This window comes from Xylocopa sonorina, chromosome 7, assembly GCF_050948175.1.
Source record: "Xylocopa sonorina isolate GNS202 chromosome 7, iyXylSono1_principal, whole genome shotgun sequence".
NCBI classification, from domain to species: domain Eukaryota; kingdom Metazoa; phylum Arthropoda; class Insecta; order Hymenoptera; family Apidae; genus Xylocopa; species Xylocopa sonorina.
The window spans coordinates 10648821-10880037 of record NC_135199.1 but is presented as its reverse complement, the minus strand read 5'-3'; the positions used below and the strand labels follow the sequence as shown (position 1 = coordinate 10880037).

General features: G+C 41.6%; 29 protein-coding genes and 3 long non-coding RNA genes across 50 annotated transcripts; 14 read left to right on the top strand and 18 right to left on the bottom strand.

Moving 5' to 3' along the window:
* The first annotated feature begins 12113 nt into the window (after positions 1-12113).
* On the top strand, positions 12114-47671 carry LOC143425095 (prolyl 4-hydroxylase subunit alpha-1-like). Its single transcript, XM_076897589.1, has 9 exons — positions 12114-12330; positions 40790-41112; positions 44562-44729; positions 45348-45520; positions 45867-46133; positions 46253-46477; positions 46554-46619; positions 46730-46895; positions 46981-47671. Exons 1-9 carry the CDS (start codon positions 12128-12130, stop codon positions 47070-47072), a joined length of 1683 nt encoding a protein of 560 aa, XP_076753704.1. The 5' UTR covers positions 12114-12127; the 3' UTR covers positions 47073-47671.
* LOC143425090 (putative helicase with zinc finger domain) lies at positions 24957-29369 on the bottom strand. Its single transcript, XM_076897583.1, has 5 exons — positions 28974-29369; positions 28021-28706; positions 27164-27835; positions 26566-27081; positions 24957-26220 (listed from the first exon to the last, which is right to left on the bottom strand). Exons 1-5 carry the CDS (start codon positions 29194-29196, stop codon positions 25582-25584), a joined length of 2736 nt encoding a protein of 911 aa, XP_076753698.1. The 5' UTR covers positions 29197-29369; the 3' UTR covers positions 24957-25581.
* Positions 47672-58342: 10671 nt separating the features above from the next.
* Jdp (DnaJ domain-containing protein) lies at positions 58343-64835 on the bottom strand. Of its 2 annotated transcripts, none has more exons than XM_076897607.1 (4): positions 64218-64835; positions 61582-61683; positions 61286-61402; positions 58343-60079 (listed from the first exon to the last, which is right to left on the bottom strand). In XM_076897607.1, the coding sequence occupies exons 1-4, from the start codon at positions 64299-64301 to the stop codon at positions 59900-59902; spliced, it is 483 nt and encodes a 160-aa protein (XP_076753722.1). In that variant the 5' UTR covers positions 64302-64835; the 3' UTR covers positions 58343-59899. The 2 variants fall into 2 exon arrangements, with proteins under 2 accessions (XP_076753722.1, XP_076753721.1); XM_076897606.1 differs by having other exon boundaries at positions 58345-60124.
* Positions 64836-72964: 8129 nt separating this feature from the next.
* Stumps (DBB domain-containing protein stumps) lies at positions 72965-106863 on the top strand. Of its 2 annotated transcripts, none has more exons than XM_076897717.1 (18): positions 72965-73047; positions 78820-78871; positions 81101-81566; positions 81696-81893; positions 82000-82277; positions 98559-98718; positions 98858-99245; positions 99386-99682; positions 99772-99907; positions 100160-100350; positions 100589-100661; positions 100749-101114; positions 101292-101717; positions 101798-101917; positions 102003-102097; positions 102780-102999; positions 103073-103648; positions 105911-106863. In XM_076897717.1, exons 2-18 carry the CDS (start codon positions 78862-78864, stop codon positions 105925-105927), a joined length of 4017 nt encoding a protein of 1338 aa, XP_076753832.1. In that variant the 5' UTR covers positions 72965-73047; positions 78820-78861; the 3' UTR covers positions 105928-106863. The 2 variants fall into 2 exon arrangements, with proteins under 2 accessions (XP_076753832.1, XP_076753830.1); XM_076897715.1 differs by lacking the exon at positions 72965-73047 and adding an exon at positions 77474-77668 and having other exon boundaries at positions 100806-101114.
* A 1827-nt stretch (positions 106864-108690) lies between these two features.
* LOC143425147 (antileukoproteinase) lies at positions 108691-110180 on the top strand. Its single transcript, XM_076897697.1, has 4 exons — positions 108691-108921; positions 109114-109207; positions 109292-109467; positions 109553-110180. The coding sequence occupies exons 2-4, from the start codon at positions 109143-109145 to the stop codon at positions 109822-109824; spliced, it is 513 nt and encodes a 170-aa protein (XP_076753812.1). The 5' UTR covers positions 108691-108921; positions 109114-109142; the 3' UTR covers positions 109825-110180.
* A 696-nt stretch (positions 110181-110876) lies between these two features.
* On the top strand, positions 110877-112916 carry LOC143425217 (waprin-Thr1). The gene is made up of 4 exons (XM_076897844.1): positions 110877-111090; positions 111284-111349; positions 112542-112715; positions 112794-112916. Exons 1-4 carry the CDS (start codon positions 111084-111086, stop codon positions 112883-112885), a joined length of 339 nt encoding a protein of 112 aa, XP_076753959.1. The 5' UTR covers positions 110877-111083; the 3' UTR covers positions 112886-112916.
* A 212-nt stretch (positions 112917-113128) lies between these two features.
* On the top strand, positions 113129-115062 carry LOC143425025 (uncharacterized). Its single transcript, XM_076897467.1, has 4 exons — positions 113129-113501; positions 113628-113777; positions 113848-113961; positions 114096-115062. Exons 1-4 carry the CDS (start codon positions 113328-113330, stop codon positions 114285-114287), a joined length of 630 nt encoding a protein of 209 aa, XP_076753582.1. The 5' UTR covers positions 113129-113327; the 3' UTR covers positions 114288-115062.
* Positions 115063-116788: 1726 nt separating this feature from the next.
* Positions 116789-129578, top strand: LOC143425013 (protein DOP1 homolog). Of its 4 annotated transcripts, none has more exons than XM_076897453.1 (25): positions 116789-116939; positions 117054-117331; positions 117419-117584; positions 117669-117858; positions 117936-118111; positions 118183-118455; positions 118537-120094; positions 120195-120457; positions 120548-121685; positions 121773-122198; positions 122288-122598; positions 122686-122887; positions 123016-123417; positions 123495-123613; positions 123706-123862; positions 123952-124323; positions 124412-124550; positions 124723-124894; positions 124986-125197; positions 125280-125432; positions 125503-125698; positions 126285-126296; positions 126693-126860; positions 126940-127051; positions 129091-129578. In XM_076897453.1, the coding sequence occupies exons 1-25, from the start codon at positions 116884-116886 to the stop codon at positions 129292-129294; spliced, it is 7455 nt and encodes a 2484-aa protein (XP_076753568.1). In that variant the 5' UTR covers positions 116789-116883; the 3' UTR covers positions 129295-129578. The 4 variants fall into 4 exon arrangements, with proteins under 4 accessions (XP_076753568.1, XP_076753569.1, XP_076753566.1 ...); XM_076897454.1 differs by having other exon boundaries at positions 123495-123631; positions 124412-124526; XM_076897451.1 differs by having other exon boundaries at positions 123495-123631.
* LOC143425019 (uncharacterized) lies at positions 127077-194582 on the bottom strand. Of its 3 annotated transcripts, none has more exons than XM_076897462.1 (3): positions 194569-194582; positions 128253-128434; positions 127077-127736 (listed from the first exon to the last, which is right to left on the bottom strand). In XM_076897462.1, the coding sequence occupies exons 2-3, from the start codon at positions 128338-128340 to the stop codon at positions 127207-127209; spliced, it is 618 nt and encodes a 205-aa protein (XP_076753577.1). In that variant the 5' UTR covers positions 128341-128434; positions 194569-194582; the 3' UTR covers positions 127077-127206. The 3 variants fall into 3 exon arrangements, with proteins under 3 accessions (XP_076753577.1, XP_076753576.1, XP_076753578.1); XM_076897461.1 differs by lacking the exon at positions 194569-194582 and adding an exon at positions 128554-128834 and having other exon boundaries at positions 128253-128449; XM_076897463.1 differs by lacking the exon at positions 194569-194582 and adding an exon at positions 128554-128828 and having other exon boundaries at positions 128274-128449.
* Positions 132758-135952, top strand: LOC143425014 (uncharacterized). Its single transcript, XM_076897455.1, has 9 exons — positions 132758-133166; positions 133252-133700; positions 133773-134051; positions 134147-134342; positions 134411-134668; positions 134760-134999; positions 135079-135429; positions 135518-135684; positions 135775-135952. Exons 1-9 carry the CDS (start codon positions 132840-132842, stop codon positions 135950-135952), a joined length of 2445 nt encoding a protein of 814 aa, XP_076753570.1. The 5' UTR covers positions 132758-132839.
* LOC143425023 (uncharacterized) lies at positions 136461-137748 on the bottom strand. The gene is made up of 2 exons (XR_013101999.1): positions 137620-137748; positions 136461-136562 (listed from the first exon to the last, which is right to left on the bottom strand). It is a non-coding gene; the product is annotated as an uncharacterized LOC143425023 (long non-coding RNA).
* On the top strand, positions 138038-147179 carry LOC143425021 (UPAR/Ly6 domain-containing protein crok). The gene is made up of 3 exons (XM_076897464.1): positions 138038-138175; positions 142939-143100; positions 143672-147179. The coding sequence occupies exons 1-3, from the start codon at positions 138106-138108 to the stop codon at positions 143944-143946; spliced, it is 507 nt and encodes a 168-aa protein (XP_076753579.1). The 5' UTR covers positions 138038-138105; the 3' UTR covers positions 143947-147179.
* LOC143425022 (uncharacterized) lies at positions 138174-139753 on the bottom strand. The gene is made up of 2 exons (XR_013101998.1): positions 139035-139753; positions 138174-138878 (listed from the first exon to the last, which is right to left on the bottom strand). It is a non-coding gene; the product is annotated as an uncharacterized LOC143425022 (long non-coding RNA).
* On the bottom strand, positions 147479-151440 carry Gcl (germ cell-less). The gene is made up of 8 exons (XM_076897457.1): positions 151121-151440; positions 150762-150885; positions 150578-150674; positions 150129-150498; positions 149793-150062; positions 149311-149529; positions 149143-149233; positions 147479-149067 (listed from the first exon to the last, which is right to left on the bottom strand). Exons 1-8 carry the CDS (start codon positions 151264-151266, stop codon positions 148936-148938), a joined length of 1449 nt encoding a protein of 482 aa, XP_076753572.1. The 5' UTR covers positions 151267-151440; the 3' UTR covers positions 147479-148935.
* LOC143425713 (uncharacterized) lies at positions 151366-158532 on the top strand. The gene is given in 10 exon segments (XM_076898715.1): positions 151366-151451; positions 151524-151645; positions 151772-151794; positions 151868-151954; positions 152022-152049; positions 152150-152233; positions 152281-158045; positions 158108-158307; positions 158309-158361; positions 158456-158532. Coding segments are annotated over 10 exon segments (6525 nt in total).
* LOC143425024 (high-affinity choline transporter 1) lies at positions 164137-172953 on the bottom strand. Its single transcript, XM_076897466.1, has 13 exons — positions 172817-172953; positions 171447-171671; positions 169672-169779; positions 168340-168568; positions 167914-168142; positions 167408-167645; positions 166804-166910; positions 166536-166639; positions 166300-166430; positions 165922-166199; positions 165196-165843; positions 164693-164889; positions 164137-164428 (listed from the first exon to the last, which is right to left on the bottom strand). The coding sequence occupies exons 2-13, from the start codon at positions 171616-171618 to the stop codon at positions 164152-164154; spliced, it is 2718 nt and encodes a 905-aa protein (XP_076753581.1). The 5' UTR covers positions 171619-171671; positions 172817-172953; the 3' UTR covers positions 164137-164151.
* Positions 172902-176886, bottom strand: LOC143425712 (uncharacterized). The gene is made up of 3 exons (XM_076898713.1): positions 176825-176886; positions 176216-176763; positions 172902-172967 (listed from the first exon to the last, which is right to left on the bottom strand). Exons 1-2 carry the CDS (start codon positions 176884-176886, stop codon positions 176232-176234), a joined length of 594 nt encoding a protein of 197 aa, XP_076754828.1. The 3' UTR covers positions 172902-172967; positions 176216-176231.
* LOC143425392 (uncharacterized) lies at positions 180753-182163 on the top strand. The gene is made up of 2 exons (XR_013102036.1): positions 180753-181032; positions 181864-182163. It is a non-coding gene; the product is annotated as an uncharacterized LOC143425392 (long non-coding RNA).
* Positions 182222-184397, bottom strand: LOC143425711 (caspase-1-like). The gene is made up of 7 exons (XM_076898712.1): positions 184323-184397; positions 183995-184249; positions 183761-183873; positions 183418-183647; positions 183172-183344; positions 182648-182774; positions 182222-182551 (listed from the first exon to the last, which is right to left on the bottom strand). The coding sequence occupies exons 1-7, from the start codon at positions 184395-184397 to the stop codon at positions 182319-182321; spliced, it is 1206 nt and encodes a 401-aa protein (XP_076754827.1). The 3' UTR covers positions 182222-182318.
* Positions 184777-186500, bottom strand: LOC143425710 (caspase-3). The gene is made up of 7 exons (XM_076898711.1): positions 186442-186500; positions 186324-186387; positions 186125-186264; positions 185730-185965; positions 185332-185504; positions 185146-185269; positions 184777-185058 (listed from the first exon to the last, which is right to left on the bottom strand). The coding sequence occupies exons 1-7, from the start codon at positions 186498-186500 to the stop codon at positions 184817-184819; spliced, it is 1038 nt and encodes a 345-aa protein (XP_076754826.1). The 3' UTR covers positions 184777-184816.
* On the bottom strand, positions 186501-188788 carry LOC143425708 (uncharacterized). Its single transcript, XM_076898710.1, has 3 exons — positions 188509-188788; positions 186787-186957; positions 186501-186611 (listed from the first exon to the last, which is right to left on the bottom strand). Exons 1-3 carry the CDS (start codon positions 188650-188652, stop codon positions 186501-186503), a joined length of 426 nt encoding a protein of 141 aa, XP_076754825.1. The 5' UTR covers positions 188653-188788.
* LOC143425212 (heparan-alpha-glucosaminide N-acetyltransferase) lies at positions 190847-193848 on the top strand. Of its 2 annotated transcripts, none has more exons than XM_076897839.1 (11): positions 190847-191022; positions 191105-191229; positions 191320-191426; positions 191620-191729; positions 191789-191886; positions 191957-192064; positions 192166-192418; positions 192505-192790; positions 192883-193007; positions 193081-193264; positions 193337-193848. In XM_076897839.1, exons 1-11 carry the CDS (start codon positions 190891-190893, stop codon positions 193513-193515), a joined length of 1707 nt encoding a protein of 568 aa, XP_076753954.1. In that variant the 5' UTR covers positions 190847-190890; the 3' UTR covers positions 193516-193848. The 2 variants fall into 2 exon arrangements, with proteins under 2 accessions (XP_076753954.1, XP_076753953.1); XM_076897838.1 differs by having other exon boundaries at positions 192490-192790.
* Positions 193886-196014, bottom strand: LOC143425017 (DNA polymerase beta). Its single transcript, XM_076897459.1, has 6 exons — positions 195881-196014; positions 195165-195364; positions 194927-195087; positions 194399-194693; positions 194124-194319; positions 193886-194044 (listed from the first exon to the last, which is right to left on the bottom strand). Exons 1-6 carry the CDS (start codon positions 195945-195947, stop codon positions 193950-193952), a joined length of 1014 nt encoding a protein of 337 aa, XP_076753574.1. The 5' UTR covers positions 195948-196014; the 3' UTR covers positions 193886-193949.
* Positions 196015-196601: 587 nt separating this feature from the next.
* Mppe (Metallophosphoesterase) lies at positions 196602-199530 on the bottom strand. 2 transcript variants are annotated; one of them, XM_076898090.1, is made up of 8 exons: positions 199102-199530; positions 198726-198935; positions 198451-198613; positions 198242-198373; positions 197989-198123; positions 197658-197889; positions 197461-197568; positions 196602-197074 (listed from the first exon to the last, which is right to left on the bottom strand). In XM_076898090.1, coding segments are annotated over exons 1-8 (999 nt in total). In that variant the 5' UTR covers positions 199119-199530; the 3' UTR covers positions 196602-197072. The 2 variants fall into 2 exon arrangements, with proteins under 2 accessions (XP_076754205.1, XP_076754204.1); XM_076898089.1 differs by having other exon boundaries at positions 196602-197568.
* Positions 199531-200383: 853 nt separating this feature from the next.
* Mof (males absent on the first) lies at positions 200384-203116 on the top strand. The gene is given in 8 exon segments (XM_076897456.1): positions 200384-200486; positions 200489-200695; positions 201127-201386; positions 201454-201544; positions 201627-201754; positions 201834-202064; positions 202171-202415; positions 202501-203116. Coding segments are annotated over 8 exon segments (1473 nt in total). The 5' UTR covers positions 200384-200395; the 3' UTR covers positions 202721-203116.
* Positions 203117-203213: 97 nt separating this feature from the next.
* Positions 203214-205074, bottom strand: Daao1 (D-amino acid oxidase 1). The gene is made up of 6 exons (XM_076897460.1): positions 204820-205074; positions 204449-204572; positions 204119-204264; positions 203907-204063; positions 203518-203802; positions 203214-203440 (listed from the first exon to the last, which is right to left on the bottom strand). The coding sequence occupies exons 1-6, from the start codon at positions 205002-205004 to the stop codon at positions 203327-203329; spliced, it is 1011 nt and encodes a 336-aa protein (XP_076753575.1). The 5' UTR covers positions 205005-205074; the 3' UTR covers positions 203214-203326.
* A 499-nt stretch (positions 205075-205573) lies between these two features.
* On the bottom strand, positions 205574-217559 carry LOC143425012 (uncharacterized). Of its 6 annotated transcripts, XM_076897446.1 has the most exons (18): positions 217426-217559; positions 216472-216608; positions 216171-216345; positions 215839-215919; positions 215628-215778; positions 215060-215542; positions 214666-214935; positions 214389-214600; positions 211628-214299; positions 210211-211489; positions 209712-210072; positions 209147-209545; positions 208714-209043; positions 208476-208626; positions 207960-208392; positions 207261-207888; positions 206790-207192; positions 205574-206640 (listed from the first exon to the last, which is right to left on the bottom strand). In XM_076897446.1, exons 2-18 carry the CDS (start codon positions 216577-216579, stop codon positions 206341-206343), a joined length of 8436 nt encoding a protein of 2811 aa, XP_076753561.1. In that variant the 5' UTR covers positions 216580-216608; positions 217426-217559; the 3' UTR covers positions 205574-206340. The 6 variants fall into 6 exon arrangements, with proteins under 6 accessions (XP_076753561.1, XP_076753560.1, XP_076753559.1 ...); XM_076897445.1 differs by having other exon boundaries at positions 216171-216608; XM_076897444.1 differs by lacking the exon at positions 217426-217559 and adding an exon at positions 216700-216733 and having other exon boundaries at positions 216171-216608.
* Positions 217560-217921: 362 nt separating this feature from the next.
* On the bottom strand, positions 217922-219704 carry LOC143425055 (alpha- and gamma-adaptin-binding protein p34). Of its 2 annotated transcripts, XM_076897516.1 has the most exons (6): positions 219340-219704; positions 219021-219190; positions 218834-218948; positions 218603-218758; positions 218408-218524; positions 217922-218343 (listed from the first exon to the last, which is right to left on the bottom strand). In XM_076897516.1, exons 1-6 carry the CDS (start codon positions 219431-219433, stop codon positions 218171-218173), a joined length of 825 nt encoding a protein of 274 aa, XP_076753631.1. In that variant the 5' UTR covers positions 219434-219704; the 3' UTR covers positions 217922-218170. The 2 variants fall into 2 exon arrangements, with proteins under 2 accessions (XP_076753631.1, XP_076753629.1); XM_076897514.1 differs by having other exon boundaries at positions 218408-218758.
* A 274-nt stretch (positions 219705-219978) lies between these two features.
* On the bottom strand, positions 219979-221963 carry Rpt3 (26S proteasome regulatory subunit Rpt3). Its single transcript, XM_076897857.1, has 6 exons — positions 221796-221963; positions 221554-221646; positions 221118-221451; positions 220834-221037; positions 220478-220742; positions 219979-220402 (listed from the first exon to the last, which is right to left on the bottom strand). Exons 1-6 carry the CDS (start codon positions 221826-221828, stop codon positions 220084-220086), a joined length of 1248 nt encoding a protein of 415 aa, XP_076753972.1. The 5' UTR covers positions 221829-221963; the 3' UTR covers positions 219979-220083.
* Positions 221964-222227: 264 nt separating this feature from the next.
* On the top strand, positions 222228-224767 carry Larp7 (La related protein 7). The gene is made up of 6 exons (XM_076897545.1): positions 222228-222352; positions 222439-222750; positions 222855-223201; positions 223270-224190; positions 224273-224417; positions 224496-224767. The coding sequence occupies exons 2-6, from the start codon at positions 222501-222503 to the stop codon at positions 224645-224647; spliced, it is 1815 nt and encodes a 604-aa protein (XP_076753660.1). The 5' UTR covers positions 222228-222352; positions 222439-222500; the 3' UTR covers positions 224648-224767.
* On the bottom strand, positions 224733-226231 carry Gar1 (Gar1 ribonucleoprotein). Of its 2 annotated transcripts, none has more exons than XM_076897547.1 (4): positions 226205-226231; positions 225572-225713; positions 225240-225480; positions 224733-225162 (listed from the first exon to the last, which is right to left on the bottom strand). In XM_076897547.1, exons 2-4 carry the CDS (start codon positions 225694-225696, stop codon positions 224884-224886), a joined length of 645 nt encoding a protein of 214 aa, XP_076753662.1. In that variant the 5' UTR covers positions 225697-225713; positions 226205-226231; the 3' UTR covers positions 224733-224883. The 2 variants fall into 2 exon arrangements, with proteins under 2 accessions (XP_076753662.1, XP_076753661.1); XM_076897546.1 differs by lacking the exon at positions 226205-226231 and adding an exon at positions 225785-226017.
* Positions 226232-226537: 306 nt separating this feature from the next.
* Tango14 (transport and golgi organization 14) lies at positions 226538-229428 on the top strand. 3 transcript variants are annotated; one of them, XM_076898095.1, is made up of 5 exons: positions 226539-226867; positions 226955-227153; positions 228339-228458; positions 228566-228815; positions 228922-229428. In XM_076898095.1, the coding sequence occupies exons 1-5, from the start codon at positions 226859-226861 to the stop codon at positions 229010-229012; spliced, it is 669 nt and encodes a 222-aa protein (XP_076754210.1). In that variant the 5' UTR covers positions 226539-226858; the 3' UTR covers positions 229013-229428. The 3 variants fall into 3 exon arrangements, with proteins under 3 accessions (XP_076754209.1, XP_076754210.1, XP_076754211.1); XM_076898096.1 differs by having other exon boundaries at positions 226541-226806; XM_076898094.1 differs by having other exon boundaries at positions 226538-227153.
* Positions 229429-231217: the final 1789 nt, after the last annotated feature.

Sequence of the window (231217 nt, the reverse complement as noted above, 5' to 3'; positions counted from 1 at the left end):
GGGCGCAGAGAAACAGACCAGCCAGTGGGGATTGTTCGTCCGTTGCGCGGGCTTCAAGCACGATTCGCATTGTCGTCCCAAGTTTTCGACGATTGTTCCAGCGGACGAAGCAGCCGATACGCGCGGATCGGGAAAACGTCGGCTCCGTTTCAAAGCTGCTCTTCGTCCTCCGCGCCCCTTTCGTTCATCGACGAGCGTGGAGAGACGAGCACCGCTTCTCTTTTTCTCTTCTTCGCGATACGGAAATATGAATCGAGGGTGGTGGAGGGAACGACGATGCCCTTGGGAGTGGCGAACGCGAGGAATCGCCTCGCAGCCCCGTTTCTCAGCGACTTTCTAGCGATACCCTAGCGTGGACGTCGGTTTTACAGGCAACTTCCTTCTTTTCGAGACTTCGCAAGATTCGACGCGAAGTCTCTTTGAATTTCTCCGTGTTGCTGATTTTTGGTCGCGTGCAACCCCTTCTTTGGTGGTAACGTAGGTACAGACGTTGACTTTGGGGGTAGTTTCGCTTTGCGAAGCTTGCAAGATTCGATGCGAGGTCTCTTTGAATTTCTCCGTGTTTCTGATTCTTGGTCGCGTGCAACTACCCCTTCTTCAGGGGTTCTCTTTGCAAGCGTTGAATTCTTTATCGAAAAGTATTCGTTGCAAAGTTTCCTTTCCCGTATTGATGCTCTTCTCGCGCGCAAACGAGCGTGGAAATCGTTAAGATCGCAAATACTGGGAGCTTCGTTAATTGCGAGGCAAGTTCCGCAAGGACGCGCGAGGACGAGTCGAAAGTTTGCTGCTCGTTCGAATTTCTCGACGCGCCGACGATCGACGCGGGGATGCGAGCCGAAATCAAAAGCCAGCCAACTTCGGACTTCCGGACGAAGTGCCCGGGGTTCCTGTCGCGACACACGTATATGGCAAGCGTGCGAACGCGTATGGGATGGGATATAGACTGGTATCACTTTGCAGGAAGTTTAAGTTTAATTACCGTGTGATACGCGGCTACGGTTTGGGGGCTGTTTACGGGAAACTCGCGAATGACCGCGGACACCGCAACTTTCGAAACCCCGTGGAATGTATTAAAAGCTCGACGAACTTGACGAAAGTTTCGCCAGTCGATAACGACGCCCGTTAAACGATCCACGCGGCGCAAGCGATGCTTGTTTCCGTTTTTTTTTTCTTTTTTTTTTTTTTTTAATCAGCTTCGTAGAAAGACAAGAAAATTGTGAAGTTAAAAGAAAAGAAGAGCTTGTGTATATAAAAATTTGTCAAACTTGGCTATTAATTATTAATCATCTTAACGATCCATGGATCTTCTTAATTTTCTTTCGAAAGTTTGCTGGACGTCCTTGGTTGTACGCGAAGCGTTACAAATTTAGCGCCGGTCAGCTTCCTTTTTCCAGCCCGTGTTCGTTCTACCGAGAAATTTAAAGTTTCACCTCCATTTCCGCGGAAAGCTGGTGTGAAATAATAATTAGAAGCGTGAAACGGCGGAAAAGTGCTTTTGCATTTCCGGTTCCCGCTGTGTTAACTAGAAAAAAGTGCGGGGGGATTAATCCTGCCACTGTACGAGTTAATTTTCCTCGATGAACGAAAGCGGATTAAAAAGAACCGGCGAAGGAACGCGTTACGCGGATAACAAATAGAAATGTCCGAACATCGCCGCCATTTCGAACACCCATTCCTATCCCGCGGCGCGTGATCATATTTATCAATAAAACGTGAATTGTCTCGGCTAAAACTACCCCCGCGTCTCCTCTTGTTCCACGCCACCCCCTTTATTTCTCCGTTTTAATTGCTCCACCTCTTTCGAGCACTTCACCACCCTTGGTACCTACCTTCTCCCCTCGCCTCCGCAATCTTCGATTCGACTTTGCCTCTCTCCAACCCTCTCCTCCTCTCCCTTTTACCCTCATTTCTGTCTTTTTCTCTTTTCCTTTTTCGGTTCGCCATTTCTCGTTCACCTGCCCGCTCTTCCGCCGCCATTTCCCAGCCGGTACGTTTCGAGCACGTGATTTACTCGCGCTGCGTGCACCGATCGGGGGGTTGGGGACCAGGAAATAATGATTTAAGCGGGGGACACGAGAATGTTCGCGGTTGTTTCTCGTCCCGAGTATCTACTCTCCGCAATTTTTTTTCGACAGCTCGTGAATTTAACAAAATTCTCGAACTCAGATACGAGTGTGATAATATTAAATTTGAATTTAGCGGGTTCAACGACGAGAGGGTTAAACGAGGCAAGCGCCACGCGTACCTGTGTATATAGACGCGAATAAAAAAGTAAGAACGTTCGAAATTCTGAGGGGACTGTAACCGGTGGAGGCGAACCAGCGAGTCCGTAAAACTTGCCCGTTTTATTGCGATGGGATATTCCAAGTTGCACGAGCGTTCGCTGGGCGAGTACGCGAACTCCACCCCCGTTGGCGAGGTAAAATGACGATAGTCAGACGCGGGGAACAGTCGTTCATCGGTCAAATTTACGATTCGCGCCGCTGTCCGGGTTATTTATTTTACAACCCTCCACTTTTTCGCCTTCTTGCCCCCGCGCTGTTCCACCGTAGCATCGTCGAAGTTGTTCCACGCGTGGGAACGTCCATCGATCCTCCGTCCTCGGTTCCACCCCACGTCAAGTCGCTGCGAACACTCTCGAGGAATCGTGCGAGACCAAAACTCGAATTTCGTCAAGAAAATTCGCTGACTCGTATCAATTTGCTGATTTTAATTAATTTCCAATTTTTCGTTCTCTCGATTTCACCCCCGATGCCACGTTACGAACCGTGGTTCTCGAAGAATGGTCGAATTAAAAGTTGAATTCGAGGAAGAATTAATTGAAACTCTTCTCCCTACTTGTATTAATTCATTTCTCGTAGTAAGGCGAGATGGTGGTTATTCAAAGGCGCGGAAAATGGAATTACCTCCGGAGAACGTCGAACAGAGAGAATCGAGCGATAAAACGAGGAGGATTCGATTCGTGGCATGTGAAAGCGAGCCTTTGATCCGAGCACCGGTACACGCGATGGTCTCCGGGGTGCTTAGACGCGATTACAATTGATGCCTGTCTGAGGCCTCCAGGTGCGACGTCTCACCGACGCTGCGTTAAACTACCTCAGTGCAAACGATATCGCGCGAGATTCCTCCAGGAAACCACTCCGTCGCTCGTCTGAGCAACGGCGCCCTCAACTTCGTCGAAAATTCAACTGAATATACGCGCGCAGAAATACACGTGTATCTACTAATTTTCATTTTCCATCCAATGAATGTAAATTATTTTCTCTTGCAACATTCGAGAATTCTCAATTAAGATTTAAGCCGGGAAATTCGAATAAGAAAATTTCCTTGCGAGTTGAACTGTGAAATAAAAAAAAAAGAGAAACGCGTGGAAGTTAAAACGCGAGGTAAATCTCGCTTAACAAGTGGACATTAACGAGGAGAGAAAACGGGAATTCAATTCCAAGCGGCTCCTCGTTCGGATCCTCGGAGCCTCCCAAAGGAGAGTGGCCTCTACTCGATACTTGAAGCACTCGTATTATTCCCGTTGGAACCTCTCGCGACTAATTAAATCGATTCTACACCTCGCCGCGGATTAAAGAGTCCTCCCGCGCGCATTCTCACGTTTCGCCGTGGATGAAGTCTTCTTAACGACCACTGGTTCCGCCAAGAAATCGTTTAAAAAAAAGTACGTCGAGATTAACCCTTCGATTTTTCGATTTTCATAAACATCGTATTAAAATGAATACTATCATCGAGATAAGTAAAAAATGTGGAGAAGAGTTTGGTCCTTTCTGGAAATAAAAATCATTTCAAAAGTGTGTCCAACGAAAGAATTATTAAAAATTGTGTCTCACCCCTGCACTAATCGGTTAATTCGACTTGGCGCGGAGGTGTCCGCAGGATAACAGGAAATGAAAAGCGCGGGTAGGAAATTAAATCGCGAGTCGAAGAAACATCGGATTCGAATTGACTGCGAGCTTAAGCGTCCGCGCGTTTAATCTCTTCGTCGCGTTAATAATTAAACGAGTGGCGGTGGTTCGAGGGAAGGAGCGTTGGCAGACGGAAATGGGGGGTGGCTGAGTGTCCTCCGCATTCGGAAGTTCCACGTGAAATTTTAACTGGCGGTAGTTCGTCAAAAGTCCTGCACCCTCCTCGTTCTTATTCTTCGTTCAGACGAGGCTCGGCTGTTCTTCGTTTAAAAATTCCCTTTCCTCCAAATCTCTCGTGTATGTACGTATACAGTGTGTCTACAAGATCAAGAAGAATTTTGAGAATAATTAAATAAAAATTTCGCGTCTGGAGTTTCGTTTAAAAATAGATGATCGTAATTACTCGGGACGAGTTTACGACAGGTGGCGGAGGAGCGCGATGGTCCGTGAGCGGAAGAAGAAAATGGGGAAGTTGCGGTGGGAAAAGGAGGCGAGGGTGGAAAAGTTTGGAAAGTCGGGGTTAACGAGTTCGAACAAGCGGGATTGGATGACAGTGGCACGCGACGGACGAAGAAAGACCACGGACGAAAGGAAGACGCGAGAGAGGGTGCGAGGGTGGTAGAAGGAACGGATCATCCGTCCTGAATTAAATTGGCCGCGGGGAGAATGCTCGCGAGACCGTGAAATTACCATTTTGAGGCTCGCGCCCTGCTTCAAAGCCATCTTTTCGCGCGATCTGACAGCGACTCGTACACGTATCAGCGGCGTTCGTGTCTTTTCTATTATCGCCGACCACCCCTTCGAACATCTGCGTTTCCTTGACGCGCTACGAATTTAAACGTCCCGCCTGTTCGCCAGCGAACGGCCGAGTAACGATTGAAAATGGTTTCGCGAGGGCTTTCGGAACGATCGACGAAGGTTCGATGGGCCTTCGAGAGACTTCGATGGAAGGAGTTGTAGCGTACCGCAAACGATCTCAATTAGTTGCCGATGCTAATCTTAGAGAAGCTTCTCGTCGCATTTTATGCGCGTCGAGAGTTCAAGCGTGGAAAAAATTAAGCTCGCACTCTCAAATTTGAATCTCGAAGCTTGATGTTTGAAAGTTGAAACTCTGACAGGCGAACATTTGAATTTCAAATTGCAGCGCATATTCAAATTGGAAGTTTGAAAATTCGAGGCATCTCGAGGTGGTCTTGCAGCGTTCGATGCTGGCACCCCTTCTCCACGTCCCACGATGTTGTAAATCGAAACACGCATCGCGCACCCTCGAACCATTAATCCGTCACGATCCCTCAGGTCGAGCGTGTTAAAATCGCGCAGTCTCGAGGAGATTCGCGAACTTCTTGGTACACAATACATGCCTCGAACTCGATCGCCGCTTTGCCTCTGCGAAAATTACAAGCAGAGGTGTAGCTGGTTCTCGAAACCGTGCAACCGACGTCTAAGCTCCCTCGTCCATTTTTTCCAACCCTGTAACGACACTAATTACGCGGCGACCGCGAATTAGCTTCCAGCCGTTTCGCAACCGAGGCGCTGCAACCCCCACGGGGGTAAATTGAACGTGACCACGTGCATACGCGGCTCTCGTCGCGTAGCTCGGTGAAAACCATCCTTGATCGACTACCACCCTTTCTGTCTCCTCGTCCTCCATTTATTTCGCCCTTTTTCTCCAAGCATACGTATATATACACACCCTTTGAGTCAGCTACGTGTCGCTGTTTTCACAGATTTTTCCTCCTTTTTTCCCTCTTCTCTTTTCTTCACTTTTTTCTGTTGTCTCTCTTTCTCTCTCTCTCTCTATGTCCGTGCGCGCGATGCACACGCTCGCGAGAGCAAATGGAAAACGTCGAAGGACAGAGTGTTATTTCGTGTTCCTTTTTTCGTCCCTTTTTTTGGTTGCTTCACGCTCTGCGGTGTATCTATTTTTTTCTTTTTTTGGTCTCATTGACGGGAATAGAAACGGCTGGAAACAATGCTCGTTCACAGTTCGACGAGTGGAACGTTTCAGAGGCGGCCGATTTGTCGCACGAAATTCTCTGTTCGATCGCCAGGGTACGAAGGTACCGCGGGTTACTGCGTTTTCGATTGGTTCGTTACAGGCCGGATTTGTTTCCCGCGCTTTGTCGTCGTTAACCGTTCGTCGTTTGTAATTTGACTTGGTTCAGATGTTTGCGCTACGTATTCCTTTTAACCCTCTTGCACTTGCCGAGCCTTTCATTCTCCGAGCGACCAACGACGTGTTCGAGTGCTCCGTTTTCTACAACTGAATTTGCCTCCTCCTATCGTCTGTCGCCATTTTCATTGTCAATTCTCTATATCAAACATATATTTGCAACCCTATTACCTGTCCTATTTAATCCAGCAACTTTTACGAAGACACACGTCACAATTTATCGCAACGAACGCCACCCACGACTGTAGAAGCTCGATTTAAGGGAACGCGTAAGAATCGAGGCGCATTCCGTGTCCGTGCGCGTCGAAGGGCGATGAGAGAAGTGGCCCGCAAAAAGCGTTCGCTGGCTGCTCTTTATCCAGCACCGCAGCCGACGTCGAGCGCCGCCAAGATAGGGGTGGGTTTTGTAACGGCGCCCGCGGTGGCCCTCTCGCTTTTTCTTCGAGTCTCTTTTACACCTTAATTCTCGACCAACCCGCGTTCCTAGTCCTCTCTCTCTCTCTCTCTCTCTCTCTCTCTCTCTCTCTCTCTCTCTCTCTCTCTCTATGTCTCACCCCCTGGAGGGTCTATTCTTCCGGGGTGGCGCTTAATTAACGCTGTCCTTTCAGAGAGATTTCCGGGGGGCCCGGCTTTCAACCGCCCTCCACTGTTCCCCTCCGTGGACCTTTGAACGGCTCGCCGTCGGTTTAGAAGAATTAATTTAATGTGTAGCTGCCACCGCGGGGGGTGGGCCACTTGGTAACGAGAATGGCCGCCTTGATGAAGATTAAATCACTCGGGGCATAATTTTCTGGACGTTCTTAACCGGGGTAAAGGCGATTATGATAACGTGTAGGTATTGTAACAGTGGAATGTGGGTTTTTACAGCCAGGGATGAAGTTAATGAACCCCATATCTTTTCCCTTCTATTAGTTCCCGCCGCGTGGAATATTTTATGCGGATTATTCAAATTCCAAATTCTCTTTCTAATTAAACTACGGACTGTTATTCGAATTTGATTAACATCGAGAACGAATTTGACTTGAAAGAGTGTTTACCCGAGGAGTGTTTCCCTGAAATGCTCGCGAGATTTCGCCGATAATCCACGCGTTACTCGCTGATGGAGCTAATATTTGGAAGCGGAGATCCACGGTGGGGAAATTTTTCGAAAATTCCGATCACGAAAAATGTTTACTCGTTTGGCAATGATCTCTCGTTCCGCGTAGCGGTGGTAGCAACGTTCCCTGGGAACGGATCGGGCGTGTTTCCGGTAGTTCACCTAATTCCCTCGCGTTCGACGTGGTCGCGGCCGCGAAGTCCATCGCGTCCGCTTTAACGCGGACTAATTTCCCTCGATCGGCGCTCAATTAACCGTGGGAAGTTGAATTTCTCGTTTCGCCCGGCAATTTGCACAAATTCGCCCGGGCGAAATTCATAGAAATTCGCGCCGGACAGCCGGAACTAATGGATCCGGTAATACACTCGTAGAAACTCGCCAGCATAAATTAAACCGTTTCCACGGCTTCGAAACCAGGGGGGAGGGAGGGTAAAGCGTAATTCCTGAAAACTCCGCGCCAATCGAAACAGAGTTTCTCAGGTTCCGTGAACGATCTATCACTTTATCTGCTGATGCAAAGGATCTTCGTTTCCAGTAGAAAACTGTGGGAATTGAAGTTAAAGGAAACGTTAATCGTGCGTCGATTAAAATCGATCCACTGCGCGATAAAAGAAACAGGAAGGGGCGCCAGAAAAATATTTAAACCGCGACACAGACGCTGATGGAAACGTTCGAGCTTCCGCTAAGTGATCAGCTTTCGACAGCAATTATCGTGAAACGCGATTAACGTCGGTTTCGATGCGAACCGCGGTGCCATTCAATAACTGCGAGGGTAAGTGAAACGACCGCTGGTGGCTGGCACGCAGCTAACCGCGCGAAATTATACAGAGACGATCGGATTTCCGGTGGCCGCCGCGGCGGCCACTCGCCAGGCACCGTTTCTCACCCCCTCGGACGGGGCCGCGTTTTTCGCGAACGAATCACCCTTTTGTCCCGCGGAATCGTATCTACCCTCGTTTTTCCTGGATGAAAAAGGTTCGAGGGTGTGGGTGGGGGGTTGGAGTGGACGGAGGGAGGGAGGGAGGGGGCGAGAGAAGAGCCATTGAAACCGAAGAAGAGCCGTTTCCAAAAGTTCGTAAAACGTTAAGGGGTCTCTCGTGCCGCCGCTTCTTCCGCGAACTGCTTCCCGCTTTTCACGTAGCACAATGGAGGGGAGAACCAAGATTTTTTCCACCCACCCCTCTCCCCACACTCTATTTCTCCGCTCTCTGTTTCTCTCCAGCCTGCTGGCCTCTTGCCTCGAGGCTCCTCTTGCGATCGAGCGAGCACGATTGCTTTACGAGCGAAAGTTATGATTTGCCGAAGGGGTGGGTATTTTGTTGTCCCTGTGCTCGTGAGCGTGGAGTTTTTGGCGAGCATTTGTCCCGTGTGGACCTAAAGATTTAGGTCCTTGGCTGGGCGGATTGCTGAATCCTTGCGTCTGTCTTTTCTGAACCTGATATACCACCTTCTAAAATTTGGTACCTTTTAATATTTGAAATCTTCAATTTTTTAGTCTTTAAAGCTTCTATTCCGAGAATTATCTGTTTAATAATTTGTACAATTTCGAATTCATAAATATCTGAATTCCGGAATATCAAGTGTGCATTAACATCCATTTGCAATGTGTAATATTGAACGTTCACTGTCTTTCGACCCCATCAATCTCGAACAGGTACCTCCTTCCGATAAAATTATTAATTACATTGTAAAACGTACGAAAATGATGGATTAACACGGAACGCTCTCCACGCGGGGAATTGATCACTGTATAATTTCCGAACAACTCGGCTCGTATCAATAACGCGATTCGAAATTAACATCGGTTATAATGTAACATTAACTGGAGTAAACGAGCCACGATCCCCTCGCACGCCATATCGAACATTGATATCTAAAATCAACACTAATTAATACCGCTGTTTGTCGTACTCCGCATCAAAAACGGGTTCTGTGTGTACAGCGACGGTATTTCTCAAACGGATCGTCGTAGCCGCGCAAAAGGACCAACTTTAAATCGCCTATAAACGAAACAGTAAAAACATGGCGCGAGCAAATCCACTTTTTCGCAATATCGCAAGGGGGAGAAACGGTCGACGGTGTGTTTTCTTTTTTTCCTCAACCCTCGACTCGTAGAAAGTTAACGTCCATAAAGTTAGAAAATAAAACTCTCCTCAAAGGCTCGTCGAGGCTCTTTAAAGCACGGAGGCAACCTCCCGCGACTACCACCACGACAACCCTTATCGCATCGTTGTTGGGGATTCAATTAATCCTTTGAGTATCGAAATCAATTTGGCTCGAATTATCGGTATAAATATTCCTCGAAATTCGCAGCAAATATTTCGACAAAACCCACCCCTCCAGTTCGCGTATCAACGCGGATGTCAATTTTCGAAACGATTAACGGCCGAGAGGTCGCGAAACACCCGCGCCTCGTCACAGATTCCGCGGCACGAAATTCGAAACCGAGAGGTGCTTAAAAAAAATAAATATTCCCTCGAGCGTGCTTCATCTCTAAACCAGCACCCCCTTGCTCTTCGCCGCAAGTTTCGCGGAGGCTCTCGATTCGCGTGTTCGAGCAACCGCTCTTGAACTTTCGAGTGGCCGTGAAACGAGAACAAAAGGGGTGGCTCGGGCGAAACGAGGACGAGGTGGAGGGGGTTTCGAGTGGCGGGGGGTTGAAAAAGGAGGAAGGAAGTTCCGAAGCGACAGCGTGACGGAATAAATCGTCGATCGTGCAGGTGTAAGTCGCGCGACTCCCCCAACTTTAATCCTCCACCCCTCTCTGTCTCTCGCGGAAACTTCGAGTGGGCTGCGCGAACACGCGACCGTGGAGGACGTACTGCCGGGCTTCAACTCGATTAGAGAATTTTTCTTTAATTCGCGTGAGGTCCCGCGACCCCGTGGACCGAGGAAGGAGCACCTCCCGATCGATAGTTTAAGAAGCGGCCCGGAACTTTCCACGATTTACGACGAGAGGGATTTTTAGTAGGTGCCCAGACGCCTCTTGGACTTTTCGCGAAGGGTGGCTGCAATTATGGTTAGCGAATGGAGGGAGGAACGACGAATATTTATCGCTAACAAATTAAATAGTCGGTATTTAAACGTGAGAGAACCTTCGAAAATATATGAAACCCCCAACTGGAAGCTAAACGAACGCCAATTGATCAAAAACGTATTTATTTTTCTGAAAGGTACGAAGGAACTCGTTTGGATTCGTAAAAAATGCTGAATCTTGGACTGTTCGTAAGCGAAGACGAGAGAGCAAGGTGTCCGACTAAAATTCCTACGAGTTAATAAAGCGTCGAATGTTTCGCGGCGGACAAGGTTGAGGTTGGAACGGAAGCGTCGTTTTTATCCGAGGGCATTTTTGCGAAGGAACGCGGGGAACGTGGCGCGGAATTGAGAATTGCCGTCGTAGGAATTTCGGGACGCGGTCTTCCCCCGTGAATTTTAAGGGTTACGGAATACCCGGCATATTACCCCGTTATTTACGGGCCGCGGCCATGTTGGTCCCCTTGTTTCCACCTAGGCTACGCGAGTTTTCTATAAAAATCGTTCGATTTCATCCTCAACGCCTGGACAGTATCAAATCAATTCCTCGAGAAACAAGTTTGTAGATAAATCCTGGAATAAAAAATGTTAACACACGTTCACGCTGCGAACTCTTCGAGCTTCCACTCCAGTCGCACATTCTAACACAATTTCGCTGCCGTCCGAATTATAGTCGCTCTCAGAACTCGCAAGTAGAATTAAAAAAAAAAAAAAAGGAAAAGCCGTTTCTCGATCGACTTCGATTCGCTTATCGCGATTCATCGCGACTAGCAGTTCGAAACTTTCGTTCTTTCTTGTTTCGTTTTACCACCCCTTCGGGTGGGGTATCCAGTTTCACGACGTCGGCGCGATCCGAGGGGAAAAAGTTGGCCGAAAGTTCCGCGATTGCATTAGCATCGCAAGTTCCCGTCGCGGCGCACAGCCATCCTGGCTAGAAGTCGTTCGTCCGTTCGTCTCTTTCCGAGGGACGCCAATTCCGCGGCGGTGACAGAGAGGATGGGAAGTTCGCAGGCTAGCCTTCCGCTTCCGGGCAGCCGCGTCTCGCTGGTCGGTTGTTTGTCGATTAAGCTGGATGTTGAATAATCGTTTAATCGAACTGAATATGCGAGCGATCTTCCATCGAGTTCTCCTTGCACGCGAGCGAAATTGATATGGCGTTTTTTTTAAAAAGACAGTAAAATTGTAGCATAATGCGTTGCATAGAAAAAAAAACTGAAAATTGCGAAGCAAACGATAGCGTTTTTTAAACAAGATATTTCCAGTTATTCGAGTTAGTCTTGTTAATTCGAAAAGTCCACCGATAAATCCATCGACGCTACTGGAAAGTCCATGCAACGTCCGCGGCACGTTTCGTGACAAAGCGGGCGGAGAACGACGGGAGAAGAAGAAACAAGAGCGACGGGATGATCGCTAAGCACACGGAACTACGAAGGTTCGAATCAATCCGGGAACATTTTTTTCTCCGGACGCGTGATTAATTGATAGCCATCTATCTTCATTTGATCCTCGTTAGTGTCGCTGTTGTTGTCCTTTTTTCTCGAGCGAAAAAGTGAACGGTTCCATCGGCGAAACGGGCGAGAGACGGACGCGAGGGACGAGAATTGGGGGCTGGGTGAAAATAGGATGAAAAAGAAGACGAGAGTCGATCGAGTATCGGCGACGATTAATCGACGAAACGAATCGCTGCTGTTGGTGATGCTTCCATCCCCTTCGCCGCTTCGTGAACGCTACCCCTAGCGATTGTAGCCGTGCTTTATCTTCGCTTTTAAGATAGAGACAGTAATTTGAAAATAATTCTACTCCCCATCTGCAGAATGCACCTCTAAAACAAAAAAAAATGCTATTCGTAACAATTATTACCCTTCACCCACCGTTTCACCCACCTTTTTCGTGATTTCAGAGCGTAGAACGAGAATGAGAGCCAGAGGGATGTCAGGGTTGATCAGTCTGGCGGTTCTGTTCGCGGTGACGAGCACGTGGCTGCGACGGGGGTGCGTCGCGGAGCTGTACACCGCGTTGGCGGACATGGAGGAGCTGCTGGAGACAGAGGCGGTGCTGATCGACACGCTGAACGGCTACATCAAAGCGCAGGAAGAACGCCTGGCCACTCTGAGAAAGTAAGTTTTACGATTACGATTAGTGCGCTGGCTTAACCCGGTTCGAGAGGTTCAACGAGCTCGTTCGAACGTCCCCCGTTGGGTCACGACCATCGTCTCTTCGCGAAGCGTATAGTTTAGAACCCCATTTCCGCGGAGGTGGTCGGTGGTTAACTTTCGTGATGGTCGATCGTTTCGAATTTTAAGCGCGTGGTCGTTTACCTCTGCTTTACGTCCTGGCTGACGCAGATTTTCATTGGGATTATAAATTTTTGGATTATAAATCTCCAAAACTGAGAAATCGTTAAGGAAACTAAGTAAGTCGATGGCTAATGAAAGTGCAGACGTTCTCAATTGAACTCTCGCGTCTCTGATCGTTCAGAAATCGATGCGCGAAGAACACAGCCTTGGAAAGTGGGGCGCGCGTCGCAACTGGGTCGTCGTAATCGACAGATTTAATAGCATGTTATCAAGCAACATCGAGAGGAACGTCGAACGCGGTAAATTCTCGCTGGATCCAGCGAGCCGGACAATCGTAACAGCGGAAAGTACGGGAAACGATTTTCGACCGACGGATTATCGGTTATACTCCGCGCTATTGGACGACGCCCTTAGAAATGGCCCGATGTAATTTTACGCTCCGTAAACGCCCGCCATCCCCCTTCCACGGGCCCTCCACGATTCGTACGAAGCCTCGTAATCTCCTCTTCGAGGGTCCCACCCCCCTTCTCCGTCGAATCTCCCTGTTTTTATCCTCCCTATCTTGGTCCAACTTTCTGGCCACGTCCTGGTATCTTCGATCACTTCTCCAGATATTTAAAGAAACACCAAATGCAACTGATAGCTTCTCATAATTAAAAACCATCTCGATACTGAACGCAGATGGACTCTTAGACCAAGTTTCAAAATGAACGACCCGAATCTCCGTCCCAGAAATATTTACCACGCGCGTTCCTACCGTGCGTTTCAATTCTGAACTGACGTGAAGGATAGTAATTCCCCGGCGGATAGGCAGCGGTCGTAAAACGGGGTGAAATAAGAGAAAGAAGTCGAGGAGTCGCCGCGGGACGCCATAATCGAATCCCCAGTGCCGCATTCGCGGCACGTCGGCGGTCGATTTTTTTCAGGGGGTGGCCTCGCCCCGCGGACAAAGGCCCGCGCAAGAATATAAAAAAGATTTCCCAGCCCCGTTTCGCGGCCGCCAATAATTCCGCAACCCCCTCGCGCCGCCGCGTCGCTCGTTTTTATCCTCCCAGGGGTGCGATTTGGCCGGCTGCCCGACTCGATACCGATCCACCAGGAAATAAGAGGAGAGCCGGGCGAAAAACGTTAAGAATGTGGCCGCCGGACCGCAGCTTCCATCCCCGTCTCTCTCGCCTTCTTATCTTCGGACGGTCCGTGGAGATTCTTCGTAGGAGACTCGCTGGCGATTCGTGCGGCCGCCATATTTCCGAGCCTGGCCCACGACGATCGTCTCGCTTTTATTTTTAATCCGACCATCGTGTAATTACTTCTCGGGGGAAACAAACGGCGCTATCTTCGTCCTCTGTCTCTTGTTGTTTTTCTTTTTTTTTTTTCCTCCCCTCGTTCGTGGTTCGCCACGGGACGATAGCGATCGCGGAGGAAGCCTGTGGTTTCTCGATTGAACCTCGCGATTGAAATTCGACGAGATTTCGGGCTGATTTCACTTCTGAATATTCGTCGCCTCGTTTCCCGTGTCCCTTGAATTATGCAGCCGGCGCGAAGTTAGTTTGGGAAGTTATTGTAGCGGTCAGCGGGGTGATTAAGGGATCCGATCGAACGATGGGGTTGAATAATCCCAGCGTCTTCGAATAATTACGGGAATTTGTAGCGTCTTGTCGAAAGTAGCGAGGAAAAATCGAGGGGTTCGTTAAAATCGTAGAATCGAGGGTAAAGAGCGTGGGAAATTCTCGCTGCGATTAATTCACACCCCTAATGGAGGAAGGATGATGTCGAGGCGGGCGCGTGCGCGCGTTCTTTTCGTTCTGGCGAGAAACACGACGGAGCGTTAAATCTGAAAAGGCATTAAAACTGTCGAGCAGGTCCGTTGTAAGAAATAAAGGAACCGCGCGAACGAGGGCGAGGGGGTTGAAGCGAGGCCAGAGCGAGGCTTCCACGGGCTCGCGGCCGCGTACGAACGCGTGCGTTCGACAGTCATTCAGACCCTCGAATCGCAATCGAGTCACGTGCCAACCGTTCGAGTAACGCTCGCCAAAATTTCCTTCGAATAACGATTGTTGCTGTCAGTTACATCCCCGCGAAGGCGAACTCGGGACGCCCGCATTAATAACTAGTTATCGCGATGGAACTTTCGAAATCTCGTGATAACGGCCTCCGACTATCACCCGCCCAGTCTCTGAGCAGCCGCGGCGACGGTGAATTACCGATTTCCGTGCGAGTATCGATAATTGCGGAGGGGGCCAAGTTGTCGAACAATTTCGAGGACCTCGATCGTGTAACGTTTAGATCTGAATAGACGATTTCGTCTGAAATTCTGAACGCTAAGAGTTCCAGAGAATCCCTTACATTGCAATGGTTCCTTCGCGTATATAAGAAACGGCGTACCTTTAATTTCTTTAAATTATAAAGTGCGCTAACGTTCTTAGAGACGTAAATGTACCCAACAGACGTTGTACAATAGGATAAAACAGTTGAACTCGAAGAAAAGACGTCGGATCCAGCCGCGACTCGTCCTCGTCCGGCTATTCAGAGATGATCGATTGCAATCGAGTCACGTGGCGAACGTTCTACGCGCGCGAAATCCGCCTGGAGCCACTCCAAACACGAGGCTGCACGCGCGTCCTCCGTACCTACCGCAGCGTCCACGTGAACAGACAGGAAACGCGCGTGTCGAGCGTACTGGCCTCACAGGAAGGGTAAACATTCGAGCGTGCGTGACGAAGGGAAGGAGTCGACGGGATAATTTTGAACATTTTCCATACTCGATACTTATTACGAGAAATTAGGATACCTAGTGACGACGGAGACGAGTGAAAATGATTATCAGCAGTTTGAAAATTCTTTGGGAAAATAGTGCGAGATTTCGCGAATCAGATCGAACACCCTGTACACGGTGAATTCCAACGGTTTGTCCCTTTTTCCTCGGGGAGCCAGGAACTTGCATCCCCGTGAAAATTTAATCAGTCTCGGATCTATTTGCTCTGGAACTCCATTTACACCAGGAATCAATGGTCACGCTTTATCCTCGAGCCCAGCGAACTTCCTGTTTCGATCCTTCCGCGTATCGTTCGATGCTACTCGAGTAGAAGACACGAAAACAACCCTCGAAACTATTTTTCCTAGAACCGCTGTGATAAGAGTATACCAAGGAAATACCTTTCTTTTCGCTTTTAATTAAGAACGACGAGTCACAGTGCACAATGTACAGCCATAAAAATAGCAACGTCAATAATTAACAACCCACAAATATGAATTCTCTAACTACCCTTAAAATATTCGAGTTACCCTCGCTGATACTTTTCAGAAAGCATTAAAAATAAAAAACGACCTATATCTCTTCTATGAAGCTGCTATATATTTCGCTTATCCTCCACTAGATTCATTGAACCCCATCAAAGCCCCTGTTCAACCCCTGAAAACCTCCCGAAGAATTCCTCAAGGAGGACCGCCATCTCGAAGGATCTTCGAAATTCTAGCTAAGATCTGGCAGGAATCCCTTTATCGGTGGATCCAGCTGCACTCGATCGCAAGGAAGATCGATAGAACTTTCGAGGGTTCGCGGACGTCCGGCTGAGGTTCGCAGCTGAGAGAATTTCGGCGGGCGATCGAAAGATAAGTTCCCGTGGCGGTATTAAGGGCGCGTTGCCGGTTCAGTTCCGATCGTTCCGCGAAGTCACGCGTGAAACTTCCCCGACACGGGATTCCGATCGAGGCACGGTCGGTTTGCTGGATATTAAACGGACACGCGTCGGTGCCCGCAACTTTCCAAGGAATCCGTTCCACGTGACCGGGCCCTGCAGCCACTTCCGTCTTGCGAGAAGCTGCGCGCGAGGGGTGCTCGCATTTGAGCGTCTTCTGATCATTGATTTCATCGTCGATCTCGATCACGTTCGAGATGAATCGCGATTTTGTTCGATATGGAATTTTAAGGGTTGGTCTTTCGTTTTGTCGAGAGTAGCGTTCTTGGTGGGAGGAATTATTTTTCAACGCTTTTCAATTGATTAAAAGTACGCTGTTATTTACATTTGGTAAAGGTATTTCGAGAAAATCGCTGGGAATACTTTCGACAAACGTCGCTAGAGTGCTCGCACCGATCGCGTGTCGCGTTTTTCAATCCATCGCCGTCTATAAAAAAAAATCGCTCGCGCGTGACACGATCGAGAGGCTCGGAGGACCTTTCAGAAACAATCTGCGCATTTCCACCCCCTGCATCGCGCGAGAAAACAACTATAAAAAAAAAATGAAAAAAGCACGATATACGAACTCTTCTCTATTTGATATATCGAGACAATCCTCGATGCAAGACGACACAGACGAACAATCATACAAATCATCCTCACGCTATATAACTAACCCCTCTCCGCACCTACTTGTACGAGACACACGTACATGTATACACGCTCCAATTGATATCGCTCGCGGAACGCGGCAGCTCTGAAACGGAGCAATTAATACTTGCTTCGAGCGACTTTCGTTCGCGCTTAATACCAAATGACTCGTTTCTACGCGCGCTTGCAGTGTGCGGGAGGCTCGAACGCGGATCTCGAGTCTCTGTTTCAACGATATCCTTGTCAAAGCCTACGATCGAGTTCCGGAACAACGACGATTCACCCGGTAAAAAGGTGCGATTAAACGCGACACGACTCCCATGGGTAGTGTCACGCGTTCCTTCATTGAAATTAAACTGGAACGCCTCTTTGTCGAGATACGATGACTCAATTCGCGTACGATTATCGATCGACGAGGGTGGCGGGTATTTGGGGATTGTTAAAGCGTTGTCTTGGGGGCGACAGTTTCAATGAATGGTCGAAAAGGGTAGGATAAACGGAATCGAAGATGCTGGATTTTACTGGAATTGGTTTTAATTTATTTTAATGTTTTTTGTGAAATTTATTCGTACTTTTCTCGTCTTCAAAAGCGCTCAATTATTTAAATTTTTATATCGAAAATATCTTAGGACGATTCACTGGATGTGGATAGAGAATGGCATCCGTACACGTAGTAGAACGAACCTGACTTTCATTCGAACTTGTTAGAAATAAGGCGAGCCCGCAAATCTCGGTTGTCTGGAGTTAGCAGGGAGTAATCCTCGCTACGATAATCCCTCCACTAATTACATTTTTCTTTAATCTTTTCGTCCCATCTCAAGCCTTCGCGATACGTATATACACAGAGTCAGCTTGTTCAAGCCAGATATCGATCAAACTATGACCACGTGTGTCCGCGTGAAAGGCCAAATTCCGATGGAAAATGCAGACACAGAGCTGTCGAGTCTTTCGAATTTATTCCGTTTGCGATTGCTCAGAGTGGAAAGCGTAAAGGTGTGAATCTGGGATTTCGAAGAATAACGGAACGGTGTTTAGTCGTTCCACTTGCGCCTGTAGTTGGAACGTTTGAGTAGTTGCGGGCGTAGGTCTGATCGAGATTCAGTTCAGGAGTGAACTCGTGAGAGCGTTTTGCACGTGGGAGTTCAAGCGAACGCACAGTTACGCGAGGGACTCAACCGTACTGCTTCTGTGGCAGTTTGAATTTACTTAGAAAGGATTAATATGCGCGTACATCGTACACGTATAGCTCTAAAACATTATTTATAATAGTTACATATTCCCTGATTAATTTACGACTTTCGAACCAAAATTTCCCGTCAAGTTGCAACGACAATTTCAAACCTCGATGCGACTAAATAGTAGAAGACGAACGGAGGAAAAAAATGTGAAAAAATTCTAAGCAAATCCACGTCAACCATTGAAACCGTGATTTCACCCCTTAAATCATTTGGATTCGTTCTCCAGTCGAGATGAGAACTTCGAACAGCGATTCGAAACGAAAGATGGCACCGATGGAAAAAGAATTCACGGCTCGAAATCGAGAGCATCGGCTAGAGTTATGCATCCCGCGAGTTTCCCCCGTTCGAGCCCGTTTAATTGGAAATTTCAGAGGGGTGGCGGTGGCGCGGGCGCCGGTAAAAACTCGACGATGACCCGCGTCGTTTCGCCACGGTGATCGATCGCGAATCATTCGCGACACCGGAACGCCAAGTCAATTTCCCGGAGCTTGCGCGCTTTACACGCGTTCGATTAAACGCGGCGCGAACAGCGTGCCTCGTTATTGCTCGAAAGAGGGTTGCTCGAACGAGATTGTTCCGCGTTACCACCGCGGAATCACGAATTTCTATTTGCCGCCGCTCTCTTTCTATCCCTCCATTTTTCTTCGCGAAAAGAGATCCACATTGAACACGCGTACGCGTTGAATTTCATTTTTCTTCGACCATGAACGTGAAATAACGTGAAACATGAATACTTTGTCGATTGTCCGTCTGAAAGGTACTTGATGAGTTACACGTTGCTGTATTCGCATCGATAATGCACGCGATTAAAATCTGTGCCTCCCTTTCGCAAAATTCACCTGCTTTTTTTGCGGCCTTCGTTGCTGGACGCTTTTTTTTTTGTAGGGGTGAGTCGGTTTTTCATTCGCACGATCCACTGCTTGTTTTCCAGGCGGGCCAAATGCCGCGCGAAATTAGCTCAACGCGTTCACACTCCATCGGCTGACGCGTTGTGTCCATCGGTTTTTTGTCGCTTCATTTTTGCAGCCCTTTGTTCGGGGGGGGTTGATTTCGATCGACGCGATATACAAATTTCGTGTTATTTCCGTCCTCGTCGCTTATTTTCGTTCCCATTGGGAGAACAACGCTTGTAAAAAAAAAAATATATATACATTCAACCCCTGCAAACTGGAAAAGGTAGAAAAAAATCTGTTTAAACGTAAATGAAGACACGATGCGATATGGGGACGTGTATAATTAAGCGGTTTCGCGATACTCGTGAACCGATCAACATTAACGAGTTAATGGCAATCGAACTGGTGAAAGGTGAATACGATGAATACGAAAGCAGCTTGCGGTTGTCTCTTTTCGTCGATTTTCAGTGTCTAATGAGCGTACGCGAGCAATGCGATTCGTGATCCTTCGATGTTCTACTCTAACGCGATTGATCCAACGAATCGATCGTCCACTTTGGCAATCGCTTAACGATCCTCTTGATAACGTTGAATTTAAAGCTGTAATGCCAGGCTTTTTGACGTCACCGCTATAACGTGTCGAATATTATTTTCGATATTCGTAGACAATTTGGCTAGGAGATGATATTCTTTAACAACTCTTCTGTATGTTAAAAAAATAATTTCTCGGCTATTAGTTCACAGGAACGAAATAGGCAATATTTGACCACGTATGTGTATTAATTACAGCAGAAAGCACAGATTGCAAATCCTTGATAATCCTCGCTAGATTCTCGTTGACCGCAATTCGGCGTTAATGCCGCGCGGCGATACCAATAACAATATTAAACAGTAATGCTATACGTTTAATCTAATTGTGAACGTCTGAAATAACGTATGTGTTATAGAAAATCGTTGTTTACCCCTTTTGCAATACGTAAACCACCAACACCAATACCAATCTACATTCGTTCCTTTCCTTTCTTTATCAACGTCGAGTGAACAGAGCGCAAAGGGTTAACGAATAGAAGCATAAAACATCCATCGCAACCACAAAAGTATCAAAGAAAGAGGCGAAAAGCCGACGGAAAAATATCTGCTCGCAGGGAGCACCCTCGTCAAGCTCCAACCCTAACCTGAATAGCGATGCGCGTACGAACCCAGCCCGCAGCCGTCACCTTAAGCCTCGACGTCAGTCTAAAGCGACCATGCCCCGTCAGACTGAATTACCGTCGCCCTGGGTATCGCGTCTCGGCCGTTAACACGTCTCGTCGACGGCATAATTTTATCGCGTCGTTGGGTGGCTCCGAGGCGGGTGACACGAGACAATATCACCCCGCGTGGATAACTCTCGTATCCGTAGACACCGCGATGGTGTCTCGCGACAGGAGACACCACGGTCAAACTACGCCAACGACGACGGCGATGATGCTGAGATCGACGACGTCGCGCGAACGTTCGCACCATAGCTATTGGCCATCGTATGCGTAGCACTCTCTGGTGCGTTGAAAGTATTGGAAACTCGTGGAATAAAATTTCTTTGGCCAGTAGAGTCGAGATAAAAATGATCGTAGCGATGTTAATCATTCGAGAACCGAGGACTTTGCGTGGAGCTTTGAAAGCTACGTTTGTCGATTGTAAACGAAAGTCTAAGTGCAAGTGCATCGAGAAGATGCAGTCTTAGGAAAAGTGTGGACGATAATCGAACTGAGAACGCGCGTGCACGCGCGCACACGTGTATCGAGGGTGGCGCGTTAACGATGCACAGAGGGAAGAGGAGCACGCGCGTGTACACGTGTAGGAACCGCGTGTTACACGTGGAAACGTGTCTGGCGTTCGCGACAATGCCTGGGATGTATATCAGGCTGTGACTGTCATCGGTATATCTGGCCAGGCCAATATCACAGGGGCATTAGCCTGACAATGGCTGCCTGGCTGATGGAATTATCCCTGCCCGGCCTCGTACCAGCTCTAATTAACTGCCGATTAATCTTCGGTACGCTGTCTTAGATGTTTTTAAGGGCAATTGTCGAGGTTAATGGATCGTATCGTGGAAAGTGTATGGAATGCATTCCTCTGATGTATTTATTTCACGTCTTTTAAGTTTGGTTTAGCTAAGGTGCTGAACAAATGTAGACACTGAGCGGATTGTATTTTTGTAAGGGAGATGATACGAACGTCTATGTAGGCCAGACTTGTTTAGACAGTGGACAAATGTCCACTGTCAGAGATTGAAATGCATTTTTTTCTGAGACTATTAAACATCTACGTAGGTAGGCTTGTTTAAACGTCGGATACGTGTAAATACCGACTGAAACGCATTTTTTTCGATGCAAGTATGGGGTATCTATAGAGATTGAGTTTCGTTTAGACGCAGACGTTCGGCTGCAAATATTTTGCCAACGATTAGAGGCTATCGAGGCTACAGTCACGTACGAGATTGAGACGCGCAAGAAAATCCATCTCAAGTTCTAACGCACAGTATCTACATCGACCTAAATCTACTCGAACGTTAGCGCGCAAGCTTTGCTAAACTTTTCATCCGCCTACTTGCCGCGTTCTTATTTCCTTCCCCTTCCGCCCGTTTCGTTGCATCGCGTCGAAAGTTCGCCGGAGTTAGCGTTATCCAATTTTTGCAGGCGGCGTTGGCAAAAATTTCAATTAGCGATTAAATTGCCGGGGTAGTCCACTGTATCGCGATAAGCGCGATGCAATTAGGAAAAAGTTGCCCGGAAGTCGATCTCGTTCGATGCCCCCGCGCGGCTATGGACGGCACACGGTTTCGAAAGAAACGCCGAGCTAATTGGCTCCAGCCGAGAAAATGTTAACTCGATTCGAGCGAATTAGGAAAAGAGTCCGCGAGCTTCGTATTTTCTCATCTCTTTTCTTCGAACTGAATTTTTTGCAGTCGAATCCAATTGAAGGAAATATCTGTATCATCGACGTCTATTTTTTCCCCGTAAATCGTTATTTCCATATGCATCGACGGTGCAGTAATCTATGCGTCCGCAGAGGTATGGAAATTGAATGCAAATTTTCATCACGCGTTCTTTGCGACTAGATACGCGGTGCTAATTGATATGCGGATTTAGCTGCGCCTTGTTTGGTTGATCAATAGCAACACCTTGTTGACAAATGAGACGAGGATTAATTCTTCTTTAATTGCAAACTCCCCTTCAGAAAGCTCGTCACGTAGAAGTGATGAAAAAAAGCAACTCGAGCGTCACTGATAAAAAAAGAAAAAAAGAAACGTATTGTCAAGTAAATAAAAAAATAATGACAAATACCGCTGTCTATATACCGTAATAACAAACCGGACGCTAATTACGCTCGCTTGATCCACGCGAAATTACCGCTGAACAATTTTACCCGTGGAACAATTCGAACAAAACCCATCAAACAGCAGTTTATCAGAATCCGGAAGCGATCGTTCGAAGGGAGCGGCGAAAAAGCTGGAAACAATGCTCGCGGCCGTTAATGGGCAAAGTTCACCGTCCCGTCGCACAGCCCTCGAAAATTTGTTGCCGGGATCACCGCGCTCCGCCGCCCCGTTAAATCGTTACGTTATAATCGACTTCCGTCGCGGGGGCGATTAATCGCGCGGGGGCTGTCGCGCAGACGGTGAACGAGCAACGAGCCGCGAGAATTATCGCGCCGATCTCCCGCGACTACGTCGAAAATGGAGCCGTATCGTAGCCGTGACAAGATGGCCGTTGTACAGAGCGATCCGTTAAACGGAGGAACCGCAAGGGTTCGTCGGTCGAATCGAGTCTCGCCGTTCACGCGATTGATCGTGAAAACGAAAGCTGCTACGAACGGGAACCGACACGCTCTCTGAGGGGGTGGTTAAGGTTCGCTTTTATGGCTGTTGCAGCTGGGGATGCGATAAATACCACGACCTGGTTTCTGGGATATAAATATGGATTGAAGCGGAGTAGGTGGTGTCTGGGTGGGGTGTGCACTGGGTGCCCTAGCGCGAGATGGTTCAGACGCTCGGTCCTTGGAACTGACGTTACTGACACGCGTTGGTATATTCGAAGATCAGATATTTTCCACTATTTCCGTCGATATGATACTTGGTGCTTTCGAAAGCGACCGCTCAACCATCGCTTAACAATACGGTCATCGTACACACCCAAAAAAGCTACCATAGAAACTAATTCCCACTGCGTAATCGTAAACATCCTCTATTCGGTTCGCATCGCGACAAGAACTACGCGATTACCTACAATCTTCCATTATCGTCGACGAGACAGAGGGAACCTCCGCGAGGATCGTTGCCACGTAGCTTCGAACGGAACCACGCGTGTAACGTGATCGTAAACATCCCCTATTCGGTTCGCAACGCGACAAGAACTACGTAATTACCAACAATCTTCCATTATCGTCGACGGAACAGAGGGAACCTCCGCGAGGACCATTGCCACGGAGCTTCGAAGGGAACCACTCGTCCGTCTTTTACTCGCAGCACCGCGCTCGGTGATCACCCACGCGAGAGGGTATTAGCCAACGAGGAAGCCGCGTCTCGTGGCGCACAATACGTCTTTACCGTATTGATCGCCGCGTAATTCCGGATATCGCTCAGACGCTGCGGCAACGCGTGATTATGCCCGGGTTAATGTCGGCGAATCTGCTGACGTAGGGCCACGCTGTTTGCTGAATACGCGATCCCGCATTAATTATAGTAAGTCGGTGTAGCGTTATTCGGAGGGGACCTCTGTTAAAGGGTCGCGAGTGGTTCTCGGTTAATAACATCGGTCCCTCGATTGAAAAACTGATTCATACGACAGGTATTAACGTTACTCGATAGAATACAATATAGGTAGCGAAATTTTGAACATTTGCGTGAGTATTCGACGGCATCACTGTTACTTCGAACAATGGTACTTCGTTGAAAAGGATTTCGCGTAGCGACGGATGCTTTGTGATTTTATCGTGAATTGTTAATTATTGTCGTTGGTACGGGTATTATAAGTACAGTGGACGTAGGATTATATTTAATGGAAAAATATACGTAATTATATGAGTATTTGTATACGAAAAGGAATTTTAATAGATATTATTTAGATCGTTTGTTAGATATTTTTTTTATTGAAAAAGATCTACTAGAAATAAAAGGATCGAGCAAGTAAAGGAAACGGGCATCGTTTATTCAACTCTCGATTGCGAATAATGCCGACTGGAGTTATTAGACCGCGATGGGTGTTTCTGTATATCCGTATATTTTTCTCTCGAAACGCGAGGCTTCGTTGAAAAGAACAGAACCAGACAGTTTTCATCTTTTATTTCGAAGACGAGCCGGAGTGGTCCTTAATTACGGGGATAAAAGCGGGCTTTGTTCCGCGGCTGTATTCACGCGACGCGCGAAACCGAGGTGGCGCGCGTATTCAAAAGTTCCCGCGCGAACCCATTCGAGGCTCGACGGTGACCATTCGACTCTTCCTGCCCGCGAATGCGAGACGCGCGGACCCTTTTGTCTCGCGAGGTGCTCACATCCGGCGTCAGTACATTCTCGTTCAAAAGTCGCGCGGGAAAGCTTCGCCGTTTTCTTCTTTCTTTAACGCAGCTAATTTTCAAAGTTCAACCTCTCGGACCGGTTCCTCTACTTTTCATTTAAAAATGGCGTTCGACGTTCCTCGAACGTGGCAAACGTGACTACGTGACGTACATTTAAAAATCTACTACTCGTGGACGCTGCGAGCAAGTGTTCTGCGAGTGATTTGGAAAATTTGCAAAAGCTAGTTACCGTCACTTCTAACGCGCGAATGATACTTTGTATTTTATAGGAGGAAATATTTCTAAACTAAGGATACATTTATCGATTTTGTAATTGTATAAAATTCGAAGTTCGATATGCTTGTTACATCGTGAAATTCATACGAGCGCTATATAATATGTACACAATCGGAAGATTGGAAGTTGAAGGGAATCGAAGGGCTCGTCGAATCCTGTATAACTACTACAACATTTATTTCTATTATAGTTAGGTATTATAGTTATAGTTAAACACTGCGTAACCTCCGAACAGATGCGCCCCTGGGAAATAATAAAGCGAGGGAAGTAAAAAAAAAAGAACGAGAAACAAGGAAATGATACAATTCCGAATGAACGCGAACGTTCTCGATGACACTTTATGCGGGATAGAGTAGAACCCACTCGTTACGGTTAATTAACTCCTTAAATCTATTCACAGAGAGACAAAGAGAGACAGAGACACTCAAAGAATGATTAACCCCACAAACCGACACAGATACACGTGGTATATACACATACGATCCATCATCCTCGATCGACTGTTACAAACCATCCAATTAACCCTTCCAACCCAGCAGCTAGAGGATACGCCGCGTCGATCAACAGGCCTCCGTAGTTCGCGGCGGATACCAAGCATCTCGTACCGCCTTCTCCCTGAATTGACAATTATTTATACAGCGGACAACCGACGCGCTTGCAAACTCAACTTCCCTCCGTGAGACGACGAGACGAAACAGCCCTCGATTCAGATTGGAAGGGTCCGGGACGGGTCCGCGTGGTGGCCGCATCGTTCGATTCGACCGCGGTCTTCTGCCGGCGCTACGACGAGTAATACGACGGATAATGGAACACCGGGTACATCATGGGCACCGGGACGTATTCGACCACGAAGACGTTCTTGCTTCTGGGCACGAACTCTTTCGCCAGCGGGTTCAACGGGCTGGCCAACGGTAGTTCCGGTAGCAGGCTCAAGTGGCGCGCGAGCGTCTCTCGATCAACGCCGTGGAGGTCGGCGACGTTCAGATACCTCTGCCAGAGTTTTCTGCACGAGCCAATGGTAAAGAGAGCGATCGGATCGCCGACTACCGCTACCAGACACTTGGCCCGCGTGATCGCCGCGTTCAATAGTCTGGGATTGGTCAGGAAGCCGTAGTCCTTCACGTTCCTCTCCGCTGAGTAACGGCAACAGTGTCTGGTCCGCACGGTGCTTATGAACACGGCGGTGAACTGCTTCCCTTGCACGTTCAACACCCGCTCGACCGACACGTCGGAGAGCCTATACTCCCTGAGCTCCGCGCGGATCCTCTGCACCTGCTCCGCGTAGTAGGCGAGCACCCCGATCGATTTCTCGTTGTAGGTGCCCCAGCGTTCGGTGGGCCAGCTGTTACGCAGCTCCTGCACGCGGTTCACCAGCTCGTACACCTCGCTCATGTTGGCGTAGCCAGTGGAGTGGGCGTCCTGGTGGGACAGAAAGCCAGAGTTACAGTTCAGGGGTGAAAACGTTCTGTTGGAATTTCTGAAGCGGCGGATAGGCGGTTACATCGTGGTAGGCGCAGAAGGTGTCGGAGGTATTAATCGGATGTCTGACGCGGTCGCGATGAAGCAACAGGTACTCGTGGCCCGGGATCGGGATGCACGTGCGTTATGGATTTTCTGGGACGAGGCTCTGGGGAAATTTTATAGGTACGCGGGGAAGATCGAGGAGCTCGTTGTTTTTAGAGACGAACGCAATCTCATGCATACGGGATATCGGCATTCGTTCCATCAATCACTCGTCTCGCAAACCATCCCTCTGAAACGTACCTGCACTTCCATACCCTGAACAGCGTAAAACGTCAGGGGCTTTAGTACGGAATGCTTTACCAACATTTTGCTGGCGGGCTTCACGATACCGTCGTAAAACATTTCCGAGGTGAACCTGATAATGTCCTCGTGGGCACGGTAATTCTGATGCAGGTGGATTCTACAGGGATGCGTTTCAGGATACATCCCGTAGATTCTCTCTAAGAGGCTGACGCCCAGGCCTAGCTCGGTTGCCAGGTCGCTGTAAATTTCTGGCGCCAGTTGCATCTGGTCTCCGGCTAGAACCAGGCGGGTTTGTTTCGTGGCCAAGGCCAGGGGTATCAGAACCTCGCATTCTAAAGCTTGGGCGGCCTCGTCGATCACTATGTGGGTGAACGACAAGTTTAGGCAGGTTAGACAACTGGAAGTGGCTAGGGTGGTCACGACCAAGCCACAATCTCTAAGATCTTCCTCGGTGGGATCGCGAAAGGTACCGTTCTCTTTCATCAGACTGTACTCCTGAACCACTGGGTGTACCTGAAATAGGGGAATGAGAACAGACAGATGGAACGCTTCGTTCGAGATTGGATGTGGGTTTCATTCTTCCGGGCAGACATACCGTGTTCTTGGCTCTACCTTTGTAGTAGATTCTGACTGGCTTTAATCGTGGTATCTTTTCAGATTTGTACCAAACGTCGAAGAATTCTTTCACATAGAGGTCCGCCGCGCTATTGCTGTGTGTGCACAGTAGGATTTTGTACTCGGAGTTCTTAGTGAGTAACAGCCGAAGAGCCTGGGCAATGGTGAACGTTTTCCCCGTTCCAAATGGGCCCAAAAGCAAGATCGGTGGCAACGAGATCTCCGTGGAGGCTGTTATCATCGCCAAAGCCCTTTTCTGTTCCATGTTTAATAAGGACAAGCTGATGTTCGGTATCTCCCTGCTCAGCAGATCCATGAACCCGATTTCCTTCATATCCATGTGTGCTTTGTTCAGAAAAACCAGCCCCACATCGGGTAGACTGTCCACGGCTTTGTGCCATTCGCAAGACGGTAAACGGTTCAGCATGAACTGCATTTCCACGTGCAGATCCGTGTTTGCCACTAGATTCAAGGTATGCACGCATTCTTTCGATAGTCTAACGTACACCGTCTGCGTGTACTTATCCTCTATGTGCGCCTCGAATATCGCGTTCGAGGATCGTGACAAACATTTGAAGAGCACTTTATTGCAACCTCTCAGGAACAGCCTGCCGCTCTTCGTATCCTCTGAGATACTGCGGCTTAGCGCCAGCTGTGGTAAAAATGCATCATACAATTTTTTTTTAACGAATAAAAACGCGAACCAACTATACTAATTATGAGTATATAAATGTACGTATATGTTTCTGAAATTAGCAGCAATTGTAGAAAATTGTTCGAAGCAGTAGAAGAGTGTAGGAAGAGAAAGAAAGGAATAATTGCTAAAAGGAGTCGCACCTGAGCAAAGAGCTCACCAGGTGGTGCATATTTGGCAATGGTGGACGCATCACCCGCAGAGGTCAAAACGTAGTGACTCAGTAATCGCATGCTTGAAGTTTCATTGTATCGGGCTATTTGTTCGTGTCTAGCCAACTCTTCGACGGTGATCAATTCGTGTAAACGACCTCTGTAATTCTCCGGTGTTAAACAACTGTCTGTCAGAGATTCTTGAGTCAGGAAAAAGTTGCTTCGATCAGGGTACGGATAAATCATTGACAGTTTCTTCTCTTTTGGGTCCTTCGCCGCTACAAAAGGTGACTTGAACCAATAAATCATTGTCGTATCTGTATTCCACATGTTTGGATTCTGTGAAAATTGGTAGTTTGTCGCTTCGTGGATCCTGGTGAAGTCTTCGGTTGGCAAACAATCCATGCAAATCCTTTGGAGGAACACAGGGTACTCCCCGAAATAAAAGATCACGTTCTGCCTGTACGTGCCATATTTATTGGCAACGAAGCAGATTTTGATAAAATAATGCACCTTCTCCCGCTTATTCCCATTAGCATTTAACATGTTCAACTTTGAATTGTACCATTCCTGACCATTAGTTACTCCAATCTCGCTGCTATTGTATATAACCTCTCTTAACGCAAAATTCTTGCGATTCTGATCCATTGTTAGCGCTACTCTTTGCAAGTGTTTACCTAAATCAATGCAACAATGCTGGTTGACGTTCTCTATACTATACAAGAACCCTAAACGCCATCCCACATACACAAATAAAGACTACGATTATACTGAAACGGTGTTCAACGAACATTTCATAAATACTCTAATATCATTGGCAGAGACCAACGGTTTGTTCTTAAATTGTCTAACTGTTACTCGTGGAATCAGTATTGTGACCAGCTATAAACATATCCTGTCAATACGCGAACGTAAACATTGTACCAGAAAACAATGCCACTTACCGCGCGTCAGAATCATAAAGTCCCAACTGAAAATCACATTGCTACTGGTTAGCCGGCAACAGAGGCTCTTATTGACGAAGATCGAGACGTCGTTCGTCTGCTTGCACGTAAGAACCTTCTCAGGATTCTCCGATTTCACCCAGTCGCGGTGTACCTTCTCGGCGAAACCGGAAGAAAGCGGAGTGTTAGCCTCGCCGTTCATTCGGAACGTGTGGTCGACCATTGCGTACGGGAATTCTGCGCGATCCTGACAAAATTCACGACACTTTTCGCTAGGTCATATCACAGGGGCCACGGTTATTCACGTTTCCGAAGCAACAGATACACGCATTTCATTACGCATCCCCGCGATAACTCCGATCTACGACGAACACAACGCTCTTCGCTACTGATAGATCACTGTGCGCACTGCGCACGCGCGGACCGAACGGTGTCGGGGACGCTGCGCGCGCCATCTCCCGGCTATCGACCAACCTACGAACTCTGCAAAGTGATTTTATCGACGATTAAGGGGTGAAGGGTTAAACGAACTTCCCGTTCAATTTTTTATATATATAAGTGTAACAATAATTCCTGGATACGTGCAAAGAATACACTATGGGAAACGAATATTACATTTTAGAAGGAACAACTAAAGAAATTTAAAAAATAGAAAGATTTCGATTCATTTTCTATACATCACAGGTAATAATGTAATATTCTCTTACATTATTTAATTAATAACATAATAATTCGCTTTACGATACAGTAAAATATTTGTTTCATTCTCTACTTCTTTAGATACGACCAGAAACACTCAAAAACCCCCAACTAAAATCCCTCAACTCTTCACCTCCGCAACAACCATTTCTCCACCCTATTCGCGCCATCCACGAAATCAGCTTAGGAAATAGCGAGTACTGTGTACTCTGCGATCGCCTAGGACGCAAATAAACAAGCGAAAGAAAAACCATCGTACCCGCGCAGCCCATCTCTCACACCACCCTCGCCCTCCGCCTCGGCTGGCGGAGTCCAATCTCGTGGAAATTCCAGGGGGAAGATTCCCATGTAAATCGCGCAACGTTATCGAACCACCGGAAGTGGCTAAATGACGATCGCCATTATCCTGCGGGCTGGCGAAGGGTTTCGAGAGATAGAGCCAGAGTGGCGGAGATAGAGACGGATATATATGGTCGGGGCGAGGCTGGGGGGTGAGAGAGGGGTTGGTTCGAGTGTCTCCAGCGAGAGGGGCGAAGCGCGGTACCGTTCGAGGAGTGGGATCGCGGTTAGCCCCGGCTGGCTTGAAAGCTTTCGAATCGTCGACCATTTCGTGCGTTGCTCCAGGTATCCCCCCTCGATACCAGGCTATTCCATTTACCCCCGAGGACCGCCTGGACCGCGCGGATGGGCTTGAAAAAAAGAAGTGAACGTCGTCGGAATCTGGCAGTCGCTGACCAGTTTCCAACGTCGGGTAGAAACTATTTCCCCGTTCCCGAACGTCCCCTCGAGGGAGGAAATCTAACGCGACGTTCGACTTCGTGCCTGTATCGATGCACACGAACGTGCGTCGATCTGTACGCGAGGGTTGTTTTTTCGCGCGGATGTTGGGGTACTGGCTGGATTTCGGTGAGGGTGCTCCGTCGCGGACGTTTGGTTTGGGTTTTAGGAGAGTTGGAGTGGACCGTTCGAATGGTGACTGCGCGGATGGGTTATTGTTGTTTGTCTCCTGGTTCTGTCTGGTTTCGCGAGAGTTCGAGTTTGGGATTTTTAGCTTGCGGACGAGAGTGTTTATTATCTGCTTTTTGTATATTCAACGTTGATTCAGTTTCATTCGATTATGTGGAATAGGTATCTTTACGGAAGAAATGCATTTCCTACGAGTTGGAAGATATGTTAAACGAACGATCCTCAACCCTTTTATCGTCAAATAATACTCCGCACACTCTTCATCGATCGAGGTTATTAGCTCCAGGCCATAAACGCCGAAGACTAAAACACGCGTTTCCGCCGGGCAAGTTTGTATTCGCGTTTCTTGCTCCATAAAATCCATTACGAAAAAGCAACAACCGCAGAAATAAATTCTCGATCTAAATTGTGCGACGATCAACTGTATTTGCGTTCGCGTTGACGAAAGCCCCGTTAACTAGGATAATTCTCGGGAGAACAGTTAAAAACGAAAGCAATTACTACGGGTAATACCCGCGAAGAGCTAAGCGGCGAACATTTACACGGATAACGATTCATCGAGAATACATTTCCGTTCGACGAGCTTTCGTTAACGAAGCTGAGGACTATTACAGGTTATTAATCCCAAATAGGGAGCCCTCAAACGTTACAGGACAAAAGCGCTTAAACTCCTGTCGCTCGCATCGACCAACCCCTCATCCCTCCACAATCTGGGAACAGAAAAAATAGTAAAACGGGAAGCCACCACCGAAGAATGCGTCTCTCCAAACTCTTTCGCTAAACTCAAAGTAAACAACGAGGGGGGAAAAAAGGATGAGAGAAGTAACTTCGATGGAACAACAGAAGTGGTGCAGTTCCGCCCAAGTTTTGGAACAACATAGGGGTGACAATGATTCAGAATTTTCTCGCGACTAAAAATCCCTCGTCTCTCTTTATCTGGATAATTTCCAGATTATTTTTCGCCGCGTTATGCTGTACGGTAGAATCAGCAGATGTCCCTGGAACGATCGATAGGGGTTCGCGGAACAGCGGTAGGAGTAAAAAAGGGAAAGGAAAAGGGGTGAGAAGGTGTCCAGCACGGCGATAAATCCATCCGCGACTCGCGATTAAAATGACGAAGCGACGAGATAATAGGCGCCACGACAAAAGTGAACTAGGAAGCTCGTCGTCGTGGACGTGGCATTTTTCACCGGCTCGCAACAACCTGAGCAAGAGTGAGGCTCGCAGGGGGACGGGGGCTGTAAAACGTAATAAAAGAGTACGGAGTAAATAAAACCGAAAGAAAACAGAAAAAAGGGGGATGGAAGCGACGGGAATATCTAACAGACGCAGTACGAGCTGTTAGACCAGCGAAACACGGAATACAACGCGTTATAGCACGCATGATGGCGCAGAGGATGAGGAGGGTTGTGCGGAAGGAACGCGGAGCTGCCATCGGAGTGAGCTTCGATCGTTCTCGCATGTATCGCTAATTAAAATCTGTCGTCTAGCGCGCGACTGTTCGAGGATGGAAAAAAAGCAAGAAAAATAGTAGAAGCTAAAAAATGGGGGGTGAGGCGGAAGATAAAATGGGCGAGAGGGGTGGGTCCGACGTCGTTGGGGACAGGAGAGACGAGGGGGAGGCGCGCGTTTGGGGATGAAGCGAAAACGTCGAAATCGCGCTAACGAGTGGATTCGTTATATCGGACGGAGGCGGAATATAAAGAACTGTCGTTATCGCGCCTCCGACGTGTCCCTCGAGGGGTGACGCGGACGCGCACGGATACGGGCGCCTCTGCGGGGCTCGGTCAGTTTTTTAATCGAGTCCCCGCGTCCCGCTTCCGGCTGCAGGCAGAGGGATGCGAACGGCCTGGGTATCAGTCGGCTATTAGGACGAACTTTTTGCTCTTCGGCCTGTGATGACGGCCGTCGGGAGAATTAATGGTTTGGCGATGTTCCGGTGTTGTTTTACAAGGGAACTCAATTTTGGGGATGGCGGAGAGGGATTTCAGAGGAGAGTTCGCGGTGGGCGTTGGGAATTTTGTTTCTGCCGTTCTCCTGCGAATTGTGTTGATGCAGGTAGATGGATGGTTCGAGATTCCTAAAATGGATGACGTCCAACTCTCTATAATTAATTACGCAAAGCGGGATGCAATTCATTCGCTCGAACGGGGCGCGAAATATTTTTTACTCCACTCGTATTCGATATTGATAAGCTCAGCTGCTCCACCTCCTTGGAAACGATCGAATCATCCCTCTTGAAGATTAGAAATTACGCAAGCGAAGTGACCAGCGTCCGCCGAATCGAATCGAGCGAGCTGAGGAAGGACGAGGAGGGAAATGCTGCAGGTAGCAATCGCGAAAGCTCATTAGGGTCCATCCGTGGGACGAAGCAACGACAGAGGAACGACGCTCAGGAGTTGTCCAGCCCCGATTGGTTTCTCTCCCTCTCTCTCTCGCGCGCTTTACCTCTATCTATCCCCATCTATCTATTCGGGAACGAGTGGACCAATCCTGCGTGCGGGATGTCGGGCTGTCACAGCTGCGGATGTCAGGTGAACGGTGTCGCGCGAGCGGCCAAAGTCAAGCGCACCTGGCTCGTTTATTCCGGTAATTTATACGACACCCCGTCACTTACGCTGGCCAACACCGGTCCACCGTGAAATCGATACATCCTTTCGACCCCCTGTTGCCTGGACCGCAGCGGCGAATGCGACACGCTGCGCACCTGTTCGCACCTGTTTAGGGGTTGAAGACGGTCCCGGAGAGGAACCCGTTGGGTGAAGAGTTCCGTAGGATTATTCGGCTACTTGAAAATTCGGTTTCGGTAACAAATTCCGTCTGCCTTTGACAGTCGCAAATTAGCTTTTGCATATTTCAGCGGTCCAGGTCGTTGGAAAATTGTCGCTCGCCTGTTTGGAGTTCGAGAATTAGGTTTCCACCCTCTGCCTTGCAGTAGATGTACAATACAGATTTAAAGGAGGTGTTTATCGAATATAAATGTTTTAGAACGAGTGATTTTGATGTTGAAAGTCTGAAGAAAATCTCCTCTTGTCGACTGTTTAAAAGATTGAAATACGAATTGGAAAAGATTCGCGAGTTCTCGAAGAAAAATAGCGATGGACGTATCGTTAACTCGCGAGAACGCTGAATTTCAAACGAGGGTTGAAATTGCACGGTGGTCCCCAAAATTAGGAACATGTTCAACAGCCCTATATTAACGCCCCCGCGCTCCCGTGCCGGCAATTCTGCAGAACCCGCAAAATTTAGGGGTGATTCCTCGTTGGTATTCTCACGCTTACAACTTGACTTCTTACTCGCAAACTATCTCCGTTCGTTCGCAGAAATCAATTGAATTATTCGAACCTCGAAGATGGTTCTTAAAAAATTCATTCATACTCCATGCAATATTCTCAATATTCCAGAGTTTTCAATTTTCTGTAATAATCCGAGTATAAATTGCCAGAACGTTCCGCTAGATCGAAGAAAGGCTAGTGCTCCGTCGGAAATGGCAGCGTTTCAAGCGCGAGAACAAACGAGGGTCGCCGTTGGTTCGACACAGAGATCGGACAAGTAGCAATTATCGCGGGAAATTGGAAATGTCACCGTTTTCCACGGCGAAGGGGTAGTTTTTGTCCCCCCGCGGACGGCGCCGGTGTCTACCGGCGTATCCAATTACAATTGGGCCGCGATTCGATCGCGATATCAACTTGGAGGCGGAAGATAGGGACACACCCGACGCTATTGTGCCGACGCGACACAATGCCCGACGACGCGGACGCCTTTCGCGCTCCGTTATCTCTCTGCTCGCCGGGATCACCGCTACTTTCTACCCTTTTCCAACCCCGATCTCACGCTTCCCCTGGACCCACCAAACTGCTCGCAGTCGCGAACCTCTCCTCGCTTGCTGACTTTCATTTCTGACTTCCTTCGACGACGAGAATTGATTTTTGGACCGATCGAATGTTGGAGTGGTTGGAATAGTTGAGGAACGTGCACTGTTTTAAGGTATTTTAAGTGAAAAACACTCAGAGGTTCGTCGTGAGATATTTTTAGTGGAAGCGAAGCTGAACGCGACAAACGCCCAGCACCTATTTGCACCCGAGATGCAGCACGAAAATCCAAGCATCGCGAGATTCGTCGAGCGAGTTCGAGAGGCTTCGTGACTAACAGCCATCGTCTTGGTCGCGTCTCGCAATCCTCGTGTAGCGTGAACCGTCTTTCGCGACCGCGGGATTATCAGTGAGGAGAGCGAGTTTGCAATTTAAATCGCCGCGATGGCTGCTCTCATCCGCGTAATAACGGATCTTGTTAACCATTCGTTGCCTAAACGCATTTTTGCCCTTCAACAAATTTCCTATTCTCTCGAGACGGACTTTCAACTTTCGGGTCACGCTCGCCGGTGCTACGTTCGTAATTTGCAATTTAGATGCTCCTCTGCTCGCGTGGTATCGAATCTTTTCTAACCATCCAGCGTTCGACAAATTGTTGGTCCTCTCGAAGTGGGTATAGCTAGAATTTTAGCGACTCCCGAGTCGCGGCACGCCGGAAAATCACGCGTTGCAGCTTCGATCTGAGCTCGGCGATTTTCCAAATTAGAAATTCCACGGAACGACTTGGAAATTGTTTTACGTAAGACAGCGATAGGGTTAACGGTCTCTTGTTTCGAGAAAGTATTCCCTCGGGCGAAATTGGAACCGATTCGCCGGCGGAATAACACCGCGACTTTCGTTTCAGATTCCGACGTCGACTGTTTTCGTTCGATCACGGACGTTTTTAAAGCTCCCTGACACGTGTTTCGATAACTGTTGCCGCGGTGCAAAAATACACGAGCGCTCGGCCTCGGAGCGAGGTGATTATCTTTGCAAACAGAGTGCAAATAGTTTTACAGGATTGGTAGAGAGAAATGAAAGCACGGAGGAGACGTAGGTACGGACAGAGAAAAGATTGTCTTAACCACAAGTAAATATGATACAATAATAGAACTTAAAAATAATTTAAGTCGTGCTTCCAAAAAAAATCTTGAAATTAATCCAGAAATAACGCTCGCAAATCGCAGCAAGTCATCTACCACAGAAGGCAGACGTAATTCGAACGCTGAGAAGTCCATTTCTGGTAGCGTCCATCAGCATCGACCGCGATAGCCGACAAAACCGCGTCATCGCCAGAAGTTAGTCTGAGCTGGCCGCGTAAAAATAGCTGACGGTGGTCCTTCCGCTACAGCTTGGATCAATTAACCCGCAAAAGAGTCGGATACGGGTTACGTGGCCAGTGTATGTATATAAACGCGCGGAAGATCGCGAATCAAGATTTAATCGAATAATTCTGCCGGGATTCTAATAGCAGGGAATAATTTATCCGGACTTGGCCGCGCGGGGGCTTTCCTGGATTATCGGATCGGTCTCTCGAACCATTCTGGTGCTGTCGCGATACCGAGAATGACGATCGAAGACCAAATTTACGAACACATAATCCTCATCTGCTGTTTATGGATCTGCTGTTAATCTTATCTAATGCATTATTAAAATACGAGTGTCCAGTGAGAGCGTGGACCTTAAAATTGAATAATCAAACACTTGGTATACCTACTTATATACTATCCATGATATACTATACAGATCCCACGTTATTAAAATCTTCATTAAAATAATCGAAAAGAAAAAAAGGAAATGGGTGGTACGTGGAATTGAAGAAGATTCTTGTGATGGAGGACTCACCCCAGTGAACGACCGCGAGACGAAATTACCAGAATCCGATTCGATTCCATCGACGGAGGAAGTGGCGTCAGGTCGAAAGGCTAGCCATTATTTTAATTGCTTCCATCAAGCCAAGAGAGCCGCGGGACAACTCCGTGGAGACGTTCCACACGGCGCTCCATAAGGACACGCGGTGTCATTGGCCAGGCTGCGGTCCTCGGGCGCCTTCCCACGCTCTCTCGCCACCCTCACCCCGAGATTCCTCGAGCAGACACCACCGGGAGTGGTGTCGTAATTAGTATCGTAGCCGGTGTTAAGCTTATTCTGGTCCTCTCAAGATGAAACTCTCTAGCCTGGCCATTTTTCCTGCCTCCGAACTGTCTTTTCGAATCTTTCTCCATTTCGTAAGTAGAATTAGCTGCTCTCGCGCGCCTCCATCCATTTTTGTTTGCAGTCATTCGTTTATATTTATGTGAGAGACGTGGGGTACGCTCCATAAACTTTGACTTTCGAATCTGTTTTAATTTGGCTCGCGCGAACAGAGCCAGCTCTCCCACGAGCCACTTAAATTTTCTTGCCAACTAATTTCAACTTTCCCCGCGAACGATTATCGGGAGGGTTGAACTCGAGCGCGCGGTGTTTCAACGTTCGACACGACCGATTTGCATCGCGCGCGCCCCAGCCCCTGGAATTATTCATTGCTTTTAACGCGTCTTGCGGCGATTGAAAATTTCGAATATTTTAAACCTCCACCACCGACTAATGGCCAACTTACAAATATAATCACTCGATAAAGCAGTAAATTTTATATCAGCAAGCTCGAGAAACGATGATTCGCGTGCGACAAGCGAACATTTAGAAAATATTTCCGTCGATAAACCAAACGAAACACAGTAACTTCTACTGGGGTATGGTATTACGTTACCTACGGTTGAAAGCGGAGTACTCGGCTAACAGCCAGTAAAAGCATGTACACGCAAACCGTGCCATTATTCATGCCACGCGCATCGTCACAATTATCTGTGCCTCCCCCTGTCGCGTCACTGGCATGCTTCCTTTCCGTGCAATTTCCGGTGTGACTCGTCGCGGCGAAAATCGCGCGCGCCCTTCTTTCCACCGGCAAAATGGAACCGTATTGTCCGCGGACCGTCGCGCTAGGCGTTGACACAAGCGTGCATATTTAATAGAGTGAGTGCTGTCAGCGAGAAGGGCGGCCGTTTCCAGGAAGAACGTGAATTGGGAGGGAAGTCCGTGGGAAAATAACGGTGGAATAATGTAAACTCGAAACTCGGCCCGGAACGTTGACAGAAAAATTGGGATCCCGGGGAACGGGTTGGTGAAATTGATAACGTCGTTTTAAAAATAGAGATTTATAATACTGGCGAGACGATTGAAAAACACTCTAAGTTGGAGAGGAACGCGTAACAAGAGTGTCGAGACGCGAGGAGATTCCGTGCATCAAAAACAAGCGAGAAAAAGAATCAAAGAAGAGGGGTGGTTTTCACGATAGAGGAGTTATTAAAAAAAAAACGAAAAAAGGAAATGAAGCTACTACGAATAGGAGGTTCGCAGATGAACGAAAGGATATGAACAATTTCATTTCAAGAACCGCGATATATATCCTCGGATCGGTGATCCCTGGCGGCGATTGGGGTGGTAGCGCGGTTCCGCGCGTTTTCTTTCAGCCCTGGTTTTACCCGGTCGTTCAACCGGCTGGCGAGATTGAGAACGCCGCGGAACGACGCGGAAGAGCCATTTGCGTGATCGGTTCTGCCGAGATAACGAGGGGAACGCTCATGCAAATGCGATCGGAGTGGAAACTCGGCCGAAACACCCGCCGGTTTATCGCGACTTTAATTCGGCGTGATTCGCACCGGCGCTCGCGATTATGGCACCGCCGATGGATACACCTGCGTGTGATACGCTGATTGATTGATTAGGACTAGATGTACTCTCGAACGCGTTCGAGTTATCGCGAGCATTCTTGATGGCGTTACGTACCGCATAGGGGTTGGGGAAGATCGATCGGCGGGCTCGAATCGTGGCCTTTGGGAGCATTTGTTATGCGTTGATGCGTATTGGATGAGATTTGCGACGAGCGAGTTGTTCCTCATGAAAGAATCAATGAAACAGTCTGATTTCTCTCCGTCTTCTGTACATGTACGAACCATTTGTTGAAGAGCACAGAAAGGAAATTTGTAAAGAATCTAAGATAAAATTACAACATGGGAAAAATGAAACTATAGACACCACACCTCTAAAGAAATCAAAAGAATCAGCATATACAAGAAGCAGAACCTAAAAAATCCTAAACACTACAGGAGAGGGTCGCGTGAGAATGAATGGAAACCCATGAACTGCATATTCGCATGCTAGCCACGCGCCTCTGCAGTCGAACGACGTATTATTACGTCTAAACGGAATAGCTGGTTCCCCAGTGGCTCTTCCGCGCGTTGGAACGATCTTCGCGAATTATCTGTCCCTTTTGAGGGGGTGGGAAGGTGCGCAGAGAGGGGTGGTCGGTCGTTATCTACGGCAGGCAGTTATTGCCTATTGCTCGGTGGCCGTGGCAAAATGGAGAACGGGACTGAATAATTCCCTCGTCATCTTGCCGGGTCCTTTGTGTTTCTCTTTAAATCCCCGGAAACGGAGGGCCAAGGGGACGAGGGCGGAGGTCGTGGATACAGGGACCGCGTCGAGCTTTGTCGGGGAGACGCATTCGCGAAACGGAGGGAAAATGGGACGCGGGCAGGAAGCCGCGAGGATTGCTAAATTGTTTCGAGGAAGGCGCATCGATGCGCTCGCTTCCGGAGAACGTGTACGATCGCTTGTTTAGCGGTAGATTGCGAAATGGCGTTCTGCTTCCCGTAATATTTTACTGAAGTTGGAGAACGAGGAATGCCTTCTTACTGAATAAGTACAAATGCCTCGAAAGTGTTGGAGGATTAATATTTCAGCGATTTTTGGGGGGGAATGGAAACGAAGAGGAAGGATACGATCGAAAATTCTCGATTTTATGTTTTTATAAATGTTCCGCGAGATAGTGAAACACAGATTGGATTGATACAACTTCTTTATAACCTTATTACCAAGTTTCTCGCTCCTTTATGGCGGACCAGGTATCCAACTTATTTTTACGACAAAACCAGTGCATCCTGATCACATTTCGTAGTCAATTACGGGTGAAAAGAGTTGAATATTCTGTAACAGCGAACTTCCCGCGGCCGGTGATCGAGGCGAAAAGTTATCACCCCCTTTTGTGGATTCCGCAACGCGGAAACTTTCCCCCGCGGTCCAAGTTCGGAAGTTAAATTACTGAAAAAGCCAGAACACTATCTCCTCTTAACAATGCCTCGCATAACGTCGAATACTGCTGTTCATCCAACTTCCGACATCAACCCCCGGCGCTATGGAAATTTTCACGCGCCTCTGTAATCCTCGACCACGATATTTTATTACTTCACATTTTTTAACGGCTCTTTATTCACTTTGCCAATTCTGCAAATTTATCTAGATTTCATACGCGTTCTCCATTTCTATCCGCTTTACATATTCGCTTTATTTACATTTTTCCATCCGCTCGGCCCAATTCACGTTCCTCCTCTCCGCCCTTCTCAACCCTCGCGCGTCTCTAATCAGAAATTCCTGCGCATTCGTACGAGAAGTTCGATGTTCCCGCAGAAACGACAACATTTCACATTCTCATACTTACAAATCGTGTACTCGTTTAAACAAACGACGAGATTTCCACCCTTTCTACCCTCAAACGAGCCGAAACCCACGAGGGAACGGGGAAGATGAAACGGTCGTTGTTTCAACCGCCTCGAAAAAGATGAAAACGACGGAAGGGTTCCTCGACTCCCGCGGAACATCTGCTGAATCACGGGAAACACCCCGCGCGTGGGGTGGAAGCGCGAGAAGGGAACAACACCCCTTTCCAGCCGCGGATTAAATTAAAAACCGTCCAGGACGCTGTTCGCTGGTTTCCCCGCCGCGCGGATGGAATTTTCTAAACTCATTAAACGGTAATCACACCGGGAGAGGCCAACAGGAATCAGTGTCCCGCCGTTTGTGCAATTGCCTTCGCGGTAATTAAGTATCGCGTTCAGACGTTGACTGAATCTGCCCTCGGTGGAAAATTTCGCGCGACAGAATATTCAGAATTTTGTTGCACCCCTTTACATCTTCTTTTGCTCAGCGAGAGGTATTATTGAAAACGATTTCGGCCACAAAATGTAAATAGAGGGCACAAACCAATCCCGATGCACGTAAAAAGCCAACTCCCGCGTCTCTAACAAATTCTATAAAACTAAAAGAAACCCGTCGCGGAGAAGCGAAGAGAGGAAGCATAGAAACTTCTTCGAATGGAATTTATTCACGCGCAGTCTATCCACGAGGGAGCAAAATCCGTCCGCGAGGGGGGAGGTGGAAACGGAGAACGGCACTGAAGGGAGGACAACTTTTTCGTTGTTTCAGAAACGTGGAGGATTACGCGAGGGAGCACGAGGAAGCCTCGAGGAACATTCAGCAGTACCTGTCGAATCCGATCAATGCTTATCTGCTGGTGAAAAGGTTGACCACCGACTGGAAACGCGTGGAGGAGCTGATCACCCAGGACGTGGGCAAGTCTTTCGTCGCGAATATCACCAACTCGAGGAGCGACCTTAAATTCCCAACCGACGAGGACCTTAATGGGGCGGCTGTCGCTTTGATGAGGCTCCAGGACACGTACAAGCTGGAGACCGCACAGGTCGCAAGGGGCGTGCTCAACGGCGTCCAGTACAGCACTGGACTAAGCGGTTCGTATAAATATATGTATACACGCGCGCTTTTGCATCCTCGACTTCCCCATTTCAGTCTTCATCCGATGGATTGTCATTTTGGATTTCAATTAAATCCACCCCTATTCAGAAGTGTCGGAACACCCTCGATTTTTAATGAAACTTTGCTAGTTCGTGGCTTACAAATTCTGTTTGGTTAATTGTACGAAATAAGAGTGACGAAGATGATAATTGTGTAGTCTGGATTGTTAAACAGTATATTAGTTACTTTTCGGAAAGAAATTTGAATTATGAAAAAATTCCTCGCTATTGTTATCGAGATAATTAAAAATAAGTTTGCTCGCAGACATTGCGCGTGAAAGTGGCTATCACTCGAAACGCCCAGCTAAAAGTCGGTGAATTCCAGAGAATGTTGCCTCGACTAACCCGGTCTACCCTTTCCTGAAAACCACGCGGCACGGCAAACATAATCACAGGGCCTAATTTACCCGGGTAGCTTTTGTTCGGGAGAGCTAACATCCCAGCGAAACGAGACTTTAATGAATAGCCAAGACCGGTGTGCGGCGTTCGCCTTTCCACCATTTTCCTTCTTTCCTTTTTTTTTTCTTTCCCGAATTTAGATTCTCGCTCTCTGAAACGACCGAGTTTCCACGACGCTACTTTTATTGCTTAGCCACGGAATTTCGCGTTGCAAACGAAGATTTCCCCGTGTAACCCTATCTCCTTACCCACCTTCCATCCCTCAGCCACTTTTTCTGTTCGCCACCCCCGTTTGTTTCGCGTCGCGTTTGTAAGCGAGCACTTTTCCCAAAAAGTTCTTCCATTTTCCGGACCGCGGAGGGAGGACTTCGACCGATCTTTTTTCCCCTTTTTTTCTCGTCGCGAAAGCGTAGACCGCCCCCTGAAACGGGAATGCGCTCAACTCTTTTTACAACCACCATCTGCGAACGAATTTTTTCGAACAACACCCAGCGCGATTTCACGACGGAGATTTCGCGAGATGAAGATAAGGGTTGAGAATTGGAATTTATTTAAAACCATATGGCGACAAAATTATGAATTGTTCGCATAGAAATGTGGACACGAAAGTAAGTATAGAAGAGACGCAAACTCTTTTTCGTTAAAAAAAAAACCAATCCATATCCAGCGACAAAATTGTCACCCAAGGAGAGAGGACATAACGAGTTAAATGATTCATTAAGAGCCACCCACGCTTCGTTATCGCATTATTCCGGTGCTCGGAGCGAACGAAAAGGTTGGCGGACGAAAAAGAAGGACGAAGAGGGAAGGTTGGTCCCTTCTTACGCGGTGAATTATTTATTCGGACCGAAGGGAACGGTCGAAGGATAGAACGAAACGTAGCGAATCGACAAGAATATTGGCTCCCGATGTTACCTGTACTTAACGATCCCTGACATGAATAATTTACACGATTTCCTTTATCAGCATCCTGTCCTCGTTTCCGGCCGACTGGTCCCTTGGATTTCGCCCCGGCGTTGCCCGTCTGTAATTTTCGCAGCTTCTGACGCGTCGCCGCCGTTTCTGCCGCTCCTTTTCCCCACCCTCTCATCTATTTCCTTTTTCCCTCTTTTTCCCTTCCGCAGCCCGCTCCCTACTTATTGCCTGCTCGTTCCAAGTTCCGCTTTTTACCGCGACAGGGAAGTGATTTTTCCGTCGACACGAGCCGGGGACCGTTCTCGTGCATCATTTAGAAACCGCTGTGGGGAGTTCGATGAATATTGAATGGCTAATGGGGAGTGATCTGCTCCCTTACCAGATTCATCTTGTTCGCTTTTTCTTCTTTCTCTTACCAGATTTTCCATTTTTTCTTTTTCTTAGCATTTCGAGAGCAGAATGATCTCGACTGAAGGAAATATAGTATTGTTTTAGAAAACAAAGGGATGCTCGTACAATTAGACTTTTCGAAGGGCTTGATGGTATCTTCAATAATATATTTTCATATCTGTTTCACTTGGAATATTAAGAAAATGTCGAACTTAATGTAATAGGAGTTCGAGCTAGCTTTTACATTAAATTAACCCACTTAGTCTGCCTGGGAATTATTATTTTAGCTACGAATTTAATCAAAACGAAGATCCAGCAGATTTCGTAATAAGGATCCCTTCGTAAAGGTAGAATTTCTACGTTCATGTTATTAGGAGGTTATTAAATTTAATCAATTACAGCGCGAAGAACCGCGCATCGTCTTCGCAGTCAATTTAAATCCGATTCAATTAGCCGCGCGGCAGGTATTAAGATTAATTTAATCCCAGTTGCACCGGCGGGGAGTCCCACGGACGTGAAACAAACGGCTGGATGCCTCGCCACGACCGCCGATCGTTCCCCTTTACAGTTTGATTAAATTATAGACGAACAATCCGTAGCTTTGTGCGAGCGCGTAAACGATTTCGGAAGGAGAGGAAACGCCGCGTTTACGATTCAATTTCGAACTTCGCTGCGGCCGTGTAAAACTCTCCTATCTCTGCTTTTGTTCTGCAAGCCTTTTCGAAACGAACGATTACACGTATACTCGAGGAATTAATTAATCGTGCAGGTTTCTCGTTAAAAGTACCGTGAGAAGGAGGAAAATTTTAAAGAAGCTTGGGTTCTCGGCTAGCGCCCTCCGCGAACTTTCAAAGACGCTTTCCTCACAAACGAAGGGTCGAACGAAATTTTGTCGCTCTTCACTTTTGTCTTGTTTTAGCTCTTCGAATCGCTTCTGTAATTTTCTATCGACAATTTCCACCAATCGCCCGATGCATATCAAGCGAGATCGCATACGGCGCAATTTTTGGCAGCGACTCGACAGCAATTTGCGCTGGAAACTGACACGCGGCTCCCGTGTTCGATTACAAAAATTGAAAGGAAACATATTCACGCGCAAAATCGCGAATGCCGCTCGCGTGCAGCTCGTCGAACGGCGTAACAACGTGGACGTTCGAATGGGAAGTTCGACGGATCGTTCTGCTCGACTCGGAATGCCACGGTGGAATGTTCGTTTTCACGACTTTAACTTTCAGATTCTGTAACGGCCATCGCGGCCTGTTATTACGAATATAATTATGATAATACGGTCATGAATTATACAGGGTGGTTTCCAAGACGAAGGATAACTACGATCGAAGGGAAGTAAGTCGAAATCGTGGGAATAAATTTACTTCCGCCTTCTGCATGGTGGCGAAGTTTTGTTTTTCTGGAATAATATCGTTTGGAAATCCTGTGCACTTCCAGTGGATTCGAAAAAAAGCTGACGAACGCGGAAGGGCCTCCTCTTGTGTCCCCGTTACACGAGACAATCCACTGATTGCTGATTTAGTTAGCTTTAGATTCTCTAAAAAGTTCGTTTCCACCTTTCTTCCACTTAAATCCAGTTTCCTACCATTTTATACAGTAATTCTTGAAATAAAAATTCATTGATCGCATGGAAAGAGCAGGAAGAGTGAAAGACTGAAACTTTGTGATTGCAGCCAGCGATTGCTTCGAACTTGGGAGGCAATCTTATCACAATCGCGATTACTATCACACCGTCCTCTGGATGCAAGAAGCCATGGACCGCCTACAGGAGGAACAAAACGCTACTACAACTTCGAAGCCGGACATATTGGAATACTTGGCGTTCTCGACGTACATGCAAGGTAAACCTTCCCAATCAACTGCGAATCAACCATTAACATCGACTTGAGGCTCGCAAAATTAAAATAATTCTTCCGGAAATAGCGAAAAACGTGATGGAAGAAACGAATAGGTCAGTCGGGTCGATAAGTCCCTGTCAATAATCGTGCTCGCGTTGTCCCGAGTTCCCAGACGGATTTAACGCCCGTGAAATCAATTTCAAACAACTGCTGCGGGAAAAGGCGACTAAAAGATGCCAGGGATGGAATTTAGTTACCGTCAACAAGCGTTTTCCGTCGCAAGCGGGCAGCTTCCTGTCGCGCTTGGTTTGTTTAAAGCTTCGTTAAAACTTCCTCGAATGTATTACGTCTTCGAGGCGTATCCTCGAGACGTCGAAGGAGTCGGAAATATCGATTCGTTAAAATACAAAATTCCACGAAGACTCGAAAACGTTGCGATTGGCATTAAATCGGAAACTGATCCGAATGGGAAGTAACAAGGAAGGAAATTAATTTCAGGATCGAATTAAAATGAGAATCGTTACTCGATAGGACAAAGAGAAAGTTATCGCCGGGTTTCGAGAACGATTTAACATTATCAGCGGCGAGCGTTGAGATTTATTTGGCCCTCATTGTGCGCAGGGAACGTGGCGCGCGCTTTAAGCATGACGAACGAGCTGCTGGAGCTGGTGCCGACCCACGAGCGTGCTTTGGGCAACCGAGCTTACTACCAGAAGGAGATCCAGAGCAAGGCGAGCCAGTCGAAGAAGAAACGAGGCGAGGATGGGCAGGACGACACCGCCGTCCCTGCGCAAGTAAGATAATAATAGCCTCTCTTCGTGTTGGACCACTTGGTGGCAAGTTGCGTCGTACAGAGCGTTCCATTTATGATGAACGCTTCGATCTTCTATGCCAGAGCTGTCCAAACTTGCCTCTTGAGCCGCGAACGTCATTTCTGAAATCGTTTCAGAATGTCATTATAAAGTACATGTATCATTCCCTTCACAGCTTATAAAATCTACTATATGTACATGATGGAAAATATTGCAACTTTTACCACTCTTAGATAGTTCTGATTTAAGCTAAAAATCAAAGTTAAAATAAGTCAGGTAAAATAATTCTTTTGGGAGGGAGTTAATTATTTATTTCATTTTTTGGTAGCATTTCACTGTTGCCGAGGAGAAAGTGAAAACTTGGGGTGAGATGTCGGAGAGGGAGCGGTACGAGATGCTGTGCCGTGGCGAGGTCTCGATTCCACCGTCGGTACAGAAGAACCTCAAATGTCGGTACGTCGACCGTGGAATTCCGTTCCTGAAGATTGCACCATTCAAGGAGGAGGAGGCCTACTTGGATCCAAGGATAGTTGTCTATCATGACGTAATATATGATAACGAGATCGAGACGATTAAGAGAATGGCCCAACCGAGGGTAATTAGTGCTTAAATAGTCTTAAAATAACAGGGACTTTTACATACCTTAAGGATAATTAGAGCATCTTTAAAAAAAAGGATCTCGTTCAACAGTAACACATTTTATACGTATTGCAGTTCAAGCGTGCGACGGTACAGAACTACAAAACTGGTGCCTTAGAGATAGCAAACTACAGGATTAGCAAGAGCGCGTGGCTCCAGGAACACGAGCATAAACACGTCGCCGCTGTAAGCAGACGCGTGGAGCACATGACGAGCTTGACCGTCGATACAGCGGAAGAGCTGCAGGTGGTCAACTATGGTATCGGTGGCCATTACGAGCCACACTTTGATTTTGCCAGAGTGAGTCAAAATTTCGAGTCAGTTTGCACCTTGAAAAATCCCTCGACAATTAATCGTAGTGATTTTCTACATTTAGAAAGAGGAAACGAACGCGTTCAAGAGTTTAGGAACTGGAAATCGCATTGCTACAGTTTTGTACTATGTAAGTACCCTATTTTGTTCCTACAATGTTTCGCTAATGATTATTATTAATAATAATTAATGTTTGATCTGTGAGAATAGCTTAAATTAATAAATGATTCGTGATTTTAGATGAGCGATGTGGAACAAGGTGGAGGCACCGTTTTTACGGCCATCAACATCTCTTTGTGGCCCAAGAAGGGCAGCGCCGCCTTCTGGTATAACTTGAAGCCTAACGGAGAGGGAGATTTCAAAACTAGACACGCGGCTTGCCCTGTTCTCACTGGTTCCAAATGGGGTATTCGAATTTTTGGACCAATTCAAGAGACAAATTATTATAATCCATAAAAGGAAATTTAAATAATTCAATATTATTTTTTTAGTGGCAAATAAATGGCTCCATGAGAGGGGACAAGAATTCCTCAGGCCCTGCACTCTGGAGAACCAAACGGCTGATGAAGAAGTGAGGCATTGAATCATCAGCCCAACCCCGGATCGTCATTCAGTGGAAATAAACAAAACAGAGACACATTTACTAAAATCCTATTCGATCGCTCAATTGTGACCGAGAAAGATAAAGCACATCTGCGTCGTTGTAAACAGAGTGCGTTGAACGGTAAAGGACATTATTCTATTAGAGTTGCGAGGTTGAACGGCGTAAATGTGGAACACGGACGACGATTATGTGATTTTTGTATTTAGAGATCAAGCGACTTTTTCAATGACGGTATACAAAACGCGAGTCCCTATAACTGGGATCCGGTTTAGTACACTGTCGATGTTTCATTACGTGCATTTAAAACGATTAAAATATACCTACGTTCTTTTTATTAATTTTACTAAGAGTACGATAAAATTTGTACAGGATAAAACAACGAGATTATCCAAAAATACTCGCTCGTTGCAACCTACAGTTAATATACTATCCCCTAAACACTAGGATTTTTACAAGGAGCACATAGCATTTAGGCATTAGCGTACATTTAGTATATCAAGCAATAACAAGTTGCACGTTTCGGCCAGTCATTAGTTCACCCTTTAAAACTAAGGGACTCTTGTGATTGTGTACAGAAAGGAAAAGGGGAAGACACAAGAAATCTAAACACTCCTGTCGCATTTACTAACGTAATTAACGTGTAAGAATGAAAAGTGTGGAATCACGCATTCCTGTGTTCACCAGATAGTATTCTAATGAAATTTTTAATCGCATCGTTCCTTCTCCTACGACACGTTTCACCTCTCCAGATCGAGTCTTTTTGTAAATAGTAGCGATATAATCGAGAAACGTCGATAATTCCTTAGATCTATTCGTCTTGTATACGAACCGCTTGTAAAAAAAAAAACGAAAAAAAAGAAGAAAAATAAAAGAGGAAATAACAAATAGGAGGAAATCGAATTTATCGACGGAGAATCATGTCGGTTAACACCGTGATATTGACTTTAGCATTTAAGATATCATTTCGCGAGCTTCAATGTCCGCCATTGGCGAATGACAAAAGATCTATAAATATTATAAAAGTAGAAGTCGAGTAATCGAATAGAATCTTACCTTAGGCACCGCTGTTGTTCTGCATACTTTCACCTGTCATCTGTAATCGCAATCCTCGAGTGTACAAATTCCAAGAAAACGTCTCTTCCATTTTGCGTCGACCTTCCGTTATTATTGAATGTCCGCTGGACGACGACACAATAATACAAGCGGCACAACATTCACGACTATTATTTCTGCTTTATAATTCTAAATGAAAGGAGCTGTCATTTTAAGATAGAACGCGATCACGAATGGCGTTACACGCAATCATTTAATACTCATTTTATACGAATGTCACGAACTTATAAGCAAAATATCCAGTTACACTTAATGCAGGACCACTGAAATAAGCAGTGTCTGTAATGTTAACACTCGCGAGTACGAATTTTCACTGATATTCCGAATTTTCGTGACGCGAAAATTCACATGTTGCGCGACGCGAGACAACTCGAACACTGGGGACGCTGTGTGTCGCGACATACAGCGCAATATGGCGGACGAACCTGTGCGTACGCTGATTGGCCGAGCTATTACCAGCAGCAGTCGCTGGCCAATCAGATTGATACGCCGACAGAGATGTGACGAGCAACTAATATTACATTTGGTAACACTGCTCAGTATTCGAAACACCTCGAAACGATTCAAACTACGATTCGCGCCGGTCCTTTTTTCGTCGAAATCTTGACATTAAGAGTGTAAAGTTAATATTGCGCGTAACAATATTGTGACGGTTACTTCATTAAACGATTAGTGCACTTAAATGACGCCACATCGCTGTACTTGGAAGTTATTTTGCTGCAAATTCGACAGTGGGGGACAGACAATGGAAGGCGACGCAATATGGCAGAATTTCGATCGCTTCAAATTCATCATTGGTAAGCAATGTTTTGTATGTTAGAATTATCAAGAAGGAAACGAATTTTTGCCGCGATTTATTAACGCTGCACGATGTAAATAATCCTTGTATAAGTTTGATCGATAATGTGATTCGTCTTTATATCGGTATCGACTGAAATATCGTCACTGATACATGTTTGAATCAAGTAAAATTGTTACGATTCATTGTTGCCACGTATAAGGGATAATGTTAGATCGAATAAGCTGAAGCAGCTCACTTCACAGCGACTATTTCGAATCGATTGATCACGAGGCTACGACATCAAGGAGTCATTGTATTTCCTGCGTAGCATGTAGCTTGTAAGCTCGTTTATAACGTTCGTTACTTCATTCTACCGATAAGCCATAAAATAATGTCACATGCAATAAACGTTTGCAAATCCTGAACTATTGATATCGAATGATTAGAGTCGACCTTAGATAGCCAAATAATCTTCTTAAGTTTCATGACTTATTGCACACGATTACGCGAATACAGGTCAACCTCTGTGCTTCTACAATTACATTCTGAATCTCAATGGAGAACGATACATTAGTTCTCCAAAGTTATATTTCGAAGTGCATTCGTTTAACTTATTTATAACATTTAGTATTACTTTTCTGTATACGCTCTACGGAACAACCTGTAATATTTAAAGCATAGTAGCAGACTGCTCGCACAGAAAAATCGCTCAGCTTACATTCCCCTGTTTGAAGACCTCCACCCTCCAGTCACACCCTTTCCAAACATCCTCAACAAAGGAGAACAAACGTATCTATTTACTTCGCCCACTTATCCAGCGCGCCGTGCGTCAACCGGAAGTGCTCGTTCCCAATTTCAGCGCGAGAGTGCTCTCCCGCCATACGAGCCATTCACCATCGAATTGACCGACGAATTTACATGGCGAACTCTCACATTTACCCAACGACACGATCGCACACGATCGTTCACAAAACTGACGTCTGTATTCCCGGAAAAGGAAACGATCAGGCGAACTGCGCCCTTAATCGATGACCTCCATCAAGGGCTATTGGCAGACTTCACTGGGTCATCTTCTATGGGGTGGCGACGTTAGTCTAATGCATGCACGGCTCGCAATTTCCCATCGGAACCGAATTAGTGGACCAATATCCATCCCCTTCGTTCCTTTTGAATGGAGTCCCCTCGGTGGGAGTGAGACGAAACACGACACCCACGGAATAGTCCTCCGGATCGATCCGTACGTGTGTGTGTCCTTCTCCCTCCTCCGTGGACTAACTTCGTCGTTCTCGAGCAATCTATATTTCCTTGCCCTCCTACACGGTCCTCTCTTTATCTCCACGCCGTTCCACCCTTTATTGGGCCAACCGCCGCCCTTCACGATCCTGCTGCTCCTTGTCCCTTCTTTTGCTACTGCACCCCGTCGCACACCTCTTATACCCATCTTTTCATCTTGCTGCGGGGATCTCAATCGGTCTTTTTCTGATGAATCTGCACGGGGATTAAGGAGAGTCCTGGTTACCGCCAGAGATCTAAAGAACATTCGTTTGGAGGGATTAGAAGAAGTCGTTATTGATGAAAGATGTCGGACTACGATTGGATTCTTCCTCGTTTCTAAGCCGGTGTTTAATAGTAGTTATTATGAACCGAGGATGCGGCGAAATGATTTTTAAATTACGCTTTCCATTCGCGACGCGCGATTTACCTATTTCCACGGGTTACGCGTCATTTATTTGTCACGATAAAAATAAAATGAGCGTAGTGATGCAACACTCGCGTAGTCTATTTGCATCAAACTGCAGTTCTCCTTGCACGTTCCTCCAGAAAGTTTTTCTCCTTGCTCCTCCATAACCTTTCTCCGTTTTCTCTTGTCCCAGTTACTCGTGAAATGAAATTTCTTTGCGACACACGCTCAGAGCGACCCGATCAGAGCTCCGTATAAAAGTTTCGATAGGGTAGTCGCTTCTTCTATGACAATCTTATGCCAGGAATTTATGCCATCCATTATAGACGCCTGCGGTCTCGTAAAAGTGGCTCGTAACAACGGGATGAATGTTGCTCGGTCGCGCAACCCGATATTAAACGTCATTGCGAACCGCGTTGCGTAATTTGTTGCACAATCGACGTTACGAAACGTTTGCAGCTTATTTGGAAAGCCACCCCCTTGCGCGTTACGAAATAAGCGAGTTGACTCGACTATTGCAATTCACTGAATTTTTAAATCCATCGTCAGTCCTTCGAAGGATGGCTTCTTCTTTGGTTCTATCAAGGTTCTTTATTAATCTTTCGAGGAACGAAGAAAATATATTCTGGAGAATGTTGTCCTCAAAGATTCTTGGAATAGGATAACTTCTTAATGTAAATATCTAAAGAAATTTTAGGGATTTTTTTAAGGCTACTTCTGAGGCTATTAAAAATAGCTGCCTTTGAAGTGGAACTTACTCTGTTAGCACTCGAAACCGTCTACGACAGACTTTATGGTGTCCCATTCTGATGGTATTAAATGGCGTTAGTTAGCGATGCATAGAATTCGACGAAGTATACACGGACGAGGAGAGGAATACATTTTAAACGAGGTTGGATACGACCCTAAAGTTACTCGTTCAATTTTTAATCATCCGCTTAGAATTCCAGCCTAACTTCTCCTGATGCGATTATTAGAAACCATGTTCTCAGATGTCCGTGATCCTCGATCCCATCGAACGCATGAGAAAGCCACTTAAACGTGACACCAATGATAAATTAATGAAACGACTTAATTGCTAACAAATTAGACCGCAAGTCTCGTGGAGGATATCATTAAAAATTCTGCGATAATTCGCGAAAATTAATGCGTATGCATGGAAATGCAGCGTTGCAATTTAGTGCTATTTTTGCATCGGTGAGCTCTTCGAGCGAAATTCCGGTATCCGTAAACACAGCTCGGTTTCACTGATGTAGGCGTCTGGTACTTACTGAATCCATTCACGTTCATCAGTGCGCGTATTCAACCCCCCTGAATACGTATGCACGTACGTCTTTTGTTGGATGTAATTCCTTTTCATTTAAAGAAAACAAATATTAATCAGATATGTATATACACGTAGGTGTAATAGAGTGATACGGGTATAATATCGTATAGTTACAAGTATGAGAAGTTGTAGAGATAAAGTGTAGAGAATTTTCCATCATAACTTGTATTGGACATGTACAAGTTAAGGGTAGTAAACTAAATAGTAACTTCTCGATTAAGTTCCATTACTACTGTGCCAAATATCAACGAATCGCTCATAAACCTTCAACCACACACTTTCCACGTGACCGTACCAACGTCTCACTAACAAGTTCAACAAATATCTGAGCCGCAATACGATCCATAAAAGTGATAATTAAATTTAAGCAACCAGTGCTGTTTACGTATCCTGTGAATCCAAAACACGCATACCTTCAACATCGAAAAATCGATAATTTCACGGCTATCAGCCACTGACAAACACGTTACAAAATTATATAAACTTACATCCGCTACAGGTCTGCCAAACGCGAAACATACGTACCGTTTACATCACAAAATCGATATCCCCGTGCACAGACGTCCGTGCAGTGCGCGACGAGGGAGGAAAAAACTCCGGAAGGTCACCTTTGCGATGCGTTCGCCAGATCCAAACACGTAACTTACAGAGTGTGGACCATTTTTAACCACCCTCGGCCAGCGAGGAACACACCGCTTGGCGGCCAGCCGGTGGAATCGATCCCCAAAGCGGGAGATGCCTGAACTTGATCCAGTTCCCATCCGTTAGGTCAAAGTTTACCAGCCAGGTTCGAAAGGCCACGGGCTCTCCTGTTATCTGGCGAACGCAGCCTGTCCGCGACAATGGCTCCCGGAGGAGCCTACGCCACCCCTGTATCACGGTGTCGCCGCGCAGCTGGTTAACGTTGCCCGATATTTCGGGTTAATGGGCGGACGGAAGCGATCCGTGCATTATCCCGTTGTATCGTCTGACGAGGGAGGATGGGTGCGTACCGTCCCGTGGAGAATGCATTAACGTGGTTTCACGCGCGATACCGTGATGCCGCGGAATGCGATTCCGAGAAGCGTTTCCACTTAGGCGGATCCTCGGGAGCGCATTCGGTTCCTCGGGGGTGCCTGGAACCGCGTTCGTTAATGGATCGTTTGTCTATAGCTCGAGATAATTGTAGGTGTTGCTCTGCATTTGCGAACTGAGGCTTTTATTTGGGAATCTTTGTACGTTTAATTAAGCTGATGGGCGATGAACGATGAACTTAATTAAAATTTCTTTGAAACTTTGGAATTGATTTCGACGATTTATGTTGTTGACACTATCTCTGTAGTTATCTCGTGGCAATTTCGCGTAGAAACGTGATTTCCCGATTGAATGAAACGTCACAAAGTTTCACGACCCAGTAATAATGTCAGAGAGTACAAACTTGCCAAGGGAAACAGATTACGTCTCAATCCCCCGCATCGCCAAAGACAAAACTCGTTACAAGCCTCGTCGTGCGCGGATAATAATCCCACAACAAGCGAAATCTTAGTAAACGGAAAATATTTGCATACGAGTCTCATCCCAGTAGCGTTCGAATCGAAAAGTTTCTTGGTATCGTCTCGCAAACTCGCGAACTATTCAATCTACCGGAAATTGATAAGAAACGGGCCATTAAGCCCACACAGAATCTAATCTCGTCGCGACGACTTCGTCGATGTACAAAAGTTAGGCACAAGTCGATCAGACGAAAATAACGGAAGCGACGATGTGGAACATCGATCGAAATGTCGTCGAGTCTGTGTCGGATAAAAATGGGTCAAAAAATAATAATAAAAAAAAAAAGAAAACGAGAGGCCCGCTACTAATTGTTATTTTATACCGCGAACCGTACCCCGTACCGATTCGACACGTTCTACCCTCGACGGGGATTACATCGAGGAGAATTTTGTTTCCTCGATAGAGAACGGTGTCCAGCCGGTGGATGATTGGGAACTGGAGCGAGACATTCGTTTCGCGCTTCAAGGATTCCCCGACAATTTCGGTCGCTTATCTGACGGCAGCCTGCTGTTTGCGATCCTTTTGTCCACGAAGACGGTTCACAGGCTATTAAAACGTGTGTACGTCCGGCGAAATATGGTCCCGCGAGTTTTTCAACCCCCTCGAAGAGCAACCTACACCCTTGTGCTATTTCCATATCCGGATTGAACTAGTAAAGCTGTGACAGTGTGGCATAATATCGAATAACAAAGTGATAGTATCGTATTTTAGATAAATATCTGCCAAATCGTATGGAATTCTTGACATTATGTTCTTAGAACTTTTTCGAAATTATACTACTTGGTACATCATTGCAATTCTTGAAGTTCTCGATGCTCTCAAACATGTTCTTCGAAATCCCTGGAATTCTCAGAATTTGTCATAGAATGTTTCAATTTCTATGATCACTATCTCCCCAGCTTCCCACGAGCATCGATCTCTAATTAACAACGTTTCTACAGGAGAACAGGAAGTAAAACCGCAATTTCACGGTGAGCCTTGCGTAACACCCTTTAAACGCGAGGCTAATTAAAGATACCCCGGAACCAATTAAACTTAGCAATGGCTCATTAAACCGGGAGCCTTCTTACACTCGATGATCAATGATCTCCTAATGCCTCGTTGCGTAATGAACTGCATTTAATCCCTTGGTCTTTATATCAACCCCTCCAACATCAATTACAATATCCCCTTACAGGACATTTAAGCCTTATCGACTTCCTACTAATCCCCTCTGTCCATCAATCGCTTCTCTTCCAACAAAAAACAACTTGATATAACTATATCACTCCACTACCAACGTCTTCAATCCCAACTTCACCGACAGAAACTACGCGACTATCGATACGCCTCCTTCGTCCCTGCAACCCCTCCTCCCATTCAATAACAGCTGATTAAAAAGGGGACGCAGGCGAGTTTTCCGACGGCGCTCGACAAAAGAGCTAATGTTAATTGTCCACAAAGGCGGAGCCGCGTCTACTTTACGCGGTCGCTCCCATTCGAGACCGTCGAGTGAAAAGAGTCGTCGCGACGCGCGGCGTCGCATGAAAGGTGGTTCCTGTATCCCCGTCGAGCGCGTCGCCCGCGTCGGATAACGCGGCATGAATGGCACCGTTCGACCAACGGGCCGACATTACGCTCCGTTGTGAATTAGGCCACGGTCCCGCGCGTGGCTGGTCCGTCGGGGTGCATCCAGAGATAGGGAAAGTTCGCCAACGTTCGACAAAGCAGCCCCCGCGGCCATTGTTCCTCCCGTTACTCTCGGTTGATTCAATGCTCGCCACCTTTTTTTTTTCCTCCGCGAAACACATCGGTTTTACGAATCCGTTCACTCGATCTCGTTGGTGAATTATTTACGCGAGAAATTCGATTGAACGACGCGTTGGCTGGAAACCGTCCTGGTTTGCGGGAGGTTGGTTTATCGTAATTGCAATTAACATTGGGATTTTCTTTGCGGTGAGACACGTTTGATGTTAACGATGACACACGCGTGTACGTTTAGTTTCTCTTTCATCGAAAGCATTTTAGATGGGAGTATGAAGGAACCATTAGAGAGCATAATTTTCTGTTTGTTTCGTCTCAGTTAATGTAATTATTGATAGAAAAATGATGAAGTTATATTGTAATTGAATTTCGTATCTTTCGAAACTAATTACAGTTATAAGAAGCACTCGCAAAGTGCTCGACGTTACGCAACCTATCCAATGGAATTAATTAGAAACTACACAAACGGTACGAAAACGAGATTTGCGTGAATTCAGGTCTAAATTAAAAGTGAAAATTGGAGCGAAACGTTCGGCGTGCAGGTTAACGAACGTACTAGGCGGATCTTCTTAATTAAACACATTTATTGAACCTTTAATCGCACAGATACATATCGTCGCGTCGTCCAGCGCGTGACGAGTACAATATAATATTTTTTTTTTATACATTACATATGTACGTGTATATATTTGTATATTAATACGTAACAGAGACTCTCGCGTTCACGAGTCGGAGAGGAACCATCGTTGTCCAACAAATAAAACGGGAAATCGTTATCCTTCCACGCGAAACAGTAAAAACCGTCGTATTTCTCGCACAAAAACGCTTTCAAACAAATTACTCGGCGTATCAGAACAAATTTATATGCACATATTTATTTTCTCCATAAGAAAGAAACAAAACTGTTGATAAAAAAAAATAAATTCTGAACTGGAAATATATTCTGGAGGAATGATAAACGAAAGCACTCGAACAAACGTTTTTTCATCGAACGCTCCGCGAAATTGCAGCGAGCGTGGCACGAAAATTTCGTGTCAGTCGTTCCTGGTGCTATCCTATTTTTTTTTTCTCATCCCTCTTTTCAACGAACAAAACGCGCTCCTCCCCGACCACGGCCGGATGCGCGATATCGACGATAGGTCGATCGCGCGGAAATAATAAATAGATAGAAGATGCACGGTGTTCCACGAGGCAGAATCACGGAGACGCGTCTAGAAAAATATAGATGTGGGAACGACACACGTACAGGATGATTCAAGAGTTACTCCCTCGTTCCTCCTCTCCATCATCAGTTATTATTATTATTTCTTTTTTTTTTCGTACGCAGAAGACAGATGCACGGGTAGTGTTGATGAGATCTCGAAGATCAACCATTCTATTCTCGATTCTCGACGACCGTTTCGTACTCCCTCTCTTTTAAATCGAGTACTCCTAATATAATATTTGGTTCCCTTTTGCAACACGGAATCACACTTATCGGTATCACTAACACGTAACTTGAATCGTGGAGAATCGAGAACGAAATCGATCCTGATCGTTTGTTTCGTCACGATTGATCGTTACACGCACTATCGATTTTTCTTTAAAATCCTCCAATTCACCGACAAATCTCAGCTATTATATTCATTTATTTAGTTACGGGAATTAGCTTATCATATATACGTGTAATTTATGATATGTGATACAAATGTAGAGAAAAGAGGAACGAAATTTTAATGAATTGACACTAACACGTTCGACATCGCATCGCACACGCGTAAACGCAACCACTTTGAGAAATAAACGTCACGCGTGCAGGGTGCACGTTAGAATTGATAGATCGCGTTTACCTGACACAATAATTTATCGTTCTACATTTAACCGCCGTAACCTAGCATAATAAAAAAGCCATCCGACTGGCAGCGAACGCACTGGCAACCAAATAATCGATAAAAGCCAAACGAAAATAAGATAAAAATAACACGTGATAAATCGCGCTTGCATAACACCCTTATCTCTTTTACCCGATGTTTAGAGAATATCAGTAATACACCGTGTATCGTGCTCCGTTTTTGTTGTTACAATTTTTTTATCCCATTCGCTGATGATAGTGCGTGGCGTTATTCGACACGAGCGTGCCTTCGAGTATGACAGATCGTTAGCTCAGCCTGGTTCTAGTCGATTTCCAAGGTGATCCGCGTCTCGAGTCCTCGAGGCGGCATCGTCGAGCGGTTCCGCGGAACCGCAACCCTCGACGGGGGCGTAACTGAACTCGAGGGGACTCGGATCGCTTCCAAAGCCGTGCCTCGAAGCCTTGCGCGACTAATATCAGAAAAAGGTCACATCGATACACACGAGTCGACCGCTGCTATTTTCGACCGCCGATCATTAGCTGCTACCGGCTACGTGTCTTTTAATTAACGCGGAACGCAGCGACGTTCGACGCGTACGGAGAAGTCCATCGTCGACTACAACTATCGAGATCCGCGGCGGCGGTGCGAACGAAGGGGACAGAGAAACTAATGACGCGCGAATCGAGGAGCAATGAAAATGGCCGTCGCTGGGAGATAGGACGAGTCGTAATGATGTAACTCGTTGTCGTGAAACGGGTTTCTTTTTATCGACGATTAATGAACGGACGTGGAAGTAATGTCGTCAACCCTTTCGCTGAATTCTCCAGAAGTATAATAAAGCTGGTCGTCACTGGGATATATGATCAGCGGTGCAGCGTGACTCGCTGTTGATCGGTTAATAAAAATGGAGAACGATTCCGTAGAAATAACTTGGAGATCGAGGGATATTAAAGACTGGTTTCCGTTGGTAGGAAACGGGCTTCTTTTAATGGACGAATGGCGGGAATGGTAAATGTCAACCCCTTCACTTTGGTGTAATAAAAGTTCTAACGATGCAACGTGATTCTGAAATAACTTTCGATTGGAAAACCAGCGATTCTCGTCGGATCTCAAGAGAAAGAGAAATTTGTGTCGCTCGAATCGAGCATCCCCCTCGAATGTTCGGATTGTTCGTCGCATGATCCCTCGTGCTGCGCCACGTTGTTCCCATGTTCAGTCTTGCTCGTGAATCAATCGAAAGCGATAAGAAGTGATGGAAAAAGCGAGTGGATATGAACGACGGATAGAAGAGCGGGAAAATCGAGCGGCTGGATGCATTGGCGAAAGGGTTGAACGAAGTACGAAGGCATGCGATGTAAAATCTATGGAGTCACGGGGGTGTCTGAACATTGAAGTGTGGTCGAGAGAAAACGATATATACTTTTTTTGCGTTTGACACAGGTACAAGTGCGCCGTCATCGATTTGCTCGACAGTGGAGCAGCATTGCTCGAACAGTTTCACCGACGATCACGGACGAACCGAAGCGCCAAACCGTTCGAGTGCTCCGCTGAAGAATGCTCAATGTAGAAACAACGAGTTACTCTTTTCTTCTAGCTACTCGACAATGGGAGAATTACTTAAGCGGTACGAGGTTGAAAATCGCGACTATCCGTGATATCGTAGTCTTTCGACTGCTTTGACAATTCCATTGGAAAAAGAAAATAAACTGGAACGAATCGACATTCATCGAAATAATTTCTTCGTTGGAAAATAAATCATCTTGCGAGTAATTTGAATTACGTAGAAGAACGAGTGAAACTGGACCACTTAAGTAAACTCTATCGCGAGTAACGTTACAAGTAGAAACAACTAGTTATTCTCTTACGTTCGACTCCCATCGTGGAATCGCGTGGTTAGCATCCTCTCTTGATACAACATTAAGAAGCACCGTCCAACCGATCCTCGCGTTTCTCTCTCATGAATCGCTACCCCTTTGAACTGGTCCCGGAACGTCGAGGGAAATCGCAAACGGGACCAGCGACCACTCGAGAAACCCAAAGAGCTGTCCTCGAACTTTTAAACTAGTTCTCCAGTTTCCATCTCTCGCTCTTTCGCTGAAGCGTTTTTCTCTCTCTTTAAATCGGGATGGGCAAATAAGTCGTGTCTTCTCTGGTCGGCAATTTTCCATCCGAGCATGCGAACGAGTTTCATCCCAGATCAAAATTCGTACTGCACTCGGTAATATCGCCCTTTAAGGACAAATAAAGAATGAAACGTTCAAGAGTAACACCGAAAATGGAAATTTTGACAAATCTCTTTTCATTCTTCAATTTCAATATAATCGTATTCCTCTGTTTCCGTGTCAACGATATACATCTTCCATAGAATCTCTCTGAATCTCCGATTTCCTTCTCGCGATTGCATAAAGCCCGCATATACTCCCTGAAAACCCAACAGAATTCATTCAACAATTATTCCTCTCTCCACCGTCTTCGAACCTTCTCGATCCACCGCAACAGCAACAAAGGATATCTCCATCCAGCTCAGCCAACGGTAGAACAATCCCCTAACCCACCCTCGATTGGACAATGGCGAACGATAAATTCACGCTCTATCGCAATTCGTGTTACCTAGAGGAACGATTTCGCCCCTCCGCGTGATTCAACGCGCGCGCTATGCTGTTTCATCCGTTCGTTTCAATTTGCCAAGAAAAAACCAAAAAAGGGGAACGAAAAAGGTGTAGAAGTTGAGGACGCAGCGAGCGATCGTCGATCCGAGGGACGATCCAACACGGTGGCGAACGCCGGCTGGGCCCTTTAGATCTCGTAGTTGCGGAACTTGTTCACGACCTCGCTGGGTGCCTCGGAGTCCCAGCCAAGGTCGCGACGGGCGCCGTAGTAGATGTTCGCGCCGCCCTCCGATGCTCTTCTGTGCGCGTTCGGCGGCTGCATCTTCCCGGTGTGGCTCGGAGAACCGGCTGACTCGCCGGATGCGTCCTGCAGCATGCGATCCTTCGTCTTTGGTGTGCTCCAGTGCATCGACTGCGGTGTGTTCGAGTCCTCAGTTTTTTTTATACGGTTCTTTCTTTTTTTTTTTGTTAGGTTCATTAGGGGTTAGAGGGTTAGAGAGTTGGGCGCGGGTGGATCATTTGTGATTGGGATGATTGCGTGGAAGTTTAGTGGTTATCGAAGACTGTTATTGGATAGTTATCTCTGGTTGGTTGTTTGAAAGTGTTTGGCGATGATCATTAATTATTAATTTGGGGTATTAGCAGCGGCCACCATTGATTGCCTATTTTGTAGGGGTGATCAGCAATTACTAGTGTCACTAATAGCAGGGGTCATTGATTTCTAATTTAATGAGCATCGTATCAGTGTTCAGATGATAAATGAAACTCGAAAGCGAAAATTCACGGTGGAACTTGGTAATTATGCTGATAACTGTGCATCGAAAAATTAAAGCGACAATCGCCTAACATTTACATGCGAAATTTTTGCATCTCGATCGTGGAACCACTTTACTGGCAATCATCGGTTTTCGATTTGGTTCCACCAACAGTGGTTATCGATTGTGAATTCGAGCTACTATTTAGAGGTGGCTACCAATCACCGATATGGGTTGCTAATGGCGTTCAATTCAATCGCCGATTTCGAGTATTAGCGGTGGCCGTCGACGCGATGCCATTAAAGCGGTCGAGGACTCTGCTGTAACCGCAACGTGCAATTTGTAATTACTCGTTCCGCGATAACAACAGTATCTTCGGATCTCGCTTAAAGACAACAATAGGTCCGCGCCATAAGAAAAAGTAAAAAAATTTCGATATTTTCCGCTCGAGATTTTCTATCATCGAAAGCTATGAACGCTCGACAAACTCTTCGAACGCATTTGAACTTCATCCCGTCAAACGCAAGAGCCGATCAAACTTCCCGAAGCGAAATTCCATCAAATTTCGATTCGCGTCGAGTCTCCAAACGAAACATCGCCAACTATTCCCAACACTATTCCCCGTACGTTCCCCCGATAAAAGTTTGAATCGAGATAAAACTTGGACGGTTAAAGTTGAATTCTTTGCAACCGAAAAAAAATGATCGCGGAAGAATTCCTCGATCCCATTCACCGCCTCCGATGGAAATCTTCACGGAACATCTCGCGCGAGGCAACGATTGCCATTTCCGGTATAATTCCCGATCGAGCTCTCTCACCTGGTGCACGTGTTCCTTCATACCGAGCCACTGCTTGTAGCTGATGGCGATCCCGCTACGCCTCCATTTGTCGTAGTTGCTCCTCTTCTCAGGGTCGCAGAGAACCTCCTTCGCGTGCTGCGACGAGAAATAATTCCGCGTTACGTTCAACCGGACACAGACGCGTTCGTAAGCGGTCGCGTTAATCGACCACGTCGTAACAACGAGTACGAAGTGAATCAAGGCAACGAGAGCAATCGTGCGACTTAACGATGAATCATGCGAGCATACGTCAGCCGCCGCGAGAGGAAACGAACCTTCAGCTGTTGGAACTTCCGCTCGGCCTCCTTGTCGCCCTCGTTCTTGTCCGGGTGGTACTGCAACGCCAGCACTTTGTACTCCGCTGTGATCTGTTCCACCTGTAATTCGCGTATGTTTTTTTTCTCTTTTTTTTCTTGAAGGAATTTCAGGTTTTTTTGGGTGAGAGGAAGTGTGGCGGCTGAAGGACGTTTGGAGAACGCGCGATGACTTTGGAAGTGCCGAGGGAGTCGTTCGCTTGGTACAATTTTAACTTTACCTTCTTCGTAACGAATCGTTCGCGGTTTTTATGGCCGCGCTGGGTTCGTACGTTTCCCAGGAAACCTTGAAGAGTTGCGCAAGGTTTCTGACTTTTTTGGAATTCAATGCTTGTTACTATCTATTTGAAGTTGAAGTTAAAAAATGCTGCTAAATCCGCGGAAGATTCTCTCGAAGAGACGACGGATAAGATAGTTGTTCTTTAACAATCACAGAAGCTACGGAAACTGTTATAAATTCCCATGATCGATATCTCCGAGCAATTTTCACTACTTAGCATCGCGATAATGAAGGGTAGAGCAAAAATGCTGCTGGTTCACACGAGAAACATCCTCGAAAATTATGTAGGATGCGAGAAATCACGTTTAGGAATCTCGCGACCAGCGATAAAAGCGCTGTTTTTAAGAAGAACAGCAAAATTTATGGACTTTACAAAGTTTCCTCTAAAACGATTCTCAGGAACGCACCATATGAAAAATAAACAGCTCCAAATTTCGACGGAAGTACACTCAACGTGCCCATACGGTTCTCCCTATTTTACACAGCGATAATGGAAGATAAATCGATGGTGATGTTCGATTCCGCGGCAAACGCGGACGACTGATATTTGCCAAGCAATTTATCGAATTCGCTTGACAAGCGTACAATTTCTTAATGGATCGCCGACGGCAAACAGCCGAACGCGATCGCTCATTAACTCCATCGGGTTTTATTTAAAGCGACAGCGCTTTATTTTTAGCGGATCTCCGGAGTAACCGAGAGAAAGTCGAACGGTGACATAATTCCTTGGAAAGGGTGAATTCTTCGCGGTGCACGCCGATTACGAAACCCGTTATCGACTCTTTGACGCGGCTTCGTTGCGTGAAAACAGTTTGCGTACTTCAGGCTGATTTCTAGGAAAATTCTAACCCGATAAACTGCAACTGGTGACGGTCTCTCAATTTTCTGACGGCACAAAAAGGTCAACGTCGATATGATTGATCGTGGTGATTCTGTTCTTTGAATTTTCTTTTCCTTTAGAATTTTACAAATACCGTAGAAGTTTGTATGGAGTAATATGAAATGTGGGACGAACATTCGAAAAGATTTGTGAAATTCCAAGCATTCCTTTATAATTAATTACTTCAGAATAAAACGTTCACTTCAAAGGATATTCCACTGCGACTATTAAAAATTTTCCAGTTTCGTTTATCGGTACTATTAAAAATTCTCAAAACAAAAGAGCACAAAACAGCGCAACAAATACGCTCATTGTTCACGAGCCACGATAATCCCGTAATAAACATTTCACCGCCCCTCTCGATAGCCGCGAGGCTATTCCTCGTACAGCGGATCGCGGAAAACACCGAACGATGCCCATTTCCATCGCGATTTTCCTCGTTTCGAATCCGACGTGGCGCGGATCGATCGCGCGCAGTAATCGCATTTTCGATTCCCGTGTTTTTCGTCGGACGAGGCGTGGATCGATCGACGACCAATGCTAATCGGGGGTGCACGGTGAAAGCGCTAATTAAAGTCGCGCGCGACGCTGATGCGATTATCCCCCGGCGGCGCCCGCTCGACGCTGATGTTAATTAACCCGACGTAACTCTGGAAGATGGATACGTGCATTAAACAGACGCGTGTTATCGTCGCACGCGTCCATTGCACGAGAACCTCCAAGCGTCCTCGAACTGTATTCGAAAGCACGGGGGTTGGAAATTCTTTAATCGTTCTGGGATGATACAGTTCCGTTGCTCGAAACAGCTGCGAGTGATAATTGCCTCGGCCGGGACTGTTAAAAGTTAATTAAGGGGGCAATTTGTTCTTTGAATAGCACGCTGGTTGTTTGGAGAACGAGGTTTCAAAGTAATTTGAAATTAAGTAAAGCAACTATGCTCGTTTGAATCCCTTTCGCGAGTTGGAACGTTTGGAAGTCTTTAAGGTCTGCCGTCGAAATGAATGATGAAGGTGGAATACTTTGAGTAACATTGGAATGAACGATATCAAACTTGATTTAAATCGACATGAATAGATTCTTAAACGACTTAATGCGATGATATGTAAATGACTGGAATAACGGAGTGCGAGGAAACACGGGAACCACGCGCGGAGATCTCCGCGAAGCAATCGCGGTTATATCACCATAGAGACACATCAACAAAATCCTACTGCGAATCAAAACACCACCAGAGTACCAGAAATGAATCGAACGATCATTTCACGAAGGAGAAAGCGTACCCAAAGAGAACCGTCACGCGTCAAAACAAACGATCTGTACAAACATAAAATAACCCAAACGATCCACTCTTCCAGGTTTCCCAAAGACCGCAACACGTCAATAACGAACAACCAACAGACTCGAACCAGAAAGACAGAAAAACTGTGCAAAACTTACCGTCGACGACTCGTCGCACGAGAGTAGAGCGTAGTAATCCTCTTCCTCGCTCGGTTTATACTTGATGGCGTCCTCGACGCTCATTTTCCCTCGCTGCTACTTCCGTTTCCTTCCTGGCGAACCGCTTCCAACCCCTCGTACCTCTCTCGAACGCGTAACCCCGCGAAATCTTACTGGCACTGATTCTTGGCGCGAGCAAGGTCGCGTGGATCGGCGTCGCGGCGCCTGGTCTCTGTGCTTCTGGTCGTTTCGAGGATCCTCCAGTCGGCTTCCGGTCGTCACCTGTTGCCGTGTCGCGCGTCGGACGCTCGAGTGAGCCGAGCGAGAGTGTACAGTGTCGAGAGACCCGGAAAGACCCGATTCCCGGGAAATTCCGTGCGTGTGCGCAATCCAGCGGACGCGAACCCCGCCGCCTCCTCTACCCTTTGGCGAGCGACGCGCGCACAGTGACGACGCCGCGACGGTTCCGTCGATCGTCGACCACCTCGCCCCTCTTCCGTTCAAGGCTCCTGCGCACTCTGGACCCGGTCTCACCCTGTTGGGGCTGCGGATCACGGCCGTTTCGACTCGCGATTTCTCGTTTACCAGCTGAAGCTACCACCTGGACAGATGGGTATACGGTTATTTTACTGAGTTCTTTTTTTAATTTAAATGTGAAGGGTTTATATCCTTTGAAGCCCCCACTGACAACTGAACAAGCACCATTCGGTCAGAAACGTAATTATTTTTCGACTTACACTTAGTTGAAGATTGATTTAAATACTGGCCATTTAATTGGTTACCTTTATTTTTATGGGTTGTAGTTTGAGGGTATGGATCTGATAAGACGTAATCGTCGTGTAACAGGGTGAATTAAAATTGTTTATGGTCGAATAAAATAGAGTACTTTGGGGAGATGGTTTGTAGATTATGTTTGGGTTGTTGTTAATATTTACATTGATTCATGCGGGATAGAGTAGTTCGAGAACACGATTTGGAAATTACGTTTGATTTATGAGTGTATACGTGATGAGGTATTCTATAGCGAATTAAGTCATTTCAGGGTCTTGTTCGTTGTGCGCATTTTAAAATAGCATTATGCATTCTCTGCACGAAATATATGTACTGTAAATCATGTTTTTAGGGGAAGTATTGAAACCTATATATCGTCCAATAATGAATCAAACATATAAACAATATTTCAACGGTAAAATATTTAAATATATCATTTCTTTTTCGTTCACAATAATTAGCCAAAAAGTAAAAAGCTTGTGACAATTGCACACGAGTATAAATCACGAGATATCGCGTGTTGCGTGTTCCTCGTGCCATGAGACAATTATCAGAGATTCGAACGTCACCGCTGCGCTTCCCCTGAAAATGTAAATTCCGAATCAGATCACCATTAAAACGATGTCTCGATTCGTTTAATTTCCAGTTACGCAATCAGATAAAGCGTGGATGTACACTTTACGTTCAACCGTGAAACTTTCGCGTAACATTTCCCGCGGCAATTTCGCAGCCTCCAGACGCACAAGCAAGGTACATAACATTCGCATTGAAACGAACGTGCCTGACGGGACAGGAAATCCTTGCCCCCGCTTCCTAATACTTGTTGATCCGTTATTAAAGCTGTTTAATTAACCCGTTCATACGCAATAATCTTCCCCAAAGCGACATAAATAGTCGCCCTGCTTAATTGGCATACTCTGAACGATATTCGACAATTCACGTCACGTTTTCACGCAGACATACGTATTTATACAACTGCGTCACATCTCGTTGCGTAAAATTGAAAACTCCATTACGCGCAATCAAGGTGTTTCCTTCCATTCTACTATAATTATACAACACTCACTTTTTACTTTGTTTCATTTCCGCGATTAAGTTTTGGTAACGTTTCGACATCTCAGACACTGCTTTCCGTTTTTATTACTCGAACACAAACACACCGGAGAACGGTCACTGTTCATCGATACGAGACAATGGAAAATTTTTGTTCTCTTGGGTTTTTTTCCTTTTTTTTTTTAAGAAGGGGGATTTTTATTGGGTTGTTTTGATTGCGTAGATTCGTGGAATTTGTTTACCACGTGAACCAGACACGACTAGAATCGACGTGGACGCATTACTGCGTCTCGATCGTCGGAGATTCCAGAGACTTGTGGCTTTCACTCGCGGCTACGTGACCTCGAACCTTGCCTCGCGACGTTACCGACCGAGTGATCCAGATCCCGATCGCTGTTTGCCACGTGCCACTCGCTTATCGATCAGAAAAGTTAAACGTAAAAATGTCGTGGTGCGTGCCGTTTAATCATGAAATATATATATTCTTCTCGTAATTAAATTTAATTTTGAAAATTACGAGAAATTAAAGAGCCACTCTACTTTGATTAAATTAATAATCGCCTAAAGTTTGAAATTTCATATATTCTCCTTTAAATAATTTTAGTAATTAATGTCGTTTAATTAAATGAAACGTAAAAAAATTACGGAGAAAATGGAGAGAAACGAGTTTTCGAAAATATAATGAGGTTGAATAGTGAATCTACTGACAGTTTTCATTTGTTCCTTTTTTTCTGTATGATTCAAAAGGAACAGAAGGAATAAGGGAGTTGGAATTCCTCGAATGGCAGAGTTACGTTGGAAGTCTATTTTCTGTCTTAATACCGACGTTCCACCGTTAAAACTCTTTGCCATCCATTTGCGCGCGGTAAAGCTTCGAGATGGGGAAGTTTGAAACGCGAAACTCCCCGCGACGTGGAAACGACAGCGGAAATACGACTGTAATAAAAGGCGGAACGTCGAACTGCGCCCACGGATTTGCATCTCGCGTAGATTTTTAAACCAGTTCTCGCGCGGATCGATTCCTCCCTTTTTGTTTTTTTCCTCCCTCGGTGAAATAACATTTATTACTTTGCATCGAGGAAAAAAAAGATATTTCCGCGGCCGAGACGAAAGTCTCCTCCTTCTGCCGGCAATATTTTCCATCCACGGCAATCTTCCATCTCGTAAAATGGAAAATTCATTCTTTCACCTTCGACGGCAACTTTAGAGCTCTCGTTACTTTTTCAATTTTGCAATATATTGAACTAGATTTATTAGCGATGAAATATTTTAATAACCCTCGTGATTGTGCATTGTTTCAATATTTCGACTGCTGAGAATTTCAAGAAAAATCTAAAGCACGACGGGTTTTAGTAAATTTCGAAGGTGTTTCAAATTGTTATAATTTTCACCAGAATTCTCGAGTACTTTATTAATCGTGGAGTTATTTTAATAATCCGGGAGTATAATCCACCGTACAGAAAATTCTTCAAATATATATCTCGAATGAAAATGAAACTAAAATAAACGAACAATAAAGAAAAAAAAATATAGATGAATCTTACTATAATTATGCACAAAAACACTAAAAATGTTTATCAGAATGTAAATCATAGAGATCGAGAGATTGACTCGTATCGCTGAGAACAGTTGGAGAACGATTGCAGCACGAGCATCGTGGCATACTTCCACGTAAAACGGGTTGCGTGACGTCTAGATGCTCTTTCGCGCGCCGACATACTTTTCATCCCCCGGTACCGCCCAACATCCGGTTCACGCGAGCTCCCCACGCGTTACGCCACCCCCAGGCTCCTCTCGATTGAAAATTAACCGAGGGATCGCACGGGAGAGCGATTCTTTTATTTCACCGTCTATTCATCGCCGTCGTATTCAGCCGTTTTAATTGCGCGTCGATGTCTCGCGAAATAAATCTATTTTTATATGACTGCCAGCACGAACGCCCCGCATCGCACGGTCCATTTGTTTCGTTACGGTTTTCCATGCGATTAGTTGCTACCGTGAGACATTGCATAGGTCTAAGTACTCTTTCATGAATTTTTTGCATTGCTTCTGGCATTGAAAATTAAAATATAAATAGTTGAAATTCTAGAAGAGACTTCGGAATTTACAAAATTGCTATCCATACTGCGTGAATCCTTCTTTCCATGGATTCGATGATCTCCATCCTTTAGATGGCTCAGTTATTGTTGAAGTTCTTTAAACTGCGACAATAAAATTCCATTTGCGAGTACGGAAATTTCTTCTCTCCGCAAAAATTAGCTATTGTAAAATATAGAACGATATAGAGTGGCTACAAGAAGACACAGCATCAGCGATTGCTGGTGGCCCGCTTGGCGATGCCTTAATTTAGGATCCCCGCGTCCTGGGTGCTACCGTGCGCGTTCGCAGAAGCGGCGAAGGCGACGTCTGCTCGCGGATAATCCTCTCCAGGCTCGTACGTCATTAGAAATTCAAATTGCCACCGGCTCGATGACGGTCGAGGAGCGGTGGCGGCAGTAGGAGGCAGCAAGAGAAGAGGACACCGAAACGTGACTGAATGCGCGGTGCTCGTTACGCATTCGGCTCGTCCCCGTCGAAGACGCCGCTGATTATCGGTACCCTCCGCTTACAGCTGTTAGGGCCATTGTCTTCGGTGGATGGCGGTTTCAACGGTTAAAGCTCGAAAGCTTCCTACGGCCTTCCCGCGACCTCGTGGGACGCTTTGTTTTCGCGCCTTCGCGGAATTTCCATCGGTTTCCGGTAGCTACGTCCAGCGTGCTCGGTCTCCGGGACAACCACCACCGTTCACGATCGAGAGCCGGAATATTAAGCGTGTACGCGGAAAATTACGTTCGTCGGTCGTTACAGCCGCGATATCGCGAGTCCTTTTCAGCTGATCCTCGCGTGGGACGATCTTTTGACGGTGGATCAAAGGGTGGAGTTGCGTGTGTAATTACTTTAAGAATTTTTGGGAAATGAGATCGGTCGAGGAGTTTCGTTGGTGTATGTACAGAGAAAATCCTCTTGGGTCGCGAGAGCACTAGGTTCACATTTTTCCGAGACATATGTTTCATGGATTTGAAACATATAAAATAACTGGGAAAAAAGTTCCTGTTTTTCACATTGGTATTAGCGACGAAAGCTCTCGCCTGTGTGCGCATGGAAATTGCAGATTCCTAGAGAGACAAGGGGTACCGGAAACGAGAGTCGTTGAAACGTGTGAACACGTGTCAGCCAAATGTCAACCTTCCCTCCTTTCTCCCAGTGCCGGCGGATCGGCTTGGCAAACGAAAAGCGACTACATTTTTCAACGTTCGAGTGTGTGGCACGTGACAGCACGAGCCACGTACTGGCTGGAATCGTTTCCTCGAATTCAGGAAAATCGACCGTTTCGCCGTTCGCGTGTTTCGCGTTACGCCGAAGAGAACAGAGGCAAGAAGGAACTCTACGAACACTCGAACCTTCGCCAGCAGTAAATCACTGCCACTTTTGGCTCTCGTCTTGCTTTATAATTCTGAGAAAACAAACTCCCTTTCTCTGTTCTCCAAGTCCTATTATAAGCATCAAAATTAAACATAATTATCGATTTCTTAAAATCTTTTTGGGAAGAAAAAGAAACAAAATGACTTCGTGTAATCGTTGCTCTTTTATAGTTAGCCATGAAATATAATTTTTTAAATATTTCTCATGAAACTTATTTGACGTTATTGCTGGAAATTTTCATACATTTTTCCCCGTAAATGATATCGCAGCAAGGGTGGAGTACGTACATTTCATGGCGCAACTTTCTAACAAGTGGTACGTAACGAGGTTACCCATGGCTCGACGTCTCGCGATATCGAAGTGCACGCCAAGTCCATAAATAATTCAAGCAACAGTTACTACGAAGCGATCCAACCCTCCTTAAAATTCAAACGTTAACCGTAATTCATTCATATCTCGTGCTAAAAAGCACATGCATGTATAAACTCCACTTAATTCGAATAAATCCCCCAAAGAGAGGAGAACAACGTCAACTTCGCAAGTACGATTCCACCACGCAGAGAGCCACAAACGATCTCAACGCGAGAATGAAAAATCTCACGACAAATCCGCGGATCTCCTCATTTCATGAACTCTCCCTCGTACGTTGAGCGAAACGCGAAACGCGAACCGCATTATATACTTGCCACTGCTCTGTGATTAATCGAGATAAACGACTCCCTGACCGTGCAATCTCGTCGTGTGTACGTCGTGCGGATCGTCGCGGTGATTATCGCCAGGTGGAGGTTTCAAGGGGAGAGGAGAGGGTGGTAGCCATGGCCGCGAAAGGGGTCACGATGGGCAACGTCGAAAGGAAACGCGGGCTACGAGCAGGGCCCACAACCAGCCAGGAGGAAATACACGCTCCGCTCTGTTTCCGTACGCACGTGCGTGACAGACACGCAAGCGTGCACGCGCGCAGCACTAACCTTACCCCAGCTGAAACGCTTTGCGTCGGCCTGTGCACGCGCGCGAGCGCCCGTGCACCCTCCACCGAGATCGAGAACATCTCCTCGACGTTCAAGTTTCTTCTACTCTCTTTCCCTTTTTTTTCCAGTTTTTGCTTTCTTTTTTTTTCCTTTTTTCGTTGAGCTTCGAGCGCATGCTGCCTCTGGCCGGAAGGCGAAGGCTTAATGAAACGGTGGAGCACGAGGGGGAAGATAATAATAATGAGCGCGCGTGCAAATTCGATCGCGTGCCGGGTATAATTTTGTTCTGCTTTGTTGTTGATCGGGCCGTCGCTAGATTTTGTTGATTCATTGTAGGGAACGGCGAATTGGAACTGATTACGATGACGTGCAACGCGGGTTCTTCTTTTTCTCTTTTTAGTAATTGTGGCGGAGTGCGGAGTGGCTAATTGCGAGTGGACGTGGAGAGAGGTTTTTTATAATTGGGAATATAGCAAACTATTTTGCGATGTTTAAGCGTTTGATTGGAATGGAAAATTTAAATTTATTCCAGGATTTTTAAAAGATACGAATTTCGAGCGATTATTTTTCGAGCTCTACCTCCAAACAGTACGCCCCTTATGTACATGTTTTACTGCTGGCAATTAACGATCATCTCTAACTAGAAAACAAGAACTTGCATCGAGCCACCTGAAACCCGTCGAAGATTCGAAAATTCCTGCGAATACCTAACTGAAAATCGGTTAGCTGGCAACGAAAGCACGCGGCGCGTACCGGCAGCTGAAAAGCGAACCGCGCGTCAAATTATATTTAGTCGAAACGCGTCTACCTCTCGCCTTTCAAGGAACATACCCTCAGTTTCCCTTTTACGCTCTTGAGACGCGCACGCACACACGCGGGTCCTCTACGGTTTCGCAGGCCTCCCGGTCGTGCCTCCTTGTTTATCTCGAAATAACGCCGCCGTTGTACACATGGGCGTTTCTTCTGGCCACTGCCAGATGCGTGGGTGGTGGCAGTGAAGAGGAGAGAAGGAGAGCACGAATGACGGTCACATGGCATCGTCGCGGGCTCCTCTTCTGCCCTGGCTTGTCAGTATCCCGTGAAGTGTTGTTGCCGTCGCTGCGTGCGGCCCTCCTTCGTCCGCAACCCCACGCAACAACCGCGGTTCAAAACGGCGAGCGGAGCCCTCCTTTCGGGGACCGTTTCCGGCCGCTTGAGCGCGCCGCACTTGTCGACCAGCTCCGACCGAAAGTGGCACGAGGTTGCCCGAGTTTCTGGAAACTAGCGCGAGGATACGATCGATGACAAACACTTCAATTTATCCGAGGATACTGGAGGAAAGGGTCTCCTGTTGAGCCTGAAAGGATTTCGAAAAGCTCTTCCTTTCGAGGTTGACTTTCGCTACCGTCAACGACCAGGGGACGAGGAGACATCGACCGCTGCGGACAACATTTTAGTCTCTGGCGATAATACGAGGGCGAAGATAAGGATTCGAAGATATATTTACTTGCGTTTCCTGGAAGAGGTGTAACGTTTGTCGAACGCCACGAATACGGAATTCCAGCGAAGCGTTCAAGGCATATTTTCTTGGGCGATTTGCAATTCCATGAATCGAATAGTAAATACCTTGCGAAACTGATCCAGACCGGGGATGGGAGTCCGCGATCGGATCGAATCGTCGATAGAAATCGATTCGACGACAGAACGGAGCGCGGTCTTATCGGTGTTTACACTCGCCGGGCATCCTGGCGCCAATTAGGTTGGTGTTCCTGGCTATTTAAAATTCAACGAGTGCGTGTGCGCGACAGTGTCGTCGTGGATCGCTATACCGGTGTGATTCGATTTGGAAATCGTTCGAATAGAAATTCGGAGGTCGATCCTTCTAAAGATAGGAGTTCGAAGGTCTGCGCGCGCAATTTGGGAGCCATTTTGGGAAGTTGCGCGAGGAGAGTCGGGGAGCCTGTTAAAAATTCAACAAAGGACAGTTATTTGAAGAATCTGACTGATTGCCGCATCGAAATAACGCGTATCAGCGCTGGCGAGGAAGCGAAAGAAGGAACCCCGGAAAAGTATTCGCGAGAAACACTCGAGCGAACATTCTAATTGGCCGTGGCCACTTTTCGAGAAGAGCGTTCGAGTGGCGGACGAAGAAAAAGCCGGGAGTAGCGTCGTTTAATGCTGTCTGAACGCGCGCCGCTGAAGAACACTTCGCGGCGGTGCCCGAATAAAAAGGAAGTTATCGAAACGTTCGAAGGGCCTCGTTAATCGAACGAATAATGCCACCTTTCATTTACCGCGGTCGTTCTTTCGCGCGTACGAAAAATTCTGCCGCGAGTGGCGCCTTTTCTTCGAAGACTCGATCAATTACGCCCGTGCCTCGAAGTGGAAAATAATTTCGCCTCGAATCGCGAAGAGACGATCGCTGAAAATCGCTCGAACATCGACGAGAAGATCTCAAAAAATAAAAAAATTAGAGAAGAGTACAACATTTGAGGAAGCAACGTTAACGTCGAAGAAGAGCGAAAGGAGACTCGATGAAGAATGGAGTTTTCAAGAAGAAACTTCGACAAGTCAGCTATAGAATAATTTAAGGAAAGGTAAGAAGATTGCATAGAGTTGAAAAATTGCTCTTATTATTGGAGTTTTCTCAGAGTTTTCTCAGATTTTTCGTACGATAGACTCTTAAGAGCGATCAGGTATTCAGTCGAATGGCTAATAGAGATTCCCTTGCAGTGAGATTATCCCAAGGCGGATTTACTTCCGCCGTTTTCCGTCGAAAACTCATTCAACCGATACCAATTCACAATCCCCTTTCACTGGGGCAGCGGATATTGTCCGAGGAACGCGGAGCACGTGGACGATCAGCTGATCGAACGACGTGTCGCTTTCCACGGAACGAGAACTTTCGTATCTTCTCGATCTCGTTGCATTGGACCATGCATTTTAATCGCGAGATCAAGTCTTCGTGCGATAACCATAAAAATAAATGGCACCTTTCACCCCAAGCTAAAGTCGCTGTTCTAAAAGGCAGTTTTGAGATCCTAATACTTGTTCAAGTACGGCAATTTTGAAAAATCCTACGTATAAGAAAGAAATTACTGATCTTAAAGCGATAGGCGATGAGATTCTTCCTTCGACGTCGATCGAAATAATTTCTTCGCGCGTTTCAACTCGTTCGTAGCGAAATAAGTAATGGCCGGCTGTACTCCAGCGACGAATACTTTTAAGGCGTCCACGCCAAGAAATCTGTACGAATATTCCATTAGGAATTAGGCAGGCGGCTCGCTGTGTATATTAATAGATCGAACCTGACAGCCGAACTTAACCAGACGCTCGAACGTTACACGCGAATTCGTTTCGTTCGTACTTCTAACCAAGCCTCGACGCGAGTTGTATTTCTGTGCTGTTATATAATTCTTTCTCGTTTTTTTTCGACTAATCTTGGACAGGAAAAAATTGGAAAAAATTGGAGGAAACAGATCTGGGTCGATCGAAAATTCGAGGAAGCGACGTTACGTAAACGATTTTATAATAAGAGAATCGATGGGCGATCATTACGATGTTTAGTAAATAACAGAAACGCGTAAGTAGATGACGTCCATCGTGCCTTTAGTCAGACACTTGTTCTTGGCCTGCAGAGTACGAGAGACGCGTTCTTTTCTCAGTCTTGTGTAAATATTTTGCAAGATATTCGAGAATCGAGCAGTGGGAGAAAAAGCTCAAACGATTACACGCGCTTCGAGCACAACGCGCTTTGTTTTCTAAGATAAATCGATGCCTCGAGAATTTTCCTCGTTTCGAATACCACGATGAAAATTTACATTTTGCTTCTTACTGCTTGCGTTTAGAAGAAACCTTTTTAATTTTTTCTATTACTTTTCATAGACAAATACCGGAATTGTTAATTACTAATACGATTAAATTTCTGGCCTCGTGCGTCCTCGTTCGTAACCTCGAATATCGGCTTCGAGAGAAAGTGGAGGAGGGCCGAAAAAGAATGGCACGCGCTGAAACGTGCTTGCACCAAATTCGACTCTACGGACCTTGATCCAGGGGCGAGAGAACGAACGAATCGGGGATGGATGATCGAGCGCGTACGCGTGCGTTCCGTTGGTCCCGAAGATATCGGTGCCATAAACGCAGCGCGTTGCGTAAGCGGCGAACAATGCTCGTGAAGATGCACGCCACGTGCGAATCATTCGATGCTTAATCAGCCGCGATAGTTAGAATAAAAATTTGTTTCGCGTGGATGGTATTCACCTCGAATGGAGTTTACAGCGGTCTTTTCAACGAAATAATGGTAATTTCTAAACTAGAACTTAAACTACGAATAGAACAGAGGAATCCCTAGACAACTAAATATTCTATAAAGTAATATCCAATAGCAAAAACGAGCTGCACGGGTTTCCTAAGTGTCCAACGTACAAACTCTTTATTTCTGAAACACGTGAGAAAGAGATCTGATGGTGGGATCGCGAGAGAAAAGTCGTACCCTTAATTAAAAAAGATTTCACGCGCGACGAAAGCCAGTAACATCTCGTGCCCCGAAAACGGAAGGGGGAGTCCGGCAAAGCGGAGATATCGCATGCAAAGCGGTCGAAACGGCGCGGCCGCTATTTTTGCCTCAAGGTGAAAAAGAAGTTCGTCGATCGCTGCCGGGTCAAGCTGAACTGCATTTAACTCGTGCGAGGCGCAGCACCTGCCAGCGATGAAAAAGGCAGCGCATCCGGCGGTGCACGTGCCCCCGTAAAGAGGGACGCTTGGAGAACGTTCCGCGCGCGTTAACGTTTTACGCGAGGTCGTTCCTTTAAATGTGACGGGCCGTTAATTAGCACGGAGTGCGTAAATTATAACGATCCGCCGATCAACGGACCGTGGCTGGTTCGGCTTTTTGCTGGCTCCGAGCGCTCGGCCAGTGCCGAGTGCCATTTTGTTTCGCTCTTGGCCAGGTAACGATCGTACGTATGCCGTGAAAGACTCGTACAGTGTTGTTCGATGGAACTGTATTACACCACCAATGGTGATCGTCTTTAAGAATTGTTTAAGAAGCGTTCGTGTCTGTGACTGTAGAAACGATCTAAGTGGACTTTAAAATTGAAAAGATTGAGGGTTGCAAAATGAGTTGGCGATGGATATCTGGGTTCGTGGAGCCTCTTGAGTCCTACGATGCCACTTTGAGGAATGATCCTAATAAGAAGCGACAGAGTTAGATTCGCGGAGTTGACCCACGAAACGCCAAACACGTTCGAAAATTCTTGGAGCGCCTCGGATCGTTTGGCAGTGATCCGCAATCGCGAACCCCGCGGGGATTAATAGTTGACGTTCGAAGCGAATCAGTCGCGAGAATCGGGGAGATTCCTCGGGACAAGTCCGCGGGGAATCGGGCTAGAAATCATTTGAAGAGCCTCTTTTCGAAAGTACGCCGCGTGAACTGTTTTTAGAACATCCTGTACGAGTATGGCAATATAAAAGATAAATACGTAGAGTGAATTAAATGGAATAGCCACTGTTACAGTCAGCGAGTACAATACAGATAATGGCTGCAACCGCGAGCATGTGTCGAGAAAAATGGCGGCGGTCCAACTAGTGCGATAACAAGACAGCGAATCAAACTAATAATCGCGCTAGATACTGTTAATTAGAAACCTACTAAATGCACGCGATCTTGTCACTGCGTATTTCAAATTGCAGAAACACCACCGAGAAATTAAATTACAAGAAAAGAACAGGTAATTATTTAAAAAAAAGAGCAACGATGAACAGATAGAAGAGGTGAACGAAAAGAATCCGAAGATATAAACGTAACAACGAACAGAAAACTGAACGATGGCACAGGAAAATGAACGTCTCCGCGAAACGCGTTCTCGAAACGGAGCCACCCCCAGCGTCGCGGTTCCCAGAAGGCCTGAAGAGACTCAGAAACGGAGGACAGCGAAACGGAACGGGTTGGCTCGCGACATTGCACCGAGTGCAAGGCAATTTATGCGGGCAGCAGCGGTGATTCGTCCCATCAGCTGATCCATTTGGACGGGGGAGTAAATCAGACCGCGGTCGAGCTTTCATGGGAACGATAACCCGAGCGCAGGCGTCTCTCTGCCTCTTTTGCTCGCCTCTGGCACGTACCACTGTCCCCTTCTCCGGCCTCTGTCCCTCTTTCACTCGTCGACGGAAGCTGCACGAAAATAGTAGCGACTCCGGTTGCCTGCAACAACGCGTAGAACGGCTCCGTGGAATTCTCGAGCGAGTTCTGGGGAAACGAATTCCCGTGGACTCGAGAGGAATTCTGCTGGCGATGCGAGGTCGAATGAGATGCGCGCGAGTTCTCGCCGATTCGGGTAGCGGAGTTTAATCGGGACAGAAAGGATGCGGATGGAATGCACGATTCGGTGGTCGAAAGGTTCCCTTGGTCGAGTAATTTTTGAAAATCATGGAGCTGAGTTTCGTTGAACTGGAGGCAATTTTCTAAACATGTAACCTTCCGTTTACACGTGCCACTTAGTCGAACGAAGTCGAAGCAAGTAGCGAACAGGGGATCGGTGGTCGACTTCGATAACCTGGGAGAGAAGTTTAGGCGGAAGTTCGTGCCTGTGCCGTCGAGTTAACTTGCGTTTAAATGAGAGAGATACTGCCTCTATAATTTCCCTGCAGCACCCGCGAGGATCGCGTGCGAGTATCGAGGTCGTGGTTATCGAGGCACCATTGTAATTAAAGTCTGTTGGCTACTTAACAACTCATTAATTTAGCAACGCTGGACGTGGTATTAAGGAGAGCCGAAAACACGCGTGGGGCGTTTGAATCCCGATGGTGATATCCGAGGGCGGATGATGAGAGTGGTAGAAAATGCGCGATGGCGAAGTTCCGCTTCTAGCTATCGAAATGGTATTTTGTATGAGCGAGTGCAGTTGCGCAAGAATTTAATAGCAGCACGCTCGAAGCTACCGTTGCATGCTGAGAATAATTATACCCGGTAACACCTTGGCCCAACGTTATGGTGCCCGAGACCAGGGGAGCCATCGTGGAAAAGAAAAAATCACGGAAATCATCGTCGACTCGCTTAAAGTGATGGAAAACAATTTACGATCGCTATAAAATCTATATCCACGCTTGCATCTACCATTTTTCATTTTTATTTACCGTTCGTTAGATCTACTGACTTTACGAACGCGTAATTTATTTATCCGACTTAACAGTAATCCCATAATGAAGTTCGAAGATCAGGTAATAGCAGATTTGGTTTACCTTCCCGAGATTATATTATGCTTGCACCCTTAATCGGCGAAGAGATTATCCTCGACCTTAATCTGAGGGTGGATAATGCGATTAATTATATTGTGGAAGGTGTTGCACCGAAATGTGCATCAGCAATTGACTTCTAATGACCGTAAACTTGTTTGTTCTTTACAAATTCACCGTTTTAATTTGAAAGAGGGTGCAACCAAATCTTGCGTCTAATTGCGCAAATTCTCGTAACTCATCCCACGTTCCGCTACGATAAAAATCGTATCCCTCCAAGAATATCGCAAGCTTACTCTCGTCTTACCTCGATTAATCGAAACGATCAATTAAGCCAACCTCGGGACGAGAATTAAGCGAGGTGAACGAAAGCGAGTTCCAAGAGAGCGCGCCAATACCTCGCGGATAAAACGTGAATGGGATGGCCCCAGGCCTGATCCCCGTTTTCCTCTGTCGCATCCCATTTCCCACCACCATAAACCTGTCGCGGTTATCGCGCGACACTCGCTTCCCCGCGTACTGCGCTAAATATAATATTCCCGCGTATTTTCAGCGATGAATGAAACGCGCGGGGACACGCGGCTCCTGAATCGAAACGCCTACGAAACGCGATCGAAGATCCCCTCGAACTTAGCCAGAGTCGCGGATCTCCCCGCTGATTTCTGCAAATTTCCGTCTGCCTCCGCTAATTTCATTTTCTAACTTCTTATGGGAAGGGTTGATCGATCGTTTTTCACCAAGCAAATTTTGCTGGGTGCAGCTAATCTATATTTGGTTGGCGAATGAAAATTACTAAATTTCAAAGTTCTTCCTTGCGGACGTTGATCGAGCAGAGAGAAGATTGATTAATAAAAGGTCGTCTCGAGAAAGTTTACCAATTTTTATGAGAGATGAACGCAGTAAATTGTGAAAGATATTCTAACCGAAAAATCAGGTAGAGTCTCGCGATATTAGCGATTACCACCTTGGCTATTAGAATATTAAATCCTGACGTACGTTTTATCGATGAAAGAAATTACCTCGGAGTTGACTTGACTTGAAAAAAATTCCACTGGAAAGAGTCCCTCTAGACTCCCAAACGTTCCTCCTCATCTTTAAAGCATTTCTAAACGCGTGTCCCGTTTTTCTTTTTGCAGAAGCCAGAGGAGCAGCAACCGTTTCTCGTGCAAGGGGTCACCATGGCAGTCGGTAAGCCCTACGACCGTTCTTGGACCAATCCGCGGTCACGTACATCTCGAGGACGTTTTCGCACCCCGGTCACGCATAGTAACGCATAATCACGCGCGGCCACGTATCGCGGCCCCTGGCTACCGCGTATTCCGCCCTCACGGCGCGCTTTTTCTCCTTTCCACCTTCCCTTCCGCCCTCTCGTTTGCCCAGCGGTGAGCGCAAGTCACTGCCATCGCCGATGAATCCTCGATCCGTACGTTCGAGATCGACTTACCTGACAACGCTGGCAATTTCGAATTTCGCCACTTATTCGTGGCCCGCTGGCTTCCTTTCTCAGGCATCATCGAGAATTTTCCCTCTAACGCTTTTTCGAAATGCTTGCAAGCGTTCGATTCGTATCTTTAATCATTTTTCTGAACTTTCTCGATGGCAACATTGGGGTGGTTTTCAATTAAGATAGGCGGGAAGGTGAGTTACGTCGAAGTGTTTGGAAAATCGTGATTTCTCTTCACTGGCTACCTCTCGTTTTGAGTTATTGCTTTCTTTGTTGAAAAAACCGGAAGAATAAAGCTTTCGAGTGACTTGGGAGAAGCGAGATTTTCAGGAATTCCTTTAACTTTTCGATCACGTTCGAAAAGTGCAGGGAGCGAAACGGGGCTCCGGCGGAAGATTTCGATCGGCGATCAGAGGAACGAGACTTGAATTCCACGGAAGATGAACGTACAGCGAAACAGTTCCCGTTCCAATTTTCATATTCACCGAACGTAATCCTCATTGATCATGCAAATTCTAGAAACCCTCAAAGGCTCCCTATCCTTTATCTTCACGGACGGACGCGTACACGAATTTCTTTTCAACTCTGTTATTTACTTAAAAAAAAAAAAAAAAAAAGAAAGGGGAGAAAAGTTCACGAAGCAAAGAGAGTGGCGCTGGATCGCAGAGAAGTCGCGTCGCAAAGGGAAAAGGTGAAAAACGCGAGACGCAAACAGAAGGTCACTAATTGCATTGAAACTTGAAACTTGTGCAAAGGGATTGTTAAGTCCCGCCGCCTCGAAACTTTTAACAGAGTTGATTACGGCTCGCTGAAACTCCCCAAAGAACCTGCAATACCATTATTCCATTATTCGAGAAACTCAACAAGGACGGAACCCCTCGAACTACGTCGTAGATCGCGGGACGACAGAATCTGCCATGAAATATAATTGAAACATTCTTAAGAACTAACGTACAGTAATTTCTCTTGTTAAATACAGATATAACAAGAGTATAGTGAAAATCAAAATAATTCTGGGCTTATAACCGTTAATAAAAAGGTGACCATGACGTTGCAATAATTTATCGAGTCGATCGATTCGAGGTCGAGAGGTCGTCGCGAGAATAATATTACAGTCTCGAGGCCGGCCTCGTTTTTGCAGGAAACCCTCCTCCTGGCTCCTCCACCCTTTCCCTCCACTCGTTCCACTGTTTCCCCCGTCATGGCGCGAGGTCAATTCATCTTCGGAGACTAATAACGCGCGGATCGTGAACGACGCCGCTGCTGACTTCCGGTGCCGCGTACGGCTGGCTCGTTCTCCGCTTCTGGTTTACAGGGTGGGGGACAATACCACGTCCGGTCCATCCCACCACTTTCAAGTACCATTCGAATCGTTCATGGCGTCCTATAGGCATGGTGTATCTCTCTGGGACCGAGCAGTCTCAGGTGGACCTCGTGTTCGTCTAGTCGCGAATACTTTTTTTTTCCACGCAACCCCACTTGTGACCATTGCTCTTTAATCGTTCTCCAGGAGAATCATCGAAGAGTTCCTTTCAACGTAGCTGTCTGTGATAACGTGAACATTGGACAACGTTGATTACTGAATTTCGTACTTCAGTGAGCATTTTGAGTGTGACCGTTCATGTACTTTATGATACGAGGCTAAAGACACTTGGTGCTTCATGAGTATAATATCCAGAAAATCTTGTAATAAATATCCAAGAATTAATTGATCACACTTGTGACCAGCCTCCTCGCGTCCACAATCAGCCAAAAAATGGCAACATAGCCCACGCTAGATTTCGCGAACCTTTCACCTTGCAGAACCTACTAGCTCTCTATAAACCCAACCAACGAGTGTAGAAACGATTCGAACGAGAAGTGAAATGGCTCCAACGACGAGTTAAATCCGGAATTAAAGCCCCGAGAACGTCCTCGAACGGGCATCTAGTTGATCAGGAAGACTCTATGTACCCGGGTCCGCATGTTTACAGACAACCCATCGTACTTCTCGTTGTCGAGCGGGCCAGCGACGTCGTCGACGTCGACGTCGCCCGTGTCGACGACGAGCGTCTCCTTCTCGCCACCCTCGAAGGGTCCGTCGGGGTTGACAGCGCTGTTCCGTCGACGCCCCTGCAAGATGGGCACCAACTCGACGGCGAGCGTCCTCACGACGGCCACCGTCACCGTTCTGACGCCGCAGGAGAGCAACAGAAGCAGCGCTTCAGGCGCCTCGACCCCGTCGACGCCCACGGAGGAAAGGGTACCCATGCTGCCCAGGAATGGACAGTCTCACTGCGGAAATGCGGGTCAAAGTGGCACTGCTAACCAGAGGAGAAGTTTCAGGAATCTGTTCAGGTCCGTCAGCGCGAACGCGGACAACGAGAGAACCCAACAATTCCTCAAGGGTGACCCAAGACCATCAGACGTCGCGCCACCCTCCCCTTATCTGCCTCACAGGTTGGTAGCTCCTAGATTTTCTCTTGGATGCAATGTTTAGGATGTAAATGAAACATTAAGCTTGACGGTTAATGGAACAAATTGCAATGTAATATTAGAAATTAACGCGAGATGCATGGTTCTCAACAGGTCACATTCGCACTCTGAGAATGACAGAAGGCGACCAGGACGTAGCAGGGCAGCGTTAAAATCCGCTAGCGAACTTCTGTCCAACGACATGGTGTACTGCGGATTAGCTAGAGACAACCATGACCAAGACGACGATGACGACGACGACGACGACGATCGAGATTCCAGCGAGGTCTTCGTAGGAGTCGATGACGCTAGGTCAGTGATAAAATAGATTGTTCACCATATGTTTCAATCTACAAATTTAATTATTACGAAATGACTTCGATGTTAATATGGAAGCTTAACAATTGTTCCGTTTCAGGTATTACAATCTCTCGTCCACCCTGCCAGCGCCAGGATCAGCCGCAGCAGGCCGAAGAAGACACTCAATTGGCACTTTCCTAGGAAAAGATCGAGCTTCGTCAACCAAAGACAACGTCACCAGACGACAACCCGACAATTCCACAGTCCTGGTACAACCAGACACAATGGCACCTCCAGTGCCAGTGGACACAGTGGACGGTGTCCACGCGGAGGACCGGAAGGGGAGGTCCTGCAGCAGGTCCAGGCACAGACGTCATCGCAGTTCCTCAAGCAGGGGTGAGTGACGAAACCAAAAGACAGCAATTACAGTACAAAGTAGAAACGAATTCCAAAACGAATCTCAATGCTTCAACCGACCCCTCTGTCTTTAATCTCGTTAGGATACTTGTACTAAAAGAAATCCTATTAAGGTACAATCGCACATGCGACTCTACGATGGCAAAACGAGCTGATATGTCCTTTATCTTTCAATAACACCCATCAAAGAATATGCTGGTTAGGAGTATAAGAGGAGAGACTCCGCAAACGCCATTCAAGCACCATACGTATACGCATATACTCGTAAGAGATTATTTAAAGGTCTCTTCTAGTCGTTACTATTCCGACTTGACCGATACCACAGTGGTATATTGATGAACGAGTCAACGAGACTTAATTGGCCGATCAAGGGAGCTTAGAATCGCAGAGACCAGCAGCGGTTCAATGAATGCCCCCGCGTGATTCTCACGGGCGAATATTCAGCGATTCCATTCATTCCTTCTTGCGGATGAATCGTGGCCTGGCGATTACCGCCGCCACTCGAACGGAGGAGGCCCCGGACCGTTCCCACGGGCCAGATTTCGCTTAGCGCGCGCCCGCATGCCCGTTCGAATCACGTACAGATGCCTCGTTACGAATTCGAGCCGGCGTCTCGGTTCTGATCGTCCGGTTGATTTGCGCGGATCGACTCGCATTTCTTCGACGCCCAGTTAGGTTCGTTGTCGAGAGAACCGACTCGTTTTATTCGATTTTCCACAACGTAATCACATTGTAATGCGTACAACAGTATATTGCGATGGCTTGAACAGTAAACTACTTGCATAAAATAATGTTTGCTACCGAGAAAGATAGACAACAAGTAGATGGTACAGTTAATTAACTCAGCTTACATTTATCTACATATATAGGATTATTGTAGGGATTTTGTTTAAGGAAACGAGGTCCCAGAGGTTCTGTTTGAGCAATTAAGTAACACAAATTAAGAGAGTTGTGCGATACTTTCCTCGAGGGATTTTCAAAGGGATTATTCATGAAACAAACAAGGTTCCTCTTCCTTTTAATCAAGAGCTGAGGAAGCCAAGTTAAACGAGCATCTCGTTCATCGGCAAGATCAACGCTGTATAATTCTGAATCATTTGTAAACCTTGACTGGCAATTCTTACGGAACTCTGAAAAGCTTTTCGCATGAGAAACTCAGGAAACATTCGAACTTAGAAAAAAAATGTCAGGAAAAATGTTTGCATCATCAATGTCACTCGGAATCTCTCACGATTCACACGCGATCAGGATTTTCGCGGAGGGCAGGTCAAAATCGCGCAATTCCCAGGCAAAGGGTCCTCTTGAAATTCCGTTTCGGAATCCGCGGTACTAAAGGATATCCGGTGATCTTTGATCAGCTCGAAGAGATAATTTTCGGCTGCGCGAGGACGTGCGTAGACGGCAACGGGCCCCCGGAAGCCCCTCGCGGTTAGTATTCGTCGTACGGGGCCCGTTTTCCGAGCCGTGGCGGCCGATCGGCCCGAAACGCGGCAGACGGATCGTTAAATTTACGGCCGTGCGTGACCCGTCGGATCGCGACGGATCCACGTGACACGGACACGGGCTACCGGGAACTTATGTCGTCCACGTGTCTCACGTGTCCCTTTGTTATCGGTTAATTAGCCACCGGGACCATCCGATGGGGACCGCAACACGAATTACAAGCGATGTGTCTGGATTTACCACTGGCAAGACTTCTCGTTCGAATTGAAACCTCCGTTGGATCGTTGAAAGCACTGTTTTAGTAGCATTCAGAAATTTATACTTGTTCGAGCAGTTGTTATATGTCTAGATTTGCGATTACAGTGTATTTTTCATTGCTTTTTAAATGAGAAGTTTGTAGGGTCGTGAGACTGCAATGCGTTTGAAAGAATAGTGTATTTTATCGGAGTATACAAGTAGATTGTTGTATTCGCGGTTTAGTAAAATGTAAACGGCAAGTTTCAAAAAATAATTCGAAAAAGTTTCGCTCGCGGTTCTCCCCCGTCTCTGCTTTCAATTAAAGCCGGAAATGAAGCGTGGATATCCGCGCAGCCGAGCCCCAAAGATCGTCGAACGAGCACAGAAAAAGAACTCACTTTCCAGACCGGAGAGCACAAAGAATAAACAAACTCGCGGTACTCCTTTTTTATCGATCGCTTTTTATTATATACTCCCTCCTAAAAATATGGGATTTTTAGTCCATTAACCAAACAGAGAGGAGTAGTTAAAAATGAAAAAGAGCTGGAATGTAAAAAGTACCAGAAATGCATATTCTTAATCATTATAAAGTGGAATAAAAAAGAGTATCAATGCCACTGTACAATAATATTTCTACAACAGGTAATTCTCCATGAAATTTCAATTTTTTTACTCGTTTAGAATAATTTTAATTAAAAAACAAGGCGCACATGTACCAGTGCGCGTCTGAAGAGATTAAAGAGCGGGGAATTAAAGAAGCAACGACAGTAACAGGATCGTCGTTCTCCGTACCAACCGGAAGTTTTCGTTCATTTGTTGACACTGTCACGTCGTCCCGTACGTACGAGCCGTCGAAAGGATACACTCCACTTTACCGTACTATTTTTCTCGTTGCGTACGCGTCGCCCAACGGGGCGAGCCACGCGCAGACACGACGAAAGAACCGGTGCATCCGGTACCGCGGAACCGCGCCATGTTGCATCCGGACGAGGCGTCCCTCGTGACACCCTGTTCACCCAGCGTCGTTAAAACAAACTGCGTCGACGAGCGACGCTGATTCGTATGCCAGCTTTACGACGCGACCTGTCGCGCTTCCGTTTAGACGTTTGTGCTCGAGCCATCCAGAAGTGATCGATTTTTAATGGCGATAGGGACGTCTAGGATCCACTTGTGTGTCGTAGCCGCTGCTCGAGGTGTCCTCGCGGTTTATCGATCATTTATCGAGCCGTTTGGAACGATATGCTGTGATTGATGCTCTCTGTGTAATTGAAAGTTTTTTGCAAGTGATTTCGAAAGTTCTAAAATTTGTAATTCTTTTTCTTTTGTCTTGAGCAATTTTACACTCGTGTCATGCAAAAAAAAAAGAATTAAAAAAGTCAGCACTGAAAACAACTGTAGATGCAGACATCACAAAATTTCGCTCGCTTAAAAATACATTTAAAAAGAGAAATATAAATGGTTGATACTAAAATAACAGGTATAAAACACGTATTACGCACGCAGAATATTTTCCACGATTCCTCTCAGTTACGCTCGATAATGCCAGCAGACACCAGGAAACACATAGTTGTTGCACCGACGCGGAGATGCGGAATAATAATTAACGATTCTGTTTCGCGTAACGAAGCTCGTCTCGTTGGCATGTTAAGCAGACAATAGAGCAGGTCCCAATAGATCTGGCTGCAAGATGCCGGTCAATAACCGTGAAATTAAGCATTCCACCGGCACATGCCTCTTTCCATCCGTGTGTATACACATATACACCGGTTATGCTTCCTGGTGTCGGTCAGGCACGATTTCCGGTCCCACCCTTGCTCGAACTTCGTTTCCGGAACACGACGCGCTCGATTTCCTTCCCTCTCGATCAGCCTGTTCGATTTTCATTCTACATTCCCCCGTCCACGTGTTACACGTTGTTATTGTACGGAATTAAAACGTGCCCCGACTATCGATATCCATTTTTAAACGGCAATTTGTATCCAGTTATGATCGACGAATGTGGGTCGGCGTTTCTCGACCGCAAATTCGTGGAGAACATCGCAGATGATTAGAAAGTCCCTTCCCCTATTAAATTAGAGGCATGCGAACGTATGAAAATCATTTTATCTCATTTTTTTCGTTTTTGAATAAAAAAAAACTGTAGATTTGAAGAAATTCTAGTGCCTATCGAAAGAGATACGAAGGCAACCCTTGATCCGTAACCGATATAATTAAAAGCATAGTGAGAAACCATTCACGCTATCGGACCAACCGCTCGACTTCCTAATTAATTTAAATTCATTACCATTTAATCGTTTATAGCGGTATTAACCGCTCCGATCGCTCGCGTCGCGTGCACAGTAGAACCTGGGAATCGAAGACTTATCCCGCCAGGATGGACGCGGTCTTCCGCCTTTCGCATCGTTCAATCCCTCTCCCCCTCGGAAAAGAGGGAGGGAAGAAAGAGATAGAACTCTTCCATTAACGTGTAATTACCCTTAATTATTCCTCGATCGGTCTTCAGCTTCGTCAATCGCGCTAATTGGCATCATCGGTGAGTCAAGTTATCCAGCGAGGCAAAATGGCGTGTTACGCTCGCAGCGGTGGCTCGACCTGATTTCAGGGATTATTTCGAACCGATTTGTTTTCCTACGCCGGTATTTATCGATATTACCTAACTGGGCGCTTGGCAAACATCCGGAAACGGGCGACGTGGCTCCTCTTATCGAGTGATTCTCACCAGGCCACCCGTGGAAATTCGTTTCGAGAAACTCTCGTTCGTACGCGTGTTTTCAGGCCGCCTAGAAATTGGGGTAGCATCGTTTACGCGTGCAGTAGGTGGAACATCGTCTGTTGGAACTGGTGGCACGCGCTGAAACTTCATCTCTCGTTTAAATTCTAAGAACAACATTTCATTACTTCTGTGTTAGCATTTCCACTGGAATGCCTCGCAGATTCCAACATAGAATCTGAAAGAGAACCTTTCGGAAATATTGAGATTCCATTACATTTCCCATTTTCTTCGACAAAGGCCAGCACACCAGTGAAAGAACGAATATTACAAAGAACCGTGCCACGTGGGAGTGAGAAACCTCCTCTTGACCCGACAGTCGCGACTTAATTGAACCCTTTCAGCCCTCAATTAAAATCCAGAACGGATAAGGCGAAATCTCTAACAAGAGTCGGGGTTCCCTGGAACCCATCCCGGCGTCTTCGACCCACGTGGCCGCAATTATTCCCGTCCGCGGACCGTATCGAATTATAAAAATCCCCATTGTGCTTTAATAAAGGGCACACGAGCCTCTGAAACGAGGGTTAATCGCGGTGAAAGACGAGAGAACGGCTCGGGAACGATTCCGAGGCCCGTTTTCGAGTCGCGGCCTGGAAAGGGCCACGTGATTGGAGCCGGAACGGACATCAACTACCTAAACGAACTCTGATTGGTCAATACGCGATGTCCGGCAACTGCGATTTATTCGGTGAACCGGAAGTACACTGTTGCTGCTCTGCCGATAACGTTCTCGTACGAATGTCACGTACGTGCACCCGCGCGTAAATCATTTGCATAGCGTTTCGAGCGACGCTCCGCTATCGAATGGGATCGTGTCGTCGATTAATTTGCAAAACTGCTCGATCAAGCCCCTATGAATAAAACATTCTATCGTACGCGTGAAACGCGCGACGATTGTTTTTTAGAGGGGGGGTCGTAACTTCGAAGATGAGGAGGATGACGAACGAGAAACCACCCCCCCCCCCCTTAATTAATCTCAAGAGGGAGCGACATACTTCGCGGAGTACGCGGAACAGCGGGCGATTCTAAAACTGTCCATCTGTTCGGTGAGCGTCTCTACAAATCGCAGCGAATAAATTACGCAACGGAAGCGGGCGACGGTTGTTTCCGTGGCGGCGCGGAGCGATTTAGCGACAATCGTCGGTAAATACCGCGTGAAATGTCGCCGCGTCGGCCGCCCCTCGTGCATAAGGCATAAAGTCCCTGGCTATTTCCGTTTCCACAGCCGCCCCCTTATTATTTTTATCCGCCCGCCGGCCGCTTATTTTCGTGTACCGTGTGCATTTTCCAACGGCGCGGCGACGCTCGCCCGCTCGTCCTCCTCTATTTTTACGTTGTCCGCGAAAAAGCGCCCCGGCGCTGGCGTCGTGGATATCACGCGAACTTTCGACGGCCCTCCGGCCGTTAACGCCTCGCTGTTCATCCCCTGGAAGTCGCTTTGAAGTTCCAAGAGAAATTACGCCCGCCAAATTCGACCATCTTGATTTCGAATTCAGTCTCGCTGACTCGGTTCTAGAAAAATTTGATTTACGATAAGCCACGAGATTTGAATAGCGATTCGGTAGGTTTCCAATGAATGTATTAAGCTCCAGTGTTACCTCCGCCTCCGAGAGGTCACCCTCCATGCATTGGGAGAAGATCTCACCTGTAGATATTGTAAATCCGTACCGTCTTATCTGCTCTTCTAGGCCTGGAGAAAGATACGGGCCTGCCACGATAGGTAAAGGCTATTTATTTTGAGGGACCTTCTTCTATCTCCTGACGTATCTCTTTTCGTCGTACACACGGATCCCTAACCCTCCTCTATCTCCAAAGAGAAGCCACAGGAAAATCGAGATTGGAGATTTCGATAAATCGCGATTGGAAAATATGTTAATAATTTTCCAAACATCGGACAAGTCAGGATTGCAATTAAAAATGGGAACTCGAATAAAATGATGTAATCGATCGATAATCCACGAGAGGAGTCTTTTATATTTGAGCGAGTGTATTAACAGCGTGGAAAAGAAATTGAGGTTCCATCGAATTCAATCGGATAGATAGGATTTGGGGTAGGAAATTTGCATGTTTAACGAGTCAGCCTAATCGAATGTTCCCAGCCGCCCTTTTGTTTCCGCGCGGGGTTGACCGCCTACGGAGATCATGACTCGGAAAGTTTCGAGCTCGTTAAGAGTCAGTCGTGAAACTTGGAAAGTAACCAGACACACCTCTGCCGCCCTCTATAAGCCTCGTAAATTTGTGCCAGCGCTTTCCAGCCCCGCGTTGAAGAGTTTGTTTGAGTCCTGGAATAGTAAACTGCCGACGATGATGAAGAAGTTTATTTGATTAAACAATTTAAGCTTCTGGTTCGATGGGCCTTACAGTTAAACTGCTTTATTGGTTGTTTCGGTAGCGATGGAAAAAGTTACTCTACGTCTAACACCGTCTCAATTAACATATTTCAATTTCTTTTTTCGTCTCGTTATCCCTCGGTTTGTTTTCAAACCGGACGAATTGAAACTGATGCATTTGGAGCAGAAATTTAAAATGAGAACGAGACATCTGAAACGGGACGATAATTATTGATGGATGACTGTCAATTACAACGATTAGAGAGTATTAATTATTTCTATCGCTCGAGGTTTATCAGTAGGGGACGGAAACATATTTTACATAATTGCACGGATTGCTTGGCTAATGAAATGCGATGCTTGTTAAAAGAAATCAGAAAAATTTGCACAATTTAATTCTGATTGGAATAAATTATTAAACAATTTTTTAGACTCTAGCATAATATATAGGAATGAACCTTTACGTGAAATTTGTACATGGTAATTACGCAAAAGAAAATTGTAAAAAAAATTGCGCAACTATGTTGCAAGGAACCCCGTAACAAGTACAGCGTGTCGTCAGCGCTGTCGCGCGGCTGCCTATTTTCAGGCGCAATCCTAACTTGTAACTCGATACGCTTGAGTTTCGTGTCGTCCGTTTCAAATTCTCCCCTTGCGCTTCGAACTTCTTCCGCGTGTTCAAACTATCTCGATTCTTCATTGTCAAATATAGAAGATAGAAAAGCAATTTCGAAGTTCTCCGTCACAGTCAAACGATTAATATAGCAGGGAAGAGGATCATTAAAAACATTCCTCTAACTTCAGTAGCAATTACGAAACTGCATTTGTATTTCATCCAATGTATTGATGAGTGTTTTGATTTCGTGGATGTGAATAAATCCCCATGATTCGTGTAACAGCGTGCAAGGGTCAAAATATCACGAAGAGAAGCCTCTGTGGAGGATCGGCCCCTATATTATCTCCTAGGAGATTTACGACTACCACAGATAAATTATCTGTGAGCTAAGATAGTTGTAACAAATAAGGGCCACGGTCGTTTCTGGTTCAATCCGTGTCGAACAGATAATCCTGATTTACATGCCCCCTGCTGACTCCTCCACTTCTTCGGAGCAACCATATTATTAGGATCTCGAAAATGAATGTTTGTCGCCCCAGAAAACTCAGATGATACGAGTAAAAAATAAATATCCAGAAATTTACCGCAAATTTTTATTGCGATCCAGTTTCCTCTCAACCGAGCAGTCAATCTTTACCCGATCGCCAATTAGCCGACAGTAATAACCCAAAACTCATATTTCGACCGGGTCGTAACTGTCGCGTGGACTGCTTACATTAAAAATACGAACAGTAATGCATCGGCTGCAGAACGCGGTTGATATCACGACAGTTACGAAATTAGCAACTTCTCTCTTTCCCTGTTTCCGACCCCTCCTCGCCGCCGATTATTAATCGCTTACCGCGAACGGCTCATTAATCGCTGCGCTCCTCGGAACGGGACGGTTCGCGACGTGGAAATTTATCTGCCATTATTTCTGCCACGAGCGAGATTTCCGAGAAATCGGGGGAAAACTCGCGACGGTTTATCTGCCCTCCGTCGGCGACTCCTCGTCGACCGCATCGGGGGTTGCCCCCGTACGAATCAGCGACGTTGCAATTGCGGTAATCACGTCGTTTCCATTCGATACGCCGTCACGAGAAAATCGTTGCGCGATGGAAACGAATAACTGGACGTCTCGTAAAACCCACGCTTACGTATTGGACCAAAATAGCGAAGGATAACGAGAGAAAGGGTTGGTTCGATTAAAGAATTTCAAGAACAATTTTTTCTTAAACGAGGAGAATTTTCCAGACAATGACCCAGCGTCGTTACCTGGTTGGAAATAAGAGAGAGTGTCGGTCGTAATTACGAGTACAAAGAGGTCAGCTGGTGGTGAGTGCCGCCTGCTGTCGGAAGCCCTGTAATTAGTCATATTTAGCAGCGTCGAGAGATATAAATCGCGAGTTCGCGGAACCAACTAGCGAGGGTTTCGCGAAAAGAGGGTTGGCTGCGCGAGCGAGCGGAATACCATTCAAACTATAGAAACATCGTACAGGATTCCATCCCTATTCAAAATTCATAAGAATATTAACACAAATGCCTATTGTTATAAACTACACTTTTAATCTAGTACCAATTAGCAGAGATGAACTCGGAACGTCGAAACCCTGCGGTGCCCCTAGTTTCAAATTCCACGAAATTGGAAGCTTTACACTTTTTTTCATTACTCGAAACTCTAGCTAGCCGGATGAAAAAAGGATATAAAATTAATTAACAGTGTCACTTTCGAGGAGCTCGTTTGTCGGTACTTTTAAGTGAGAATCCGTAACGTAAGAGCAGATATTCCGTAACGAGAGTCTCAATTTTCTAAGTCAGATTGAAACTCAGCCCTGGTACACGCTATTACTCCTCGAAGTGTCCGATTTTAAGAGCCATTATTCCAACGCGATCCTCCGTTTGTCATTCAATGCCCCTCTTCAAACTCCTCGGCAAACACATCACTATCCCCCCATAAACGTCCGATAGTTTCCACAAAACTCCACCACGACGAAGAACCGACTCGAGCCATTACTCGTCCTTAGCTCTGTGTCCAACACGGATTCAAGGCTCGCGCGACACCCGCGGCACTTGTTACGCTCGACACGCGCGACAAGACGTCGTCGTCGCGGAGCCGCGCGCCCACGGGACACCAAGACGATCGTACACCTCCTTGGCCACGGTCACTCGGTCGCGACCACGTCTTCCGACCGTCAGCCGCTCCGTAATCGGAGATGCCCAATTTCCCAGTTAAAGGGTTACGCGAGGGCCTTAAACGGATTACCGTCGAATAAAATGTTCGTCGAGGCAACGGTAGGCGAGCGCGAGATGAAAACGCTCGTCAATGGAGGGCCGAGGTTATCTAAGTTCAAGGTAACGAGAGGCTTGTGTCCTACATCTTCCTCGATGCAGAGGGGACCGAAAAAAATGTGTACGACCCGCGACATCTGGGAAACTTGACCTCTTCCCTTCTTGGAGGCTAATTTCTTACTGCATGGAGAGTACTTGACTCTATCGCGGGGAAATGCGAGTGGAGCGATAAAACGTGGAGCACTGCTGAGGGAATGATTTCGAATATATTCGTAATTTTGTATATTTCGAATGTAGGATCTATTTGATGTTCTCTTTTCAATCGAAATTTGTGAGGTTCGCGTGGGATATTTGGTCGTGCATGTATACGTGTACGTGCGAAGGGAATTGAATCTGGGTGTGAATATCGGATGAAGATGAATCGTATTTTATAGGAGTAGCCTGTTGTCCCTTCCGTTGCGAATAATACCTGGAAGCAATTATTTTCCCGTTCCTTGTTATTCCATTGGCACGCCCCGAGCGATCTCTTCGCTCGTTTTCTATGGAAGGAAACGCACTCCAGCGGAAGCGATATACTGTAATTGGTGTCCTTTAAAAACCTCCTGGGATCCTCCTGGAACGAAACCCTTCGGGTTTATGACGGTTTTATCGCGCCTTCCTTTGTACCCGTGCTTCTTTTAAAACAAATCTCCTTTTGTTTTTTAATCGCCCTTTCTTCCTGTCAAAGATTCTTTGCCCAACGTGTTCTCCACTCTGCATCATTCACGACAAAATAAAAAATAGAAATACGCATTTCAATTTCATTTTTCTTATCGCTGTGCTAAAAGTGCGCGCAGTTGAAGGCTTTAAGCGTTACCACTGGTTCTTCAATTCGAATTCGTTAGAGTGTCGTACGCGTAAGAAGGTTCGTTATTGCGTCAATGGCGGACAGAGCCAGCGCATACGAAACTCCGTTGCCCGATGAAAAAACCGTGTAGCTCCGTGTCGGATGCTTCTAGCTGGCGGCAACGGAAATAGGAGCGTGTAAAAGGGAGCCGCCTAAACGCGACTCGGTGGAATTTCGATATTCTCCGTGAATGGGCGCCCTGTTCAAGGTTCCTCGTCGAGAAAATCGCCGACGATCGTGGCTCACCGTGTCGCGTCGCTCCCCCTACATGTGAGAGACTTCGTGTCCATTCCTATAAAGCGCACCGCGCGGAGAACTTCATTTGTCGAGGGGTGGAAGGAAAAGGAAAACGGAAATTAGAAACGGGGAGGGGAGCCAAAAACGAGATTAACGAGTTACTCGTTTATCGATAATTTTGTAGACGTTCGGATAGCTGAGCGAAGCGTACAGATGACGTTGGGTGTGTCTCATGAAAAATACATCGTAGGAGCTAATGGGCGGATTAATTAATAGACGGTTCCGCGCGTAAATGGTAATGGGCGGACTTGTATTTCTAGACAGAGGGTGAATAACTATGCGAGATTAAAGCGGAGAAATTTCTTTCGTATCGAGGCGAATCGTCCCGGTTATCTTCACAATCTCATGTTTTAAACGTGTTAGAAACTGTAACGACGCCGCGGGAAGGATGTTTGCCACGCGATTTCCATACTCTCCTCGCCTGGAGCCATAACGTGTTTACTTAGGATGCGCGAGTTTGCGCGGTTCTCCTTATCTGAAACGATAGCTAGGCAAGACTGAAACGCATCTGCGTGCAACAATTGCAACAGTAGAAGACCGTCCGGCTTGTAAAGCGATACACGTCCCGGGATGCCTCGCGCCGCTCTTCCTTAATTAACTCAATTAATGTTTAATTAAACCGAGTCCGCGTCGACAAACCGCGATCGCTATCGACTTCCATTTTCGTACGACCGGCGTCGATCGCTATCGCCTCTGACGGCGATACGTTCCCCGGTGAAAACTAATTAGCCGATTACAATCTCCCTTAAAAACTGGAATATAGAAAAATGTTCTACTTCGTTACGAATACGTAAAATCTCGTAAGCTAACAAGACACGGCATAAAATCGACCGAAATACTGAACTCTCTTCTCCTTATTAACGCGAATTCCTGCTAGCTACGTTCGTTTAATTCTATCAATTAAAAAACAATTCGTTCTCGCTTGTAAAACAGGTGTGTCGTAGATTGTGTTTACGATAGTTGGAATCGCGTTTCCTAGCGTTTCCAACTTGTAATTCCTGTGAAAACGCGGAGGGATGAAAATTCCGCGCCGCGATTCTCACGCGGCGCGACCACGTGGATTCCCGAAATATTTGAACGGCGCGTCTGCGCAGATCCGGGCGCAGCCGTGGGCGCATGCGCGCGGCCCGCGGAGTTCTCCGAATGCATCTCCCGAAACAACCCTCGGGAGAGATGTTCAGTGACGAGGCGCGCCGCGCTCCAGCCGGACGTTCTTTTTTTCTTCCATTAACATTTTTCGTGCGTTCACACTGCTCGTTCCCTCCCTACCACGATCTCCTCCTCTCATTGAAATTATCATTTTTCTTTTCCATCGAGGGAATCATTGGTATTCCACGTCGAGTGGAGACGCGTCGAAACGAAACTCCCTTACGGGTGACATATCGAACTCGTGCATACTTTACGATCCTTTTTGTTCTCCGCCAACTGAGTGCGACGATGATCGGTACGACATGCTCGCGTTGAAAATCGCCAACCTCCCGTACCATTGATAGTTGTTACGTGAACGGAGATCAACGGGAAAATGAAGATCAAGGAGGAGAACCACTACGCGAAACGAAGCATCGAGTATTTCGGTAACGCTTACTTTATTATGCTTAATTATTAATTACTAATTGTCAGCAATTTCGTTCGAGGAAAATTCCTGGAGACCGTTAACGGAGTCGCTTCGCATTGTTTACAAATGTGCTCTAGTGTTCCATATACCGTTTTTCAGGCGCGTTTCGAATTGTTTATAATTAGCACCAGTAACAATAGTTAACCGGTAACAATAGTAATTAAAAATTCTAATTAACCGCTGTGACGTTGCTTCTTAATAATGATAAATGTATACAGGTGGATTCGTGGTTCCCGAAATAAATTGCACGTTTAACGTTGACATTTGTTCAAATTGGACGGACAATCGATCGATGGCTGTGTTCGATTGCATTTCTAGGGTGATAAACTTCGCGAAAGACAAAGGACGTTAACGGAGGGGGGCTGAAATCTGAGAATCGGTGATTATTTATAAAGCGTCCTTCGTGAATTCCCCACGGCGGCGACATTTTCGTGCATTCGAAAAGTGTTGCCGGAGCGTGTTGTCGTCCTGATGCACCCGATGCGCAGGATATGCAGTATGCTAATCGTATGCGGGGGCCCGATGCCTCGCGGCGAATACAAATGGTAGCCAGCTGCCACCATCTTTCAGCCGTTCTAGCCTTTTCTTCTCTCGACGATCGCTCGTCCCCCATCTATTATGCCACTTCACGAGCCTCGACGAGTCCTTGGACGAAACTATCGAGGGTAGATTCTATTACTTCGACGCTATTATACGATATTTTACGATCAACAGATTGCCCAGTGAATTAAATTCGATGGCTTCTGTAGTCGAGCTTTTGTAGATACGATTATTATTTATTTTAATCGCTTTAGTGGATAGATGCGTAACTTGACTTAAAATAAGATCATGGCAAGTTAAGTACATTGGATTCCAAACAGCGAAGCTAGTCTTCGAATGAACGATAAATCAAGAGGATTTTGGTCGAAGGATGGAAACTTCTACGAGGTTCTTCCTTCGCAAGATGAAAAATGTTCGTAGCCCAACCCTCGACGACCATTTGAGTCGAAAACAAACGAGGACGCGGAATCCGCGTTTAAAATTCCGTGCTCGTCCATCATAATTATGGGCATCGTCTAATTTCTGAGTCCGTACGTGAAAACAATGACGCGAACGTCGAGGAGTAGTGGGGTGGAGGGGGAGGTTTGATCGGTTCGAATTCGATGGTCGTTCCGCGCGTCGAATCGTTCCTCTCGAGCCGGTCAGTCGTCGACGATAAATCGAAGGTGTCGTACGAACCCTCGACCGAGCGCGATTCTACCCGAAGGGAACACGTCTCTCCAACCCCTCCTCTGAAACGCGCGATCATGGAAAATGCGAACCGGTGGTGAATCCGCGAGCAGAGTCCGTCCGTGAACACTCGAAAGGGCGAAACGGGACACGTGGACGCAAGGAAACACCGGGTTCGAAAGAGATGGCCGAGAGGTTCGTGGCGCAGAAAAATATGGCGAACACGTGCGAAACACCCCGCTCGCGGCGACGAAACCGACCGACGTTCCTGGATTTGTCCAACATCACCCGTGAGTGTCTCGTTTTCCTCTTAATTTACGTACCCGCGGTCTCTCCCGACCTGTTTTCACTCCCCTCCTTCAGAATTCTCTGTTTCAGTTGAAAATCGTACATCGATTGAAACATCTTCTTTCGTGTATAGAATTCGTATTGGAAAGAAACGTTCGTTTCCCTTTCTGTCCCAACCTGTGGATATATATTAAACCGCGGATGAAGGGCTTTACAAAGTGGAGGAAAAATGAAGTGCCGGTGGATCGGGCAATTCAGAGATCTCGAGGAACGAGAATAGTCTGTATATAAAAGTATATTAAGAGGTGCATTAAAGAGTCCAAGGGGGTCTCTTCGTGTTTTACACGCTTGGCTGTAACAGCCTTGCCTCGAACGATTGCCAGCTTAATATCTTCGATAATTAATACATTGTTTACGCGTCCTTAATCTTGGTAAATGTTCAACATTTGACGCAGAAGACTTCCATAATTCTTTGTCAAGCGTTCTTCGAATCGAAGAGAGGAACGCAAGACGCAATCGACTGGACGCCGTTGCAAGAGGTCGATGGCAACGGTGCAATTTTCCGAAAACGACCGTTATAGCGCTTCCTGTCGGGCAGGCTAGGATCGTGTTACGAAGAGTACGCATAACGGCCCCGCGACTTTAATCGTTCGCGACTATTAATTCGGTGGAAGGCCGGATACGCCGAAAACGGAAGCCACGCGCGTCACGTAGCGAGCGCAACAGCCGCCGGCATGGCGTCCACGGACGGCCCAAGTACGGGAAGGAAGATTTTCAAACGCTGATTGACGCCAATCCCCTCTGCGTGTTCGTCGTTATTAAAACAGAGAAATTCCCGTCACGAAAGAATAATTTCTACACTGAAATCAGACAAGGAGGAACATCGATCGAATGCACAGTAGAGCCGCGCACGTTGGACGTCCGTGGGTTGCTACGGAATTTTTCTCATCGTTCGACTTACAGAAAGGACACGATGACGATCGCCCCTGAGATTTCTAAGATTTTAGAATTTCGAAGCGCCAAGAATCGACGGTGTGGAAGGTTACGTTCTGGTTTCGGGATGGAAACCACGTGTTACGGACACGGAAACGAACCCTTTGCGCCGACTATGGTCTTCTTCTATTCTTAACAGCGCGTTTATTTGTCCGCGGTTTTCACTGAGAACGTAGCCGCGCGGGGGGAGAATATGAAAGTTTACCCCGTGCCCAGTTATTTTCAGAGCCTCCGTACCCCAGAAAGACCGCGTCAAGCATCCCAATTTCCCGTAATTCCACTATAGTTTCCACCTCAAAATTATTCCCCCCTTCACTTATTACCTTTCAATCAGAATTTGTAATTAGAAAAGCTCGAATCGTCGCGTGAAACGCCGTGGCGACTGAGAGTCGCCTCTCGAGCGCAAAGGGTTAAACATTTTACGAAACCTCTCAAACGACAACCGATAACAGATAGACTATTATAACTCGGAAAGGGACCAGAAAAAAAAAACAAAAAAGGGAGAATAAGAAAAAATGTGACTCTTTCCGGTTATTTTCGGCCGCAGGGATCGTGAACCCCGGTGCGTTTCCAGTCGGCTGCTGCCAGATATCGATATCAGCCGGCACAAAAGCCCCGTTGTACGAGAAACGATCGCGGTTATGGAAAACGAACGACCCCATTAATTATACCATTATACGCTCGATAAAATCGCGAGCTGCATTCGTTGCTGACTGCATTGAGACGTTTAGACAAACCCCTCGCCATGGTTTCGCGCGTTCGTTGCGCTACGTGTTTCAAGGTTGCCGATTTGCAACTTGAAAATTTAGCTGCTGCGGTTCGCTTCTTCTTTCGCTTGGTAAAATTAAGAAAACGTTACGCGTGCACTTATTTAGGAGATTATCATTTCTTTTTTTATCGTAATGGATCGCTGGTGCAAGTGGACTGACGCGTACGATCGTGTACCATCGTGGGTAATCTTCGTGGTTCGTCGTGTTCGCGTGTCGACGGTCGCTCGCATTATTGCGACAGCTTCGTGATGTCGTTTCCCCGACTAACGCGGAACAAACGCATTAGAACGACGTTATTTCATTACCCTTGCGTGTCCCGCGTTGCATTAAGGGAAATTGGACGCGACTACGAGGAGGAGGAAAGCTAAAGCAAGGTGTGTCGTCCCGTTTAACGCGTTAATAGCGCGTGGAAGTCAACTCCTGCCGTGTCGTTAATTAGCACAGCGAAAGGGATATCGATTTACTCGAGATTAACGTTTACTTTCCATACGCTCGTCCTTTCCTTTCACTTTTAAACGATTTTGCAAATTTATCCTAGGGTCTCGTTCAGCAACCGGACTGTCGAAGATCGACTCACACCCCGAAGATGACGTCCTGTTCGTCTCCAGCAAGGACAGCGAGATTTCAAGCCTGTGGGTCAATTATCTCACGGCGTGCTTCGAACAGATCAGCAGGCAGCAGGGCCGGCCGCCTTTCAAGTAATTATTCAATGATAAACACTTCTCCTGATCCAATTTCCATTTTTCAAATTTCTTAACGCCTCTGTCTATACTAATGACCACAATATTTGCCTCGATCGCTCATTCAATCCTTAATTACCCTCGCCTCAAATCGCAGAGTTCGTCACCTGACCGTCGAGGAGTCGATATCACCGGGCAGCGAGGAGAGAATCCGATCAGCCCGCTTGCAGATCGTCGTCGTCTGTCCGATACTGCTGGAACGTATTCAGAGCCGACCGGAACACGCGACGAACCTCTCCAGGCAATTGATCACCGACAAAGTCCTCGCGATGATGCTAGGCGTCCACGACAGCCACATCAGCGAGGCGCACAAATCGATCCTGGTCTCGTACAACCAGTGGAGGAAGTTCTTCGTGAAGGACCAGGACGAAACGTTCGTTGGCGAGCTGCTAGGTGCCGCGGTGGGAATCCTTGGCACCACGCCGCCACCAGCGCTGAGGAGCGACAAAACCACGTTCTCCGTTCATCCGAAGAAGGTTAAACTGGTATGTAAATGAATTTCAGTCTTTGCGGTCGAATGTTCCCTCTGAGGAGACATTGTAAGTCTGCAAAGGGTTGAATGGTTAATTTTCAAAGAGAGATGAATAAGGTAACGAGGTTTAAAATTAATTGGAAATATTTGCAGGGTCATAATAGAATAATCGCCCTGCTGAACGATCCCTTAAGACCCGAGGACAACGTGTCCGTGATCGTGGACCGTTGCGGAGAAGCGATCGACATTGCTCACGTGAAACGAAGGAATCCCTACGCCCTGCAATTCTCCATTCCTGAGAGGTGCCTCGAGGTGTCCATGCTGGTCGGTGTGCGGATATCGAAGAACGGATGTCCGCTTGGGGTGAGGCAAGTGAAGTGCGAGAGCAGGCTCAGAGAACTCGACCAGATCCTGAGGGCCCACGACAATCCCTTGGAATTCATGTGCCAGGTAAGAATTTGATATCTTTAGAAAGGCCATTCTTTGAGGATGATTCGAAAGAGTTGAAAACGAAATTGAAATTTCGATTTTGCCTGCAGACTTTTGGCTTCAATCCGGGTGATCGCGAACAACTGGACAACTGGATGGTCCACGCGTTTCAACGAAACGTGCCACCGCATTTCAATCTCCTGTCCACACCCAGTGGAGTGGTGTCCACGCAAAAAGTCCACTCGAGTGAGTATAACATTCAGACGATTCTAATTGATCCATTGAAATAATTATTCATGAACGAATGCCGTTTGTTGTGCTTGCCGAGCTCGTTAGGAAGGATAGTTGGTAAGGACGCGAACCGAATCTCGGCAGATACCCTGCGCCAAACGTAACAGAATTTGAACTTTCTAATCTGCAAACTTAAAATCATCTGAATTTGATTCTAAAGCCGAGGAACCAAATATACGTTTGAACTAATTGATCCGATGAATGCAGGTCCCGAAGAGAATCCGACGTTGCTCCATTTCGCCGCCCGTTTCGGGCTGGAGAGGCTGGCCTGGCAGCTTCTCGAGTGTCCAGGCGGCGACATAGCATGCGATCTGAGGAACGTGTCGGAGCTGACACCCGCGGATCTTGCGGAGCAGGCGGGACACGCGCGGCTTGCGCATCAGCTTCGTGGCTACATGGTACAAAAACATCGCCTTTAAAGCGACGTCAATGTTAGTCCAATGGAACCGGTACTTCCGCGGTATTTCTCTACTCCTAATCGCAACTGCACTCGCAATCGTTCTTGATTGACATCTCTTATTGGCAGTTAGTTCGGCTTACCAGATCCCCAATCGGTTCTCATCGAATTAACTGGTACCTTGCTTTTGATTTGCATGTTTCGGGCGTGCCCTTGAATCCTCGTCCACGACGTCGCAGCAAATGAACGAGTTCACCAACATGTACAGCTACCTGAAGGTGATCAGTGAGACCACCACGGACCAAGCGGCAAGTGAGTGTCGCTCCTTACTTAGAATATCTCTGTCTCACGTTTCGTTGATGTTGCTATTAAAGAGCCAGATTTGTGCTCGTATAGCAGTTTTGAAAGTGGTATCAAAATGCCGCAGTAACGAGAACGAAACGGAACGATTTCTAGGTGCGGATCCATCAACGACTAACACGACAAGCGACACCAATAACGACAAGGAGGATTATTGTCGTCCACGGCCTTTAAGCGAAGCTTATTCAGTGCCACCGGCCGCAAGACCAATAACGTCTTTAATCTTGCCAGGCCAATTACCGGTAACCTCTAGCCCGACCACCACTAACTCCATTGAAGCAAATTACTCGATCGTACCAGCACCGACTCCCGTCGTCATCAGCCCGTCGACACCAACGTCTACGACGATCACCTTGAACGGCCTTGATCTACCTCTTCAAGGCTATATGAAAATGCATCCAGCTGGTAAGTGTTTCGTCCCTTGATCTTGAGATCTCGAGGCCCACGTGCGACCAGAATCATTCAGTTTCAATTTTTGAGCTTGGGTATTTTGAAAATTAAATATTTTCATTTTCATAATTGATTAGCTTCTAATAGAAATTTTATGTTGCGTACTTATCTCTTGGAATTTGAATATTTAAGTGCTGAAAACACCGACGTCGAACGTAGCAAGCCAACAGCCGTCCCGAGCAGGAACACCCACGCAGAATCGTCCAGATTGCCACTCGATGCCTGCTCGGGAGGAGAACGGCATGTCTTCGTACGCGTACGGCAGGGCGGCCTCCAACTCCAGCAGCGTCAAGTCGAGGGAACCGTCCGGACCCCAGGACGAGTTACTGGAAATCATAAACGACTTTAAAAACAACGTGTTCACGATAGCGGAAGTGGAACGTCTCGTTGAGAACTGGAGGAATCGCAACGACGTCCAACAGAGCTTCAAAGACAAACAGAGACAACTGACCGCGATGAGGGAGGAGTACGAGAGGATACAAAAGAGGATGAAAGAGGAAATGAAGGCTCCTACTCCGTTCGACAGAATAAGGAAGTTCTTCTCGAAGGGGAAGAAAGGTTGGTAGCTTAAAAGTCAATATCCCATGGATAGTGTCTTGTCTTTAGAATGAACTTAAATTCGTTGCGTCTCTTTGTAGATTCCAAAGACCATGCTAATGGAAGCGACGATTCTTCGTCGACCAGCAAAGTGGAGATCGTTAATGGAGCGTTGGCTGACCGTAGACCAGTTAGCAGCTTAAGTCTTCGTAGTGTGTCGAGTAAGTATTATACGATAATAAATTCTATTCAAGTAAAAAAACTTCTGACTTATATTTTACGCGATGTACATTTTTGTTTCCATAGGCTCGTCTTCGTCTGGCAGAATGAGCACAGCCAGCGGCTGCAGCGGAACCAGTTTAGGCGACAGTGGAACGCATTCTGACACTGAGGACCGACGAGTTAGTTAAAAAATTCTACATTTCGTTGTATATTTGCCTCGCCAACACAACTTAGTCACAGTAAAAGCACTATGATGTTACCTGCGTCGCGTGACATCACTTCCATAGCCATTTACGTCCGTACTCATCGATGGTTGTATAGTACGCGGGAACACCACATTCTAGGGCTACCTTAGAGGTAAGAGAGAGAAAGATATATAAAAAAGCTATAAGAAAGAGTGAGACAGATTATGGCGACTCTACTCTAGAACCCCTGGCGCCATCTCTCCGAAAAGTGCTCAAACTGTTCGCTCAGCGTTATCGACAGCGAAGTAAACTACTGAAAACTACTAGCGCCATCTCTTGGAGGAGCACTGAAACTGGTCAGGCATTAGTTTCACTACTTTCCGCAGAGATAGCGCTAGTAGTTTTCAGTAGTTTACTTCGCTGTCGATAACGCTGAGCGAACAGTTTGAGCACTTTTCGGAGAGATGGCGCCAGGGGTTCTAGAGGAGGGTCGGTACCGTCTGTCTCACTCTTTCTTATAGCTTTCTTATGTATCTTTCTCTCTCTTACCTCTAAAGCGGAATTTAAAATAGATCTGATCGTGCTTTTTGAAGTGTAATGTGACTCGCTGTGTTGTCTAGGTGACTGACCAATTATCAAATGAAAATTGCTGAATAAAAACAATCAATTATTTCAGCTGCAAAATGCCAGAGAGGATAAGCCCGGCGTAATGTCATACGAGATACCGCCAGCCCCGAAACCGTTCACCGGAAGATACTCCCCTGCACTCAGGTATTCGCCCTCCCCTCGTTCCTCCACCGGAAACGACCTGGACTTGAGACCTTCGCAGCCTCCGTCCAGAGCCGAGGACACCGAGTATTACATCGCCTTCCCTCCGTCAGGATTACCCATTCACTGTAAGTATCCATTTTTTACCGAATCGATTCGATTCGAGATTTTTCATTCAATTACCTCGACAATCGCTCGCAGCTTTCAAGACGGAGGGCACGTTGAAAGAACCGAAAACGCCAAGCTCGCCTTGCGACCATCCCAAGTATCTGGACATGATCCAAAACTCGTCCACAGCGACCGCAGACGAGTCGGAGGCCACCAGACATCCGGCGAACAGTTACGCAAACGTGAACCCCTCCGCGTTGAACCCAGCGCCGGTGCCACCAGCTGGCATGTGCATTCCTACGAATTACGTAAACGTAACTCCCAGCAGCCAAGTCAGCTCGTACCAGGAACCTGGCCAAGGTGGCCAGACCGAGCAAAGGCATTCCCCTGACACGGGAGACGCCTGCGAGACCTCGAAGAACGCGTCCAAGGTCGGCACTCCCGATCGAATAGGAGAGGCCAAGGTCGACGATGCGCGAGGTCAAACCACGAGCGAAGCTCGAAGTAAATGTAACGAGGAATACGTGGAGACGGACCTGGTGAACAGTTCAGAGGGCGTCGACGTACCGGATACCGGTAAACTACCGGAATATATGAACGTTGACGTCTCTCAGGATCTCAAGACTGGCGCCACAAAGAAGGCGCCTGCTCCTCCTGTTCCACCACGAGGTAAACCTTCTTTTATTTATTTATAGAAAGTTTGATAGTATCATTTGTAGAAAACTTTGGTCATCCAATGAATTTTCGAAGGACTTTTATGAATACCTTCTGTTTCGTTAGCAGACTTCTCAAGTACTTCTAGTGGTTTAACGATCTCTCATAAGCCGAATGGGGATCGTATCACAGAACTAAAAATAACTATTTTTAGCTTGGACAAATACGGTTATAACCGTATTTACTTCCTGTTAATTCATCAATCTCCCTCCAAAAGAACGGTCCGTTCATTCATAACTTGAATGAACCGCATCGTATGCGTCAAACGCAATGAATCACTGAAGATTCGAATGCAGTGACTAACTGTATAAGGAATCACGAGAATGCTCCACATGAAATACCTAGGAAAACTATGGAACAAGCGGTCAGGGAGTTAAAATTAGATCGAGCGATTTAAAAGGCTCATTAACAACCTCTTCCGTTAATTATTCACCGCTTAATCTCTTTCACCAAACGAAATCTACAACGGTTGATTACTTAATCGGGCTTTGTTTAGCCCGATTAAGTACATACAGTGCTGGACAAAAGTATTGGCACAGCATGATTGTTATGATAAAAATGCTTATAACTATGAAACAAATTGTTAAAAAGGAAAAATTTGTTTACACGTTTATTTATTTATTATTCTAGATTATTATTTAACAGAAACAGTAATATAAATAAAGTGATATGCGAAATAATAACAAAAACATATTTATTGAGCGTTTTAAGCATGGACAAAAGTATTGGCACAAATGATTGAAAGTACTTAGAAATTAAAAATTAATATTTGGTTGGCCCTCCATTCCTCATGATAACTTCCTTCAATCGTTTTGGCATTGAAGTTACCAATTTTTTTGTAAAATCCGGCTCTATATTGTTCCATTCTTGTAAAATAATAGCTTTTAATTGGTTTTTGTTTGTTATATTATATTTTCTAATTTTTTTTTCTAATTCATTCCAAACATGTTCGATGGGATTCATGTCTGGACTCTGGGGTGGGGTATTTAATGTATGTGCGGTATTGTAAACGATCCATTGTCGTACAATATAGGCAGTATGTTTTGGATCATGGTCTTGTTGAAAATAAAAATCACGCGGGAGATTTAATTTATTAGCACTTTTAAATAAATTTTCCTTTAATATATTTAAATATACATATTTGTCCATAATCTCATCTATGAATACTAATTCGCCAACCCCAGACGCTGCAATGGAACCCCATACCATGACTCCACCTCCTCCATGTTTCACAGTGGCTTGTAAATGTTGTGGATCCATTTCCGTATTTGGCTTTCTCCAAACTAATACTCTGCCATCTGATTTAAATATATTAAATTTAGTTTCATCTGAAAATAATACGTTATTCCAGAATGTGGGATCCTTTTTTATAAATTCTTTTGCAAATTCTTTTCTCATCTTCCGATTCTTCTTGGATATGTATGGTTTCCTTCTTGCGACACACGCAGAATATCCCGCATCTTTTAACACTCTCCGTATAGTTTTCGAACTTACTTCTTTTTTATTTTCTTCATTTAACTTTGCTCTAAGTTGTGATGAGTTTAATTTACAATTTATTTTCACTTCCTTTACAATTTTCCGTTTTTCTCTAACTGTTAACTTTGAGGGACGTCCACTTCGATTCCTACTTTTGAAATCTGATTGATTCTCAAATCGTTTTACGACACTTCTAATAGTGAATCGACTTCTATTAACACTTTTTGCTATTTCACTATAAGATTTTCGCATTTTGTGCAAATTTAATATTATTTTTCTCTCTTCACTTGTAGTTTCTTTCCCTCTTCTTGACATTGTTGCTTGTTATATTTCCTATGTTGCTAATCGACTGAACTTAAGGATGACTGTTAGAAAAAATGACTATCAGGGAATCCCCTACCTATACCATCAAGTGACAATCGGATTTTTTTCGGAGAGATACAACTACACTAAATTTTGTATAATGTGCCAATACTTTTGTCCATGCTTAAAACGCTCAATAAATATGTTTTTGTTATTATTTCGCATATCACTTTATTTATATTACTGTTTCTGTTAAATAATAATCTAGAATAATAAATAAATAAACGTGTAAACAAATTTTTCCTTTTTAACAATTTGTTTCATAGTTATAAGCATTTTTATCATAACAATCATGCTGTGCCAATACTTTTGTCCAGCACTGTATATAGCTCGTTATCCTCAAATTCCCTGACATTTCTCTTGCGTCTTCTGTTGCAGTTGCTACGAAGAAATAAAAGAAACACGCGGTTGCTATTTAACGAAACCGTTGCTGCTGAAGTTTCCACGAACCACGCTGGATGGATCCTGTAAAGGCGACCGTCGTTTCTTATTGCACAAGTATTGTGACATAGAGCGTGGCTTCGAGCAACTCGGCGTCAGTGTTCGTCGTAATCGTTAGTATTATTTAGTAGGGTATTTAAATGTAAATTTTTTCACACTTCGCGACGGTCCCCGCAAGGGGGAAGCCTTGATGTAGAATGTCTTTGTACAATTATTTTCGTTCTTTTTTTTTTTTCTCTGTTTACTCTCTTCTTCACATTTGAATACTCAAGATGACATTACTTAATCAATAGAAGATTCTTCTACGCTAGTATGCTACACGTGTTTATCGCTCGTTGTTAGTTTAACGTCGCCTCGAATGCGAGAATTGAAATAATGTATTTTAACTGCATAGTTATTAATTCGTTATTATTATTGATAGTCCAGCTACATTTAATTGCGTTAACGCGAATTAATAGATTATTAATGGATGTCTCCTTATAAATTTAATTAGATTAAGTACAATTCTGGGGATCTCAAATATACGGACTTAAACTTTCGAGATTTCCCAGGATTTAGAGTATCTAAATATTTCAATTCTAAATTTCGATGTCCCCTGTCAGTTGCCAGGCATTCGAGGCTTTCTAATTACGCCCACTGTAGGTTACGTATTAATTAATTAGTTAATCAATGCTGGGACCTATGGTCCGACAACGAATACAATGCTAGCGAGCGCCAAATCAAAGTTTCATCGTTTAGCGGAAAGCGAAAACTGTAATTTGTACATACTATCTTCTCTCCTACGCTGTATTATTATCGTAGTGCCTATTAACTCTTTCCAAGCTACGACCATGCGGCCCGCAAGAACGATAGTTACAAGTAATACTGTAGTAAATAACACTTTTCTCTGAATAAACCTTGCGTCGCACGTATCGACAATACCGGTCGGGACTAGGAAAAGGAAAAAAGATGACGCTAATGAAGACAATTGTCCATTCGCTTAATTTGTTCACTTTACCATTAACTTAAACTCACTGGTACGCGTGTATCATTTGATATCACCGTATCAGATTCATGGTCACGGACGTATCCGTTAACAGCTGGCTAACGAAGAACAGCAGTATGCGGTTCACAGCTTGGAAAGGCTTAATCGGCCGTCATTTTATAGCTAAGTTAGGTCGATCTGTATGGAAACGATTTGAAACGAATGTCCACCGACGCCAAAAGACTGTGTAACGAAACCCAGGCGTCGCGTGATCGTTTTGTCATCGATTATACAATTCGCACCGTCGCACATTGTAACCGATCGTTATATAGGATACACGGTTCTCTGTACAGGCGTGGAATCACCGTTTTCTTTCTTTCTTTTGTAAGATCGAGTCCGCGCGGAATGTGTTTCAAGTACCAAGAATGCATTTATCGTTTCAATCGCAACACTAGCAGCTAAGAGTTCAAGTGCGAAACCGTTTCTTTTTCTACTGGACCTGTCGGGTCCTTTTTATATATTTATGTTTATATCGACCAAATAAAGCGACGATTCGAGAAAGATCGGAGGGCATGTATCCGTCGAGCCTCCGCGTTATAACCATTCCGCGTTTCGTACGCGGAAAAATTAAAATACGGATATTAATATGAAACTTTTCAGCGACGCGGTCATTGATGGTTCACAGATTTTCCATATTCGTCACGACTGAATCATTTGACGATCTTGCAAGCGTTGGAACGAGACGTGAAGCGATTTAGAAGATTTCAAAGATCAAGATGTAACTTCGATCGTGCACACTGGGAAATCACACGCGCTCAGATTGAATTATGCAATGCGCTACGCTCGTTCACGCAAATTTCATGAATAATGGAGAGAAAAGGCATGGAAGCAAACGTCGTCGATTAACAATGGACCCGCTATTTTTTAAAAATCGCACGAACCTTCGACGATCACATTATACACTTGCGGAGAAATTCAATAAATCGTTAAACGAATTGCCAACAGCCGTGGGAGTAACTTTGCAGGGAGTACAGGGGATCTTTTCAGACAATCGGACACGATTTTTCGAGTGGCAACAACGAACAACTGAAGTGCTTTCAGCGTGACAAACAACGCTTTGTTAAACACCGTGATGTCACGTTCGTTTGCACATAGACGGACGCGTACCTGAATAAAACATGCGGACGGATAATCATCGACAGTATCGAAAGATCTTCCGTCGTGTCCGCGACGATGGCCAAGGGAAACCGGACAGTCTGAGGTTCTCGAAAAGTGTGCGACTCGTGATTAGCCCGACGAAGGACGAACCGTTTTCGGTGTAGAAAGGTATCCCTTCCAAACGATCATAGAAATAAGATATAAACTAGCTACAATTGCACTTCGATATGTAGATACCTTTTCGCGTAACGACTGAAGATTCGTCTTGAAACCATCCCTTCGAGCCAACGACTCTGAAGGGACACCAGGATCTTCTCAGAGATTGAACTTGTTCCAGCGTAACTTTATGAGAGATTCATGCTTCCCTCGAGCTTTCTATCGAAATAGAAATGTTCAATCGCTGGTAAACGTAGTCTGCCAAGATCGTAGATTGATATTTCAGCAGCATCCGGAAAGTGAAAAGGGTTTAATATCTCTCATCCTCTAGTATTTTATGTTTACCTCTGCGGAGGCGTGAACCAAACATTCGTCGCGAATGCTCGCGATTCTTCTCGTCCACTCGTGTTATCTTTCTTCCGGCCCCGACATTCTCTTAATTGCCTTCGAACGGTTGCTTAATTGCCGTTGCGGTTCGACATCCGAGGTAGGACCAACGATCTCGTAGCCGCGCTACGTGATCGCCACATGCTTCTGGTTAACGCCAAGTGGGGGTCGATCGTATATAGGAGAGAAATTGCTCTCGCCTCGACAAGACGGAGGAATCCGTGACCACGTAATCAATCGTCTATCCAACCTGTGCTCCAACCCCCGAGACGACGGTTTCACAGTGAGTTTCTGCGTGATTAAACAATTCTAGCAGAAGAAACGCGGATAAGGGTGGTGTTTTGAAAGTTCTTGCGCGGATTCAGATTCTAGTGCGTTTTGACGATAATCTTTGGACGCTTCAGACCGCAGTTATCGCACGACATCGTAATTATTTGCACTTTAAACATTTGCTAACAATTCTCTACACTTTCAGCAATTACCTGCGAGTTGAATAATTGAGAGATGACGCTACTTTCGGTGGCCTTCGCGTTGGCCTTGGCATTGACCACCACAGTTGGCCAGTCCAGGTGTGTGTTTCTATCTTCTCCCGTTTAAATAACTTTATTTCGAGTGGATTACTTTTTACATGATCGAAATAACATCTTTCTCAGGTACGAACCGTTTGCTCAAAAAAAAGGTTCCTGTCCACCACCTATACCGGTGCAGATCTGCACCCAGTCCTGTTTCTCCGACTCACACTGCTCAGGAATTGGCAAGTGCTGTCCCACCAACTGTGGAGGGTTCATTTGCGCGAAACCTGTGACTATGAGGAAAGAAGCGGCGACAGGTACGGCGAGAATTGGCGAATAAATGGTATCAAGCGCTTCACGCTCGGCTTTGGAGTTTCTTTCTTATTTCGTGTGTTGGTTCAGTGAAACCAGGCTCGTGTCCAGCGATACCAAAGGGTAGATGGGTGTGTTCACCAACGTGCACCGTTGACAGCGATTGCAGGGGGTCGTTGAAGTGCTGCAAAAATCGCTGCGGGGCTTTGGCTTGCCAGAAACCGGAAGTGGAGGAGGTCGAGGACGCGGACTTCCCGGAACCCGTCGCAGTTCCGGAGGAACCGTCATATATGAACTCTAGGAATCCCTTCATCTACGGCAGGAACCGGAGCTACAATCCTTACAACTTTTATTACCTTTAATTCTAAGATTAAGTTATAGTTCGTGGTAAAACCAGTTGAAGCGATGGCACGGCGTTTGTTTGCGAGATTCCTTCGCCACTGCAGAAAACTTGTGCTGCATCTTTAACTGGTACAAAGTTAAAATTGCGCCTGAGGATTCTGTTCTTAACTTTTTAGTTTCGAATTTTTAATTTTCAAAATGCCCTACACTTAAACGGTTTACTTAATTTATTAGCACAGTTTCGAGCATTGGAATAAGAACACGGACCAAAAGTAGATAAGCGAATTTTAGTCGTAACTTATTTTAATCATAAGTTGTACGTAATTGTATTTAATACATTTTTCAAACGATATAAAGACACTTTATTTTTCAATAACATATTTTTCAGTAATTCGAAGATCTTCTGAAAGACGCATTCCTTCGTACAAACAGAGCAGCGTTGACATAAATTGACCCAGTAACTAAAATTTGCATAGAGCCTTGAAGATCGTATCTCCTCGAATCTAAATAAGGAAGGTCATCAACGTTAACAGCGAATTCACATGAAAGCCCAAAAGAATCTTCTCAAAACGAATTTCAAAACTCCACAATCCACACGACACTCCATTAATTAAAAAGAAAAGAAAAGGAGAACGAAGCATACCATTACCTAATTCGTACGAGGTACCCAATGTACTTTCATCTTCACTTGCTACAATCCCTAAGTTACTCACTTCGTGAGTCACGTTTTCATATCCGTCTAGCCGTCGCTTGATCCAAGACAATCTTTTCATAAAGACCAACCTATATCAACGCTCAGAGAACAGGTTCCCTATTATTCGAGATCCGTATGAATCATGCGAGCTCGCTTATCCGACTGAAATACCCAAACAGCGTTATTCATCGAACTCTTCAACTGCAACGTGACGATGTGACGAAAAAAAAAGAAAACAACCGCGAAGCAAGTTCCTAAACCGAAACAACGATTGCGAAACGCTGGGAAATTCTCGAGTCAACCGATCGCGACATTTTCCTCGTTTATATTATATTTTTCGTGATATAGCGCGGATAGAACGCTCGGCTCGCAACAGTGTACCTTTCGCTGAGTTGAAGGAAGAAGTGGAACCGACGGAGTTAACGATAGGTTGGCAGGCAGGTAGACAAGGAAGGAAGAAGAGATTTAAGAAGCTGGACTGCTATCATCGTGCACAGATTAGGCGCAGTGCTGCTTGGAAGTGAATGAATCTGGTGATACCGAAGCAAGAGAAATATTGCTAGAAGAGATTCTGAATAAAGAAAAATGCACAGTATGTATTTGTCGTGGAAAAGTATTGTCTGCTGCGATAGGGCAAAGTGTTTCTTAAATGGGAAATGGATTTTTACTGGTGTATACATTTGGTGTTGATATATTTTTCGTTTGCATTGAAATGTTTTGTACCTATACTTTTAAACAATATTACAGCTGTACAGTACTGAATAATGATTTATGTATTGCTCTAGGGAAAGGAACTACCCTAATACTGGCAGTGTGCTTGTTGATTGCCACGGCGATTGCCCAACTGTCTCGTAAGTTAATTAATTATTCGAACACGTAATTATTTCCATAAAAACCTAACCAAACATTGAATAAATTACAATACCAATAAACTTATCGTTTACTATTGCATAAATCTTTCGGTTAGTAAACAGATTCAATTATGCTAAAAGTTATTGCATACTTTTCATCTCTTCGATTTTACTAAATTATAATGTCTAATGTTTCGCTTGAATAATTTATAAAAACTAGTAAAATGTATAATAAATAATCACAATAAAACTATTGAAATATACAATAAATTACAATAAAACCAATATATTGTAATTTATTATACATATTATTAGTTTTATTGTAATTCATTGTATATTTCAATAGTTCTATTGTAAATTCTTGTATATTTCAGTAGTTTTATTGTAATTTATTATATATTTCAGTAATTTTATTATAATTTATTTTATATGTCCCACTTTAAAGGTAAGAGAGAGTAAGATATATAAGAAAGCTATAAGAAAGAGTGAGATAGATGCTACCGCCTTACTCTAGAGCCCCTGGCGCCATCTCTGTGAAAAGTGCTCAAACTGCTCGCACATCGTTATCGACAGCGAAGTAAACTACTGAAGACTACTAGCGCCATCTCTGCGGAAAGTAGTGAAACTAATGTCTGACCAGTTTCAGTGCTCCTCCAAGAGATGGCGCTAGTAGTCTTCAGTAGTTCACTTCGCTGTCGATAACGCTGTGCGAACAGTTTGAGCACTTTTCGGAGAGATGGCGCCAGTAGTTCTAGAGTAGAATCGCCATAATCTATCTCACTCTCTCTTATAGCTTTCTTATATATCTTTCTCTCTTATCTCTAAAGTGGTAGATATAAAATAGATTACAATGAAATTACTAAAATACACAATACAATTTCAATAAAAATATTGAAATATACATCCCAACAACACAACTTTGTCACAGTAAGTGCTCTTACTGTGATAAAGTAGTGTTGTCGGAATCTAAGTACAGTGTAAAAAGTAAAAAACGACCTTTTACGTACCGGTTATAATAGTATTATTACATGAATTATGCGGTGTTTTTTTATATCGTTTGCTTAATATATATTTATTGATCTATTTTATAATCGTGATATCTTATGTTGAATTAAATGCTGAAATCAGCTCATAGAACGTTACGCCTTTTCTTTTTTGATTATGGTACTAAAATCCTTTTTTTTCTTTTCAGATAAAGAAGGTCATTGTCCGCTGAGAAGCAGTGTTTCGAAATGTATGCCTAAATGCGTTTCCGATTTCCAGTGTTCTTTTAATGAGAAATGCTGCCCAAATAAATGTGGAAGTGAGTCATGCGTTGAAGCGAGTGCTGTCAATACTGGCAGTGGATACAAAGGATCATGGAATGGTAGAGAAGTTGATTGAACATCGTAAAATTCCAATGATTTAAAAGACGAACGAATTTCTAACAGAAATTATTTTTCAGAACCCGTTTACTGTGCCGGGGTAAAATGCGGCGTAAAAGAGAAATGCGCGTTCGATCGTAGAACGAAACGCGAGAAATGCGTTCGCACCTGAATGTGCCACCTAAATGTGAATTAATTGTTTTTAGAATCTTTCAATAAAGTGTTTAACAAAAATCTATATTCCCTCATCATTTAAGAACATTTCAAATTTAAATTGCGATGTATCGGACTATGCTAAGTCGAACGTAGCGATAGCAACCTGTTGTAAATAGATCGATAATCGAAACGACAACTCAATCGATACCTCTCGATAATCTCTTTATTATTGTATGTAACGAGAAATACATACATGCATGTAACTCCGATTGAAGAATTTGTACTTTATTATCGATATTTCTAAAAAGTATACGCGCGAAGTGACACAAGGACGGAATCACTTCGTCTTGGGAATTACCTGACAAAATGACAATCGCTCGATCTTGATTCGTTGTAATATAATCACTATTATTTTTTTCGATCGTCGAGAAAGAGGTTAGACTGATGCCGATCTTACGATGGCAGTGGAGTTTCTAGTAAATCGTTTAAAAGCCCTCGTCGTACTTCTATTGGGAGTATTTAGACGAGCGATGTGCTGTCTTCGACGCAGAAGAAGGTCATCCTGCGATTCTATCCCCCTCTCCGCAGTCGGTGTGGTGCCGAACAATTCGAACAACCCTACCGCACAACCAGTGAGTTTCAGCTATTATTACACGTTTGTATTTCTAGCTCGACACGTTGGAACGACTTAAAGATTTTGTCAATCCTGTTGTACCATTGACTCCGATAATAGTAATCACTGAAGATGCTTGCTCAAGGAATCAGAGCAGTGGGATCAGTGGGAGGAAAATCCTGTGGTGGTCGTGCCAGATAGGCCGGTCAATACGATACAAGCTAAGATCGAACAGTACAGGCAGCAAGCATCTAAATCGTCAGAACCGGAAGAGCAGCAACCAAACTTCTTCGAGGTGACCGTTGATACCGGTTTCTATTACCACTGCAAAAACATTTCATTCTCACATTTTATGCTGTTTATAGGATATGACGCCAAAGATAACTGCACAGACAAAGATTCTAGTTAAGGATAAGGCATCGGAGAACACATCCTGGAACTCGTCCAAGTTTGCTATGGCTAGTGACCCTATACCATCTGTAAGTTTAAAAAGTAAAAGGTGTAATGATTTTACCCCATGCGTTACGATTAGAGACTTTATATATATATATATATATATATATATTATACTCTGTATAATTTAATTTTTAATACAAGGCAGCTTATTTTCCAGAATGAACTAGGAGAATGGGAGGACAATGCTGTAGGTTGGGAAGAAGAAACAGCAAAGGAATTTGGAGATCCGACGAAAACGTTGAGGGAACAGAAGCGAAGAGAAAGAGAACAACGATTGTTCGAACAACAACAGAAAAGAATCGAGCGTAACTCAAGACCTCAACCATTGGGGGCGAAACTAAGCTCTTGATAAGATAAGAAATGTACCAATTAAAATTTTTATAAGAAATCATCAATTTTCAACTAACGACGTCCATGCGTAAACGCGATCTTTTTTTATAGCTAAAGGGAACGTCGATTAAAGTTGAAAGGAAATCAAAAGTCATTGTGTACACGAGTAATTATTATGCGTTCCTGTACGGATGTTCGAGTTGTTTTCTGTAAAATACATATATGTCAGGAATATCTACTATTGCTTGAGGAGTTTAAATTTATACTTTAGCGCGCTTGCTGATCAATCGATATACTGTATTTTAATGCATTTAATTTATTACTTTGAACTCGGTAAAAAATACTGAATGTTATTGGTTTCTTGGCAGAAACCAGGAGGAATTATTTGCATAACTTATGCAGTAACGGCAAGATAACATTCATTATAAAAAGTACGGCAACACTGTTATTTTTGTTGCTTCAATTATCCGTTCTATTGTTAGAATATTAGTATCGACTAGTGACATTCCATGTAAATAACCATTTAATACCATATAGAGTCTGACTTTTTACACTCGTATCGGTACACCGAAACTTCTAATTTCTATCGGCATAATATTAGTTAGAAAAGCTCTGACATTCGCCCGCCTTTGTTCGATACTTAACACCTGTGTAATATTTGTATCCGTTAATTGCCTAAACATGTGGAAACTAATCCTCGGATAGTGATTCGTTTAATTGTTTTTATTGTTGCAAGACCGAGAACGTATATTCCATTGAATTTGTAGCGATACGAAATAAAACATATTATTAAATATCGTGCGTAATTAACGAATGCGACGGAAACCTTGAACGAAAGCAAAGCTGTGTCGAACGATAAGTCGTAAGTATGATTCATAAGTGCGCTTGTTAACAGGAAATGGTCACTATGTGGTATAAGGAAAGATGAATATTATTTCGACGCGCGTAATTTTCGACATTCGAAGTGTCGATAAAGTAATCGAAGTAACATTTCTCTGTTTACAACCAGATAAGCCTAGTCTGAAGCCGATAAGGTCGGACAAAAATGGCAGGATAGGATAATATTCCTTTGCGCAGCCGTTCGTATTCGCTTCTACGTTTATCGATTGTTACAAAGTTTTTGCATATCGTAATCATGAGGATACCTTGAAACTATTAAAGCGTCAATTATCGGTCAAAGTAAACTGGATAAGTGAGCACGTGAGTAACATTAAGTATTTCTAAGAAGCGTGTAAGTTACGCGTTCACGAATGTAAAATACCCAAACGAATAAACTGGAATGCGAAGAATCGTACACGGCCAGTGTACGAACGGCTGACTGCGTTCTGTTCCTTTATTTAATTACCGCCAATAACGGATGCAAATTGAAAACTATTGCGCGTTATCGATCAAAAGAGCGATCGAATATGAATTCCCGCTTTTCAAATTACATCACGTGCGTCACGGTGTTATTTGTGTGTACGTGGCCGCGATAACGCGACGAGCCGCGTCTGTGTGTCGCGCGCGGTGACGTGCGCTCGAAATCTGCGCTGGCAATCGAGAATCGAACGCGGCCAACTTCGGACCGGTTCGTGTCTGTACGTGTACAGAAACGATGGAAGAGCTGGCTTGACGAGGGACTAAAGGATTTTCTTTTTTTCACGGTGAACTGCGGTGATCCGTTGTCCAGGATTATCGAGCGACCTTCGGGACGTCCTTCGTCTCCATTTTCCCTTCTCTACCCGGGATCATCGGAGCCCGTGCCTCGCGCTCGTGATCCGATGTTTCTCAGCTCTGCCTTCGACAGCGTATGCGAATTCGAAATGTCAACATCAGGAGGTGAGCCGTTGGTGGTGTCTTCGCGCGGCTACGAGCTTCGTTGCCCGTCGACGAGATCCGTCGCGTCGTTACGCGATGCGTTAACCTCGTTCGCGGAACGTTCGCCAGCGTTCAACTAAAAATATTTTCGGCCGCTCCGTATGTAGGACGGATCACCTGGTCGCGGATAACCGTGGGCTTCGTAAACACAGGGGGGAAAAGAAAAAAAAAGGGACGACATCGCGATTGTTCCGCGCGTTTAAATTTTTTCCCTTGCCTTGCCGTTTCGACGCTGTCCGTCGTAAACCAGTTTCTCTCGCGTACGTTGCGAGCAGGACGTGTACAAATGAGAAGGAATATTCCCACTCGTCGATCATATGGTGCCAAAGCGTTCGATGCGGTTGCTCTTGGCAATAGAGATAATACCAGATAAAGCAATCGGTCGTTCATACAACGAAATTACGTCGAACCGTGTCGGTGTTTCAAAGGCTGTGATTTATTTTGGTCCACGAAAAACACGACCGTGACGAGACTGTTGTGTATTGCCCCGTGGAACGCGCGGGATATATCTGCCACGATCAACATTATCTGCTCGCGCTCGTGGTTGTTAATCCAGTTTCTTTTCCAGACCCGGGTACACGCTCTTATCTAAATACGATGCGCCGTGTGATAAGAATATTCTTTTACGGAACTTGTTTCATGTGAATCATCTTGCGATGCCAATCAGTTCTGAAATAACGTAAGGAGGATTAAAGTGTATCGTGTGATTGGTAGTCGTCTATTTTTATTGGGAATTGCGACAGAAAACCAGCATAACAATGGGTTCTATAGCTTTAGAAGAGTTTGAACTCATGAAAGACTCTAAATATAGAGTGTAAGTAAAATTCTTTATTTGTCTATTCAGAATGGAAATTATTAAACTGCTATAAATATGTTTTGTAAAATTATTATTTTTGGCGAGAATTAAAAGATGTTTTACCTCGCACAGCTATGTGTCTGCCGTTGACAAAGCTCTAAAGAGCTTTGAGTACACTAGCGAATGGGCAGACCTAATCTCAGCGCTTGGAAAATTAAACAAGGTGTTATTGAGTCATATGAAGTTTCCAGTTATTCCCAGACGAATCAAGATATCCAAAAGATTAGCGCAATGTATGCATCCCGCTTTGCCATCTGGTGTTCATTTAAAAGCTCTAGAAACATATGATATTATTTTCAAATGTATGGGCACTAACAGACTGAGTCATGAGCTGTTTATATATAGCGCTGGTAATATTGCCTACCTATTATCAATGAAATAATTTCCTCTCAGAATAGTTTATACTTGTATATGTTCCATGATAAATATTATTGCAGGTCTGTTTCCATTGTTGGGTCATGCTGCTATGAACGTAAGGCCATCTTTGTTGACTGTGTATGAGACTCACTTTGTACCTCTGGGAGAGAGACTAAGACCAGGCTTGAGTGGATTTTTGAGTGGCGTTTTACTTGGTTTGGAAGATGGCTCTGACCATTTCGATAGGTATCATCAATATTTCAAAGATAACAATAGAAACAAGAATAATAAGAACGAAGCTTAAAACTTTTTTATTATTTTTTTTTTTAGAACTAATTCCTTACTTGAGAAAGTGTGCGAGGGGGTAGGACCTGAACACTTCTATGCATGTTTGTGGGACTGTTTAGCCTCCAACTCTGGAATCAGATTGCCTGCTATATCTTTCGTGTTAACGCATTTTAACAAGAAACTGCCAATGGAAGAGCAAAAATACATCATGGGCACAGACACTAATATTATGGTAAATATAATTAATGCATAAAATAGAAATGTTATTGTTAAAATATTATGATAATTTTATTGTTGTTCAACTAAAAGGTTACCGCACTTTCCGCTGGAGTACAAGACAGTTCTGTGTTAGTACAAAGGAGTGCTTTGGATTTGCTGTTAGTTGGATTTCCTGTACATAATAGTCAATTAACACATGAGCAAATGGTATCACTAGTCACGGCTGCTCTTGTTACTATATTAAGAAGAGACATGAGCCTGAACAGGTAAAATAGCACTAAAATAAAAGAATACTTATTAAAGAATAACTAATTGGCCAATTATATCTATCTAACAGGCGATTGTTTGCTTGGCTTTTGGGTACCGAAGTAAGCACATCTATTTTGAAAAGAAAAACTAACGCTAAAGTTTCAGACAACACAGAACATACATCTACCTATTTTGATATATATTCGAAAGATATGTTAATCGAAGCAATAAAGTCGCTGTTGAAAAATGTGTGCGAGGAAAGTCCACAAGATTTGAAACCGTATAGAATACTGGTTTCTTTATTGGAAAAGACAGATATCGGTCCAATAATTTTGGATGATATTTTATATGAAGTTTTTAGGTAATACATAATACTTTGTTAAATATGAACAGCGAAATAATAATTTTTAACTACTGGAAAATATTAATTTCATTATTGCAGGACTTTTTATAACGCTTGTGGACAATCGAACAGAGTACCAAAAACAAACGAAGTAGTGAAATCAGCGAACTTATTATTCTCGACATTGGAGCCATCTTACGTTTGGATACATTGTGGGCATTTGTTCGAAAATGCTTGCCAGGACAGAGCAAAGTCTAAGCAGGAAATAGAAAACGTCGCGGTAAGATCAGTCGGTATCGGGATGCCGAATTTCATGGAGATCTGCATATTGACGGAATTCCTGCTCGACACTGTATCGTTAGACGCATTTATAGACACCCCATCCGAGCATCTACCCGGTTTATTTTATGAAATCGTTAGCAAACTTTTACACTATATCGATATTTTGTCTCCTATGGAGATTTCGAAGAGCCTTCGATTGTGCGCGAAAATTCTATCGAAAGTACAACCCACGGTGGTTTCAACGCATACAGAGAGAAATGAATTAGAAACGAAATTGGACACAACCATAACTGGCACCACTATCGCAGCAGGAAACGATAATTCCTTAAATGCAATACCTTTAGAGAAAAGCCAATCCGACAGCAAATTAAATAAGCCAGACACATCTAGCGGTTCGTTTTCCGAGAAAAGTCCCAGCCCTCGTAGAAGAGCCAACTCTGGCGGTGCCGCTAAGCGATCCGACAAAAAGTCGAAAAAGAAATCTAGTAAAAGCACCTCGAAATTAAGCGAATCTCTACCAGAGCCAAGTACTAGTATTTCGGTAGTGGTCAGCCAAGAAGTCAAAGGTTTATCAAGAAATAAAAGCATGGACGACATAAAAACAGAGTGTATAGAGACAAGTGTAACTAGTTCTCCATCCAAAGATCATTTGGTTGCGCTGAAATTATCGAATAAAAACAGCCCTATGGGTTCCACCGGATCCTTGGTTAGAGAACCGTCTCCAGCGTTTCAAGCCCAACATTCAATGTTAGAGAAATGCTTGAGACAATACGAAACATTTTACGTCAAGTTAGTAAGCAACAGAGTGTTAAGCAAGGAACGAACGGTACAGGATATGTTTGATAATTTGATGATATCATGTCCGAGGGAGAGTTTTGACGAAAGAATGCGATGCTTAGAACTCTTGTTAAGCTCTAGATTAAACATGGAAGATTCTGGCTTCTTCAGCCAGGACACCTCTGTGACAGACGAAGGCAAGCACTTGGACATTCTTCAATTATTCGTTGATTCTGTTTCACAAGCGGAATGGGAGGATCCGGTGAAAATCGCGTCCAGTTTGTTCGTTGAGCTATCTACCTTTCCTAAATATTTTATTCCGGGCGATGGCTTACTCACCGAGGAAGAGCCAAAGGAGAACATCGTTCTTCCAGATTGGTTGAAAGTATTAGTCGTTTGTAGTTGCTGGCTTGGGAAACAGCCTGCTTTACAGTTGACCAGTATTGCTACATTGTTGGACTTGGTAGCCTTATTAAGGGCTCATAATGACATCGAAACGCATCCAAAAAGCGGAGAGGGGGTGACGGCCGTAATTATGGTGCCGTTACTGAAACAGTGGCACATAACTTACTTGATGCAATACACCAATGTGTTTCAGGTATTCTCAAACTCTTCTTCCTTAACATTTTCACGTTGAACGTTGCCTTTTACACGCAACTGAAACAGGGTTCACATTAGAATATGTTCTTTTTTTCAAGGTACTAGCACATTCCCTCTGGCACCATCTCGGTGAACTACCTGCTCACAAATACAGAATGCGATGTGTCGAACTGCTGCACGAATTGCACCATGCTCTACACAATTCTTGCGACGCTGTAGAAGATGTGATAGGAGCAGCGCTCACATCAGATAACATAGAAAGAAGAATAGAAGCGTTCAATAGGTTCGCCACGTTATGGCACCTCGGACGAGAAATCGAAACAAATCCTAGATTGCGAGGCTGTATGAAATCTTTTGATCAGTACGTCGCATAATTTTTTAATATATTTATATATATATTTTTACAGTTCTTCGTTTCACTTTTTGTTAACATAAATATAATGTTCTACAGGTCATTATTAAAAATACTAGATAATTTACATCTTGCGGATAACTCCCCCTTAAAGCTTCACGCACAATCGTGGCTGTTGCACTCTCTAATGCGAGGCGATATTTCACGAGTAGTGGACCCGTTATTGGTAATACTATTAGACCCGTCCACTTGTCGTATGAGCGTGCTTCACGTCAGTATACAACACAGCAACACTGTTCTGACGAAAAACGATCCTATAGAAGAAAAGTCTGAGATACAAGACGACACTGAGGGTGCGGCAAAAATTTACGCTATCAGCTCTGTAGACGGGAACGTGATATATCACGTGAGCGATAGCGTGGACGAGGATAAAAAATGGCGAAAGGGCAAGAAGAAGAAGAAAGCGATAAATCCTGTGAAAGTTAAACGAATATTTGCCGTGACAACGTTAGCTGCCGGCGATAACTGTAATCAGTACGTGACTGAGAAGAATCAGTTCATGAAAGAACTCGAAGTGCCCCCTAGCATATCAGGCAATCGAAAAATTTCTGTTTTCGTGAATCCTTTGTCGTTAAATTGTAGCGAGAATTCCAATGACTCGTTGACAGAGGACGAACTGTTGCCTAGCGTGAAGAAAGCGAGCTTGACAACGGAGTTGTTGAAAAATGCGACAAGATTCAAGAAAATAGATTTTGACAAAGGTTCGAACGGCAGTTTAGATGAAAGCTTGTACGAATCGGCGAGTTCCAGTTTAAAAGCGAAAGAAAAGAACGGTTTTAAGAAACTGAACGGAGAAGTCGACTCCTCGATGGACTCTATTACCAACAGCTTTGATTCTAGCAGCCCCGAGATCACAAACAAGCAAACGAAACAAAAGAAAGAAACTATTATAATGCCTGGTAGCTCTAGAGAGGTAGCCGGGACTATCATCAAGGGAAAATATCACAGCATAAACGAATTCGCGACGAATTATGATGTCCATGATGTAGGAAGCTTTGAAGCAAGTGTCGAGGTACCCAGCTGGACAATGGACGACGAAGAGGCTGATCTGGATGTTAGTACAACCGCGGAGGAGTACTTCAGTAACTCCAGCGGGAACAGCATAGTCGAAGAAATCTTAAATGAAGTACTCGATAGGGTAATTCAAATATGCGACGTTGTTGAACCACCTAAAAGTGTAAGCAGTTTATTACTAATTAGTGGCCTAATAATATACTATCGAGTGTTGCGTTAACTTTATATTAATTTGATAATTAATGTACAGACCGAAGAAACCGCTTATCAAAGCTCAAAAACCGGACGTAATTTCGGAATCGGTGTGCACAACCTTCATTCGCATATGCTGCTTTATTGTGGTGTCTACGACTCAACTAGAACGCTTTACGCATTGCGAACGCTTCGCAACGAACTGTTGACCAATACCAGAATGTTTCTGTGTTGCGCTGCGACGACCAGTGTAACTAACACGACCAAAAATACAACGCTGTTGAACTTGCTGGCGAGACATCGTAAAAGCGTATTTGGGCGAAATTTCCATGGGGAAATAGCAAACACCGAGTTCATCGCAGCTTATAGGAGCAGCATGTATCTAGAAGTTCTAATTAGCGTGTGCCTTTACTTCGCTAGGAGTTATTACCCTAATTTGGGACAGATGAGACTCACACACGAAGAAATTTCGGGAAATCGACAGGTATTGTATAGGAATACTTAATCTATACCATTAAAAGCATTTCTTAATGGATTGCTAATATTTTTTACAACTCCCATATCTTCGTCTAGGTACAACTAGCAAGTGCGGAATTGTTAACACTCGTATTCTCCGAGTTAATTCCTATCGTTCGTGATTCAGGAAAAGGTTTCAGCTGTTACATCGTCGATCTGCTCGCAAAATGTAAAGTACAAAAGGTCGCGTTGCACTGTCTCGTGTCCAGCGTGATGAATATGAAAAATGTCAATAAGGAGAATGAGGAGGTGTTCACGTTTACAGAAGAAATTATTCTGTTTAATGATCCGATCACGGAAAATGATGTGAACAAATGCAAGTTTAGGGCGAGCGATCATACAGAGGCTTTTCAGATACAACTATTAAGGTGAGTATCTTAAGTAGAAAAATAATGCATGTGGAGTCACACAAATTTTATTTTGTTATGCTAATAAATGTCTTTTTTTTATTTAAGACTATTACTAGCTTTAATCATGTTGGAACATCAGTGTAGCAATCAGAAAGGCGAAGAAATATGCCCACCAACTACAGCAACACCAGGTACTCCAACAAAGAACATCCCTAATATTATGGGAAATAGCTTAAAATATTTGCCCGGTGCACTGATTCCACAACAACCAATGTTCCTTGCTAGCATATTAAGTGCTCTACAATTGGTAAATATAAACTTCACATTCTATCTTGTTTAAATAACTGTTGTACACTAGATAACGTTAGCTGATATTATTACATGTTTCAATGCCCTGCTATTGGAAAAGTCTTCTAATAAACAATTCATTTTAAGGATCATATGAGACACTTACATCAACACTGGACAACTCTCGTTACATCGAGTCTTCCATTTATGGGATCCTCATTAACATCTATAGTTACATCGGTTATCCATCAGTTGTGTTGTAACATCGAACACTTAGCTTCGTACTACATTAACGAGGAAACATCAACGGCGTCGAAGTTACAAGACATAAGCACGGTCGAATGTTGTCTTCCCGCGGATTATACAGTCACGCACCTGGAAGCTTTAACGTATTTGCTCCATTATTGTTTATTGGATACATCGCAACAAATCGGGTTCTCGTTCAATCAACCTTTGAGCGGTACGATTCAGACTGGAATCCCTGGGGCAAATCCAAGCCAGATTTTCAATAATCTCATTCACGTATTTATGCCTAGCCCACTTTCTTCGGTAAATTTATAAATCCATATTTTAACTTTACTATAAAACCTTATTTTTTATAACACTGTTTTGTTCTTTTTCTGTAGGATTTCACCACAACAAAAGATAAAAATGCTGCTAGCGAATTACAACAACACGCTCGAAGAACGGCTTTAAGTCACCTTCCAAGAATAATCGCATCTCTCTCTACTCTTTGGCAAGCAGTGTTAGCTACCAAAGACAAGTTTGTCTTTTATTCTACTTTTTATCACCGACGAACTATCCACGTTATATTAACATAACTTTATCTTATTTCAGTGATCAAGCCAGTTGCGTTGTTGGCAGTCCAAGAATAGTAAAGCATCAACTTCTAGAACTCTTATCTCCTATATCTTTCCATCACGGTGTAAACTTTTTGGCCGCCATTGCTGTTGCTTGGCACGAAAGGCGACAATCTTCTAGTAGCTGTAAAAAGGTTACTTCTAATCCTGTTAAAATTTTAGATACTCCTATTTTTACCTCCCTGCATGTTTAAACATTTATATGCATGTATTTCATAACTAGGTGCTTCCAGAAGCTTGTCCAAATCAACAAGTTATGGTTCATTTAGTAAGCGCGATCCGAGTGATGCCTATCGACACTTTGGTCCAAACTGTCCATCAGGTCGTGAAGAATCCACCACCGATAAGTGGCGTAAAACAAGACTTCTCGCTAGAAGTTTCTGTATTAGAGTTGCTTTACGTTTACATGCAAAGTAACACATCTCAGTCTCTTATCGAATCTTGGGCATCTTTGCTCGGTCTGTTAAAAGACGGCCTATCTTTAACGGCGCCTGCACAGTTTCTTTTATTAGCAATCCTAAACGAGTACGTACAGAAGTGTCCTCCCATGCAAGAGAAGAAGGATATAAGAGATCTGCAAGATGTGTCGGCGAAGGTACTTATAGGAAATCTATTTTGTTGATTCTTGTGTACTTCACTCCAATTTGTCTCGCATATTTATGTGCGATTTAAAAATGTTCCAGTTGATCGAATCATGTTCGCAAATAGCTGGAGCATGTCTAGAACAAACAACCTGGCTAAGGAGAAACTTGGCGGTAAGAGAAGACGCTTTCGAAGTTGCCGAAGGATCCTCGGAAGGTAAAGAGGGCAAAACCGGTGCTGGTGCGTAATGTGCTTTGTCTTTTAGAAAGTTTTTGTTTACAATTTTGTTAGCAATCGTTAATTTATTTCCTTATATTTTCGTTTGTTCTATATTAGAGCGATACATGCCTAAGCATCCTAATTCTAACTCCTCTGTAGAAACTAACAACCATATATTTTTTTTTTTTTACAGTAACACCCGGTACTCCGCCTAATGCAGCGTATAGTATCCAAGCTCAAGCGGTTCTAGCAGAAATAGTAGCTCCTTTGTTGGACGTTAGCTATGGTTCTCAAGAAAAAGAACGCGTAGTGACACTGTTAACTAATCTCATGTACAATATTACACCGTACCTTAAGAATCACTCGTAAGATCTCATTCTGTTTAACTTTCGTTTCGTTCCTATTTAGAGGATCTGTAGGAGAAATGATCGTGTCTACTGACTGCTAAATTTCTAGGACAAAGAATATTGCCTCGTTCACGGCTTGTTCCCAATTATTGAGTTCCCTGTCAGGCTATCAATACACGAGAAAAGCATGGCGCAAAGACGTACTGGATCTGCTATTAGATCCCGCCTTTTTCCAAATGACACCGGCGTGTTTACCGTACTGGAGAACTATTATAGATAATTTAATGACACACGACAATACAACCTTCCGGGATTTAATGAGTAGCTATCCTTTTAACACGAGTAGTAACGAATACGTGTAAATTGTGAATAGATCCTTCTAATATTGATGTATACATTACAGATCGCGTTTCCATGGCTCAGAGTAGTAGTATCAGTATATTCTCTTCGAAGGAGCAGGAGTACGAGCAAAAAGCTCAACTTCTGAAGAGATTAGCGTATGTAATACTTTGCAGCGAGATGGATCAGTATCACAAGTACATGCCTGAAATTCAAGGTGAGTTATACCATGTGAAACGTTACGTAACTTGAATGTGACTTTGAATTTTTCATTTTATTTTTACTAGAACGTCTGGCGGACAGTTTACGGTTACCACAAGTGATTCCATCTATACAAGCACAAGTTTTTCTTTGTTTCCGTGTGTTACTCCTAAGAATGTCTCCCCAACACGCTACTTCTTTATGGCCGGTAATAGTCAGTGAACTTGTTCAAGTCTTCCTATACATTGAACAGGAAATGAATACAGATAGCGAGGAATTCAGGTACAATCGCATTTTCTCTTATTCGTTAATGGAATTATCATGCTTTGGGATTTTGGTGGCTTTGAACGCATGACATTATTTCGGTGAACTTGATTCGAGAATTATCTACCCCTAAAGGATCACCTTTTTATAGCGCTAAAATGAAGAAACAATCTGAACTAGATCAACATTATATTAGTTATGAAATCTTATTCTTCAATGAACGTAACTTTGTGCCTTGAAGGGTTAAAACGGGGAGAATTTACAATTATTTTGTCATATATGCATTTTATTTAAACTACCGAAAAACTGATCGATCAAATCATATATCTATTCGATCATTTTATTAAAATAGTATTGAATTTTTCAGACTCTAAACTACAACTCGATTTTAATTTATTACAACAGTCTCTTTCATCCTATATCTCTAACCCTACGTTAAACGCATTTAACGCTACGCTCTAATTGAATTGTTTTTTTTTTGTATTTACTCCTCACTAACATTAATAATACCTCTAATGTCATATTGTTTTTGACTCTGTTTCGGTATCCGTGATTTGGTGGGATTTATGATGCCTCCGTAAATTGATTGGTGTTGGGACATCAGTCGTCATGGCAGGTAATTTTTGAATGCTTCTTGCGTTAATCAACGTGTAAAAAATGAAATGTACATTTTTCGAACGTATCTAAGAATTACCGTCAATCGTATATGTGTGAATTGTATATTACTGATAACCATGCAATAAGAATTCTTAGATACCCTGTTCCCAGTGGAAGAAAAGTAATATTATCACATTTAGCGAAAGAACTGTTAGAAAACAATATTACATTTCCTCTCGGGGAATATTTTGTAGCATTGGGAGACAGTAGTTATGATATGAACATATATTTCATGGGATTTGTGTTTGTTTTGTTTTTTGCTTCTATTTGCAATATGTTTGAATAAAATGAAGTAGCACTTGTGGAATTGAATGAATTATTCTTAAAAATATCATATTTCTCTATTATTATACAGTTCGCATATAAAATTACTCTCTGCTTTGGACTCGTCTTGGGCTGTGAATGCTAACAATGGACTGCAGGCACACGGTCATCCTCACTGGTTGCAATTGCAACTCGCAGCTGCTAAATTGTTAGATCTGGCACTGCTCTTACCTGCGCACAGGCTTCCACAATTTCAAATGTAAGTAAAGGATCATTCTCAATAGAGAATAAGAGGATTCTCAATAGAGAATTCCATAAAACTGAGAATTTTTTTACAGGTATAGATGGGCATTTGTAGGAGATTCAGCGGCAGGATCCGTGGATAACAATAATCTTTCATCTGACTTTGTACCACACATTACGAGAATAGCAAAATTGATGGACAGCAAGGTATGTTGCAAGAACACACTTTACAAGCTTCTCATCACTTTATTTGAATCGATATAAATTTAGTATTTCGTTGTGCTATACAGAGATAGCATCATCGATATTAAAAGTACAGTGAAAGCAGCGCATCTGTTATATATGTATATAACTTGTGCAAGTTATGTGATATAAAAGTTATCCTCCTTTGGAGAACATTGTTCCGGCAACGAGCACTGTTGCGTTTTCTCGTCGAACACATACTCCTCCTTGCATTCGCAACCGCTTTTGCATGGTGTGTAGCAGTCAACCACATCCGGTTCTGAGCAAGTGAATTGACAAAGGCAATGAGTCCAGACAGATCTCTCATCGCATCGTTGGAAATTTCTGGTGATCACGTAATCAAGCTCCTCGTAATCGTAACCGGGAATTCGATGTTTCGTGTATCGATAGACCTTCTCAGGTTTGTACCAGTCCAATCGCGCGACTGGTGACCTTTTCTTCACAGAATCGTCGTTGCCCTCGAAAGAGGGTAAAAGATCATTTTTGTGAGAGTAAATATCGTTTTGCTTATTCGCATCTTCAAAATTACTCAAAACGTAAAAGTCATCCCGAGCCACGTCCAAATGGTCTTTGTCGAAGTTACCGATGTAACTGACTGGCATATCGTCGTAAAATTCTAAATCCTTGTAATCGGAATCATCTGTATATTCTGCAAAATGCAGTGAGAAATAGTGCACGATGGATAAAGATTATAAAAAGTCTAATTTATTTTAAAAAGGCAAGCATTAAGAAAGACGCAAGTTTAATGTATGATTTAGATCGTTTAATTTCTATTAATTACCGCCAATTAGCTTAAGTTAAGTCTATTAAATGAAGAACTGTTATAATGAACTGTTAACTGCATCTTTACTTTTTCCGTATTTACTTGGCTGATTGAAAATAAAAAATTTTTGTTAACGTTACATAAAAAATTAAGGTCTTAGTTTATGATGTAACGGTAAAGTTAAAAACTGATCTTATATAAAAATAATACCAGCAAGTACAAAATCTCGCAAATGTAGGTAAAAGATAGATTACACTTTTCTTCAACATTTTAAACACTTATCATTTTTAATTATAAGAGAAAATTTTTTATCGTATACAATTAAACAAAGTTGTTTCTGCACTTCCCTTATTAAAAAGATTTATATTCATATATTTTGGAAACACTTAAGGAAACACTTACGTGATTGCGAATAACACTTACGAGCATTTATTACTACTACAAGATAAAGAATGAGACAGGCAATTGTTTTTACTCTAGTCACTGCCATGGCCACTTTCAAACTGATTGACAGTTAACTCTCTACAGTCTTTTACTACAAATGTGCTCAATTAAACACTCCGTGTAACTTCACTCACATATTTCTCTCCCTTTCTCTCCTTGTAATTGCAAAAGATATTAAACTCAATTTCACTTTCATGAAAGAAAATTTCAATTTCACAACAATTTATGTCAAATTTTGAATAAGCTCATATTTATTTACCTCTATTTAGATAAAAAGGAAAGTTTATGCATAGATATTTATTTACTCTTGATATTTTTTATTCTTTCTTTTTTTCCTAGTGCCTCAATTTCAGACACCTGAGTTCGAGGAGTAGAATACATCCACTGCTTCAGATTGCTTTCGTCGATTCTGATGAAATACTTATTTTAGTTGCACAAAATTTATATATGTATAGTTTATTTTTGTAACCATGCCAATAACCCTCTATCTTGATAGTTCAATATTCAAATTGTGTTTAATATTTAAATGTAGATCAAAGAACAGTTTTGCATGCGTTGGACAAGTAGTTGCATTTTTTTTAAGTTCTAATACGGCACGTACAAAGTAAAAAAATATATATGTACGACAATAAAAGCAACAAAATCTTCGCTATAATGAATTCATACATTCTTGCATTCTATACTGGTTGCTTTGCATTTATAAATAACACAATAGATTACTGAATAATTGTTCCCCACAATGTTTAAAGATAAATCGAGTTCTTGCATTACGTTAACATCTGGTTGTTGTTTTCAGTACAAACAAGAGGCAAGTTCAGCGATGGCTAAACCCGGTGAACTTCTTCTAACGTCGAACAACATACGTTCGTTGCAAGATCTGCATTATTTTTTTACGACGCTTAGCCGCAGATCAAGCGACACGCAGGCACCGTTGAATATTACACAACTGGAGACAGTGATCGAGCAAGATTTCCTTGAAAAGATGCCAGCCGCGAGGTAGTAGGAAGAATGTACTCGTTGAACAATGTAGCAAGACAATTTATCAAAGGGGTAAAGATCTGAAGAACCACCAGAGCATCTTTATTCTTTGATACCTTTTTAAATGCACCAGCGTGGGCATTAAAATATCCATGAAACGATACGACAAACAGAGAAGAACACAATTCTATCTAAGAGAAGTAAATGAATCTCTCGAACTTGTTTAAGACTAACTATGCGCATTAACGCGATTTATTATTTGTAATTTTTTTCAGTCAGTTTAATTCAATGTTGTGAATTGATTGAAAAAAAGACAAATCAAATGCGATAACGCAACGTTGGTTCTTATAATGGGTCGAATTCAATACTATATAGTTTTATCATTAAAATGTTGTACATCGCAGAGTAAGTAAACGTAGAACATGTAATATATAGGCGATATATTCGAGTGAATATTTAATTTTTATTAGCTAAGCTTTTAACTTGTCTCCTCATTCGGTTGTGAATAGTTACGAAGAAGGTACGATACGCCAGGCTGGCGCCTAGCTGGATATCTGTAGAGGAATATGTACAGTGTAACATAACATTTTATTGGAACGTTATTTTTCCAACTGTTTCGATGGAAGAAAGAAAAAGTTAGCTCTTTGTTTTCCATGTAAATTTTCCTCCCGAATATTATGGAAATTCAGAGAGGGAATCAAGCGCGGCGATATGCATATATACATAAAATAAGCGAGAGTCTCGCATTTCTTTTCAATTTACACGTCAATTCAATAATAATAGCACGGCCGACGATATTTTATTGCATCCATTGTACATGTATTTGTAAGCCGATTTTCGTAAAAAATCCTCTGCGTTAAGAATGCCAATTTCAAAGAACGAAATTTATTTTACAAATCGATCTAGATTAGATTTGTAAAAAAATTGTATTTTCATTGTTACTTCAGGACTGATGTCTGCACACTTTTGAAGTTTTTCAAGAAACAATTGTCTTTTTTTTTTAAAGATTGTTTCACGATAACATTGATCAAAAACATCAGTGTATTAAATCAGTGGACTTGTTACGAAAATCACAAAATAACAAAGATCTCGTGTTGTTAACACGTTTTGATAACGCTTCCGTTTTGCAATACCTTCTATCGTTCAAACGTCGAAAAATAATGTCTATACGTAAACGACGGTGACTTACAAAGTGCAAAAATCGGAAAAGTAATTAACCGCTATATTTGAAAACGTTAATTATTATATCGCGAAATTAAAATGTACATGGAACAAATGGATACAGGGAAAGTATTTGTATATGCATTATGTGTGTGAATGTTATTATTTAAAAATCATGGTATTAATACATTAGTCATTGAAGAGGAGTGACATTTATTTTAGTAATGAAATAAAAGGTCTTGTTTTCTTGTTACCTAGATTTATAATAGAAATCTGGATTTGTTGTTCGGTAGGAACTTGTTTTATTTAGCAAATTGAATTGTAATCTTCACACACGTGATTCGTAATCCGATGTGTAATTAAAAGGAACTAAATCACGAGAGAGCTTGCTATGAAAATTATTTTTCTATATGTAAACACATAAAGATTTTGGGAGCATGCAAGCTATTAAAAACAATTTATGAGACATACTTATTTATGACAATTGTCTGTTAAAGTTGCCATTCTAATTTCATCGTGTGTATGTGTATATATATATATATGTATGTATGTATATTTGCTATATAATTGCTGCAGCATTATCACCGCCTTCTTACACTGTTTTACTTCTATTTACCTAGATGAGAGGGAAATTAACTGAATAAGCATACGCGAGATATACTATACTACCCGACCGATCGAAAAATTAAAGATAATTAAGTAACAAACGTATGTTTAGCGCAAAACGAGTGTTATAAAGTTTTATAATCGATTGTTACTTCCTTTTTAAGAGGCACTTGTCTGTTGTTCGTTTATTTAATACGCATACATCAGCGATCATCTGATAATAAGGGCGATGCGCATTTGTTATTTATATAAAGTGTAAGAACGAGAAACGATCTTCAAAACCGACCATTTTCATTCGAGTCGCGTTAAGCGAGACCGTTTGTACTTTAATTTTCGCAATATTTACAATTATATTAGTATTACTACTTTAATGATACGAAGTTGACGGATTGAACGGCGAATCGGTGGTGTGCCTGGCAGAGATTCAACGCATTCCTTTGCGAGCAGAATGTTTCATTTAAACGAAGATCATTGCACGAGGACACTTTTTATGGAGAATTATTTTCAAACGCTTGGCCGAAGCATGCTCGTTGCAACTTTTAACTTACACGCTGTATATATTTTGAGATGAAACTTTAGTCGACCGATTTCATAACTTATTCCGTAGGGGCAACATTTTTCGTAACGAAGAACGTACTTGTTATATTCCTCCTACGTTTAATTTCTTTCTGTTCCCAGTTCGAAAACTATAAGATTTTACCGCTCCAAGAGTCAAATGTAAAATTGTAAAACATACTGGCAAGAGCAAGTAAGCGATATATATATATATATATATATATATATATTTATGTTGAAATATGTAAATTTATACAATAAATTAATGTTCAACAGAACATCAGGTGCCCTGTCTGCCGATTGCTATTATATTTCGCTCTACATTTACGAGGAACGGTTCTATTAGTATCACCAAAAACCGATACAGAAGCTAGTAACAGATTCAAACGAACCGCCTTTCGCCTCACCTGTCTGCGATTCTCATTCAGCGATCAATGATCCCGCCCGCGAGCACTAATATCGAGCACGCGTTCGTAAAATCGTCGATTCACTATTTATTATTTAGAACTCCGTTAGAACCGACGTTCATCGCCGACGCGTCCATCCCGTGGGCTAACAGCGATGGTTCGAATGAAAACGAACGGCTACCGGAGAACCACTGGTCTGGTACGTGCCGCGATAACGCAGACGGGATCCTGAGGGATGGCCTCTCGAGCAGCAGTTATCAAAACAGCGACCGCATAAGGTGTTCGTCGAGCTGAACGACGGGGGGAGAAATGAAAATGCGACGGGACAGGGGTTATACGTAGAAGGTGCATATGATAGACGACGGTGTTAAGCAATATCCCATGCACATAAGCGGTTACGCGCGTGGAACCGGTTCCCCCGAGTGGTTACAGTTGAAAGGCTAGTTCCGAACGGACGAAACGGGCGCGAGGTGAAAGTAGAATGATAAAAGAAAAATCGGTAGCTCGCGGGACGAGAATCATCCGCTCGGCTCTGTCCAGGGTGTGAGCACGTGTAACGTGGCCCGGGTAAGAAGATGCGTGCGTCGTCCGATCGTAATCTCGCGAGTGGTATTCGTCGTTCGGTACGCAGGGCTGTTGGCTAACCTAATTCAAGTGGGACTGCCGTTCTGCATCGCACGGCCGCGCGTCCGCCGTGAATGTAACCACGGAGAATAAACACGTATCGCACGCCGTGCGTAATCGTCGCCGCGCGCTATCGCGTCTGGTGTAGACGCGGACAATAAATAAAGGGTGGACGAGCGGTGGTCAGCGGAGTTCGCTAGACGAGTTGTTTACAATGGCTGTGCTTAACAAGTGGGAGAACGCCTGCAGACTGTGCTCGGAGGAGAGAAACGAGATGCTGTCGATCTTCGGTAACGAGGGTATACAGCGGAAAGTGGCGCAGAAGCTGCGCGCCTGTCTGCCTGTTTTAGTGTACAAAACCGATCCACTGCCAAAGCAAATATGTCAGTTCTGTGCCGCGAGGTTGGACGACGTTTACGAGTTTAGGGAGTACTGTCTGAGCGTTTACAAGAGTATGCACTTGAAGCTGTTGGCCTACAAGAACGTTGAGTCGGTCCAGATTTACCTGGAGGCGATGAGAAATTCTCCGGACCCTTGTCAGGTATTCAGTTTGCAGATAGTCGAGATCAGGAAGTTTGATTCGTCTTGTATTTTGTGTTCGATTGTGCGGTATGGAAAATTTTCAGGCTCAACTGTGGAGAGAAAAGGCTAGAGCTCCGCCGCCTTTGGTACCTTTGCCAGTAACACTGCCAGTCGAAAGTCCGTCGACACAGATGGACGTTAGTCAAGATCATCAGAATAGCTGTATCGAATCGTTACCTGAATTACCATGCGAAGTAGAGATCAAAGAAATGACCGTGGAGCCAATGTTAGGGGCAGGCGTCAATGTATACGATTCATCTAGTAGAAATAGTATAAGAAACGAGATTTTCCGAAAGTCAGATCTAGTGGTAGAATTGCAAGAAGAGAGCGATGATTCGAGGCAAGAAACACAGGTAAAGAAGGAAGAAAAGAGGACAAGTATTTTAGAACAAGTACTAATGGGTAGTTTGACAATGAATGACAGGAACGATTTAAGTTCAGATACAAAGCTATCTTCTGAATGGTGGTGTACTCCTTGCAATAGTTACTATAAGTAAGTTTCTGCTAGCCACACAGTATATGTTATTTCCAACAACCTTCTAAATTGGTAGATATTCATTTGCAGAACAAAGGAAAGTTTAATGAAACATATGCAGTTGGACTGTCCAAGAAAGTATAACTGTAGGAAATGTTCAGCATGCTTTGAACTGGTAGAAGAGTTGGCCAAACACGAAGCTACTAACCATTTGAAAGTAACGCTAGACTTTGATAGAAGCGTACTAGATTGTGACCAATGTGATAGGCAATTTGTCAGCTGGGAAATGTTAAAGAAACATAGACTACGTGATCATTTGACTGAGACGAATGAAACTGGGACCAATACGTGGTGCTCTTTATGCAATAGGTTGTAATGCACTTTCCGTTCGTAGCTATTTATTTTTGTTGCTACAATTCTGATTCTTTTGGAATTTTCTTTATCGTACCCATACTTCTTTGTAGATTTTTGCCAAATATAGAAGCCTATAAAAATCACACTCAGTTACACGAAATTAGTAATTATACGCCGACGAAAGCGTTACAAATACCAGAGCAACAGTCGATCACGATTATTAAAAGTGAGGAACCGCCGAAAGAAGTGAAGAAGGAACATTTTGTGGAAGCTACTAAATCACTTACATGTCCCACTTGCGGAAAAGTAAATAATTTGATGTGTAATTTCTAAATTTCTAATGTGTTTTAATAATTATATTTATTTTTCTACAGACATGCACACAACAAAGTGCGTTATCGAATCATATGCGTACTCATGAACCAAAAAGACACAAATGTGATATATGCGGACGATCTTTTGGACTTTTTATACGTTTAGCAGCGCATAGAATGAGTGAACATAGTCAACAACCGACAATGTCGCCTGTTATGGCTAGCGTGGAACAAGAAGAAGCCTTGAACGCTGAAAGGGAAGCTAGAGAGGCAAGGGAAGCTAGAACTCGGGTAGCAAGAAACAGAACATATTCAGAGGTTCAACTAGAAGTTCCTTCATCTGCGTATTACTTGAAGAAAACGATAGATTGAAATTATAAAAATAAAATCATAATATTGTAACTTGCAGATGATAGAAAGGGAAGATATTCCTAATCACGAAGAACCACCTTTGAAAAGAAGTGTTCCGTTGAATACCAATGCATTTAAAAATGTGGCAAGATGTGGTATTTGTTTAACGTGGTTCAGCGATCACACAACAATGTTAACGCATTTACAGACACATTCGGATAATTACACTTGTAAAAATTTCACTTGTCATATCTGTAAAAAATCATTTAAGGAAAAATGGCAATTGTTTAGGCACGAAGTACGGGTTCATTATTTTTTATACGTATATTTCTATTCCGAAAACTTTTGATATTAACGCTCTTTTATCGTAACGTTAGGTGTCTCACAAACGAAATGAATCAGCATCAATTTTCGTGTGCACAGTATGCAACAAGTCGTTTGCAGACAAAAACGCGTACAAAATGCATCAGAAAACGCACATCGTTGACAAAACATATCACTGCTCGAAATGTAACAAGATATTCTTCAAAGAAGTATCGTTGTTAACACATCAATGTACAGCGGAAGCTGTACTTGGCAAAAAAGGGGTCTCCTCAAAAACTTCGCAAAAGTCTGGATCGTTGAGTAATAGTAAAAGGTATAAATGTTCCAAATGCAACGCGTCTTTCAATAGTTTTCAATCGAAGAACTCTCATATGAGAGTACATACGGAAACTTCGCACACAACAGTAAGTAAATTATAACATGGGCGAATTATTTTGATTAGTTTCCAAATTATTGACATATTAAGAGCTTTCTTTCTTTGTTATAATGTAGGTACGAAAACAAGATCGGTTGGAGGAATCGGAAGAAGAAGCTATGCCAAAATTAATTCCAGAAACGACGTTGGAATATCCAATGCCTCCTATCGAACCGAAAGTAGAAATAAATGAAGAAAGTGCACCACCTCCTGTTAAACGAACCCTAATAAAAACAACTGGCGGGTGAGATTTATAATGCATATATAATACTCCCTTAACATTAAGATTTACAGGCTTGAAACTTAAGATACCAATATTCATTCTTGTTTTTAGGTATCGATGCGGCGTATGTCAATCACCATTTGTTTTACGGGAATTAGCTGTTGCACATTTAAGATCCGCACACCCTCTAATGCCGTATCAATGTCCTTACTGTAAAAAACGTTTCACCACGCAATATACGTTCACTCATCATATTAAAACCGATCATCCTGACGAACACGAGAATTGAAATTTGTACAAGTTAACCAATTAGCTCCGATATGCCAAACATTGGTTCTCATACCATAAACTTATGCCTTTAAGAATGGGGTAACTTTTGTTTATGTATTATTATGATAAGATATATAATTATATGTATATATATACATATATATATATATATTAACAGTTATCGGTTTTACGCTGAAGCTGTATTATTTGATAATCTAGCACACACTAGTTCCTGAACAAAATAATTGGCCTTAAATAATAAAAGTTTTGTAGTTCTGCTTCGTGAAAAACGGACAAAAAATATATATATATGATATTATTCATAAATAAATATAGATTGTGTTGAATGAAATATAGTTTTTAATATTGGATAAATATCATTTATTATAATAGGAGACTGGAATACAACTAGTACTTACACTGAACGTGCCTGTTTAAGTACTGTATCATAGTGCTATTACGAATTATTAGTCAAACTGATTTACAAATGCCGAAGAGACGTAATATCGTGTTAGATATTTGTATGTGTCGTTAGCGATAGTTTTTGCGGAGTTGTATAGAAGTGTTATCTGTTTGTATTATTCGTTAGCGTTGACAAACATTCCTCCCTTTTTTTTTATAAGGGAATTCTGGAAATTTTATAGAAGGGTCTTTTGTACCTTTTTTTTGTACCAATTAATTTTACTTCTTGGGCTAATATATACATGTATACAATCTGAGAATTAAGCACGAACGAGTGAATCTACCGTTACTGCAAATTATCATCATTATTTTATTTTATATATAGAGTATTTACAATAAAATTATTACCAAGAGAAAGCTTTGTACGCTTATTGAATAAATTTTTGTTATAGAACAGTCCTTTGTTACCAATTTAAATGCAATATTACCTTCTTTTACCGAGCAAAATCATCAGCTTTGTTTCAGCACATGTTATTGTTTATAAATTTTGTAAATTTGTAAACTAATAGAGGTAAAAGGTAGTACACAATCGTACTGCTAGATAGCACTGCTAGTTCTTTGCATTCATCGTACGTCATATACATACGTGAAATAATTTAACTGAACATTTTTAATGAATCATATTTTTCTTTGATAAATGATAAATTTATCGACAGTAAACATTACCACGAAATACTATAATTATCCTTTTTTGAATAGCCCAACGTAAGTGCTTTGTTTTATAAGCGTCTTCAATGTCTGACTATATCGACCATTCACTACTGCAAGTCGTATGCTTATAAGTGGCTTTTACTACTTGCCCGACTATAATTGTCAGTCCGGATATGCATCCACATTGTCTATTTAAGATTCTACACTGTATCTTGCAAAGTAGTTTTACAAGAATTGCATAGGAAACTATATTTCATCATTGGTATTAAAATTCATTGAAACTGTTATATAATTTTGAACCGCTCGATTAACAAAGGTAACCGAAACAGTATAAGATGTATAATAATTGTTCAAAATTGGATGCAACTTTTTTCATCGACGAAGTCAAAGATAATAAATTGAAACTCCTAGATGAAATAGATCTGATGACAAAATTTCAACCATTGAACCCTTAAATGTAATCCATTGATCATCGATTTCCGAGGCAATTAAGTTTTTAAACGTGAAATGATATAAGGTGTAAGTAATGTTTCTAATACTATGTGAAAGTAATGATAAAAACGATTGGAATACCTTGATACCGAAAATTGGCTTTGGTATTGGTGGGGTACGGTGGTGAACGACGGTTGGACGTAAAGCGCATGGAAAAACCAGAGGGGGCAGATCTGCCGCATAGCCGACGGAAACTCGTCTGATCCTCATCAGACGCGACGCGTCCGCGATCACGTACGGTGCACTGCGCGAGAAACCAGAAGGTTCGTACACGTTCGTTCAGTCATTTCGGACGTGAGACAGGGAGAGAAAGAGACAGACGGGCAGACAGAAAGATCTGTCGTCGATCGAGCACTGCCATCATATAAATTCCCTTCGCTGGTCCTCGAGTTAAACTTCTGTTACTGGTCTATTCTCGAGGTGGATCCACCTTACAGAAACTGAAAGCGATTACGTAGTCAGATCTGCCGCATGTGAACTTTCCATGCAGCGAGGGTGGAGGCAACACGTCCGAAGTGACTGACTGCAACGTGATTCGCTGAAACACATGGTCCGGTGATCGTGATCATGATTGCAAACCGTCTCGCGCCCATCGTCACCCTCGTCCTCGTGGTTCTGCTGTCGACTATCCATCACGGTGAGTGTAATCTTTCGCGCCTTTCTATTTTCCGCTTCTTCTATCGATTTTAGCTACGCTGAAACGATCGTCTCCAATTAATCGATGTACGACGCGTAGAGATTCATATGGGTGAATCTGCGATTGCGTGATTATCATAGAAAAGTAAAGTACAAAGGGAACATATCGTTCTACCTAGGCACTATAACAAACGATTGAATTACCGATCGATTTGTAGGACTTCTTCGTCTTCTCTCGTGATTTTTCTATCAAACGAGCACACGCGAGCGTGCATACCTGAAAAGTATAAGATTGTCATTACTGTCAGTCGTCAATTATCCTTCAGCTATTTCCGTGAGATGTAATGTTTCAGCGGAAAGAAATTAGATAAGAAACTTTCAGTACAAAATCGATCTTCCTTCTCAAAATGTTTCATCATCTCTGTACCGTATATTCTTTTACAACTTTTTATAAAGTATACTAAAAGAACTAGAACTTTTAGCGTTTGATAGAGATTCAAAGAGGAACCAAACGAAAACGAATTTGTAAAAAGAGCTGCGTACACAGATCGCAGCGCAATGCGGTACCGACACTGATAAGTCAATTCGTATCCGTAGCAAGCGGAAATGATTTTATGCGCCATTACTTCCTACGCGGTAATGACGAATCGTAGAGTCTTCCAAAACATTCAGCATTTGTCCCAAGAAGGGAAATTCGCGCGTACCTACGAGAAAGATATCGAATTAGAGACGATATTGATTTCGGCGTTACATAAAAGGTGCGATCGAGCTTTCGTAGACCGCAGTCCTTGCAACTTTTCAGTCACGGTTCTCCTCTATCAGCTGGATATTATCTTTCCTACCATCGTATCGATACGAACTGTTCGAACTTGGTAACTTCGTCCTTCGCACTGTAGATCGATAACTCAATACGTTATATCATGGAACACGGGTACACAGCATTAATGCAAGCAAAGGTAATTAGCAGAAGGCAAGATAGTACGTTGGTTCCCGTCTCGGAGAGGATTACCGTGTTCCAGATGTTCGTCAGGGAACTCGTACAATAGTAGCACTTGTGGCACTTCCTTAATGTTTGCCTGGAACCAAGTATGTACTCAATTTTTGAATTGAATGTCATTATGAACGTAAATCGCGCATAAACGAAACGGGTCACCGGAAGTTGGGGGTACGATTTCGCGCGGGAAGAAATCAATTCGGATCAAAATTGTAGAGGAGCAAGTTTCTCACAAAAGAAGAGATATGTTAATATTGAATGGAAACCTTGTGAATGCGTGTTCGATGACCGGAACTAATCTTTTTTGACGAAAAAACATAATCTTCCGCTCTTTAAATTGATTTAATAGTAAGCGTAGAAATAGTCGAAGCAAAAATGACTGAATTTAGTTTGTAAACTAGGTGCATTTCTAGGAATGAGAGAAATAGCTCTTACAGAGGTCGTTCCATTAAAGAGAACAACTTTCGCAAAAGTTTAAAGCGTTGCGGCAGTACGATACAAACGTATCGACTTTTCGTAAGAAGTAGCTATTTCTATGACCCCTTAATGGATAGCCTCCAACGTTTAATGGATAATTGCTACTGCTTGTAATCATAAAAACGACGAAAAAATATCGTACATAACGATAAAACAATTTTAAGTGCGAAAACACTTTGATACAGAAACTTTAACGTAGATGGAACAATTCACCGATAAATCGTACCGATAGGCGGAGGAAAAACATTTGAAGAATCTTCTCAAAAAATAAGCTAAACAAATGCAATGTTTGAAAATGTGAATTTCGGAAATATCATAAGAGATGCGTTGCTGCGTGCAGTTCGCTTGAAACGTTAGGCGGTGACCTTAAAGAAACGAGACCACGTCTGATTGAACTTAAAGCTATGAGCTGAATAGAAGAATTACAATTGTTTCAAACTGTAAAATAGAAAAATGACCGGCAGCCTTTCTTTTAGCAATTGTTGCTTTCTTTTTCTCCTTTTTTTTAAATAACTGATATTTCTGTCTGCGAGCTAGTGGAATTTGTTAAAATTTAGAATTTTTGGTTCATAGAACCTGGCCCCCGCGAGGGTTATCGAGCGACCCACTTTCTCCCCTCCCTCCCGTCGCATTCTCTCACACTCTCCTTCTCCGAATTCTATTCTTCCTGCACCGCGTGGTACCGTGACCAAGGGGATGTTTCTCGCGCTAACCTTGTCTTGTTGACGAATTTTTTATAAAATTTGCATTGTCCTGTCGTATTCGTGTAAACTGTGCACCATCGCGCGTTGTTTGCTCTCTTAACAAGCTGGACAATTCACGTCTAAATGAGCTGGACAAGAACAACTACCTCCAAATGCTTGCAGATAGTTTAACAGAGCATCCATTGACAATCTTAGTCTGCTATTTCTTTTTACCTGAAACTATTTGAGATAGTATCATCTAACTCAAAGCGATCGATCTGATTATTAGTTTTAAACAATGCTACCGCGTTTTTTCGTAATGAAATTTTTACGCACACACCTTTGTTATGAGTATCCCTTCAATCGTGCTAAATAACATAACAAAAAAGGATCATTTTAGCGACACAAAGATCCCTCGGATAGGAAGTCCATTAGGAGCGTAAATCGCTAAAGCTTGCAATCGTGGGTTAGCCATTGCCTCCGTCGTCGTTCCTTCTCATTTCTTCTTATCGGAAATATTTTTATGTCAACGAGGAGGAGACACATCCCGAGACCGTTCCCTTCGCTTCAGTTGCTGTCGATTACATAAGGATCCGCAATGTCACAGCGCTTGTTGGTACCTCTCGCGATTCACCCCTACCGGTCTGCCCCGGCCGCCCTGTCCTATTTACCGCTGATCGAACGTCTCGTGTGGTTTCAAATGTCATTGAAGAGGCTCCGCTGCATACACACTTCTGATCAATGTTTTCACACCACGCGCGGGCTAGCCGAAGCGGTACAAAAACTTCTAAACTTGTCAGCACCACGTCACTTCGACTAGCCCCCCTTTAATCGGGAATACCCACCTAAGGACTGTTTTCTCGTGACCAGGGTGCAATCGACTGTGCGCATCAAGCTAATTTCATGCTTGGATGAGTTCCAGTGGATGTATAAAATTTCACGAAAAACGATCGAGCTTGTTTGTTACAAAGTCGTGATATAGTGTTCGATAAAAATCGGGAGATGTATTCCGATGATTGTAAATTGGATTGCGTCTTTGGAAAGTGGTCTCGATTACTGCAAATAAATTAGGAGCATTGTAATGTTAGATAATAATGAGAAAATGGATATTCAAGTGGACGCACGCATAGAGCATGCAGAAAATAAAAATTCTTTATTGCCGTAATCTCCTTAAATTATTTATCGTTGAAAGGATTACCGGCTAGGTAGGATGAAAAAGGAGTTTTGTATTTTTAATACCATTTGAAGAGCTTGTAAAATGCTGCAGGATAGCCAGCGAAATGCCCTGCAGAATTTGCTCAAGGTCAGGGTGCCGAGCCGTCTCATCTATATTTTCAAGCGCGCTCCGAGTGAACTGAAGCGGACAAGCCAACGAGAGAACAGGAAATTTGGTCTATGTAAAATTTCCTCGGATCTATATAAATAACCGAACATTATTTTACTGAATAGGATTCGTCATTATTTCTCTATCACCGAATTCTGCTACAAAATTTTTAAATAATTTTAAAGAACGTAATACAAACTTGACTTAAACACTACAAATGTTTGTTGTAAATTAATAATATTTATGCAGTAATATCTAATATTATTCCTTGCATAAACATCCGCAGAGTATTCATTAGAGTTCAAGGCTTCGATTTTTCGGAAACGCTATTTAGTTCTTCGTCGGTAAAGGTCGCAATGAAAACGTGGATAAATTTTGTATACCGTGCAGTAGAGTGAGCGAAACGTGCGTCTCCATCGACGGACCTATTTTCCTATGAGTGTATCAGTAGGTCATCGCGCGCATTGGTCGGGGTCTTCCTGCTCGATATCAGCTGGTGCTGTAGCCGGACTCGTTGGGAGGGTGAATGGGGTTGCGTTGTGACGTCATAACGCGGCAGGGCCGTAGCCAATCGCCGACACTTCGGTACAAACCGAGCGTGAAACGAACTCTCGAATTTCAAATAGAATGAACCCCTCTGAAAGAAATTAACCTTTCTCGAGCTATCCACGGATATATCTCCTAATGGAAAAAAGCTTAACAAGCTATTAACTGCAATGTATCCGCAATTATCATTTCTCATCAGTAAAACGGGTTAAATGTTCGTTCTGATTCTAATAAAATTACAGCACAATCTACAATTACAACGATCGAACATTAATTAAAACATCCGTATATTATTTCATATCGTAATTGTTTATCGCGTTACATATTGTACTCGATAATCTATGTAGATTAAAAACAATTCATGCAACTATTGTGCATGTTTATCTGCATGTTGAAACTTTTAGCAAACGCTGGCAGATTAATTGCACACGTGAAACGAGTACCTGCACATTAGTGGCCCAGTTTTGAGTAAACTGCAACATGCGATAAGGGTAGGTGCACAAGAAGCCACAACTTATAATATGGACTCAGCGCTTCTTCTAAGTCCTGACCTACCCTATTCTAATCGATAGAATAGCCTGACATTTTAGCGTTTCTTGATATCAGCGAAACAGTTTCTCGTAAACTAGACAACGGTTAGCCCTAAAACCATATTTCGCCTTTCAATTATTACGAAAACTAGACGTATTGCTACATGATATTTTAACAAGATATTTTCAAAATATAATTGGTGTTTTCAGGAGAAGCAATAATATGCTACCAATGCAACAGCGAATACGATCCAAGGTGCGGCGATCCATTCGATCCGTTCAGTCTTGGAACCGTGAATTGCAGCTTCCAACCACGTTTGGAACATCTGAGCACCCTGGAGCCCATGATCTGTCGAAAGATCAGTCAAAGAGGTAACATCTGATAACATTAGCGTTCGCAAAAATAACACTTTAAATTTTTTGCGTAAGACTTACGCATTAAGAGCTACGTTACGTAATTGGACATTAAAATTGATTATTATGCATTGGCATTCATTACCAACGATGGGTAAACGATACGCTGCATTGATGTAAACCTGAGATCCAAAAACTTGATAGTATAATAGAAAAATAGTCGAATTAGAAGCTACGGGTGTAATATCATCTTCAAAATTGCGGTACCATTAAACAAAATGTATGTACATTAAGCCAGACATAATTTTCTCAAATGGTGCTTACATAATCTTTCCGCAAGTTCTACCACCTTTTCTCCGGGAGTGTGCGCACATGATTTAGGTTGAACGGTGCCATCTGTGTCCTGAGCGCAGGACTCCAGCTAAGTTCCGGGTAAAAGTTCGAAATTTCAAACTTAACATACGAATTCCTGACAGCATTTCAATAATTATCCGGCTTCGCAAAACCGCTCAGCTTTGAACTTATTCCATGATCAAGAGGTGAAAGGTCCTTGGTACCTAACGTTATTGTGACTTTAATCAATTTCCAGTGTACGGGAAATCCAGGGTTGTCAGAGGTTGTGGATACATTACGGACGAGAAAGACAATGCCGACTGCCTGAAGAGATCAGGCACACACGACGTTCAGGCGTTATACTGCTCATGCACCGGTAATCTATGCAACTCGGCTGAAAGCCACACGCCGTCCTTCTTACTGCCGTTAACGTCTCTGTTGACGGTCGTCCTGGCTGTGCCGAGTTTACTCCTTTCGTACCCATACGCAATACAACCCGTCTTTACGTCGCCGCACTTCTCCATAGCCTAAAAGAGCCCCTTCAGCCACCAGCGGACAAAAGAAAAACTTAACGCCTAAAAACCGAATGATCGAATCAACGATTCAATAGTAAACACCGTTCGAACTCGTTGCAACTCGTTTTCGTCCGATTTCCGGCTCGTTCGCGATCGAAGCGCCACGTGTACAAGTTAGGATTAGCGGTCGATGTAAACCTCGTCGGTTCTCAATTGACCGATCGATCAATCGAACATCGAAGAGAAATTTAAATTTTTGAACCGAGACTTTGCCGCTGCACAGATTCCTTTCGAATTGTGAATTTGACATTTTTTTAACGCGCGAATAATTCCTGACGAGACGGGATACGGGAATTGAGATTGTCAACGAGTTGGATGTACATGTTACGGCTACTGTCATTGTTATTTCTAAAGAGACGCTTGATCGGGAGCGCGACACACGTATAGAAATATTTCACCGTTCCGGGATCGGACGATTCGCAAGGGTAGTCAAATTACAAGATAGGTAGTTCTAACGGTGATACAAACTGCCAGATACGCGTGAGCGTACTTCAGTAGTACACTTCAAAAAGATTAAAACGAAAATAAAAAAAAATTAAAAGGAAAAAGAAGGGAATGACACACACACACGGCCTCCGCGCGTGAAACCACCGGGCGTCTCTCGCATAAGCGTAAAAAGTAAAGAAAGAGAAGAGGGAGAGAACTAATTGCAATACGAGAAGAGAAGTAAACCTCACAGAATACATATATAATATATATAAATATATATAAAGTAGCGATACCGCGATACGTTCGCGCTTCGTACGCTACTGCTGAACAGATGAAACAAATAAAGAAAGAGTATATATATACAAATATATATTATATTTTACTGGAAGGAAGCAGAAATGGAATTGCACGCGAGGAGGATATTACAGCTTATTTTTAGAAAAGTAACATCGGGTTGCTCTCGTGAATGTTCGGTGTCGTATACCAAAAATTTCCAGCCCCATAATGCACGCGGGAATTTAAAAGCTGAATGGAGAAAAGGATAATAAGAAGTTATAGTGTGGGAACATATCGTCGGCTAATAACTTATCCCGCGACTTCGTTTGAACGAAGGCGAAAACAATGATATAATATCCGACATTCCGATTGCGATCCGTGTTTCGCTGATTTTTGCAATAAAACGCTGTGTACACGATAGACGGTAACGGAGGCTCGCAGAAAGGCAGAACAAAAGATACGTTGACGTGTGCGTGTGCGCGTGTATGGCGAGACCGCGTGTCATGCGTGTGTGGCGCGCGGCTGCGTGTATGTGTGCGTGCATACGTGATACGCGATGAAAGAAACGCTAAAACATTATTACGAGACATACGTATATATAGTTCGATTTAAGAAATGAAACGTTGCTACTTCTTCAACCGTAGCCGACAAATGAAAAAAAAAAATTAAAAAAGAAAAACAGTAAATTAAAGATGAAGAGAACATGAGCAGAGAAAACGAAAAAAAAGCCGAAAGTCGTATAACGGAAACTGTAACGAAGATGTAGAAACACTATCGTCGATGGAGAAAGTAGAGGGTAAAGTAGAACGCTTATTGAAACAAACAAATGAAAAAAATAAATAAAGAACAAACACACATGTCTCACCGCAGTACCTAATTAATCGCCGCTGCCGCTGTTGTCACCATGTCATGTCGTCGCCATTGTTACACTATTAAATTACGGTCGCTAATACTACTACCACTGTCAGTACCACGGTTACTAACTGCTACTACTAACTAATGTTACTAAAATAATCGACATCACCATCATGGGTCATCGTTAGTATCGTTACGTATTATTGTTATTATGATTCATCTTTTTCTCGGTATTACCGATTAATGACAAAGCCAGAAAACGGACGATCTCAATAGAAGGGGCAACGAAACGTTGGCAGACAGTTTTTACATCTTAAGAGACAAGAGAGTGACCATTGAAGGGCAACGATGGGCGCTGAATAATTTCAATTCAGTTCGGTCTGCGGATGAGGTCAAGCGGAGAGTTAACTCGCATTCTTTTGATACGCATTCAGTTGAAAGTTGCACACTTGTCTCGCAGCTTTTTTGAAGAGAGCGACTTCCGCTGGAAAGCATAAATTCCGTGCCCCCATGTTGGGCTTTACTTCTTTTTCTCACACACCGAACGTAGCATTTAACGAGAATGTACGTATCCGTTCAAATGCGAAGACCTGGAGCATCTAAAGGAAAGCAAAAAGGAAAAAACGTGGATAATCGAACAAAGGCAATATTGATAATTAAAGATAGTTTTAGTACATTTCGTTATGTTCCGCTCAATTGCATAGTTTAGTCGATCGGCTGGCTACATTAGAAAGGAGAAAAGTTAATTGTATCCCAATTAAGATACCTAGCGAAGTTTTATGAGCATGACTTCCCTATTTTTGCTTATGATTCGAACATAAATGTGATATAAAAAAGAACAAACGTAACGAAATACTTGTTTATCTGTACGTAACATTCCAGAGTCCGATTCGAGAAATTAGAACTTTGTCTCGAATTACTCTAACTTAGTGCATACTCGTGCGTGACTTAAATAAAATTAGTTTACCAGGTGGAAAACGGCGATAGTTGCAATAAACGAAGAAATACTACATCTGCATGCGTCTATAGAGACGAATCTCGATGAAATCCTTGTCGCCATCCCTCCTTAAATGTATCGCGATCAACGATGATCATAGAAACTGTGACGTCTCTGAAAAAATAAAGATAAACATCAGTGATACGTTTCCCTCAATGTTCTTCTTCCTTCTAGCGCGTCTAACGTCGAGCGGAATGTAACGAAACTGTTCCATGGAGCAACTATTTTCTCCAAAAAGCGATTAATCAACTTCATACATATCATCCGCCCATAATCACCCGCCATACTTAATTACTTCGAAATAAAACTACTGGCAACACTGCCCTCTATTCAAGCATATCGAAAAAGTGAGGAAAAGAGGAAGAGAAAAAAAGTGAAAGAGAAAAGAGAGCGGGAAAATATTGCATTTAAATGATGCCATCGATCTGCATACATATTTTGCATTACAGCGTATTTAAATACATGTTTAATTAATTGCGCCCGGTATCAAGAGAATGTTTGTGTCATATTTGTTCGTTTTATTGTAATGTCTATCGTTGTGTCCTATTAATGTTGCATTGTACACATCGATCACTATGTACAGATAATATTCTGCCAATAAAGTGTTGGATGGTTATCAAAAAGAAAAAAAAGCAAAGAGACCGAATCAAAATTATAGTTCATATATACGTATATCGAAAACCTTACAAGTTAGTTTATTATTTGATGATTTTGAAGTTAATGGACAGAAAATAATAAACAGTATTCCTTTCCGCGATGTATCATTGACTCATATGACCTTCATTTACTTGCATACAATTAATCTGGTAAGGCAAGAAATGTTTTATCACGTAATACATCCGATCGTAAATGATTGTGTATTCATCAAACATGTACCTTAATGAATCTGTTGACAAAAAGAAGGTAAGGAATAAATCATACTGCTAGAAAATGCAACGCAGAACACATTATATTTCTCCACATAGAGAAGTTTAATCTAAAGTTAATATGCGCGTTAAGTATAGAAAAATCTTAAATGCTATCCTAAGTAATTTCTTATGTAATATTCTCTACATACTAATATATAAAAAGTAAAGGTTTCGCATACCGGAAAATAGCACCATATACATACATAGAACAGATCGATTACAGAATTAGAAGGAACGTTAGTTACGTATCATTTAAATAAAAAATATTATTGACGTTGTGTGCATTAAACTTTCTTTTTTTTCAATTAAAAAAGTTCTGTATAAAAGTTTCTGCAATTTAACAATAAAAAAAATACCTACGCTTGTTTACATTTATACGTAATATGCGTCTTTCTTATTTTTCGTTTTCAATTAGTATTCAGAAGGCACCAAGGTCTTTTCGATAGCTGGCCGGAAGACATGAAAGCACTCGAACAGCATGTCAATCAATTCATCTGTATAATTACAACGTGTCCGTCTTCAGTACGAATGTATAAAATTATCAATCAAAAGACTAATCTATTTCCTACTTTCTTGCTGGTATCATTGCTGCATATAAATGCGTGAACGACAGTGTGAAAGCATTGGCTTTAATACTGTGGTGTTTCGTATTACACTTAGTGTAGTAAACTTAATCAATTACCTAAAATAAAATTATCATGTTTGATGTCATCTGATAATTAGCCAATATTTTTTAGTAACGATCATATACAAAGTGGACAACGTAATTTGGCCATCTTAATTATCTCACTCGTTTTCAATGATACAAATAATTGCTCCAAATAAAAATTGAACTGCTGAAATAATCCTAAACATAGAATAATGTGCAAGTACCCCACAATATTGACTTTAAAATATCCTCTAATAAATAAGAGTTTTTTGGAAAATGTAGCTTAATAATTTTTTGTAGAAAATGACGAGCTGCATAGACGAATGCATTATAAAAAAATATATAATTCTTTTCAATTATGAACAGCTGCTTTCATCAAATTACATAACCAACGAAAGTATTCAACATTTATCTGAAACAATTTCTGATCACATTATGATGTTCATCTTATATAAGTGATAAATGTGATTCACGTTAAAAAAGAATAAGTATCTGAATTACCGTATTCGAAAAAGTACTAAGAGAAGAAATAAAATTTTCTTCGTACTAATGCTATGATTCCATTATAGTCGACTAGAAGTTCTTGAATTTATGAAAGTTTTAATCAGAAATTAGCATCTCCACAATATGTACGTCACGTCAGCAAGTAACAAAATTTACATTAAAAATTCTATTATCTGAATATGGTTTATCAATCGAAGGGCATTAATTAATAGCACTTAGAGTCGTACTCAAATATCATAAGTTAGAACAGCCGGGTTATTATCTGAGGTAAGCGTACGTCGTCGAGTTTGTTTCGAATGTTTAGGGCGTGTTGAATGTTCGAGAATGCTAAGTATCCGAAAATATGACTATATCAGCTGATTTTTCCTCTTCCGCTGATACAAATGGAGTGACTACTTGCATGTTCACTGATATATACAAAGGATAAGTAAGTTGTTTATCTAAGGACATCACCTGCTTCTAAAATGTAAAATCAATTTTATTAGTGATTTTTATAATTCATTTTCGTAAAAAAAATTTATCAATATTACTTACTTCTTCATTTTTATGAAGCGATAACCTAAGCATACCGGAACTTTGAATATGCTTCACTTGGCGCTGTTCATCCAGTGATATTAGACTTACTCTGAAAAGAATATGATCATTTAAATACAATGTAAGTGTTACCAATTTAAGGATTTGAATTTTAATATTGATTGTTACTTTAAAATTATATTGTGCTTGTTATGATAAGCTTTTATGTGGTCTGTATCTAGTCTGTGGTTTCTCTTAATTCTCAAAGTAGTACTATCCAAGCACACCACCAAATCTAGTCCGAAATGAAACGCTGTCCATCTCCAGATATGTTCGCCTACTTTTTCGATACATCTTCCGCAACGGAAACATTCACGTGCAAATTCTTCTTCGCTCATTTGTTTTGGTCTAAAATGGTTTTAAAATATCGTTTTATACATATTTCATTATTTTGCAACATCAAAGTTGTAGAAATGAATTGACTATCACAAATACCTAGGGTAGGACAAATATTGGAGTAGGCTTTTTAAACTGCAAATTCTGCTCGCAAAGCTGGATGTAAAAAGAAGGGAACAAAAAAGAAGGCACATACTCGAAACTCTTTACTGTGTTCATCAATCTAAGCATAGATCAAGGATGCATTTACAAATAATGAAGCTTCCATAACTTACCCTCGATCTTTATTGGCGTCTATTCTTAGTAAATGTAACCATTGTTCCTTGTATGCATTGTGCAACCATTCATGTGGTATTAAATTGTCACTATATAAAATTTTTACATCCTGATCATGTAATAAAAGATATTTCATTCTCAGCGCTTTAAAAGGCGCCGCAAATTCTTTTCCTTCGTCTGTTGTAAGGTATGGTTTCGTCCATTTATGATTTCTAAAATATTCATCAATTTGAAGTGTTTCCTCTTTATTGTGCACATGAACGAATATCCTGAAACACAATGTACAGTCATGTGGAAAACCCTATTCGAAAACTACAATTTTATTAAATGCTTACCATACACGCAACATCATGTATATGCAAAATTCCGTTTGCATGGCAATTAAATCAGGACTGGCAATTAACTCTGCCATCAAATCAGGTGTAATTTCTTTTAAAAAGGTTGGATGCAACCATCCATATCCCAAAAGATTAACTTCCAACCAACGTTTTGCTGCAGTTTTTACTACTGGTACACCGTACGATACTGCAGCATTATAGTATGGAACAACTGTTTTTATGTTTATTGTCTCTACCATAATATCTGTGCACTGATCGATCAGCCCTTGTAATTGGAATAATGTGGAGGTAGCTAAAATCGAAATGACATCTTTTGGCTCTAAACTAACTTCATCCTGATAAAAGGAACCAAAGACTGTCAAAAGAGCTGAAAATATATAAAATTAAAAACAAAATTAATTTTTAATTGACCAAAGTTACAAAATCTTTTAAATGAAATTACTTACAATCCAACGTGATGTTCGGATCAGCAATTTCTATACTGATAACTGTCTCATTCGCCTCTCTCCAAGATCCCGAAAACATACTCGCAAAATATGGACTCTACAAAGACAAAATAATTCGCACATAAATCTGACATAAAATAAGCTTATACATTAGTGTATAATATTCTAAAACAATGATTTTTACCTGACTGATATATACTTTATGTAATCTCCATGCTTTTCCTAACATGAGCACAGTTATATCGCTTCCTTTCTCTTCTTGGAATAATGTTTTGTAAATGTATTGTGCTGTTGTCAGTAATTTCCTTCTGAAAAATAAAAAGGATTATTCATTGGCTGGGATACGTCGCGTCTAGTAATTCTAACGAAAGATAGTTTAAAAGCAATCGACAATACGATGTATTGTTAGATGCTAATCACAAAATTAAAAAGCTATTTTTTCCGATGATGCAAACATCCTTCGACGCCATTCACTCCCGTTAATCGGTATATTGATTAATTACAATCATGAAATAAACGTATATCGAGCAGAAATTCTCGTACTTTTTCGGCGTTTGAAGCGTGCGATCGATATATTCCGATTCAGAATCAAAATCATCCTCTTCGATACACTTTCGTTTACGACCACGGTACACGGAGTGCACTGCACTGTTTGACATCGACGCGATTTTGCTCACGTAATTTCCCATCTTTCAAGCCTCTCTCCCTCTCGTTGTTTTAATGAGCAAGCGAAATTTCCAATTCGATTACAAACAAATCCTCGAGAATAATCCTCGACATTGTTTTCAATGCGGAGAACCGTAGGTTTGCTGCGCGTGTTCAGTTTACAGAGGAAAGTCTGTATGGGTGGCCCCTCTAGAAACCTGCGATGCGCGTATGAGTGTACATAGAACGTGTATATGTTTCGCATGTATATACAATATATAAACATGTGACGTAACAAAAGTTATAAGAAAGCGAGGCTTAAGCAGAGGCAAATTACATTCCATTTGCGGAGAGAATATTGCCCAAGTCTTTTCTTATTGGACGATTCTTTTCGCGCGGGTGAAACGTTGTTGTTGGAAGTTCGTACGTGCAATGCTATTGGAAAATTAAACTTAAAATTTGAAGTATGAAAGTTCGAAAGCGTCTATATAAGTGTTTTCGTTTGTGTCGTACCTATATGAAATATTACTGCTTGTTATGTATGAGCAGTTTGTTGGAGTCTGATACCACGTGTAACCAATGGCTAATGCAAACATAACCAACCAATAGGAAATTACATCGCTAGATAGAGCCACTTTCTATTAGATGCTAGCTATGTCACACAAGGCGCCAGAATCCAAGACCCTCTGCCAAACTAAGTACGTATATACGTGCAATTGTCTTCTGTTTGATGTAAGTGACTCATACAAAAAATCGAGTACCCAAAAGTAACAGTTATGCGCGAAATATATTTTCGAAGAGACATTGCTGTGCATCTATTGAGAGAAGTTACCGTTTTTATGTAAATAGCAATAGATTAGTGAAGTATAACCTCGGGCCAAAGAGGATACCTTCCAACTGATGTAATAAGTATGTTTTATCGATAAGTTATATGGGAAAGCACCGAAACGAGTAAGTCTTTTCTTTACTGGTTAAAGATATATTATATTGATACTTTTGATTTCGCCAAACGTTGGTTTTTTTTTATTGAACACTCTACTTACAAACTCTATGTTTAGATGATTACATTTTATCATTAACTGACGAAGAATTTAACGACGACAAAATATTCGATCCATATTTTGTATTAAATTGTCATTTGGAGGCACTGGTTAATATGTCACCACCACCGGGAAAACCAAAATCTCAAACTTCCAAGAGAAGGTATAGAAGTTACGAAAAAGTGGACAGAACGCTAAGAAAACGACCTAAGCAGGACAGTTTAATAAAACCATTGGTTGACAAAAATGCAGTGGATGTTTTATCTAAATTATTGTGTAAACCAGTTTCTGTGAGAGTTAAAAAATTATCGACATTAGAGTTAAAGACACAGGCAGAATCAAATTTACAGAAGCCTCAAACGGAAAATGCATTGATACAGAAGGAATGTTCCAAACATAGAAAGAGAAGAACGAACAAATTTAATCCATATAGAAAATTACATAAAAATAAAGACAATGATGAAGTTGTACCTCAAAGTGTTCCATTGCATAAGGAAAAAATAAAATGTGAAAATAATAATCAGTCTGTAGAAAATTTGTTAAAAGATCTTAAGCAGCCATATATAAAATTACATAGAATAGATGAAGTAATCAATAAGATAGCACAGTCACTTGTAAAAGTGACCCAAAATAAAGACTATGAGACAATTATACAAACAGAATGTGTAGAAGAAGCTGAGATAAATGATCTTGTAGTAGAACCGACACAATCACTTCCATTAAACTCTGACAAAGATGACCATTCACAAAATCCTAATACTGAGATGACAGTATCTAATTCTCATGTAAATAAGATTACACAGTCAACTGAGGGTATTGAAAATAACAAAAGTGATTGTTGTGACAATGATATCACTTACAAATATATCAAGAAGCGATTTCGAAAAAAACGAAAAATTATGTTATCTTTTTCTGATGGTGATAACAACAGTAATGTTAGTACAAATAATGATGTCCAGAACAAGGTTTTGAAAACAACAAAGGAAATAAAATTAAATTCATCAGAAAACTCAATAGAAAATAACAAAATAATAATTGAAGAAAACAAAGTCATAGAAACATCGTGTACAGATGAAAATCCAATGTTGCAAATGGAAACGTGTAGAGAGTTAAATATCTCTGACAAATTATGTGATTCACAAAATGAAACAGATTCAAATATAAATGAAAATGTAGATGTGTTACAGCAAAGATTAAGCATAATAGAGAATACATCTGATAAATGTGATCATAATGACGATAAAAACGTTAATGTAACTAATGCTATTGAGGAAAATAGTGTGCCTTCAGAATTAAATGTTGCATCTATCACAGATGATAATGCTTTGAGAAAAGTAAAAGATAATTCAGTAGAAATAGAAAAACCAATTGTAAAAAGTCAAGATATCCAAGAACCAATAAAAGAATCATTTACTTTAGACAAAGATTTTGTTCAGAAATATAAACTTTTTAAGGAGTTAAGGGTTCTTTTAGTAAAATTCGATTCTATGAAGAAGGTACATAATAAATATTTAGCCACAGAAGTTGAGAGATTATCAAATTCACATACAAACTCTAATCCTCCAGAGCAACAATCTACAATAAATTCAGATTGTGAGACTTCAAGTAAAACCATACCATCACCCAGCTCTGATAAGTTTTTTCAACAACCAGACAAAAATATTAGGCAAGACAGAAATTTAGATAGTCGGAAAGCTTGTCTCGATTTAACAAGCCGCTTCGAGAATTGTTCGCGCGAATGTTCTAAACACAGTGCTAGTGATAACCCGGAGCACACATTGATCATTTTACGATTTAATTCTGAATCTACATCTGTGTCTTCTTCAGCAAAGCCAACCAACGAAACTCCTGAATTATCATTGAAGTTACCAGAACAACTGGATACTACGTTTCAGGTTGCAAATTCTATGATAAAATCTACCAGCCACGCATCTTCCTTACAGAACAAGGTATCAGAAACTTCGGCACCAGAAGAAAGTTCTACCGAATTGATTACTGAGGATAGGATATCAAAGAAGACAAAAGATGTATCCAAAAGTATTAATCTCAGAATGTTTCTTCCTAATGAAAATGAGAAATTCCTTGCTTTAGAAACAATGGCCCTTATATCTAAAACACCTAAGAAGACAGTAACTATTATGCATCCTAAATCGACTACAAAGAAAAGTAGTCCGACCTATTATTCTTCCATTGTTACACCAGTTAAGTCAAAGAAGCTTGTAGATAAGAAAGACACAAGGATTAGTATTTACAAGTGTATCGTTTGCGATCTTTGCTTTGATGGTTATTCCGATTTGCAGCAACATTTAATTGTACATACCAATAAGCCAAGTAATACCGTGTCGAATCAGTTGGTAGAAGAAAACGCATTACTTGTGGAATCTCAGCAAACGGTGGCCGATTCGTCGAAATCAGATACGTCAGAAATTTCTGATGGGAAAAACGCTGAACAAGTATCGCCAAATAATCAACAAAAAAATAAAGATACTAGACTAAAACGTTCGCCTAAGAAAAGGAGGAAGAAAATCTGCAATTTCAATAAGTCAAATGATTGCACCGTGTGTTTGAAAGTTTTTCAGACACAGGCTGATTTAGCAGCTCATATTTTTTTGCATACGGAGAGTGAATTGCAACAAGCGGCAAGACTCGCTAAAAAAAAACATGATAGCTCGAACGAACAAGTAGAGGAAGAGAGAACCGAGGAAAGTGGTTCTAATGATATGGAGACAGTTGTCGGAAATGAAAAGAGTATTGTGGATGACACGATTAATCTACAAGAACCCGAAAGTACAGTTATAGAACGCACTGCTTCAAGCGATGTAGAAACAGTCTCTTCATCTAAATCAGAGAAAGAGAAGTTAACTAGAATAGAGAATAGCAAGAGATCTTTTACAATATGCGAATGTCACAGCACACCAGGAACCAAAGACAATTGCCTGCAAATTGAGATAGTTCTCCTTTGTCATACCTGCAGGACATTATTCAGAAGTATGGCGTGTTTCGAGACGCATTATCGTCTTCCCAAGTACGTAGTTTGTAAGGAAAATCGTTTGACGAGCGGCAGATCGCCAAATTTATTTTGTACCGCCTGTGGCATGATATTTAGCTTGATTGAGGATGTGCGTCAACATTTGGAAACGCATGCACGTTTTAAAGAAACGTGCACGACAGACTTCCGATGTAATATTTGCAAAATTATATTCCTTGGGATCGGGACGCTTTTCTACATGCACTGGTCGAAGCATGTAAAGCATCCGTTCTGGATGGCCAGCGAACACTCGTTCCCGGCGTATTCCGTGATAAAATCCAAACAAAACGTAATGATTTCGAATGTACCCGCAGAGGATTATATTTCGATTGCAGAATACGTTTGTGTGTTTTGCAAGACGGCTTTCATTATCGAGGACGACTTGAGAAAGCACATCCAAGTATGCGAGGTGTTCAACGAAGCTGAGAATAATGACGCGGCGCAGAGGCAGCAAGGAATCAGAATAACGTGTAGCTTATGCAAGGATACTTTTACCGAGAAGACAGAATTTTACAAACACGTGAGACATAAGCATAAGTTTGGTATCGATCCTCAGTTCACAACTAAAAATCTGACGGCTACAAAAATCGTATACAGTTGCAATGTTTGTATGGGGATAACAAGAAACTTGGATGATTTTGAGGATCATTGGTTAAAGCATTGCATGATCCACATGTTTTTCACGTGCATCCAGTGCAAAATAGGATACCCGGACAGTTTGAACTCGTTTTTGGTACACGCTATGAAGCACAAGAATGTAGCGAAAGATGCGCTGTCCTGCGTAGTAAATTATACAAAAACGAAATACGTCTGTAACGGATGTTGTATTGGTTACGATACTTTACAAGGTTTGACTGAACATATTGTTAGTATCCATAAACAAAATAACGAAGAAGAAAATTCTAAGGATAATCAGGTTACAAATCAAGTAAGCCCTGCATTAGTACCGAACATAAACAATACTTTTGTGTATGTAGAGTTGAAAAATATGGTTGGTGAAAAACAGCCAGAAGCATCTTCTGGGATGGATGTCCAAACAATCGAAGCACCCAAGGAAACTTGTAGAAAAACATCCGATGCAACTAGCGATAAGGAAGAGTTAATCAGGATCCTGGAAGGAAACGAAGACGATTCTGAAAATGAACTAATCATTGATTTAACGAACGAATTGGAAGAACGGAATAGTCCATCAATAGTGGAAGGAAGTAAAGAACAGCAGAATGCAACTAATATTGCATCAAATACGTCTTCCATCGACCAAGCTCGTGTAACGTCGAATAGACTTTCGCGAGATGCCTCGCCTTCCCTTAGTGTAGAATCCCCGATAGTGTCTAAAATTTCCACTTTAACTCTCGAAACGCCTACGAATGATTCACAGAGCTCGCACACACCTTTAAGTAACATTAATAATTACAATGATTCGCTTACCACAGAGGAAGTGGAAGCGAACGAAATTTCAGAACAAACTATTACAAATAATTTAGAGGAAGTACTGAACAATGATACAGTTTCAACTCTGAATCAAGAAGAAGCGACAAATGTAGATGATAATGTATTACCACCAAAGAAGCAGAGTCCATCGAAACCGAAGTGGGGATTAAGGGTAAAAACTCTCGCAGAACTCACAGGATCTGTACAATTATGCAAATGTTGCGGTTCTTCCGTCGTAAGTGCTGATTTAGCGGAGCATATTACGAAGCATAATCCGCCGATCACAGGCGGTAAAGAGTGTAGAATCGTGGAGAAACAGATGTCCACTCAACAGCATACAGAATTTACCTTAGACACGAAGAATATCGATAAACCACCGTTGAGACTTAAATTAATAAAATCTTCGCAAAATTTAAATATACCGTTATTGTCGTCGGGTGGCACGGTGTATCAACGGCCTCTGCACTCTAAACAGCAAGTCGCGCAATCTAGTAACAAAGTAATAAGCAATCAACAGCCAGAGCGAATAAAAACAAATATAGTAAACGTATATCAAATCGCACAGCCGGCCACTTCGCAAAATGTAAAGTCGGCGTACCATAAGAATTTGCCAGCTTGCAACATTATTCGAAGAACCATACGTATACCACGTCCTGTCGGTACTTCCTGCAAAAGGTCACCGAACGCTGCTAATTCACAAGCTGCACAGAAATCGGTACCAACCACCAAAGGGAGCGAGCAATTGTCTTCTTCGACCCGTACGTTGATTTCAAATAACGGTCAATTCAGATACATATGCAAGTATTGCGGTTTCCGTTCAAGAAGCTTAGTAGAATCTTCGAAGCACCAGATACCGGGCACTGAATTCACATGTAAGAAGCTATACGCCAGGCTCACGACTCAGGGGAATCAGAACCCGAAGACCACCAACGTACCAACAGTAGACAATACGAAACAAACAAATTCAAATTACAAACAATACCAGCAAACCGTTGTGTACCAATCGGGAGTCAAACCTATTTATTATCAATATCCTTACCTGAACACCAGCAGCACGAGTAATAACACTCAAATGCTTAAGCAGAACCAACCGTTAATAACTAATCAACCGGTAACTGGAGACTCTTCGTCTTCTTTTTGTTATAACAGTTCAGGTATCTCCAGCGGTGGAATGTCAATTGTAATTAATCAAACTGCGCCTACTGTACAAAATGTACCTACTATAGGAATTGTACAACAACCGCCGCAACAACAAATTTATCCAGCGCAAGTTTACAACGATTCAATTAATGTTATGGATGCCTCGTACATACAGCAACCTCAGGTATACTTATTGGTCCAGCCAGATACGTGTACTTGATTCATCTTTTAACCATTTGTTTGCAGAACTTAGTCGATTTTTCTGGGTCGAATACTGTATATCCAATGACAAGCCAACACTGTGATGTGCTAAATGGAAAGACAACAGTTACAACCTACGAGTTTAGACATCCGACATTTGTATGTGCTTATTGCCCCAAAACGTTTACATCCGAGGATCTATTACAGATGCATATGAACTCTGACCATACTTTTATATGTAATATTTAATCTGCGCTTGTACGATTTCAGCGTTCGCAAAGGCATAAACGATTTCAGAAGTGTGTACGAATTTTAAAATGATTTCTGAATGATATTGAATAAAACGTAGATTATCTCGATAAAATATATATTTAACCTAGATATTTATATTAGAAACATTGTATAAGTATATTAAAATTTTGTACGCTACCGCTCATAAATATCTGGATAACTTGAGCAATCCTAGATGAGAGTAACAAGTAATTGACGACTAGTAACCATATTTATTACTCTCTTCTGAAATCAATAGATTGAAAATGTATTGCCGTAGTGTTTCTGTTACTCTCAGTTTATACATTCCACGCTTTCATTAATTTTGTAAATTTATTTTGTCATGTAATATGCAGTTTACCTGATTCTGTTGCTTGCAATTTTCTAGTGAAATTGCATCTCCATAACCCTTTGCATTCGGCGCCTTCCCGTTAGCAACAGAAAATTTCCATTTCAATAGAAAACTTCAGGGAAACATGCATTTCTTAAAAAGCTGCAATTTGAATAAGTTTATCCTCCGTAATCAGTAATCAATACTGATGTCCCCTCAGAGGGGACTTAGTATAAAGGGTTACAAATAAATAAATGTTTGGATATTTTTGAGCGATAGTAAAACTTGTAGCTTTAATACAAACATGACTTTTTTTCTACTAAATAGATTGTAGTAGTCATTACTGAAAAAAGATTATCCTATTAGTATTTTTATTATATTTTCACCGCTAATAATTCATTAATTTTCAATTACTTCCGAACTCATTATACTCAGATATTACTCAAATATGTATGTACCGCATATTCAAATGATATAACGTAAACATCAGAGCTGTTTTATATTATAACATTTTGTAGCAAGAACTTATTAATCAAATATGATTATACGTTGAATTTACTTGTTTTCTGACTCTCTCTCAAATGCTCACTGATCATTTCGAGGCATTTTACTTCCACACCATATATTTAACGCGAACACAGTTGTCTATAGATTTGTCTTCAGGTCATGGACAGATCTGCAACAGAACTGCAGTTATTTTGTTCATTGAATATATTGCAACATATATATCGTCTATTAGTTATAACAGTGACACAGTTAAGAAATAATAATTTCGCATAAAACGAATTTAACACTTAAATTCCGCTACACCCTTTTCTCAATAATTATGATCATTATACTATTGTAAATATCAATAGTTAAAGAAGAGATCCACAAATTTGTAGTCGCATCACTGTTACCGCAAACGAACGATATGTTAGTGTATTATTGTCGTGCTACCTATTAGAAACCACAAGATATTTTTGTAATCCTAAACAGTATCTATTGCAATTATAATTGTTAAAAAATTATAACCACTGATAATTGACACTAATGAATATAACCAGTAAACAGAACGAAATAAATAAAATTTTGTACTATTAATAAGCAATTGGTATGTACATATATGCTTGTCTGCTTTATTTGGCACTTTGAGCTTTTCTTTTATTTACTTTACAACAATCGTCGCCTCGATCTCTGCAAACAATAGAAATACATTTCACTAATAGAGCAATCGTTATAAGCAACGTTACATCGTTCGCTGCTTGTAACAATTGCACAACGGGGACGAACTGTCTCTGGCGCGTATTACTAACTGTAAGAATTAATTCGAATCTGACGTTACGTGTTCTCAGGCTTTGTTACCAGCGAATCGGAGAATCTCAATTTCGTTGAATATCGCGCGATATAAAATTGAGCTGCGGATAAAAGGGTGGGCGAACTTTTCCTCTTTTATACGTTCAATTAGGTGTTCTTAAGTACCCGGTCTCGAGAATCGGAAGCGCACAAATCCTCCGGTCCGTTCGTGACAAACCGCGTCAACGCTTCGAGCGTTTTACCTGTAATTTTTTTAAATAATTAGTAACTAAAATTACCACTAGATCAGTATGGCACTCACTCCTTTATTTATTACTTATTAAGTACTTATTAAGTTATTATTACTTATTAAGTCCTGTCAGTAAGTAAAGGGTTGAGTGCCGATTTTTAGATACTGAAACGATCAAACTCGAAGCGTTGAATTCTATGCAACCCCGTTTGAGCGATGAAACAAAGAATCGACTTTGCAATGATTAGAAAATTGCCGTAAAACTGCATGGAAAAAAAGATTAAAATTTATTAGTTTTAATTGTAACAGAAATCTGTCATACAAGGGAAAACATTGTTTAAGTACGCCCAGCAAGGATTGCATTGAAGTATTCTTATCGTAATGAACGGTTCTTAGTTTAAGGCAAGCCTATATAATTTGCTCGTGTATTACGAGCGTATGTGTAACGGTACACTTTCGTTTAATCCTAGAATTTGGCACGTGATTCACGTTTCAACACAAACGTCCGTTGTGTTATCGACTTGGAAGAACGGAACGTTCCTCGTCCTCGTTCTATACTGCGGTATGTGGCAATACATGGTGTAAAGCTAAACGTTTACGGGAACTATAACTCGAACGTAAAACGAGGAAGAAACTCTACTCGCTGTTTTACGTATATGCACTCAGAGATCTAATAACCAATGCAAACAGAGATCGTTGTACCAAATAATTATTGAACTGTAAATTAATCTGCGCTCGTTTCGAAATCAAACCTCGACGACCGCGTGAGGGAATGAAAGTCCTCTTCGTATTAAAGTTGGGATCGTTATTAAGAATTGGGAAATATTATTCGAGTTATCCTAGCATTAGTGGCTCCTAAATGTTATTACTTTGTTCGAAATGAAAGTTTGAATCCTCGAGAGATTTCGAAATGATCGCTAATACATAGCGTGCTATAAATAATCCTACCTTAACGATTAAATATCACTACGAAGGACCGCAGTGGCCCTTCACGAGGCTGCCCTCCAGGAATCGATCGTTAAGTCTCGAGTCCTCTTTCGTACGTTTTAATAATACTGATATAGGTCTTCGACGTTTACCTCGCGTTTTTTACGATCGTCTGATCATCGTCTTCCACGATAGTATCGAAAACTTGATGCTCGAACTGAAACGAACACGAGAAAAATAAGAATAGATGAAAAGATGAACTGGTGAACTTATTAAAGATTAACTAGTGAACACATGTTAAAATAACAGAACCGAAATCTTGTTGCAGAGTAGAGTACAAAATATAAAAAACTTGAAATCTCACACGTTAATTGGCAATATAAAATTAAAGAGAAACCAGTTCAATTATCAGAGCTTATACTATTATCAACGTACGGCTCGCTTTTCGCTTATCTATACTACTTGGTCTGACCAATGACTAACTTAAACTACTTCACCCGCTTGCACTCTTCTCTGCATTGGACTTAAGATTGCTTGGCCACTTTCCGTTAATAAACAACGAATAACAAACGTAAAGCTACGCTAAAGTCTTTGATTAAAGAATTTCATTATATCCCACTTAATCATTGTTTCACTTTACTATCGTTACTATTCGTATTAATGATCCGACGATTGAACGCGTTTCATTGTCCTAGAATTTCTTATGAAAAATAGCATACGATGTTATTACGGTACCCTGGGTGGGACCGGAAGCGCGTTGAGTGATCGTTCACGCGAGATTTGTTATCTCGTCGCATATCTATCGATATTGAGCCAACGGAGGTTTTTCACGGCTATTCGTAATTTTCGCTATCGTTACATCGATGAACATAGAGAGACCTCCGCGTGTGTACGTGCGAGTGTGTGTATGTATATGTATCGTACAGCTACCGTTTACAGTTTATTAATCCTACGAGACTAGACGTATAATCGGTGGAAAAATATCGTTATTCTTCGTCGTCGGAATATCATAAATTTGCACGTAATACATTGGACGTTCTATATCCAGCAGCTTAACCTTCCCTCGCGGGTACGAAAAAGTAGGTTGAGCGACGGAAACCCTCGACTTTCCCTCATCCCATTTTCATCCCATTCCCCTACCCCATCCCTAACATGTTTCCGACTCGGAGAAAAATAACGTTCGCAGCTTATTTTCACATCGAACCGAACTATTAATTTGAATTGTGAAATTATAAAAAATCTAGCAATAGATTAAAAAATTTGGTGACCTATAAGATTGGCGACTGAAAAGTTTAAAATATCTTTTACAGATTTTTTGATACAGGTATTCACGAAATTACAGATCTACAGACGAAGAGAAAGATGTAATAGGAAGACGAACACGAAACATTTCTCCAAGTTGGAAATGAGACTAAAATGGCTTCGAGTTGCGAAGCTCACGCTGCTGCTCCTGTTCCTCACAGATACACTTCATATCGTTCACTTCCCTTCTTCGCTCCCTCAAAACTGGACATTAGAAATGGTGGGAGTCACGTGTACCAATTTCTCACCAATTTATCAGCTAAACCATCTAAACTACCTCTTAGATTATTTAAATACGTAATCGTGTTCTTCGAAAAGATTTCCTTTTACGCTTTCTTTCTCTCTCTCTCTCTCTCTCTCTCTCTCTCTCTCTCTTTCTCTCTCCCTCCCTCTCTCTCTCTCTCTCTCTCTCTCTCTCTCTCTCTCTCTCTCTCTCTCTCTCTCTCTCGTTCTCATCCATACACGATGAACTGGCCGAAGGTCCTCAGATACTATCTACACAGAGTCACGCACAAAAATGATGACGTCTGCTCGTGTTCTTGTATAAAAATTAACCATCATGTGAACTGGGCGAGTACTTGGGTCTTCTGGTTGAGTCAGTCTGAAAAAGGGGTACTTTAACGACTAGAAAACACACTAGAACTGTATTCGTCTGAAAAAAGGAATTGTAAACTCTTGAACCTTTCTTTTTCCACGATACTTGGTAGTACCTACATAATCGATGCGTATCAAATATTTTAGTTTCTCTCCGTAAAAATTACAAACCGTGTACTAAAAATACTCTAAGCTGTCGAAGATGCGTTTGTGTGAAATTCGTAATGATACTTGACTTCAAGTAGGGAGAGTATTGTGAATTACGAAAGGTTTCCTCCTTCTTTTCTTCGCATTTAAAAGTACGTGTCGTATAATGATCTGATGGAGAGAAAGATACAGTTTTAGTCTTTCACTGGTTTGTGGAAACAGACGATGGATGTTGGGGATGCATAGACGTGGCAAAGTTTAAGTTAAGACTATTATTGTGCTATTTTCCTTGGCTAAAAAATGCCCTGTTCACCAATTTCTGCTTTCTTCGGATTTTACCCATATTTATTACCCATATTGATGCGCAGTGTGTTCAGAATGTTGGTCAGAACGAGACTATGCGTTCGAAGATTTTTATGTATATTAAAATTCGATCGAAAATGGAAGCCGATTGGTTACCAAACAAACGTGAGAGAACCTTGAAACGGCGATTGTGAATGATTTAGTTTAAAAAATCTGGTCTTTTTGAGTGGTTCACAGTGTAAATATAAGATCGAAAAAGTCAGTTGCTCTCACGTTCGTTTGGCGTCTGAGATCTGGAAACTTCATTCAGATACTCTAAACGCACATCAAGTATCTTTAAGATACCTTAAAGACGTACGAGATTAGCACCTCTTAACGACATACTATCTCCAACGTCCCTAAAACCCAACGTTCAGACCAAAAATGAACGTAAAAATGACATCCATAAGACGTCCTCTGCCATTCAGGAATAAACGGGTCCAGGTATCGATCTTCTTCCAAGCTACGCGTCCCCCTCTGTCCGTAAAAATGCCGTAATTTTCTAAGAAAGTCATAAAAGTTGGGCAGTGGTAGTGTTGTACGACGGTCCGAGAGAAAAAAAAGTGTTGAACAAAGAGGCGCGATCGGGCGGGATTCGATTGTCCTCTTGTTTCTTGTTGTTTTAGCTTGTGGTCCTTGGTAGCGACGCCATTAAAATCTGCTGACCGCCTCATCGTCCGTCATAAAGTAATTGGAATTCTTTACTGCCGAGCTGTACATGTTATAGGTGGGGCTGCATACGACGAGACCAGCGGTACAGCCACTCAGCTCCTTCTCGTTTGTTACGGACCCGTGACGAGCAATCGTCGACGTTCTCCTGTCCTTCTTGGCTAAGGTCATCCGACAGTCCTCAGGTCGCAGAGGCATCGATGGATAGGTCGGCTGCCTCGCTAGAGTGGTCAATGCCCGGTCTCCCGTGTCGTTGAAGCTGCGCAAACGTTTGAATGAAAAATCGGAGAGGGTGTTCAAGAATCGTCGAAGCATTCGTAGATTTTCATTGATTTTTAATGGTAAAATACTATATCAGACCGTTCCACTGCTGTAACTAGTCCTACACTATTTCACTGCATGCGCAAGTAATATTCTGTTATTATCTAAACAAATCAGACATGTATAATAAAGTGAAGCTGACTACTTTCAATAAATGCTGATGAAATACTAATGAACGTAAGAATTTGTAAATTATAGATACCTGTGATGCCTGACAATGCCCCTCTTGATCCTGCAATGTTCATTCCCACCCTGTCCCTCTAGCGCAGTACCATGTGTCTTACACGCCTCTACCCCCATAGGAACGGGAGATAAAGATCCAGGTCCATACGAGCCACTACTCTGCCTCCTGTCCAAGATATGGACAAGCTCCACCGACGGTGTCGGCGAGAACGTGCCCTATAGACACTTTGTATCAAACCTAACTCTCCCCGCAATCATCCACTACAACATCTTTAACCATACCAAACGAAACACCAACGAAATAAGAACTGAACAAAAATCCGGAGCAGCTCTCTGTCCTCAGCCTCCACCAAAAGGGGAACAGGAATAGTTGCCAGAAACCACTTTCCATAAACGTTTAATTCAACAACATAAATCAACATACAGATCAATACATAACTCAAAGTGAATACGAAACCAAAGATAAAAACAAAACAGAATGACGATTTAAATTCACAAGAATGTGACGTCGAGCTCGCTCACCTGCAATGACGGTCTCCTCAGCGTTCCACCCTCCATTCCGACCAGCTTTACGCCTTTCACGTTCTTCTTAACGTTTATGGTGGTCAACATGTTATCCGGTACTGTTTGGAGCTCCGTGTTTCCCCTGTCCATGATACTGATTCTTTCGTTTTCCCTCGTCTTGTCGTTTATTAGAGATCCATCGTTGGGCTTGGTATAGTGGGTACCTGGTGTTAAAGGTGTGGTAGCGATGGAATTCGTCGGGACGTTCATCATGCCAGCATTGTTATTCGCAGGAATAATTGGGCGATCGGTTGGTAGCAACATCTGACCCATGGAGCTTCGTAAATTGCGCACACCCAGTATTTGCCCCCTGGATATTTCGTTGCTTTGGATAGGAGTGTATTGATTCGGAGTTGGTGTGTGTCTGCCGCTGATAGAGCTTGTGTGGATAGAGTTTCTTAGGGTTTGGAGATGCTGGAGACTTTGATTCGCTTTTTGGGCTGCAATGTTATTGATCTTTGGAGTTTCCTTTTCATAGGGATCACCCGCTGTGGTTCCGTTTTCTGCTCGATCTGTCATGTCTTCTATGGAGTTGGTAGTGGTCCGATCGTCGTCGTAACTTCCGGTTCCAATGCCGTCGCAGGAGTCTATTCCTGAGGTGGATTTCTGGGAAAATAGATGTTTTGTTGAGATTCGTATTAGAATCTTTTTCACGTTTAATAAGAACAATTGAAAAATACTTACGTTAACGGAAGAGGTATCCATCAAAGCGGCGCCAGAGCTGCTCTGCACTACTCCCGTTTGGTCCTTTGACTTCCCAGGAGAGTAAACGCTGAGGACATCGCAGCATCGTGGAAAGTAACCTTTCCCGAGCAAATTCCTGGTGAAGAAACTTGTAATAAGCTGAGTGAACAGAGCTACTATCATAGCACCGGTACGAAAAGGAAATTTTTGTGATTGCGTCTCTGTATCGTAGAATGGATATTCGATCAGTGCTGGTACACCCAATCCCTTTTCTCCTCCTATAAAAAACAAAATTTGGAAATTATTTTTAAAAGAAAAATTGTGAGAGATATTAGATATACATTCAGATATTCTTTATGATATTTTTATCATCCTTACCACAAAGACGTAAAAAAACAGCCACAAAGTATCCCGCCAGGCATCCATAAGTATCAACCAGGGAAGGCCAATGGACAACGGTTAACAATTGCGGGAAGAGCACCACGTAAACAAGATCAGAGCACAGGTATCTTTAAAACAGAGGAATTCGTTTGATTAATTAACACATTCCGTCCATTGTCGACGGTCAAAGAGCGAACAAAGGGACCGATTCGAGCATTTCTATTACTACTCACGCCAGATAATAGACGCTGTCCACTGTGAGCGCTATTAGAGTCGACAGAACTGTGACCACAAGCACGGATATCCGGAGTATCCAGTTCAGTTCTCTTTCAGATGCCTTTCATGGGAAAAGAAAGGGAAAAAACAGTGAAGTTCATTAAAAATTTGCTCAAATTAAAAGGAAATATGCAAAAGTTAATTGGATAGAGGTAAAGGAATGGCAAAGACTGTTAAAAAATAATGGAATTTGATAATTAAAAATTCTGTTTGGCATTCACGCACCTTTGGCCTAAGTGTAAGTCTGTAGACGTTCCTCGAGAACATAGAGCTGCTGGATAATATAGCCGAATCTGCCGATGACATTACTGCTGCTGAAATGGCGCCTAGACCTAGCAATCAATCATAAAGGGTATGTTATCAATAGGGAATATTTAATTTAACAAATGGTATGATATGTAATTTTCCACGGATCTATTATATTTTGCCTTCTTTTCAAACAAGGTGACATAGATAAGGCTTGGTGTTACGTAATGAGTTGATAAGAATATGCAGAGTTATCGTACACGTTCTTCAATTTTGTTCTTTACAGGTACTCGACCCGTTTTGCGGTGTCTTAAGTGACTAATGCACAAGTTGTACGCCTCCTGAAATGGGGAGTGTGCTTGTCATAAGAATGAGAGAGTGATTGTAAGCACAGAAAAGCTTTCTTAATGAAACTTAATTGCTGTTTAATATTCGCTATTTAATTACCTACACTACATTGTTACGCAAATACTAAAACAGCGTGACAGGAAATAATAATTTACAGCTGTATTGCTCGAACGAGGTGCTCGATAAAGAGGTAGATTGATATTCTTATTTTACCAGATTCAGTGGTGCGACTCACCGATAAAGGAGACCCATTGCGGCGTCAAGTATCGAAGAACATTCGGTAACGCTGCATTTCCGTCGTATGCTACAACACTTTTGTTAAATCCTTCCACAGACGACCAATCCGTGGCACGGGCCACCACGCCAATTACAGCCGATGGAAAGGCAAGCATCATGCAGCCGAACATCGATGCTATCGACACAGCCGTCGCCATTGATGTACTTCGCATACTTAAGATCCTTTGGAAGTAACTCTGAACGGACATTCATCAAGATTTGTTTCAATATACTAAGAATGAATCAGTGAACAGTTTTCGAATCATAACATAATATTTGGTAGATATTGAATTTTCTCCCTCTGAAAATTTCTGCTCAATCGTTTACCGATCGTACAAAATTTATACAGGTTGTCTACGAAAGAGCCTTTCCGCTCCAAAAAAAAAGTTTCATTAAAGCCGAAGATGCTTTGCATATCGAGCACTACGGTACACAATGCTAGAACGATCGATGAATATTCGATACCTGGCAAGGTATACCGCCAAATACCAACGACAGCATCCCGTCCACCCACTCTCCCAGGTCCTCGTTCTTGATTTCGCCCAGCCATTCGTGCGGTGTTAGATTCTTCTCGAAGTTAACAGCCGGGTGGAGGGCAGAAAATGGCGCGGCCACCCCTAAGCCGATTACGATGAAGACTAACTGCAATGCATCTGTGCACGCGACCGAGTACAGCCCTCCGAACACCGTGTACCTGCGATTCGAACGGCCTCGACGTGTTTATCTTTGATTTTTGCGTAAACCGTCTTTACAGATTATACTAAGCTGGTGAAATATCAAGGCGATCTTTCATTTCAGAAAAGAATAAAAGAAGAATAGAAAAATTTTTGAACTTTTCACCACATTTGTTTCCCCAAAAAGACTTCAACTTAAACGGTTCGCTTTACTTACACGCCTGCCAAGAGTGCAGACACGATCATGCTGATGTTCGGATCGACGCCAACCACCACTGCCAACGAGCTTCCCAGAGCTCTCAGCACCGCGGCACACCAGAACAAATCACCACAGAGCGCGGTAAGGAACAGCAGCCCTCCGACCCCTGAGCCGTATCTTTCTTGAAACGGGTCCAACATGGTCACGTACTCGGCTTTCCTCATTGGACGAACGAATAACACCGCACCTGCAACACATCTCCGTTGTTTCAACAGCGTTTTGACTTGAGATCAACCCTTTAACTGCCTTGACTAGAATTCGACGAACTTTACATTCTATTTGAGATGGCGAAAACTTAACAGACTTTGATTAAAGCAAATTAGAATTGTTTGAAGTCAGATTTGTTCAGAGGAACAGAGACGAATTGTCATGGGGTGAGTTTAATGGGCTCGCACTTTTAATTAGGTACGAGCTTCTGTTTAAGTGAAACGCAAACTTCGTCGCGGATGTATAGCCTCGATTAATTGGAGTCCAATCGAATTCGGTATCTGCGGTTCAGGGTGAGAATCGAGGAAACTGGGAAAACATCGTTAGCGAAAAGGGATATCCATTACTCTCGAGTGCGCGCAAAAAATTGGTGATAAAGTGGTCCGTGCACTCGTCGACGTGCAAATAAATTGGGCTTGGCTGCGCTGGTCTGGCTGGATCAGCGATTGGTCGTTGGTATAATCGAAAAAATGAGAGAACCTTTCCGCAGGCAATTCCCGTGAATGGAAAATTTCTTTATCGTTATTTATGATATTACCATCTTCTTGTCTGGGTATTATTTATAAACGTAAAATTATAAATTGCTTCTTCTTTTTTCTCTTATCTTTCTTACAGCCGGTTTTTGACTATTACTTACTTATTTTCAATTATTTTTGGAAACCTGAGAAAACAGAGCGTTTTTATAACACATTTACATAGAAATAGTATCTGTGTATTTCACAGATTAATTACCTCTATAAACGTAATTCACCGCAGATTAAAAAGGCCATCCTTAAACCTTACACGCGCCGAAGAACCCAGGAACAATGACTCTTCACGGAAACATGATCCTCACGCAAGAATCGTTCGAAGAAAACAAAAGGATGAACTTTGATTAAGCAAAGGTAGACAAGGAAGGATAAATATACCAAGCTGCACGTCTTCTCAGCCTTGATAACTTCATCGCCTCTCTATCGATCTATGTACACCCGTTCCCTTCCACTACTTCCAATGCGTGGCAGTTAAAGGGTTAAGGTTACGCCTGGACAGCATGCATGCGTATGTAAACATGTAGTCGATGAAAATGTCCAAGGATCAGCGTACCGAACAGCAGACTGAGGCTGTAGCCGAAGGGCACTTGACACCAGGCCAATCCTCTGGTAAACATCAACTCGGCTGTTCCGTTCACGTAGGCGCCGCCCACCCACGTGGCTGTGGAAAAAAGAGCAAAGAACGACGGGCGTTTGTCTCGATTAGTCGGCTCCGGTTGAGCGAGAAATCGCTCTTTCGAGGGAAAATGTTAGGGGCCGAGGCAGGTGATCTGTGAAACTTCCGTGAATAGAGCATTGGGCGCGGTTGCGTTCGGGGGAAGTGACATTTCTCCCATTTTCAACGAATTTTCGAGGCTTGCGGCGTCTGGATTTGAATGTTAGGTTAGTTGCGAAAGGACTCTGTACATTCAGGCCACCAAACTATCACATAATCATAAGCATTATTTTAAATAGATATATTAATTATCTACGGTAATAAAATTATATAAAATCATCAATTACCATCATAATTATGCGACAAACTGAAGCAGATTTAAATCTATCATTAATTTTCCGCCCACTTAATAGGTACCAGGTGCAAACTAGGCCGACCTTTATCAGTCGTACCATAAAGCACCCTTAAGCACGTCACCTAAAGCGTTATTCCCGGCGTAAAACCAATTTCCCCGACCCAAATCCTCCTGTGGCTGACCGAACGTCGCTGGAACAATCGGAACGACCGCAGAAACGCGTGCAAATCCCCCCTATCGACCATTGCTCTTGCCATTCACTCATCGTCGAGTCGCGAGATGGTGATGGTGTATCCCGGGAGGTGTGGGGATAGGAAGCATAATACGGACAGTTATAGTCGAGCGGCGCGTTTTCCGTGGCATATTTTTGCCGCGAAGCGTGTTCATTAAGGTAATGGAGGAATGCACAAATGATTTCCAGCGCGGATATAGAGCACAGTTGAATATGTGGGCATACGTATTAAATGAAACGCGGTGGTTCTACCCATGCTAGAACGGCTTCAACGTAGTCTACGAGTGGGAGTACTTCCTACTGGCGATGGTGGTGGGAGATGAACGCAGGGAACGAAATGAAAACGCGCGAACAGGAGGAAATAAACCGGTGAAATAAAATAGGGAACTAGGAATAAACGACGAAGAAGAGATGCGATTGACATGGCCTTAAAGCCGCGTATTTCCTGGTGTCCCATTGTGCTTGTCCTTGATAAAACGTTGCGTGTTCCAGGAGACAGGAAAGGGAACTGGGGAAAAGGAAGACCTTCGTGGAGTTGTTTTCCGCCAACGGAAACGGTCGTCGAAGAGTCGATTGTTTAGGTTTGATGATTACAAGTAGCCATCTTGAGTCGAGAACCTCTACGAATTTGATTTTGATACGACGCGGTCTAAGTATGCATAAGATAACTATATCTTGATAATTATATATCCGTTAGAACTTGGAAATGTGTTTCTAATTGGGAATATTCTGAGTGGAGAAGTTAGAACTAAGTAAGTTATCCAATTATAGTTAGAGTTTCTGCCGATCGCGATGTTACTAATCTTGATCAGGTAGATTTGTGATTAACGTGCTCGTAGTTTCAATGGGTGCACGAGCAGTCTGGAATTACGTCCCGATAATCTCTACTGTATAGTCACGTTAAATCGAATTTCTGAAGAACAGGCTACCTGGTAGATTCGTGATATCAGAAATAAACCGATAGATTAAAGCGAGCTCCCGACGGAATTAGCTAAATTAAACCATTCATTTTTTGTTTAACTCCACAGCACCAGTTATTTCCGCTTCTGTTGTAAATTCTTGAACTACGAATCTCGAAAAACTCACCGATTAAAGTGAAGGCACCAAGGATTGGGCCTAGACCACGGTTGGCCAGCATCATGGAATCTTGGCCATGATGAGACTTCTTCTTCTTCACAGTGGCCGCCCAAATGCCAACACCTAACACTGCCACGTAAAAAACGATCACGCCGGCCAACCCTATCACGTACACCCCCATCGTTGCACTTTCACTTTTATCCTCTTCTGGGATAATTACGGGATCCCCTATGACTGAATAATGTAAAAATTAATTTAAATTATTCAATTAATTTTTAGAGAACGGTAAAATTCGTAAATTTATACGATTACTATTTTCAATTACAGATATCAAGAATTTAACCGCTACATGCAAGGTATAGAGTAGTAATTGATTAGGAGGGTCGCAAAGGCGTATCTATACTAATTGCATGCGAATCAAACTAGGGACGAGCTTATCTTCATTCACAACAAGGACGGATCCGAGACTGAAATCTGCTCGGCAGTAATTTTCCGGTCCCCGTGATCAGTATTGACAGAACAATCGTAATACTCTAATTGTTCTTCCATTCAGATCCCTTGTAGGGCGTGGGAACGGTTAGACCTCCCTTGGTGCCTCGCAAATGAACAAATCGACACTGTCGAGACCTTGATACCCATCGGCACCTATTTCCAAGCGAACTGAATGAAGATTAATGACAAAAACTCGCTTAGTGTTCGACTTGCCAGCTGGGAAATTAAGGAATAATGCCGAAGGTATTTCTCAATGTTTTTCGCCGTGATAGAATAATTACTTCCGTTCGAATAAATAAGAAAATTAATTCTGGTGTAGAATTAATATGTACAGCCATATTCGACTTCACGCAATTCAAGACTGTTTTTGCTGTCAATCATTTTGCACCCTCTTTAATTAACTTAACACACTCGAAAACCAAAAACAAATACCAAGCTACCCCATCATATTGGAACATTAATGCACATCAGGTGCTCTTTAAATTCCTTTTTCTTCTTCCTTCTCCCTGTTCAACACCAAGTTAGCTATTTCAATTCCAAAAATGAAAACCAACACCCGAGACCCAAATTCCCTTGCTATTTTCATTCCATCCAATCTTCGGTGTTCCCAACAAGCTACGTTCCTCGTATTGATCGCGAGCCGTGCTATCCAATAAAATTCGGACACCGTTGCTATCGTTTTCAGCGTTAAGCAGCCAGCCAGGGGCAGGCAGACGGGCGGGCCAGGCTCGAAGCAAAAGTTAAAGCTCGGTAAACTCGTCGGGCAAACGGTGGAAGAGCTAATCGACCGCGGCGGCAATTGCAGCGTGGATTAAAATTCAAGTGTGGCCCAGATATCGGACACGGATGGGTCGTCGGGTCATGACCTGGCTCGCCGCTTTACTCACGTAAAGTTCAGCCGATCCTCCGCGCTCCACTCGCGCGGCATTATTAATTTCGTTCGCGAGCCGCCCCTCGGTTTCTCTCTTCTTCTCTTTCTCTCTTTCTCTCTCTCTTGTTTCCCCTCGCCTCGTCTCTTCTCTCCCTCTCATCGGCCACCTGAAAAAATAAAAGTACGCCTCGGTTGAACAGCAAAGTATTGCTGGGATGCAAAAGTACACGTTTCAGTTCGAGTTTCTGGTCCTGTTTCCGGAGCACTCTTTGAGCGATATTGTTCGATCGTTCAAATACGAAGGGGAACTCTTTCGGAAAGCGTGTCAATTGGTCTTCAATTGAATTTTTTAATCTTCGCTGTTTTGTTAGACTTTATAATGTTTTCTAATACATTTTGTTGCGAGGTTTTTAAAACTTGGGCAGAAAAATGTGAAGTATGTAAGTAGTTGTTCGTTTGTTCGTACACTAAATTATCTAATTTTTGGTATACGAGCGATTCGATGCTTTGTGAGAAGAAAGTATTTTTTTAATATAAACAAATTTTGTTCACTGTATTTTAATCTCCTGCTTATTTTTTACACTTATTTTGTTCCCTATAGCCTCATCGTGTCAACCTTATTAAGAGGAGGAGTATTCGCTGCGTTGTTGGGTCAAGTGCCTGTTAGTAGCTTCGAAGGGGAAGAAAATGTGACGAAAAGATTGCAAGAGTGTTACTTTTATAAGTTTGAACATGATGTTAGGGAATTATCATTCCATTAGGGTAATAGGGTTTTATTACTTTTTTTATGAGTTTCATTAGTTGACCTTCTGGATAGATTTTTTTTAATTATTGATCTTCTATTTCGTATCATATATTCGTATCATATATGGTATTTGTTGTAGGATCACAAGAAATATTAGCTCAACTTTACAATCATGTTTCACAAGATCCATCGTTCGAATAGAAACATATATTCGAGGTTTTTCTGCGACTTTTCTCGTGGAAATCATAAAAAGATACTTAAAAGCGTTCAGAACCCATCTTCGCGGTTTCACGATGGCTTCGCAGCGAATTCATTAATTCCTGACATCGTGGTTTTTCCCATGAAAGAAAATGCACGCCCTTTTCACCCGAAGGACGGGAAAAAGCTCCTCATTTTCGTTCCAGCCCTGAAGAAATTTTCGTAATTACGAACATTTTATAATTACAAAATATTTGAAGACTCCAAGGACTGCAAGTGAAATTAACGAAACGTGTCAGGAAAATTATTTGCATTTTTTTTCTCTTTGAAAGCTGTACTTTAGTAAAACTAAAGTTAACCAACTTCATTTAATTAATCAAATTAACCACATGTTTTTCTGTTATTTATCTTCGTCATCTATTTTACAGTTCCACCCTTCCCGTTTTATTCATCAGTGGAACCAATTAAAACGAGCACATCCGATGTTTGCAAGCTGTGGCCAATCAGGATCATCGCATTAAGCTGGGCAAATACCTAAAACCAGGAATCGATAAATTTACGCATCGACCAATTGGGGAGCGTGCACAATTTTTCTCAGTCCGTCGCTGTTAAACAAACTAGTTAAAAAGAATTGCCAAACAGAATCAGATTTAACTAACAGAGGCGACGTTTGCATTCCAGGTCGCAGCAAAAGCTTGCACGGAACAGCAGCTCAAAGCAGAATGCAGTGAACGAACAAAGTGTCGAAAAAATCGAGGAGGAAAGAAAAGTAGAGGAAGACGCGAAGTAGAAACGACAGACGAGGACGCGAGATGAAACGCGTAATATCGCGCGAACGCTGGTAATTGTTTCGTCGCCACAAAGACTGATTCGTTACTGAAATTGCTTACTAATTAAGTGTAACGAAAAGAGTGCTGGTTGGTACGGGACGAAGCGAGCGAGCGAAGAAAAAAAGAGGAGAGAGAAATTAACGAGCAGAAACGGTTGCTGGGCCGAAACAAGAATAAATAGCGCGCGCTGCTCGTTATAAATTTGTAGAAAAGTGCACCGGGTGAATTGGAACGGATGAAAGGACGTTTCAGGGACCCTGTAGACCGCGAATCGTTCCTAAAGAGATTGAAAAACAAGGAAAAAGAAGACGGTGGAAAGAGGAGGAAGAAAATAAATGTATATAAAAAAGGGGGAAAGCTTGGAAAAAGAAGAGGAAGGAAGAAAACGCGGGAGTCGAGGGTTAAATGGCTCGAAGAGACCTCAGCGGGGAAACGAGTTTAAGAAGTTGTTTGGTTTGTTCCTCTGTTCGGCGAAGAAATTTTCTCGATAGGCTGGCCCCGATCGTTTTAACATTTTCACCACAGGATATCCTCAATTATGGCCGTCGTTCAAACGAGGGAATAAAGAGGAACAGGAAGGGAGGAATTGTTTATCGTATCGTGGCACAAAATGCGTCTTGAGTCATTGATTTACTTAATTGCCTGGTTATTTAGTGAAGCAGATTTTATGGCCGAGGAGTTCCGATAGGAGACTATTTTAACTCGTTCTTTTGTTTAATTAATTCAACTTAATTCTTATGAGAGAAATATTAAGGAGACATACTTTTCTAATTTCGTTTCATACGTATTTTTTCTTCACTAATTCAATGAGCGTAATTACGCCTTAAATTCCATCCCATTCTATTGGACGAATTCTAATATGTTTCCATCACAATGGCTGGTTCCGAACATGAAAGGGTAGGACAATAACAAAGGACGATTATGGCACTCTTCATCAAAGCGACGTAACAAAAGGCGAAGCTGTTGATTTGCTCCGTTGTTTGTTTCGCCAAAGAGAACTATTCAACTCTTTAACTTGCTCCAATGAAAGTGTCAAACGAGAAATATACGAACATCCTGATAAATCGTTCCTCTAAGTCGATCTGAAGCTTCTTAAACTACTTTTTATGTCTACAGTACTGTTAAAGGAAATCTACCTAAGGCTCCATAAACACATACAGCTTTTATTAAAGGAGGTAAATATATCCTAACAATTATTCAATTTTTTGAGCATCTCCTCTGAATACATTTTACATTATATCCATAAATCTCTACTTTCATTTACGTTAATCCTGATAGATTTCCTTCGAAGATCTCGACACGAGCCCAACACAATACGAGGATTACTTAACCCCACGAGGACATTGCTGAATCACCCTGTACATACATCCACGGCTCAGGCATCCCCGATACTTTCGAAACTCGTTCCCTGTCGCACTCGCGCAAGAACAGCCGAAATGCGTTTCTTCAGCGAACCCCACGCATCTTAACCCCCTGCGTCATCCACCGGACCTTTCCTTTCCCCAAAAATCAATGATCCCAACCGCGCCTAATTTCCCTTGAAACGGAGGAGGGAAAAAGTAGCGCAATGGATCTCAAGAAACCAAAGTAGAAAAGAACGGTTACCACCAGACGGAAGCAGCGAAAAGGAATGGCGACTTACCCCTGGAACACGCCTCTCACGTGAGAATTCCCATGCCTGCCTGGCTTCGATTTCCGGCTGGGAAATCGAAACAAGCCCCGATCTGACGATGATCGTCGTCTGTTTTTGCGTTCTCGAACGACGACGAGACGTTCAGCGACCGGATACAGCGAGAAGTCTCGAGGTGACGGTGGACCGGACAAGAGGAGACGCGAAGGCCCGTGATGGATTGGTTGCGGGGAATTGGCTGACAACGGCGACACGCGGACACTTTTGTCCGGAGGAACGTATGTACGCGCGGAGTGGACGCGTACGCGACGTAGAGCGGCGGCTGCGGCGACAGAAGGGAGCCAGGCGTACGACTGAATCTACTACTCCACGGACTCAGCATCCCGTACGGCTGATGGGTCGTGCGCGCTGGACCGCCACCTTGCCAGGGGGTCGTGCCGCAGACGGAGAGGGAGTAGGATGGAAGCTGTTGTCGTTGGGGCGCAGAGGGTGTCGACGACGGCGAACACGAGGGGGAGGAACGAGAGAGATGAAGGTAGAACGAAGAAAGAGAGGGAGAACTGTAAGGGAGAAATAGGGAAAGCAAAGCTATTCGAGGGAAAGAGAGGAAAAGATAAATACAACTGGGTGGAGAAAGAGGATTGAAATGAGAGATAGAAAATGCAGAGAGGAGAAGGATACATGGATACTTGCGAGGGGAGTGAAGGGGATAAAAGAAGGATAGAGTGAGATGCTTGCGCCTATTAAGGGGTGAAGCAGGTGGAAGGGAAGAAAAGAGAGAAATGAAGGAGTATGAGGGGACAGACAGGAGAGAAGAGAAAGTTGAAGGGAGAGAAAAGTGGAAGAGAGAAGAAGACGGATGCTGCGGGTGGAAAGGAGAGGCTGAAAGGATGAAAAGAAAGAAAATATGGATGTGGATGGTATTGAAGAGAAAAAGGGAGAAACGTTAAAAATTATTAGTAGGACTTGGGGGAAATATCGAAAAGAGAGTTGTAATAGGTGCAGGAACGATGGAAACTGTAGAGGAATGAAGCAATAAATTATAAAAAGGAAAAAAAGACCAGTGAGGGGACGGATGGATAGACAAAATTCTAGAAGACAGCAAACCGTGGAAAGAAAAAGAACAAAAACAACGTGGAAGATAAAGATGAACCAGTTCTGGATACGGGAAGGTGAAACGGAAGAAGCAAACATGGAAGTTATTGAGGGGTAATGAATGCAAGCGAGTGAAGCACGGAAATGGAACTAGAAGAGATAGTAGTGCAGGACAGAAGTTGGGAAATCTAGGGGATAGATGGGAGGAATAGGGAAAGTGAAGCGGGGGTAGATAAGCCTATGATCCGGTAGGGCGAGGCGTGCCATAGCGAGGATGGGCTTTCGGGGTAAGAAGAAATTCGAATGCAAAGTAAGATGTTGATACAATGTGTAAGAGCTTGCGGGATAGAATTCCCTGCTAAAAGGATGATAAAAAGTTTCTGGCTACGAGGCGAGGTTGTTTGTAAACATCCATCAGGTAAAAAGGGTTAGGAACGAAGAGCATATTTCAACTAAAAACAGGAACCCAACAAACTTCAAAAAATAACGTGAAAAACCATTTAAAAAACAGAATGAAGAATACATGATGGGAGCAGAGAATTTATTGAATCCTTTCAATGTGAAAATTGGAGGTAACTATCGAGAAGACAAAGAGGAACATTCGTCCCCTGAGAGGAAAACACGTATGTGGAGGAAAAAGTATAAAAAGGTATCGTCTGCGAGATAGGAGATACGAGATTGAAAAGTGGAGGTGATAAAGTATTGTTTACAGCGGCAGAACAAGGAAGGGGTGCGTAAAGTGATCGTGGGGGACACAAAAGGATTGCGAATTAAGAGGAAACGTGACGAAGTTGCCGTTGTGACAGAAATAGAGAGATGTCGTAGGCAAAAGGCGAAAGAACACGGCTTGGCGAGATAGAAAAGTGACAGGAAACCTATGACGCGGTGTAGACAGCCGGGAGAAATGCGGGAAGAATGGCAGCTAGGCAAAGGAAGGATAAACGGTAATATAGACAGTGATGCTGATGGTAACGGACTGTGCGCACAAGCAGAAAAAGGTTACTGCTTGAAATGGAAATGGCATTGGAAGTATATCCCATACATAGGAAAGTAGGCAGGTAAACGCACCCTCAAACAATCTGAGCTAATCCAAAATTGATATCGATTCGTCAATTGAAACAATTTCTAATATTATAAAATATTCCAACAACTTGCTTTTCTACGTAAATTAATTCATTTCTAACATTTCGTTGCTTAGAAACTGACCTGCATTCAGTAGAATTATTAAACAAACTACTTATTTTAGAGGAATAAACAGCTCAAAGGACTTAAAAGCACTCGAAAATTTCTCCAAATCCCCGAATCACCGGCAACACACCCCCCGCGCATTCTGGAAGCATGACAAAAGGTGTGCGAAGAAGCAAGAAACAGCAAAGAGCGGTCAAAAAAGCCGGGGACTCCGACGGAAAGGGATGAAACATTAGGCATAGTGCAGCCGCAAAAAACGAGCGTACACGCGTGCGTATCAAGAGATCGGAGAAGGGTGGAGATGGAAGAACAAACGCGGAGAAACGCGACACAAAGGGAGAGATCAAGGAAAACAGCGGGCAGAGCTGAAAACTGTGCTCAAACAACGTGAAGCGACGAAGGTGAAAACCGGACGATGAATCTGAGGGAAAAAAACAACTAAACGACATTGTGTGTCGAAAGAACGGTCGAAACTGTGCGCGTACGACGAAGGCGACGTCACGATCCGGGAACGAGGACGGAAACTGGCGTATATGCGAATATACATGTGCCTCTCTCTCTCTCTCTCTCTCTCTCTCTCTCTCTCTCTCTCTCTCTCTCTCTCTCTCTCTCCCTCTCTCTCTCTCTCTCTCTCTCTCTCTCTCTTTCTCTGTGCAGAAACAGGAAGAGCCGAGAGACGTCGACTAGGAGCGGATAGTCGTAGAGCTTCAGGCGTAGATGGTAGCTAGCCAACGTGATGAACAAAGAGAGACAAAGATGTGAAAAGGGCGGTTGGGTAGCCAAGCGGGATAAAGAGGGACGGGACGAGGGATAAAAGTAGGAAAATGGGAGGGGCGGCGGAGAGGGTGTACACGCGGAAACAGAGACACTAGGCTAGGGACCCATAGAGAGGGTAGTGGAAAAGAGGGATGGAGCGTGAAGGAAGATAAAAGGAAGGTCGGGGGAGGTTACGATACAAATAGAGAAGGGTCGTACGCGTCGCGGTGGGATGCGTGTGTATACGCGCGACGATGAACGCGCGGGAAGATGAAAGCGGCTGTTGGTATAGTCCTGACTAGGAGTAGAACTTTCCGTTGGGGGAACGGAAACAGATTTCGGGATGAATTCTGAAGAACAGGATAAATATCAATCACCGTGAAAAGTACGTTTCCAAATTATTGATGCGTATATTTGCTATTAAGCGGATCCTGGTGGGATTTTAGTTTCTAATTTTGATTCACAGTAAGAGAAAAGCTGCTCACACCTGCTCTAACCGAAAAGTGGATGGTGACGGAAAGATTTGTTGGCTGGTTGAAAATCAAGGTTTACGCGAGGTGTAAACTGACGTAGAAGCGAGGAGAGGATGAATTAACCGACCCGTTAGCAAAAGGAAAAGGGCAAAGGGAAGAGCATGAACGGCAAACGGAAGTTGTGGACAGGGATTAAAGAGCTGGAAGAAGATGCTCGTACCACTGGACTACACGAACGGCGGAACAGAAAAAGGTAAAATGGGAAACTAGAGGTATACTGCTAGAGGGACCAAAGTAATAGACGGGAAAAAGGAAAAAGACGTAAAAGAGTGCGAGCTAGAATTTTAGAGAAATCTTACGAAACAAAAGTTCGAATGGAACGAGATTAAAAAGCCAGGAAAAGAAGCTTGCAACCAGTAAGAATAGAATGAAAAAGAAGAATAGAAAGATAAAAACGCTAGAAAAATAAAGCAGATACGAAAAAGTAAGAGTTTTATAGAATGAAACGGAACTTTTTCAACCCTTGAAATATGATGAAAGTGAGGAATTACAGAGACGCTGCTAAAGAGATTGAAAATAATATGAAAGAAAAGGAAAAAGAGAGCAGAGACAAATGAAAACATGGTAGATCAGCGAGATTTTGACGCGAAACGGAGAGAAAGTAGTGAGAGGAGAGGAGCATATCCACGTGCGGGGGCAGTATTGATCTGTTCGCGCAAACTCCTGACTCTTACGTTCGCTCCACGGCCAGAACCGTGTCTCCCCTTCCTCTTCCGCTCCGTGTGGCCCCTGTACCCGGTCTACGTATGCCTGTCGATGCCGAAAGTGCTTCACTGGCATCGGCTATGACCCTGGTCATCGTCCTCCGCGTGTATCCTGACAAAAAGACGTTGTAGACGCGCGTGTTCCAAACTATTTCCGTTTAACTAGAGAATTATCCCGTAGAACGTATCGATTGCCATCGTGCCAAAAAACATCGGTTTATTTTACTGTTGATAAATTAAATAAATATTTCAATTCCACCACCTTTAGCCTTCTAAATCAATCAGAGCAAGAACGATATTTTCGAACGACGTATAAATGAATTCGATTTGTCAATCAATCCGTGTTGTTGACCAACAGAATAACGAGAACTTTTCCAACGGTTGACAACGTCGAGATGATTAATAACATTGGAGATCGGACACGTTGATGGTATCACAACACGGTTTATTAGTCGGTCAGGAAGTAACGTACAGCTGGGGATAAAGTCTACCGGGATGTGTTTGTCAAGCGGATCTGCGGACACTCTGCTGAATGCTTGATTTAATGGGACGTGTGAATGTCGCGCGAAATACTCCATTTCCTTACGTCCGTCTTCGTAACCCCGATAACACTATCCTTTTATCTTCAAAGAACATACATTTGCTGTACCCTGCTTCAGTAATCATTTTTTCGATGTGTCGATCTATTTTACATTTAATTGTATATGAAAATAATTATAGATAGAAATTTGTTAGAAGTTCAATTTTGATTGAATCAATGCTATCATATTTAAATTTACTCAAGCTGGTTGAATAAATTTAGACTACGGAAGATAACGATCAGATGTCTTCTTGACATCCAGATACACGCGTCGAGCACGACACGAATGCCACGCTAATCGTAACGATTACGTTGCGTCCGCTTTCAACTAACCAATTCTCGTCGCCCACGATAGGAACGATTTAAATCGAGTCTATTAGAATCGTTGCCCATTATAAGAATAACCTTGTTGGGAATACGATTTCTCGACACATTGACCAAAGACCTTCGAACACATCACTCGTCAGACTTCCTTGTATTCGTCGTAATCACGAAATTTGCATCCCACGATTAGTGATATTTGTAGCTCCTTTAAAAATCGCTTGCAGATCCATCGTTGGCTCCCTGGAATTAAGGTCTTTCACGAATCTTTTAAAAGCCTGTTGCAACTTCTCTACAAGTCTATCCGCAAACCAAATCTCATGGTACAATCAAGGAACATATCCAGGAGTCGTCTTCGATATCGTTCATAGAGTTTCAAATAGAAATCTGGTTGTTCTCTCTAAAGTGGATTTCTTTCAGCTGCCAGTAATTGATGGTATCGCTTATTTAAAGTTAACGAGCTTTTTTCATTTCGAACAGTAGACAGCCAGTTCGAAGCGGAGAGCCAATTAAATACTGATGGAAGACGGAGCATGGAACAAGTCCCCGAGAGATACACGGAAAATGTTGCACCGAGAAGCGACGATCGAAAAAAAAAAGGGGAAAGGTGGAAGAAAGAGAGGGAAAAGGGGCATGGAATTGTGCATCAAGATGAAGTGGCACAACCGTGAAGCTGAAGAGGAACGATGAACGACCTTTTGTTAGAGCGTTGAAGAGAAAAAGATGTACAAATATTTTCTCCGGATGAATAGTGCCGCTATTGAAAATGTTCCAGAAACTGTACCTCAAGAAAAAAAAAACAATGTATTTTATAGATATGGAAAAAAGTGCATCAGGAAGTAATTTAATAACTCTTACAAACACGAAATTACCATTCGTAAATCAATTTTTCATATGTTCCTGCAATACGTTGGCTGCAAACTTGTGTTCTTCGTAATTTATTTTGGCGTGAAGTATAGATCTCTAAGCAGCGTGGAACACACACAAGGTATCTGTTTCGAATTATTTTTACCTTCTTCGTTATGTTTCGAAGTGTAATTCAAGGCGACCTTACGACCTACTATTACCAATATCTTTAGGAGATCGGTTTCTTTCCAAAGCTCATCGATCGTCTCGCACAGAGTCTGAATATACCACGAGCCTTTATTTGGGTCATTAAACGAGTAGTAACCTTTGAATGAACAAGAACAAACAAAAACCTTCCTTAATCTGAGATATACATATCTACGTAAGTATTTACTAATTTATTAGTAGAAAATGTGCTAACCTTCCATACAGCTGTAGCTGAATAGAAAATCTGCGAAGGCGGGTATTGTGTAACAAATATCATCGCCAGCATCAACGCCAATATATCTTCCCATTATACCACTATCTTTGGCTGAACCTCTGCAGGCCTGTAAAAAAATGATGAGTTAGAACTTTCTTTCACTTTTCATGAAATTATTTATACTTAGTTATATCGACGAATCTCACTGTGTATATGACTTTATCTTAAGTACATAAGCATTGTTAAAATCGCATCTTATTATCAGGTCATTGACTAATCTCTAAAATACCATCTCCATTCACATACTATACCAATTGTGTTAGTCAGAGGAAGAACAATATAAGATAATTGTGAAAATTTTAAGGAATGCGTACCAACGTGTTCCCGTTCTTTTTGTACGCCGATCATTTAAGAATGATATATGAGATTATCTTAAGAGAGAGCAAAAAGTATCGCTATTAACGAATCTCTGTACGTTGTCGCGTGAACATCGTCTGATATGTCCAAGTGCGCGCTTTAGTCACCTGAATGAAAAATAACTTTGGTTTCCCTGCTAACGAAATGCAATTCGTAAGCGAACTGAAAAACGTTATTAATGGATAAGGTATATCCTTCGCGTATATTCTTCCGTTATCTTGGCCATGAGATAGTACGAATATAGATATGCAATCGCAGTCGCTGTAATCATCTTCGGATACTGAAAAATGAAATTTATATTCGCTCAGACGAGTCGAAAAGAGCACAGAAAAGCATTGTACTAACGTATGTACATTCTCTCATCGCTTTAGCGATCTCAGAGAACGTAAGATCACGTTTAATCACTACTTCGAAGCCCAATTGTGAAAAGGTCGTCTTTATAGTATCCTCGTCCACCTCAGATGCTAATCGATCGTCATGCTCCGCGAAATGCATTTGATTTAATATCAGGCATATCCCGCGTCGTTTTTGTTTCATCTCGTACTTAGGCCAATCTCTGGGAGTAACGAATTCTGCGATTTTACTAGAAAATTACCATAAATTTGAGCAGAGCAAGAAATGGGTTGACATATACAAAATTAATCCTTTCTCGTTGATTATTAATTTCTGCAGTAAATTCGTTAAAAGCATGCTCACTTTTGACTGATTAATGTGTTTCTTGCAGCTGTAAAATGTGTCGCTACAGCATCAGTCGTATTCGAGTTTGTTGAACTATTGGTCTTCGAACCTTCAGAACTCTCCATGAATACCTGATTGAATAAATTTTTAATCATAAGAATCAAAGAGAAATCTTCAATAAATGCTGTTACCGATGTGCGCAAAAAAAAAGAAAGAAGAAAGATACGCAAAGTTGAGCCATGCGTCACATACCTTGACGTCGACTTCATCACTCATCGTCGGCTTGTTTGCCTGAGAATAATGTTGACAGCTTTCCATAATGCCTAGCAGATTGCTTGCAACACAAATAACGGTAACAAAGCTAATGAAACGGAACAGCAAGACAAGTACGATTTTCTTTCCACCGTGTTCACCCTTTCGCGTTCTACGTGCATCTGATAGTGATAATTTCATTCGTGACATACACATTGATAGTTTATCGTTATCATTATCTCTGTGTGCAACGAACTTGAACCAGCAATTTTTTTTGTATATGCTTATCAATCAGCGTCTCTCAACTTTTTTGTCGCGCAACTCGCACTTTTGTTTCCAAGTGATAACGCGGCCCAAATAAGGTGCAAGGTTTTTTAATAACCGACAGACTGTTACTATACATTATATAAATAGTTGAATTGTGCATTTAAATAATAAGTTCTTTGAGTTAAAAATTGAACTCGTTAAGAATTTAACGCGATCTAAATATTAAACCGTAATCCACAGGTTGAGAAACATAGGCTGATTTAAACAACAATGTGAGAAAGAAGGATGAGTTATTATAGTTAAGAAATTTCAAGATTAGAATGACGTTATCAGCAAGGTGTTTCCTTTCTTAATTTCCATCACGATATGATTAAACTCTGATGAATAAGAAAAAGGCATCGATTTGCCATTATCACACGCAGGTAATAAAAATACATAAAACTTATCCCATACATCTCTCCTTACTCTCAGTATCAACAAAAATAATTTATTATTGTAATAGTGTTAAGCTCTTATTCTTAAAAATCTATTTACTGATAGAAAATTTGTTCTATACTAGGATACATTTTTGGGGATGAAATATAAATCTCTGGTCAGCGTTGTGGTAACGGTTGGCATCTGTTTCTTCTTGTCCATAATCGCGTCCTTGTGCTCGGAAGTATACTCGAAGCCCACCCTTCGTGACGTTATCGTTAACATTCTCAGGAGGTCCGTGTTAGTCCAAAATTCGTCTATCACTTTGCACAGAGTCTGAATGTACCATGTGCCTTCCTTTTTGTCACGAAAGGAGTAGAAACCTTTAAACGAAAAAAAATCCTTCAGAATTCACATTCGTGTAACCGAAACAGAAAGTTGATTCGTTAATTTATAAAATTCATTTTTACCATCCACAGTGCTGTAGCCGAATAGGAAATCTGCCTGTGTGGGTATTGTGTAACCAGTGTTGTCTTCACCATCCGTGTCGGACCTCCCTTGAAAACCTTCATCCACGAAAGCGCCTCTACATGCCTGGAAGGAACGACGACATAGAGCTTTGAGGCCTCATCTGCCTAAACGCGCGCTTTATTCACCTGAATGAAGAACAGCTTTGGTTTTCCAGCCAACGTACGACAGTCCGTGAACGGCTTCCAAATACTCAGGAACGGATAAGACGAATCCCTCGAGTATATTCGATTGTTAGAGCTACCGTGCGACAGTATGATGATGCATATGCAATCGCAGTCACTGTGATCCTCGTTGCACACTGAAAAACGATGGAAATCAACAATCGATCCGGTGAACTGGTAAAATGTTTCGAAACCAATTCTGGAAAAATTCAATTTTCATGCCCAACATGTTTGCTTGAGAAGTGTTCTACGTTATGGGAAGAAACACAATTAAGCTTTTTGCGGAACGTGAAGCTATAAGCGTCGTTGCACTGCAACGTGTGAGCAAATATTTATAAAAAGAGAGCTGAATGAAATCGTACAGTTATTGATCAGTTCGATGATGTCGTAGTAATCTCTGTCATCCTCAACCACCACCTCGAAGCCCAAATTACCGAAGGCCCTCTCTATAGCCTTCACATCCACCTCGGAGCCTTCTCTGTAAGTGCCGTTGCCTTCATCAAAGTTTTGCTGATGGAGTACCACACATTTCCCTCGTCGCTTCTTGTCCATACAGTACGTAAACGAATGTTTAGGGGTAGGAAACTTCAAGATCTCACTATAAAACGAATAGATGCAACAGAAAATGTCGTGTTTCCTACAAACATTTTATCCTGAACATCCATCAAGATACAAATGCATTGAAGTTCCGAAGAACAGATGGAAGGTTTAAAAACATCCAAGCACAAACGTGGTGTGAAAAATTCAACTTGCTTACTTCGCAGATTCTCCGTAAGATATAATTTTGGAAGGTACAGCATCTGTTGGAACAGTGTCAGTCACATCCGATTGTTCTGAACGCTTACGCATGTTTGGAACCACCAAACCGGAAGTATTCAAGTAGCCCTCACACATACTCTGAAAATCATAAATTTCGAGAGTCAAAAACTATGGGCGATTGTCAAATTAAGACTCACTAGGTCTATATCTGTCCCAATCGACTTAATTGATCGTGGCTGCAGAAGTGCAATTTCACGATTGCTTTGTCAAGTAATATATGTATGTAAAATAGTAAGAAGTTGCTTAAACGCGAACAGAGATTCTGGTCTTATTGATTTCATCAAGGGAAAAGTGTGACAACAACCAGCGACCATTTAGTGAGAAACGGTGGCAGTAGATAGGACCAATAATATGTCAGACGACCCGGCAATAGATAAAACCACTGGTAACTTTAACAGCTTCGCTACGTGTATAAGTTTAATAAGCTGGGCTCGATCGCAATATGATTAAATAACGAGACACTTTTTATGATAATTAAAAGCTATATCCTGTAAAGAATCTATGTGTTCATTATTATGTACAGTACTAAACAGCCGTTGATGGAGAAATTGAGAAACAATTTTAAAAAGCAAAGTGTATTGAAAATCAAGGATTACAAACATCCACCTTTTTTCGTATTGAGTCCTTCCTTCTGACTTTTGGAGATGACGGGCCGTCACCCAAAATCGCATTGAGCTTCTCGAATTTGGCCATTTGTGGCCGCGCCACGTGTTTTGGATCAACCGTCGATGCATGGTTGGAATGAACCTCCGGCACGTTATCCTGTTCTGCCTAAAACGAATTCACGATAACGATATTATCGCAAAACGTGCATCAAGTTTTTTATCGGATAGACACATGGCAGATAAGCAGATTTCTGCAGCCCAGGGAAAACGGAACCATGTCCCGAAATCCCACACGTTCTAATGTCTGGTTCTCAACGTGAATGCTTGAAGGAAACAAGTCTAAGTGTTGCTGAAATCTACAGCAATCGGTTAACATTAACTGTGCAAATGATGCAACAATTTTAGCCATCAAAAAAATGATGATTAATGGCTAAATTTGATTGACTGAGGTGAGAATTAACGTGACGAGACAAAAGCACAGACATGAAAAAAATGTACAATAATACTGTTTCATTAACAAGGCTTTCCCGCTTTGTGGATGATAAACAAACGTGCTTGATATAAATTGTGTACTGTTCAAAATATCTTACTGTATTGACGCTTGATGTCTATTGTACTTATGATTAATCCACTTTTGCATTGTTTGCTATACAAATATTATCTCAATCGAAGAAAAAGATATCTGCAGTGGCACGCGCTTTCCGCATCTCCGATTTTTCTTATATTCGTATCATACTTATTACCTGAGACAACAATGCGATACGCAACCTTTCATGCTTTTAAAAGTAATTAATTATTAACCGTTGCCTCATTATAAGAATCTCTAATATTATCTCTAATATTATCTTCTTTATTTTATCTGTAATATTGTCTCAAATATTTATAATTAATGCTGTTGAAAATGTTACAATTATATAAAGGATTTTACATTTTACTATTCTCCTTAAATGTTTTAATTTCATTCAAATCTTCAATTCTTTTACTGTCTTTCAGTAATTCCCTAATTTAACCATAGATAATTTAACCAATATTCCATTTGTGTCTGCAGATAATTGACGATAGATAATTGACCCTTGTTTTCGTATCTGACTAGATCCAATGCTTATCTCGTATGACGTTTAGTATCGTAATCCAATTTTTCCCCGCATTTCCCTTTTCTTTATTCTATCTTCCGAAGAACGATAAAGAAATACTTTTATCGTCCTATATTACAAAAATCTAAAAAATTCCACGACCATTTCAAATTACGATAAAACAGAGCAAGCAAAAGATACGAGCCTGCATTCTGCTGAAGAAATAATGAAAGAAAAACAGCAAATGCGCTAATTTCTCTGACAAATTCTTTGAAAAATATTCAAGACAAACGTACTGTAAACATTCTAGAGATAAAGAATATAATTCTAAGACGAAATAGTAATGGCTAAAAAATGAAATCACCACTTGTCTCACATTTCCGTGCTTCGATCAGTATCTCTGTGCCCAATTATCAAAACTTCTGTCCCATTATCAGCATCAGACGTTTGTCATTTAGGGGGGGCCACGTTGTCGATGAACGGGAAAAACACGCACAATCGCACAGTAAACGACCACAGAACAGCAGTACTGTTCGGCGTCATCCACCCACTATACGTGAATCACATAAAGCACAACTTTCCATCGAAAAAGCGAACAAATCTATACCCTTCTCCGAAGTGGAACAACCGACGCGTCGGTTTACCTTCTCGTCGACTTTATCGTCCGATTTCGACTCGATTGCCTGCGACTGTCCTTTACGTGTTTTCACCTTGTTGATCAGATTATTCGAAATATAAACGATCGTGACGCGACTGATGCTTATCAAATACAGCAAAAAGAGCAACATGATTTTCCTCCGCACGCGTTGGTCTCTCCGACTTACCTAAATATGTGACAGCTATTATACACACAGGTGACTTATCATCGTCATTATAAACTGATCGCCAACCGATCCGCCAATCCCGTCGCTTGACCGAATCACTGACCGATCCCCTTCCCTGTTCTTCCTGCATTTATTACTGAAGAGACAATTCCGTCCTGTTTGGCAATTAGCCGCACCGAGCAGCATTATGAAAATCTGTGAAAAATTATCACTGTAATCTGATGAAGTCCACAACTCCCGTATCGGAGCTGATAAAGGTCCCCATTTATGTTACCACGGCCCTGGTTAAGCATAAAATCAGCAATGTTTTGCTATTATTTCATATCAATGAACAAGAGCATCGAACGGACTCGTTTTTTGTATATACAAGTAACTTGATCTGAGTTTTTATCAGATTTTCTCCTCTTTCGGTGTGACAATGTTGAAAACTATTTCAATCTTTATCCAATGTGTATTTATAATAGTTAAACAGTTTTAACAAATTGTTCAAAATTCGTTCGACGTTCTATTTATAATTTCATTCAGATAAATCTACAAACAGTCACGTGCTAATTTCATTCGTATACCTTGAAAGAAGTTAACCGGTAACGTTTATCTTCCTTCAATCATGAGACGTATCCCAATAGTTGCAACACTTTTCGCATGACTCACGAAATGTAGTAAATCATAAGAATCAATTATACGGATATATGTCATTCGGCAGCGAAAAACTTTTTTATTTTCCGTTGATTGTTCCCACAGTACTTTGCCATCTATATCACCTCTTGCAACCATGCAAGCGAGTCCGCGACCTTGCACTTTCACAGATAACAGGAGTTGATGATTCATCACCCTGATTTATACAAGATGAAATTTTCATAGTTCTTACCTTATTGCCATACAAAGATCGCTAATAAATTCGTAGATCCTTAACATCGCTGTCGCATTTAATTACAGAACGCTACTACGTCCCCTCTTTTATAATTTCGAATCTCCGACTGACTGCAAGACTGTCTCCTTTAGTAACGGTGTTATTTCGTCTGGCTGCAACTTCTCATGAAAGGAATTTTTAGATTACTCATTCTTATCTGTCGTGTGTCATTGACATTAAAATACAGAAATGAAAAATCAAAATTTCTCTGGAAACGTACTACATCAAAGTGACAGAGTATTTCTTGCTATATATATATATATATATATATATATATATATATATATATGTTAATATATATATGTATATACTTTCTTTTATATGTCATATTTGTTATAACGAAAATTATTTGTTTCATTGCACATTTAAATTAATTACAATAATTTTTGTATAGTATATACAAAATAATATTATTCTACATTTTCGATATCTTTTTCCTGAAGAAAAATCATTATTTACTATATAGCTACGTTGTACAGTTTGCAAGCGAGCAGATTCGCTGCATCCGCTTTGTTCGCGAAAGGTGTCCTTCCTTATCAAAAAAAAGTGAACTGTGAATATTCCACGAGACACAAAAGTATATAAACGTCGTTTAAATTCATTTCGAATCCTCGATAATCAGTTAACGTTTACGTTACGCATAACTTGAATGATTGTTCAACGAGAAAAAAAAAGAGAACGAATTTCAGGTTAATGTTAGGTTAGATATTTATACTCGTCACGAATATAAATATCCAAATGCATTGTAACGAGACGTCAAGTGAATGTGTAAAATCATTGTAATTATATATATATACATATACGTATATATGTATATATATACAGTTTTAGTTGTGCCTATACGTGCTTTCTCACTAATACTATCAAACGTTCGGGAATACCGCTATTTTTTCCTGTCTACTAATATCGCTCCAACGGAATAGAAAGTTCTGATAGGTTCAAAAATGAGTTTTTTCTGTTTGCTACATAGCAAAACTACGCAGTTACAAGTAGCTTGAAATTGTAAATTAACTATTCACTTTTTAATCGATCTTTCAGGTGATACGTTTCGTCCGTGCTGCTCTTAAAACGTCGTTTACCGCATAAGGTGCCTGCGTGTAGTGTGGCTATTGTAAATTGCGATACAATTGTGATAACTGTTAATATTTTAACTACGTCTTACCTATGTAAATACAGTTTCTAATTTGCATCATATTTCATTACAGACATGATTATTAATTATACTTAAAAGCGTTGTTGCTTGTGCAAATGTAATTTTGAAAAAGATACAACTTCATTATAAGCCATTCAAAATGGTAAAAGCAATTCTGAATCCTTGTATGATTCCAAATGCTACCCTTGGAATAGATCAAGCGTGTCTCAGTATTTTGAATTTCTGCCCATACTCTATCATCTTTTATGCAATAGCATGGGAAGCTTATTCGGTACAGATTTATATTTTTAAAGTCAATTCATACATGTTTTGAATATTAAGTAATATTTATATTCTATATAAATTATTTGCAGGGTATTGGTATCCCTATGGCTACTTTACAGTCAGGGTTAAATACAAGTTTCTTAATAAGCACAAAACACCCATTGCACATATATTACCAAACTATTGAACCTAATCAAAACTATGACAATTGTCAGTAAGTATTTTTGTTTCTTATAACCATGTATATTACAATATCTATGTGCTTCTGGCTTAAATCTATATTTATATTTAACCATTTCTTTAGTACCACCTACACGTTCAAAGAACATGGTAGTTATAGATGGAATCTATCATATGGTGGTAGCTGTAATAAAATTGAAATATTACGTAATCCAACAGAGAGTTATCTTCGTAAGTTAGAAGGGATATTGATCCTTCTTGACTAATCTATTATTAGGCAGAGTGTTTGTAGATTAAATAGAACAGAATGATATTTTTTATTTATGTGAATTATGAAAACCTGTGACACATTGTATTTTACAATTTATCGTAACTACTTGATGCATAAGTTATGTGCTGTGCTAACAATTGCTTACTTTTACAGCAATCTTTGCTGCATTTATGGTATATATTCTACTAGCAATTTTATGGGTAACATCCAAAGTTATTATACGAGTAATAAGAGGAAAATTGTCACCGGATAATGTACAAGATGTAAGTGCAAGTAATTTAATTAATTGTTGTAGATTTTACCTGATTTCATTTAATTTCAGGATTTAGACAGACTTCAAGATACAGAAAGTGTGACGCATCCAGTAATCAGAACTACGAAATCCAGTACGAGAATACGATCGGTGGATACATTCAGAGGGTACTTTCATATTTTTGCATCTTCTTAAATATTTGTCACTTTATGTACTACATTAATTATTTTGCTACAGGATCTCTATATTGTTGATGATATTTGTCAACAATGGAGGCGGAAAATATGTCTTTTTTAATCATAGTGCATGGTTTGGACTTACTGTAGCAGATTTGATACTTCCTTGGTGAATAACTTTTATTTTATGCTTAATTCAAACAAACGGATTTGAAAAACTCGCAAAATTTTGTGATTAATATTTAGAATAAGACAACGAAAGACTTGCAGGTTCGCGTGGATTATGGGCTTGACAATAACAATCTCAAAACGGGCAGAACTTCGCGTAACAACTTCACGTATAAAGATAACTTTGCGAAGCCTTCGACGATCAGCAATACTGATACTTCTTGGATTGATGTTGAATTCGATGTACAGTAAAAGTTTAAATGATCTTCGTTTCCCTGGTGTCCTTCAATTGTTGGCTGTGTCGTATTTTGTATGCGCAACATTGGAAACAATTTTCATGAAACCTCACTCTCAGGTTTGTATACGGCCAGTTTTATCATGTTAAAATGTTCATAATTGTCTAACAAGTACTTAATAACACATTAGGATACCTTACTCCAGTTCGGTCGTTTTGCTATGTTCCGGGATATTTTGGATAGCTGGCCACAGTGGTTGATCATGGCATGCATCGTCGCTATGCACACTTTTATTACCTTCCTTCTACCTGTACCAAATTGCCCGAAAACTGGTTACTTTGGACCCGGCGGGAAATACGAACACTATGGAAAGTATGAAAACTGTACCGCTGGTGCAGCTGGTTACATAGACAGGGTGATCTTTGGAAATCATACATACTCTAGAACGACAGATACTATTTATGGTCCCCTCATTCGTTATGATCCCGAAGGTACAGAAAAAATATTATATTGCAGGAATTATTTTACTGCTTGTTCTTACTATCACTTCAATTATAATGAATTATTATATCGTGTATGATAGGTCTAATGAACACTATAGCGGCAATATTTATTGTTTTCTTGGGCGTTCACGCTGGTAAGATTCTTCTGCTGTACTATCAGTATAATTCTAGAGTGATCAGATGGTTTTTATGGGCAATACTAACGGTAAGTGTGATCGAAGAAATTTCTCCAAAAACGAAATGATCTTTTACCAATTAAGATACATGTTTTACTTTAGGGTATCATTGCTGGAATTTTATGCAAATTCGGTGACGAGGAACAACTGATTCCAATTAGCAAAAGGATGATGACATTATCATACGTGTTAACTTGTTCCAGTTTTGCTTTCTTGTTGTTTACGCTTCTGTACGTTCTTATCGATTATAAGCAAGTTTGGAGTGGAGCTCCATTTATTTATGCTGGTATGTATTACTGTAAGAACTATTTCATGAACATACATCTTTTTCTTATGTAATTCCTATTATTTTTCGTAGGAACAAACCCAATTTTCCTTTACGTGGGTCATATTCTGACAAGAAACCTGTTTCCGTGGGCATGGAAAATCGCACAACCTACGCACGCGTCTGCTCTTGCTATTAATTTATGGACGACAACTTTATGGGCAATAATCGCGTACCTTCTCTACCGAAAAGATATTATCATAACTATTTAAAAGTATATCCATTACTGTATTACGTATTTACAATTGTCTTAATATGATTTAAATACTTCCATCATTCATTTTTTTAATATTTACATAAGAAGAACATAAAATAGATATTATGAACAATGAAAAACGGAGTAATGCAAAAAGAGAATGCACAGTACTTCTACGTTTCAAAACATTGTTAATATCGATTAACAGAAGATTAAGTAGGAAGGTATAATTCAGCTTTAAGTGATCATTTTAAACGTTATATTTTATTTTTGTGAATAAAGAGGTACTCTAATTTTGCTTTATATTTATATACAATTATTCTAATAAATAAATAAATATATATATATATTTTGTTGAATGAGCAATGAAAATAGTGAACAAAAAGAAACCACAACAACGGTGAGCAAATGACTAACACAGACTTTTTATCATATAATAAACATCGCCACTTATAAATTTCGGTCCTTAGGCTCTTTGTATGGTAACTTTAGAATTCGGAAAATGTCTTTTTCAGAGGTAATTTTTTCTGCTTCCCCCGGAGTTCCTATAGATAATATAAAGACTTGTTCGATTTCAAATGAAAAACTATTATATGTATGTAAAATAATCTTGTATCCAAATACCTTCAGATGTGAGACGTTTCAACGTATATTCATTTAAAGTATACTTCATTTCTAAAGCATGCGCTCGCATATTCTTATTAAAAAGGTCACTTCCAGTGAAGTAAAGTACAGCGCAATAATACTGATCAAACGGTGCAAGTCTAATATCAAGTCTTCTAAATGGTTTTTCTTTATTGCTTGGAACACGACAGACACCCTAAAATCAAATCGAAGACCGTTTTAAAGTATGCTGATTCTATTTAAAGCTTATAAGGGTTGTTAACTCGCGCAGTTACCATAAATTTTGTTGATCCGAGAGATATTGTATCTACGATCAATTTTTTCTTTTCAAGACATTCCACAGCATCCTTCAAGGCTGAAATCTTTTTCTTTGATTCCTTTTCTTTGGACGTATATGTGGGATGTGTTAATAGAACGTCAATGTCTCCGCTATCCTCCTTTCCACGTCTGTAGCTCCCACAAATGGTTACAATATATTCCTTACTCAGTTCCGCGATAGCGTCTTTCATAATTTTTTCAATTTGCTCAATCTCTTTTCTAGGAATCCTCTTCTCAAAATCATCAAAATATCTAAGGAAAACAATTATTGCTAACAAGTTCCACCTCTATTGCTACTCTAATGTATCCAGACACTCTGTCTTTGACAACATTTCTTTAAACTAATTTAAATATAAATCTTATAAATTTAAATCGTTACTATTATTATAACTTATGTATATATATATCATCATCAATTGAAACACTTCGTGTCCAGATATTTATGAGTATACAATGTAGCAATTTATTTTTTTATTTTATCATACTTCAAACCAATTTTCTGATGGTGATTAAGTTTGTCCCGATGCTTCTTTAAATCATTTAAGGTTTTAATTCCAGCATCCACTAATTCCTTCGCTTTTGCAGGCCCGATACCAGACACTCGAGTCAATAAATTAATTGCATTATTGGTATCGTCTTTGTTAATCTGTATGCATATAAAATTTAGAAATCAATAATATAGAAAAGAAGTAAAAACATATTTGACTACAAAGCAAATATTACATCCTCCAATTTCTGTAGCTTTCCAGTATTAAGAAATTCGTCGATCTTTTTAGCAATTTTTTCTCCAATCCCTGGTAACTTTTTCGCTTCCTGACCACTCTTCACCCTATCTGGTAAGCCACTCAAAGTACCCGCGGCTTTGCGATAAGCATTGTACTTGTAAATATTTTTACTGACGTTTCGCTCGTAATTGGCCAACTCTGTAAATTAGTGAGCTGTTTATTAACCGATCAGCGAAGCTTTGAATAATAATATAACCTTTTGCATTTTGCTATCCCCTTTAAGGAACATTGTAAGTCTAGCATATCGCTCAAATCAGAATTAACTTATCCCAGCACAACTTTTGAGAAATGCATGTTTCTCTGAAATGGCCAAAGACATCAAACAACTTACTATTGCCAAACACGCACAAATCAGTCTGTAGTGCAATTGGGGACTACTTTAAAACATTATCATACCTTTACAAAATTACAAAAAATAAACAAAGTGGCGATGAGTAGTTAGTAGCTAACGTCCACAATGGAATTATCTTAAGGATATTCTGAATAAGTTCAAAGTTGATGTATGTGGTGCAAGTGTACAGAAAATAACAATATAAGGTTATTAGAAATGCCTGTCAAAAGTATGTCTCACCGAAGGACAAAAATTATTTCCATAACCGTGTCATCGAGAAAATAAAATATACATGTATGTAATATATAACAAGAACGATTTACCTAGCAGAAAGTCGCACAAATCTTGATTCGGATTCCCGATGTTGTCGTTGGCTTTACGTTTCCCCATCGTGTCGGATAAAATAATACAAAGTTAACTTTCACTGATAATTTTCACATAAAAATTACACAAGACAGTTTCGTACGTTTGATTACAGTGGCACGTGTTCACACAGCTTCGCTGCTGTATGTGTACATCATAGATAGGTGTGATCCACTCCAGCAACGAGAAATTACTTATGTTCATTATTTCGTATTCAATTACAACATATTTAATGTTCTCAACATTTATCGCGTATTTCTTCTTTCTAATTTATACTTTCTCTGAATAAATGTTAAAATTTATATATAATATAAAATTTCATTTTATTACCCATGGCGCCATCTCTGTGAAAAGTGCTCAAACTGGTCGCACATCATTACCGATGGCGAAGTAAACTACTGAAGACTACTAGCGCCATCTCTGCTGAAAATAGTGAAACTAATTCCCGACTAGTTTCAGCGCTCCACCAAGAGATGGCGCTAGTAGTTCTTCAGTAGTTTACTTCGCCATCGGTAATGATGTGCGACCAGTTTGAGCACTTTTCACAGAGATGGCGTCACTATGAATCAATACGCACGGGCGGGAATTTAATTAAAACATATTATATTATACTAGATGCTTCGTTACATAATAAATATTACTTAATTTAATATTCACTGTACTTATTTCTGTTCAAGGCAGAATCGTGCGTGCTTTCGACAAATCTGAGAGCTAAAACTTACCATTCTTCTACTTCTATAAACTTTCTATGCACGTTTACTTCGAATAATAGCACGACAGGCTTTAACACTTAACATTTATTCTGAACAAACGTATATACAATTTCACACACAAATATAAATCATCTCTTCTAAAAAGATTAACAATGCTCCGCTATGATAATATAGCGATTAAAGTCTCTTCCAATTTATTCGAACAGGAGAAATATAAACGACTTTCAATTACCTTCATTTTATATACATTGATATTAAACACTACATTATAATAAAATGTAACACATAAAAAAAAGAAAGATCGTACACTCTATATATATATGTATGTATGTATGTATAGAAGCTACGCTACTTCAGCCTTATAATTTGCAACTAAAAGCTTACACAGACGAATGGCAAGTAACTTTGGCATCATATTAAAACATTTCTAAAGATAAGATTCTACAAATAAATTAAATAAAACAGAGTTGGTTTAAGTCATGGTCGAGTAAAAACGAGTATCGAATTTTTCATATTTAAGCGTCAATCGTGTTAAAACGTTTAGGAACATTCTCTAAGAAATATATCATTGACGCGTGATAATTACTAAACTTTTTTTACTCCTTTTACGTATTAGATGACTATCATATCATTCCATTCGAAATTTGACACAGATGGTAGCAGAATCACATGTATTGGACGGATCTTTGTACCCCATCCCTAATGTCAAATTATCAGCTTCGAATTTCATGTCGCGCGTTTTGATTATATAATTTATACGCATTATATCGAAGACATGCGACTATAAGCTGCATGGCCCTTTACGCAATAACTGGAAATATACGTACAAACACTGAAGGCTAAAATGAATATCCCAACGAAAACGTAAATCCACAATTGAGGAAACCTTCCTGGTAGCCATAAAATCGTAAATTCTACCACCTTCTCTTGCGTATCTAAAAATAGGAACAAAGGAAAAAGAAACGTAATGAAAATGAAAAGCTACGAACTTTCTAAACGGATACAATTATTATAGTTTCTCTACCGATATAAGCAAGTCCATAACCCTGATGAGGGGTACCCATTCTGTACGAACAAGTGGGTATTTGCACTTCGTGAATATCACCTACGTCCATTCTTAATTGATACAACGGTGCTTCATGAGTATTCAAAACCCAAATTTCGCTTAATTGGTCTATCGTTGTATCTAAACTGATATGCATCGCCTTATGCTCGTGTGCGGTAAAAATAATTTGAGGAGACAATTCTTTCAGCACCTAATAGTGTCAATAATAGAGTTGCGATATCTTAATAATAAAAATAAAAAATATTTTAGTAGTTAAAAATAGGATTGCTTCTTCATAAATTTCACGTACATTCTGGACAAAGGTACCAGGCATGAATAACAATGGCATATGACTAAGTAGTACATTTGTTGTGTTTCTTTCAGCATAATCATTTAGGAAAGCATATTTCGGAGCTTCTGGCATTGTATGAGTCAATCTGTTTACCTAGAAAGAAAAAAATATATACTTTCGATCTATCAACAACCAATTATAAAATCATATTTAAATATACTCAGTTATTTCTCAATTCGTATAACGTACTGGTCATATGCATATCTATTACCTTAAAAAATGTTACTGTTTTATAAACTAAAGTATCTGGTTGACTAAATGCAAAATTAAATCTGCTGTGAATGTTAGATGAAACAACATCTTCTTCACCGCCAATATCATTATCACCCGGTAGATAAATTTTCTACAGAATGAAAGATAGTTTTAAGTATATTGAACATAAAATACAATACACATTGAATTGATCATATATAACTATACCATTATATGATCAGGCATTTCAAAGATAACATCAAATCTCCTTTTATACAAATTAAATTTTTCTACACTAGCAATATGACCCTCATCCATAAGATCCCCCAAGAACACAACGACGTGAGGATTCGAGTGGTCTAAGGCTCTTGAGAACGTTTTCTTCAAATACCTGAAAATAACACACCATAGAAAAAAATCGGTATCAATCTATAAACCCGATATGTACATGGATGATACGATAAAAGCAATAATTGAGTAAACGGTTTAATCATCGTTCTTACATGTCACTGTCCCATTGCGCTATCCACGAGCCGAAATAATTTTCATGCTGGTCACCTAATATCTGTGGATCTGCGACAAGCAGCACTTTGACGCACTCTGAACATTCTCGTCTGGACCATTTCAACTTCTGTATATCGTAGACTGAAAATTCATTGTAAATTACAGCAGCCAGTACCAGAAGTCCGATCGCAATCACTCTATTCTTGCATCTGTACAATGCAGTACATCGTGTACAAATTCTGTTAAAACTTTCCAGAAACACCGTAGTGTATAATAAGAACTTATTAAACGAAACATTCCCAAACGAGACATTCGACTTCGCAAAATCGTTCGAAATAAATATATCTAGGGACGCTTTCATAACAAGAGCCTTACCTGTTTCGCCGTAACATTTCTAAGATTTCTAATGTTGTTTGATAACATTGGTAATATCACGGGCAAAGTAGATCAGTACATGTTCTACCGTGTCGTCTGGCAAACAAAGAACGCTCGACATGATCTCATTATTCTTACCGCATCCGATAATCTAATTAAGTAGAAGTTACACAATTACGAGAAAGCAGATTTGTCGATCTCATGTCTCCAATTTTATCACGTTAAACGATACGGGTAACCGCACGGCGAACGAACATTCGCGTATGCTTCGTCGTTAGCGAAATTGAGAAGACGCACAGGAGTCTCATCTTTGAATCATCCCGTGGTTTGAAAAAAATCGATATTTACAAACCGCTGCACGTCTCACTATAGATGGAACCAGTATTATGATGTAACAGCCATTGTTCTTTCCGCGTGTGCCATTTTATTCCTCCAATTAGCCCCCGGGTCTATTTCACTTGTTTCTGTCGATGATATTTGAATAGCTTGATTCGAACGACAAATGAAATTATTTTCAGCTTAAATTTAACGCTTGCCTCATAATCTATAACGAATATTTATATTTGTTAATATTAATGTTAAAAAATAAGATATTAAGTAATGGTTAGAGTTAAGATATTTGAAAATGGAACATATAGTTGTTAATTACTATTTATTTCCACGATTACCTCTACGTAGAAATTACTTTTGCTCGTCATTGTTGATATTATTTAGTGGTTTTATGCGCGCGGTTGAGTTTCACATTGAAAATGCGCGGAATCATTTTTTGAATTCCATGAACGCGCTCGCTCTCACGTGTAATCTACCCGTGCACGACTCAACGCGTATTAAATTTCCAGCTTCGATCGGCAGCGAATCACTTACAAGTAAAACTGGTCAACTGGACAATCATTCTTTACCTTCTCCACGATCGTGCGCCACGATTATACGCTCCGACAATTGCAATTTATAAATTTTACAGAAAGCAATGTTCATTCGTTTTCGAGTAGGTCCAGCCAACAATCAGCCGTTTGAATATCGCTTTGATTTATCGTTCGAACGAAAAAACGTTCGTCATTTCCGGTAAGAGAACACTCTGAACGATCTAGGTACAGGGATGCTCAACCTACACGTGGCGCGTTTAAAAATTACAAAGAAAAACATTGATTCGTTTATTTCAACAGTTTGCCGCGGACGCAGGTAAACAGCTACGAGGGCGCATGTGCGCCAGCGAACACAAGCTTGAGAACCGCTGATCTAGTTACTTTTGCGTATACATGCATAGATAGATGTGATATACGGTTTGAAGAATTCCATGGCCGTATTGGTCGCGTTGCATCAGCGAGTGCAATGTTCATCTATTTCGGGTTATTTCGCAGCGGCGAATATCGTTTCGACGAGCAGTGAGTTTTAGCCTGGATAATGGCCGAGTCGGAGCAGAAGAGCAAAGAGAATTGTATCGCAGGCCCGAAGGAAACCATGGTTAAACAAGAGAAGCGTGAGAACACGTTGACGAATGGCGGGAAGGGATCGGGCGATGACGCGGACAGCCTCGAGGAAATGCCCCTCGATATAGGCGAGCACTACCTCGTACGGAGATCCGACGACTCCTGGCGTAAATATGTTATCACGTGATTACAATCGCTTGTCAGCTGGTCGCGTACAAGGGATCGTCTAAAGTTTCCCGGCAATTGATCGCGCGCCTTTTCCGTGGCTTTGTACTCGAGTTCGTATTACCGGCTTCGCCCTGATAAACTGTACTTGTTTTCAAAACATGACGAATAGCGTCGTATGTGGGTACGCTGTTCAACATGTCGCCTTGTATATAAAACGAATTCGATTGACGTGGATACGTTAACTTTGTCTTTTTATTCATTGCTCTTCTAAAGGTATTTTCTTTTTTTCATATAAATACTTGAAGGTGTATTGACAAAAATACAGTAAAATGTGGGGTATTTGGTGTTCTTTTGATTTACAAGGTGTAGTTCTTGAAGTTTCTCTTTGGTATGATATAAAAAAAATTAATTTTCTCATTTTTTTTTGCAGACCCTGCAGAGATCATTCAAACCCGGTACAATGAAAGTGAAAGTCATTACGAGTATTATGTGCATTACGAAGGACATAATAGAAGATTGGATGAATGGGTGCCAAGAGACAGAATTATGTCCAGCAGATTCGATATGAGCGATAGGAGTTGGAAGAGCGGAGACAGAAATTCTGGCACCGACTTGTTGGCTGATTCTTCGGATCGTAAAATTACAAGAAATCAGAAGAGGAGGCATGATGAAATTAATCACATTCAAAAGGTATATATATCAAAGAAAATTCCTATCAAATTAACCCTATGATTAACCAAAGTATTTTCAATCGTAGACATACGCTGAAATGGATCCCACGACTGCTGCTTTAGAGAAAGAGCATGAAGCAATAACAAAAGTCAAATATATCGATAAAATTCAAATCGGTAAGTACATTAATACCTAACTTGTACATATTAAAACTTATATGTGAAAAAGGTCTCATGATTTTCAAAAGTTTACTTCCAGGAAAGTATGAAATCGATACTTGGTACTTTAGTCCATACCCAGAGGAATATGGTAAACAGCCAAAACTGTGGATCTGTGAATATTGTCTCAAATATATGCGGCTTGAAAAAACATATAGGTATCACATGGTAAAAACTGTTCATATTCTTCAGTACTGTTTAACTTTTAATGACGAATGATAATGGAAATGGGATGTTCTATTTTCAGAGTGAATGCACACACAGACAACCAGTTGGCAAAGAAATATATCGCAAAGGAACGTTAAGTATTTGGGAAGTGGATGGTAGGGAGCATAAAATTTATTGTCAGAATTTGTGCCTACTCGCGAAACTATTCTTGGATCACAAAACACTTTACTTCGATGTAGAACCATTCCTTTTTTATATACTCTGCGAGGTAGATAAACATGGGGCTCATTTAGTTGGTTACTTTTCAAAGGTACCTTTATTTTTGTACGCCAAGAGCAAGTGCCTGAATAAGCTTTGCTAGGATTACCTTTATAATTTGCAAACTGTTTTTTTACTCACGTTTTATTCACTTTTAGGAAAAAGAATCACCCGATGGCAACAATGTTGCCTGCATTCTAACTTTGCCACCGTTTCAAAGGCAAGGATATGGAAAACTTTTAATCGCCTTCAGCTATGAGCTAAGCAGAATAGAACAAACCGTTGGCAGTCCCGAGAAACCATTGAGTGACTTGGGAAAATTATCGTACAGAAGTTATTGGAGTTGGATCCTCTTAGAAATTCTGAGAGATTTCCGTGGTACTCTTAGTATAAAAGATCTGAGGTAATAATCAGCAGAAAATTACACATGAAATTGTATTAAGTTAAACTTAATGAAATCAAATAATTTTTATCAATATAATTTGCAGTCAAATGACAAGCATCTCGCAGACAGATATCATATCGACTCTGCAAAGTATGAACATGGTTAAATACTGGAAAGGACAACACGTGATCTGCGTAACACCGAAATTAGTCGAGGAACATATCAAAAGTAGTCAGTACAAGAGACCACGGCTGACGGTAGACAGTAGCGCACTCAGATGGGGAGCTCCACCTCGAAAGAACGTGAAACCTGGGAAAAAGTAGCGGAAAACGAATGGGAATTCGATGGTTTTCGTCACCGTGAGATTCACGATGTAATGCCTTTGGCAAGCAGTTGACAAAAGTAACTGTACATCAGGCATAGTTCGCGATGATCTTCTCGAGCTTGTTGAACGATTATTTCCACGATGCATTACAGTAATATTGCAGTAATATGCATTGCAAACGTGCAGGGAAGATAACACAATTGAACATGATGATTTATAGAGCTTCGTTAATTCTTCGGAGCGTAGAAATGGCGAAAGATGTTTCAAGATAGTGCCCTTTACGTAGTTTTACTCTTTTTTTTGGCAATTGCCAGGGAAAAAACGAGGATGATACTCTGAGATTGATCCAAAATACCATGTATTTATTAATAATGAGAGAATAACTTTACCTTCGTTTAAATGATGCAAGTATTTCGTGCTGTTCGTAAAAAGAAAGTTATCATCATGATACCACGCAGTATTAGCCCCTATTAACGATTTTCTTCTGTAAATTCGTTAATAATAAACTGCATATATATATTTGTAAGTAATTCTTACGGAATTCCCTTGGATGAGATTAGGTTTAAGAATTTCTTAACATTACGTTCACAATGATGCTCACTATTCACAATTTTGCAATGGAGGATTTATGCATTTCTTTGGCCAACTTAATAGCATAATTAGCAGTACCAGGCGCAGTGGATACTCCGTAACCTCCGTGCCCGTAATTATGCACCAACTGTAACATAGTAACATTATCATCAACGATAGCAGAATACATCCACTTAAATAAATGATATTCCTTCAAAAACTGACAATAGCTGTGGATAATCCATTCACGATCCGTTCAACCTCCACTCTGACGTTGTTTTCTCTATGCGGTCTCAAACCAACCTCTTCCCTTACAACTTTAGCTTTCTTAAGGCCCGGAAGTAAGTTCTCACATCTTTCACGAATCGCTGCCGACTCGTACGGGCAGAGTTTTGTATTTTCAGAATTAAAATTCCTCGAACCACCCAGAGTGACTATACTATTGAAGCCGGGTATAACGTAAGTATCCAATTCACCATAAAAGAACATTTTCATCCACGGCGCCTTTACCTATTTTTGAATACATGTACATATTGAACTTTATATGCAGAATGAGTCATTTGGATAACATAATTTAAATAAATTACACTATATATCAAACAAAGGAAACATACCTTGAGTACTTGACCCCGCATAGAAACGAGATGTCTGTCACCGCATAAAGTTCGTGCCCCGAGACCTGTGCAATTCACAATTAAGTCCCAATCGGGTACAAGTTCTTTCAATGAGTTAATATTTTTTGTCTCCAGTTTGACACCACATTCTTGTAACCTAGAAGAAAACATTCTTGTCAGTCACAATTTTAGAAAATAGTGCTCGATTTTACTTTTTCCGTGCCCATGGAAGCTGTAGTCTACATTCAGTGAGAAGAGTTGTGAAAAATGATCCGTATTTCCAATTATCCTGGACTAATCGAAATTCTTCATCTGTGGCTCTTCTATATATTGGCACTAAATCTTGCATCCAATGATTCTATTAAAAGAAAAAGAAAAAAATGTAATTCTTTCCATCCTGCAAAGATTTATTTAATATGGCAGAATGCGAAAAATATATCTTTCCCACAACTTCCCCACTTTTAACTGAAAGCCTATTTTTTAGTTAGCGCTGTGATCGCTTATCTCGGAATACGATAAAAGGTATTTTAAAAATGATAAACCTTAACAGTTTCCGGAGATGAATTGGCGAACAAATAACCGGAAATTGTGGTTACACCAGCAAGCGAGCCCTCGTCTGTTCTTTGGATATCATTGTAATATTCATACGAATCTCGTATCCATTCTCTATAAAACAGAATTGAATAAAAAAATTCAATTTATGATTTTAGAGATCAAAAGATAATGCAAATCGAGAATCGACATTGTACATCCATCAAGTCTATTTATATTAATAATTAAGAGCCTTTTACTTTAAATAAAATTTTGTTATTATTAATTTTCATCTCAGTTTGGTTTCTAAAAATCATCCCTTGATTTTTCTGCCCAACAACAGCGACACAACACTGTGCAAAATTCATCGTTACTTACGGACCTCGTTATTTCTTCAGTTGGTCCAGAATATGACGAACCAATTCTAAATAGCCCGGCAGCTACATGGCTGACGGTATCATCAAAATTTGAAGCGAGCACTGTAACATCGGTGTTACGCAATTCACGCTTTAATCGCAAGGCTGTAGTTAAACCAACAATTCCACCTCCAATTACGACCGCTTTCATTTTTTTGTTTATTCTTGTCAACAAAAACTTTTGTCTCGTTAAAAAATTTATAAATACCACCTCACTCGTTAACCGTTAAGAGACGTATGGTTTACACAATTTTAAGAACTGTTAATGCACTCTGATATGATAATTAAAATTCTTATCTGTTGTTGCACAGACTCTCGTTATTATACGTACCATAAAACTACCATGACCACAGTCGATAATGCATCGTGTATTTTGGAATAAGCGCACAATACTTATTAAAAGAATTACGTTTATTTGATACAAATCGATATTTTTCAAAAAGTTGTGGGAATTCAGATATTACGGGCAGTTAAAGTTTTTTTTCTTATCAAAGACAAAGAAAAGGAAAACGTTCGACACTGAAAGAAAGGAAAGGTGCATTATACAACGCAAGAAGAAATTTGTCCCCGCGCCCTAAACAATGATCAATTGAGATATGTACAACGAATATTAAAAATTCAGAAAGAATTATTATTTATATATATTGATCAAGATGGCTCTTAGCTTCATTTTTTTTTTTTTTTTTGCTTATTTGTCTTGTCCGTCCTTTAATATGAAACTTGGTCTAATCGTATTTATTCCCCCACGTATGTACAAACTGCGTTCTCAAAAATAAAAAGAGCTCGAATAATTAACGAAAGAAAAGAGAGAAAGAAATTGCATCAAGACCCATTTTTCTTTAAATCTACACCTTAATCGAAGATACTCGGTAAACTACAAAATTAAAATATACAATGATAAATTCATCCCTCTTTCGAGTTCCATTACATTTCCAACAATGTAATTGCTTATTAACAATCGATTCTTCGGGCTCCTCGTGTATATATAAATTACATTCCTGACGCGCGTTTACAATTTTCCATTGGATCTCTATTCTCTCCTTTCCACTTTTTTTCTTCTTTGTATTGAAAAATATATGAATGCAACGCGAATTTGTAGGGAGATGTGGATGCAATGGATTACACGTTGTACGCGCGCTCTCTTCATTCCGAGGGTCGACTAATCGATCGTATCACGAAGAATGAAGCTATTTACAAAAAAACAAACAATTATTGAATTTGTTACTAACATTACGTACATTACGTTTTTTTCTCGTCTATTTTGTTGCATAATGTTCGAATGGTCTCATAGAACCTCTATACATTAAGAAGATTCACACTCACGACTCCTTTTCCCTTTCTCACTCACTTTCTCTTCTCAGAGAGAAGTACCTGTTCGTATATACCAATGTATATCTTTCTCTCCTTCATTTTACACGGTTAATACCTCTAATTTTGTCGGTACACGTTAGCGTAGAATGATATTATCAAAAAAAATACAAAAAATCTTACGCCTTACTGCAAGGTTGTATCGTATAATTAAGAGGGGGAGGAGGAACTAAAAGAGGCAGCGGAGTAGGAGGTGGTGGAGGTTGAACGGAAGAGTTTGAGATTGTGGCCGTCGGTTGAACTTCAATTGCACGACTATTTCCGTTGTATGCTGAAAGATAACTTGGCCAAAGATGCGGCGGTGGTGGAGATCCTGGAGGTGGTGGTGGTGGTGAACGATCTTCCAATTCGTCTGAATCATCCATCATCATCGCTGTTAACGGTGTGACACGAGGTTTCTTCAGTTTTATGATCTTTACCTAATAAATATAACCGATTAAATCTCTAATTACTATTTATTAGTAGTCAGCTAATTGGTAATGTACTCATTCTACCTTATAAAATCATGGAAATACGAATGCAGAAGGATGTAAGTGAAGAGATTCGAAGTATTTAAAAAACTACTAACCTTTACTTTTTTCTTTGCTTTCGGAGGTCGTGTTCTCTTTTCTTGTTTCCTGCTCTTCCTAGAGCTAGACCTTCGGACGTCACGAATTCCGCTTCGTGTAGTCACGGATGTAGGTGGTGGAGGGGAAGGCATATCTCCTTCACCACCACTGGGACTGGTACCTTCTCCAGGTTTAATTCCATCCGCGAATTGCACCGACTTTTTATTTCTCTGCTTCCACTTAATTGACTTCGATTTTGATTTTTTCACTTGAGTCTTTGATCTGCTTGATTTGTTTTCACCAGCTTCATCCCTGCTAAATTCATTCTTATCCACTTCTGTGCCTTCTCTATCTGTATTGTCTCCACTTTCGTTTTCAGGGGTAGATAAATCATCCACATTACCATTGGGAACCGAGGTTCTTCTAAAATATATGTATAAATATATATAAAACATTTAACAAGTTACGATCTAACATAAACAATTGGATACCTGAAACCTGATGTCATTAAAATTCCCTTCAATGGTACTGGTGGCAACTCCGGCCATTCTTTAGACTCTGCTTCAATCTGAATTTTACTCGTTTCATCTAGCGTGATTGTTGTTGTTGTCGCAGTAGCTTCATTGATTTCATTTTTCGATTTGTTCACCTTTGATTTCTCTTCATCTTCCTCTTCTTCTTCATCATCCTCTTCCACTTCTTCCTCATCCTCTTCGTCATCCTCCACCTCAGCCTCTTCCTCCTCTTCTTCCTCCTCATCCTCTTCAGCAGGAACCTCTTCTTCCTCCGCGGAAGTAGAGGTTGCTACCACTGACGTTTCTTCCTTCTTTTCCAGAACAATGGCCGCTTGCTGTTTCTCCGCGTTGGCTTGTTCCTCGCTTTCTCGAAGAGCTTTCAAAACAGACGGGTCCAGAGCTGTACTTTTCTGCTGGTTCGTGTTCTCCGATTGGCGCATATTATTTTTCTCTAACAGTCGAAGGGCACGACGATTGATTCGCTCAATTCGCCTGCGTTCCTTTTCTTTCCTCCTAATTTCACGTAATCTTTTACGTTCTTCTTGTTCCTTTCTACGAGTTTCTAAAATGGCCTCATAATTGTATACTGGCAAAACTGGCACTTCTACAAATTAAACATTTAAATAACACTTCATATGTATAAGTGACTAGACATATTATTCCAAATTTACTTACTCTGTGGTACCACTTCTGTTCTGGAAAATGTCTGCGTCACCGGAAGCGAAACTGGACCAGGAACAGGCACAGGGACGGAAAGAGGTATTGGAACAGGCGACAGAGTAGAAACAGGTGTCGACGAAGTCATGGCGGGTGGAACAGCAGGTACAGGCATCGGGACGGGTACTGGAACAGGTACAGATATAGGGATCGAAGGGACTGGGGATGGTTGAGGGACTGTCGCGGTGTACATCATTCCGCCGGATTGTTCGACCGTCGAGGTCTGTCCACCGCTCCAGTCTAATGATGTCGGTACAACTTGAAGAACATTACCTACGCGCACTACTTGGCTAGAACCCCGTACGATAGGGGCTGTCGAAGAGCTGGCAGACTCCCTGCGTACTGGAACTCCGTTAAAGTCTGCAGGTACTACTTGCAACACATTGCCGACCTGTTTGATATTGTGCAAAATATTTTTAGTGACTTATCGTACAATTTTTCATTAAATAAGAGAAAAATGCAATATTTATGTACTTGTAAAACAGTAGGTTGCTGACGGTACAGCATTTGTTGCTGTTGCTGATTTGGCGATGGATAGCATATGTTCGTATTAAAATTGTCTCCATACTCGTTCGGTACACTTGTACCATCTTGCTGTTTCTTAATTCCCAGTTCAAGTTCTAGCCTACAGAACGGAAGACAGGTTTGAATGACACTGTTGTAGATAGATCTTTGCAAGTAGAATTCGAAACATAATTTTTCACAGAATTACCTATCGTCTAGAGACAAACGTTTCGGAGAACTTGTAGTCGTGTCATCAATGCATGGTGGATAGGTCAAATTATTCTCCGTATAATAATATTCATTTCCAACTTCGTTCTCAGCTGAATACTGAAAACTTGTCGCCACTGTCTCCATATTGTCACCTATATGCATATTAGCGTCTAACACGGACGAATCCCTTGCTAATCCGGACACGGATTGTACGATTGTTTCTATCCGTCTACCTCTTTCAGCACAGTCATCTAAAGTCATATTATCGCGCTCATCATTCCTTTCCCTCGAACTCTCGTTGTTTCTACCTCGACCCATTGAAGGTGACCTGAATTGACAACAAGATTATCTTAGCGACTAACCAACAGGAGAAACAACTTGTTTGTTTTACTGGTACTTAGAAAATAAGGTGTTCGAGAAAGAAATTACACCTGGAGGATCGTAATCGTTCCGCCATTTGTAAATGATCCGGATTCCTCATTCTCGAGGCAGAATTAGACCTAGTCCTTGAACGAGATCCTGATCTGGATCTAGATCTCGATCTTGAACGCATCATCGATCGGGGCCTGGACGTTGATCGAGATCGTGATCTAGATCTTGACCTGGATCGTGACCTTGATCTTGACCATGACTTCGAATGCGATCTGGATCCACGTCGAAATCGGTCATGGGACGATCTAGGTGACGATCTCCTTGGACGTGGTGGAGAACGACCTCTAGATGACGGCGGTATTTTCTCTGCTCTTCGAGCGTGCCCATGTCTGTCTAAATCTACCGATTCTTTTTCTTTCTCCCATTGTCTGTCCCTCCTCGCACCAGGTCTACTTTTCCTTTTAAATATAAAATTTTCAACATTTCTTTTTTAATGTGTCTGCTAACAATACAGTCTTAATTTGAAATAAAGATACGTCTGGAAATAAGCTATGTGCTTTAAGGAAGTCCACGAATCTCTGACTTGAGATACGCGTCTTTAGTAAATATTACTGATAATGATACCTGTGTTTGAACTTTGATGAAGGACGGAATGGACCTTCCATAATATCCCGTTCGATACTATCATCCCTATAATAAGCTTTTTCCTCGTAATCAACATCTAGATCTTGACCGTTTGGATAAGAGTCCAGAGACTCGTTTCCATCGCGGAGAATATTCTCCGACTCGTATGACCACATGGATCGATCTGCTTCGTCTCCACGAAATCTACTATCTCTATGTCTGTCAGATTCTACGTTTCTCTCCCTTAGCACTTCTACTGCATCGTACGATCTACTTTCCTTTTCCCTTTCCGCACAGCTATATTTTCTTCTGTTCCATTCATCGCGATCTCCTTTTGTAGATACATGTTTCTTAAAATGTTCTGTAGACAGTAAAGATTAATAATATCAGACGAAGGAGTAAAAGTTAAAATAGTTCAATTTTTTAGATATGTTTGTAAAAATATGTATCTACATAAATATTCACAATTTACTGGCAAATATCAAATAGGAAAATAAACCTTTATTGTATGTGGCAGTGTTAGGTCGAGGACTTCTTGTTGATCTTTCCCTTCTATCATCAATTCTGGATCTATCGGGTCTGTCGTCGTCGATTCTGTTCGATCGCTTTTCCCTACTAGAAGAAGCTACAATAGATTCTTCTTTCCTTTTTGGACTTTTGCTTCTGCTTCTACTCCAGCTACGACTGTGACTTTCGCTACGACTTCCCTCTTGATCCCAGGAAGTGCTTCTTCTTTTCCTACGACTTCCGCAAGGGCTAGATCTTCTCCTACTTTCGCTATACTCCTGTTTCAAACTCCTTCTGTCTCCTCTTTCTCTATCATCAAATTTCTTGTCTCTCTTTTCCCTACTACGATCGCTAATCCGCTTATCCTCCCTGTTCTCTTTTCTACCAGGACTCCTCTTCTGTTCTCTACTTGGAGATCTTATCTGGCTCTCCGTATCGCTAATATCTTTACTGCTGACTGCTCTAGACTTCTTGAATTCTTCTACTTTGCCTGTTTTATCGATAGATTTATACTCCTCGAAATCAAGTTTCACTGCTCCTGGTGAATCCGACTTCGTGGTAATAGACGTCTTCACCGTTATTGACAAATCTTTAGAGTCCACCTTGACATCCGTTATAGTGATCTGCTCAGTAGGAACGATTTCAGTTATTGGCGCTTCAATATTGGTTTTCTTTTCACAGTCAATTTTAAATTCAGCTGAAGGTTCCTCACATGGTACATCCTTTACGTCGTTCCTCACGGCGTGCGATTCTCGAAGCTTTTTCTGGATAGTTAATAGAGCTGCAGCGTGCTGTATGGGATCATCTGCGATCAATTTTGTCTTCGTACGTTCATTGTTTCGTCGAACTAATAGTTGTTTAGGAATTAACTTGAGCGCGGCTTTCCCCTCGTTCGTTTCTTCTTCTCCTTTGACACTGGCAGATGAAGATACTGCCTCGGAACTTTTGTTACTTGCCTTCCCACGCGATTCATCGGATTCGTATTCTGCGAATATATCCATTCGTAGAGATTTGTAATTAGCATTGGAACATAGTTCATCTATCGGAAGCATTTGATCCTCCATTTTCTGTACTCCTAGCATTTCTTCAAATTCATCCTTTGCTGCTACAAGCTTTGCATACTTGCTATCTCGATACTTTATTTGAAGAGGTATGTTAGGAACGGGTTCTTCGTCAGACTTGATTAGCGCTTCCTTCTTTGGCTTCTCCTGAAGCTGATCTTTTTCCAGACTTAAGGAACTTACGTGACTGTTGTTAAAATCTTCAATCTCCTGAAAAAAGAACAGATTTTTATAGATCTATATCCAACGTAAAAAACCAGAATGCTCAAATAAGAGTTCTCAGATACTCGAGATTCAGAAATTCGCAGACAAATAAGAGAGCTAATTTTAACTTGTTTAGAAATATACCTCGGACTTCTGGGATGCAGCTGGAGAACTAGGACTATACAATTCTACATTTTTGTTCTTCAACTTCACGTCCAGCTCGTATATACCCTTCAAGTGTTCCGCAGTGCGTTGCTCTTTCGTAGATGACAGTTCCTTCACTTTATCGGAAAACACATCTCTCTGGGTACCGCTCTCCAAACTTCTCATCCGCGACTTGCTTCTATTATGTTCCTCCGGAACCCAAGAAGGCTCTAACAAATTCACATCTTGAGACTTTCTAGGAAATAATTCGATAATATCAGAACTGGAGTTTTTTGACGTAGACTTTCTCGTCTGCTCTTCAACCATACAAACGTCCTCGTCTTTAATTTTGACCTTGGGTAACATCGTGTCACAGCGGTCCAAAGATACTCTGCGCTCAAATTTGTTCACTTTCGTCCATTCTGCACATTCCTCCTCCCACATAACAGGAGCCTTCAACTCTATCTTCTCTTCAGATTGCGACGCCATATCCCAGCGGCTCTTTTTGTTTTTCTTGGCAATAATAACATCATTTTTCATCGACGCATCTGTTTCTTTGCTGATTGAGCTTACTTCTTTGTGACTATTGTCGATTTTAGAAGCACTACTGTCTACAATCTCTTTTCTCTCACTTTTCTCACGCAAGTACGACTCCTCCTCGATATCCCACTCATCCTTCTTCCTTTTGTTTTTCTGTTCAATGATCATCATAGCTTCCCTCTCACCTTCCTCCTGTTCTTCCTCCCAGATCCTGATTGCGGACAGTCTGTCTTGCCTTCTTTTACATTCTCTTAAAGTTTCCTTTTCTATAGAAATATATGTGTCCGTCTTTTTGTCGTATCGAATCTCTTTCTCCAGTTTCTTCGAAGTACGTGAAGATTTTTTCTTATTTATCGTCAAATCAGGTACAGCTTCCAGGCTGTCGACTTCCCATTCGTCCGCAAGTAATTGCCTCTTGTTCACTTCCCTTTCGAGCTGCGTCAACGACGGGACATTCAACGTATCGAACTCAGTCTCGCCCCATTTCTCTTTCTTCTGTTTCTCTAACTTCTTCGAAAGCTTCACTTCATCCTGCATTATCTGCTGTGTCATACGTTCGCTTTCTTTCTCCCACTCGGTCAGAAATTCGCTGCTATTCTTCCTCTCTTTCTCCCGTTTCCTTTTCTTCTTTCCCTCGCCGTCCTCTTCCATCTTCAAACCTCCTTGCACGGCTTCCTTGCCAATATTCAAGCATTTTTCTTTAAAATGTTCATCCTTCTTGCTTCTATCTTCCTTCTTACTTCTTTCATCTTTCTTTTCTATTTTTCGAATGTTCTCTATCTCAACGTTTTCTACTTTCTCAACGCTGCTTTTCGATATTTTCTCCCCTTTTTGTGTCACTATTACAGATTCCATTTCCCACTCTTCCAAGTAACGTTCGTCGGTCTTGCTCTTCTTCTCATCATCTTTATGCGTTTTGCTAGGCACACTGCTCTCAGGAATCACTTTCCTAACTAATTCCGATTCTTTGCTCCATATATCGTGCTTTTCAATCGATCTCTTTCTGCGTCCGCTCTTCGCCTCATCTTTAACCTTCTTTATCGGTACCTGCGATCGTATCAGTTTTACATTTTCCGGCGATGATTCTAAAGAAGACTTTTGTATCGTTTTCACTAGGTCTTCGTTATTCTCTCGTTTATCGGTATATTCTTTTTTCTGTTTCAACTTTTTACTGGACACCTTCCGTTTTTTCTTCCTTCTGCCATCAGACGAATCACTGCTACTAGAATCCGTACTTACTTTCCTCCTTCTTTTTTTCTTCGCTTTTGCCATTCGCTTCGCTTTCTTCTTTCTTTTTTCAGCTTTCCGTTTTTTCTTTCTTCTTTTCTTACGTTTATCATCCGAACTGGACGAGTCGCTACTACTGCTACTACTGTCGCTGCTATCCGAATCTGAGAACGAGTCCGAATCGTTAGACACCTTTCGTTTTCTCTTTTTTCGTTTCACTTCTTCCTCAGAGTCGGAAGAACTCGAGGAACTCGACGAATCACTGCTGCTAGAAATCATCTTTTTCCGCTTCTTCTTCTTCTTTTTAGGTTCCCTAGAGTCGGAATTCTCATCGCTTACACGTTCCACTTTGATTCGAACGTTCTCCCAGTCGCTTGGTATCGATTTAGAATCTTCTGATTCACTTTTATCGTGCGTCTCTTTGCTACTTGCTCTTACACGTTTTTCAACTTCGATATGGGAACTGCTTGAGGACATATGGTCATTTTCGATCTTTGAAATTTCCTCCAAACTCTGTCGACTTTCTTCTTGCATCACCTTATATTTTTCCTCAACTTTAGTCGTGTCGCTTTTATCTGATTTCTCAGATACACTACGCTCTTCGAATAGGTAATTATTGTCTTCGGGTAAATTGGTTTCTATATTGAACTCATGATAACTTAAAGAGTCTGGAGGTTTTGTCAAGTTTGGTGAAAATTCCTTGGCTACAGGAATATCGCTACAAACCATTTTCATAAACTGTTCGTATTCCGATGCTAATTTTTCATTCCCTTCAGAGTGCAATAAAGGAGATGTTGATTGTCTATCTACTTTTTCAACTTCTGAAATCTCGTCTTCGTTGATTTTCTTATCGTTATTGGTATCTTCCTCCAGCACACTTAATTGCGAAGAAAATTCCTCCGATTCTGAAAGAAATTTCACGCGATAAATCCCAAGTCAATGGAAGTACATTGAAATTTTTCAGAATATATATCAAAATATATTAAATATTTACCTTGTTCCGGAGTAATGTTACTTGATTTTACTTCACTTTGTTCTTTATCGGCGCCATTGGGTGATCCGTCTTCATCTTCGCTATCCCACTTCGACCTGGGCAGCTGTACATTGATGGGCCTATGCCAATTGGTATTTTCACTAGACTTGCATATGCCTGTTTTTGGATACCAGTTACGTACATGTTGAGATTGTTCTCCTTCTGCATCATCTCTAGAATAGTTAAAATCTGAATGGGTAAAGGAAAATTGACAAGATAAGAGATAATTTTGATATACCGTGTAAAGTCTGCCTCGCATATCTCTCGCATTTTTTCACGGTGCTCGGTTGTAACTGATTGCCAGATCTGCTGACGGTTAATAAAAAGGGAGATACGGGGATTTTCAGAATAAAACAATAGAGGTCTTCCTCGTTTAGTTACTTTTATAGATTCAGGAGGATATTCTTTAGGACCGTCGATCCCTTCAGCGATAAAGGCATAACGTTTCACACGACAATAATTTAACATTAGTAACTGCTCGAAGTGACGCAGATAATCCTCAGCTGTTCTGTAATAAATATATGTTTCAAATATTTAATCTGTAATAAATATATCTTTCAAATATTCAGTATTGTGCAATACCAGAGGGTAGAGAATTTGATGTACTAAAAACAATTAGACAGCAGACAAACCTATTCTTTGTTGTCCGTTCTGAATAATCGCGCTTTCTAATATCAATAATATCATTGATAGTTATACCACACTTCTTTAACTCTGCCCATGAACAAGAATTCATAATATCTTTCTCTTTTCCTTTATCTTTGTCCTTTTCCTTTTCCTTTCTATCTTTAACTTCAACAGTTTTTTCATGTAAATCATTTCCTTTCTCTTTCAAACTATTCTTCTTTTCCTTCATTCCTTTTTTCTCGCGAACATCTTCCCACTTATCTTTTTCATTATCCTTTTTGTCTCTCTCATCATCCCTTTTATCTCTATTCTCATCATACTTATTATTATCATCTCGTTTATCCCTATCATCTCTTTTATCTTTATCCTTTCTACGTTGTTCTTTATCATGGGAAACTTTATAGTACCGTTCTTTGCTACCATTGCAATCCTTCGGCTCTTTACTAACGCTATCTCTTCGATCATCTTTCGTTCCTCCATATCGCTTTCTTAAAAATTGAAAATGGCAAATAAAAATAATAGGAATACAACAACTCATTGTTTATTATATATAAACGATAAATGTTCCAATACCTTTCAGAATATTTATTTTCGACCGACGATTTTGAAGTGCTCTTACGGGAAACGCTAATTTCATCTTGTCTACTTCTATCTCTCATTATCTTTACATTTTCTAATAAATTCTGTACATTTCTATTCATATAGCTTTCTTCATCTAAACTAGCTGTAAAATAATCTAGTTATTACCAACAATTAACTCTTAATTTAAAAACATACTAAATACCTGCAGCCATAGCTTCCGCCAACAACATTTTACTTTTGGATTCTTCTCTTCTAATTTCCTCGATAGCCAGAATCTTTTCTTCTATATAATAATATTGTTGCATCACAAATAAGTACATATTCTTAACCCTTTCCAATGGCTATTCCAAACATTAAATATGATACAATAATATGAATAACATTGATCAGTGATATAAAAAGAATGAAACTAAATTGGCTACAATTAACTTGCTAGCAGAGAATAACAATTTAGAATACGTGTATACATTGAATAATTTGGAAAGGGTTAACATAATTAAATACATAAGTTATATATCTATCAATGGACAGTACCTGTTTTCTTTTTTAATTTACTACCACTTGAATGACGATTATGATACTGTATAGAATCTGAGTCTATATTTAACCCTATGTTCGAATCATTTTGTGAAGGTTTCCTATTGTCACCCGACATAGTTTTAGATTTAGAAACTTTGGTAGGATGTGTTTGTAATAGATTGGATTTATTCTGAACTTTTGGTAACACATTAAACTTATTAGCGAACGCCATTAATCTCTTTTTGGCTTGCACTTTTCCTAGCACAGGCTTAAGTAATTTGGGACTCTCCAACCTGGGTGTGTCTCCATCACTCACTTGACCCCTTGTACTATCTGGCGTTTCTGGCATTTGTATATCAATCAAAGATATTGGAATGTCTGGTGTTGGTTCCTCTGGAGCATAAGCATCCTCTGATTGTGACATTGCGTTAATATTTCTCTCTTCTGGTTCTTCTACGTATAAAATTAATGTCACGATAAAATAAAGAACAATCAAATCAGCCTATTTAAAAAGTATAAATATGTCTAGGTAGAAAAATATTACCTTGAGCAGGATCGATTACATCTGTCTCTGTCATCGACAAAGCCTTACTTAATCATGCATATAATTTATACAAACATTAAAAAAAAATTCTCATGCTTAATTTATGTCAGATTTTATAAAACATATATAATTTACAATTCCGCCCAAGATAATTATGTCTTCTTGCACAGTAATTACAACTGAATTGTATTAAAGGGAATTAGATAAAAAAGATAGATGATCAACGTGTATCCGTATTTCATTATATAGAGAAAAGGAATAAGAAAAAAATCGAAACACTCACTTTCATACAAAATACGAACAAAATAAATTACAAACATTCACACGCAAATATACGCGCGAGAATTATATTGAGAATTGGCACAGACACAATCACATGATGTATACAATCGTCAATAATAATTTCAATGAATAATATTCATTATTCGAAATAATTCCGGAATTCAATCGACAGATTGGTAAAACTTTAAAACATCGTGTCAATCGAAACCATTTAAGCATGTTTTTATCAAGGAAATCTCGAGTAAAATAATAGGAAGTATTCAACAGTACTATTTTCGCGTATACTTCGTAAGGTTACCATAAGCGCGTTTAAATTCACGCAGAACATTATAAAATGATCACCATCCAGTATAGTACGTAAAAATATACGAGATCTCCAAGAAATGTTTAAAGGGAGCCAAATATCGTTGGTTACAGTGTTGTTGGTCGTTACGAGAAACTTACTTCATGCCGAATGCTAGGTAACTGACGTATACATGTCAATCGCGACAAAGACAATAAACTATTGTGAACGTCACACAGTGGGTTTCTCGGTTCTACAATTATTTTTAATTCCGCTGGTCCGTTTCTGTGCTCGTACAAATCAAACAGAGCTAATGCGTGAAAAGCGTCAGACATTTTAGTCAAACGACAGGCCGGCAACTATAGATGCTTTCGCCGATTCACGGTGAGAAACAAGGATGCCAATAGTTGAGGAATAAACGAGAATGCCATCGTACTATACATATTTCAATTTCATAATTATTTGAATAAAAAATATTTGAAATATTTCACGAGTCTGCATTCGATGTAAAGAAATCTACTTTGATATTTAATTCGGAACGATGTATTTTATATGCCATGCACTTTAATTTAATAGTATCTATATCTATAATGAAATTGTAAGGAGCTTTAAACAGAATATTTATAAAAATTATTTCGTATACGATAGTAAATTTAACAATATATTTTATACATGCAACGCTACGTGTCTTTTCATTCTATTCTTACGTTCGCTATAATAATTTAACGTTGCTATGTTCAAATATTTCACAATTAACTAATTTAATGACTTCCTCGCTGTTGTTCACTTAAAAATTAATATATATCGAAATGACATCGTCGTAAAATTACGCGTTTGTAATATGTACTTGAGTATATAGTACTTAACACGCGTGAACATGCGTGTATCGCATAATTAACGCATGCATTAATCTTCCATTTCAGATGGATCACCGCCCATTGCTTTCCAAAATGCGGTAACTAATTGTTCAGCTGCTATTCGTCTCTGATTTGTTGGCAATAATGCCGCGTGTTCTTTCATAGCCCTCAACTGGCAAAACAGTTCACCAAAGTCTGCATTTTCTTCGCCCATAATTCCATCTAAAAGAAATACAGTTTATATAAGTTGGTACATATTATTTTAATAAACTCTGTATCGACTAACCCAACATGTTCTCCATTGGTAATGTTTCTGTGGAATCTTGGCTCAATTCAATGTTGTCAAATTGTTCTTCGACTTCATCAATGCTAGGACTTTGTTCTTCTCCATCTGATGGTTTTCCTATGAGATTGAAATTCATTAGAAATGAATAACATTGCTTATAATAACATAAGTTTAAGTAAAGTAGATCTGGAAAACCTTTGAGTATCATATTTGGCCACATATGAGCATGTAAAGCTTCAATAATTCTCTCAATACCATATTTATTATTTTCTGGATCTGCTTCTGAGGCATCTATGTCGGGCCTGTTTAATTCAATTAGCTCGAATCTGTTTTGCAGACACCATTTTATCACTGAAATATACTAAGCACATGCTTAATGTTCCATAACTTAATGGAGATTAAACACGAATTGTTATTTTCATATACCTTTGTCTTTAACACCACCGTCTGTTATAAAATTACAGGAGAACAATAACACTTCAGCTTCTGCCAAGGAAGTGATTAAGCATGACCATTCTTTTAAATTTTGTTCTGCATTTTCCTAAAGAAATTAGCGCTGAAAATTATTCGCTCTACTGGAACACCTTTCTTAAAAGTTAAATATTTCTCTTACTGCCTGTGGGTCATGATATACAATCAGTGCTTCGACATTGTCGATTGGAATATCTGGAGTAGGAATTTCTGTGACACATATTAATATCTGTGTTTTGTAATATTTATTTTGGATATTCCATAAATGATATTCAAAATGGTCTTGGTTAGATAATTTTTCACCGCCTATATCTACAAAGAAAAAATAAATTAAAGTTGTTGCAATGCAATTTTTATGCGACCATTTAATTTTTTTATTTTCTTATAAAACTTCCTAGAAGAATTCATTTATCATATTATTTAATATGATATAAAGTGAGAACGATGAAGTTTCGACTTACTCGAAGCAATTTCACTAGCTTTTCCTTTTTCAGTGCTAATTATTAATAACCGGGGTAAATTCATTGTGATGAAATTTCGTGGTATTACTAACATTCAATAATTTCTAGATATAATGAAAAGCTTAAAAGGCTGTTTACTAGAAATTTACGATTTTAGGTTATGATTACGATCTCTGCATATATATTAGTTAACATATAAATATGATATGCTAAATAAATAAAAATAGATCACTCTTCTCTCATATACTACGATATCTTTTTCTCTGTATTTCTATGTTATAGAAGGTAAATTGTATTATTTTAGACATTGATTCAACTCCATTTTATAATGTTTTTCGTCATGGACGATCACGATGATGTTTACTATTTGATCATCAAAACAGCTAGTGCCATTTTGACTATTTCTATGTACTTGTTACTTTCCGTAAATGTTAATAAAAAAGTATTATAAAATAATATAATTTTAGCAAATATAATTAATATCAAGGTGTTTCGTTTTTTTAATTTCATTACAGGTTAATTGTTTGTAACAAATTTTTTTTGTACAATACTACTAAGGGTTCTTATACATTCTTTGATTATATTTTAAAATAATTAATTTCACATAATTAGTAATGTGTGCGATTAATAAGACACAAATTGTGTAAACGTATATTGATTATTAGATTTATAGCAATACATGAACTTGCAAATACATATGTGGCCATCAAATATAAACGACGCATTAATACACTTCCATCCGGATTACTTATAGAATTCATGTTCAGATTCGTCTTTCTTAATATTATTTTTGTAACCCTTTTCAAAATCTTTCGCTAAGACTATGTACCGATTCTCACGAACCGCATGCATCCCCGCCTCCTGGCAAATCGCATTAATATCGGCGCCAGAAATTCTGTCAGGCCGTGCTACATAATCCTCGAGGTCCACTTCTTCACTCAAATTCATTTTTGCAGTGATAGTTGAAAAAATTAAACGTTTCTGCCGACGATCAGGTAAAGGAAATTCGATTTTACGATCTAATCGGCCTGGACGTAATAATGCAGGGTCTAATGTATCAGCTCTGGAACAAAAAGAGCAAATTATCATTCCGGCGAGAGCTATTATGTACGAATAAAAAGGAAGACGAAAGCCTTACCTATTCGTAGCCATTATAACTTTAACATTGGTAGTCTGATCGAAACCGTCCATTTGATTTAACAATTCTAAGAGAATACGTTGCACTTCACGATCAGCACCAGTTTGAGCATCGAATCTTTTGGTGGCTATAGCATCAATCTCATCAACAAAAATTATAGCAGGCGAATTTTCCTTGGCTAAACGGAAGACATCTCTGACCATTCGCGGCCCTTCACCTAAATATTTCTGTACAAATTCAGATCCTACTACGCGAATAAATGCGGCTGAAATATAACAATCGTATGATTAATTTAGACCATTCATTCAAACATTTTGAAAGTACAGAGTATTTCTCACAGTTGAATAAATTTTTACCTGTAGTATGTCTAGCTACAGCTTTTGCAAGCATAGTTTTTCCACATCCAGGTGGGCCATACATTAACACACCCCTTGGTGGGTCAATTCCAATCTGTTTGTATAATTCAAAATGAGTTAATGGAAGTTCAACAGCTTCCCTAATCTCTTGTTTCTGCATGTCCATACCTCCAATATCGCTATACTGAATATCAGGTTTTTCATCTGCAAAACAATATAATACGTAAAAGGATATTCTGTAATCTTTTTGTTAACTGTGCATAATAAAAGTAAGAAATAAATACCTGCTTGCAACATTGAGATGCTTGAATCAGCTTCTGGTGGCAGAACATCTACCAAAGCATTGCTATGTTTATGAAGAGCTACACTGGCAGAAGGCTTCAAGAGCTCTCTGTCGATCGTAGACAAAATCCGTACATAATAATTAGATCCTGTAGTAGAACCTACAATACCAGTATTTTGATCTACAGCCTCTAAAAATTGTCCAATGACCAAAGGAACACTTTGTATGCGTTTTACTTCCTCCTGAGCATGTAAATATTCCTTTTTCAAATTACGTTGTTCATCTTTAATGTATTCTTCTTGAACTTCAAGAAATTCCAACATTCTCTGCAGTTTCTATAAAACGTGAAATTCTCATCATAAAATTTGTTTGTTAAATACATATACTACCAAGATATAGGTATAAAGACTATAAAATGTGTATTTCTTTTTTTATACCTTATACTTGGTATACAGATCTTCAACGTCCAATTCATCCCCAGCACCAGTATAGTGACCACTTACTGGCTTGCAATCCATCTCTCCAACATCCTACAATTTGATGAAAATTTTAATTTCATAGCAACAGATAAAAAATATGAATGAAAATTGAGGTTATAGAACGGCTAATTTTCAGTTTAATCGTAATTTCGAACCATATTTTCCAATTCCAATACAAATACGAACAAAAATGGACATACCTTGTCGGGCAGTATAACACTCATCTCATCCATTGTTTTAAATACCACTTCTTTAGTGAATTCTAACCGAACATACGAATTAACGAATGACTTGAGATTTTTGAGTGGATTCACTTTGGATATGGTATGCGTCAAGGATGGCTACCATTAACTACTTCATCGATTGAAGAAAGGAACCCAATAAAAAAATATATATATATGAAATGTAAACAATTTTATTACATCGAGTAATTAAACATTCATTCAAAATTCTATTTCATATTGTTAACATTAATTTATTTTATACATTTATGTATATTTTTACGTGAATAACTCTAATTTATAGGAACTAGAATTTTTAACAAGCAGTCACATGTATGACAAAACAAATTCCCTATACAGTCAAACTCTTGACGTCTTCAAGATAGCTTATCTTAATGCTCGACTAATCTATCTGCAAACTACATAATTTAAGGTTATATGTTTACAAGGTATCGCAGCCGGGAAACGTATACAATTTGGATCGTGTGCGTAATATAAAAAGTTTTGTTCTTCCAAATTTCTACGTACGTGCTATGGTATGTTATAAAATTATATTATTTATATTTTATAAAATTATATCATATATAGTACCTTGGCGTTTGGATTAAAAACAAATTTGCAGATAATCGGTGGGGGAGAGAAATTATACGTAGTTTAACGTTAATTTCACGAATTTCTTAAACAATGGTGATGGAAGAACAGCAATCAGATATGGAGCTAGACTCAGAAAGAGTTCCCGTACCCCAAGTACAAAAGTCAGTGAAAAATGAGGAGATAGAACCTGTTAACGAAGATACAGGCATTTCTCGAAGAAAGCCTAGACTGCGGAAAAAGGCACTGCATGCTGCTATAGTTAAACAAATGGAATTTTATTTCAGTGATGCAAATTTAAGTAAAGACAGATACTTGAGTAATTTAATTAAGCAGAATCCATGTAAGAATCGCCTAAGCTTTACGTATACATATGATGATTAGCTCAGAAATTTTCAAATCTTTAATCTTTTTTATTTGAAATGTATTGGTTATTAAAAATTTCAGATATAGACCTCAATATCTTCCTCACATTTAATCGAATGAAGGAATTAACTACAGATATGAACAGAATAGCCAAAGCTTTACAAGCCTCTTCAATATTATCGTTGTCCGAAGATAGAACAAAGGTTCGTCGTATAACACAAGTAATGCCAAAAGAGAACACAGATGAATGTACAGTTTATGTACAAAATTTACCTCCAGATACAGACCATGAGAGATTGAGTTCAATATTCTCTCAGTACGGTCAGGTTGTATATGTTTCGATCCCACGATTTAAAAATACTAAAAAGATAAAAGGATTTGCATTTGTGGAGTTCAATACACCTGATGAGGCCAAAAAATGCTTGAAGGTAAGAGAAACTGCATCTATTAGAATCTTTGCAATTTTTATATTATTACTATCACATGTTTTTTCCAGACGTATCAAAAGAAAGGTTGTGTTTTGCCTTCTTACACAGTTCCTGATGAACTGTTAAGTATCACTACCTTTGATGATGCAGAGAAAGATGTAGTATTGGGAAGGAAGCAAGAGAAATTAGATCAAAAAAGTAATTGTATTGAAGATATTGTTGATAATGAAGAACAAAAAGAGGTTGTAGCAAACAAAAGTAATAAAAAGGAGAAAGAACATGTAACTGTTAATAGTACTTCAGAAAACCAGGAAAATAAAAATATGAAAAAAATGAAAAAAAGAAAATTCAAAGATATAGAATCTTCAGACTCAGTTGAAATAGATGAACAAATGTCGAATGAATTGATAAAAACCAAAAAAAAAAAGTCTAAACTCTCGAATCACATTGATGATGAAGAAATGGAATCAAGTAATGAAAAACTTAATGATGCTCCTTTAGAAGGTATGTCACAAAAGACAAATAAATGTACGAGAGATGTATTAATGAACGACGCGCAATCGTCAGAAAATTGTGATGACAACGAACAAATAATGATTGATGATACTACGGTTCAAACTAACGACGAACATGAATATACAGACGAAAAAAAAAACAAACGGAAAAAACGAAAAAAACGTAGTAAAATAGAAGATTTCAATTACACTATGGGATTACAAGTAATGGCGAAAAAAGACTGGAAACATCTTAGAAATAAATACTTAGAATTACAAAGAAATAAGATGAAACAGTTAAAACAGCATCTAAGAAATGCACGATGGAACCAATGGTCGAATTATTGGAAAAACAAATTTGATAAGGAAGAAAATGATGAGAAAGACAAAACGAATAAACAGCATACTACGAGTACATGTCGTTTCTCTTTCACGCCGGGAGTTATAGTTAAAATTGAAATGGATAAACCATGTACAGATCCAAAAGCTTTTAAGGTATATATGCAGTTATCAAAATATGAAAAATACATGTATACGTATTGTATACAATATTTATATATTCTTTGTATAATTTTAGATGGATATAAAAAATAATAGTTCGGTTAAATATATAGATGTTGATGATGGTTCTTATCTTGCTTATGTAAGGTGTGATACAAACGAAGCTGCACAGACATTTATACAAAAATCTAATGAGGAAAGGCTTATGACAATATTAGAAGGTAAGAATAGATTTTTATGTATGTATTGATAGATAGTAACTTCATCACTGTTATATACATATATATATCACTGTTTAGGTGAGGAAGAAAAAATGTACTGGGACAAAATCTTGAGCGACAGAGAAGAAAAATTGAATAAGAAAGTCAAAGTCAAACAAAGGGGGAGGAACAAATTACTAAAGAAAGCGGAAAAAGAACTTGGGAAACATATCAAATTTGATAAAGTTTAAATCTAGAATACTTTCCTGTGAATTATATTTGATAATTGTATATAAAGCAAAGCACAGATAATGATAAATATTATTTAATACGATGTTGATGAAAATAAATCATATATTGTTTTCATTATAGTTTTCACAGTTGTATATCTTAAAAGTATTTATATTTCTAGTCCCTTCAGTGAAATGAAGATATCCTCCTCGCTTAATATGTCTTTACATAAAAAATCATTATAGTCCTTTAGTTTTTACCATTTTCCCCTTCCACGACCTCTACCAGAATCGCTACGTCCAAATCCGCCACCTCCTCCACGTCCTCTGAAACCACCACCTCCGCCGCCACCACCACCACCACTCCTACTTCCAAAACCTCCACGTCCAAATGATGGTCTACCACCACCTCGACCACCACCACGTCCTCCACCTCTTTTCATTCCTCGTCCACCTCCACCTCCTCTCTTTTCTGACCCAGGTGGTTTGGGTAAAAACCTTTGCAGAGGTAGTAACTTTGCTGGATCTATGAATAGCTATAAATCATAACAATAATAATGAATATAATATTGTAGTCGACTTTAATTTATTCTCATAAATATAAATGTTATACCTGTGTGTCTGTCTGGAAACTAGATGCTTTTATATTCTCTGACAATTTTATAGACACATAATAATCCCTAATATTACCAAATATTTCATCTATTTTTCCAATTTGCTGCTTATTTTCCGTATAAATTGGAGCGTTAAAGAAAGGTACTTGTTCTATATTCACTTTAGCAACTAAGTCATCTTGAACTGGCCATTTGTACTGACCTAATGGTGTCACTTGCTCTGGTGGGCCTTGGTCGTATCTATAATATAAAATAACAAACCTTGTGTACTTTGTACTTGTGCTATTTACTACAGATTGTATACGTAATGAAAAATGATTTAATAAATTACCCTCTTCCACCCTTATCACCACCACGTCCTCCACGAAAACCTCCTCCACCTCTTCCTCCACGGAAGCCACCACCTCCACCACCGCCTCTACCAAATCCACCACCTCCACGACCACGAAATGACATTTTTCACTTTGCGATTACTAAAAGAAATAATATTTAAAATACCTATTTTATGAAGCTATACAAGCATAGTATGAACCACGTGCCTAACCTGTAAAAAGATAAAGACAATGGAAAGAGAAAATTCTTATTTATACTCAATTATAGGCCAGTTCGCATTATTCGAATTATTAATTTCTCGATATGTCAGAATTGATTCTGACACTATATTAATTATATGTATGTTATTACAATACGTAATTACAAAGTGGCGGCATTTTCTTCAAAGAGTTCAACACGTTTCATACTGTTTACAAGATTACGATACTACGCATGCGCATTGTGGGTTGATTATAACCGTATGCATAACCTCACAGTTACTATTCTATTTAAGGAAAAATTATTATATTTTTTTTGTTTGTTTTAAGATAGCAACTTAAAAATAAAAATTAGTTTGTAATAATGCACTTTATTGTAATTCAATAAATAGTATCTTGAATTAGCGTTTCATATGACATTAAATAAACACAACCGACAACTGTTTAATAAAAAGTAGCTTGATCTAGTTTCTCATTGGTTAAGCGCAGTCGCCGAATGTAGTTGATCACAGTGTGTTGTGAAAATAACCATAAACATCCATGGTTGGACCCTCCTATTAAATATAACCTAAAAGACTGGCGTAATTACTATTCATGTTTACAGCACAGCTGATTTCTTCAATTACGAGAAATGTTTATTGTTTATCTATACGTAGAATCTTTAATAGTGAAAATTTGTATCATCGAATAACCTAATTCTTACATAAAATAACTAGCACATAAAATCAATACAAATTTCTCATTTTTTTCCATAATTTATGTAAGAAAAATTGTCGCATTTTGTGCTGAAATTGTCTGTTTACACGAGAATCGTGAAATAATGAAAACGCGCAAAATAACTAGGTAACGAAGGGTCTATAGAATCTGGCGTAGCAGACGTGTTGGCATTTAGTGTTTCCCGTCGACAGAAGGGCGCGTATGTCATAAAGCGTATGCAAGTGCACGTGAGGTGACCGTCTGCTAGACAGATCGGTGGCTAGTCGTACGAGCTTCCTCGTGACGTTCCCCTGGGTAGTTTTGAAACTCTTGTTTATCTGTAAGTTCCGCGTGATTATGTTACAAAGACCGGACGGTCACCGGACGGCATTATGTTCACGGTATTTCGCATATTACTAATACTAATCCACTTTTCATGTGACTTGTTTGCCGCGATTTATAATTGCTATATGATCCTTCGTCGTAAGTGTTTCAAACTCTGGCACGGTGAGAATTTGAGGACAGAAATCGAAATGATGTTGTACTCCGCGAGCAAGGTGAAAAAATTACCGAGGCACATAGTGGTTGTTTTCGGCGCGAAGGAAGACACTATATTCGACTGTGTACGAATTATCGGATGGTGTATTACACTTGGTATACCGTACATCAGTTTCTTTGACATCAGTGGTAACGTTCATTTTCGTTTCTCACTTTGTAATCTTGTTATTGTGATCGTATTCGCTTTATTTTGCAAAGTGTGATTCTTTTTACTCTATCATATGGATTTATCGAACACGTGAAATTGCTGTCTCAAATCACTTTGCGTTATCGACGATAAATTTACTTTTTTATTCTAATGCTATTGTTGTCGATCGTTATATTAGAATATTAAGAGATACTTTTCAACATTAGTCATTTCAGATCCATGATATTCATGCATTGTTCAAACAGAATTCGAACGATAAAGAAAACTAGATACAGAAAATATACAGTATTGTATTTTAACAAAAGTTAGGAAAATAATAGTTCTGTCAACAAAGTTTGGAGTACTTCATGACTGAAATCCCGTTTTTAAACCTTTATTATTTAGATTTCCAACACAAGGTTAAGCTTTTATGTTGATTTATTTCATTAATTTTGTATGATACATTATGCAACTAAATCAACATACCTTAGTATTCTTAACATTTCTATGTATGTACATATAATTATTTCATGTACGTTTAACTTCTATTCTAACCTTAATCAGAAACATGTACTGGCATTAGTATAATATTAAAGTTTTGTTACTTATATTTTTATTTCTTACATATTTCCAAATAAATGTTTCCTAAATAAGTTTTGTAAGATTCAAGACCTAATAGTTTAATAATATGATTTTAAATTATTAGTTATAATACTTTTCATTTGGTTGATAATAATGATGTAAGATCCTTCCAATTTGCAGTTAGAATCTATGCATATTCATTGTTTAATCAAATGATTCATTTACTTCATTTATTTATTTATTTATTTATTTATTTTTATTATTTTAACCTACTTATACTATAATCGTGCAAGAAAAATAATTTCTTAAACCTTGTAACAACTCTTATCAAACTGCTGATTGTATTATCTACTTTATTTTACTATTACTCATTCATATTTGTCTTTTTATGTAATATGCAGTACTGTTAAAAATTGTAAAAGAAGTATACTAAACGTATTTGATTATTATATTTGATTTTTTATCATTTTCCTTAAAATTTTAATGTAGACATTAAAATCTTTTTAACGTAAATATTTTCTAGTTAGTTTACGATATTTTAACAAGGTATGTTGCTGATAACACCATGTTTGTGACTATAATTAATTACCATGTCGTTATTACAGGTTTCTTAGTTCGGAATGAGAGCCTGTTGAAATACGAATTAGCAAAGAGGCGGCCTGATTTGATGGAACACGTCAATTGGGGTAAACCAAACGTAGGATTTACGCGCAATGGAATATGTGGTACATTTTTACACGAATCAAATAAAAAAATTTGTGATATTTGGATGTCTTTAATTTTAAATGTTGGTAGACCTGTTAATAAATGAGTTGTTCTTTGCAATTTACAGCTTCCAAATCAAAAACACGGGTATCTTTGCTATCATCGCTAGACGGGAAAAATGAAATAGTATCGCTAACAAAAACGTTAGCGGAGGCTGTCGTCACTGGGTCGATTAAGCTAGAAGAAATAGACATAGATTTGCTTGATGAAAAATTAAATTCTCGGGGAATTCCGGATCCTGATATGGGATTAATTTACGGCCATGTACGTTCTACGTACGGTGTTTTGCCATGGCAAACACGAGTCACAGAATTCTTGTAAGTCCAACTTCTTTATTTATATTTTTTAACTGTCCTTAATTTATATTTAACATATACAATGATATATGTCTCACTATTTTCTTTCTTTTCCTTTTTATTCCAGCACGTTACCTTCACATGACAGCCTAACTGCAGAGGACTTCACGTGTCTGTTAGAAAAATACAGTAAATGCCAACAAAGATTTGGGAAATAACTGGAATTGTTGTTCTTCATTATATAAAGCTTTTATACCCCCCCAAAAAAAAACAGCAAAAAGGAAACAAACAAAACGAGAAATAGTTTTTAAAGAGACTTTTTACAAAGACTGAACTTAAAACAATTTACAGATACTATTTTACAAGTGGTTACGTGCTAATAAACTTATAGAGGTGAAACTAACTATATGTGTGACATAAGTGTCGTTCTGCGAGCTGTTTTTAAAGTGTCCCGGCAAAGACGGGTTTAGGTAGCTTAATTTCAAAGAAATTCTCATAAATATAGGGAGAAGAAGATTCCACAGAACTTTGTAATAGTGAAACGTCTTAATTGTATACTTAATTATGCGAGATCGAACAATTATCTTACCATAAGATGTTAATAATATCGTCAGAATAAGGGAAACGTGATACTTCTATTCTTTTCTTAATTAAAGGCCTTTGTTCATTTAGCTCGAGTATATCAAGATAATATTTTAACGTTATTTAAGCTGAGTGTGAACGAGGGTATTCCGCTAACACATACATTTATGTATATATATAATTAACTCACACATATTCGTCTGCATGCAGTTTTAAAAGATAATTTTAATAATGAAAGGATATTGATTTAAACGCAAGTACAAATTTAATAAACTTAGAATATTAATTACAAGAAAATGTTCTTGGAGCATCATACGTTGGTAGATATTTTAAAGTTCAATTAATATCACGTTTCTTGTATTTTCATTTTGTATTCCATAAAGAAAAAAAGAAGAATTTACGATTCTGTAAACAAAGGTACATTGATCGCAATGTAAAATTGAAAATTGAGCAATTGTTGCGTTTACAAATTAAAAATGGTATGCATTCCGTGTATATAATAGTTTAATCATGAAATTATCGTTCACATGGATATTTTGATATTAAAGCAACGGCAAAATTTTTACTTTTGTCTGTGGTATTTTTTTCGCGACAAATTGCCTATTTCAAATTCCTAAAATATAAAATATAGTTTGTTTTTGCACAAGTGTGTCTCGTTTATTTGAAAACAACTTTAATTCTCAACTTCAGAAGCTCCTTCTGTTATGTTTTTTTGTTTATGTCAATTTAAATATATAAATAAATAAATCAACATGTAAATATATTTCGTTAAACAATCAGCCTTTGTAATTGTAAAATGTCAAATACCAGAACCATTTTTTCGATTGTCTACTGTTATGTCCCATCAATGCCATCCGTAGATTCAAGATTTTCTGCAGATTGTCTGCGATACCTTCTGTCGGTTCGCCAGCTTAACACAGGATTATGTACTTTCAAGAATGTCAGTTCGGCTTTCTCGTGCACAAAGCAAGCACAATGGTAAATGAGCGTAAGGATACATTTTTCAAGATAAGACGGGGTATACCCATATTGTTCTACTTGTATACACCCTGCACACCAATATGCGGGTAGACAAGGGTGTAAAGTCAATAAGAAAAAACGACGAGAACAAACGTAACAGGAAGAATACAACGTACGCGGAAGAAATGATAATCATATCACTAAGAATTGCGTTTCAATGCAAATGAAAACTTAAAGAAATTAGTTCTACGCCATCTTCGGTCGAATAATAGCTGCACTCACTTGTAAGGTATATTATCCATCTTCCCAATCATACAATACAATTTTCTGATTACCCTAAACTAACACACACTTGCCAAAGAAATAAGATTTAGATTGCAGTACTAAGAAGGAAATTCTTCCGTGCAAAGTATGATTTTTATGACGTGGAATAAATAGAACTTTGGTTTCGCTTCGATCATTTTCTGCTGTGCATCCAGAGAAATAACAACGTCTCGGGCAATATTTACCTGGAACCTATGCTGCCATTCGGCTCGTATAGCTAAACAAGTAATACAGGAAATGTAAACACGCACCTGGACCGTTTCTTCGATCCACATTCTTCCGTTCTCTGGCGTCCTCGAACTCACGGGGAGGTTTGCGTATATAGTATTTACGCGCACGAGTGTACCTCGACCTCCCCACAAGTAACGCGACCTTTTTTCCTGCCACTTCATACAGATTAATGATTTTCTTCTATCATCTCACCATCTTTTACTTCCTCTCTTCTTTTTTTCCCCCTCATATCTTTGTTTGTAAGGTTGTAGGATACGTGTGCAACGTACAATGTGTTTTCCACCATTGAACTCGACGGAAGGGTGATCTGCAGATTGATAGAAGAC

Excerpts from the sequence above, each read along its gene's own strand:
- LOC143425095 (XM_076897589.1), top strand. The coding sequence starts at position 12,128 with ATGAGAGCCAGAGGGATGTCAGGGTTGATCAGTCTGGCGGTTCTGTTC. Across the intron at positions 41,113-44,561 it reads GTACAGCACTGGACTAAGCG|CCAGCGATTGCTTCGAACTT; the intron begins GTTCGTATAAAT and ends TTGTGATTGCAG. Across the intron at positions 46,620-46,729 it reads TTGCTACAGTTTTGTACTAT|ATGAGCGATGTGGAACAAGG; the intron begins GTAAGTACCCTA and ends TCGTGATTTTAG.
- LOC143425090 (XM_076897583.1), bottom strand. The coding sequence starts at position 29,196 with ATGGTCGACCACACGTTCCGAATGAACGGCGAGGCTAACACTCCGCTT. Across the intron at positions 27,082-27,163 it reads AAGGTAGAGCCAAGAACACG|GTACACCCAGTGGTTCAGGA; the intron begins GTATGTCTGCCC and ends CCCCTATTTCAG. Across the intron at positions 26,221-26,565 it reads TTCAGGGTATGGAAGTGCAG|GACGCCCACTCCACTGGCTA; the intron begins GTACGTTTCAGA and ends CTGTCCCACCAG.
- Jdp (XM_076897606.1), bottom strand. The coding sequence starts at position 64,301 with ATGAGCGTCGAGGACGCCATCAAGTATAAACCGAGCGAGGAAGAGGAT. Across the intron at positions 61,684-64,217 it reads CGTGCGACGAGTCGTCGACG|GTGGAACAGATCACAGCGGA; the intron begins GTAAGTTTTGCA and ends CGCGAATTACAG. Across the intron at positions 60,125-61,285 it reads TGAAGGAACACGTGCACCAG|TCGATGCACTGGAGCACACC; the intron begins GTGAGAGAGCTC and ends AACACACCGCAG.
- Stumps (XM_076897715.1), top strand. Across the intron at positions 82,278-98,558 it reads TCGCAGTTCCTCAAGCAGGG|GGTCTCGTTCAGCAACCGGA; the intron begins GTGAGTGACGAA and ends AATTTATCCTAG. Across the intron at positions 100,662-100,805 it reads CACCACGGACCAAGCGGCAA|GTGCGGATCCATCAACGACT; the intron begins GTGAGTGTCGCT and ends AACGATTTCTAG.
- LOC143425147 (XM_076897697.1), top strand. The coding sequence starts at position 109,143 with ATGACGCTACTTTCGGTGGCCTTCGCGTTGGCCTTGGCATTGACCACC. Across the intron at positions 109,208-109,291 it reads ACCACAGTTGGCCAGTCCAG|GTACGAACCGTTTGCTCAAA; the intron begins GTGTGTGTTTCT and ends CATCTTTCTCAG. Across the intron at positions 109,468-109,552 it reads GAGGAAAGAAGCGGCGACAG|TGAAACCAGGCTCGTGTCCA; the intron begins GTACGGCGAGAA and ends GTGTTGGTTCAG.
- LOC143425217 (XM_076897844.1), top strand. Across the intron at positions 111,350-112,541 it reads GGCGATTGCCCAACTGTCTC|ATAAAGAAGGTCATTGTCCG; the intron begins GTAAGTTAATTA and ends TTTTCTTTTCAG. Across the intron at positions 112,716-112,793 it reads ATACAAAGGATCATGGAATG|AACCCGTTTACTGTGCCGGG; the intron begins GTAGAGAAGTTG and ends ATTATTTTTCAG.
- LOC143425025 (XM_076897467.1), top strand. The coding sequence starts at position 113,328 with ATGGCAGTGGAGTTTCTAGTAAATCGTTTAAAAGCCCTCGTCGTACTT. Across the intron at positions 113,778-113,847 it reads AGCAACCAAACTTCTTCGAG|GATATGACGCCAAAGATAAC; the intron begins GTGACCGTTGAT and ends TGCTGTTTATAG. Across the intron at positions 113,962-114,095 it reads CTAGTGACCCTATACCATCT|AATGAACTAGGAGAATGGGA; the intron begins GTAAGTTTAAAA and ends CTTATTTTCCAG.
- LOC143425013 (XM_076897451.1), top strand. The coding sequence starts at position 116,884 with ATGGGTTCTATAGCTTTAGAAGAGTTTGAACTCATGAAAGACTCTAAA. Across the intron at positions 118,456-118,536 it reads ATTTTATATGAAGTTTTTAG|GACTTTTTATAACGCTTGTG; the intron begins GTAATACATAAT and ends TCATTATTGCAG. Across the intron at positions 127,052-129,090 it reads CAAAATTGATGGACAGCAAG|TACAAACAAGAGGCAAGTTC; the intron begins GTATGTTGCAAG and ends TGTTGTTTTCAG.
- LOC143425019 (XM_076897462.1), bottom strand. The coding sequence starts at position 128,340 with ATGGCAGTGACTAGAGTAAAAACAATTGCCTGTCTCATTCTTTATCTT. Across the intron at positions 127,737-128,252 it reads TAAGTGTTATTCGCAATCAC|AATATACAGATGATTCCGAT; the intron begins GTAAGTGTTTCC and ends TGCATTTTGCAG.
- LOC143425014 (XM_076897455.1), top strand. The coding sequence starts at position 132,840 with ATGGCTGTGCTTAACAAGTGGGAGAACGCCTGCAGACTGTGCTCGGAG. Across the intron at positions 133,701-133,772 it reads CCTTGCAATAGTTACTATAA|AACAAAGGAAAGTTTAATGA; the intron begins GTAAGTTTCTGC and ends ATTCATTTGCAG. Across the intron at positions 134,343-134,410 it reads CATGTCCCACTTGCGGAAAA|ACATGCACACAACAAAGTGC; the intron begins GTAAATAATTTG and ends ATTTTTCTACAG.
- LOC143425021 (XM_076897464.1), top strand. The coding sequence starts at position 138,106 with ATGATTGCAAACCGTCTCGCGCCCATCGTCACCCTCGTCCTCGTGGTT. Across the intron at positions 138,176-142,938 it reads GCTGTCGACTATCCATCACG|GAGAAGCAATAATATGCTAC; the intron begins GTGAGTGTAATC and ends TGGTGTTTTCAG. Across the intron at positions 143,101-143,671 it reads TCGAAAGATCAGTCAAAGAG|TGTACGGGAAATCCAGGGTT; the intron begins GTAACATCTGAT and ends ATCAATTTCCAG.
- Gcl (XM_076897457.1), bottom strand. The coding sequence starts at position 151,266 with ATGGGAAATTACGTGAGCAAAATCGCGTCGATGTCAAACAGTGCAGTG. Across the intron at positions 150,886-151,120 it reads ACGCTTCAAACGCCGAAAAA|AAGGAAATTACTGACAACAG; the intron begins GTACGAGAATTT and ends TTTATTTTTCAG. Across the intron at positions 150,063-150,128 it reads TACATGATGTTGCGTGTATG|GATATTCGTTCATGTGCACA; the intron begins GTAAGCATTTAA and ends ATTGTGTTTCAG.
- LOC143425024 (XM_076897466.1), bottom strand. The coding sequence starts at position 171,618 with ATGGGGGTGTACGTGATAGGGTTGGCCGGCGTGATCGTTTTTTACGTG. Across the intron at positions 166,911-167,407 it reads GCAATGGGTCTCCTTTATCG|GTCTAGGCGCCATTTCAGCA; the intron begins GTGAGTCGCACC and ends ATTGATTGCTAG. Across the intron at positions 165,844-165,921 it reads TGGATACCTCTTCCGTTAAC|AAATCCACCTCAGGAATAGA; the intron begins GTAAGTATTTTT and ends CTATTTTCCCAG.
- LOC143425712 (XM_076898713.1), bottom strand. The coding sequence starts at position 176,886 with ATGTATCCTTCTCCTCTCTGCATTTTCTATCTCTCATTTCAATCCTCT. Across the intron at positions 176,764-176,824 it reads TCCTCTTTCTCCACCCAGTT|TTCTCCCTCTCTTTCTTCGT; the intron begins GTATTTATCTTT and ends TCTCCCTTACAG.
- LOC143425711 (XM_076898712.1), bottom strand. The coding sequence starts at position 184,397 with ATGTATAGTAACAGTCTGTCGGTTATTAAAAAACCTTGCACCTTATTT. Across the intron at positions 183,874-183,994 it reads GTGATGAAGTCGACGTCAAG|GTATTCATGGAGAGTTCTGA; the intron begins GTATGTGACGCA and ends TTATTCAATCAG. Across the intron at positions 183,345-183,417 it reads CGCTAAAGCGATGAGAGAAT|TATCCGAAGATGATTACAGC; the intron begins GTACATACGTTA and ends TTCATTTTTCAG.
- LOC143425710 (XM_076898711.1), bottom strand. The coding sequence starts at position 186,500 with ATGGTCGCTGGTTGTTGTCACACTTTTCCCTTGATGAAATCAATAAGA. Across the intron at positions 185,966-186,124 it reads TCTTACGGAGAATCTGCGAA|TGAGATCTTGAAGTTTCCTA; the intron begins GTAAGCAAGTTG and ends TTCGTTTTATAG. Across the intron at positions 185,270-185,331 it reads CAAAGCTGTTCTTCATTCAG|GCATGTAGAGGCGCTTTCGT; the intron begins GTGAATAAAGCG and ends CGTTCCTTCCAG.
- LOC143425708 (XM_076898710.1), bottom strand. The coding sequence starts at position 188,652 with ATGTTGCTCTTTTTGCTGTATTTGATAAGCATCAGTCGCGTCACGATC. Across the intron at positions 186,958-188,508 it reads ACGATAAAGTCGACGAGAAG|GCAGAACAGGATAACGTGCC; the intron begins GTAAACCGACGC and ends AATTCGTTTTAG. Across the intron at positions 186,612-186,786 it reads CAATACGAAAAAAGGTGGAT|CTTATTAAACTTATACACGT; the intron begins GTTTGTAATCCT and ends GATCGAGCCCAG.
- LOC143425212 (XM_076897838.1), top strand. The coding sequence starts at position 190,891 with ATGGTAAAAGCAATTCTGAATCCTTGTATGATTCCAAATGCTACCCTT. Across the intron at positions 191,427-191,619 it reads TCCAACAGAGAGTTATCTTC|CAATCTTTGCTGCATTTATG; the intron begins GTAAGTTAGAAG and ends TTACTTTTACAG. Across the intron at positions 193,265-193,336 it reads AGCTCCATTTATTTATGCTG|GAACAAACCCAATTTTCCTT; the intron begins GTATGTATTACT and ends TATTTTTCGTAG.
- LOC143425017 (XM_076897459.1), bottom strand. The coding sequence starts at position 195,947 with ATGGGGAAACGTAAAGCCAACGACAACATCGGGAATCCGAATCAAGAT. Across the intron at positions 194,694-194,926 it reads CATCAGAAAATTGGTTTGAA|ATATTTTGATGATTTTGAGA; the intron begins GTATGATAAAAT and ends TGTTTTCCTTAG. Across the intron at positions 194,320-194,398 it reads TCGGATCAACAAAATTTATG|GGTGTCTGTCGTGTTCCAAG; the intron begins GTAACTGCGCGA and ends ATTTGATTTTAG.
- Mppe (XM_076898089.1), bottom strand. Across the intron at positions 198,374-198,450 it reads AAATGCCTGATCATATAATG|AAAATTTATCTACCGGGTGA; the intron begins GTATAGTTATAT and ends TTCATTCTGTAG. Across the intron at positions 197,569-197,657 it reads TTATGGACTTGCTTATATCG|ATACGCAAGAGAAGGTGGTA; the intron begins GTAGAGAAACTA and ends TCCTATTTTTAG.
- Daao1 (XM_076897460.1), bottom strand. The coding sequence starts at position 205,004 with ATGAAAGCGGTCGTAATTGGAGGTGGAATTGTTGGTTTAACTACAGCC. Across the intron at positions 204,265-204,448 it reads CATCTCCGGAAACTGTTAAG|AATCATTGGATGCAAGATTT; the intron begins GTTTATCATTTT and ends TTCTTTTAATAG. Across the intron at positions 203,803-203,906 it reads TGCGGGGTCAAGTACTCAAG|GTAAAGGCGCCGTGGATGAA; the intron begins GTATGTTTCCTT and ends ATTCAAAAATAG.
- LOC143425012 (XM_076897444.1), bottom strand. The coding sequence starts at position 216,733 with ATGACAGAGACAGATGTAATCGATCCTGCTCAAG. Across the intron at positions 216,609-216,699 it reads TGTAATCGATCCTGCTCAAG|AAGAACCAGAAGAGAGAAAT; the intron begins GTAATATTTTTC and ends TTTTATACGTAG. Across the intron at positions 207,889-207,959 it reads AACAGAAGTGGTACCACAGA|AAGTGCCAGTTTTGCCAGTA; the intron begins GTAAGTAAATTT and ends TTTAATTTGTAG.
- LOC143425055 (XM_076897514.1), bottom strand. The coding sequence starts at position 219,433 with ATGTTAGTAATACCACGAAATTTCATCACAATGAATTTACCCCGGTTA. Across the intron at positions 219,191-219,339 it reads AGCTAGTGAAATTGCTTCGA|ATATAGGCGGTGAAAAATTA; the intron begins GTAAGTCGAAAC and ends TTTTCTTTGTAG. Across the intron at positions 218,949-219,020 it reads TATATCATGACCCACAGGCA|GAAAATGCAGAACAAAATTT; the intron begins GTAAGAGAAATA and ends TAATTTCTTTAG.
- Rpt3 (XM_076897857.1), bottom strand. The coding sequence starts at position 221,828 with ATGGATGAGATGAGTGTTATACTGCCCGACAAG. Across the intron at positions 221,038-221,117 it reads CATCTCAATGTTGCAAGCAG|ATGAAAAACCTGATATTCAG; the intron begins GTATTTATTTCT and ends ATTGTTTTGCAG. Across the intron at positions 220,403-220,477 it reads GTTATAATGGCTACGAATAG|AGCTGATACATTAGACCCTG; the intron begins GTAAGGCTTTCG and ends TTTTTGTTCCAG.
- Larp7 (XM_076897545.1), top strand. The coding sequence starts at position 222,501 with ATGGTGATGGAAGAACAGCAATCAGATATGGAGCTAGACTCAGAAAGA. Across the intron at positions 223,202-223,269 it reads AGGCCAAAAAATGCTTGAAG|ACGTATCAAAAGAAAGGTTG; the intron begins GTAAGAGAAACT and ends TGTTTTTTCCAG. Across the intron at positions 224,191-224,272 it reads CAGATCCAAAAGCTTTTAAG|ATGGATATAAAAAATAATAG; the intron begins GTATATATGCAG and ends GTATAATTTTAG.
- Gar1 (XM_076897547.1), bottom strand. The coding sequence starts at position 225,696 with ATGTCATTTCGTGGTCGTGGAGGTGGTGGATTTGGTAGAGGCGGTGGT. Across the intron at positions 225,481-225,571 it reads GGTGATAAGGGTGGAAGAGG|ATACGACCAAGGCCCACCAG; the intron begins GTAATTTATTAA and ends TTTATATTATAG. Across the intron at positions 225,163-225,239 it reads GTTTCCAGACAGACACACAG|CTATTCATAGATCCAGCAAA; the intron begins GTATAACATTTA and ends TATGATTTATAG.
- Tango14 (XM_076898094.1), top strand. The coding sequence starts at position 226,859 with ATGTTCACGGTATTTCGCATATTACTAATACTAATCCACTTTTCATGT. Across the intron at positions 227,154-228,338 it reads CAGTTTCTTTGACATCAGTG|GTTTCTTAGTTCGGAATGAG; the intron begins GTAACGTTCATT and ends TCGTTATTACAG. Across the intron at positions 228,459-228,565 it reads TACGCGCAATGGAATATGTG|CTTCCAAATCAAAAACACGG; the intron begins GTACATTTTTAC and ends TGCAATTTACAG.